Below are 288358 nucleotides of genomic sequence, written 5' to 3'. Positions count from 1 at the left end.
ATAGGACTTGTGTCAGAAATGTCTTCTCCATTAGTGGGGCAGTGTTCTGTAGGGTTTCTTAGTTGGCACTCTGTTCTAGGGTAAGTCTGGTGAGAATGGCCACTCTCCATTGGTGGCTACCTCAGGTCAACATGACATTTTACTTAGCAGCACTATGATGGTTAGAAATCAGTTTTCATAGGGTAAATGAAGAAAGGTCTAATGTGATGGTTTGAATGGTAAATATCGTGGTCCTTTGACTAGTTGGCCCAGCTTTGGTCGTTTGGGGAGGATTAGTGGCCTTGCCTGAGGAAGTATGTTCCTAAGCTTTGAGGTTTCAACAGATCTTTCAAGGTAGCTCTCTCTGCCTCCTGCTTGAGACTGGAGATGTGAGATCTCAGCTGCTGCCTTAGCTTCTGGCCATTGATCCTTTGCTCTGTATTATAAGCACTAGCCCTCTGCAACTGTGAGCCCAGTTAAACTCTTCCTTTTATAAGTCACCTTGGTCATCAGGCTTTATCACAGCAACTGAAAAGTAGCTAATGTACCTAGCTAGTCAGCAAGTGGGCTTAACAATTAGTTCTTCATTGCAAAGATTAGTGACAGTTAGGTTGTGTGAATTGGGTGAAATCATTTAGAGACATCTGCCACTGTCATAAGAGAGGGCAATCACAAACTCCTAGGCCTTTTATCCTTGGACACAATTCATAAGGAGTCTCTGTCCAAGCATTGCCTTAGCAATGGCTCAGCAGAAGGCTTTCATTAGAGTATTGTCGCTGGGTCTTCAATGACCTCTTATGCAAGCTGATGACAGAAAGAGCCGAAGCTTTATCACATACACAATGCAGTCAGTAGCATGTTATGTGTTTGTTTACTCATTGATTCTGTATAATTCAAACTTACAATACGACAAAGTTTGACCTGTCATTACTCTCATTAAAGCCATTGGGCATTGTGGCGCAACCATACTTTGCCCATGTAGACTCTTTTAAGACAGTTTTTCTTTACATGCCACAAAAGGCCCGAGAGCTATCACTGACCAAATAAGTCATTTCCTTAAAAACATATTTGTACATTTACACAATGGAGTACTACTCAGCTATTAAAAACAATGAATTTATGAAATTCTTAGGCAAATGGATGGATCATCCTGAGTGAGGTAACCCAATCACAAAAGAACTCACATGATATGCACTCACTGATAAGTGGATATTATCCTAGAAACTTAGAATAAAAACATATTTTTCCCTCTTTATGCACAGGTTTTCTGTGTCCTAATTTCTGAGATTTTTGTTTCACTCAAGGTATAGAGAAGTCAAACAGTAGGATCTATATCTATCTGTCTGTCTGTCTGTCTTCTTTCTGTCTGTCTGCCTGCCTGTATGTCTGTTTATATCCCCATATATGGAGCCTTCTTGTATGAAGTTATTTTGTGTGATAGTGACATATACTGAGTGTGTAGGGCAGGTGTTTAGGAAGCCACAGGCTGGCTCTCTTAAAACTGAAGTTGCTGTTTACTGGTGTAACCCAGGGAAGCACAGTGCTGCCAAAAGAGCTTTCGAAGTGATTAAATGAGACCCCCTCAAGTTACCAAGGATACCCTATTTTGTTTAAATTAAGTGTGGACTTTAATCATCTTTACAAAATTTCTTCCCAGGAAGACTCAGGTCAGTCTTCCGACAGGGATCTACTCAAACCGACACCTCCAAGAAACACTTCATCCAGTTTTGGTTTTTCAGAAAGCCAAGGTTGGCTCTGTACCAGTCCTCTGTTCATGCCTCTTGTACATCTATTACAAATGGTCATTGATTTTGTTCAGTCTCATGGGGAGCTTTCTGATTTCCTTATTGTCTCATTCATTTTGTAGAAATGATCGTAGCCATGCTAAAGAGAGTTTGGTAAATAGCTTATCTTAAATGCATTGCTTTTTCCTTCATAAATTCCTGTTTGAATTTGTAACCTGAGCTTCTCCAGCTCAATTCTCTGATTAAAAGGAATATCTCTTCAAAATACTTGCTGAGAAGATATCGTATTCTGCATTCTGTGCAGAGTAGTGGTAGTATTACAGAGGGGTCTGCTGGGGACAAACATGGAATGTAGAGTCAAAGGCACTGAGCACCAAGTTTTACTTTGATCCCTAGGAGGTCATTTAATCTGACTGAATTTGACACCTTATCTGTAATGTATATGAGGTGTTGCTATTTCTTTTTAAGAGTTAAAATGAACAGAAATAGTATTGGGAAAGCGCACCATACATTCTTAGTAAATGAATGCCATTATCATTGACCCAGCAGTTATACCCTTTGCTATACTGCATGCTCTGGTCATGTTCCCTTCTCTAAGCAGAATCCAAAAGGCCAGAGCACTAAGAGGAAGGGAAACATGGTTCTAACTGAATCTCAAATACATTCATCATGTGACAAAGTCAAAGTATCATATTGATAAAAATCAAAGGTTACCTATTATGCAGTTAGTAATAATAAGTCTTCCATGACTTTATATGTCCTCTCTACCTTCTGTTGAGTTGAGGAATGAATATTTATTATATATTTAGCCCTCAATACTTGTCTTAAAAGTAGCCTGAGAAAGTTTTACTGAAGGCCCAGTGATCATTGCAGAAGATGAAGCAGAAAGATTTTTAAAAGCCAGAGGCTGTGATAACTATAAATAGTCTTCTAGACACAGCAGGGCAGCTGTACATATGAGTTCACATCAGTGAGACAACATATACAGGACTTGGGCAAGCTGATTCCAGATAAAATCCCAACAGAGAGATGGAGGGTGGGCATAAAGTCACCCCTAGCTAAGGAGCTATTGGCAATTGATTGATAGCTAGTAGAAAAGGAAGCATCATCTGTCTTCAAGGATGTGGCCTCTAGTAGGTGGGTCATGCCTCCATGGAAGACCACATATCCAAAGGTATGTGAGCATCATCAATTAAACTTGATGTGCTAAAGAAAAAACAAGAGACAGTGTTGTGTGGTAGGGAAGCGGGGGTTAGAATGGTGTCTGGGAGGAGATGGGCGATATGGGAAATATGAGCAAAGATATTGCACAAAATTCTCAAAGAACTAATAAAAACAGTTTTCTGCATTCAGCTAAGGCTAGCTCTTTAGCAGTTATATATAAATTGTCTTTTATTCATTCAGTATTACAAGGTTTATGCTGTTGTGACATCCTATTTTACCTTAGCCTTTTAAGCTCTACAAATAGAAGATAATACAATAGATTAGACCTTTCACTTACTTGACCTTAGCCAAAAGGCCACGAAGTAATCAAGCTTTTCAGAATTGGCAAAATTTAATTTCTCTTCCCTAGAACCAGAGAGTAAAGATGTTTTAAAATTATGTCTTTCTTTAGATCTAATAAATTTTATACTTCAGGCCCAAAGAAATTAGAACTCGAGATTTTGACTAGTGACAAGGAGAAAAATATCAATAAGCCAGCATCAGTTTAGCAACAGGCAACATGTCATAACTCACAATATTTCAGTGTCTAAAGAAACTTTCGAAACAAATTTAGTGATTTCCTAAGAATTGACACAGGTTGGGGATAAATCATTCAACATATACAGGTACAAAAGTTATCTATAAAATTTTGCTTTGATGTACTTCCCTGCTTAGATTTTCTTCTCCCTAATTACCATTCCCACACAGTCCACAGGTAAATGTTAAGCAAGGATCCCAACTTCTCCTTGCCTCAAAGAACAACTTGCACTGAGAGTATGCTATAATATCCTCTTCTCTACTACCTTAAGTACCATTTCCTATTTTCTTTTTTTCCTCTTTTTGTTTTAAATTTAATTTTAAAGCAGTTCATAATAAAATATGAGGACTTTGTATAAGGACAATTACACTTTGCAAAAACCCAAATCAAATAACAAAAATTGCTGGAGACTGATTTAAAACTTGAATTACAGTTTGAAATCATGCTTATGTAGCCGGGCGTGGTGGCTCATGCCTTTAATCCCAGCACAAGGGAGGCAGAGGCAGGCAGATTTCTGAGTTGGAGGTCAGCCTGGTCTACAAAGTGAGTTCCAGGACAGCCAGAGCTATACAGAGAAACCCTGTCTCGAAAAGCCATTAAAAAAATCATGCTTATGTAAGTCTCAAATTTACAGTAAAAAAAGAAAACCTGCAGTCCTCATATGTGAAACCCCTGCGCTTTGTTTTTTTTTTTTTTGTTTTTTGTTTTGTTTTGCCATTTTGTAGAACATGATTTCAATCTTTTCAATGGTTAATATTCAACAAACAGAATAATTATTTAAGATATATTTCATTGTTTCGTCTTCCTTTTCATTTCTGATTTTATTAATTTGGATACTGTCTTTGTTCCTTATGGTTAGTCTGACTATGGGTTTGTCTGTGTTGTTGATTTTCTCAAAGAACCAGCTCCTGGTTTTGTTGATTCTTTGTATAGTTCTTCCTGTTTCTATTTGGTTGATTTCAGCCCTGAGTTTGATTATTTCCTGTGGTCTACTCTTGGGTATATTTGCTTCTTTATGTGCTGTCAAACTGCTAGTGTAAGCTCTCTTCAGCTTTTTTTTTTTTTTTTTTTTTTGAGGAACTTAGAGAAGTGAGTTTTCTTCGTATCCCTGCTTTCATTGTGTCTCATAAGTTTTGGTATGATGTGTCTTCATTTTCATTAATTTCTAAAAAGTCTTTAATTTCTTTCTTTATTTCTTCCTTGACCAGGTTATCATTGAGTAGAGAATTGATCAGCTTCCATGAGTATACGAACTTGCCATTGTTTTTGTTGATATTTAAGACCAGCCTTAGTCCAGGGTGATCTGATAGGGTGCATGGGAATATTTCAATCTCCTTGTATGTGTTGAGGTCTGTTTGTTGACCAATTATATGGTCAATTTTGTAGAAGGTACCATGAGGTGCTAAGAAGAAAGTATGTTCTTTTGTTTTAGGACAAAATGTTCTATAAATATCTGTTAGACCCATTTGGTTCATAACTTATGTTAGTTTTACTGTGTCTCTGTTTAATTTATATTTTAATGATCTGTCCATTGCTGAGAGTGGGGTGTTGAAGTCTTCAATTATTATTGTGTGAGGTGCGATGTGTGCTTTGAGCTTTAGTAAAGTTTCTTTCTCTTTTTCTTTTTATTTATTTATTTATTAGGTATTTTCTTCATTTACATTTCCAGTGCTATCCCAAATGTCCCCCATACCCCCCCCCCACTCCCATACCCACCTTCTCCCACTTCTTGGCCCTGGCGTTCCCCTGTACTGAGGCAAATAAGGTTTGCAAGACCTTTAGGCTTCTCTTTTCAATGATGGCCGACTAGGCCATCTTCTGATATATATGCAGCTAGAGACCTGAGCTCTGGGGGTACTGGTTAGTTCATATTGTAGTTCCACCTATAGGGTTGCAGATCCCTTTAGCTCCTTGGGCACTTTCTCTAGCTCCTCCTTTGGGATCCATCCAATAGCTGACTGTGAGCATCCACTTCTGTGTTTGATAGGCCCCGGCAAGAGACAGATATATCTGGGTCCTTTCATCAAAATCTTGCTAGTGCATGCAGTGGTGTCAGTATTTGGAGGCTGATTATGGGATGGAACCCCGGGCATGGCAGTCTCTAGATGGTCCACCCTTTCATCTCAGCTCCAAACTTTGTCTCTGTAACTCCTACCATGGGTGATTGTTTCCAATTCTAAGAAGGGGCAAAGTGTCCATACTTTGGTCTTCATTCTTCTTGAGTTTCATGTGTTTTGCAAATTGTATCTTGTATCTTGGGTATTCTAAATTTCTGGGCTAATATCCACTTAATAGTGAGTTCATATTGTGCGAGTTCTTTTGTGATTGGGTTACCTAACTCAGGATGATGCCCTCCAAGTCCATCCATTTGCCTAGGAATTTCATAAATTCATTCTTTTTAATAGCTGAGTAGTACTCCATTGTGTAAAAGTATCACATTTTCTGTATCCATTCCTCTGTTGAGGGGCATCTGGGTTCTTTCCAGCTTCTGGCTATTATAAATAAGGCTGCTATGAATATAGTGTAGCATGTGTCCTTCTTACCAGTTGGAACATCTTCTGGATATATGCCCAGGAGAGGTATTGTGGGATCCTCCAGTAGTATTATGTCCAATTTTTCTGAGTAACCACCAGACTGATTTCCAGAGTGGTTGTACAAGCTTGCAATGCAACCAACAATGGAGGAGTGTTCCTCTTTCTCCATATCCTTGCCAGCAACTGCTGTCACCTGAATTTTTGATCTTAACCATTCTGACTGGTGTGAGGTGGAATCTCAGGGTTGTTTTGATTTGCATTTCCCTGATGATTAAGGATGTTGAACATTTTTTCAGGTGCTTCTCAGCCATTCGGTATTCCTCAGGTGAGAATTCTTTGTTTAGCTCTGAGCCCCATTTTTAATGGAGTTAATTGATTTTCTGGAGTCTGCCTTCTTGAGTTCTTTATATATTTTGGATATTAGTGCCCTATCTGATTTAGAATAGGTAAAGATCCTTTCCCAATTATTGGTGGCCTTTTTGTCTTATTGACGGTGTCTTTTGCCTTACAGAAGCTTTGCAGTTTCATGAGGTCCCATTTGTCAATTCTCAATCTTACAGCACAAGCTATTGCTGTTCTATTCAGGAATTTTCCCCCTGTGCCCATATCTTCGAGGCTTTTCCCCAGTTTCTCCTCTATAAGTTTCAGTGTCTCTGGTTTTATGTGGAGTTTCTTGATCCACTTAGACTTGAGCTTTGTATAAGGAGATAGGAATGGATCAATTCGCATTCTTCTAAATGAAAATCGCCAGTTGTGCCAGCACCATTTGTTGAAAATGCTATCTTTTTTTCCACTGGATGGTTTTAGCTCCCTTGTCAAGGATCAAGTGACCATAGGTGTGTGGGTTCATTTCTGGGTCTTCAATTCTGTTCCATTGGTCTACTTGTCTGTTGTTATACCAGTACCATGCAGTTTTTATCGCAATTGCTCTGTAGTAGAGCTTTAGGTCAGGCATGGTGATTCCACCAGAGGTTCTTTTATCCTTGAGAAGAGTTTTTGCTATCCTAGATTTTTGTTATTCCAGATGAATTTGCAAGTTGCCCTTTCTAATCCATTGAAGAATTGAGTTGGAATTTTGATGGGGATTGCATTGAATCTGTAGATTGCTTTTGGCAAGACAGCCATTTTTACTATATTGATCCTGCCAATCTATGAGCATGGGAGATCTTTCCATCTTCTGAGATCTTTAATTTCTTTCTTCAGAGACTTGAAGTTTTTATCCTACAGATCTTTCACTTCCTTAGTTAGAGTCACACCAAGGCATTTTATATTATTTGTGACTATTGAGAAGGGTGTTGTTTCCCTAATTTCTTTCTCAGCCTGTTTATCCTTTGTGTAGAGAAAGGCCATTGACTTGTTTGAGTTAATTTTATATCCAGCTACTTCACCGAAGCTGTTTATCAGGTTTAGGAGTTCTCTGGTGGAATTTTTAGGGTCCCTTATATATACTATCATATCATCTGCAAAAAGTGATATTTTGACTTCTTTTCCAATTTGTATGCTCTTGATCCTTTTGTTGTTGTATTTCTCTGGCTAGGACTTCAAGTACAATGTTGAATAGGTAGGGAAAGAGTGGACAGCCTTCTCTAGTCCCTGATTTTAGTGGGAATGCTTCCAGCTTCTCACCATTTACTTTGATGTTGGCTACTGGTTTGCTCTAGATTGCTTTTATCATGTTTAGGTATGGGCCTCAAATTCCTGATCTTTCTAAGACTTTTATCATGAATTGATGTTGGATTTTTTTCAAATGCTTTCTCCACATCTAACGAGATGATCATGTGGTTTTTGTCTTTGAGTTTGTTTGTATAGTCGATTACGTTGATGGATTTCCATATATTAACCCATCCCTGCATCCCTGGAATGAAACCTATTTGGTCATGATTGATGATTGTTTTGATGTGTTCTTGGATTTGGTTAGCGAGAATTTTATTGAGTATTTTTGTATTGATTTTCATAAGGGAAATTGGTCTGAAGTTTTCTATCTTTGTTGAGCCTTTCTGTGGTTTAGGTATCAGAGTAATTGTGGCTTCATAGAATGAATTGGGTAGAGTAACTTCTGCTTCTATTGTTTGGAATAGTTTGTGAAGAACTGGAATTAGATTGTCTCTGAAGGTCTGATAGTACTCTGCACTAAACCCATCTGGTCCTGGGCTTTTTTTTTTTTTGGGAGACTATTAATGACTGCTTTTATTTCTTTAGGGGATATAAGACTCTTAAGTTTCTTTTATGAATGTAGGTGCCCTTGAATTTGAAGCACAGATATTCAGAATCAAGAGTTCATCTTGGTAGAGTTTTCCTTTGACTAGTATGAAGTATCCTTCCTTATCTTTTTTTGATAACTTTTGGTTAAAAGTTGATTTTATTCGAGATTAGAATGGCTACTCCAGCTTCTTTCTTGGGATCGTTTGCTTGGAAATTTATTTTCCAATCTTTTACTCTGAGGTAGTGTCTGTCTTTGTCACTGAAGTGTGTTTCCTGCATGCAGCAAAATGCTGGGTCTAGTTTATGTATTCAGTTTGTTAGTCTCTGTCTTTTTTGGGGAATTGAGTACATTGATGTTAAGAGATATTAAGGAAAAGTGATTGTTATTTCCTGGTATTTTTGTTGTTAGAGGTGGAATTATGTTTGTGTGGCTATCTTCTTTTGGGTTTGTTGAAAGATTACTTTCTTGCTTTTTCTAGTGTGTATTTTCCCTCCTTGTGTTGGTGTTTTCCATCTATTATTCTTTGTAGGTCTGGATTTGTGGAAAGATATTGTGTAAATTTGGTTTTGTCATGGAATATCTTGGCTTCTCCATCTATGGTAATTGAGAGTTTAGCTGGGTATAGTAGCCTGGGCTGGAATTTATAGTTCTCTTCAGGTCTGCCCAGGATCTTATAGCTTTCATAATCTCTGGTGAGAATTCTGGTGTCATTCTGATAGTTCTGCCTTTATATGTTACTTGACCTTTTTCCCTTACTGCTTTTAATATTCTTTCTTTGTTTAGTGTACTTGGTGTTTTGATTATTATGTGATGGGAGGAATTTCTTTTCTGATCCAGTCTATTTGGAGTTCTGTAGGCTTCTTGTATGTTCATGGGCATCTCTTTCTTTAGGTTAGGGAAGTTTTCTTCTATGATTTTGTTGAAGATATTTACTGGTCCATTAAGTTAAGAATATTTGCTTTCTTCTATACCTATTATCCTTAGGTTTGGTCTTCTCATTGTGTCCTAGATTTCTTGGATGTTTTGGCTTAGGAGCTTTTTACTTTTTATAGTTTCTTTGACTGTTGTGTTAATGTTTACTATGGTATCTTCTGTACCTGAGATTTTCTCTTCTATCTCTTGTATTCTGTTGGTGTTGTTTGTATCTATGACTCATGGTCTCTTCTGTAGGTTTTCTATCTCCAGTATTGTCTCCCTTTTGTGGTTTCTTTATTGTTTCTATTTCCATTTTTAGATACTGGATGATTTTGTTCATTTCCTTCACCTGTTTGATTGTGTTTTCCTTTCAAATTCTTTAAGGGATTTTTGTGTTTCCTTGTTAAGATCTTCTACCTGTTTACCTGTGTTCTCCCATATTTCTTTAAGGGAATTACTTATGTACTTTTAAAAGTCTTCTATCTGTATCATGAGAAGTGACTGTATATCCGAATCTTGCTTTTCCAGTGTGATGGTATATTCAGGACTGGCTATAGTGGGAGAATTGGGTTCTGATGATGCCAAGTAACCTTGGATTCTGCTGCTTATGTTCTTATGCCTGCCTCCTGCCATCTGATTATCTCTAGTGCTACCTGCCCTCAATATATCTGACTGGAGCCTGTAATTCCTGTGATCTTAGTTGTGTCAGAACTCCTCAGACTTCAGCTGTCTCTGTGATTCTGGGATACTGTGATCTTGAGATTCTGTGTGTATCAGATCTCCTGTGATCCGGGGATCCTAAGATCCTTTGGTTCTGGTCATGTTAGAGCAGGTGGGAGTGGAGCTTCTTCTGGATGTTTTGGGACAAGCTGGGGAGTTAGTACCCAAAGTTTGCTTGAGGCACCTCTGATCCTACTATCCTGGGCATGTTAGAGCACCTGGGAGTGGAGCTTCCTCTGGTTGTTGTGGACTGGCTGCAGAGTTTGTGCCAAAGGTCTGCTCAGGGCACTGGACCAGTTTGGAAGGTCCTATTTTCTTCCTGATCTGGTTGTAATCAAATACTGTTTTCATTAGGTGAGTAGCAACAAGGGCTCAGCAAAATCCCAGGGTGCAAAGGAGAAAAACCATGAACTCTGTCTTTAACAAGCTATCATAGACCATTTTCAACCGCCATACCTGAATACCACAAATTGAGCCATTTGTAATACAGAATAAGAGTATGTGGTGGGAGTGAGAGAAAGTATATAAGAGAGTAAGAAGGAGTCCAGGGAGCTAACATTGCTTCTGCAACCATCAACTCACACGAACATACCTACTTTTTAGTAATAGCATTAGCTAACCTTGAAGGAAGAGCGTGCAGAGCTTAAATACACTATTAGGATACTTCTTTCAATGGCACTATTTGACAGTTCAGTTTCAATTGCTCGATGCACATCTCTGAGAAATTGTGAGATGGAGGCAGAAGCACACTCATGGAGTGGTAGAGAGGTAGACAGTGATAATTGGTAAAAGTGTGGCTTCTGTAGTGGAGCAGAAATGCAAAGTTTTCCATTGGAAGCCTGAGACTCCAGTATGTACTGCTTGTTATGATTCTTCATTGAGGACAGCTGTTTTCTGGGAAATACGGTGCAGAAGGTATGCATGCATCTCTCTCTCTCTCTCTCTCTCTCTCTCTCTCTCTCTCTCTCTCTCTCTCTCTCTCTCTGTGTGTGTGTGTGTGTGCATGTGTATGCCTGAGATGGCAGAATAAAGATGGTGTAGGTAATTGCATTCACAAATAATCAAAGGGTTAAGAAACACTGTAGTTCTTGGGAAGCTACCAGTCAGTCATACTTTTCCTAGCAATTCAGCAAAGCATCGAAAGGGTAGGTTTTGTAATTCAAGGTAGAGTTCAGTCATCCTAATGACAAATGAGGGAGAAGAAATTTTGCATTTTATCCTTGAATGGGAATGACTGAGCAATTTTTAAAGAGATAGTGTCAAATTGACCAATTAATTGGCTATGAAAGCTTGATTTGAGTTGACCAAGATCAGGGGTAAAAAGGCCACTGTGAATGCTTTAGCAGTAACATAAGTACAGCATAAAGGAGAGAGGTGGACATTAATTAACAAATTCATTCACCCTCCAACAAGTTCTGGTTGAATACTGAGAATGTGTCAAGCATGTGGGATATGGAGGTGAACATATAATTGTTCTTTCATGCACATGGCCAGGAGGAAACCCAGAGCATATTCTTTCCATAATGAGCCTCTGAGGTTTTCCTACTGGGATAAAATTTGGTGTCTATGAAGAGTCTTAGGCTCAGTCACAAACATGCCTTTGTGGGTTTTGGACAGAGGGACGTCTATATGTCTATATAACAAAGCTTTCATGAAGACGAATGGACCAATTGTACACAAGGACTCAGCAGTTACTAATATCTCTTACCATGTCACTAATATATCTTGCCTACCTGCTTAGAGCTAGGGACAATCAGAGGCCAGGCCAGGAGTGAAACAGGGACCAGAATAAAGGTTCACCATGCATGACATGTGTGATTTATAACTGTTAGAGGCTAACCCTAAATCAGGGCTGCATTAGAATGACCTTCTTATCCTTGATCATTTCTGCATCCTGAAAGGAAGGGTCAGGTACATGCAATGCAGAAGGTGTTGTGATTGTCTTTCAGGACCCAGGTCATCATCTCCCTTCCTAATTTCTCTAACGCTCCAAGTTGATAGATGACCTTTAGCTTCAGTTTATCCAGGTCTCCTTGCTTCATGAGCTGTGCAGGAGCAGACGGATGAGTTCAGGTCAGAGTGGAGTTCAGAAAGATGTGAGCCTAGCATTAGAAGACATAAAGTGGGGAACAGAAGGCAGAAGGAAACCAGTGGTCAGAGAGAAGAAACCTGCAGGAGATACCATCTGTTTAGAGGGAAGGGCTTTGATGGTTTCTTTACTATTGCTTTATTTATTCAAAGCTTGTAACTGATGACTGTGAAAACTCACACTTAAAGCAGGAGGAGGACAAGCTTGGCATTAGCCAAAGATACACCTGAGTACAAATTGCTCTGGAGGTAAATAGTGACCACCTGAAATTGCTTGTGGCCTGGGGGCTACCTATAATCATTGTCCTTTAAATGTGTATCCCATATTAGAGAAAGAAATTCTATATAAAACAATATCAGCTCTCCCATCTGAGGATGAATAATATCTTAGATTTTTCTGAGATTGCAGTCTGGGAAATCAGGAATGTCTGTTTCCATGTTGCCATGACAACTTCTTTCTCTTATGATGGGAAGGAAGATAGAGGTCATGTTGGTGGGCTGTTTAAATGTTGCCCTGATCATGCTTTTTATTTCCGTGGGGGAAAGAGAAAAAGGCTATAGGCAGGAAGAAAAAACAAGGATGGAAAATAAAATATAAGAGATAAAGGGATTCCTGTGAGTGATTTTTAAAATAGATTTTGTTATTGAAGGATCTGTATTAATTCAATTGGATTTAACATCTAATAAGAGAACTGAAGATGAAATCTCTAACACTTGAAGGTATAATGAGTGTTCAAGTACCAAATGATGCAATGGCCTCTTTTCTATTGTGGAGAGAGACTTTAAAGTAGATTGCAGGGAAGAGAGAAAGAGGTTATAAAAGCCATCACTTAAGATTTAGAGCAAAGGGAAGAACAGCTTTTCTTTAAATTAATGTCACTTCTTTTGGTGATTTCTATTCTCTTCTTGAACTCACAGTTTAGAATCGAATAAAACCTCAGTTAAATTAGGGATTAGGGCAATATGAGTCAGGTACAGTCAGAAGTATAGAGCCAAAAAAGTATCGGAAAAGCCAAAGAATAAAGATAATGTTATATTTTGTATATTTTAAGTAGGCAAGGGGAAAAGAGGAAAGAAGAAAGGAGAGGAAGAGAGGAGTGATGAGGGACAGAAATGCAACTTGGGGATTAGCAAGAGCCAGGGCTGCACCCTCCTTACCCTATATCTAAAACATAAAGAGAGGAATAGTGAGTGACATATGACTTCTGGGAATGGGCTGAATGGTGGGAGCTGTGACCATCGAAAAGGTCATCTGTTAGGAGGGAGAGCTGCTGTTGAAAATAGCATCCAACTGGGGGAGGGAGGGAGGGAGGGAGGGAGGGAGGGAGGGAGGGAGGGAGGGAGGGAGGGAGGGAGGGAGGGAGGGAGAGAGAGAGAGAGAGAAAGTAGTGTATATACTTTTATCCAGTCTCTAAAAATTTCATTTCCCAATCTCTTCTTAGTGCTTCCCATTGGCCCAAATCTAACAAGAAGCCAGCCACTGAAGGATCAGGAGAAGCCAATGCCATGGGACAGCTTCCTGTAGTGCAGGGCAGATGAAGGAAGACTGTCATTAAAGACTTGAAAAAGAATATGGACTTATTATTTCAAAATGCATACCATATCCTATACGTCCAGGACCCTGCTTCCTGGAGTGTGTAATCGGTGGCAATGAATATACCATTCTGATAGAGCAACTCCTTTTCGTGTCAGAATGGGATTTACCAGCACAATACATTTGGAGACTACCATAAAATCTTTCCTGAGAATCTAAGTCTATAAGCTTCATGTCAGTTAAAAAAAAATCAATCAGAAGTGATCAAAGCTGAGCTGTAAACTCTCCCAAACAAAATTCGCATATCAAAGCCAACTGGGCTCAAAGTTTATGCAACTAAATGAACTTCTCTGCAGTTAGAATAGGTATGGGGCATCACATTAAACATTCCACTTTCAGTATCAAATATATTTTATTCATTTGTATATAAATGACTGTAAAATTCTGATGTGTGCTAATGTTTTTATTTATTTGCAATTTTAAAAAATAAGGTTTATAAAATACAACCCCCCAAACTATAAAGTCCTCAAAACAAAGAACATTCCCTTAACTCCTAGCAGGATGGTGATTTAGAACCCCAGAATGTTAGTGTCAGAACTTATATTAACACACGATGCCTGGCTACCATGCTTACCCAGCCACTTGTTGAAATAGCTATTTGGGAATTGTTATCTTCCTGAGGTATCCTCAGCCTGTTAGCAAGAAATTCATTATGTTAAACAATCTGCCTTCTGCAGACTCCCTACATTGAGCTGTGTTTTGTTGTCTAGGGTCAAACACAAGGATTAACCCCTTTACTCTATGACATTCTTTCAAATGTTAAAGGTGGAAGTCCTGTGTCCCCTGACTGTGACCTTTTTCATGTTAAACCTCTCCAAGTTCTTCAGAGATTTCTTCTCTTTTGGTTGATTTTTCTGCTGTTGTTATTAATGTCATATCTTTTTACTTTTACTTTTTTTTTGTAATTTGACTAAGAATGGCCCCCACAGAGTCATAGATTGAATGCTTGCTCATCAGGGAGTGGCACTATTAGGAGGTGTGGCCTTGTTGGAGTAGATGTGGCTTTGTTGGAGGAAGTGGAGGTTTCAGATGCTCAAGCCAGGCCCAGGGTCACCCTTTCTTCCTGCTGCCTGCTGATCCAGATTTAGAACTCTCAGCTACTTCTACAGCGCCATGTCTGCCTGCATGCCACCATGCTTCCTGCCATGATGATAATGGACCAAACCTCTGAACTGTAATCCTGCTCCAATGAAATGTTTTCCTTTCTCTGCATGACTTACAAAGGTCTTGGTATCTCTTCATAGAAATAAAACCCTAAGACAGTCCTCAAGGCTGGGTACCCCAGAAATCCAAAAAGTTCCTGAAGAACTACTGCTTCTGGTTCCTGATAAAAGCCTGGGGTGTCTGATCTTAGTATAAGTATAGGGATAACAAGCAACAAGAACCAGGCCAGTAGGGAAGGCCCAGGTGTAAAAGGCAAGATGATCTTTCTTCTATTACTTCCTTTTCTTTGTACTGTTACCAGAAGGTGCTCCCATAGTTGGAGTGGGTCTTCTCACATCAATCAAAGCAATCAAGACATTTCTTCCAGAGAGACTTCCTGCTGTGGTGATTCTAATTTTTGATCAGTTGACATTAAAACCAACACTAGTACCATTAGAAAGTACTTACCAAGAGTTACTAAGTAAAGTCACTTTTCTTTTATAAACACATCTACTTTTGTGGAGCTGCAGACTCAACATCTGCAATTTTCACTGTGGGAGAGGTTAAAAGTACATGACTAGTTATATTTAAAGTTACAAACAAACAAACCCAAAACACTAGGACTGGAGCTGTAACTCAGTGGCAGGGTATTTGACTAACGTGTGTGAAGTTCTAAGATCAGTAACCAGATGAGGAAAAAGGAAGTAAATAAAAACAATACAATTAAAGATTATGTCTCAGCTAAACAAAATCTACTTGTGCCCACTGGCACTTACTGGGTGGGCAGGGCAGACGTGCAATACTGTCATCATTACTGACAGGACTTGTGCAGCATCTTACTCTACACTAGTCTGTGATGGTATCCATCTGTACTCAGCATGGTACTATCAGCTTCTAGCTCTCTCTTTCTATCATCTGGGCTCTTATATTTCAAGCAATTCAATCTTGGCTCACTTTCCCTTTTGGCAGTCAAACCACATGACTGGTTCACGGGGGAACCTGTGAGCAATTAAACTTCACAGGAAATTTAATATTTTTCTCCAGACACTGTCATAATCTTGTAAACGTATGACAGTATTGAGGGTTTACAACTTTTCCTGTCAAGGCACAGACATTGCACATGTCAGGCTTTAAAGACCATAATAGTCTGTTTTAACTCCTCAGTGCAGCTGTTGTAGTGTGGAAAGCAGCTGTGGGCACTGTGGTAAGGGGTGGGGTAGCTGCTTTGTTAATAGAATAATGTGTAGGGAGTATCTTTCTGATGCCTGATATCCTGTTCTGTTCAGGATTCTATAACAAAAAGTTATACACTGAGTAACTTGTTGTGGTCAGAGAATTCTCCTCCTCTTCTATCTCTTCCTCCTGCTCCTCCTCCTCTTTCTATTTTTGAGACAGGGTCTTACTCTGTAGCTTTGGCTGTCCTTGGACTTACTATATAGACAAGACTGGCCTTGAACTCACAGAGATCTGTCTGCCTTTGTCTCTGTAGTGAAGACACTTTAATGCCTTTATGCCCAACTGATTCTTCTTACAGGAAAGTCTTTCAAATGAGTTTGGTGAAATGGGTAGGGTCTGGCTACTTCCTGTGATATTCATGACAATCATTTTTTTTTTGTCCCAGTGAAACGTTCCTCACTTCCCTAACTCCTTGTAGTCAGGATGGCCTTAAACTTTTGATGTAGCTAAAACGATCTTGAACTTTTGATGCTTTTCACATTTTGGAAGGCTGGAAAGTCTAAAATTAAGGCAAATTTGATGTTGATGGCCTATGGTCTTGTTGAATCTTCATATGGGATGGGCTAAGCCTAGTCAGTCATCAGTGGGAGGCGAGGCCCTTGGTCTTGTGAAGGCTCTATGCCCTGGTGTAGGGGAATGCCAGGGCCAGGAAGCAGGAGTGGGTGGGTTGGTAAGTAGGTGGAGGAGGAAGTGGATAGGGGATTTTTGAAGGGGAAACCAGGAAAGGGGATAAAATTTGAAATGTAAATAAAGAAAATATCTAATAAAAAAGTTAAAAGAAAGAAACCAAAAGAAAGAAAGAAAGAAAGAAAGAAAGAAAGAAGGAAGGAAGGAAGGAAGGAAGGTAGGAAGGAAGGAAGAAAGAAAGAAAGAAAGAAAGAAAGAAAGAAAGAAAGAAAGAAAGAAAGAAAGAAAAGACAAGAAAAGAAAAGAAAAAAGAAAACATGACCTGTGGGTGCATTTCAGATTCAAACATTCTGCCCTTGGCCCCCAAAGGCTTATGGTCTTTTGTCCAAGAGTCTGCAAAGTTCCAACATTTATTAAAGGCATAAAGTTCAGTCTCTGTTGGTACTTAAGAAAACTCTTTGTTGTGAGATCCCAGAGGAAAAACCAAAGCAAAACAAAACAAAGTCACACTTTTCCAGTACAGTGGCCCAGAAGAAATGTGCTCTTTGTACATGGAAGGATGGAGGCATCGAAAAGAGGCTAGAACCTGAACATAAGCAGAGCTCAGCAGAGCAAATGCTGTCCTGAAGTTTTGTAACCAGTTTTGGGATGTGACTTCCTACTGGTATCCTTAGTGATCTTATGGCCTGGCCTCTCAGTCCACATAATCTCTCTCTTGGGTTAACTCCACTTGCTCCCTACAGCTTTCCTGGGCAGCTATTCCACATTCTGGACACTTCTAGATTCATGGAGTCTCCACTCTAGCTTCTCTTTCTCTCTGGAAATACCATGTGGTATGTTTTCAGGGCTTCCAGTCAGGACTCTCACCCTGTTACACATTGCCTGGCCTTGGCCCTTCCTTAAAAGTTATGGTGGGAGCTTCCACATCCAGTGAGTCCTGAACTCTATTGTGTCACACAGGCAATGCCAAGGGCTGCTGCCTGTTCAAGGAAATTTCTGGGCCTTTCTGGGCCATGGCTTATAGCAACCTCTGAGTACAGGGACATTGAAGAATGCCTCAGGCACCTTAGTGTTCCTTTTTTTCTTAAGGAAAGTCTTTCAAATGAGTTCACAACTTTACGCTCTTGAGCCATGATGGTATGGTTAAGGTCTGGCTATTTCCTCAATTGCTCAAGTCATCCTTCCTGTTGTCTAACTGAAGAGTTCTTTATTGTCCTCCACTCTCTGTCTGCAAGCTGGCCTGGACTTCTCTATGTAACTGAACCCGACCTTGGGCTTCTGAACCTCTTGCTTTCACCTCCTGATGGCTAAGTTTGTGTGGTGCTGGGGATATAACCCAAGGGTTCATGCAAATTAGGCCAGTACTCTCCTAATGGAACTACTTCCACAATGTTCCCCAACAGATAAGTAATTAAAAGTCAAGAAAAATCTTGCGCACAGTAAGCAGCATCTGGCGAGATCTGAAGAGACAGCTGAGAGACTTAGATGGTAAAGAAAGGATTTTATCTGGGGTGAGGAAACACACACATACCAGCAAGCTCACGCAGAGAAAGATCCTTTGCAGAGCAGAGGGGGCCTTGGAAAGACAAAAATCATCTATTCCTTGACAGAAGGGGATTTTTTAAAAAAGGGTTTTTTGAAGGACCTTCTCTCAATTTAGGATTGGTCACTTTGATCAAAGACAAGGAAGCTGATAGTCTGACCGCTCTGGCGTAACCGTGCCCTAATCTGCTCTTGAACTTGTCCACAGGCAAGAGGGCCCTACTGATGGGAGAAAAGCCCACAGAACTTTAAGTGGTCATGCTTTTGTATCAGGTCAGGAGTATGAGGGAGAAGCCAGCTATTTCGGAAATTCATCATTTTTATTATCTAGATATGGTCCATCTCGCTAACTGTCTGTCAGGGGATCTGTCTAATTTCTTGTCCCTCAAAAGGATCTATTTCTTTCTCCCTTCCTATATTCCCACCCTGAGTCCCAGGATATTTTCATAAAGTCTTTAATGTTCACAAGACAAGAAAAGTACATTTCTTCTTGTAGCTTCTTCCATGTTGAACAAATTTACTTTTTCTGGTAAACCTCCTGGGCACACGTTCACTTTCTATTTGCTTGTCTTTTCAGAAATATTTGACACTCTTTTCCTTCCTTCTGTCCTACCTTCCATCTTTCCTTCCTTTCTTCCTTCCTTCTTCCTCCTCCACTTTCTTCTTCCTCAAATTATTTATTTATTATTTATTTAAATGTGCATTTGTGGTTTTGCCTGCACGTATGACTGTAGGTTGTTACACAAGGTTGTTGGATTCCCTGGAACTGGAGTTACAGTCAGTTGTGAGCTGCCATGTGTGTGTTGCGAATTGAACCCAGATCCTCTGGAAGAGCAGCCAGTGCTCTTAACCACTGAGCCATCACTCCAGCCTCCCTTTGGGTGTCTTATATGAACACACAGCTCAATAACTGAATAGAAATAAATTATGTTTTCCCAGTTAGATCTCCTGTTTTTCTTGTTCCTTACTCTTTGAATAAATTTCCAACCTAGACATCTGCATGTCATCTGCTTCCTCTTTTGACAGACCTACCAATTAATAAGTCCTGGAAATGTCTAAACATGTTGGCATTCACTTTCAAATCCACCCACTTTTCACAGTTTCTGCCACTTGCCTGCTTGCCTGTATTTCTACAACTGTCTTATAATTGCCTGTCCAGGAAGTAGACATCACAGTACAAACTGAACAGTCCTCCAGCAACCATGTTATTCTCTTGCATTAGATTAATCAGTAGTTTCATGATACTCCAATAAGTCAATAGAAATTTCTTAAGCTGATCAACAAGGAAGGCCCTTCACAATAATGTATCCTCTCAAAGCTTGGCATATCACTGAGTGTTCTTTGTCATGGATTCTGACTCAGGTGACCCACTCACACTAAAATATTTTATTTTTGATTAGCATGTAATAACTGCATATGCCAGTAAGGTTTAGTGAGAAAGTTCAACACATGTGTGCAGAGTGTGCTAATCAAATCCAGTACTTATCCATGACCCTTTTATACCCTCTAGGAATCAGTATTCTCCATTCAAGATAACTATCAATATAACAGAATGTGTGATGCATCTTTTCCTGTCCTGCTTATCTTATCCTTGATAGTATCTCTCAGTCCCATTTATTTGGTGCAAAGGACAGAACTTCATTGTTCTTTATGGCTATATTGTATCTCACTGTGTTTATAGGCCACAATTTCTTTACCCATTTGTGTACTGATCATTGCTAGCATTAGACTCCTTGCTCATGGTCTTTCTTCAATGGGAAACAATTTCTTCTTAGTTCATTTGGGCTAGAGCTCTGAGCTTAGACTTTGCTTCACTAAAAAGTTCTCCATGACTTCTGTAAGCTTTGTTAGTTCCTCAGACTGTGTTAGGAGGCTCTCATCTACACTCATGGCATTCTGTACCCAGTCTGAGAGTAACTTTTATACGGTGTTGCAATTGCCAGTAGTTTCTCATCAACTCCATTTAGTAAGATGTGTGAAGGCAGAGTACTTTTTCTTCTTATTTTATATCTATATCTATACACACACACACACATATATTACTGTGCTTCATAGAAATGTTTTGGGGCTGTGAAGCATATGCTTGATGTAGCACCAACTTCATAGTTCTAGAGCAACAGATGCAAGGGCAGCTCTGAGATGCTGTTGTGAATCATAAAGAACCTTCTAGTCTAGTACATGTTTATCTTTCACTTGTTTTTCCACATGATGGTAGTTGATTCCATATGGAGTAAAAAAAATGGAGCAGAATTTAGATTTGAGAGGTATATATTTCACAACCCTACATTAATGGAACAGATGGTAGAATGACTCAGAACCTAGCCACAATGGAGACTGTACTGAGCTAGACCAAACCCAGGTCATCTGAGAAGCAGTAATGCCCTCTGCAACATCCACACAGGCATCCAAGGAGCCTGTGCTTGGTGCTGCCCAAGAACAATTTAGCCACAATTCCTTCTAGATGATGGTAAATGAGCTTCTCTATAGAAGAGTAATTAGCTACAGAAGCAGCTCTGTCTGCAACTGCCTATTTTCCTGCCAATAATTCAGAACCTGGAATCACTTTCAGTCCTTAGCCATTTTTGCAAAGTCTCCTGTTGGATCAAGAACTGGAGGCCTTGAAAACCAAAGGCTCTCATCTGGTATTTAGCTTTGGCCCTGTTGGACATTCAGAACCCCAGAACTTTCCAGAGGGTGCAGTGCCAGGTCTTCATTAGAGGCTCTGAAAGGCATGCTAGCTACATCTTCTCCAATAAGGTGTCTAATGCCTACCAATAGTTTGTATAGACAGTTCAGTTTTTAACTGGAAAATCATAGGTGCCATAAAGTGAGGTTTTACTAGCAACCACAGTTAACACCAAGCTCAAATCCAGAAGCTTTGTAAGTGCTGAGACACATATAGGTTCTGACTACTGTAGGGGACTGGGAAACTCCTGGGTATCTGGCTTTCAGAATATCCTAGTCCATGACTCCAGTTTCTCTGTCAGCTTTTACTCGTAATAGTCTGCTATGCCTTTTACCTTGTCCCTTGTCCTTTCTCAATAGCCAGTGACTTGAGAGGAATGGTTCCACCCTATAGGTAAGATTTATTTCATTACTATATATTTTGTAAAGTCAGAATCCTTATTGATAGTCCTCAGAACTATTTAAGTCTTTTCACAGCTCTGTTGATTAATATCACCTTCTTGTACTACATGACCCTTTGTAGTCTACAGATCTGTAAGTGATTGCAGACTCCAAATCTGTAATGTAGAATTAGAGAACCAGTCGCTTTTCAGTGCTTCCTGGGGCAGTGTGTTCCACCTGCTTCCTTAGAAGTTAATATTATTATGTGTACTGTTGGAAAGCTCCTCATTCCTTTTCTTCTACCTCTTCCTCACTCCCAACTCAACCCATGTTAGGCTTCCAGACTCTGGGGAAGGACAAATGAGCAAGGCTATGATTTTCCTTCCAAGCTCCTGTTCTAGTCACTTCAGCCAGCACTTTCTCATGCTCTTCGGGGACCTCCATGGTAAGTAGGAGGCATCTGCTCTCTCCGCCTGAAGCAGAAGAGGAGGAAAAGCCTTCTGGATAGGAATCAAGAAGCCATGCCAGTTCAAAAGATGCTGGTGCCATATTGGATGAGGTGATTTGTGGAAGAGGGGAATGGAGAAGACAAGCTGAGCCAAAGGTTTGGAGAGCAGAATTATAGGGAAGAGGAACACTAATATACATTTATGGAGATAATACAGAGGAAAGTTAGCGAGTTAGAAGTGGTGATGGAATGTGAAAGACTGCATGGAACTAAGCATCATGGCATGGTAACACTGGTTCTATTTCCTCCAGCACACACACACACACACACACACACTTACACACACACTCACACACACATATACAGACACACATACACACACACACACACACACACACTTCCATAAACTGAGAATGTGCACGTGTGAGGAGCAGGTGTGGCAGCAGTCCCAAGATGGCGCCTGGGACTGAAGCTAAGTCTTAAGACTTGCACCCGACTTCCTCATACACCTGAAAATAAGCCACAACCATCGTGAGAGCTGTGCAGGTGCACCATGATACTGGCGAATCCATTTTGGTGGAGACATGCCCCTGCTGCCCTGATTAGCTGAAGCTGCGTGCCTGGTGAGGTGATGTGGCCTGCTGTGAGTGGATGGGAAATGAGAGTATATAAGAGTGAGAGGCCCGGGGTTAGAGAGAGATATAGATGAAGAGAAAGAGAGAGATGAAGACTGAAGTTTGCTGAATAAACTGCTGTTAGAAGGACTGGTGGTCGTGTTGTTCTTGCTGGTCGAGAGCGGACACGACGTGCACGTGTCTCCCTTCCCCCAGGCATAGATGTGGGTAATATAGACTTTTCTCAAAAGACAGGAAGGATATATGCATCTGTCTTAGGAGTGTGGGGTGGTGGTGTTCACATATATGTATGTATAAGCACATATATCTGGACTTGGTGGAGATATATCCATTGCAGCTTACTAATTCAGAGCTCTCTCCCTTCAGAGAGAAATGACTAAAAGGATCAGTTTGGGTGAGGAATCCATCCATCTATAGAATCAGGTCCCTTGAGCCTCTAGATCAGTGGTTCTCATCCTTTGAGTCATGACCCTTCTGAGGTCTACAACCCTTTCACGGGGGGGTCACCTAAGACCATGGAAAACACAGATATTTACATTATGAGGCACAGCAGTAGAAAATTACAGTTATGAAGTAGCAACAAAAATAACACGACACAAAGAACTGTATTAAATGATCACAGCATTAGGAAGGCTTGTGAATGACTGATTGTTAACCTAAGGATAGTGTGGGACCTGAGCTGAAACTGTCAGAACTGTCACCCCTTTATTACCCTACGACCCGTGATGGCTCTTGAGGAAGAGAAAAAGCATCTCTCCTTTCAGTGCTCTGTGGTTTCTTTTCAGACCATGCAGGCAGGTCACCCACCACCTCAGCCTCTGCTTCCTTCTTCTCTTCTCTTTCCTCATCTTCCTTCTCCTCCTCCTTCTTCTCACCTTTCTCTTCCACAGTGCCTTGCTGTTCAATGTTTGGCTTGGACATTGTTTCCATGAGTCACAGAGGACAGCAAGTCCTTTCCTCATTCTGCTACTTGGCTAAGCTGCCTGAAGACTTGTGAGTAAGTATGTAGCGTGGAGAGAGAGAGAGAAAAGGTCGTTTCAAGTGGGAATGGGTCTCGGGCAGTGCAGGGAGGAAGTGCAACTTTCTGCATTTCCTGTGAAGACTTCACTCACCTTTGTAAATATTACCTTAGTTACAAGAAGCAACTTCCAGCTTTGTTGTGATAGTCGTATGACCTCTACTGTTTACTAAGAATATGACCTCTGTTGACTTCTTGACAGCTTAGCTTTTCAGTCTATAATGGGGATGTTTTTAGGTTTTAATTCAATAAAGTACAGCAAGCAGTTATTCCAGTGATTAGAATATTGTAATATTCAATAAATGTCACTCATATTAGTATTGTCCTTGTAAAGCACCGACAGATTAGAATCAGACTGAATTCAAACCCTAAGTTAGGTTCTACTAGTCATGGGGTTGGTTTACCTCTCTGCCTCAGTTTATATATCTTTATTCTTAGAAAAGATTTATTTTTATTTATATGTATGCACATGTATTTATGTAAATGTGTGTCACATGTGAGCAGGCTCTTTCAGGGGCTAGAAGAGGGCATCTGATCCAGAGCTGGACTTAAGAGACACCTGACCTGAGGTATTGGGAACTGAACGTGGGTCCTCCGGAAGAGCAGTGCGTTCTCTTAACCACTGAGTCATCTCTCCAAGTCCCTTTATGCAGTTTTAAAATGGGAACCTAATTGAATATAGCTTTAGGGATTGTTGTGGAGATTAGTGAATAATACCAAGTGCTTAGAACATTGCAGAGCACTTGGTTAATGCAGTAGACATAGGAGCATTAGCATTGTCTTGCACTAGAAGGAGATTGCCCTTAACTCAAGGGGAGAAAGAAGCTTAATTTTCATTCTTAGCTTCTTTCCAAAGAGCAAATAAAATAATAGAAGCTGACAGTGTCTTTCTAGATAAGAAGTAAGTGTGGATCCTCTTCTATAGTAAAGAATACTGAATATTGAATAATTTAAAATTGCTGAGAATAGATCTTAAATTTTCTTATCGCCTGGACAAAAGGCTGCAGTTTTGTGAGGTAATGAATATGTGAATTAGCTTGATAGTGAGAATTATTTTACAATGTGTGATTATCTTAAAAGATCACTCGTCATAGACCTTAACATTTTATATATGTATATATCTATATCTATATCTTACTTGTCAATTATGTATCAATAAAACTGAGTAAGCATAATGACACAAACTCAGTGTTAAGTTTTTAGACACTGGGCCCATTTTGTACTTTGGAGCAGGAGATCATGAACATCCAAATATTTGCATGAGGCACATTAAATATGGATTTGAGACTCAACTCTTGCTTTATGGATTATCTGATATTAAGCTGCTGTGACCTATAAAGTTATGATCTTATTTGAGAACAACTACTAAAAGTAAATTTAGTTGCTTGCTGTGGATAACTTTTAATGACTTGCCTGATCAAAGCTGCTAGGAGGTTTTAAATATGTGATTTTTTTTCAAATTTATAATAAAGCTTTCTCTTTGTGAATCTCATCAACTCTATCCTTTTCTTTAAAGCCTTCCAGTGCATGAGGAAGCAGACACAACTCAGTCCCAGTCCTTTATTTTAATTCTCAGAGAAACAGAATCTCATGTGAGTTTTGGTTTTCATGAAATGAGACTTCCCAGAGCCAAAGAACATAATTGGGGGTGGTGGTGGTTATTTAATATACAAATAAAAAGACAGCAGAGGGAATCCTATAACTCTCAGAATTCTGTGAGTAGGGAATCACTTTTTTGTAGTCAGAAGGTGTATGTTTTACAACACAGAGCAAATAAACAGCAGGCCTGAAAAAGCCTGAAGCTTATAGGTGAAGGTGAACTTAGGAACCAAGGCGAGAAAACCTGCAGGAAGCTGAAGAAGCCAGGAGCCCTAACTTTCTGGCCTGGAGGAAAAAATCTCTAGCAGAAGGAAATGGGATTTAAGCAAGGTTAAGCTTTTGGACAACATGGTAGCCATATTTTAATCTTTTCTTTTCTTTTTTTCTTTTTTCTTTTCTTTTCTTTTTTCTTTCTTTTTTTTTTTTTTATTAACAGAGCCTCTTATTCCTTCCCTAACCCCTATATTTCCTTTCTATCCTAGGAGATACATTTCTGGGGCTTTGTTGCATTTATCAAACCTAAAGAACATGTGTCCTAAGTTGGTTTGGACTGTTTTCAATCATGCTTGCATAGCATAGAGCTATAGAATATATTTGTGTTTCTCTGCCCAGGAGTGGGGGGCAGGGCACAGAGCAGATGGCCTTTCCCGCCAGAGCAAGGGGCAGGGGCATTATATTGACTGATGGCTCATGGTCCATCTTAAGAGGGTAGGTTCTCAGGGTTCCTCTGCTGTGTTCCACTGGGCTCAAGTGTGACCTGGAGCTCAGTTCACATCCTTTGGAGGGAACTGGCTTCCCTGAACTGACTCATGAGGATGACTTTCTTTGGGGCTATCTCATGAGTAATAAAGTCTGGGGGATTGTGTCTTCCATCAGCACTTTTAAAACAGTGGCAGGTTAATTGTAAATAAGGTAAACTCCCAGGCTCTTCCTCACAAAAGAAACAATGTTTTATTTAACGACACAATATACTGGTGTATTTTTCTACTCACATTTTTGTTTGTTTGTTTGTTTTTTCAAGACAGGGTTTCTATGTGTAGCCCTGGCTGTCCTGGAACTCATTCTGTAGACCAGGCTGGCCTTGAACTCAGAAATCTGCCTGCCTTTGCCTCTACTGCCTGGCTTTCTACTCACTTTTATGAACAGTTCTTTTTTTTTTTTTTCTGTTGCTTCTTTACTTGTTGAAAGTTTACAATATCACTTTCCATAGGGACATAGAAGGACGATTGATTTTCTTTGAAAGCATAACCAATGGAAATTTGACTTTTAAAAATGTTGTTACTGGAATATGTAACATCTGATTCAAACATAAATTACTCCTGGTTTTAGCCTCTAAGTCAGGGTTTCTATTCCTGCACAAACATCATGACCAAGAAGCAAGTTGTGGAGGAAAGAGTTTATTCAGCTTACACTTCCACATTGCTGTTCATCACCAAAGGAAGTCAGGACTGGAACTCAAGCAGGTCAGAAAGCAGGTGTTGATGCAGAGGCTATGCAGGGATGTTACTGGCTTGTTTCCCCTGGCTTGCTCAGCTTGCTTTTTTATAGAACCCAGGACTGCCAGCCCAGGGATGGTACCACCCACAATGGGTCCTCTCACCCTTTGATCATTAATTAAGAAAATGCATTACATCTGGATCTCATGGAGGCATTTCTTCAAGGGAGTCTCCTTTCTCTGTGATAACTCCAGCTTGTGTCAAGTTGATACACAAAACCAGCCAGTACAGCCTGCTATAGGCTTGTATCCTAAGAACTAAAATGATTATATTTTATAAGCTTACCACCAATCATATGTATATAATCAAAGTCTAAACATATATGCATTATAGTGATTATAGGAAGCATTTTATGAAACATATTTCTAAGAGGGTAGGAATTACAGCTAAGCTTATTCTAGCTTCGCACATCTTGTAGTAGAAAGAATCTTCCACAAACTAGTTTTTGGTGCTGTACATTTAGAAATTATATTTTCCTACTATCTTATCCTTCAGTGCAGGTACCAAGGGAACATTCATAGTGAGACTTCAGCTATGGTCCTGACACTGGGGCATTGCAAAGAGACCCAGCACAGGGAGAAGATTGAATCTTTGATGCTTTTTTTTAAAAATCAAACTTGGTACACTGACATGATTCTGAGCCTCAGACATGGATCCCATGGATTTAAGCCACTGATCTAGACAGGTCATTGTTTCAGTTTCCCAGGGCTGAATCCCACAGACATGGTCTCTAGGCCCACCTCATCTGAAGAGATCTGGGCTGACAAGCAAGCCAGAGAGGAGACAGCGGTTTAAACTGAACATAGCAAGTTCTTCCCTTTCAATGTTAACAGGACTGTGTGCTCTGGATACTGTATTTGCTGGCCCCCTTCAGAATTTACAGAGGGACTGGTTGTAGGAAGGGGCTATATGGCTAAGCATATAGCCATATAGCATACATATAGGGCTACCCCATTTCTTTGTTTTCCTGATGACATAAGCGATGTGAGGGATGGATCATCAGATGTAATAGAACAGGATTTGTTCTTCCCATCATCTTGCCAGGATGACTTCTTTGCATATGGAACTTTTAGTGTTCTGTCTCTCTCCATGCTGTTTCTTTTATGTGCATGTGTATACCGGTCTGTGTGTGTATGCCTGTATGTGTGCTTAGCTGGGTGATCACACGTGGCAGACAGATGTTGATATTGAAATGACTTTCTCAGTAACTTTCTATCTTATTATTATTTAAAGGCACATTGTGAGTGTCTGTGTTTTATGGGCATGTGAACTGTGCTCACCAGTGCTGGCACTTATGGTAGGCCTGAGGTTGAAGTTGGGATGTTTTTCTTAATCACTTCTCCACTTTGCTTTCTTGAGGGAGGATGTCTCACTGAAGAGTACCATTTTAGGTAAACTGATTGACCAGGCTGTCTCCACCTCCAGTGTTAGATGTGAGTCTCCACATCTAGCTTTTACATGGGTGCAGATGACCCAAATTCAGGTCCTCACATGCCTGCCCAGCAAACCTGTTAGGAAAAGCATCAGCTCAGGCTTTCTAAGACCAAATTCTCAGCACAAAGATTTCTTTACCCCAGAGGGACAGAGGGAAGTGAATAATAGACAAAGTCAGGAGCTAGAGGAGTAGGAAGAAGGGGAAGGGGATAAGGGAGAGTGGGGAGGGGTATTTGTTGGACAAGGGACTACACTGGACAGAGAAGAAACAGAGGAGGTGGTCCATAGAAAAATGGCGGTTTATAAAGGTAAAGTGGGAAACCCCGTGCTAGGATGTGTTGTTTAATTTTGAGCATATTAATTAAGTAAGCCAAAGGGAACTTTTGATTGCTGGATTTCAATTGTTCAGGACTTCAGCTTCAGGAGGAGGAAGTGGTCAAATAATGGAATAGACGTTGGTGACTAGCTTTAGGAACGTAATATAGTGGTTTTCAGCAAGACAGAGGGGATGGGAGAAGGGTATGGCCTGCCAGAGCCATGCTTGTTATGCTCAAGAGTCTCTTCGAAGGTCTGTAGCCAAGAAAACATCTCCATCTTCCCAGAGTTCTTTTACTTCTATCAACCTTAGAGTTTTCTTTCTGTGGTTAAGAATGCCTATAAAGTGCACATAGTTTTCTTACTCAGGCCTACTCTACAACCAAGCTGTTTTTTTGTTTTTGTTTTTTAAAATTAGATGTTGGCTTACTGCCATATTTCCACAGTGGTCATTCAGATTCATTTCTGTGCTCTTCAAGCCTGTGGCTCCATCCTAACACTCTTGTGACCACTCAGTAGAGTATCTTTCTCTGTTAATTTTACAGGGCTTATGCCTAGTGGAATATGAGTATGTGCATATGTGCTACTCTCTCAGGATGCAATGTCTTGCAGGCTTATTTTCTTTCTATTGTCTTGCCTTATTTTTCAACCATAGACACCCCCAATATTTTTTAAAAAAGAATAATACATAAAAGATTATCCCCCTCCCCCCTTTTTTTGAGACAGGGTTTCTCTGTGTAGCCCTGGTTGTCCTGGAATTCACTCTGTAGACCAGGCTGGCCTTGAACTCAGAAATCTGCCTGCCTCTGCCTCCCAAATGCTGGGATTAAAGGTGTGAGCTACCACTTCCTGGCTACCTCTATTCTTGTTAAATGTCAAGATATTGGTTGTGTTTTGGTTTAATGCATCTGACACCATTCCCCTCCATCATTGAAATGTTGGTTTAAAAACCCACACTGACCCTGCCCCTTTCTCTTCGACATAACTTCAACAGATCAATGAAGCAATTGGCACTGGCCAGGACTCTGCTCTGTCAATCTGAATTCAGAACCGACTCTGAGCTTGGTTGGTTTCATCTCCTAAATTATCTCTGTGAGATTTTAAATTTCAACCTCTCTGAGGCTGAGTTTATGCATCCCCCAAATGAGAATTGTATATATGTAGATAAATTTATTTCTTTAAATCTCCCACCTCTCTTTTCTCTCTCTATTCATATATATACTCACCAATGTCATTCTGGTACACATTGATTTGTTTATGTCTTCATTTTTCAAACTGTCATTTGTATTATATTTATAACATACTATTGAACAAAACTTCCTTCTTTTCTTACTAAATACATCTCGCTTTTAGAATGATTTTTTAAAGTTTATTTTCATTCATTCTCCTGGCCCTCTGGGCTGTAGGCACTCTCTGGGGTTGGAAAGTATGGGGAAATTCTAGAAAGTACTAGAGACCTGGGAGGTGAGAGACTCCCAGGACTCCTTTGGGGTGAACTTAACCAAAATGCCCAAAAGTGAGGACAGGGAACTCCCAGAGTCTACCTCCAATAGATAGATAGGGCCTCAAGTGGAGAGATGGAATTACCAACCCATAGTCAAAATTTCTGACCCAGACTTGTTCCTGTCTAAAAGAACTGTAGGGACAAAACGGAGAAGCCCAACTTGGGATCCAACTTACTGGGGGAGGAGGCACTGAGACCTGACACTATTACTGATGCTATGATATGCTTACAGACAGGAGCCTAACATGGCTGTCCTCTGAGAAGCCCTACCAGCAGCTGACTGAGTCAGAGGCAGACACTTATACCCAATCATTGGACTAAAGTTGGGGACCACTGTGGTTGAATTAGGGAAAGGACTGAAGAAGGTGAAGGGAAGGATGACCCTATAGGAAGACCAGCAGTCTCAACTATCCCAGACTCAAGGGAGCTCCCAGAGACTGAGCCACCAACCAGGCAGCATACATGGACTGGTCCAAGGCCCCTGGCATGTATACAGCAGAGCTCTGCCTGATTTGGACTCAGTGGGAGAAGATATATCTAATCCTCAAGATTTCTTGAGGCTCCAGGGAAGGAGGTTGCCTGGTGGAGGGCAGAGGAGGAGAGAGGGAGCACCCTCTTGGAAGCAAGGGGGTGGGGGAGGAATGGGATGAGAAACTGTGGGAGAGGGGACAGAGGTGGGCAATGTCTGGAATGTAAATAAATAAAATAATTTTAAAAATCCTTCAAAAAAGATTTATTTTACTTTAATTTATGTGTTTTTATGTCTTTGTGACTGTATGTCATATGTGTGCATATGTTCTAGTAGGCCAAAAGAGGGCATCAGATCCCCTGGAGCTGGAGTAGTTGGGTAGTTTTGAGCCATCGATTGTAGATACTAGGAGCTAACTCATATTTCTGAAAGAAGAGCAAGTTCTCTTAACTGCTGAGCCATCTCTTCAGCTACTAAATAAGTATTTATGCTCATCTTCTAAGAAGGTTTTTAGGGCTTACAACCAATTTTGTATTTTTATATTGTATCAGTATATAACTATCACCATCTATATCTTTATCATCTTCATACCTATGACATCTCTTTCTATGCTTATAATGCCAAAGCTCTGTTTTAATTTAAAAAAAAAATTGGAGATTTCTATATAGCAAACCTGAAAGTTATCTTCCTGTCTTACTCTCCCAAATAGCTCCAAGTGTTTATAATCATATGACACACCATCATTTAAAAATATCAAGTAGACTGTGAAGCTTGAACATTTTCCTTTCCAACAGCAGGTTTTATTGTGTCTGACTTTTTTTTTTTTTAATGTTCAAGAAAGGGCACATGTTAATATCCAGCTTTTTTATTACTTGTGTCAAATAACAACACTCACATGCAGGACCTGTTTTTTGTTTTTGTTTTTGTTTTTGTTTTAATATAACCTTAAATACTTAATCTACATTTCCATTTTCCTGTTGTAAAGCTTGCCTGCGTGTCTCACTGGAAAGTTAAACTGCAATTTGTACAAAACTTTACACATGTACTATTCTCAAACCAGCATCTGCTCCTGACTGTTCCATGTGCATGTATATGAAGAGGTGTGTGTGTATATATATGTGTGTGTGTGTGTGTGTGTGTGTGTGTGTGTGTGTGAGGGGGAGAGAGAGAGAGAGAGAGAGAGAGAGAGAGAGAGAGAGAGAGAGAGAGAGAGAGAGAGAGAGAGAGAGAGAGAGAGAGATTGAGAGAGATATGTATGGGCATATGAGAGTGTATGTGTATGGGTTTGTGAGTCTTTGGGTGTATAGGTATTTGGGAGTGCAGGTGTGTGGGTGTATAGGAGTGTGGGTGTGTGTGTTTGTGAGAGTGTGGCTGTGTAGAGTGTGTGAATGTGTTAGTATGTGGGATGTGTAGGTGTGTAAGAGTGTAGGTATGTGGATGAGTGCAAGACTAGGGTGTGTGAATGTGTGGAAGTGTGGGTATATGGGTGTGTGTGACTGTGTGTCTCTCTAGCTACCAGTAGTTGACTACGTTTGTAGAAGCAGGCATGGAGTCTCTCTTGTTGATCAAGGTATGGGCCTTTGGGATATTAAGTACTGGGGTTTTCTGCTGGAATTTAACAAGTGATCTGTGGAGCAGTGGAGGGGAGTAATCAATTTCTGCCTGCCCCCACTTGCAGTGTTGAGGACTGAATCCAAGGTCTTGTGCATACTATCACTGAGCTGCGCCTCAGCTGGGCACAGTCATCTGTTTTTAGGAGGGGAATTGTAAAAGAAGAAATTGGTCTAAATAGCTGAGGGACTTTTATCTATTCAACATGTAATTATTGGATAGAAGCTCTGAGGGGTGACTGGGATTTGAGAAAACACAATCTAGTAATTTTTTTTGAAAGACTGTGAGGAAGTAAGACAGGGATTGAGTGAGATGAAGCTAGAAAGCTACTTTGTCTAAAAGATGATCTTTTTCCCTAGCATATTTAGATTAAGCCTAGAGAGATTCTGTAAAATGTAGGGAGATTGGACAGCAGAGAAACCCATAAAAACACCTTGATATTAAAAAGCAGAAACTAGTGACTCTGATATGATGAAAAAAAAAAAAAAGGAGGCAAAGGTGGCATTCTGGTTTCTAATCCTGGAGAAGATGAAGGTCTTTGGGTGGAACAAATTTAATTCCTGAGGGTATAGTCTTATTCTTTTTTATTTATTAAAATGTTCTTCATATAATATACTTTTTTCCATATTCTTTCCACTTCCCCAACTTCTCCAAAACCTTCCTCCCTATCCACTGAACTTCATATTCTTTGCTGAAAAGTTTATAGTAGAAAATTCTTCCTTGCATTTCTATAATAGAAGCTTTCATGAGCTTCAGGGGCTGGAGCTTACATGGCTTAGAAAATATTTTGCAAACTCTTGGTGAGGTTGTGCTTGTACTTTCAGAAACAAAGACTTTTTTTTTTTTTTTTTTGAGACTACCACTAGATAGAGAAGACATGTTGGATACTTGAGGAGCCATTTCATTATCTAAGATAGTGTTTCTTAACCATTCGAATGCTGTGTGACCTTTGACTCTTAATACCTTAATATCACAACCTCATGCTGTGGTGACCACAAGCACAACACGATTTTCATTGCTACTTCAAAACTGGAATTTTGCTACTGCTAGAATCATAATGTAAATATCTGATATGTGGGATATCTGATGTAGCCCCAGAGAGGGTCACAATCCACGGGTTGAGAAACACTGACCTCAGAGAATGGTTTGATACACTATTTTTTTTAAATGCAAAGGAAACCTTGCATGCGAAAGAAAATTTAGGTTATGAGCAACCCTTGGGCTAGAGTGAAATAAGTTCGTAAGAAAAATGATAGCACATATTGCTGTATATATGACAGGTCAGAAGAAATAACATATTTTGGTAAGAAGTTTATTAGAAAAAGGTATTGCATGATTAGTTTGAAATGAGTGTGAGAAAGAGATGGACGTTTTTATGCTAATTTCATGGGATATTTTATTTCCATAAAAATCTTCTTTTCTCCCGACCATATGCATTTTATATTTTTGACTAATGGGCTTTTCATACATAAGCTTCATAACCAAATTGGCTCAAGAATAAATTGCTGGAAGTGGAACTTTCTTACTCTCTGTGACAGCTAATGAAGATGGATGAGGGAAAAGAGGGACTGTTTTGTGGAGGAGGCTCTCATCTCACTCCCTACTGTGTTGGCTAAAGGCAAATTTGTTGCAAGGAAAAAATAGAAACATCTAATTGCTTAATTCCTGCTGAAAGCCGCTGGCAGCCAGCCTATTCAAACACGCGGGCTTTTGTTTAGAGAAGCCACTGTAAAGCTTGTGTATGCACATCCAACCAAGTCTTGATTTTTTTTTTCTTCAGTGAACAGTTGCTGTTACAAAATATGTTAATATTTGATCAGAGAAAAAGAATTCTTTGAATTTCATTGACGTTCAGAATAACTGACTGAACATTTCTTATTGTTTTAATTCTGGGAAACAAAGATAGGAATTGGACGCACGTTATGGTTAGAAATTTACATATAGGCCACTGGTAGATTGGAGAAAGACCTGTGTTTCAAGGCAGTCAGAAAGTCAATCACGTGGTCAAATATACAATGCAATGGGAACTCATCTGCTGCTGGTAAGATGACACAGGGAACTTGTTTACAGAATAGTCTGTCATTGGATACATTCCTACGCGGGGCTTCTTCAATTGCCTTTCCATTTATTAGCCAACAGAAATGATTTGCGTGAGAATGTTCCTATGGATGTTAAATGCAGAGCCACAAAAAGGAGTGAACCACAAATTCCCCAAACAACAACGGTGAATCTTAAGAACGGGGCAGAAGAAAAGAGAACAGACACAAAAATGTACACTATGTATAAATGGTTCTACTTTGTGTATGTATGTTTGTATGTCTTCAAGTGCGTGTGTGTGTGTGTGTGTGTGTGTGTGTGTGTGTGTGTGTGTGTGTGACTCATAGAGGGAAGTGGCTGATATTGGGTGTCTTTCCTGAAAATTTTCCTACATCATCATCATTATATTATTTCAAAAAAAGACTATCTAGAAATGCTGCTCTAGAAGTGATGGGAGGTTCAGTGATCTCTGTAACCTACCCTTACTGAGGATCTATCAGTAAGTTGGAGGATGTGGTCACTGGTAAATTTTCTAAGTTCCTTTGGATTGCCCCACATCCTTGCACTCATGGGCTATACTAACTTGACTTATCAGGCTGCAAGAATGAAGATAGGAAACTTTTTTAAAATATTAGTATCTAGAGAGAAAGAAAAGTCTTGCCTTCTTGATCATGACTTTGAACTTTCCACATGTCGAGGCAAATGAGACCAAGTGACAAACCCATATTATACTGAGTAATTGATTTTCAGCTAAGAAATGATGACTGAGACAATTGAATGTTTATTGGATTTAAAGTAGTTATTAAAGATAAATCTGACTCACAGTCCTACAGAGGCCTTGATAAGATTCTGTAAACAATCTTTCTAAATTTTTTATATCTGTGAATCATAGTCACAGGCCTTTGACCTGGGCCACAACTATGACGCTTGGTTTGGTCTCTTGGTACCCGTGGTTATATCTAATCTTTTCTGAGGCTTTTCTATGGGTCCTTATACATGCTTTGCTAAAGACCAGGTTTTGCCTTCTTATAGTTTGACTCATGGACTTTGGAAACTCCTAAGGAGATATGGACACTTTATAAGCATAAGAGAATCAAAATGCCTGTGTTTTTCTTTCTTTCTTTTTTAGAAAATGTTTATAGAGTAGGACCCAATTTGGACAATCGTGGCCCATTATTATTTCAATAGATTTTAAAGCTTGTATGAGCAGGCAATCCCTTTCAGACCTTGTGGAAGAAATTGGAGTTTTCAAAATACACCTACAATGAAAGACAGGAAGAATTTGGGCACAGGCAAGAGCCACAGAGAGCATTGACACTTCATGGTTCTGAGAGCATGGGAATCATACGACTTAATGTATGTAAAAGGTAAAGTTTGAGTAATTTAATATTTTTAGGTCATACGTTTCTGAGGCTAGTTCAGAGTTTAATTCACTGAGAAGCAGAGGGCACATGCTTCAGCACTGCTAAAAGGAGACTTTTCCTCTTCAGCTCTGTTGGATTCTAATGTTTTAATCATGAAATCTTGCATATATGTATTATATTCATATATATCTGATATTATATATATTTATGTGATATTTAAGACGATAGAGTTGAATTAGCACAGGGAGTCCAGGGTCTGCTGTTTTCTAGTTTGGAAATTCCTGAGAACTTAGTGATTGTTCTAAGCTCTAGCCTCCAAAGTGGGAGTTTAGTGCACACTCTGACTCATTAAAATGCTGGCATTGAAGGATATCAAGTTCGGACCTACATAGAGTAGAACAAATCCTGGCAGCTCTATAATTGTTACCTACTACTAGCATCAAATAAGAATGTTAACAGAATAGTAACAAACACGTATTAGCTTATATTTGTGCAGTTAATCTGGTAGATACTTCCCTATGTGGGCCTGCCTGCCAGTGCTTGGAAGGATCAAGCTCTCTTCTTTGTTTTACTCTTTAGCTTGTTAACTGCACTTATCCTCCATGCAGAATTGAACCAATTTATGTGATGGTTTTAGAAGTGAGGTAAATAGGATGAGACTCATTAGTGTTGGACTGATTTGTGCCTAGCAACCCCACGGGGAATTTCTTGACAGCTAAGCCGCCTAGTTCCCATGGTACCAGTTAATAGGAAAATGCTTCGTCTGTAGTGAGTTATTTGTTATCCTAGTGAGAGCATTCAGTTTCCTAATTTTAAAATTTTTATTCGCAGCTGCGTTAAGCTCAGAGTTTTCCCGTGTTTTTCTTTAGAGGAATTGTTTACATACTAATTGGAAAAGGAAAGGAAGACTGTTCCTGAGTGTTGGGGCAATAACTTTATAGCCCCATTAAACTTTGACAACTTCAGAGCTGTGGGAGTTGGTGGGTAGGAAACCCCTGTTGATTATACACGAGATGTCATGTACATGAGCATTTGGGTATTAGTAAAATGGAGACACTTTTCTGCTTCAAATTGGACATGATAATTATTGACTCGAATTGCTAAGTTTGTGTTGGATGAATGAGCATCAGCAGCAACCACACCCAACTACGATCAATGCCTCTACCTACCACTGTGGTAGACATGAGACTAATACATTATAAACTTAGGCATGCATTGAGATTAGATGGTGCTTTTTAGACTAACACACCCACTTCTCTGATTTGAGTTTTTGTTGCTTAAACAGTAACTTTATAATGGAAAAGCAATCCAAAAGTGAATTCCAACTATAGTTTTGATTGTTCACACACAGTATAGTGTTGTTAATGCTCTTCCCTAAGGAATCATTCTTAAAAAATTGGACCTTGGATTAAAAAAAAAGACAAAAAACAAAACAAAACAAACAAACAACAACACCTTTGTGATAGTCACAGTGAAAATTTTATTTTCCATTATCTGGTGTCAATCAAGGATGCCCACACATCAACTCTAAAGGTGGCTGTTGGGAGCTCTGTTATTGCTTTCAAAGTCAGCACTTCCCCCTGAACATAGTGTGATCAAACTGAGTTTCCCAGAGACCCCACTCTGTTAATCATATTTACATAATAGCTGTAAAATAAAATACTGAGGCCAGTAAGACAAAAACAGATGAAGAAGGCCTTAAGAAGACAAGGAACAAAGAGGCCTACAAACTATGGTATGTTTGTGTGCCTGTATTACTGAACAGCAATGTATACAAACAATAAAGAAAGATGAGAGTCTCAGCTAGTTAACTTTCATTTTATGTGGCTAGACAAAGACTACTAATTTGTCAACTAGTTATTTCTTTCTTATGAAGTCATACATAATTCTTATAGTTTCTCTTACATGGCTGGGCTCATTCTAAACATTGGAAATTTAATCAATGATCTACATGGGATATGAGATGGACTGAGATCAAGCAATAAAACTAACTGATTCTTCCTCCTATTTTTTAAAAAGTAATTATGAGAGTCATGAAAATAATGTGCTAGAGAAAGCAGTGTTAGCCATGAGGCCAGCAAGATGCATAGCTGGTAAAGGTGTGTCTGTACTGGCAGACCTCTGCTCCATGTCCACTATTCTCTTGTTAGCATCCTGGTCTATAGCTGATCACACAGAGATGCAAGTTAGGCCTTCATGGGGCTGACAAATTACTACCAAAAGTCAAGTGTTAGGAAAAAACTAAAGAGAGGATGGTGATAGAAGATAAGTTTTGGAGGTGCTGTGGTCTGCACCACTGAAGTATCCCATGCTGTCTTTTGTTTTGAGTGTTTGATCCACAGATGACAGTAGTATTTTGGGAGACGCTGGGAAGTTTTGTAGATAAGGTCTTGGAAGGATGTTACCAAATGAGAAAGATTGGGGGTTATATGACCCTTGGACACTGTCATTCATTCTATGTGCTACAGTGGAAACAACTGTCCCCTCACACATGTCCCTACCAATAGAATGTTCTGCTCAAGTGCATGGAACCTTGTAATTATGGACCAAGCCCTTGAAAATACAAACCAAAATAAGTGTTGCCTTTATTTCCTTGTTTCTGCTTGTATTTTGATTACAGTAAGCACATGATTTTATTTTGATCATAGCAAGGCACAAATAACTAATTTAGGGCATTGTTGTTTTAGTAAAAGCACCCAGTCTGTTGCGTCCAACTCAGCCAGCAAGGAAAACGCAACCACCGGTTCTTCTTAAAGCAGTTTACTCAGGCAGCTTCTCTCTTCAAATCCCCCAGCCTCTCTGGTTACAAGTGTTTTTTTCCACTCCAGCCACAACCACGCCCCCACCAATCACCACAGGTCATATCACCTCACCAGGCAGGCTTGCTCAGCCAATCAGGGATTAAGGGCAGGCCATCCACCAAATATGGGCTTGTTTACTGCCTGGAATAGATTTCTGTCCGGCTGGCCAGGGAGCCCGGAATGGCTTCCCACAATTCCCCCTTTTATATTCTTTTGAAGCAAGCTCTGTGGGTGAAGATAGAGGTCTGATCCCCAGTGTGCAGAAATAGGGGCCATGTACAGGATTGACTCTTAGGCTCACAGGTTTTTACCCGGAGCAACTCTGACCTGCTCCCGTGCCGTTTTTCCTGGGGGAAGGACACTAGGACACTCAACCCTCATGCAATCAGACATACCTCCCAGAGATTGTCAAACAGCTTCCAGACTAACCTCTTGCAGTGCTTAGCCTTACAACCCTGCGGAGCGATGGCTTCATTGTTCATTATTCATGGCAACAAGCCAAATCTGAGGTGACTGCCCTGCTTCCACTGTGGCAAAAGCTTGCACCACCATGGCGGCAGTGCGGACCTGGGCATTCCGCAACCGACACATACACCATACACACAACATGCATGCCAAAACAAGGGCCACAGCAAGGGCACCTATCCGAGTCCATTCTTTCCCGATGCCAAGTCAGGATCCACTCGGGTAGAATTCACAGTGACAATCGCCGAGCGAAGCTCATTCATCTTGCCATCAAAATTTGCAGTCCAATTTAAACACCGACAGTATCCCCCATCTGGGTTCCACACCCATCAGGGGCAGACACATGCTCATCACCAGAAAGATCATCTTCTTCATTTTGACAGCATCACACTAGCCACTCTGGAACCCACACTGGTTCTTCTCGATTCTGTGGAAACATGCGAACAGACCCTCTCACCCAGGCCAACATGGGATCCAGACCATTCCATGATCCTGTAAGCACATCCTTCCATTTAGCATACCCCAGTTTACTGGGGCTGGTATTAGCATGTCGTTCAGCAGCAGAGTGACCTTCCTTATCCAATTGTAAAAAATTTAAGGTAAAAAGAGCTAAGGAGAGTCTTATCTTTGGGGTATGGCTATAGCCTATTCCCCCTCTTTGTTTTATTAATAATTCTTTTAAGGTTCTATGTGCTCGTTCAATGATTCCCTGGCCTTGAGGATTATATGGCAGGCCGTGTTTAACTTGTACTTCCATCTGTTGACAAAAAGACACCAGGGTTTTGGCAGTATATGCAGGGTCATTATCTGTTTTAAGTTGTTGGGGTTTACCCCAAGCTGCCCAGGCCTCCAAACAATGCTGTATAACATAGGAGGCCTTTTCTCCTGCCATGGGAAATGCATAAACTATTCCTGAACATGTGTCAATGGATACATGAATGTATTTCAATTTGCCAAATTCTGAAAAATGTGTCACATCCATCTGCCACACCTGTAGAGGGAGCAATCCTCTAGGATTCACTCCATAAGAAGGCAGGTGTTGAAACTCAAGGCAACGTCCACAGGTAGTGACTATATCCCGAGCTTGTGCTCTAGAGATTCCAAATTTTCTCTGCAGAGTTTTAGCATTAACATGAAATTTAGAATGAAATTGTGAGGCTAACTCCATAGGGGATGCTAAAAATATGAACTCCATATGAGTACAATTATCCACAATATCATTTCCCCTACTTAAGGGTCCTGGAAGCCCACTATGGGCATGGACATGTACAATATATAATGGTTGGCGTCTTTCCCCCAGCAACCTCTGTAATTGTAAGGCCAAGACTTGGATGGTACTACGAGCTTTTATTTGGCCAGCCACTTCTAGGGATAAAACTAAATTAACTACATATTATGAATCTGAAATTAGATTAAAAGGAAAATCACAATCCTTAATGACCTCAATAACTATTTGTAATTCTACCATCTGCGGAGTACAGGGATAATACTGCCTGACCACAGGATCTTTCCCCTCTACCATATATACTCCACATCTGGTTTTTGATCTATCAGTAAACACGTTAACTGCATCCTTAATGGGTGTTTTCCTCACCACTTGAGGAAAAATGACTGGATGTTCCTTAAAAAAGGTCATTAACGGATGTTTGGGATAATGATTATCAAATGGGCCCTCATTAATACAGGCTAAAATAGCCCACTCATCAATATTTGCTGTTAGGACCTTTTGCTGATACCCATCATAAGGGATTACAATAGAGCTGGGTTTTATGCCAAAAAATTGTAAACAATGCTGAATTCCCAACAAGGCTAAAGAAGCCACTGTTGTAGGGTAATGATCTAATGTCCTCCCAGCGGATATTTTGGAATGGATCCATAACAATGGGTCTTCTTGCCACAATAATCCTGTGGGTTGCATCTCAGTAGGTAATATTATCAAAATGATGGGTAACCCTTCTCTACAATGCTGAAGCTGGGATTTAATCAATTCTTCTTCCACTAGGGTAAGGGCCTTTCTAACCTCAGGTGTTAATTCCCTTTTGGAACTTAACTCTGAGTCTCCTTCTAAAATTTGAAACAGAGGTTTTAATTTAACATTTGGGATCTTCAAATAGGGCCGAATCCACTTGATATCACCTAACAATTTCTGAAAATCATTTAAAGTATGCAAAGAATCAACCCTCAACCGTATCTTTTGAGGCCAAACGGCCGTAGGGGCGATCCTTGCTCCTAAATAGGACACTATTTTTAACAAATCCCTACCCACAAGGTAATGGGCAGCTCAAGCACATATGGTTGAAACATCCCATCATGCCCTTCTTTATCTTTCCAAGGGAGCATCCTGGCACTTATGTCTGGGCTCTTTGCATAGCCCAGGCCTTGTAAATTTTGTTCTGACTCCTGAATTGGTCATCCTTTTGGGCAGTCCTTAAACCAAAAGGCAGTAAGAAAAATTTACCCAAATGGCTAGAAAAAGAAAGTAATCCATAGACTGTCTCTATTACCCTCTTAATTTCACTACCCTCTTACTTTCACTTTCTCATCTCCTGAGCCAGAGAGCCTTATTGTCTCTTTACCGAGAGCCTAATCCCAATCCCGGGATAGTGAGTTACTTACCGTACTCATCCTGTCGACAGACCCTGACTGCAGAAAGTTCTGAACCTCTTTGGTGGGGGAGTCGGGTCCTGGGTATCTTCGGCACCACTTGTTGCGTCCAACTCGGCCAGCAAGGAAAATGCAACCACCAGTTCTTCTTAAAGCAGTTTACTCAGGCAGCTTCTTTCTTAAAATCCCCCAGTTTCTCTGGTTACAAGTGTTTTTTTTTTTTTCACTCCAGCCACAACCACACCCCCACCAATCACCACAGGTCACATCACCTCACCAGGCAGGCTTGCTCAGCCAATCAGGGATTAAGGGCAGGCCATCCACCAAATATGGGCTTGGTTACTGCCTGGAATAGATTTCTGTCCGGCTGGCCAGGGAGTCCGGAATGGCTTCCCACACCAGTCAGTGTTTACCTGAAGGAAAATTTGGGCTGAAATTTTGATGATAAAATAAGATGTGAATGGACTTGGTATTTGGTAGATTTAGATTTTAAAAAAGCCAGATAAGAGGAATCTCAGAAGAAACTAAAGTCGTCTATGCCATAATATAACTAAGTGACTAACTCTTAATTCTTTTCTTCCTTCATTGTCTTTGAGGCTAGAGAAACAACAGACTGTACCATCATGACATGCTCAATGTTGCCTGTGCCCTGGAAAGCTCTCCACCTGATCCTACCTGCTCTTGGAGGTTGGGGGTGAGTTGGCACAGAGTCAAAGACACAGACTGAGGGAGCCAGTGAGAATGCTGCAGCAAGCTCATCTGAGCACTGCTGCAAGCTCCTTTAATACCCTCGACCCAAGCCTCCCATTGGTCCCAAGAAAGCATCTCTTCTAATCAGCAGTTTCTGATTGGCTGGCATTATTTGCACTAGCAATCCTTGGTCTCTCAGGCAGTCCTCAATTAGGTCCTCCTGTAAGAGATGCTTTGTGGATGACCAGCCCCCAGCTTTTATATAGAGTCAGCTCTGCTATTCCTGCTACAGCACACTTCTGATTTGTCCTACGAAGGGATTAATTTATATTTGCAGTTGATTTTGTTAGAACATGAAATTTATGTTTCTAGAAAACATCCTCTTTAAAAAACACATGCACTAAAAATAATGTCTCAGGAGAAAACAGAAGTTGGGAAGACTACTCAAAAGCCCGTGCAAATTCTGTAGCCACAGAGCATTAACAAAAACAGTAATGGTGTCTGCAGACACAGCCAGCTGGGGACTGCCTCGTGGGATATTAAAAACTCACAAGCAAAATAGAGAGAAAATGCTTGTTTGCCTGGGTGGGCACAGCACAACTGAGATCAGAATTCTGACCAAAGGCAAAAGAGAGTTTTCATAGCTAGAGTTAACATCACAGGGAAAGAAGTCCTAGGTTCAGACACTGAAATAACAGAGGGCAGGGATCCTGCCTGTGACATCACCAAGTTGAGATGCTCTCCCTTTCTGAAGTGCTTTTCTCCCACCTAGCAGGGTCTCTCGCCTGGAACAAATGTGATCACACAACACAAGTCTGAATTAATGATTTCCCACCTTCTAATGGAACCCTTCTTCCTATTTCTTTTTTTTTTCTTCCTATTTCTTATGAATGAAACTGGCAGTAGACTGGCTCACCTGCCTTTAGTATTGGTCTCCATACTGTTAGAATCTAATCCACTTCCACTCAGTTAGGATTTGTTGTCTCTGTTTTGACAATCCCATTATGCTTAAGAATTATTTTAGCCTGATAAAACTCCTATTAGCATCACTACCTCATCTATGGTCTGCTGGAGTGCACGGAGCTGGTCCTGCCATTCTGAGGCTGTAGGATCTCCATGACATTGAGTAACAACAGGATATCTGAGAGGAATCTCCATGATGATCTTATATAGTATAGTAGAAACCAGAGGCCTTAAACATACCAGTGACTCATTGCAATGAACATTTACAAGTAAAGATGTGTGGACAAAAGAATATACTGTGTAGTCACTGTGATATACTACAGCTTCCATGATAAGATTTTTTTTTTTTAATTTTGTTTTATTTTCTTTTGTGGGAGAGGTTGCCAGGGCAGAGAACATATATGAAGGACTGGAGAGATGAGTGGAATTGGGTGCATGATGTAAAATTCACAAAGAATCAATAAAAAGTTAAAACTCAATCTCCGATAACAGACTATCTTAGGCTGGTGGTTTATTTTTTATTTTTTTATGAGTGGGTAAAGAGAACTGAAACATGAAATTTGCATTGGAGACTCACTGTCCATGCTTTTAAAACCATGTTCAATGTTAAATACGATTCTAGACTAAAGAGGTGGTATGAGTCAAGCATTCTTTTTTTTTTTTTTGATTTTTAATATTTTTATTACATATTTTCCAATGCTATCCCAAAAGTCCCCCATAGCGCCCCCCACTTCCCTACCCACCCATTCCCATTCTTTTGGCCCTGGCATTCCCCTATATTGGGGCATATAAAGTTTGCAAGTCCAATGGGCCTCTCTTTCCATTGATGGCCGACTAGGCCATCTTTCGATACATATGCAGCTAGAGACAAGAGCTCCTGGGTTCTGGTTAGTACATCATGTTGTTCCAACAATAGGGTTGCAGATCCCTTTAGCTCCTTGGGTACTTTCTCTAGCTTCTCCATTGGGAGCCCTGTGATACATCCAATAGCTGACTGTGAACATCCACTTCTGTGTTTGCTAGGCCCCGGCATCGTCTCACAAGAGACAGCTATATTTGGGTCCTTTCAGCAAAATCTTGCTAGTGTATGCAATGGTGTCAGCGTTTAGAAGCTGATTATGGGATGGATCCCTGGATACGGCAGTCTCTAAATGGTCCATCCTTTCATCACAGCTACGAACTTTGTCTCTGTAACTCCTTCCCTGGGTGTTTTGTTCCCAATTCTAAGAAGGTGCACAGTGTCCACACTTTGGTCTTCATTCTTCTTGAGTTTCATGCGTTTATCAAATTGTATCTTATATCTTGGGTATCCTAAGTTTTGGGCTAATATCCACTTATCAGTGAATACATATTGTGTGAGTTCTTTTGTGATTGTGTTATTTCACTCAAGATGATGCCCTCCAGGTCCATCCATTTGGCTAGGAATTTCATAAATTCATTCTTTTTAATAGCTGAGTAGTACTCCATTGTGTAAATGTACCATAATTTCTGTATCCATTCCTCTGTTGAGGGACATCTGGGTTCTTTCCAGCTTCTGGCTATTATAAATAGGGCTGCTATGAACATAGTGGAGCATGTGTCCTTTTTACCGGTTGGGACATCTTCTGGATAGAGTCAAGCATTCTAAAGCAGTCCCAGAGTTCTCAGGGATGCCAGAAGTCATTCTTATGGGAAATAGCTGACTCCAGAGGCCAGGAAACCCATGGCCTCAGGTTCAGAGCTGCCAGACCCTGCACTTACTGCCTTCTACCAATCTGGGAATTTGACAGCAGATCCCTAATCTTCCCAAGCTGGACCTCTTGTTGTCTTCTGGGCTCCTCCAAGTGATCTTCCCTACTCTGCTGTGGCAGGTTGACCCCAGGCTCCCTCAGTAGTGACACTTTTGTTATTAGTAATCCAGTTTATTTCACTCTTAACAATGGGTTCTCTCTGTAAGATGACTTCTGAGGTGGGAGAATGAAAATTGGCCATCTTCATTACTGCTGAGCGGCCATTCCAGAGGAGGCACCGTCCCAATAAATATCCATGTGGACTTGAGGCCTTGAGGAGTATGGGCTTGTCTTTTGGGAGGGTCTGAGAGGCTCTTTTCATAGGGTTACTTGGCTCATCGTTTCTGCAAAGATTCTGGCCTCCTCTTGTCTCCAGGGGGCTGGGGCTGGGGCTGGGGCTGGGGCTGGGGCTGGGGCTGGGGCTGGGGCTGGGGCTGGGGCTGGGGCTGGGGCTGGGGCTGGGGCTGGGGCTGGGGCTGGGGCTGGGGCTGGGGCTGGGGCTGGGGCTGGGGCTGGGGCTGGGGCTGGGGCTGGGGCTGGGGCTGGGGCTGGGGCTGGGGCTGGGGCTGGGGCTGGGGCTGGGGCTGGGGCTGGGGCTGGGGCTGGGGCTGGGGCTGGGGCTGGGGCTGGGGCTGGGGCTGGGGCTGGGGCTGGGGCTGGGGCTGGGGCTGGGGCTGGGGCTGGGGCTGGGGCTGGGGCTGGGGCTGGGGCTGGGGCTGGGGCTGGGGCTGGGGCTGGGGCTGGGGCTGGGGCTGGGGCTGGGGCTGGGGCTGGGGCTGGGGCTGGGGCTGGGGCTGGGGCTGGGGCTGGGGCTGGGGCTGGGGCTGGGGCTGGGGCTGGGGCTGGGGCTGGGGCTGGGGCTGGGGCTGGGGCTGGGGCTGGGGCTGGGGCTGGGGCTGGGGCTGGGGCTGGGGCTGGGGCTGGGGCTGGGGCTGGGGCTGGGGCTGGGGCTGGGGCTGGGGCTGGGGCTGGGGCTGGGGCTGGGGCTGGGGCTGGGGCTGGGGCTGGGGCTGGGGCTGGGGCTGGGGCTGGGGCTGGGGCTGGGGCTGGGGCTGGGGCTGGGGCTGGGGCTGGGGCTGGGGCTGGGGCTGGGGCTGGGGCTGGGGCTGGGGCTGGGGCTGGGGCTGGGGCTGGGGCTGGGGCTGGGGCTGGGGCTGGGGCTGGGGCTGGGGCTGGGGCTGGGGCTGGGGCTGGGGCTGGGGCTGGGGCTGGGGCTGGGGCTGGGGCTGGGGCTGGGGCTGGGGCTGGGGCTGGGGCTGGGGCTGGGGCTGGGGCTGGGGCTGGGGCTGGGGCTGGGGCTGGGGCTGGGGCTGGGGCTGGGGCTGGGGCTGGGGCTGGGGCTGGGGCTGGGGCTGGGGCTGGGGCTGGGGCTGGGGCTGGGGCTGGGGCTGGGGCTGGGGCTGGGGCTGGGGCTGGGGCTGGGGCTGGGGCTGGGGCTGGGGCTGGGGCTGGGGCTGGGGCTGGGGCTGGGGCTGGGGCTGGGGCTGGGGCTGGGGCTGGGGCTGGGGCTGGGGCTGGGGCTGGGGCTGGGGCTGGGGCTGGGGCTGGGGCTGGGGCTGGGGCTGGGGCTGGGGCTGGGGCTGGGGCTGGGGCTGGGGCTGGGGCTGGGGCTGGGGCTGGGGCTGGGGCTGGGGCTGGGGCTGGGGCTGGGGCTGGGGCTGGGGCTGGGGGCTGTCTTTTCTTAGAAAACAAACAGGCTTCTAAGGAATAATAATAAAATAAGATATCATATCAGAATAGAACCAAACCAAACTAAACCAATTAAAAAAAACCCAAAACAAAAAACCAACCAACCACCACCAACAACAACATCAAAACAGAAGGAAAAGAGGCCAAGAAAAGGCACAAGAAAGAAATACAGACACAGATACCCGCTCATTTGCACACTTAGGAATCCCATTAAAACACTAAACTGGGAGCCATAGTATATATGCAAAGAACCTGTAGGGTAAAAATAGAGACTAAAAAAAAATACTTTCTGTATATATACTTTTTGTGTATACACACACACACACACACACACACACACACACACACACACACACACATATATATATATATATATATATATATATATAAATTTCATTTAGACATTTCATTTAGGGCCGAGTGCTCTGAAGTCTCTTTTTGCATTGTATGGCTATTGGCTATTGGTTTCTGTATTTGTTCTCATTTGCTGCAGGAGGAAGTCTGTTTGATGATGACTGAGCAAGGCACTGATCCATGACTATAACAGAATGTCACTGGGACAAGACATGATGTCTTGGGGACATCCTGGGTTATCTGGGGGGTTCCCATGGGACTCCTTCAGCCAGCAAGTAAGTTAGATATAACTAATTCCTGGTAATCTATATTTAGTGATAAGAGATGTCTAGTTGGGGCTGTATATTTGATTTTACCCTGGGTTCCTGGGCATTCTAGTCTCAGGTTCTTGGTCACCCAAGTATTATTGCACATGGATTCCATCTTGTGGAGTTAGCCCTAAGTCAAATCAGTTATAGGTTGGTTCCTCCCACAAGTTTTGTGCCACCATTGCATAAGCATATCTTGCAGGCAGGACAGCATTGCAGTTCAGAGGGTTTGTGGCTCAGTTGGTATTTATATTTCTCCTTTGATAGCATGCAGAGTATCTTCCTGTTGCAAAGATGCTAGCACAAATGGTTGAAGACTCTATGTAGGCATCAGTTTCATTTCTCTATGTTCAGTGAGTTTTATATTTGTTGTCTTTCAGCAATGGGGAATTGCCATCAGTTTGTCGAGAGCAACCAATTGTCTTAGGGACAGCCTGTTTGGATGTTCCCACAGGACTTCTTTGGCCAACAAATAAATTAGATGTAATTCACTTCTGGTAATCTATATTTGGTGACAAGAGATTCACAGTTGGGGCTCTGTCTTTCCAGTCATTTGGTGGTTTCATTAAATTGTACACACACACACACACACACACACACATGTATTTTAGGAAGTTTCTATTGTATTAGGTCTCCATGCTAGCCCTCAAATGTCACTTAATTTTAGTTGTCTCATTCTGTATTCCTTCTCTCCATCCCCTCTTCTCTCCCTTCCTATTCCATTTCCTACTCCTATTTTACAATGCTATCACAAAGTGGGGTGGGCTAAGATATATGGATTCTGAGGGGGAATTATCTTTCCACAGCAGGTGGAAAGAATTATTCTGAAATTTATTTTTTTAGAAGATTATATAGATTGTTTCTTTTCTGAAAGAAGTCTTTATAAGTTAACTAGTCAAAACAACTGCAACATAGTTCACTTTGAAATATATAAAAGAAAAAAATTTAAATATAAGACTCTATTATGAATGTTTATGAAAACTGAATAATAACAATCACATCATTTATCTGCTTTTTTAGTAAGAACTTATGTTTAAACATATGAACAGTTTTAATGATAGTTACCAAGTTTTCTTAGATGCAATATTGATGGTGTTTTCTGAAAAAAAAATAGTCATTCTTGCTGCTACTAATAAACCTTAAGCAAACTGGCCTTCATAATCAAGTAATTCCAGTATAAATGTTTCATAGAATGAGACAGAAGTGTCTTCTATTAGCTAGATTTGAAAGTGTTTTGAAGTTTAATGTTTCTTTTGAATCTCTAAGACAATAGTATGCTATGCATTGTTTACCAAAATTGTTCATAAATTCTTTGTAAGACTGTTCCTCTATGATCTGGAGATACATTCGAGGAACATCCAATTTATTTTGTAAGATTGGGAATAAATAAATTACGCTGTTTCATTTCTGTGCTTTCCTCTTTAACATAAGAACAAGCAGAGATAACGTTCTGGGCTGACATTGCAACATCAGAATGTGTAATTTGTAATATGAAAATAAAATACTAATATCAGCTACTTGCCATTTTAAAACCATTGTGAAAATTACTGAAGCTGAAGAGTTCTGCATACAAATTTAGTGTGGTGATTTTATGTCAGAACAGAAATGATATTTGTCAATTTTGTATTTAACATTGTAACTGAAAATTTAATTTGATACTGGATATGCCGTTTTATATTTTTCAGGTCCATCAACTTATATTCATACCAAAATTTCTTTCACTTTTATTTATTTATTTATTTTTGCTTGTCTCAATTTCATGTGGAAATGGCTCAGTGAATGATAATACTTTTGGCAACGTATCATATTTTATACAGTTTCTGTGCATATCATACAAGATTATTTTGAATCTCAACCTAAGCATGAAATCACCATTTTGAAAGACTGAACTTATTGTTAGTAAGATTGAACTTATTGTAAATTTAAATTTAACCAATTTGTTTTTAATCTCTTTAGAAGTTGCTTTACTGTCACCTCTTTGAAAACACACCAAACAAAGTTAGCAGCAACCTAAAAGAAGAGCATGTGAGGTTAACATATTGATGGGGCCAAAAGAAGCCTCAGAAATTCTGTAGCTTTTTCAAATTATAATATCCATGATTTTCTACTGTATATGCCTGTGTACTAATTCTTATATATCTTGGTCTATGTAGCCCTGACAAGCCTGACATTTGTTATGTAGACCAGGATGATCTGAACTCATAGAGATTTGCCTGCCTTTGTCTCCAGAGTGGTGGGATTAAATTTATGTAATATCATGGTTGGCATGTATGCAGCTATTTAAAAATCTTAAGCACACAAGCCTCTCTCTCTCTCTCTCTCTCTCTCTCTCTGTCTCTCTCTCCTGCTCTGTGTGTGTGTGTCTGTCTGTCTGTCTCTGTGTATATGTAGAGTCCAGAAGTTGAGTGTTAGGTGTCTTCCTTGATTACTCTCAATCTCATCTTTTGAGACAAAGTCTCTTAGTAGATCTGAAACTCATCAATTGGCTAGATGGCTAGCCAACATGCCAACTCTGATTGACTGCCTGTCTTTTCTGTCTCTCTCTTCACCTCACTAGGGTTACAGGCTTGCATGAAAGCACACACTCAGCTACTTATGGGGGTGCAGGTATTTGTATCCAGGTCTTTATGCTTGGGTGGCTTTTACCTAGGGACATATCTCCCAAGGCCCCAGGGTAAAGCCTTTTATAACGAAAACTCAACTTTTCACTTGCTTCATCCAGAATCCTTTTGTTCTTATTATCCACACATGTTTGGTCGATACTACATGAGCTTATATAGAATCTATAAACATGTTTATAAACACAATTATATGAAACGGTACTGAACTATCTGAACAGTATTTTAGACAGATTAAGGTCCTTCTCTCTACAGGGTGATTACTGAAGATGAACTAATTAAGGTGATAAAGTCTTCTCTAAGACACACAGACTAGAAACTAGATACATGGCAGAGGCTGATGCTTATTGCTGAATGAATGAACGGATCTGTGCTTCAAACTTTGTGGAATACAGAGCAAAAGGCTTTAATTATGTTTGCACTAACATTCATTGGAGAATCAAAAAATGACTTTTAGATTTATAGTAATAATGAATGGAAAGTGTAGATAATCATTTCTCATACCCTACTTCTGTGTGTGTCTATGCCTAAGCTTCCTGACTATCAACATCCTACACCAACATGATATGCCTGTTATAGTTCATGAATCTATATTAACACACCATTAACTAGAGCTTATGGTTTACAGAAGGGTTCATTCCTAGATTTGTGTAGAATGGATTTGGGCAAATGTCTGTGTATAAATCACAGTGCTAACAGAATTGCTTCACTACCCTGAAGATCCACTATGTTCTGCCTATAAATCTTTTCATCCCTGTAAACCTGTGGTAACTGCTGATACTTTAATTGCCATGATTCTATCATTGTTAGGATGTTGTATGATTGGACTCACACAGAATGTATCCTCTGAGATAGGCTTCTCTCACTGATTAATGTGTGCGGGACTGTGATAGGCAGTCTAATTTGGTTGAATGAGGCTTGCTCTGGTGACCCAGTAGAAAACTCTACAAGGGACAGAAAAGCGAGTCACATTCCCAGAGTCAGGTGCCTGACACCACAGAGCCCCCAACTCCATGATTCTGTGACTATAAGTCATGCAGACAATGTCCCAAGCTTCTGGCATTCTGGCTAGACTTCACCCCCACAGTTACTTGACTATAGCCAGGTATGCTCCTCCGCACAGTTACCTGAGAGCCTAGCTCACTATAAAAGGGGCTGCTTGGCCCCTCCTTGCTCTTTTTAAGCTTTTACTCTTTCTTACTCTCCTCTCTAGCCCTCTTTCTCTCTCTGCCTTTCCCCCTCCACGTGGCCATGGCCAGTCTCTCTCTCTCTCTCTCTCTCTCTCTCTCTCTCTCTCTCTCTCACTCTCTTTCTACCTTCTCTCTTTCTGCCTTTCTACTATAAAGCTCTAAAACCATAGACTGGGTTTGGTGGTTGTATATTGGATGGATGCCCGGGTGGGGCAGTCTCTGGATGGTCCTTCCTTCTGTCTCAGCTCCGAACTTTGTCTCTGTAATTCCTTCCATGGGTATTTTGTTCCACATTCTAAGAAGGAGAGAAGTATCCACACTTTGGTCTTCCTTCTTTTTGAGTTTCATGTGTTTTGCAAAGTGTATCTTGGGTAGTCTCAGTTTCTGGGATAATATCTGCTTATTAGTGAGTGCATATCATGTGTGTCCTTTTGTATATATGCTAGAAAGATTTTGCTGACAGGATCCTGATATAGCTGTCTCTTGTGAGGCTATGCCAGTGCCTGGCAAATACAGAAGTGGATGCTCACAGTCATCTATTGGAAGGAACACAGGGCCCCTAATGAAGGAGCTAGAGAAAGTACCCAAGGAGCTAAAGGGGTCTGCAACCCTATAGGAGGAACAACACTATGAACTAACCAGTACCCCCCAGAGCTGTGTCTCTAGTTGCATATGTAGCAGAGGATGGCCTAGTTGACCATCAATGGGAGGAGAGGCCCTTGGTCTTGTGAAGATCATATGCCCTAGTACAGGGGAATGCCAGGGCCAGGAAGTGGGAGTGGGTAGGTTGGGGAGCAGGGTTGGGGGAGGGTATAGGGCGCTTTGGGGATAACATTTGAAATGTAAATGATGAAAATATCTAATAAAAAATCAAAAACAAAATAAAACAAAACAAACAAACAAACAAACAAAAAAACCCACCACCACCAACAAAAAACCCCCATAGACTGTCTCTGCTCGTCAAGGCCCCCTGTTCTTGAATGATGGGACATCCATCATCTAACCTTGTGCTGGAAGGCCTTCCTGTGTTCCAGCCACGGGACCATACCAAGGACTTTCGTCCACGTGAGAACCATCCAGCGCCCTCCTCTCCCCCTGCACTCTCATCCCTTTGCCCCTGGGGCTGACCAAGCTGCCTGACCTGCCGGGGGTGGGGGTGGGGCGCATTCTGTTCTCAGCTCTTCCGTGGTATCCAGTGTGGGATGCCCAAGGCTGAGAACCTGGAACTTAGGGCTGCCTCTTGTCCATTCCTCCTGCGCACCACCCCCCACCCGCTGAGCTGGGATTCTGTTGCTTCCCACAATCAGACACCCACCAGGGGCCCAGTGAAAAGTGTGCTCCTGCCCGCCCAGAGCACTGGAACTTTGCCAGGATGCAGGTTTCCTCCCACTACCCCTTTATCCCCCTCCCTCAGTACTCACTGTCCTGCAAATGTGCTTCTAAGTTTCCTCTATAGCCTTTCATTGCTTGAGAGCTTAATTTAGTGTTGAATAATCTGAATGTACTAGAGTTGATCTGCTCATTTACTGAAGTATAGCTGAATTGCTTCCAAATTGGGCAAGTAAAAATAAAGCTGATATAAACAATTGATATGTGGGTCTTTGTGTGGACATGCATTTTAAATTCTTTTGGGTAAACACGAAGCAGCGCAATCACAGGATTGTATGGAAACAATGTATTTAGTATTCACAAGAATCTGCCACATTGGCTTCTGAATTTGTTCCTTTTCCTGTTGCTATGATAAAACATTCCAGCAAAAGCATCTTAAAGGAGAAAGGGATTGTTCTAGTTCACAATTCAATACTGTCCATCGTGACAAGGAAGGGACAGGGACTTGAGGCAGCTGGTCACATGGCATCCACAGTCAGGAAGCAGAGGGTGATGAGTGCCTGCTTTTGTTTTGGTCCCATCCATTGGTGCAGTCCTGCATCTTGCAGGGGAGGGCACCTCCCAGTGTGTGTGTGTGTGTGTGTGTGAATTGTTCCACCATGTAATGATACTGTTGACAACCAAAGGTCACTCTTACAGCGTCTACAGAGGCTGTGCTGGTTAGCATTCTGCCACTGAACAAGGGGCCCTTTTGTTCCACATTCTCCTCAGAATTTCACAGTTAGTGTTTTAGATTTGGGCCAATATAATGGGTACATAGTAGCATCTCAATGCAATTTAAAATTTTAATTTATTTGCATATGATATTAAACATCTTGTAATATGCTTGTAATTCATTTGTATGTATATTTTTGGGTGCAGCAAACTTTATTGATGGTATTCAAGAGAGTAGGGAGGGTTTCCTAGGTCCCTCCTGTTATGGGGGTCTGGGATGGAAATTGTGAGGGAGATGCTCAGTGTTGGGGGCCAAGTTGGGACAGGGACTCCTCAGTAACCGAGGACCTCTCTCTTTCTCTCAGTGTCCTTGCTGGAGTGGGTGGTCCAGGGTTTCTTACACCTTGGAGGTTATTTAGGCCATGAGGTCCACCACTATGTTGCTATACCTATATTCATTATCATACCAGGAAGTGAGCTTTACAAAATTGTCATTTAAAACAATGTCAGTCCCAGCATCAAAGATGGAAGAGTGGGAGTTGCTATTGAAGTGGCAGGAGACAACCTGGTCTTCAGTGTAGCCTAGGATGTCCTTCAGTGGACCCTCAGATGCCTGCTTCACCATCTTCTTGATGTTATCATACTTGGCAGGTTTCTCCAGGCAGCATGTCAGATCCACAACAGATACATTGGGGGTAGGAACACAGAAGGCCATGCCAGTCAGTAAACTCTACAAGCAAGGCCAGCCAGGTTTTAAGGAAAAATTTTAACCGAGAAATCATGATCACCCTGTCGCGTGCAATGAGGAAACCTCAGCGATGTGCAAGGGCTGATCAATGATCATTGAGTCTCTCTCATCCCAGTGCAATGGATCCATAAATCCGTGGGGTGCAAGAGCAGAGAACTCAGATGCCAATTAAGTCTGAAGCATGGATAGTCAAATTTCAGGGGAGGCCCCTTGTTCAATGGCCACAAGTGCTTGAGTGATCACGACCTTGTCACGTTTCTGTTGAGATCTGAGTTTACAAACCAACCATAGCATAAACACTATCCCACAACATAAGGCTGCACCAAACAATATAACCCCCACCCACTCCTTAAAATAAGAAAATGCAGAGGTAAGCCAAGAAGTAAAATCTCCAAAGGTAACTGGTTTCACGCGTGTTCCATTGAGTATCAGGATCCGTATCTGTAGTTGTTGTTGGAATTCCTCCAGTTCCATCGTCCAGTTTCCCTTCAAATAATCTGAAAGATTTTGACTACTAAAACGAGAATCATTAATAAATTTTAAGGGAGTTATGCATAGATTAGGTGAAGAGGAGACACAGCTCAGTTGGACCACTTCACTCAATGAATCCACTTGATGTTGCAACAAAAACTCTTTGGTTGACCAATAAGATACCAGAGGCTAAGTGAGCATCGACCCTTTCTATGGTTATTAATGCCTTAGATGTGACTTCTGATATCTGGTTAACAGTTTCAGCTACACTGACTTGATTAGCCATTGCCACACCAGCTGTTACTGCGGCAGCCGCAGACAACGTCACGGCTGTTAAAATTGCTGCAGTAATACCAAAATCTCTCTTTTGTCTATACAGGGCCACTAAAGGAAAACTTTCAGGATCAGCCTCTACAGGCACGGGTACATATTCAGGAATCTTTACCACCACAGCATAAGGCACGCTGCCATTCCAACATTCAGACAACTGGCAGGACTGATTTGAACTATTGCATAAAACCATATGATCAGAAACATTAGATGTCAATAAAAAGAAGAAGGGGGCCCTAACACACACGGGTGAGCTCGTTGTGTTTTCCTGGGCCATATAATATTGCTTGTTATTGGCTTCCCGGGTTTCGGCACAAACTGTCCTGCACTATCATCTCTCCAGCAAGAAAGCACACGGAACGACAGGATCCTTCTGCAGCAAAGCTTTATTGCATCTTGGAGAGGAAGACCCAGAGCCCCCAAAAGGCACTGCTTAAATATACCTCAGTGTGGCATGTCCACACCTGATTGGCTGCTCACCCATGACCTCATTTACATGCCCAGGGATGGGCAGTGACTAGGTGCGAACACGCTCTTGAACATGCGCATATTACTTGTTTACCAGTTAAGCACAGAGGAAGCCGGCGCCATCTTGTGATGGCAATTGTGAAATGATGGGGCGGCTTCCCACAAGTGAGCTTCTGATTCAGCTCTGGAATGACCTTGCCCACAGTCTTGGCAACACCAGTGGATGCAGGGATTATGTTCTGGGCAGCCCCAGGGCCATCATGCTACAGCTTTCCAGAGGGACCATCCACAGTCTTCTGAGTGGCAGTGATGGCATGGACCATGGTCATGAGCCCTTCCATGATGCCAAAGTTGTCATGGATGACCTTGGTCGGGGGACTAAGCAGTTGGTGGTGCAAGATGTATTGCTGACAATCTTGAATGAGTTGTCCTATTCCTTGTGGTTTATACCCATCACAAACATGGGAGCATCGGCAGAAGGGGTGGAGATGATGACCCTTTTGTCCCCACCGTTCAAATGGGTCCCAGCCTTCTCCATGGTGGTGAAGATGCCAGTAGATTCTATGACATACTCAGCACTAGCATCACCCTATTTGATGTTAGCATGATCTCACTCTGGGAAGATGGTGATGGACTTCCCATTAATGACAAGTGTTTCATTCTCAGCTTTGACTGTGCCATTAAATTTGTAGTTGAGGTCAATGAAGGGGTAGTTAATGGCCACAATCTCCAGTTGGTCAAGGGCAGAGCAGAAGGCAGCCCTGGAAACTAGGCACCAAATATGGCCAAATATGTTCACACTGACCTTCACTATCTTGTCTATGGGACAAGGCTGGCACTGCACAAGATACGGCTGTCTCTGGAACAGGGAGGAGCAGAGAACCTTAATTTGTATTTGTCTGAATGAGTTTATGTGCACCATATGTGTGCAAGAGCCCAAAGAGGTCAGAGGAGGGCATTGGTTTCCCCAGAGCTAGAGTTAGAGTAGACAACCTTTCTCAACTTGCATATATTGCTAGTGGTTTTAAACCAATAAATATGCATTAGATTTTGTACTAGCCCTTTCACACCTGTTGACATGGTCATGTGACTTTTTCTCTTTAACTTGTTGTTATGATGGATAGATTGATTTTCAAATATTAAACGGTCTTGCTATCTGGGATAAATTACACTTGATTTTGATGTATACTTTTTTTTTTCTTAGATATTTTCTTTATGTACATTTCAAATGTAATTTTCCCTTTCCAGGTCTCCCCTTTGGAAACTCCCTACCCCCTCCCCCTCCCCCTGTGTCTGTGAAGGTGCTCTCCCACCCACCCACTCCCATCCTCTCACCCTGCAGTTCCCCTGCACTGGGACATTGTACACCCTCAGGCCCGATACACCCTCAGGCCCGATGGCCTCTCCTCCCACTGATGTCCAACAAGGCTCTGTCACATATGTGGCCAGCGGCATGGGTCGCTTCATGTGTATTTGGTTGGTGGTCCAGTCCCTGGAAGTTCTGGGGTGTCTGGCCTATTGACACTGTTGTTCCCTTCATGGTGCTGCAAACCTTCTCAGTTGCTTCAGTCCCTTCTCCAACTCCTTCATTGGGGACCCATGAGCTCAATCCAATGATTGCCTGTGAGCATCCTTCTCTGTATTTGTCAGGCTCTGGCAGAGTCTTATGTTTTTGTAGTTCACTTGCCAATATTTTTTAGGGTGTTTTATGTCTTATGAGATATACTGGTCTTTAGTTTTCGTTTAAAGTTATATCATGTTATTGTTATAAGTCTAGGTATTATTTCTTTTGTTACTATCTTCTAAAGTATTGTAGAATATGGGTACAATTTATTCCCTGTATATTTGACAAAATTGATCAGTACTTCTGTCCTAGGGTTTCAGTGCTGCAAAGAGACACCATAACCATGGGAACTTTTATAGAGAGAAAAAAATTAATTTGGGCTGGCTTAAGGTTTTAGAGTTATAGTCCACTATCATTCTGGCTGGCCATATGGTGGTGCGTAGGCAGACATGGTGCTTGAGAAGGAGCTGAGAGTTCGAAATCTTGATCCACAGGCAGCAGGAGACTGTGTGCCACACTGCGTGTAGCTTGAGTATAGGGGACCTCAAGGCCCACCCCCATAGTGACACATTTCCTCTACCAAGGCCATACCTAATCCAATAAGGCCACACCTCCTAATAGTGTCCCCTCTCTATGGGCTAAGCAATCAAATACATGAGTCTAGGGGACCATTCCTATTGAAACCACCACAGAACCTAATGGATCTTTTGCTTTCTATTTTTAAAGGATATTAACTATTGATTCAATTTCCTTAATAGATACAGGCCTATTTAGATCATTTATTCTTTTGAAGTAAGATGACTCAGACTGTCTTTTCAGGAATTAGTTCATTTTATCCATGTTATTGAATTTATACATATGATGTTTTTCATAATATTCAGGTTTTGGGGGGATTTTGATGCTATGAAACACATGGTGATGTCCTATGTGGTATTCTTAGGCTAGTAACTGTGCCACTGTATGTTGTCTTACACAGCTTCACTGGCTATTACAGGGTAAAATTTTCAAATAACTACATTTTTGCACATTGAGTTTCTATTCTAGTTTGTTAACATCTTAATCCATGTCTGCTACATTTTATCATCTATTTTCTTCTGTATTTTCTTAGTTTGGATTTTATTTGATCTTTTTATAGACTCATAAAGTAGATGCTTAGATTAGTGATATGATCATCTTTTACTTCTATGTGGTTTTATATATGTGCTTATTTGCCTTTATATATTTGCTTCTTTTGTATTTTCCTCTCTAAGCACTTTATTACTGTATCCTCCTATATTATATTCTTGTTTTCATTCCAAAATATGTAAAATTTCCCTTGAAACTTGTTGGTCTGTTGTTTACTCTTTCATTACTTCGAGATTTTCCATGTATTTTCTGTTACTAAATTTTACTTCAGTTTCACTGTATTTTGAAGTTACATTGTATATTTTTTTCATTAGTGTGCAGCTGTGATTTATGATGCCATGTGTTATCCAGCTTGCTGAAAGTACTATGTGAGCTTTAGAAGAGTGTCTATCCTGCTGTTGTTGCCTATAGTAGTCTTTGCATAACCATTACACACAGATCATTGACATTGCTGTTAACTTCATTCTGCATCCTTATGGATTTACTTTGCCTGTTGTACCTGCCCATTTATGACAGAGAGTGTGTGAATCTCCAAATGTGATAGGCCTATCTATTACTCCTTTCAGTTCTGTCAGTCTTAGCTCTTGCATGTAGGTATCCTCCTTTAAATCTTTCCCCTTCTTCCTGCTCTTCCTCTTTCTCGTTCTTCCTGTTTCTCCTCTTTCTCTTATTCTTTTCACATATATGGTCTTAATTGTATCAATTAATGGAGTTCACTGTGATATTTTCATAGATGCAGACATTGTATATTGATGAAATGCTGTTAAAAATACTTGTTAATGAATATGTCTTTCTGCAATATTGATCCACTTATCATTATGTACTATAGTAATTTAACAGTGATTTTTAATTTTCATATGTTTCTTGTCCTAATTCAATATAATGAGTTCCAGTTTCTTTTAACTATTATTTGTATGGTGTATCTTTTCCCATGTATATACTTTAAAGATATATGTGTTTATTTTCAAGATGGCTTCCTTGTAAAAAACAAATATCTGTGTTTTCCTTTTGATCCACTTTGAAAATTCTGGCATTTAATTGTTGTATTCAGATTATGTGTACTTAAAGTGATTATTGACATAGTTTTATTAATATATAGCACGTCTGATACTATCTTCTATATATGTTAACTTTATGTCTCTGACTTAGTCACTATTCTAGTGCTACCAGGAAACACAATGACCAAGGCAATTTTTATTAAAGAAAACATTAAATTGGGGGCTCACTTATAATTTTGGAGGCTTAGTTAATCATCATCTTGATGGGAAGCAAGGCAATATTCAGGCAGGCATAGTACTGGAAAAGTAGCTGAGAGCTACATCCTGATCTTTAGGCAAAGATAAAGAGACTGAGCCTGTCATGGACTTTCGGAATCTCAAAGCCAAACCCCAGGGACATACTTCTTCCAAGAATTTCATATGTGCTTCAACAAGGCCACACCTCCTAATCCTTCTCAGATAGTGCCACACCTTGGTGACTAAGCATTCAAATATATAAGCCTATGGGGGCCATTCACATTCAAAACATCACATTTTATTCTCTGGCACCCATAGACTTATAGCCATATCATAATGAAAAATGGACTTAGTCCAACTTTAAAAGTTTCTGTAATATTTCACAGTTTCAATACTGTTTAAGAATTAATATTTAAAGTCTCTTCTAAGACTTAAGGCAATCTCTTAATTGTATGTCTTAGAGTTTTATTGCTTCAGTGAAACACAGTGATCAAAGAACAGATTGGGGAGGAAAGAGTTTATTTGGCTTATGCTTCCATATCATTGTTCATGACTGAATTAAGTCAGGACAGGACTTCAAACAGGGTGGGAACCTGGAGGCAGGAGCTGATGCATAGGCCATGGAGGAGTGCCGCTTACTGGACTGCATCCCTTGGCTTGCTCAGTCTGCCTTCTTATTGAACCTAAGACTATCATCCCATGGATAGCAAGCACCACCCATCCGCACAATGGGTTAGACCATCCCCCATCAATCACTAATTAAGAAAGTAGCTTTATCTTCTGGAGGCATGTTCTCAATTGAGTTCCCTCATTTCAGATAACTCTAGCTTGTGTCAAGTTGGCATAAGAACAGCAGCTACCTACCTACAAAACTATTCTAATTACCTACAAAATCAATACTGAAAAGCAGACTGCATACTTCAAACCTACAATGACACCAAATATACATTACAGTTTCAAAGGGGAGGAAAGAAAGCATAGTGAGGAAATCCTGGGCCAAAGCCGCACTTACAACCATCATGGAAATCTCTAAATTCTGCACTTCCATGTCTGATGTCAAGGCACGTTTCAGCTCTCCAACTCCTTTCAGCTTAATTGACTGCAGCTTACTTCTTCTTCCTTTTTAAAATATTTAATCCTTTTTTTTTCACTCCAGATTTTATCCCCCTCCCAGTACATCATCTGACTGTTCCCCATCCCATTCCTTCTCCCCAACCCCTGTCTCCACAAAGATATCACTAACCCCTATCTCCCCACTCCACCATCCAGATTTCTAAGCTCCCTGGGGGCTCCATCTCTTGAGGGTTAGGTGCATCTTCTCTGACTAAACCCAGACCCGTCAGTCCTCTGCTGTATATGTGTTGGGAGCCTCATATCAGCTGGTGTATGCTTCCTGGTTGGTGGTCCAATGTCTGAGAGATTGCAGGGGTCCAGGTTAATTGAGACTGCTGGTCCTCCTACAGAGTCACCCTCCTCCTTACCTTCTTCCATCTTTCCCCTAATTCAACCACAAGAGTCAGCAGCTTCTGTCCATTGGTTGGGTGCAAATACCTGCATCTGATTCTTTCAGCTGCTTGTTGGGTCTTTTAGAGGGCAGTCAAAGATCCCTTTTTGTGAGTGCTCCATAGCCTCAGTAATATGTCAGGTCTTGGGGTCCCTCCTTGAGCTGGATCCCAAATTCGGCCTGTTGCTGGAGCTCTTTTTCCTCAGGCTCCTCTCCATTTCCATCCCTGCAGTTCTTTCAGACAGGAACATTATGGGTCAGAGATTTGACTATGGGATGGCAACCCCATCTCTCACTTGATGTCCCCGTCTTTCTGCTGAAGGTGGGCTCTACAAATGTCCTCTCCCCACTGTAAGGCACTTCATCTAAGGTCCCTCCTTTTGAGTTCTGAGAGTCTCTCACCTACCAGGTCTATGGTACATTCTGGAGGGTTCCCTTACCTCCTACCTCAAGAGGTTGCCTGTTTCTCCTGTCCCTCAGTCCTTTCTCCCCATCTAATACCTGATCATGTTCTCCTCTTCTCCCTGTCCCCTTTCCCACCCAGGTACCTCCCTCCCTCCCCACTTGTGATTTCTTTCTTCTCCCTCCCAAGTGGGACTGAGGCATCTTCACTTGGCTCTTCAGTTTGTTGACCTTTTTGAGTTCTGTATCTTGGGTATTATGTACTTTTCTTTTGTCTAAAATCCATTTACTAATGAGTACGTACCATGCATGTAATTTGGGTCAGAGTTACCTCATTCAGAATGATTTTTTTCTAGTTCCATCCATTTGCCTACAAAACACAAGATGTCCTCATTCTTAATACCTGAATATTATTCCATTGTGTAAATGAACCACATTTTCTGTATCTATTCTTCTGTCTGAGACATCTGGATTTTTTTTCCAGCTTCTGCTTATCACAAATAAGGCTGCTATGAACATCGAGGAACACATGCCCCTGTGGCATGGTGAGGCATCTTTTGGGTATATTCCTAAAGTGGTATAGCTGGGTCTTCAGGTAGATCTATTTCCAATTTTCTGATTCCCCCACCTGTTCTTTTATTGTTAAGAATTGTTTTTTGCTATTCTGGGATTTTTGCCTTTCCAAACAAATTTGAGAATTGCTCTTTCCATGTCTTTGAAGAATTGTGTTAGAATTTTGATGGGGATTGCATTGAATTTGTAGATTGCTTTTGGTAGGATGGCAAGTTTTACTGTATTAATTCTGCCAATCCATGAGCATGGGAGATCCCTCCATTTCCTGAGATCTTGTTCAATTTCTTTCTTTAGAGACCTGAAGTTATTGTCATGCAGATCTTTCACTTGTTTGGTCAGAGTCACCCCAAGATATTTTATATTATTTGTAGCTATTGTGAAGGGAGTTGTTTCCCTAATTTCTTTTTCAGCCTGTTTATCATTTATATAAAGGAAGGGTACTGATTTATTTGAGTTAATTTTATATCCAGCCACTTTGCTGAAGTGGTTAATCAGCTGGAGAAGTTCTCTGGTAGAACTTTGGGGGTTGCTTATGTATACCATCATATCATCTGCAAATAGTAATACCTTTATTTCTTCTTTGCCCCTTGATCTTTTTTTGTTATCTTATTTTTCTGAGCTGTTTCTACACTTGTTTGAAGCTCTCCTTGGCAGTTCTCTGACATCCTCAAGATCTTGGGGTCTTCGACAAAATCATAGATAGCTTCACCCTCACAGCTCCATGAAATGGCTTTCTCTGGCCTTCATGTAGGGCCATCCCTGATACATATCTAGTTTCACCAGCTGTCCTTACCCAATGAAGGGGATTCCAAACCCCTTTCTTGTATTCTTAACTCTAAAGCCAGAACCAAGTAGCCAAAACTTCCATGTTCTGCTCCTTGCAGGGGCTGGAACTTGGCCCTTCATTCAAATACATTTGCACCAGCTTTCTATTATTGAAGATTTCCTTTGCTGCTTACGTTTTTTTTTTGTTTTTTTTTTTTTTTTTTTTTTTTTTTTTTTTTTTTTTTTAATCCTTTTCACAAATTGGAAGCTTTGTTGGGTGGGATCTTACCTTGAGGTCATTATTCCACTTATTCTGTTTAGCATCACTTAAAAATAACTTTTTATTTTCTTGATCACTAGACTTAGCCCTATTACAATCTTTGGTGCTCCTATCCTCCTCAAACTGTACTGAAGTGGAAACTTAAGGGTTCTTTGGAAAGTCAGTTGTATTGGAGGGTGTTTTGCTTGGGAAAACATGTAAAGGAGTGTTTTCCTGAAGTGGACACAGGTGAAAGGCTAAGGCAGGCTTATGAAAGCATATTTCACTGAAGCAGACACAGGAGAGAGGATGTTCTACTAAAGCAAGCACATGAAAGGACATGTAATGAAGGATTCTTTGCTAACAACACATATGTATTGCTACTCCTTACATTACACACTTGAGTCCTTCCATTGTGTTGGGACTCCATAGAGAGAAACACAGCAAAAATTTCTGATGGAGCTTCTTGCCTCTTCCTCGAACATGGGCTGATTGGCAGTGATGTTAACTGAGACAGATGCATGTGTTGAGGCAAGACCCATTGAGGACACATAGAGTACATGAGATGTTTGAAAAGAGTATACAAAGAACTCAGTGGTCAGTTACGGAGGCTGCTAGTATATCTGTGAAGTGTTTGTGAGTGGATAGAGCTGCAGCTGCTAACCTGTGAACTGAATAAGCATGATTCCCAATAATCACAGGGCAATGTCAATATGAGGCTTCTAGAAATTGCCTCTGCCAGTGCCATTAACTAGAACTCTTCAGTTTAGTCTCAGACAGATTTTTAGGACAAGGGTAAAGCACAGCCACATTCTTTGCCAAAATATCACAAGAATGATCTATAGATCAGTTACTTAAATTATTCCCCCTGAAACTTCTTGAGCTGGGCTTTCTCAATTCAAATTGCCCTCAGTACAATCCATGCTCCTACTACGATGACCCACAAAGCCCCACTTAAAAGAGCTAAAAGCTTTTCCAGGCCAAAGTCGCAAAATTTTCACATTTCTCCAACAAGCAGCATGGTCAGATCTGTCACAGCAAAAAATCAGTTCCTGGTACCAACTTGTATTCTTAGTCACTGTTTTTATTGCTGTGAAGAGACACCATTATCAAGACAAATCTTATAAAAGAAAACTTTTACCTGGAGGCTTGCTCACAGTCTCCCTTGTTAGTATGGTAGTTTGATTGAGAATAGCCACCATAGGCTCATAGATTTGAAAGCTTGGTCACCAGGGAGTGGCGCTATTGGAAAGGATTATGATATTTGCCTTGTTCAAGGACGTCTTTTACTGGGGGTAGGCTTTGAGAATTCAAAAGATCATGCCAAACCCAGGGTCTCTTTCTTTCTGTTGTCTGTAGATCCAGATGTAGGACTCTCAGCTACTTTTCTAGCACCATGTCTGCCTGGGTGCCATGTTTCCTGCTTTGTTGACAATGTTCCACACCTCTAAAAACTGTAAGCAAACCCCAGTGGAATTCTTTCTATTATAAGAGTTACCATGGTCATAGTGTGTCTTCACAGGAACCGAATATGGACTAAGACAGTCTGTCAGGTGTACTCTGTACTCCTGTTATGGATTGCCTTAAATTTGCTATGTGCATCTATAACTAATCCAAGCTCATGTTCAATAATACTACATTGCTTCACAAATAGCACAGTGTCAAAGGAATTGTTTTTGCTTTCCTGCCCTTTGAAATGTTGTTATTTGTTTTACACACACACACACACACACACACACACACACACACACACACTGTCCCTATTATTTTGAACCTATGTTTTTCTATAGATCAATTAAGAATAAAAAAACAAAATATTTTTGTTTTATTCCCAACTGTTTCTCCTTTGATCTCTTTCACCTTTTGTTTGCTTGTTTGTTTAGCCCTGACTTTCTGACTCATGTTACATTCCTAATTTAAAAAAAACAAAAAACAAAAAACTTTCCTTGATCTCTTTCACTTTTTGTTTGCTTGTTTGTTTAGCCCTGACTTTCTGACTCATGTTACATTCCTAATTTTAAAAAAAAAACTTTCATGCTGAGTGTATTGATAGTAGTCACCCAAGTTTTGTATACCCAAGGAGGGTTTTCTTTTTCACTTTCAAAGGATGGTGCCACAGCCAGAGTCCTACGTTGCTTTCCACTTCAATACTTAAATTACCCACTGAATTTTATTCTTGCTTACCCAGTTCCTTAGTGGGATGTAATGCTTATCTTTGATGCTTTGTGGATAATATTCTCCCTCACCTATTTTCTTTCAAGACTTTGATTTTCTATACTTTGATAATGATAGGCCTAGGTGTAGTTTTCTGGCATTTACTCACTCTGTGTTCTGGATCCATGTTCCCATGCCAGACATTAATTTGGGAAGTTCACAGTTATTATTGTTTCAAATGCTTCTTCTGTTCTGTACTTTCTGATCTCCCTATAGTTCCATTACATGTACACCACACATCTTGTATATATTTTTTTGTGTATACATTTTGGAAGTTTCTACCTAAACACTCACATGTCCTACAGCCTTTTCTCATCTATACTACATCCACTAGTAAGCTCATCAAAAATGTCCATTCTTCATGCCTCTTTTGTTGATTTTGATCTCCAGCCATTCCAGACTTCAAACTCAACTCCTAAAGCCACATTCAGATGAACAGAGTAGGATGTTTGGTACCTGGCTCCTGTGTTCTTTCTGACTGCTCTATTGTGATTTTACCCAAGCCTTGGAGGGAGTAATATATCTGTCTTATTTAATGCTGAGCATTCAAAAATATTTTTTCTTAGCATTTTAACATGCTATGAATCTCTGATATAACCACTGTTGTAAAGAACTCTTTAACCTTGTATGTGTGTAAACAAAATATTTAGGTGGCAATTTAACAATATGTTCATTTAGGGACCAAAATAAAAGATTGACTCTTGGTACCTATGACCATCTCTGTCATGGACCTTTGATTGAGTCCATAGTACAATGAATGAATGCTTGGCCTAGTATCCAAACAGAAATGATTTAGTTACTCCTACAGCAGTGATAGCACCATTGTCACTTCTAGATCCTTACAGACACTGGAGATTAAGTAAACATAAATAGCAAAAATTATAATTCATGTATGAGAGACAACATGTGACATATGCCTTTTGATTCTTCATTACTTCACACTCTCTATTATCCATTTCCAGGGAATCTCATAATTACAATTTTTTTATATAAGCAGAGTAAATTTCCATCGTGTATATGTACTGTGGTTTAATTATCTGTTCATCAAGTTAATGAATATTTAGGGTAGTTCTATTTGCTAGCTACTGTGAATTTAGCAGCAATGAATCGAATGTGCAAGTGGCTCTGTAGGAGAATAGAGAGTCCTTTTGGTATATGCTTATGAGTCGTGTATGGGCCATCTTGTTTCTATTTCTAGCTTATTGATAAAACTTCATAGTTCTACTTCTAGCTAACTGATAAACCTTCATATTGAGTTCCAATGTGGCTGGAGTCGTTTTTACTCTTACCAATACTGGTAAGACTTCTTTTTTCTTCATGGCCATATCAACATTGATTGGCATTTATATTTCTAATGATTACCCTTCTGACTATGGTGAAGTAGAATATCACAGTACTTTTAATTTTGATTTCCTTGATGGATAATGATGGTGAGCACTTAAAACTATTTTTTTTTCTATATGTAGTTCTTCTTTGAGAACTCTATGTATAATTTCTATAGTCTAAATTTCAATTGCAATCTTGTTTTCGTAATGTTTAGGGGTTTTTTTTTTTTGGTTCTTTATATATTTTGGACACTAATTCTATGTTAGATGTACAGCTGACAAAGATTTTCTCCAATTCTGTAGGCTGCCTCTTCACTCAGTTGACAGTTTCCTTTGCTGTACTGAAGGTTTGTAATTTTATGAGACCCATTTGTTGGTTGTTGGTCTTATTTCTTGAGTTATCTGAATCCTATTCTAAAGGTCTTTACCAATGCTGGTAAGTTGAAGTATTACTCTCTATATTTGCCTTCAGTAGTCTCAGAGTATCAGGCCTTATGCTGAAGTTCGTGACCCATTTGGTTTGGTTTTTGTGCAGAGTGAAAGATAAGAACAAAGTTTCACTGTTTTAAATTTGATACATAGTTTCTTTAGCCCTATTTGGTCAAAATGGTGTCTTTTTTCCAGTTTATATTTTTGGCATTTTGAAAAAAATAAAGTGATAAAAGTTTCATGGGCTTATTTTTAGAGCCTTTATTCTATCTATTCCATTCCATTTCTTTTTTTTTTTTTTATGCCAGGGCCATGGTGTTTTTATTACTATGACTTTGTGGTACTCCATGAGATAAGATAGTGCTGGCCCTTCACAGTATTTTACAGTTGTTGTTTAGGATTGCCTTGAATATCCTTGATCTTTTTTGTTACCATATGCATTTTAAGATTTTTTTTTTAATTGACTTGAAGAATGGTCTTGGAATTTTAATTGAGATACCACTGAAGTTGTGAATTGTTTTAGGTAGGATGGCTATATATATATATATATATATATATATATATATATATATATATATATATATGTGTGTGTGTGTGTGTGTGTGTGTGTGTGTGTGTGTGTGTAGGAAGTCTTCTCATTTAGTATCTTCCTAGAGTTTTTTCCTTTGGTGTCTGAAAGCTAACATTGTAGAAGTCTTTTATTTCCTTGCTTAAGTTATTCTCACTAATTTTTTGTAGCAATTGTTAATGGATTTGTTTTCCTGATTTCCTTTTTTGAAAACTTTTTATTGGTTCTTTGTTAATTTCACATCATGTACCCTAATCCCATTCATTTCCCCATCCCTTCATATCTGCCATCTGCCCTTACAACATCCCTCGAAAAACAAAACTAACCAACCAACCAACCAAACATGCTGTGGAAGCTGCAGTGTGTCACACAGTATATACACTTTTGCTCACACAGCCTTGCAAATGTTCATTGCAATGAATCATTGGTCTGGTTCCAGGCCTCTGGTTTCTGTTAGATATACTGGATCTTCACTGGAGCTCATCTTGGATATCCTGTTACCCTGTGTCATGGAGATCCTTCATCTTTGGATCTATAGGACCAGCTCCTTCCTTCACTTCAGCTGTTCATCAGTGGGATGGATGTTGTGGTGGACTGAGTCAGAGCCCTAGAATTGAATCTGTGTAAAAGCTGAGCTGGTCAGCTTACCAGCTCTCCTGTACCTATACCACCAGGGCCAGTTCTTCCACTTTGTTCTGGTGATGGGTGTGACCAGGTCCTGGCTATCACGGTGGAAGCAGGGTGGATGGTTCACTAATATCTTTGCCACTAAGGCTAGCTCTACTGTGCTGCCCAGGCAAGGTGCTGCAACTGGTGAGGGGCAGGTCCAACCCTCCTGCTCTCCCACCCCTGATACTGCAGGAACAAGGGGCAGGGAGTACATCTCTCTCAACCCAACGTCATTGCATGGCAGATGAGGGGCATGTCCAAATCTCCCACACTCATGCCCTTGGGGCTGGCTCATGGGCGCTTGGGCCTAGGCAAGGTGCTGGTTGTTTTCCCAAGTGTTGCAGCCAGTGAAGGCTGGGGTCAGCTCTCCTGGACTCAGCCCCACAGAGCCAGCTTTCTTGCACGAATGCCAGCAGAGTAGGCTTTCTCATGCTGCCTTAGCAAGGGGTGGTGCCATATTAGACAGAAACATGGCTTCAGGCTGCAGTCCATACCACAGCTATCCACGTGGACATCAACACAGGCACTCAGACATCCACACAGAACCTGGCTGTGATAGGACCATAGATCCACACATGATCACCTGCTGCTGCATAGGCCTGAATGTCACTATGACTAGGAGGGAGGTTAAAGCATTTAAAACCCTTTATTGAAAGTATATTTAAGAAAAATACAAGCTTACAGGCCACTCTGATCAGTATGTCCCCCACTGGCAGCTCAGCCCTCAGATATTCACATGGTCTCAGGTGACAGCCCAGACCAGGGACATTCACATGGACTTTGTTAGTTACTCAGACCGTGGACATCAACACAGTTCCCAATTGCACCAGGGCTATGGCCAAGACATGACCCTCAGCAGGAGCCCAGGTCACGATATCACCGTGGCCTCAGGTGGCAGCACAGGCTACTCAGATCAGTTTGGTCCCTGGTCAGTGTGGTCTCCAATCATCAACATGGTCTCAGGCAGCATCCCAGACCACTAACATCAAGATGGTCTTTGGTGGCAGCACAAGCTACAGCCATTGGCACAGACCCCAGCTTTACTAGGGTCATGGATCCAGATATAGCCCTTGGCTGGAGCCTGGGGTCCTTGTGCAGGCTCCTCATAGCTGCCTGTTCCTCACTGTCATTAAGTCTCCACTGCCACCTCTCTCATCAGCACACTGACTGCCTAGCTTTTTTTCTCTCTCATCTCTCCACTTCCTACTACATCTTTCCCTTTTCTTTATCACATATTTGCTCACTCTGGTGTTGGCTGCTGCAGTGCTGATGTCAACCCTTGGGTATCTTTCTTCCAGCCACCCTGGGGCCTTGCCAAGGGGAGGGGTTGAGGGTTGAGGGTTGAGGGTATAGAGGTGTAGGGTCATGTGGGGATTTGCGGTTGGGGTAGGAGGGATAAGCTTAGGTGTTTTTCTTCTGTCTGCCCTGGGCTTTCTGATTACCTTTAAAGAGTATTTGTCATTGGTTAATAAGAATGATTTACTGATTTTTTTTTTTTTTTGCGTTAATTTTGTATCCTACCATTTGGTTGAAAGTATTCATCATTTATAAAAGATTTTTTGTTCATTTTTGGTTTTGTTTTTTGTTTTTTTTTAGAGCCTTTAGGGTTTTTTTAATGTGCAGAATAATATAATCTGTAAACAGTGCTATTGACTTCTTTTTCTATTTCTGTTCCATTTATTTCCTTCTCTGATCTTACTGCTACAACTAAGATTACGAGCACCATGCATAGGAATTGAGAGAATAGACAACCTTGTCTTGTCCCTGATCTTAGTGGGAAGTCTTTGATGTTTTTCCATTTTAGTCTTATTTGGCTATAGGCTTGTTATAGAGCCTGCAATAATCTTTATTATGTTAAGGCATATTCCCCCTACCCCTATCTCTTTGAATCTACTGGTTTTAGATCTTAAGAAGACTCATGAATTAAGATGACCAATGCACCTGTCCTTCTCTTTCCTCCTTTTCTCTCTTCATCTCCTCGTCCCTTCATCATCTCTTCCCTTCATCACATTAAAAGAAAGAACATAGATATTTCCTTTTTACTATATCTTCCCAAGTTTTTACTACTCTTTTGTGTTTTTTGAGTGGCTTTCAGAGACTGACTTGATGACTCTTAAGCTGGCTACATCCTTGGATCATTATTTTTATAGTAGACATTTTTATTTTATTATTTTGCTTTTGCATAATTCCTTGGTTTTTCCTTTGCATCTTCTTCAGTTTGAAGAAGGTTTCTGCTGCCCACCGTTTCCAGACGCTTGTCTAAAGTAGCATCAGAGAAACACTTTTAATGTTCCAAACGATAATGCCATAGGATTGATGTATAAGACACATATCCCTACAGGAACCTGAGAATTACAGTGGCCTGGAATTATTAGGGATGGGGTTGAGAGGTATCAGGATGTGCTAGGATTGGTTTGCTGTAGCAGTGCCTCCCTCTCCTCATATACAAATTTCTCCAGTCTATTTTCAGGCACAGATTGGGGGTCTAATAGTTTCAGCTTTTGGGGTGAGGCTCATTTTGAGATGTGCTTGCACACTTCATGTGTTTGGATTTAGAGCACATTAGCAGGTACAGTGCTCATATAACCACAATACCTGAAGTAAACCAATCCAGATTGTCTTACTACATCTATGCTGGTGGAAGGGCAGCAGGGAGAGGGAAATGAAAGCCTTCCCACAGTTTCTATGTCTTCTAAGAGTCCTATTTTAGGAAGTCTAGCAGGAATACATCATTTTCTAGTCTGTGTATTTGAGTGCATCAAGGATACAGACTAAGCTGCAAATTTTTAGAGACTAAAATGTGCTTACTAGCCACAACCTGTTAGAAGTAGTACTCAAGGAGTACCTTATAGATGCTCTTGGGAATGTTGTATACAGAAGATGGATGACCCCCATTTTGCAATGACGGCAATAACAGGCACTTCAAATTAAACCTGTAAGAATCACGGTGTCTCATTCACAACTGTGTCAAAAGGACCAGTATTATAATTCAGACTTTTTTTTTTCATACTCCCTCCCACAAAAATTTTATCTTGTACAAAGCACTATCATATTTTCTTATTTAAAATTACCAGAAGTGCATTTTCTAGGGATAAATAATATTAACAGTAATGTTTTAGGCATGCACTCATAGTCATTAAACTCTCTTGGATGCTAACTGGTATGGAATATTATGCTAAGCATGACAATGTGTTAAAGTAGATTTTATTTTATTTGTTAGGTATTAAGGTTTGGTTTAATTGTAATTTGGGGTTTATGATACATCTTGATTATGTCCATGGGAAAACTTTTAATTTACTTGGTAGAGCTATCTATCGTTAAACATGTCTACATTTTTGTCATCTGGGCATATTGCTGGACTTGCCTTTTTTTTTTTTTTTTTAAGTTTCTGAAATTTGGCATAGTCACATGACTTATTTTGGTTGAAAAAATGTGATCAGAATGTCACATTAAAAAAACTTTCTTTTTTTCTTTCTTTGAAGATCTTAACTATTTTTATCTTGTACAAAGTCTAGCAAGCTAAATTTCTCTCGGCAAACATTTGAATAATCCATTCAAGTTCACTTAGTCCAACGTAATGAAGCCTATGTCCTTAGCTTACTTATGGAAACACTGACTGCACATATTCAGCTTGAATTTCTAGGTGAGATAGTGGCAGTTAAAGCAGAAAAAGCAAGAGCAGGAACCCTGGCCAAACTTCAGTGGTTTACATTAGTAGAGCTGGAGCCACCTTGCCTTCAGATGGCCAGTAATGAAAAGGGCTGTCTTATAATTGCCTTTGAATTTTAGGATTGTTGAGAAGTTGATGCATGAGCACGAAATGTACATCATTTTTCAATTTTCCTTTTCTAAAAACTGGTAGTTTTTCCTGTATCTGCAAAGTAATCAGTTTTACAGGGTGTGTCTCTTCTGAGCAAATGTGCTAAAAAGCAGGTGTATTATTCTTCACATACCCTTCCTACTGCTGTGGTGACTGTGGGGATGTTTCAGTTTTGTTTCCTGTGGCTGTGATTAAAAAATACCTCAACACAAGCCACTAAGATGAGAAAGGGCTTATTTTAGGTACAAGTCCAGGTTACAGTTGATCACTGCAGGGAAGTCAAGGCAGTAGAAACATGATGCATCTGGGCACACCCACAACCCAGAGCAGAGAGAGAATAAGTACAGGCATGTTTGCCAGTGCTGGGCTCTCTTTCTCATTTTACAAATAGTTTTCATTGTTTTTAGAACTTCATACATATTCTTTTCCCTCTCTCAACTCCTCTCAGATCTACTCAGCTTCATGTTCATTCTCTTTCTTAAATACAATATAAAGCAAAACACATAAGTATCTTAAACACACACACACACACACACACACACACACACACACACACACACATACCATGGAGTCTAATTTATGTTGGACAACCAATCATGAGCAAGCATGTAGCCTTTCCTGAGGAGTGGTTGATAAACTCATTTTCACTTCTTTGAAGAGAATGGTTTTTCCCTCCCACAGTATCTATCAATTGTGAATAGCTCCTTGGGTAAGGGTGGGACCCTGGATCCACTTCCTCTCCTCCATTCTTAGATTTTGTTTAGCTAGATCTTGTGCAGATCTTATGCATGCTGCCAGCAGCCTCCTTACAATATTTTCCTCCACATCTTTAACATAGATCCCCAAGACTTAACAGGATGGATATGATAATGACATCTCATTTAGAGAGCACTGTAGACTCTCACTCTCTGAATTTGGTAAGTTGTGAGTCTCCATGTTACTTAACATTTTTGAAAGAAGAAACTTTTCTGGTGAATATTGAGTGATCTCTGCGTATAGCAATTTTTCAATAGGAATTTTTTTATTGCAATTGTTATTTGGCAGATTATTATTAGTAGGTTCCCCCTAGGCCCATTGCCTATCTAGTCTTAGGTTCTTGGCTACTTTAGCATTGTTTAGTGGGGGTTGTGTCTTATGGAGTGATCCTTATTTTCAATCCAAAACTGGTCAGTTACTCCTATAATATTCATGCTACTATTGTACAAGTGGGCACATCTTGCAGACAGGTGATTATTGGACTCTGTAAGCTTCACAGCTGGGTGACTACATTTTTCCTTTGGTAGCATGTATAAGTCCTTACAGCATTAAGAATGTTATTCACTATGGGTAAATCTTCCAATTGAGTAGCAGCTATATTTATTTATGTTCTGTGTCATAAGTATGTGCTGCCTTCAGCAACAGGCTCTTACTATCACATTGTGGAGGTAAGCAATGACATTGACAAGGACCTAATTCCAGGGAGTAACACTGCCCATCTTTAGGATAGATCTTCCTACATCAATTGTTGTGATCAGGACAATTGTTCACAGGCATGACCATGGGCCAATGTGATTGAGACAGTCCTGGGTTGATACTCTTTTTCTAGATGATTTTTAAATTGTATCAAGTGGACAATTGAAACTAACAATCATTTGAAGCCTAAGAAGAAGGAAGACCAAAATGTGGATGCTTCAGTGTTTTACAGAAGGGTGAACAAAATACTCACGGGAGGAAATATGGAGACAAAGTGTGGAGCAGAGACTGAAGGAAAGACCATTCAGAGACTGTTCCACCTGGGGATCCTTCCCATATACAAACCCAGATGCTATTGTGGATGCAGGAAAGTGCTTGCTGATGGAAGCTTGATCTGGCTGTCTCCTAAGAGGCTCTGCCAGAACCTGACAAATACAGAAAGGAAGCTTGCAGCCATCCATTGGACTGAGCTCGGGGGTCCCCGATAGAGGAGTTGGAGAAGGGACTGAAGGAGGTGAGTGGGTTTGCAGTCCCATGGAGAGAGCAACAGTGTCAACAGGCCAGACCGCCCTCCCCGTTCCAGAGCTCCTGGGGACTGGACCACCAACCAAAGAATACACATGGAGCAACTCATGGCGCTGGCCACATATGTGGCAGAAGATGGCCTTGTGGGACATTGGTGGGAGGAGAGGACCTCGGGCATGAGGGTGTTCAATACCCCAGTGTAGGGGAATGCCAGGGCAGGAGGATGGGAGTGAGTAGGTGGGGGAGCACCCTCATAGAGGCAGGGGTGGGGGATGGGATGGAGGTTTCCAAAGGGGAACCGTGAAAAGGGGAAAACATTTGAAATGTAAATAAAGAAAATATCCGAGGGGGAAAAAAAACCTACCTATCACAGAGAGTTTATGTAACCTAGGCGTTTGACTGGTCATGATAAGCAATAGTCCCTGCTCACCTGTAGCACACATGAGCCCTACTGCTGACCATCCTCAGCATTGGAATGTGACCTGATAGTTGTAAGCTTAAACAAACACTTTTTTCCATAAGTTGTTTATGGTCATGGTGTTTTATCACAGCAACATAAATCCTAACTAAGACACTTAACCAATTTCCTATGCTGAATTCTCTCTGCTTTCTTTTTTTTTCAAATATGTGGTGTGTGCACACCTGTGTATGCATGCATGTGGCACAAGTGTACACATGCACAAATGTGTATATGTGTGCAGCTGTGCATATGCATGTTACACACACATGTGGAGGCAGTACGTGATACTTGTTGTTCTCTTCAACCACTCCCCACCTTATGTATTGAGACAGAGTCTCTCAGTTGAACCCAGAGCTCAACTATTACACTAGCCATAACTGGCTAGCATGTTCTGAGTATTCCCTGTCACCTTTCAAGTGTTGAGATCGAATGTGGATAGTTATACCAGTCTGGCATTTAAGAGACTGTTGTACCACAGTACCTTACCTGTTGAACCATCTTTTCAGTCCCTCTCTACTTTCCTGAATTTATTCTGACTGATATGTGGACCGATATAGTTATTTTAATTTTGTTATAATGTAAGAAGCACCCATGAATTTATTCTCTGATCTGTTTGAGAATAGCCTCTTTCTAACAATATAGTCTTTCCTTCCTATTACATCTTTAGCTACTTCTCACAATAGTCCTTAGTAGCCTTGAATCTAGGTTTGGCCCGTTTGTATAGATTTTTTTAAACTATATTTGAATATATGACCAACTCTAAAAATAATATATTTTAGCTATAGTTGCTTTAGTTTTATATAAAGATGTGGTATATAATACTTGAGATTTATTCTTTAACTCAATTATTATATTGTTAGGAATTATGTACAGGGTTTCTTATTCTATTAGATTTTATTTGTATATAATGTTCCACTGAGTGAATAGGTTAAAGTATATTATTAGAAGCAAATTAGGAAATGGAAACAATTTTTGCTTACCCTTTCTCCCCCTTTTCAAGCTTTAGTCTTCATATATTTTCAACTTCAGGTAATGAAGAGGAATAACAAAATACTAGGATTGGTATTATTTGAAAGCCAAGGCTTTATATTTAAAAGGCGTTCTATAGGATGCAGTTGTTGGGAATAATTTGCTATAAGCCAGGCAGTGTCTCAAAAGTGAGTGCCCTTTGCACAGAGCGTTTGCATGTGGTGAATAAGCAGGGCCTGGGCTCAGAAGCCTTTGAATAAAATGGGGTTTTGAGCTTATACCATGTAACTTTTTAATCTAATTAAAATGGATCCACAGGTGCAAAGAGAGTCAACACCAAAAGCAAGATTACATGGATTAGTAATTAAAGTGTCAGAATTTTCAAAGCTGTCTCTATGAATCAACATTCCACTTAAAAAAGCCTTTTGAAATGAAGTGTGAAGGCAAGATATTTTCCATGGGCTGGAATCAGAGAGGCACCCAGAAGCCAATGAACTACAAAAAAATAAAAATTACTAGTAATTACTATTAACAATAGTTAGAAAAATAACAAATGAACTGAAAGATAGCTATTGCAGAGTAATTCTAAGGACTTCTCAGTTTGTCTGAAGTACTTTTGTAGTAAAGTATTTTTGCCTAGGATCAGCCAGTGAATTTCAGCATGGTGAGTGAGAACTAGCTGTGACTTGGATAAGTGTCTGGCAGGGCTTGCTCCCAGATTGATGCTGCTAAGACTTGTCAGAGCCTTGATTAGGTCAGGTCCAGTGGGAGGTCTTTAGGTTATTAGAAGTGTGTCCTTGAAAGGGTAGTTGAACTTCAGTTTCTCTAGTACTTTTTCAATTTCTGGCCATGAAGTAAATAACTTTGCCTCCCTGTTAACTCCATAGGACAAAGCATTGAGGTCAAGAGATGGGTCAAGGCAGAACGTTGGCAAGCTGAGGCTAATGAAGCTGTATAGTCAGGTCAGGGACACTCTGAGCTTTATGGTGAGACCCTGTTTCAAGTAGCTTTGGATACCCTTGAAGGTAAAGGGCTTGCCTACTATAAACAAAGACCTGAGTTCAATCCCTATCACATGCCAGCTGTGGTTGTTTGAATATGCTTGGCCTAGGGAGTGACAGTATTAGGAGGTATGGCCTTGTTGGAGGAATGACCTTGTTGGAGGAAGTGCATCACTGTGGGAGTAGCCTTTGAAGCTCTGCCCAGTGTAGAAGAGCGAGTCTTCTCCTAGCAGCCTTCAAATGAAGATGTAGAACTCTCAGCTGCTCCTGTACCCTGCATGCCTAGATTCTGCCATGCTCCTGCCTTGATAATGGACTGAACCTTGAACCTGTAAGTCAGCCCCAATTAAATGCTGTCCTTATAAGCGTTGCTTTGATCAAGGAGTCTGTTTACAGCAGTATAACCATAACTAAAGCACTACTGTGCATATATATGTACCCCCACCATGCACACACACAGTTGAAATTGAAGAGTCCTTTCAAAAGATGTAGAGAAAATGGAGTGAATAATGAGTTTTTGATTCCTGGTAGGAATATATAGTAAATGGTAGAGTCAATTACTGAGAAAGGGAGTGCAAAGCAAAAATGCCTATAGGAGAGAGAAGTTGGAGAGTTTACAGTGTTGAATTTTAAAATGTGAAATCCATGCATATGAAGCCATATGGTCTCATGTATCTGTAGTTGTGTTTGTCTGCAATGCTGTTTTCCTGCAGATAAAATGTTTCCTTTAGAAGGCACAGGAAGAGCTTCAATAGTTTTGAAGATGTAATAGAAAGGGGATTGTGAAAGTCAGAATGTCAGGAATCGTATCAAGAAGTGTTCGGAAGGAACAAAGGTCAGGGGAGTTCCTTAATAATGAATTCTTACACTGGACACAGTCAAAACTTTACCTTGTAGTCGGAGCTATTCGCTTACCTCTTCTTTTCTATCATTTATGAATGACTTTTGAATACTTCAAGCTGTTGTGTTTTATATCTACCTACTGTTATTCCATACTCTTACTTGTGATTAAAGGATTTCCCTTTTTGCAGTTTGAGGATATTAAAATGCTTACATCATAAACTTGGCATACTGCTTTACTATGTTATGTCCTTAGGGATCAGTTTTCCACACTGTTTTATAAAATAGGTTGCTATTAGCACCCTTTTCCAGCAAGGTTTTAAAATTTGACTTCCGTGATCATCATCAGTAACTTTATTCTTTTTTTCTTGATGCTGTTTTTCAAGTAATTTCCACTGTGGCATTAGAAGTCTCAGTCTTGGAAGCTTTTGCTCCTTTTATTCAAGACCAATGGCTTTTTATTTAAGCCTGTATAGGTAGAAGTAACTTTGCTCCAATGAATACTTTTGCTATTGCTTTGTGTCAGTGAGGATTGAACTTAGGGCATTGTACATGCTGGGTAAGTGCATTACCACCGAGCTACACTCCAGGCTAACATAGAAGCTCACTTTAGGCTTCCTAGGCATTATTATTGTCCTTGTTCTGCAAGCCATCAACTTTCTCATAACCACACTTGGATTTTATTTTCATTCATAGATTGCTTAGAGTTACAATATTACAGATATATTTAATATAAATGTAATAATTATTATAGATATATTTTCTTTACATGAACCATACAGTTTTAAAAAATGTTACCCTATATTTTAAAGACATTTAAAACAGTGTTTTGATGATCATATCCAGGGATTTGAGTATAGAATGATGGAGGCACAGTGCTATCTATGTCCTAGCCCTCTAAAATTTCAGTTTTTGGTAAACATGTTTCTGGAGTGAATGAGGAAAGGAATTTCCAAGTTCACTCAATGTTCATTGAATTTGTTTTTTTTTTCTTCATTTTTTAAAACAGGAAAGCAGAAACTTAACTATTTACAAACACTCAGATATTCAAGTCAACGGAAAGCAAGTATGTAAGCTTATAGACAAATCTGCCTTTAGTATCTGAAGAGGTAGTGTTGGTAATGTGCAGGAACAAATTCATGTGCGAACTTGTTCTAACAAGTTTCCTAAAAAATTGGTTGATGAATATAGCTCTGGCAAGAAGAAGTGTACAAGAAATTATGCACTTAGTAAGAGGACTTGTCTTCCTGCAAACTGAGGTAACATGAGAGTGATACCCATGCTCCTGTAACATTTGGAGAGGAACAGGAATGGAGACAGGATAGAGAGAAGAGGAGGATTAGTCAGGGTTGGAAATCCATGCTGCTTATCTGTAGGGAATTTATTTCTTTTGGCACCATTTCCTCCCTGTAGAAAAATTATGTCCTGAATCAAAATCTTATTTCTTCTGAACTTAAAAAATTCTTCTGAGAATTTTGGTCTCTGTTATGTGGCACTGCTGTCCAAATCTTCTAGTAATGTAATCTTCTAGTACATTTTCATTAATCTTTAAGATGATACTTTGGTCCTTTTGATTATAACACATAGGATTTTCTATGAATTATGTTATAAAGCAATCCTGGTTTTTGGCAAATAGTAAATTGCATCACTGGCTCTTTTTTGTTTGGTTGTTTGTGCTTTTTAATTTAATTTTATTTTTAATTTGGTGTTTTACACTCCATATTCCATTCCCTGCTCTCCACATCCACCCTTTGACTGCTCCACATCCCACACCTCTTCCCCACCCCACCCCATCTCCATGTGCATGCCCCCAATCACTACTCCACCTGATCTCAGTCTCTTGAGGGTTAGGTGTATAATCTCTGAATAAACACAGACCCAGAAGTCCTCTACTGTATGTGTGTTGGGGGCCTCATATTAGCTGGTGTATGCTGTCTGTTTGGTGGTCCAGTGTTTGAGAGATCTCAGGGGTACAGATTAATTGAGACTGCTGGTCCTTCTGCAGGATCACCCTTCTCCTCAGTTTCTTTCAGCCTTCCCTAATTCAACAACAGGGGTCAATTGCTTCTGTGCACTGGTTGGGTGCAAATATCTGCATATGACTCTTTCAGTTGCTTGTTGGGTCTTTCGTAGGGCAGTCATGATAGATCCCTTGTGGTTTTTGTTTTGTTTTTGTTTTTAGGCAGGGCTTTATGTAGCTTAGGCTGGCCTAGAACATGCTCTAAATCCAGAATAGCCTTGAACCTTTGATCCTTCAACCTATACCTCCCAAGTACTAGAAACATTGGTGTGTATTGTTCCAGAAAACTAGCTTTCATAGTATCCAAAGGTGTTATGCAAGCTCTCAACAGAGTAAAACTATCAATAGTTCTACCCAGCTCTGATGTCTATGTACCAGAACAGTGCCCAGCAAGGCATCCCCAAGGATGCAATATCTTGTGTATAATCAACAACTATTTAAGGAGGGATAGAAATACATGCATACACACACACACACACACACACACACACACACACACACACACCACAAACACTAACCCTGCTATTGTTTGCATTTTGGTTTTTCAATGTTTCAGGGTGAGGTTCCCAAAGAGACACCGTCATGAAGTTCCTCAATAGAGATGACTAGTGCTCATTAGTGGATCAGAATGGAGTCTTGTCCAGTGGATGATGCTGAATGAACTCTGTTTGTAGTCAGGCTACGTGTAATGGAGCTTATCCCACAGGGGCAAAGAACTCAGCCTGTGTTGAGTGGCTGGAAGTGCAGCCTTGTTTGGCCCATGGTGCCTGACTCCTCTGTAGGACTGGGTGAATAGACAAAATAACTGCTTCTCATTTTTTTTCTAAAATACACACTTAAAAATAAAATGTCTCTGATTGTTGCCATCTTGGCTGCATTACTGGTTATACCATATTTTAGTTACAATTAGTTAGAACACATCTAAATTCCCTTTTAGAGATTTCTATAATTTGCATTATATTTAGTTTTTAGTAGTTGAGGGTTAAACATTTTTTTCTTATTAATTTCTAGGTATTTTGATGCTTTGAAATTTGTCGAGGTTTGCTCTATGATCCGGCATACAGCTATTTTTGGTAAATAATTCACTACACTTTAAAAATGTTTATATTGCTGTGTTCAGTTTACTTGTTTATAAAAATCAGGTAGTCAGTCAATTTTATCGTGCACATTTTTAAAATTAAAAATTAATGCTTAGTTTCTCCACTGCTGAGACAGGTGCCCTAAAATCTTCCACTGTGATTACTGATATGCATACATTTCTCTGCATTACTAATTCTTGTTTTATCTATTTTAAATCCATATATGCAACTAAGAAAACACAATGTAAACCTGTGTATGCTTATTACTCTGAGAACATTCCCCCTTCTTTACTGTTGTAAGCACCCCTTTTCTCTTTAATATTGTATGCTTTTATGATACGTGTACGACATATCTAGCTCTCTTTTCACATTATATTATTTTAATCATATTTTCACTTATACCTTTATATTTGTGCTTATTATAAGCAATATATAGCTTTTCTACAATTTTGACACTCTTCGACCTTTAATTGAATATTAAATACTCTAAAGTATTTAATCATTGAATACTTAATATGGTGACTAATATGCAATGACATATTGATACATGTATTCTTTTGAGCCAGGGTCTCATTATGTAATTCTAGATGTCCTAGAATCCATTGTAGACCAGGCTGGCTGCAAGCTCACAGAGATCTTTCTGCCTTTGCCTCCTAAGTGCTGGGATTAAAGGTATGTGTCATTAGGCCTGGTTTGATACAATTAAACATATGATTATACTATTTGTTAGTCACTTGTAGTCCTTGTTTTGTATTTCTTAAGGATTGACAAAATGGTTTGAAACTTTGACAAAAACACAAATAGACATTTATCAAAGAATATATACAAATGCTCAACAAGTATTTGAAATGATATTTATCATTATATATATTAGATTATAATGATTAGATATAATTATTGATTACAATGATTAGATATAATCATTGTAAAGACAAATATTCTAAAAACTCACTCATGAGTAGAATCTAATTAAGATGATGTCATGAATTTGAAAGTAGAATGATGTTTACTAGATGCTGGGGAAATTAAGGGTAGAGAAGAAATGTGTGATACTAATGTGTCATTGCAGAACACGTTGACTACTTTTATACTACATATCTAAAACATCTGAGAGACATGATTTTGAAAATTTTTACTATGAAGAGATAATGAATGCTTTGATTATATATGTATGTTTAAGTTAATTTAAAGTTTTGTACAAGGATGGGCTTACAAGCTCCACCCTTGAGAAGCTATTGACAGTTGATGGCTTCTGGGAAGGAGAAAGTCAGTTTTTCCCCATTCCCCCATCTGCCAAGCCAAACCAAACCAAACTATTTTATATAGCATTTCATCTTTTAAAAAACTTAAATTTCTTTTGTACATATGGGTGTTTTCCTATTTGTATATCTGTGTACCACATGTGTGCCTAACATAAATGAAGGACAGAAGAGGTCTTTAGATCTCCTGGAATTGGAGTTACAGACAACTGTAAGCCACGATGTGGGAGGTGAGAATCAAACCTGAGTCTTTTGGAAAAGTAGCCAGTAGTCTTAATGGCAGAACCGTCTTGCCAGTTCTCTTCTTTTACTCTGATGGAATTGTTTGTACATGTCTTAGTTATCATTTTATTTCTGTAAAGAGACCTCATGATGAAGGCAACTCTTATAAAAGAAAGTATTTAATTGGGGCTTTCTTAAAATTTCAGGGGTAAGTTCATTATCATAATCATGGTGGTAAGTATGTCAGGCATGGTTCTGGAGCACTAGCTGAGAACTTTACACATTGATCTATACATAGGCTGGAGGGAGGGGAGAGAGAGAGAGAGAAAGAGAGAGAGAGAGAGAGAGAGAGGAAAGAGAGACAGAAAGATCAGACAGACATAAAAAAGACAGACAGACACACATCTATGTGGAGAAAAAGAGAGACAGAGACAGAGACTGAGCCTGGCATGCACTTTAGAAACTTCAAAACCCACCCTGAGTGACATATCTCTTTCAATAAGGACACACTTGCTCCATAATGTCCTCACTTCCTAATAATTCCCAACAGAGTAAGCATGAACTGATATCAACTAATGAGGGCATTCTAATTCAAACCACTACACTACACTCCCTTGTCCCTAAAAGCTTTTTGCTATATCATAATGCATAATGCATTCAGTCCACTTTTAAAAGTCCCCATAATATTTCAGTCTTCAGAGTGTTTAAAAGTCCAAAGTCTCTTCCGATATTCATAGTAATGTCTTAACTGTAACATCCTCTAAAATAAAGTTAAAATGCAGATCACATACTTTCAACATAAAATTGTGCAGTATATTCATTACCATTCCAAAAGAGAGAAAAGGAAACATATTGAGGAAATCCTGGACCAAAGCAAGAGCAAAAACCCAGCAGAGAAAACTCCAAATTCTACATCCCCATGTTTGACATTAAAGCACGCCTCAAGTCTTCAATTCCTTTCAGCTTTTCTGACTGCAGCACGCATAGCTCTCTTGGACTGATTGCACACCTTGTTTGCATCTCTCCTTGGAAGGCAGTCCACAGATCTGGAATATCCATCATTTGGGGACCTCCAACACATTTCTCACTCTACCTTCACAGTTTCATGCAACAGCTTCTCTTGGCCTCTGAGCATCCCAGCAGATTTCCTTAACCACAGAGGACGATTTCATAACACCTTCCCTGTGTTCTTGATTCTAAAGCCATAACCATGTGACTGAAGATGCTACATTTTTCTTATTGCTTGTGGTGAAACATTGTCCCTTTTATGACTTGGATTTGTATAAGCTTTGACCTGATTGATGGATTCTAGGTTGAAGAAATCCATGTGGTTATTTTTTTAACAGATTGTAGGATTAGCCAGATAGTGTCTTCCCCTGATGGTACCATTCCCTTTATTCCATCTTGAATTAGGCCTTTCTCTAAACTTTTTATCTCCTTGAACACAGGGCTTGGCTCCAACCTTACATTTCCTGTTCTCTTTCTCCTCAGAAAGTACATTTTAATCTTTCTTTCTTTTATTTTCCCTTGCTTGGTTTTTTTAAATTGTAGGTCTACATAAGAGTGATTACTAATGAGCATGTGACACAGTTGATACAGGCTGTTATAAATTTCCCACTGCCAATGCCATTAATTCAAAACTTCAATTTAGTCTCAGGAAGAATTTCAGGTCAAGGGCAAAACTCCACCACATTCTTTCCAAAATATCACAAGAATGGCCTCTAGGCCACTTATTTATATTCTTCCCCTCTGAAACCTCTTGATCTGGTCCTGTATCATATAAATTGCCTTTGGTAACCGTTTTCCATGGCCATAATAGAAAGATTCATTATGCCCAGGATCCATTCATTTTTCTAGTCCAAAGTTCCATAGTCTATATCTTTCCAAGCAATAGCATGGTCAGGCCTGTTACAATACCCCAGTCCCTGGCATCATCTCTGTCTGATGAAATGTTCTGTTCTGTTGCTGAGAGGAGACATCATGACTAAGGAACTGTTATAAAGGGAGCTAAATGTTGAGTGGCTTACAGTTTCAGAGGCTTAATCCATTATTATCATGTTAATAATGATAATATTATCATTATTATCAGACAGGCATGGCTCCAGAGTGGCAGTTGAGAGTTTTACATTCTCATTCCACATAGACAGAAGGCTGAGAGTGGGAGAGGGGCACTGGACCTGATGTGGAATTTTGAAACATCAAAGCCTACTCCCAGTGACACACCACCTCAAACAAGAACACACCTCCTCCAACATGGTCACACCTCCTAATCAACTGGAAACTAAGCATGCAAATAATCCCTATGTGAGGGATTATTTAAACCATGAGAGTATATTTAAAACTGTTGTTTTTGTTATAGATAGGATTTTTAAAATTTGTATTTGATATTTTAATTCTTTTGAAATAACAATATTTCTCAAAGCTACTATCTGTAAGTGTTCGTAATACACCCCATTAAGAAACACTCAAAATTACTAAACTTTCAAAAAAATTATTTTCAGGATTTCCATTACTCATTATTAAAATGTTTGCCCTCTAATACATTTAGCCTCTTTCCCTACTAGATGGGCAAATTGAATAGAAATTGTTTGTGACAGGGAGTTTTCTTTAAAACTTCTGTCAGATTGAAGTTTCCTCTTCGATTGAATATTGTTCTCCAACCATAAATTGAACACTCAACAATACCAACAACCACCTGAGCAAGTGTCCTGGATGAAGCTGACTGTCAGGAGTTTTGATGATAGCTAACAACTCTAGGGACAAGAAGGAGGGCTATGAAATGACTGCTGCCCTTAGTGGGGCACATTCAGTCTGCAACCACACGGACAAGGTGTTCTCTTAACTTTAAAGACAAGGACAGGCTTAGTCAGAATATAAGGGATTTTGTATTTCGAAAATGGTCATATTTTTTTCTCCCTTGCTATCTGAAATAAACAAGTAAGAGCTTAAAGAGTGACTGTGCCTGTGTAAAGCCAAAGTAATAGCTGGCTCTACTTTCAAGGCCCCTTCTATTAAGTTTCCATGCTACTGCTCAAAGGAAGTGGCTATGTCTTAAGACAGAAGTGGACAGCAATATGTGCTTCATGAGAGGAATGTATCGTCTTTCTTAAAATCTTCTATTTCCTTTGGACACATCTTCATCTGGAAGGGATTCTGTTCTGCTCCTTGAATTTTTCTTTGAGACCTAGCATAGAATCCATCATCTTAAAGAAGTCATGCTGGCTTTTCTTTTTTTTTTAATTTTTAATATTTTTATTACATATTTTCCTCAGTTACATTTCCAATGCTATCCCAAAAGTCCCTCATAGCGCCCCCACTTCCCTACCCACCCATTCCCATTCTTTTGGCCCTGGCATTCCCCTATATTGGGGCATATAAAGTTTGCAAGTCCAATGGGCCTCTCTTTCCAGTGATGGCCGACTAGGCCATCTTTCGATACATATGCAGCTAGAGACAAGAGCTCCGGGGTTCTGGTTAGTACATCATGTTGTTCCAACAATAGGGCTGCAGATCCCTTTAGCTCCTTGGGTACTTTCTCTAGCTTCTCCATTGGGAGCCCTGTGATACATCCAATAGCTGACTGTGAACATCCACTCCTCTGTTTGCTAGGCCCCGGCATCATCTCACAAGAGACAGCTATATTTGGGTCCTTTCAGCAAAATCTTGCTAGTGTATGCAATGGTGTCAGCGTTTAGAAGCTGCTTATGGGATGGATCCCTGGATATGGCAGTCTCTAAATGGTCCATCCTTTCATCACCATGCTGGCTTTTCATACTCTCTTTGTCCACACCCACTACTCTTGCCAGTAACCACATAGGCACAATAACTGAATGATGGTGGCAGTTAATTATGAAAGACAGTCAGAAATGCTTCCATTTGAGAAAGGCAGAATTAAACTCTCAGAGAACTCAAGATACTGCTTAGTCACATAATTATTTGAATAATCTCACTCTTCTTAACACTCACATCACCAGATTGCTTTATATATTAACTCCCCATTATTATTGTTCCTCTGTAATTCTACACAACCTTTATGTAATGTTATTATTCCATCTATGTTGGTCAAAGACTCCACAGAACCGCGGTGGTATTTTTCTCAGTGAAACTCGTGTTTGTTCTTTACTGAAACGTAAGACTGCACCTAGGGCTTCATGCATGTGAAGCACTTGTCCTACCACTAAAATATATCCAAAGAAGTGGACAGCAGTAAGTGCTTTATTGGAGGAGTGCAATTGTCTTTCTTTCTTTTTTTTAAATTTTTTTATTAGGTACTTTCCTCATTTATATTTCCAATGATATCTAAAAAGTTCCCAATACTCTCCCCCCCCACTCTTCTACCCACCCACTCCCACTTTTTGGTCCTGGCGTTCCCTTGTATTGGGGCATATAAAGTTTGCAAGTCCAATGGGCATCTCTTTCTAGTGATGGCAGACTAGGACATCTTTTGATACATATGCAGCTAGAGCAAGAGCTCTGGGGTACTGGTTAGTTCATAATGTTGTTTCACCTATAGGGTTGCAGATCCCTTTAGCTCCTTGGGTACTTTCTCTAGCTCCTCCATTGGGGGCCCTGTGATCCATCCAATAGCTGACTGTGAGCATCCACTTCTGTGTTTGCTAGGCCCTGGCTTAGTCTCACAAGAGACAGCTATATCTGGGTCCTTTCAGCAAAATCTTGCTAGTGTATGCAATAGTGTCATCGTTTGGAAGCTGATTATGGGATTGATCCCTGGATATGGCAGACTTTAGATGGTCCATCCTTTCTTCACAGTTCCAAACTTTATCTCTGTAACTCTTTCTATGGGTGTTTTGTTCCCAATTCTAAGAAGGGGCACAGTGTCCACACTTTGGTCTTCGTTCTTCTTGAGTTTCATGTGTTTAACAAATTGTATCTTATATCTTGGGTATCCTAAGTTTTTGGGCTAATATCCACTTATCAGTGAGTACATACAGTAATTTTGTTCTAGAGCTTTTAGGTGTGTTGTCAAGCTGCTATTGTGTGTCTCTCTAGTTTCTCTTTGGAGTCACTCAGAGGTATGACTTTTCCTCTTAGAAATGCTTTCACTTTGTTCCATAAGTTTGGGTATGTTGTGGCTTCATTTTCATTAAACTCCAAAAAGTCCTTAATTTCTTTCTTTATTCCTTCCTTGACCAAGGTATCATTGAGAAGAGTGTTGTTTAGTTTCCACGTGTGTGTTGGCTTTCTATTATTTATGTTGTTATTGAAGATCAGCCTTAGTCCATGGTGATCTGATAGGATGCATGGGACAATTTCAATATTTTTGTATATGTTGAGGCTTGTTTTGTGTCCAATTATGTGGTCAATTTTGGAGAAGGTACCTTGAGGTGCTGAGAAGAAGGTATATCCTTTTGTTTTAGGATAAAATGTTCTGTAGATATCTGCCAGATCCATTTGTTTCATAACCTCTGTTAGTTTCACTGTGTCCCTGTTTAGTTTCTGTTTCCATGATCTGTCCATTGGTGAAAGTGGTGTGTTGAAGTCTCCCACTATTATTGTGTGAGGTGCAATGTGTGCTTTGAGTTTTACTAAAGTATCTTTAATGAATGTGGCTGCCCTTGTATTTGGAGCATAGATATTCAGAATTGAGAGTTCCTCTTGGAGAATTTTACCTTTGATGAGTATGAAGTGCCCCTCCTTGTCTTTTTTGATGACTTTGGGTTGGAAGTAGATTTTATTAGATATTCGGATGGCTACTCCAGCTTGTTTCTTCATACCATTTGCTTGGAAAATTGTTTTCCAGCCTTTCATTCTGAGGTAGTGTCTATCTTTTTCTCTGAGATGAGTTTCCTGTAAGCAGCAAAATGTTGGGTCCTGTTTGTGTAGCCAGTCTGTTAGTCTATGTCTTTTTATTGGGGAGTTGAGTCCATTGATATTAAGAGATATTAAGGAAAAGTAATTGTTGCTTCCTTTTATTTTTGTTGTTAGAGTTGGCATTCTGTTCTTGTGGCTGTCTTCTTTTAGGTTTGTTGAGGGATTATTTTCTTGCTTTTCCTAGGACGTGGTTTCCGTCCTTGTATTGTTTTTTTTCTGTTATTATCCTTTGAAGGGCTGGATTCGTGGAAAGATAATGTGTGAATTTGGTTTTGTCCTGGAATACTTTGGTTTCTCCATCTATGCTAATTGAGAGTTTGGCTGGGTATATTAGCCTGGGCTGGAATTTGTGTTCTCTTAGTGTCTGTATAACATCTGTCCAGGCTCTTCTGGCTTTCATAGTCTCTGGTGAAAAATCTGGTGTAATTCTGATAGGCTTGTCTTTCTATGTTACTTGACCTTTTCCCCTTACTGCTTTTAATATTCTATCTTTATTTAGTGCATTTATGGTTCTGATTATTATTTGTTGGGAGGAATTTCTTTTCTGGTCCAGTCTATTTGGAGTTCTTTAGGCTTCTTGTATGTTCATGGGCATCTCTTTTTGTAGGGTTGGAAAGTTTTCTTCTATAATTTAGTTGAAGATATTTGCTGGTCCTTTGAGTTGAAAATCTTCATTCTCATCTACTCCTATTATCCGTAGGTTTGGTCTTCTCATTGTGTCCTGGATTTCTTGAATGTTTTGAGTTAGGATCTTTTACATTTTGTATTTTCTTTGATTGTTGTGCCGATGTCCTCTATAGAATCTTCTGCGCCTGAGATTCTCTCTTCCATCTCTTGTATTCTGTTGCTGATGTTCAAATCTATGGTTCCAGATTTCTTTCCTAGGATTTCTATCTCCAGCATTGCCTCACTTTGGGTTTCTCTATTGTGTCTACTTCCCTTTTTAGGTCTTGGTTGGTTTTATTCAATTCCGTTACCTGTTTGGTCATGTTTTCCTGCAATTCTTTAAGGGATTTTTGTGCTTCCTCTTTAAGGTCTTCTACCTGTTTAGCAGAGTTCTCCTGTATTTCTTTAATTGAGTTATTAAAGTCATTCTTGATGTCTTCTACCATCATCATGAGATATGCTTTTAAATCCAGGTCTAGCTTTTCGGGTGTGTTGGGGTGCCCTGGTCTGGGCGAAGTGGGAGTGCTGGGTTCTGATGATGGTGAGTGGTCTTGGTTTATTTTAGTAAGATTCTTACGTTTACCTTTTGTCATCTGGTAATCTCTGGAATTAGTTCCTATAATTGTCTCTGGTAAGAGATTGTTCCTCTGGTGATTCTGTTAGCCTTTATCAGCAGACCTGGGAGACTAGCTCTCTCCTCTGAGTTTCAGTGGTCAGAGCACTCTCTGCAGGCAAGCTCTCCTCTTACAGGGAAGGTGCACAGATATCTGGCATTCAGACCTCCCTCTTTGCCGAAGATGAAGGCCCAAAACAGGACCTGTCCCAGAAGCTGTGTTGCTTTGGCCTGTCACAGAAGCTGTTTGCTTCCGTAGTCCACACTCTCACCTGTGCAGACTACTTTCGGTGGAGTCCTGGATCCAAGATGGCTCCCGCCAATGCTGAGGCAAAGTCCTCCAGGGCCGGGCAGACACCTATCCTCTGGCCAGGAAGGTTCCCAAATGTCCTGAACCCGAAAATGGGGCTGCCTCAGAAGCTCTGTTGCTCCCACCTGTCTCAGAAGCTGTTATCTTCTGTAGTGTACATTCTCCCCTGTGCAGACTACTTTCGGGGGAGTCCCGGAACCAAGATGGATCCTGCCAATGCTGAGGTAAAGCCCTCCTGGGCCAGGTGGACACCTATCCTCTGGCCGGGAAGGTATCCAGATGTCTGGAGCTCGAAAAGGGCGCTGCCTCAGAAGCTCTGTGGCTCCTGCCTGTTCCAGAAGCTTTTAGCTTCTGTAGTTTACACTCTCATCTGTGCAGATTTCGTAGGAGTCCCAGATCCAAGATGACTCCCGCTGATGCTGAAGCAAAGCCCTCCCGGGCCAGGCAGACACCTATCCTCTGGCCAGGAAGGTGCCCGGATCCTTCCAATACTTTCTATACATTCCTCTTTATTCTCTTTCAATTCACAGCACTGATTTTCTTAAAAATATTATTTTATTTTTAATTCATTTTTTACACTCCATATTCTATTCCCCGCCTCTCTATCCACCCTTTGTCGTCCCACATTTCCTCCTCACCCCACCCTATCTCCACATGGATGCACCTACCTCAGACACCACCTAAACTCTAAACTTCCTGGGGCCTCCAGTCTCTTGAGTGTTAGGTGAATCATCTCTGAATGAACACAGACCCAGAAAGTACTCTACTGTATGTGTCTTGGGGTCCTCATATCAGCTGGTGTATGCTGTCTGTTTGGTGGTCCAGTGTTGGAAAGATATTGGGGATCTAGATTAATTAATACTGCTGGTCTTAAATGGGACCTCATAAAATTGCAAAGCTTCTGTAAGGCAAAAGACACTGTCAATAAGACAAAAGAGCCACCAACAGATTGGGAGAGGATCTTTCCCAATCCTAAATCAGATAGGGGACTAATACCCAATATATATAAAGAACTCAAGAAGATGGACTCCAGAAAATCAAATAACCCTATTAAAAATGGAATACAGAGCTAAACAAAGAATTCTCAACTGAGGAATACCAAAGGGCTGAGAAGCACCTGAAAAAATGTTCAACATCCTTAATCATCAAGGAAATGCAAGTCAAAACAACCCTGAAATTCCACCTCACACCAGTCTGAATGGTTAAGATAAAAAAATTCAGGTGACAGCAGATGCTGGCGAGAATGTGGTGATAGCAGAACAGTCCTTTATTGTTGGTGGGATTGCAAGCTTGTACAACCACTCTGGAAATCAGTCTGGTGGTTCCTCAGAAAATTAGACATAGTACTACCAGAGGATCCAGCAATACCTCTCCTGGGCATATAACCAGAAGATGTTCCAACGTGCTCCACTATGTTCATACCAGCTTTATTTATAATAGCCAGAAACTGGAAAGAACCCAGATGCCCCTCAACAGTGGAATGGATACAGAAAATGTGGTACATTTACACAATGGAGTACTACTCAGCTATTAAAACAATGACTTTATAAAATTTTTGTGCAAATGGATGTATCTGGAGGATATCATCCTAAGTGAGGTAACCCAATTACAACAGAACACACATGATATGCAGTCACTTATAAGCGGATATTAGCCCAGAAACTTAGAATACCCAAGATACAATTTGCAAAACACATGAAACTCAATCAAGAAGAAGGAAGGCCAAAGTGTGGATACTTCATTCCTTCTTAGAATGGGGAACAAAATTCCCATGGAAGGAGTTACAGAGAGAAACTTTGGAACTGAGGTGGAAGGAAGATCCATCCAGAGACTGCCCCACCCGGGGATATATCCCATAATCAGCCTCCAAGCAATCCCAGACACTATTGCATATGGCAGAAAGCTTTTGCTGACTGGACCCTGATATACGTCTCTTATGAGGCTATGCCAGTGCCTGGCAAATACAGAAGTGGATGCTCATAGTCATCTATTGGATGGAACACAGGGTCCCCAATGAAGGAGCTAGAAAAGTTACCCAAGGAGCTGAAGGGTCTGTAACCCTATAGGAGGAACAACACTATGAACTAACCAGTACCCCCCGGAGCTGTGTCTCTAGTTGCATATGTAGCAGAGGATGGCCTACTTGGCCATCAGTGGGAGGAAAGGCCCTTGGTCTTGTGAAGATCATATGCCCTAGTACAGGGGAATGCCAGGGCCAGGAAGTGGGAGTGGGTGGGTTGGGAAGCAGGGCAGTGGGAGTGTATAGGGGACTTTGGGGATATCATTTGAAATGTAAATCAAGAAAATATCTAATAAAAATCTAAGAAAATAATAATAAAATAAAATAAGAATAAACCCCAAAACCAAAAACCAAACAAAAAAATCAATCATTCAAACAAACAAACAAACAAAATAAAAAACAAAAAACCCAAACAAAACAACTGCTGGTCTTCCTACAGGATTGCCTTTCTTCTCAGCTTATTTCAGCTTTCCCTAATTCAACAACAGGTGTCATCTGCTTTTCTCCATTGGTTGGGTGCAAACAGTTGAATCTAACATTTTCAGCTGCTTGTTGGGTCTTTTGGAGGGCAGTCATGATAGATCTTTTTTTTTTTTGTTGAGCACTCAAGCTGATGTGACTTAGTGGGGACTCCTTATTCCCACTTGGGAGAAAGAAGAAAGCAATCACAGGTGGGAAGGGAGGGAGGGACCTTGGAGGGAAAGTGGACAGGGTCGGTGTCGGGGGGGAATGGGGGATGGAAGGGAATCTAATCTCGTATTGGGTGAGGGAAAAGGACTGAGGGCCAAAAGAAAGAATGTAAACAGGCAACCTCAGGAAATAGGAAGTTGGGGTGACCACCCATAATGCACCAGAAATCTGGGAGGTGAGAAACTCCCAGGACTCAAAGGGGGGAAACCTTAGATGAAATGCCTGACCGTAGGGAGAGGGAACTTATAGAGCCCCCCTCCAGCAGGAAGACTGGATATCAAATGAGGGATGAGGTTGCCATCCCACAGTTACACCTCTGACATATAATTTTTCCTGTCTGAAAAAAATTACAGGGATGGAAATGGTGAGGAACCTGAGGAAAAGAAGGTCCAGCAACAGGCCCAAAGTGGGATCCAGCTCAAGGGGAGGTCCCAAGAACTGACAGTATTACTGAGGATATGGCGCGCTCACAAAAAGGCATTGATTATTTATTGGATATTTTCTTTATTTGCATTAAATATGTTTTTCCCTTTCCAGGTCTCCCCTTCTGAAACCTCCTATCTCATACCTCTCTCCCCTGTCCCCTGCCCCCATTCTCTTCTAAAAGTTTCATTGTATGTGGTTTTATGTGGAGGTCCTTGATCCACTTGGATTTGAGCTTTGTACAAGGAGATAGGAATGGATCAGTTTGCATTCTTCTACATGTTGACCAGCAGTTGAACCAGCACCATTTGGTGATAATGCTGTCTTTTTTCCACTGCGCATTGATTTTTTAAAAAAATAATTGTTGTCATACGCATGCATGCATGCATACATACATATTTCTAAACACATATATAACCTGTGGCATTCTGTAATATTCTTGATCTGTTGCATGGTTCTCTTCCAAGACTATGACTTCATTAGCTTTGGGTAGCTGGATAGATTTCCAGTATCTGACAGATTTCCTTCTTGTTGAGTGGGTCTTAAGTCCAATTAGAGAATTGTTGGTTATTAACAAGATATAAAGGACACTACTGCACCATTATGGTAATTCTCCAACACTGTTCATTGTTGTGGTTCACAGGCATTATAACTGGGTAAAACTGTTGGTTGATTTGGTCCTTTGAAAGCTTGTATATCACCTTCTGGTACCATGAGAACTAGTCTCCAGGGTGGAGGCTTTTAGGTAAGTTCTAGTCCAGGGACCTTTGGGTTTTGTATTTAAAGTGCTTTGTGTCTTCAGCAATAGGAAGTTATTTTCTATCTCAGGGGGTGTGGTAGGTTATAAAGGGCAAAAACAATAGCCCATAAGGTTTGGGGGGATGCTTGAACAACCATGGCCAGCAACTCAAATAGGGCTTCTCAAGCTAGGTATTGGGGCTTCTGTTAGATTGTCTTTGGCTCTTAGAAGGAGCATGTTAGCTCATGTTTAAATAATTCATCTAAACTAGATATGTGCATTTATACAAGATTTATATGTACTATAGTGCCTTTATATAGTCAATAGTACGCTTCCTTAAGACTTTCTGAGATATGCTGTTGTTACTTTACTCTCATCTCTCCTTCTTCTATATTTATTGCCATCTTTCTCACTAACTAGAGTCCCTCTGTTTTTCCCATATTTATGATCAAATCACTTGTACCTTTTCTATTTCTCTCACACCCTCTACCCTGAAAGGGTCCTGTTTTCTTACTTGGGTTTTGCAGTTACTCTAGGGTATGTACTTACATCTAAAGATTTGGAGCTAAGAGCCTCCGATGAGAGAGAACATGGGATGTTTGTCTTTGTGCAACAGGTTATCTCACTCAATAGGATCTTTTCTAGTTTCATCCATTTACCTGCAAAGTTTGTAGTTTCATTTTTATTTGCAGCTGAAGAATATTCAATAGTATATATGTCACACGTTTTAATCATCCATTTGTCAAATGAAGGACATTTAGGTTGTTTCTATTTCCTTGCTATTGTTGATAGAGCAGCAATGAACATAGCTAAGCAAGTACCTGTGGAGTAAGATGTTGGTTGGGTCCTTTGGGCAGATGTCATTGAGTGGTAGAGTTGGGTCATATGACTGATTTTTTTAAAAAGCGTTGTGAGAATTCTCTACACTTATTTCCACAGTGACTTGACCAGTTGGCAATCCTACAAACAGTGAATGAGAGTGCTTTCTTTCCTCACCACCTGCCAGCATTTGCTGTTCATTGGTCTGTTTATCATTGTCATTTTAATTGAGGTAATTTCAAAATTGTTTTGATTTTCACTTCCCTAATTGTTAGGGAGGTTCATCTTTTTTGGAGATACTTCTTAGCCATTTTTTCTTTAGTAGAGAGCTCTCTCTCTCTCTCTCTTGTCACAAGTCTAGTTTTTGAACTGATACCTTTTGTTTTCTTTTCTTCTTTTCTTTCATTTTTGACTAATTTTCTTTCTATTCGTTCTTTATATAAATTCCTGTCAGATGTATAACTGATAAAGATTCTCTCCCTTTCTTTGGGCTTCCTCTCTACTCCACTGATTTTCTTTTTTCCTTTAGCGGTGTAGAAGATTTTCAGTTTTATGAGGTCTTACTTCTTAATTGCTAGACTTAATTCTTGGGCAAATGGAGTCCCACTCAGAAAGTCTTTTACTACAGCTACAACACACCCTTATGTCCATAGGGATGCACCGTCTTTCCATTTTCTAGTGTCCTTATCTTTAGTTTTAGATGTTTAACTTTGTGCTCTGGAGGCTTCTCACTTCCTTGATTAAGTTCATTTCTTGGTGTTTTACTTTCTTTGGGGTTAATGTGAATGGTAGTGTGTCTATGATCCTGCCTGTATTTCTTTGACATTCATGTACATAAATCTATTGATTTATGAAGGCTGCTTATGTATCCTGTTATATTACCTGATTTGCTTATTGTTTATACACCTTTTCTGGTACAAAGTTTGGGAACTCTAATGTATAATATATCACCTGTAAATAGGGGTAGTTTGACTTCTTCCATCCTTATTTGTATCCTCTCAATTCCCCTTTCTTGCCTTATTGCTCCAACCAGTGTTCTGGCACAATATTAAAAAGTAGTGGGTATAGTGAACATGCCTGTCTTCTCACTGACATCAGGGATTGTTGCAAGACATTTTTCATTTAGGATAATGTTGTCTGTGCTTCTTAAATATACCTTTTATTGTCTTGAGACATGTTCCTTCTAGGACTTTTATAATGAAGGCTTGCTAGATTTTTTTTTTAAAAGACAGACCCTTTCTGCACCTACTAAGAGGATCATGTGATTTTTAAAAAACATTTTAAGCCCATTTATGTGATTTATTGCATTTATTGACTTGTATATGAGGAAGTAGTTGTACTATTTATCACATTGTTATTACTTAATATATTTAAGGTCAGAACGTTTATCCAAAAATGCATATCCCCACTTAATAATTTCAAATTTTCTTTAAAGGGAATGTGTATGTCTGAAAATTGTTATCCGACTTAAAGTAGACTTTGATTTTTTTCAGTAACCGAGTTATTAGCTCTAAACAATGCAGTACTTGTGCTGGTAAGATGCTTAATGTGGTAAGAGACTGTGCTGCCCAGTTCTGATGACCCGAGCTCAATGTCTGGAACCTGCGGTAGGAGGAAAAAAGAATCCACTTCGGAAAGTCCTCTCACCCATATGTGATGTGGTGTGTGTGTGCCTATAGGCATAAATATAACACTCACAGACACACATACACAGACACTCACAAATACACACACTCTCACACAAAATCAAACAAAAAAATTAACATAGTATTTTGGATTATTTGGTGCTTGCACTAACTCCAGGACAAAAAAAAAATCAATTTTGAGGATGTAGATAATAATACCAAAGTTCAATCATCAGCATTAAGGCATCTCGGGCAACCTAGAGCATATTTACAATGAAGTCATAAACTCAAGGTTTCTTCTTTCTTTTTTCTTGATCTTCTGAGGCTGAACTGTTCCATGTTGTAGTTTCCATTACCAGCAGTTTATCTGCAGTGCCCTACTGGCTACAACTTCTGCTACAGACCTTGTTTGCCCTACTTGGTTTTGCTGTTAAGAGAAGCCCCCTTCCTTCCGGTGTGGAGTAGTCAGGATTTATGCGATTATGAGAAGAGTGCTTGTTAACAGTAATGGAGTGCTGAGACAGAAAGCCTATGTTCTCATGTCACTTTCTGCTCTGAACGCTGTTTGCTGGGAGGTAGCAGTTATCAAAGGAAGCACAAGCTGCTGCTGCTGGCACGTCTGAGGTGTCTGAGGCCCTTTCAGAGCACATGCTGATAGACATGGGATGAACAGTTGCCAGTGGGTTTAATCCTGGCTTGTTGCCAACCCAGTGCCTGGGAAGTTCATAATAGGAAATGACAGGTGCGTTAAAGCATAAGGCAAGGGCGGCTTTGGACAGAGGCCACGAAGAGCAGGTTACCTTGGGCACTCTCTCCTTTTCTTTTACCTTAACACATGATTTTCTTCACAAAATCCTTTGTCCTTGCCACTTTTTAGGGGACACATTTACATCTCTGCTTTGTCTTTAATGTGAGTCGTGTGCAGTGACATCTGTTGGCTCTATTCTGATAGGTCCAAGCGGGAGACAATATACCCACAGTTTCTCATTTAATTATAAGGGAAAGAGCAGATCATCCCCTTGTCACATGCTTTGGGATCCTGGCATTTTCAGCATCTGGCACCGCATGTGGTGCAGTTAGGTTCATATGGCTATGTGGCAGCAGGAGGATGCCTGAGGCAGATAGAAATTGAAAACAAGATTGCAGGCAGAATCAGACTAGCAGCACATCAGTTTTAGAAACACTGAAATATTGAACAGAGTCTTGACACAGGCGGCTGCACACGATCTCTTCTTACACTAACTGGTAATGCAGCAGTGAAAAGGAGGATGAAGAAGGAGACATATTATGTGCCTTGGAAAGAAGGCAATGATTAGCAGAGACTAGAGGTACCACTGATCATCTGTGTACTTACTTATACTACTGTGTTTGGAAGTGCAGGTTGATAGAGCTCTGGTCACCATTTAAAGCTTACAGTGTCTGTGCTAAATCCTAGGACCACAAATGCATTTTCTGTTTAGTGAGCAGGTATAAAAGAAACATTGACTGTACCTGAAGGAATCATACAGCCAATAAATGTTTGATTATGTTGTGTGTTCTTAGAAAAACACCCAATTCTATCTCAAAGGGAATATCATGGAAAAGAGAGTAGTTTTTTAAAGGGTGTGCTTCAAATTCCATCAGAGCCAAGTGGAGCCAACTTTTCCTTTCTTTTCCTTAAGGAAATGATAAGAGGGTGGAGCCTCCTGATGACTTTGCATCCCCTCTAGATTTTCTCACTACCTTTGAACCAGAGAAACAGCAATAGGAAAACAAATGACTTTATCTTTATTCCTTAGACTACTTGGTGAGACTCAATATCACCCTGTTCTCTTCTCTTCTCTTCTCTTCTCTTCTCTTCTCTTCTCTTCTCTTCTCTTCTCTTCTCTTCTCTTCTCTTCTCTTCTCTTCTCTTCTCTTCTCATATTTTATACATGGTGTAGCAATCTACTATTAAGTTTAGCAATAAAACACGATGAGATTGTACGTCTGCATGAGAAAGAATTTAAGATGCAGCACATTTACCTTTCAAATGACAAAGGGTTGAAAATGGATACAGGTTTTTGGAGTTACGTCTTTCAAAGTATAGAGCGAGAGTTTTCATTAAATACTGTTATAGCACTCTGTTGTTCTCTGGAGCTTTTTTTAGTGAGTTTTCAGATTTAATTTTGTGAAGCATAAATGTGTGTATAGTGGATTATTCCTGTAAGCCCCACACTTGGGAGGCTTAGGCATGAATATCATGAGTTTCAGACAAGCCTGGGCTACACAGTGTATTATAGGTCATCCTGGATTCAGATGGAAATGCTGTCTCAAAATAATCAACAGAGGCTGGAAAGATCTTTCTGGGGGTAAGGTGCCTTGCTTCTCTAATACAGAATCCAAATCTAATACCTAAATACCCACATTGATTTACTTGCAAGCTCCTGCAACTCCAGCTTCAGGGGACCCAATGTCCACTTCTGACCTGTGAGGGCACCAGCATTCATGTGCATACACTCATACACATGAATATACATTTCATTAAAAATAAAACAAAGCTTTAAAACAAACAAAGATTAAAATGAGGACAAAGAAAACCCATGTCTTTTGTACCTCAGCTTCTTAGAATTTGTGATATCCTATATTTTATTTAAATAGAGACCATAATGCATAGTGACTTCTTTATCTTTATGCATGTAGCCTGTAGTCTAATATATCCATTTCAGCAGTCTTCTGTGACATAAATAAAGACATGCAGACAGGAGAAGAGAGTAGGGAAACTCACATTTCTTTTCTTTTTTTAAAATATTTTTTATTACGTATTTTCCTCAATTACATTTCCAATGCTATACCAAAAGTCCCTCATACCCTACCTGCCACTCCCCTACCCACCCATTCCCACTTTTTGGCCCTGGTGTTCCCCTGTACTGGGGCATATAAAGTTTGCATTTCCAATGGGTCTCTCTTTCCAGTGATGGCCGAATAGGCCATCTTTTGATACATATGCAGCTAGAGTCAAGAGCTCCGGGGTACTGGTTAGTTCATAATGTTGTTGCACCTACAGGGTTGCAGATCTCTTTAGCTCCTTGGATACTTTCTCTAGCTCCTCCATTGGGGGCCCTGTGATCCATCCAATAGCTGACAGTGAGCATCCACTTATGTGTTTGCTAGGCTCCGGCCTAGTATCACAAGAGACAGCTATATCACGGTCCTTTCAGCAAACTCTTGCTAATGTATGCAATGGTGTCATCGTTTGGAGGCTGATTATGGGATGGATCCCTGGATATGGCAGTCTCTAGATGGTTCATCCTTTTGTCTCAGGTCCAAACTTTGTCTCTGTAACTCCTTCCATGGGTGATTGTTCCCAATTCTAAGAAGAGACAAAGTGTCCACACTTTGGTCTTCGTTCTTCAGTTTCATGTATTTTGCAAATTGTATCTTATATCTCGGGTTTCTGGTCGAATATCCACTTATCAGTGAGTACATATCATTTGAGTTCTTTTGTGATTGTGTTACCTCACTCAGGATGATGCCCTCCAGGTCCAACCATTTGCCTAGGAATTTCATAAATTCATTCCTTTTAATAGCTGAGTAGTACTCTATTGTGTAAATGTACCACATTTTTGTATCCATTCCTGTGTTGAGGGGTATCTGGATTCTTTCCAGGTTCTGGCTATTATAAATAAGGGTGCTATGAACATAGTAGAGCATGTGTCCTTCTTACCAGTTGGAACATTTTCTGGATATATGCCCAGACAAGGTAGTACTATGTCCAATTTTCTGAGGAACCGCCAGACTGATTTCCAGAGGGGTTGTACAAGCTTGCAATCCCACCAACAATGAAGGAGTGTTTCTCTTTCTCCACATCCTCCCCAGCATCTGCTGTCACCTAAATTTTTGATCTCAGCCATTCTGACTGGTGTGAGGTGGAATCTCAGGGTTGTTTTGATTTGCATTTCTCTGAAGATTAAGGATGTTGAACATTTTTTCAGGTGCTTCTCAGCCAATCGATATTCCTCAGGCGAGAATTCTTTGTTTAGCTCTGAGCCCCATTTTTAATGGGGTTATTTGATTTTCTGGAGTCCACCTTCTTGAGTTCTTTATATATATTGGAAATTAGTCCCCTATCTGATTTAGGATAGGTAAAGATCCTTTCCCAATCTGTTGGTGGTCTTTTTGTCTTATTGACGGTGTCTTTTGCCTTACAGAAGCTTTGCAGTTTTATGAGATCCCATTTGTCAATTCTCAATCTTACAGCACAAGCCATTGCTGTTCTATTCAGGAATTTTTCCCCTGTGCCCATATCTTTGAGGCTTTTCCCCACTTTCTCCTCTATAAGTTACAGTGTCTCTGGTTTCATGTGGAGTTCCTTGATCCACTTTGATTTGACCTTAGTACAAGGAGATAGGAATGGATCAATTCGCCTTCTTCTACATGATAACAACCAGTTGTGCCAGCACCATTTGTTGAAAATGCTGTCTTTTTTCCACTGGATGGTTTTAGCTCCCTTGTCGAAGATCAAGTGACCATAGGTGTGTGGGTTCATTTCTGGGTCTTCGATTCTATTCCATTGGTTTACTTGTCTGTCACTATACCAGTACCATGCAGGTTTAATCTCAATTGCTCTGTAGTAAAGCTTTAGGTCAGGCATGGTGATTTCACCAGAGGTTCTTTTATCCTTGAGAAGAGTTTTTGCTATCCTAGGTTTTTTGTTATTCCAGATGAATTTGCAGATTGCTCTTTCTAATTCATTGAAGAATTGAGTTAGAATTTTGATGGGGATTGCACTGAATCTGTAGATTGCTTTTGGCAAGATAGTCAGTTTTACAATGTTGATCCTGTCAACCCATGAGCATAGGAGATCTTTCCATCTTCTGAGATCTTCTTTAATTTCTTTCTTCAGAGACTTGAAGTTCTTATCATGCAGATCTTTCACTTCCTTAGTTAGATTCACGCCAAGATATTTTATATTATTTGTGACTATTGAGAAGGGTGTTGTTTCCCTAATTTCTTTCTCAGCCTGTTTATTATTTCTGTAGAGAAAGGCCATTGACTTGTTTGAGTTAATTTTATATCCAGCTACTTCACCGAAGCTGTTTATCAGGTTTAGGAGTTCTCTGGTGGAATTTTTAGGGTCACTTTTATATACTATCCTATCATCTGCAAAAAGTGATTTTTGACTTCATCTTTTCCAATTTGTATCCCCTTGATCTCCTTTTGTTGTCGAATTGCTCTGGCTAGGACTTCAAGTACAAAGTTGAATAGGTAGGGAGAAAGTGGGCAGCCTTGTCTAGTCCCTGATTTTGGGATTGCTTCCAGCTTCTCACCATTTACTTTGATATTGGCTACTGGTTTGTTGTAGATTGCTTTCATCATGTTTAGGTATGGGCCTTGAATTCCTGATCTTTCCAAGACTTTTATCATGAATGGGTGTTGGATCTTGTCGAATGCTTTCTCCGCATCTAAGGAGATGATCATGTGGTTTTTCTCTTTGAGTTTGTTTATATAATGTATTACGTTGATGGATTTCCGTATATTAAACCATCACTGCATCCCTGGAATAAAACCTACTTGGTCAGGATGGATGATTGTTTTAATGTGTTCTTGGATTCAGTTAGCGAGAATTTTATTGAGTATTTTTGCATCGATATTCATAAGGGAAATTGATCTGAAATTCTCTATCTTTGTTGGATCTTTCTGTGGTTTAGGTATCAGAAACTCACATTTCTTAAACACTGCATTAATCAAGACTCTTTTGGTTGTGTCCATCATATTTCAAATTTTATGCATATCTCTGTGTGTATATGCACATATAAATATACAGTGCACACATATCTATATGTAAGCATTTAAACATACACACATATTTATATGTAATTATACTTCTGGTAATTTTTATCTGTTTATAAAAAATAAATTTATTGACTTATTCAGAAAGTTAAAGTGTGAAACTTAGTTTAAACCTGCTGGTAGTAGATGCATAGCTGATGTTGACATCTTCAGGAGCCTGAATCATCTGCTTGATTTCTTTGCTTTTGTTTTTGTTCTTGTTTTTGTTTTTCTAGACAGGGTTTCTCTGTATAGCCCTGGCTGTCCTGGAACTCACTTTATAGACTAGGCTGGTCACGAACTCAGAAGTCCGCCTGCCTCTTCCTCCCGAGTGCTGATGCGCCACCATGCCCGACCTGCTTGATTTCCTATGTTTGCTTTTCTCTGAGTCATCTTATTTCATAGTTAGGAATGTGGAAATGGATCTCAGTCTATCCAGAAGTGTACATCATCTCCGCAGCTAGAATTTCTTTTCTGAAGCTTCAGACGAATTTTGCTTGACTTGACTTGTGCTATGTCATCTTTTATTTTTTTATGATTGCATTTGTCAAAATGATTTACAGGATATTTTTTCTTTTTAAAATGTTTTATTAATTAATAATTTTTAAAAATTAGGTATTTTCTTCATTCATATTTCAAATGCTATCCCAAATGTCCCCCAACCTCCCTCCTCACTCCCACTTCTTGGCCCTGGCATTCCCCTGTACTGAGGCATATAAAGTTTGCTAGACCAAGGGACCTCTTCCCAGTGATGTGCGATTAGGCCAACTTCTGATACATATGCACCTAGAGACATGAGCTCAGGGGGTACTGGTTAGTTCATATTGTTGTTCCCCCTATAGGGTGCTGACCCCTTTAGCTCCTTGGGTACTTTCTCTAGCTCCTCCATCTACAGATTGCCATACCTGGGGATCCATCCCATAATCAGCCTCCAAACGCTGACACCATTGCATACACCAGCAAGATTTTGCTGAATTGACCCTGATATAGCTGTCTCTTGTGAAGTATGCCGGGGCCTGGCAAACACAGAAGTGGATGCTCACAGTCAGCTATTGGATGGAACACAGTGCCATGTTATCTTTACTAGTATATGTAAACCTGATTCACATGCTTAGGTCTTACTTCAGGACCACGGACAGCTCAATCACTGTCTCAGAAATGGTGCTAATTCTAAATGGAATCTATTTGCCAGCACTGGTCTATATATAGGGACCTTTGGTTTCTAACCGATGCTCAGTCTCATTGTAGCAGGCCTGAGACTGAGTTTCAAGCAAACATTTGTGCCCTGATCCTTAGCAGTGGACTCTTGCTTTCTGTTCTGCTGCCTTAGGAACAGAGGAAAGTCTGTGTTGACAGTTAACTTTCTGAGTATCAGGGTTCAATCTGATGAGCCTGTGCATACTGGCATAAGGTAAAGAGACATATGGCTCTGTATGGCATTGTAAATTGCCATGACCGTCTTGTACTCAGTGCAGACAAGACTGTGTTCCTTTTCCTTCTAAGCACAAGGTATGTTTTTTAATGCTCAGTGTTGAAAGAGTAACAAAAAGGGAAACCGTCTTTTCTGTCTTCTTCACTGTGTCTTTTCTCATTACTGTACCTAGAACAGCTGTAATGGTCTCTTATCTCATTCCATAGCTCTGTGAAAATAGCTGTTCAAATTGGCACGCCTGTGGAGATCACTGTATGATTTTCTTCATATTTCATACTGCTCTACCCTGCAAAGCTCCATCATCTCAAGGCAAATGTGAATAAAAACAAATAAATAAACAATGCAATCAGGAAGTATGCAATAGATCAAAATGTACTTTTGAAAGTATTTACTTGTGTTTGTGAATATGTGAGCAAGTGTGGACATGTGCATGTCCCATACATAGAGGTCAGAGGACAACTTTGTTTTTTTTTTTTTTTAATTAGATATTTTCTTTATTTACATTTCAAATGCCACCCCAAAAGTGACAATTTTGTTAAGGCAAGACATCTCCTGTTTCTGCCACTGTTTTGTGACTCAGGCTAGTTGGTCCAAAGGCTTTCTAGTTGATTGATGAGGTTTGGTCTGTTGTTATGTACTGCAATGGTAAATACTGGCCCTGTATGCCTGTAGGGACCAGGAGATTCTCATGTAGACCCAAGTGATGCTATATAATCTTACCCCCCAAGTTATCCCGGATCCACTAATACAGCCTATTACTGAAAATATAGGTGGAGTTTTGGTTCCTGGGCTTGGGATCATTACCATGACGGAGAGAGGAGAGAGAGAGAGAGGAGAAGATGGAGAGGAGAAGACACCATGGTATATGTGAGTCATGAAGACATGGCCATGAGGGCTGACCAATTAGAGTTATGAGCTGCCCAGAAGGAAAATACAAGTTACAATTCAAGGTTATTGATGGGGAAATAGATTTTAATAGCTTTGAGGGTAGATATCTGCCCAGCTCTAGTACATTAAAGGTTTATTATAAACATATAAGAATTGTGTGTCTTTTATTTGAGAGCTGAATGATTAAAGGTGGGGTTGAAACCCCTGATTGAGATTAAATATTTAATACAACAGTTGATTCTCCTGACTCTGTTTCTTACTTCATTGTAGGAATACTAGAATTTTGGATGTATGATACCATATCTGATTTATGTTTTCTGACAGTTTTATTTTGTTTTGTTTCACATATGGCTTTCAGGGATTCCATTTAGGTCATCAGTCTTATATGGCAAGAACCTTCACCCACCAAGTCATATCTCAGGCCCCAAACTGACTTCTTTATTATAAAAATATTTACAAGTAGATAGAAGCTATATGAAAATATATTTAATACTACTAGTCATCAGGAAAGTGAAATCCAATTTCATGACAGGAAGAATAACTATTATAAAAAAGAGTAAACATAAAGAGTTCCACTGATGATATTGAAAAATATAGATCTGACAAACTGTTGATCAGAATTAAAAAAAAAGTCTATCAATTTAAGAGTTTTGGTAGGGCATGTAAGTGGTTGGAGGAGGGCGAAAAGAGGGAATAGTGATTTAATTCTATTTCAATGAAAAACATTTAAAAGGAAAGAAAATTAGTAGAACCACTGTGGAAAATAGATCTACAATATGATCCAACATTTCTACTACCAATAAGTCTAGGAGACCACTGTGTTCTCATGTCTATCACCTCCTTATTTATAAACATCAATAAATGGAAACAAGTTAAGAGTCTGTCAATTGAGAAATAGACAATGGAAATGATTTACAAGTAGAGGGCAGAGTACTACTTGACCATAAAAGAATAGAATCCTGACATTTACGACAGCATGGACATCTCTGGAGATCATTATGAGAAGAGAGATAAACAGGTACCCAGTGATCTCGCTCATGGGAGAAATTAAGAAACTGATCTCCAAATCAAGACTACCATGTGATTCCATGTCATTCCAGTCAGAAGCGCCATCATCAAATAAAGATGTATAGAAACAGAAATCTTATACATTGATAATGACAATAGAAATTGGTGAAGCTACTAATGGAATCCAGTGTGGATTTTTCTCAAAAAGAAGAAAGAATACCACTAAATATAGAACTTCTATATAGCTCAGCTATACCATTCCTGGATATATAACCTAAGGAAGCTAAGTAAGAATCTCACAGAGACATTTGCATATCTGTGTTTAGATATTCAGAAAGATAAGATATGGAACAAATCTAGGTCATGAACAAATAGGTGAATGGATAAAGAAAATATGTTGCACATGAATAATGGAAATTTATTCAGTTATAAAGAAGAATGGAATCATGCCATTTTCAGAAATATATGGATGGAAATGGGAAGTCAGTCAAACTCAGAAAGATAGATGTCACATGTTTTCTCTTGCATGTGGAATCTAAAGGAACATATCAGGATCAGTAAGATGAACCAAGTGAGGGGATGAGTATGATCAAAGTTTGTAGTATGGATGTATAAAATATAAAATGAGCCAATCATTTGTAGAATTTACATGTGTCACCAAAGGCTGATTACATAGGAGCATAAAGTAGAATGGCAACTGTCATGGAGGAGACAGTATTTGGTAGAGTTGGGACCTACAACAAAGATGGTCAATGGGTTTTAAGCTACAGTTACACTAGAACAAGAAGTTTTCATGTGTTATTGTAATCCAGAGAATGATGAAAATGATATTATAATGTCCTTATTATTTCAAGTCTGGAAGAAATGATTGTGTATAAATAGAAATGTTTTGAGGAAACAGACATATTCAAATTTATTTAAGCATTAAACAGTATGTGTATGTATTGAACACATAGGTACATACAGTGTATATAAATAAAACCTACTGAGTCCATTTAACTTTGATTATATGTGAATATGTCCATGCTGATGACTGGGGTCAGATGACCTGTGTGGGAGTTCATTCCTGGAGGTAGCTAGTTCTTATTATCTTAGTAGCCATCGACCTGCTATAGTTGATTATCTAAGAGTGGGACTACGTGGAATCTTTCTTGTCTGAATTTGACATATTTACAACCATCCCTTAAGCCTACAAATCAGGGACATTTGATGTAGGCAGGGTGGAAAACTGGAAGACCAGAGGCATAGAGTATGTCTCTTAAACAGGAAAGGAAAAATGCACCCATTATCTTGTGACAAAATGGTTCTTTGAGCAAGAACAGTGAAATGACAATATCACCTGGCTATCTAATCTACCCAACTCTCAGTGTCTAAACTGAGTAGGCAAAAATCATTTCCCATGCATAAAAAATACATAAATGGCTGAAATAGCCACAGAATTCTCAAATAAAATTATAGATATCTGGAAATAAATCTTTATTTCCATTTTATGTACCAAAATTTGTGATATTTTTAAACTAAAATTTGCTATATTTATGTAGCCTACTGAGAGGTAAAAGGTTGAACTGGGGAAACAGCTTTTATAGCTTCCAAGTGGCCCAACAGGGTTTACATCGAATCTTAATTACAAGTGGCTCAAAGCTGCTTTAGACTAAGACTTAACATGAAACAAATTTGAATAGCACAAAGTATAGCAAAAATGCCATTTATATTACAGATAGTAAGAAATGGCAGGTAATTGTGGTCACATTTGCCTGGGTATGGAAGAACAGTTAAGTTTGTAATATTTTTTTTTTAACTATTATGAGCACTTAGCTATCCACACAGTTTCCCTCAGTTCTTGACAACTCTGTGCTGCATTTTGCTCAGAGATGTCTGAGCTGTATAGAAGCCAATTTTTCTCTTTATCTTGGGCAACAAAAAGAAGTAGGTTATGTCTTCACAGTACATCTTTTCTCATGGGCAGAAACTGTATTTACTCCCTTTGTGTGTCTCACTAGTGAGCAGTCTGTACATGTACTTCTGCAGGATGACAGGTCATTTTGATTTTGTTCATTGGTGTGAAGAGCATCTCTGTGTCTCTAAACCAAGAAAGGTTGGTTTGCTTTGCAAAGTGGCAGGCGCAGGATGCTCAGCAACCTTGAATGCTCTGCAGGCTCTGGGATTATTCTGACAGATAATAAACCCTTAACTTTGATCAATATTCCTTCAAAAACATTGTTGTTATTTTTCCTTTATAATAAAGAAGTGAGTTGCCATGCTTTATGAGGCAGAGCAGACAGATGCCCTCTGAAATTAAAGGCGTTTCCTCTTGGTTTGTTAGTCTCCTCAAAAAGCTTGAAGAAAGGTACCAATTATTCCTGACTGGTAGAAAGGGGATTTTGAATCTCCTCCTATTAATATGTTTTTGGTCATTTATCAGCTTATCTGAATGGGCTACTAACACTCATCCCTAATTAACGAAACTCTGAAGATGGAGATAAAAAGACTCACCTAAGTTCAGCCAAACATGACTTAACAGGAGCACGGAAAGCTATGCTCTTTAAAAGATATAATCCTGGAAAACTTTATGAAGACTTGCAAACATAGTTGGGTTCTCTCATCTAGACCTCCTGTGTTCTGCTGTAAGCATGTTCTAGATTGGATGGTAGACTGAATCAGAGACAGTTCTGAAACACATTGATTAAGGTTCTGGTACTACACACAGGTATCAGCTTATGTTACTATCTGTTGACTTTTGCTTGGTAGGACATATTATTTCTTCCACTGGTGATTACCACCTTTAGTCTCTGTCACCATTGGCTGTCAGAGAGCTTGCATGCTGGTAAGCTTTGACATACCAATCTTATGAGAAAATACTGCCACTCTGTCCATCATTATCCCTAAAATAGGTGTGTGTATGTGTGTGTGTGTGTGTGTGTATGTGTGTGTGTGCGCACTATGTACAAATGCATGTAGCTGCTTGGTTGGACTTGTGAGACAATGTTATTCACCTTCAAATAGTATCAAAAAAGCCAAATGCAAGTTTGCTAATGTATGCACTTTTTGGCTTAAGTGTTTGGTTAGATTTTATAACAAAAGATACATTTTCTTTCTGTTAAATAGCAGTATTCTATGAGAGATTATAATGAGGCTCCCTCCTCAACTTGAGTTATCTCATTATGGCTCTGAAGCTAGATTCCTTTTGTTAGTCAGAATTGTTCTTTATGAGGGCAAACTGATGCTGAGTTTAATTGGTTCCATCCTTGTTCATAGCCATGATTTCTTTTTGGTGCTGTGCTGTCTGATATCTATAAAGGCCAATTTAGAGGTTCAGTGGTGAAAGATAAAGAGTAAGTTTTGCTAACATTTATTTTCACATCTTCTGAGGGATAAAAATATTGATATTTAAAAAATCAATTCAGAAAGCAAGTATATTTGGGGCATTTGACTATTTTATGGGTCATTCATAAATGATCAGCCTGGCTGATAGAGGGCTGTGGAGTGGGGTTGTATATCTTCTTCACAGGAGAATGTGGAGAAATCTTGGCATACCAATCAATATGATGAAGGCTCCCATTTACAAAAATGCTCTTTCTGCCAAAGAGCATTGGTTAAAGTCAGGAAGCCGGACTCTACCTTTTCCACTAGTATTTGGATGCCATATGTCTAGGTGTGCCTAATTTCTGCTGGTTTACAAAGGGTTTTTAAAGGTAGTTGGAGAATTCTTACTCAGCAGTGATTTCAATATGTTTTGGCATATTACTTCATGTGTTCAATGTCTCATTATTAATTCTTCATAGAAGTTCATGAATTCTTATTTGTGTGGTGAACTATAGTGGTTATTGTTATGTTCCTTTTAACAGTGTTGTTAAGTGTTCTACAAATGGTCTCCAGACATAATTTGGCTTCTTTTTGGTGTTATAATTTATTCTTGTGATCGCTGTATAAACACAAAAAAATTGTACTTTCCTTTTTAATTGACTCCTATAAAGCCAGATCTGTTTAAACAGGGGCTTAATGGAAATGCATTTCTGTGTGAACCCACTGTAGTTTCCCATCTTACTTGTATTTATCAATCACCTTGGAACTCTACAAACTTATTACCATTTGATAATGCCAGCTTGAATATGTCCCCGAACACTTACTTAAATTATTTTTGGAAAAAGGTGACCTTTGACCAGGAGGAGAATAAATTCTGGAGTGTAAATAAATAAATAAATAAATAAAAGATTTTTAAAAAGCAAAGAAAGAAATAAGTCAAATTCTAAAACTACTTCAAGCTATAATATGCACTAGTAATGATCCTTTGTTTTTGAAGTCTCATTTATTTATTTATTTATTTATTTATTTATTTAAGTTTTTTTAAAATTTTTAATATTTTTTATTATGTATTTCCTCAATTACATTTCCAATGCTATCCCAAAAGTCCCCCATACCTCCCCCCACTTCCCTACCCACCCATTCCCATTCTTTTGGCCCTGGCATTCCCCTGTATTGGGGCATATAAAGTTTGGAAGTCCAATGGGCCTCTCTTTCCAGTGATGGCCGACTAGGCCATCTTTCGATACATATGCAGCTAGAGACAAGAGCTCCGGGGTACTGGTTAGTTCATCATGTTGTTCCCCCTATAGGGTTGCATATCCCTTTAACTCCTTGGGTACTTTCTCTACCTTCTCCATTGGGAGCCCTGTGATCCATCCAATAGCTGACTGTGAGCATCCACTTCTGTGTTTGCTAGGTCCCGGCATCGTCTCACAAGAGACAGCTATATCTGGGTCCTTTCAGCAAAATCTTGCTAGTGTATGCAATGGTGTCAGCGTTTGGAAGCTGATTATGTAATGGATCCCTGGATATGGCAGTCTTTAGATGGTCCATCCTTTCTTCACAACTCCAAACTTTATCTCTGTAACTCTTTCCATGGGTGTTTTGTTCCCAATTCCAAGAAGGGGCATAGTGCCCACACTTTGGTCTTCATTCTTCTTGAGTTTCATGTGTCTAGCAAATTGTATCTTATATCTTGGGTATCCTATGTTTTGGGCTAATATCCACTTATCAGTGAATACATATTGTGTGAGTTCCTTTGTGATTGTGTTACCTCACTCAAGATGATGCCCTCCAGGTCCATCCATTTGCCTAGGAATTTCATAAATTCATTCTTTTTAATAGCTGATTAGTACTCCATTGTGGAAATGTAAAATAATTTCTGTATCCATTCCTCTGTTGAGGGGCATCTGGGCTCTTTCCAGCTTCTGGCTATTATAAATAAGACTGCTATGAACATAGTGAAGCATGTGTCCTTCTTACTGGTTGGGACATCTTCTGGATATATGCCCAGGAGAGGTATTGCTGGATCCTCCGGTAGTACTATGTCCAATTTTCTGAGGAACCGCCAGACTGATTTCCAGAGTGGTTGTACAAGCTTGCAATCCCACCAACAATGGAGGAGTGTTCCTCTTTCTCCACATCCTCGCCAGCATCTGCTGTCACCTGAGTTTTTGATCTTAGCCATTCTGACTGGTGTATGGTGGAATCTCAGGGTTGTTTTGATTTGCATTTCCCTGATGATTAAGGATGTTGAACATTTTTTCAGGTGCTTCTCTGCCATTCGGTATTCCTCAGGTGAGAATTCTTTGTTCAGTTCTGAGCCCCATTTTTTAATGGGGTTATTTGATTTTCTAGAGTCCACCTTCTTGAGTTCTTTATATATATTGAATATTAGTCCCTTATCTGATTTAGGATAGGTAAAGATCCTTTCCCAATCTGTTGGTGGTTTTTTTGTCTTATTGATGGTGTCTTTTGCCTTGCAGAAGCTTTGCAGTTTCATGAGGTCCCACTTGTCAATACTTGATCTTACAGCACAAGCCATTGCTGTTCTATTCAAGAATTTTTCCCCTGTGCCCATATCTTCAAGGCTTTTCCCCACTTTCTCCTCTATAAGTTTCAGTATCTCTGGTTTTATATGAAGTTCCTTAATCCACTTAGACTTGACCTTAGTACAAGGAGATAGGAATGGATTGATTCGCATTCTTCTACATGATAACAACCAGTTGTGCCAGCACCATTTGTTGAAAGTGCTGTCTTTCTTCCACTGGATGGTTTTAGCTCCCTTGTAGAAGATCAAGTGACCATAGGTGTGTGGGTTCATTTCTGGGTCTTCAATTCTATTCCATTGGTCTACTTGTCTGTCACTGTACCAGTACCATGCAGTTTTTATCACAATTGCTCTGTAGTAGAGCTTTAGGTCCGGCATGGTGATTCCACCAGAGGTTCTTTTATTCTTGAGAAGAGTTTTTGCTATCCTAGGTTTTTTGTTATTCCAGATGAATTTGCAGATTGCACTTTCTAATTCGTTGAAGAATTGAGTTGGAATTTTGATGGGGATTGCATTGAATCTGTAGATTGCTTTTGGCAAGATAGCCATTTTTACAATGTTGATCCTGCCAATCCATGAGCATGGGAGATCTTTCCATCTTCTGAGATCTTCTATAATTTCTTTCTTCAGAGACTTGAAGTTTTTATTATACAGATCTTTCACTTCCTTAGTTAGAGTCACGCCAAGATATTTTATATTATTTGTGACTATTGAGAAGGGTGTAGTTTCCCTAATTTCTTTCTCAGCCTGTTTATTCTTTGTGTAGAGAAAGGCCATTGATTTGTTTGAGTTAATTTTATATCCAGCTACTTCACCGAAGCTATTTATCAGGTTTAGGAGTTCTCTGGTGGAATTTTTAGGGTCACTTATATATACTATCATATCATCTGCAAAAAGTGATATTTTGACTTCATCTTTTCCAATTTGCATCCCTGTGATCTCCTTTTGTTGTCGAATTGCTCTGGCTAGGACTTCAAGTACAATGTTGAATAGGTATGGAGAAAGTGGACAGCCTTGTCTAGTCCCTGATTTTAGAGGGATTGCTTCAAGCTTCTCACCATTTACTTTGATGTTGGCTACTGGTTTGCTGTAGATTGCTTTTATCATGTTTAGGTATGGGCCTTGAATTCCTGATCTTTCCAAGACTTTTATCATGAAAGGGTGTTGGATCTTGTCAAATGCTTTTTCCGCATCTAAGGAGATGACCATGTGGTTTTTGTCTTTGAGTTTGTTTATATACTGGATTACGTTGATGGATTTCCGTATATTGAACCATCCCTGCATCCCTGGGATGAAACCTACTTGGTCAGGATGAATGATTGTTTTGATGTGTTCTTGGATTTGGTTAGCAAGAACTTTATTGCATTTAAAATGTTTTCCCCTTTTCAGGTCTCCCATTCAGAAGCCCCCTATCCCAGCCCCCTGCCTCTATGAGGGTGCTCCACCCACCCACTCCCATCCTCCTGCCTTGGCATTCCCCTCCACACCCTAAGAAAAACAATTGCATTAACTTCTGTGAAAGACAGAAATTCTAAGAGTGCAGAGCAGCAATTAAATAGAGAAAGAGGAAAAGAGAAATAGTTAAGTGAGAGCACCAGGAGATGTTGACTAAAATTATGTTTCATGAGGGAAAATAAAAACAAACCCCAAATTTTTATGTAAAGTACAATGTAACATCAAGGAATGATCAAAGATAAACCATTAATAAGTAAATTGCAATATGATAGTTTCCAGATATCTCTATTTATATGTATTGAAACTTCCTTTAGATTCAGATAAATTTTTTTTTGTTTATTACATAGGTAAATCCCAACAATATGGACAGTCTTATTTACAACTCCTTAAACATCATATTCAGAATCCCTTTTCTAAGCCTGTCATGTGACTATCATAATATATATTTTGCAGTTCATGGCACCATCCTCTGTGCTCATGTTGGTGACATAGTAGTGGAAAGAATTAGCATAAAATAAACCAATCCAGAACACAGTAAATGAATCCAAGCCTGGGCTCTTAAAACATAGTATCTCTGTGTCTCTCAAGGTGTTTTATATACCTCCAGCTTCCTCATCTGTAAGTGGAAACAGTACTGCCAACTTCAAAAGGTTGGTATGAGGAACAAGTGGGGTTAGATATGTGACTGCTGAGAGAACATATCTCGTGCGATTTTATTTATTTACTTTTATTTTATTTATTTTAATTAATTAATTTATTTTTTAACCTTTAGAGGAATTAGGAATGGATGCTGCCTCTTTGTTCTCTCTCTCTCTTTAAATCCCAAGGAAAGACTCTTTAACATCTTCAAATGTTTGATTTGGAGTTCTCACTATGATTAATATTTTTCAATGGTTAGGCATTCAAAACAGCAAGACAGTTTTAATAGTTTTAATAGTCTTACAGCAAAGAAATGGTATGCAGTATGGGGCAAGGCACGTGTTGAATGTCCTGAGGTAATTGTTACACCATGTACCCATGTATTAAAATATCACAGCATGCCTCAGAAACATGTAGAATTACATACTATAGTATGTACAGTTAATAACTTTCATTTAAAAGTATTCTAATTTCAAATAAAGTAATTCATTATTTTTTCCTATGTAATCAGTGAAATGTTAGAACTAATGAGTTGATTATGTTCAAGTATTTCTTTTAGAATGCCAATGTCTCTTGTGGCTGGCCTAGAGCATGGATTATGAAATGTAGCCAATAAGTTCAGCCCTAAAGTGTGTAATATGTATAAATAAAAGTTCTGTTGAAAGACAGATGTGGTAGCACCTGCCTATGAAAAGGTAGAGGCAGGAAGATGAGCAGTTCAAGTTTATTGCATACTACTTGGTGAGTGTGAGGTCTGATTAGACTGTGTGAGACTCTGGAACAAACAAACATGTGAACTCAAAATGTGATTCCTGGAATGTGGCCATGTATACTCATCTGCATGGTGTCTGTACAAAAGGGCAGGCTGAGTCATTGCTTCAGAGACGGAACTGCAACACAGAGTATGCATTTACTCCTTTATGGAAAAGCTGTCAAACTCTAGATTAATTATTGTATCCGAATCTTCCCCAGACTGAAGTTTTTATGTAAATTGATTTTGTCACATCTGTTTGTTATTTATTTTTGAATATTTCCTCTAATTTTCTTTTAAAACTAAAGTTATATTATTTAAACACTTCATATTTCTATAACCAAAAAGATAAGTAAAGTGTGAAAGAAATAAAAGGTATTTGTGGGAGCAAGTATTATTAAAACAAATGACCTTGGCACTATTTTCACTAAATTCTATTCTCTGTAAGTTCGAGATCTGTTCTCTCAGGTAATAATGGAGATTTTCGGTAGTTAGAGAGATGATAAGGGCATTTTGGTCAGCAAATTGAATTTTTAATTTTGCTTTAATAAGAAGGATTAAGTGAAAATTGGAAACCAAATCTCTGATTTTCTTGCTAGACATTATTCATATGAAATGATTCTGCATACCCGAGCATGGCAAGCACCACTATGATTTTGTGGTCTGCAGCTGGGCACATGGTGCACATTCAGAAGAATGGTCTTGATAATGGGGATGGAAAGGCCAGTGGATGCTATAATGTACTCAGAGCATATTGCTTGCTGGGCACTCATATAAAACTGCCTGTATTTATGCACAGCTTCTGCCATTTTCTTCTTGTTTATATAGGACAGCTAAGGCAGAGAGAGACTCATGTTGGCTCAATGTGCACAGAAAACAAATGTCACTTTGAGGCAGTGGCTGAAGGTGAGATGTGGCTCTTATGGCCCTTCTAGAAAATGAGCTTGGTTGGGTATTGCAATTCTGTATCATAATATTTCCCTAGAAGTTTGAGAGGGAGCTACTACAAACTGTTATTTTACCAGGAACCTTTTGTGTATTATTTATATTCCTAGATGTGTAACATCTCCTTTCAAATTAAGGTGCTATGAATGGACACAAATAGATACAATTCATAATAAAATTTTAATGTCATATTAGTGAAGTATTTTTTAAATGTGAAAATGTCCAATTATTCTGTGTGTAGTTGTGCATGACTTTAACCCAAGCATTTGGGAAGTAGAGGCAGATGGATTTCTATAAGTTTGAGACCAGCCTGGTTTGAGTAGTGATTGCTAATCCAGCTAGCAATAAGTAAATATTTTTGTCTCAAATAAAATAAAAATGAAATGAAGTAAAACAGAACAAAACATCCAACACTACAATGATATAATACTTGATACATTTACATCCTATTTAGTGCTTTAGAAGTTAGGTGCTAAAAGTTAGGTAGAGTTGTTTGGTAAATACATTTATAGAAGTCTTTAAAGCACCACAATGAAGTTAATTTTCTTAAATCTAAATTTCAGCTTTGGGAAATAATAATAATAGTATTAACAATGTGAATATTTTAAATAAAGGAACTACTGGAAATATTACTCTCCTTAACCTCAAATTGCACTGTAGAAATATAGTGATAAAACCATCACAGTATTGACACACCAAAAAAAAAAAAAAGAATTAAAGACACAGACATAAGTCTACACATGTGTGGATACCTTATTTTTGATAAAGAATCCAGAAATACACATTAGAAAAAAGAATGCATCGTCAACAAATGGTGCTGGTCAGATTGGATGTCTGCATGTAGAAGAATATGAGTAGATCCATACTTACTATCCCATATAAAACTCAATTCCAAATGGGTCATAGACCTCAACATAAAAAGAAACAGAAACATTGAAGTTGGCAGAAGAAACAATGGAGAATAACCTTGAACTACAGGTACAGGAGACAACTTCCTAAACAGAACATCAATTACACAGGCACTAAGACTGACAATTAATGAATGAGACCTCACAAAATTGAAAAGCTTCTGTATAGCAAAAGACACCATCATCAGACTGGACAGCAGCCTACAGAATGTAAACACTAATAATACATGTGATAAAGGGCTAACATCTAAAACATATAAAGAACCACCTCCCAAACTTGGAAACCAAGAAAACAAATAACTCAACTAAAAATGGGGAACAGATTTAAGCAGAATATCCTTAAAAGAAGAAACATAAATATCTGAGAAGAACTTAAAAAATCCAACATCCTTAGTACCATGGAAATGCAAATCAAATCTATTTTTGGATTTCATTTTATACCAGTCACAATTATAAAGATCAATAAAGCAAGTGACAGCTCATGTTGGCAAAGTTGTAGGGTTAGGGGAATACTCATCTATTGCTGGTGGGAGTATAAATTTATACAGCAACTATGAAAATTATTGTGGTGTTTCCTAATGAAGCTGGGAATAGATCTACCACTGATCTAAGTACACCACTCTTGATTATATAGCCAAAGGACTCTGTATCCTATTACAGAGACACTTAACTATATTCATTGCTGCTTGATTAATAATAGCTAGTAATTGGAAATAACTTAGTTGTTAATCAATAGGTGAATGACTAAAGAAAATGTGGTACATTTATACAATGGAGTAATACTCACCTGCTAAAAAATAAAACCATGAAATTTGTAGGTAGATAGTTAAGGCTAAAAAAATTTATCTGGAGTGAAGTAAATCAGAACCTAAAGACAAATAGAGTGTATATTTGCTTATATATGGATGTTAGCTGTTAAGTCTTCAATAAGCAGGTTAGAGTCCATATAACTGCAGATGTTAGTTATAATGTAAGGAAATAACAGGGAGGCAAGGATCTAAAAGTCTAGATAGCTATGTATAGATGAGGAGGGAGGGACTGGAATAGGAGGAGGTAGTGAGAAGGTGGTAAGGGAGGGGATATGGGAACGGCAGCTAAATCTAATGGCCATTTTTAAGGGTTGTATGGAAACCTACTACAGTAAAAGCTTCTAAATATACACACATATATGAAGGAAATCTCAATGCAATTAACAAGTAATAAGGGAGACAATGCCTCATCTAGAAATGTTTTGTCACCAAATAAAAGTTCCAGCAGAGGTAATGGGTTACATCTAGTTGAGTCATTGGCCAAAAGGGCACCATGGAAAACCCCAAATATCAAAGGCTATTGACAAGACTGTTGGTTGCTGTGCACACATTGATGATGAGTCCTTATTGCTGAAGACAACACCTATGTAACTCGCTAAACACGAAGAAGTCAAGTTGATGCCTACCTTGAATCTTCACCTCTGCTGAAATGTTCATTGTGCTGGAAGGTACTCTGCATACAACCAGAGGAGAAATGTAAAACCACTCCAGCTATAAACCGGCAACTCTACAATGATGACTTGTCCGCAAGACACACTGGTACATTAATGACACAAAAGCTGTGGCAGTAACCTGCCAGTGTCTGGCTGGATTGACGGCTCACACCATGAAATGGAACACATCCCAACAATATCAGTGGTGTAGAACCTGAGACTAAATAGGCCAAGAACCTAAGGACAAACCAAATAAAGTCCTTTTGCTAAAGGAATGTGACAATAAAATGACTCTTAATGGCAGTCTGCTGTCAGTTTCTTGTTTAGCCATAATCAGAGAAGCATCCTCTTACAATAGATGGAAGCGAATACAGAAGTTCTCATCTGCACAATGTGCAGAACATCAGATCTTAGAATACTCAGTCCTAAATGGGAGGTCTTAATCAAGTTTCTTTCCTTAAGCTCAAGGAACTCTGAGAAAGAGGAGGCAGAAAGATACTCTTAAAGCCAGAGATGATGGAAGACACCAAACAAACAAGGCCTTCTAGTCCCAACAGGTTCACTGCACACATGAAATCACAGAGACTGTGGCAGCATGCAAGCACCTGCACATGTCTAAGCCATATGGAGTTCCAGTGCTGAGAGTGGAAGAGGATGCAGCCCAACCCTCACCCAGAAGCTAACTCCAACTAATAATCACGTGCAAAGGAAAACTTAGTTATTTCCAATGAAGTTTCTCTAGGTATAGAAAACCACACTTAAGGGCAGGCCTTATGCCCAGCAGTAGATGGTTAGCACAAAACAAAGTCAATGGAGTCTTTTGTCTCATAATGCTCTTTCTGGGCTTCCTTCCTTCCTTCCTTCCTTCCTTCCTTCCTTCCTTCCTTCCTTCCTTCCTTCCTTCCTTCCTTCCTTCCTTTCTTCCTTCCTTCCTTCCTTCTCTCTCTCTCTCTCACTCTTTCTTTCTTTCTTTCTTTCTTTCTTTCTTTCTTTCTTTCTTTCTTTCTTTCTTTCTTTCTTTCTTTTCTTTTAACCTTACTTATCGTTTGCTTATGTCTTGTGTTTTCTGGTATTGTGTTTTTATGGGAATTCTGTGTTTGCAAATGAGTGTTTCTGCATCTATATGTTTTCTTATGCTTCTTCTTTGACCGTTTTTTTTCTATTTGTCTGTTTTAATTTTTACCTTATTTTAGTTTATCCTCACCATTATCATCATTTCTATTATTACTTAGGTGCCTGCTTAGTTTTTTCCTGTTTGTTTTCTAATGAGAGAGAGAAAGAAAGGTTATGATTTGGATGGGGACCATATGAGAGGATTTGAGAGTGGGGACACTCTAAGAATACAATGTATGAAAAAATAAACCTATCTCCAATAAAAAGAAAGAAAATTAAACCTGCCTAATAAGACCAGCCTAAGTGTCTTAGTAGTAAATCTTTCTAAAACTAAGCCATCCAAAAGTTGGCTGTATATTGTACAAAATCGGTTGGGAATCCTTAGTCAAGGATTAAAGTTCATTTAAAAATACTTTTATATTTCTGTAAAACTGTGTAACTAACTTTTCTTTTAAGATATGTGTTTGAAGCTTTGGAATACATATATAAATAAGTAAAATGTCCTAAAAACCATAATACAGAAACAATATAGACATTTTAGAAACAAACGGGAGACAGAATGAGCATTGAAATATGGAGACTTTTGACAGAGTCTGCTGCCTGGATGGTATGAGGAGCCAAAATACTGAAGGTGTGCCATCTGAAACCAAAGAGGCAAACTCTATGGCTTCTAAGAATGTTTACTTCAGTTATGGAGTTTGTACTTCCAATGGTAACAAAATTGGAAAAGACTGTGGCAATCAGTGACAGAACCACCAGGCTGCCTTCAATTCCTCCTTGGTCTCTGAATAGTTTTAGATAGCTTAGATTAAGTTTCACATCATTAAGCCGAAATAAAGGGCTTATTCTGCTAGAATTATTACAATAAGATAAGCATATCTACACTTTACTCCTTTCATATGTAATATGTAACAGAATAAGAAAGACCAAAGCACTCTGACAGAATCACTGATAGGGCTACTTGTAGCTCTCATGTGACAATTCTCTTTGTGTTATGAAAGCAGTATTAGATTTTATTTTTTTTTAACCAATCATGATAGTTGATTTATATGCCAACTGCACTGCCAGTCTTCATTCATACACAAACACCAAGAAACTCTGCAACAGACAAAGGAATCCAACTACCAGCAAAAGAAGCTAGATTCTGACACTTATCTGTAGCATATGCAACAGCCCACGGCACCATTGAAAGGTATTGGGACTATTAAGTGAGCAGGGCAGTGATGGCACACACCTTTAACCCCAGCACTTGGGAGGCAGAGGCAGGCAGATTTCTGAGTTCGAGGCCAGCCTGGTCTACAGAGTGAGTTCCAGGACAGCCAAGGCTACACAGAGAAACCCTGTCTCAAAAAAACCAAAACCAAAACTAAAACAAAAAACAAACAACAACAAAAAAAAGAGTCAAGGCCCATGGGAGGAGTTTTGAGTGTGTGTATGTGTATGTGTGTGTGTGTGTGTGTGTGTGTGTGTGTGTGACAGTGTGTTTTTGAGTAGACTTGGATACCCTGGAAATAGCTCAGCATACCACAGGTCTTGAACTCAGAGATCTGCCTGCTTCTGCCTCCAGAGGGATTAACGGCATGCACCACCACAGCCTGGCTCCAGGGGAAGTCTTTTGATCATGAGGATCTTACCCTTGCAGGATAGTAGGACTCTGGCCTCTTCCTCTTTTTCTCTTGTATTTTACAGCTGTGAGGTGAATGGTTTTGCTCACTAGGTATTGCTACTATAACTGACAATTTCATCATAAAGTCATGCAATGTGGCCAGTTGATCATACAATGACACCTCCTAAATTGTGAGCTAAAATGAGCTCTTCTCTGTAAGTTGATTTATCGCTAATATTTCTGTGGTAAGAGAAAGCTGCTAGAGTCCATGGCATTGAGTATGTTATATGTCCTATGCCTTGCTTCCATTATTCATAAAATGGAGATAAGAGTGCATCATTCAGAGAACTAGAGAAATTTACATTTTAATTTCATAGGTTTATAACACTGCTAGACACATACATGCACTCTTTATGTGTTGTTTCATAAAACACTTTGACATCTATGAAAAATATCAACAAGAAAATCATTTTAACACTGCTTGGAGCTTATGGTAAAGGTTTTAACATTCTGCCTCAGATCTTCCATATATGGGCTCTTGAACAGTTGGGAAGGGCTGAATTTGCCTCTGCTATCTTTGGTGCATCTTCTACGTGAGTGCATGGTATGTTACCTTGTTGTCAAGGCAACAAGATTCAAAGGTGGTTTTGTAAGATGACAACAGAACGACTTAAAGAGATAATTCTTGGAAATGCTTTAGAAAGGATTGTGTTAATAACGGACTTTAATGAAGCAAATGTATCCAAATATCAAAAACAGAATCAATTGTTCTATCATTTGGTTGCAATATTCAAAGGAGCACACATTTTCTAAAAAGTGCCTGGCATTTTGTAACCCTACAATAGTGGAAGCCAAACTTCTAAAAGTAAGGATATGTGGACTTGGTAAATCTCATTCTCTTTGAAAAAAAAATGCATAAGATAATGGTGAGTCTCACTTACTTGCAATAGGTAGGCAGTATGTGCAGAGATTGATAGAATGATTCCTAGCAATAGGAAGGGTTTGTGAGTATAGCTGCTTTCACCTGGCTACTCCATGCCAAACCAAAGTTAATACTAACAGAACAAACAGGAAATTCTAATTTGGGGACATATAACTTCATTTATATGTCACCTAATTTAAATTATTCAGGAGGATTATTACTATTTTGGCATCCATTAGTTACAATTATGTTTATTCTTCTTTTACAAAGCCAAAAAAGGGGGACAGTCTGAGAAAATATATAAAGTGCTTTGCAGGCTTATTATATTATGTTTTGATCTTAAGTAAATACAATTTTTAGTTAATTTGATATATGAAAAACACAGAAAAATGTTGGGTTATCCTCATTATGAGTGTTTAGCACAACCAGCACTGACTTCATGCTGAGGGCCAGCTCCCCAAGGGGTGATTCCAGCCTTTCTCTTTCCTTATATCACCTGCTCCAGATTCAAAGTCCAGGGCAAAGCCTGGGGCTACTCTCTGCCCTGGTTTCATGTACATGTCTGAGAACTTGATTCCTACCAAGCCCCGTAACACCCCCACAACATGGAATCTCCTAATTAGGAAGTGCAAATACTGGGTAGATTAAAAAAAAAAAACCAAACAAACACCTCCCCCCCCCCCCACACAACATCATGAGTACCCTCAAGATCAGTAGAGATCCTATGGAAAAAAATAAAGCGACAAACGTCCCCCCCCCCCACAACATCATGAGTACCCTCAATATCAGTAGAGATCCTCTGGAAAAAAAAATAAAGCGACAAACGCAGTCTGTACATGCTGGGTATGCAAACAGGAAGTAGTAAACACACCACCTGCTGGAAATGAGTATCCCCTTCCATGTCCTTGAAAGTCATCTCTGTGCCATTCATGCTGATTTTGGCTTTCTATCACCTAGTGGAAGGAGAGGAAGGAGGAAATTCCTTTCCTTTCTTTATTTCAACTCACCTCCAAGTTCTGTCTTTTTCCTGAGGTGGGTTCTTACACTAAGTAGTTGTGGGAGTATAGCTTGCTGTCCTCTATCTAAATCGTTCTCTCAAGTCGCTCAACAGAGATATGTCTTATAACCCCAACTACTAATTATTAAAATTTAAAATGTGACAAGTACATTTTCCTGGGCCTCCAGTTTGGGTTGTTAGTCTAAATTTGCAAACAAAGAGAATATGCTCAGTAACACTCAGTTGGTTTTACTGAAGAGATCAGGTGAATTGTTGGTTGAATAAGAATGGCTTCCAAAGGCTTATATATTTGAACACTTGGTTGCCAGTTTTTGGAACTATTTTGGAAGGATTGGGAGGTGTGACCTTGTTGGAAGAGATATGTCACTGGGGTCAGGCTCTGAGGTTTCAAAAAACCCATGCTATTTCCAGTGTGCTATTTGGCACCTACTTGTGGATCAAGATGTGAGCTTTCAGCTCTTTATTTATTCTGCCATCATGGACTCTAACCCACTGAAACTGTAAGCTACACCAATCCCCCCTTTTTTCCCTATAAGTTGCCTTGGCCATGGTGTTTGATCATCATAATAATCTAAGATAGAAATTGATACAGTAGGGTGGGCTATTGTGTGACAGCCCTGACCATGCTGTTTTTTGAGAAATGTGGAAGACTTTGGACTAGAAAAGAAGTTGAATACTGTAAGTAAAGCTTAATGGATCATCTTAGTAGGAGCTTGGAAAACAGTAGCTCTGAGAGATGAGTATTATGGAGGCCCAGCTCAAAAGATTTCAATGGTGAATAATATTAGCAACCAGGATAGAGACCATTCTTACGTTTTGGCAAAGAATGTGGCTGCCCTTTGCTCATGTCCTAAAAATCTGCCTGAGGCAAAATAGAAAACAGATGGACTAATTTTCTTGGCGGAGATATTTCAAGACAGCCTAATACTGACCTTATCATATAGTTATTGGACATTACTCTTATGAAGGTTTAAAATGAAAAGGAGCAAGTGGGGCAAAAAAGAACTTCAAATACACAGTTTAAAGAGAAAAAGAGTACCAGGAAATTCAATGTTGGAGCCAAGGCTTATAGTAGAAAAGGTGACAAGGTTAAAGAGAATCTTGATAGGAAATAGAATAAAATGAGGGGTGGCCTCAAGGCAAGGTCCTACCCCACTAGGCTTCCAACTTTAGAAAAGATGTAAAAATTTTCTGCTCATAAAAAGCAACAACAAATCAAACCTGCTGTAAATGTGATTCAAAGATGCCAGTGTTCCCGCCAAAATGATTGTCAAAATTGATAATATTGTCCACCTTGCTCTGGATTTAGAATAAAGAAAGATACATGAGTAGGTACTGTGGAATCTTCCTCCATGGTCAAGGGGGACTTTAGTGCCAGGTATGTGCCAGGGGAGTACTGCAAGGCTAAGAAAGTGAAAGTAAAGCCTAGATTCCATTAGAGACCTCAAGATGCTGCTACAGGCATGGGATATCAGCCAAGTAAAGCTGTATCTAAGAAGTAGAACCAGCCAGAAAGAGAGAGAGAGAGAGAGAGAGAGAGAGAGAGAGAGAGAGAGAGAGAGAGAGAGAGAGAGAGAGAGAGAAACATGTTGTAGGCAGCAAAGTTGGAAAGGCAGAGTTCTCTTTGCTGCTTAATGTAAGACTTGGAGTTGCAGAATTTGCAGTTTGCCCTGATGAATTTTGGTCTTTCTTTGGTTCTGTATTTCCTCACTTATGCTCCAACTCCTCCGTTTGCAATGGTAATGTATACTATATGCATTGTATGTTGTAAGTATATAATTTGCTTTTTAACTGAACAAGGGGTTGCAATTAAGGTAGTCTTGAGTCTAAGAAGAGACTTTGTACTTTTTAAAAAAAATGTTTTTGTTTGTAGGCACACTCCTCAGGCTACCAATTATCTGTTATTTTTAAGTCATTAGTAGGCACTGCTTTGAGTGCATTGTGGTACAGCATGCCTAATTATCCTTTCTTTTCCCCCCTTTTTAATTAGATATTTTCTTTATTTACATTTCAAATGTTATCCCCTTTCCTGGTCCCCCCAATCCCCCTATTCCATCCTCCTTCCCCCTGCTTCTATGAAGGTGTTCTCCCACCCACCCACCCATTCCTGTCTTCCTGCCCTGGCATTTCCCTACACTGGGGCATTGAGCCTTCACAGAACTAAGGGCCTCTCCTCCCATTGATGCCCAACAAGGCTATCCTCTGCTACATATGCTGGAGCCACGAGTCCCTCCATGTGTACTCTTTGGTGGTTGGTTTAGTCCCTGGGAGCTCTGGAGGGGGTGGTCGGTCTGGTTGGTTAATATTGTTGTTTTTCCTATGGGGTTGCAAATCCCTTCAGCTCCTTCAGTACTTTCTCTAAATTCTCCATCAGGGACTCCAATGTTTGGTTGTGAACATCTGCTAAATACAGAGACAAAGTGTGGAGCAGAGACTGAAGGAAAGGCCATCCAGAGACTATCCCATATACAGTCACCAAACCAAGAAACTATTGTGGATGCCAAGAAGTGCTTGCTGACAGGAACATGATATGGCTGTCTTCTGAGAGGCTCTGCCTGGGCCTGGCAAATATAGAGACTTTGTACTTTTAAATGATTCTGTAACTGTGAAAGACTATGGAGACATTTTAAGTTGAACTAAGTAAATTTTGAATTTTGATATGGCCACAAGTCTATGGAGGTCAGGGAGTAGAATGTGGTGAATGTGAATAAGAATAACCCTTATAGACTCAGACATTTGAATACTTGGTCCCTCCTTGTTTGACATTCTAGGGAAGGCTTGAAAGGTATCTTGTTGGAGGAGGAATGTTACTGGGGTGAGCACTGAAGTTTTAAAAGGCTCATGGCATTCCCAGTGCTCCATTTCTGCCTCATGATGCAGATCAAGATGTGAACTCTTGTTGCGGCCTGCCCGCAGTCCACAACACGAACGGTTCAACTGAGAATGGCAGTTCGAGCTGAAAAGAGAGGAATCTAGACGGGGCGGAAGAAAGAATGGAGCTAAGACAACATTCTGATCAAAGCTCAATTTTACTATTTCCAGACACTCAGTTATAAAGGAAGGGGGAGGGAACCCAATATCCCGCCAAGTAACTCAGGGTCCAGTAGCAGGACGAACACGTGTGTGCCTCCAGGCAGCAAAGGCAGGGTCCAGCAGTAGGCGTGGCAGGACGAATGAGCAGGAAGCTCCACCCTTGAGCAAGCAGGTTCCAGGCTGGGGGAAGGGAGGCCACAAACTCTCAGCTATTCCTTCAGTCCACCATCATAGACGCAAACACTTTGAAACTATAACCCAAATTAGATGCTTTCTTTTGCAAATTGCCTTGGTCAGGCTGTTTTATCCTAACAATAGAAAAGCAGCATCTTATGAAACATGCAAATGATACTGAAACAATGAATAGAAGAATCTTCTACATAAATAAAGACACTCTACTTCTTATTTATTATTGTCATTTATTTATTATATGTTTCAAGGGCATACTATGTAGGAGGGAAAAGATATATCAGATTATATATTAGATAAGCCAGTGATTTTCAAGGATATGAAAATAACTATTGTGGTGAAGAAAAAAAATGTTACCACACTTAGAATGTATGAGAGGTGGTGTATTTAGCAAGAGCATTATGAAACATTTTGTGTTGGGAAGGAAATGATTTTTAACCATTTTTTCTAAGATAAAGAACAGAGTCAAATACTATCAAAGATATAGCAGCCCAAGTTAAGCCTGAAAAAGATGGTGAAAATGGAGCTCTCAGAATGCAAGCTATGAAAATGATCTGAAATAACGAAGCTACTACTAGAAGATCGGTGGATAATGTTATATTCATATTAGAATTAGATATGATAATCATATGAATTGTGGTTATGGGACATAGTTTAAATGATGGATCTAGATAATGTAAAAATAGTAAGTTAATATAGTGCTGTATAGGGAGAATTAGGAAGTAGAAGGAAATAAAAGTATAATTCTTATTGTTTTAGATTAGCACAGAAGTCCACACCTCAACACAGTGCAGGGACCAATAAATTTGGAGAAGTCTAGCCCCAGTGATTACATCTATGGCTCAGGGAGCATCATAGAAGAAGGGCTTAAAAATTATAAGAGCCAGAATGCCACTAAGTTTGCTGTAAAACAGTCTCTTCTAGAAATGGCTACAGAAACAGACCAGATCTCAGACCAACTCCAATATCAATGGGCATGTTCATGTGAAAGGCAGAAAATTTCATGGGATTCCACCCCCTAAAAAAAGAACTATAGTCAACTAATGATTCTTGAGATAAGTGCACTTTTAAAAGCAAGGTGTCAAGTATTATGTTCTAAAGTGGACTATTCAAGAACGATAGCTTAAAGAATAAAAAAGAATTGTTAAATATAAATGAAATATAATAGTTATGATAAAAATAGTTATGAGAAAAATAATGTCCATTATGGTGTATAATAAACCAAAAAGAAATAAATTTCTAAAAATGTGAAATTAATAAAACTGGCTCCAAGCAATTGAAAATATACTCCCTCAGAATCTACAGAGTGAAACATTTATGCTTGATTATTGTTGTACTAAAAGCAAATGGATAAACCCAACAACATAATAAATAAAGTATAAAATTACACTAAACACTGAAAACTATCATCTATCACTATCTATCTGTCTGTCTAGCTCTTTATTTTTCTATCCATCTGTCTGTAATCTATTATCTCTCTCTATCCATCCATCATCTGTACATCATTATCTATCTATCTATCTATCTATCTATCTATCTATCTATCTATCTATCTACCTACCTATCTATCTAACATCTATATCAATATCTATCTGCTACCATCTGTATCAACAATTTATCTTTCATCTATCTATCTATCTATCTATCTATCTATCTATCTATCTATCTATCTATCTATCTATCTATCTATTCATCATCATCACCATCATCATCTATTTATCATACGCCATCTATGTCTACCTCCTATCTATTTTTATTTCATATTTAAGAAGATATAGTATTATATATTATGTAAGGAGTAATTTTCTTAATTTAAAATTCCTAAAACCAGGAAAAAGCAACTCAATCAAAAAGAGTCATAAAAAAGTAAACACACATACAAAATTTCAATACATGAATAGATGTAAAGATGCAATTGCTGATATAGAAATGCAAACCAATAAAAATTAGGTACTATAATCTCACTAAACTTTTCAAGCTATTCTATGAGGGAAGGCCCCTTTGATCTCAAATTTCAAATTGATATGTTAATCTTCCACCTTTCCCATGTGATGTGGCCAGCAAAAGTGGTATGATAAAATCAAAAGGACACATGAGGAAAAACAGCCCTTTAGGGTGAAAAAATAACTTACTTGAAGTCAACATTAAGTTGCTTAGAAGAACTTACCTGTCCATTTTTATTTCTCTGTTCCCAGTCTTTGTAACACTCCTAGTAGTTCACACAGGACTTGAAATTCTTGACTCTTCCCTCTTAGTCTTTCATTTTATTTCCTATTGATTTAGAATATCTTGTCATCACCACAGTAGGTGTACTGAATTATTTTTTTAAACTATGTTAGTAAGTGTTAATTTCCTAACTGGCCTTTCTTACTCTAACCTCTGTCTAGTAGTCCAGTGATCATGGAATACGTTTGCCAGGTTATCCTCCTATTCCTCTCTTGGGTTATCTTAGCTTCCTGCTAATCAATTCATGTGCGTTTCTTTGTCATAGAATTATGTTTAACAGGCAATTCATAACAGCTTTAAAAATAGTTCTTTAAGAACTTCCTACAATGCACTTTGATCATATTCACATCTTTCTACATCTCCTTCCCGATCTATTCCTCTTTTGCTACCAACCTTTGTATCCTCTTTTAAAGAACAAAACCCAGTGGAATCAAAATTGTAGTGTCCCTGTATCCTTGGACTTGTTGTGGCTTTCTGCTAGCATATGTTTGATCTAGCAGGAAATACACTCTTAAAGAAAACTGACCAATCATGTCCTGCAGTTATCAATTGTCAATAACTCCGCAGCTAGGGGTGAGTCCTTGCACCCACTTCCACCCCCCATGCTGGGACTTCATCTGGCTTGAGCTGCCACAGGTCTTGTGCATGTTTACACGATTGGATTGTGAGTTCTTATGTGCATTGGCGGTGGTGGCACACACCTTTAATCCCAGCACTTGGGAGGCAGAGGCAGGTGGATTTCTGAGTTCCAGGCCAGCCTGGTCTACAAAGTGAGTTCCAGGACAGCCAGGACTATACTATACAGAGAAACCCTGTCTCGAAAAACAACCAACCAACCAACCACCCAACCAAACAACCAACCAAACAACCAACCAACAACCCCCCCCCCCAAAACAAAACAAGACACCCCCCCAAACAACAACAACAACAACAACAACAACAACAACAACAACAACAACAACAACCTGTTGTAAGCTGTCCCGCAGCCTACATGAACCGGGTATTTCTGGAAGGCAGGCTGGGGCTGAATGAGACTTAGACTGTGAGAAAAGATAATGAAGCCAAGACAAATGTTCTGATCAAGGCCCTAGATTTTACTAGAGACTGTGCTTAAAAAAGGGGAAAGCCCATCCCGGCCAATCTATTCTTGGTGCCTGGAGCCAGCCTGCAGGCAAAGTGCAGGATAGAATGTATAAAGGGTCTCTCAGCAAGTAGCAGAGTCTCGGAGAAGAGCAGAGGTAGTTGACATAACAATATAGCCATCTAAGTTGGAAGGCTACACCCCAGGTGATCTCATATTCAGTGGCAGCAAGGTCTGAATCAGCCCGCTTCAAGGCTGGGGGAGGCTACAAAAACCCACTATTTTCTTGCAGGATCTACTCCCTCTGGCATTCAATCTTTCTGACCCTCCCCTGCAGTGATTCCTGAGCTCTGGGAGGAGATGTGATACAGAAATACCTTTTAGGGTTGAAAATTCTTTTAGTCTCCTATTCCTGGCACCTTGACCAACATCACAATGTTTTTCTTATAGTTTCATCTCCTGTAAGTCTGCATCTGTTTTGTTCTCATGGGCACTAGGCTCATTAGGTTTCAAATTCACTTCGAGAATTCTGTTTCTTCACAGCTGCTTAACAAGCTCTTTACAAAGTGATGAAATTTTTCTTCTTGCTGTAAGAGTACTTCCTCTTTCCTTCAGTCAGTGTACCTGATTCTTTGTTCTGAATGCTCAGTCACATTTGACTGTAGTACAGGACTGAATTTGTAAAATTGTATCTCTTATCCTACAGGTGTACAGAGATCCTCACGGACAGTCATTATTTTTAAAGCTTCTATTCCCACATTCAGAAGAACTAACATAATGAGTTGACTGTTGGGCCTAGGTATGATTTGAGCTCTACTTAAGTAAATATTATTGGTATATGAACCCTGACACTCCACTAGGCCTGTGACTTTGTCTTTTGATCCAGGCTGCTTTAAATTGTAGTATTTGAACATCCTACTTAGGAGAAATCAGTGCACTGTGACCAGGAAGTTTTTCTGCATTCTGCTATGTGCCATTGTAATCAGATAAATGTTCTCAAAACCAATCAATTTAATAAGTGCATTATGAAACAGGGCATAAAGTCTGAGGAAAAAAAAAAGAGAAGCTCCAGTTTAAGATGTTCAGGGGGAGAAGGAGGCAAGATTTCCTGTGAAATCAACAAATAAGATTATGCTCTATTCAATAGCTTTTTGATGCAATCAGATTTTAGAAACCCTTCATTTTCTTTTAAGTTTTGTATCCCCTTTAAATAAAGCAGGTCTGGAACAGTAGAAGTTTGAAAAGACAGTTGGGAAAGAGCCATGAAATTTGCTATTGTAGTATTTAAAGGGGGGATACTAAATATTTTATTTCCTTAAGAACTGAACAGTTTAATATTCCCAGACCTCTAACATCCAATCTATTTACAAGTTCTTTTACCTTAGAGCTCACAAGCATTATCAAGTTATGCTTTCATTTCTATTCTCCTTGCTACCATGTGCCAAACTTCATCATCTGTAAAGTTTCTTTCTGGCAGAAATTTCTTTCTTCTTCAAACTATTCTTCAGGCTGCATACTAAATCACAATGGAAATGCCAAACCATGTTAAAATTTCCCAGTTCTTTCTGACCCTGACTGCATTTTTACAAACATGCTTTTCTAGTGTGTGGCTATAGTCTAGCCACACAGAATTTCTTGTTCTTTGACACAGTGAACAATTTTTCCTTTCATTTCTCTTGTCATCCCAGTCCCGTTACTTTGAGTGTCCCATCTTTTATCATTTATTTAAATCATTTTTATTCTCCAAGAACCAGCACGTACTTCAAGTGTTTCAAAGGAACCATGGCACCTCCTTGAATGGCTGTGAATTGCTCTTGTTTTCCCTTTAGTAAGTTTGTTTTTGACACACATTACCTGTTGGTTGTAATCCCATGCTTGTAAATCAGAAGCATCGATTTCTCTATTCATTTTTGTTTGTCCTGTGGTGGCATAGAGAATACAGTGGTTCTGTTATTATCACAAGGATTATCACCAAGGATGACAAGATCTGTTTTGAATTGCTATTAAGTTTACATTTGCCCCTTTTTAAAAACCATTAATCATATAGCCTGTTGTGAACAGGACTTGTACAATATATCAACACTGGTTTCTTTTATTAGACTTAGCAAATTTTCTTTCAGTCTCTAAATTCATTCAATCCATTAAGGTCATGTGTTGTTAATATTATCAAATTGGGGAACTATTTTCAAGTTGTAACATACAAGGAATTTAGAATTTTGAGACAATGACTAATAATAAATGCTAAAATTGATGTTTTCCATTTAGTAGGTTTAGTAGGTTTCTCATCAATATCTTACAACAGGGGAGTATTTTGTTATCTTGATTATTGTCAGTATTTCATATTAATCCAATAAAATGTATTTTCTAATGCATTTATGTAATATATTTTTCATTAATCGATTTAATATTTTTCAACGAATTACTTTAAACTCATTTAAAGTTGCTCTCTTACTTTCAATGAGTTTGCTTTGGGTAGAACCTGAAAATCTTTCACAATTCTGAATTTTAAATTTATTGAAAAGTTTTTCATACTGTTTAGTTACTATTGCTGTGATAAACCACCAGCTTGAGGAGGAAGAGATTTTTTTTTTTTTTTTTGCTCATACTTCTCCATCACAATTCATCACTGGTGGAAGAAGTAAGACAAAAACTCAACCATGGAAGGAACCTGGAGGCAGGAGCTGATGCAGAGGCCTTTGAAGCATTCTGCTTACTGGCTTGCACAGTCTGCTTTCTTATAGAACCCAGGAAGGAGCAGCATTCCATGGATGCCACCACCCACAATAGGCTGGGCTCTCCCATATCAATCAATAAGAAAATACTCTACAGGCTTGCTGTCTTAGTCAGGGTTTCTATTCCTGCACAAACATCATGACCAAGAAGCAGTTGGGGAGGAAAGGGTTTATTTGGCTTACATTTCCATACTGCTGATGCAGAAGCCATGGAGGGTTGTTCTTTACTGGCTTGCTTCCCCTGGCTTGCTCAGCCTGCTCTCTTATAGAACCAAGACTACCAGCCCCGAGATGGTCCCACCCACAAGGGGCCCTGCCCCCTTGATCACTAATTGAGAAAATGCCTTACAGTTGGATCTCATGGAGGCATTTCCTCAACTGAAGCTCCTTTCTCTGTGATAACTCCAGCTGTGTCAAGTTGACACACAAAACCAGCCAGCACACTTGCCCACAGCTTTATCTTATGGAAGCATTTTGTCAATGTCTCCTGCTATCAAAGGACTCTAGCTTGTATCAAGGTGACAGAAAAATGTAGCAGGGCATGTAAAATATGTTTTGATTATGTTTCCCTCCTCCAAATTCTCCTAGATTCTCCCCACTTTCCTACTCATTCAAGTCCATGTTCTTTGTCTCCCTTTCTCCAAAATGAAAACAAAACAAAAAATAAAAATTAAACAAACAAAAATCAATAAGACAAAAAATACCAAAACAAAATATAAAGTCTACAAAACCTTCCATAAATCAACCAACCAACCAACCAACCAACCAACTAACCAACCAAAGAAATGGGTCTTTTTTTGTTTTCATCAACTATTTTTGGCCACAATTGCCTTCTTCTTTTTTCTTTAATGTTTCTTTATTGGATATTTTCTTTATTTGCATAATTGCCCTTTTAATACCTAAAACATATATATTTATTTAGCCAATATTTATATCTATCTATCTATCTCTTTTATTTCATATACCCCCAATTTCTAAATTTATATTTTATCCACTTATTTAATGAATGCACTTAAATATGACAAAGAAGGTATGTTCATGTCCATTCACACAAGGAGTGAGATATTCCTATGCCAGTAATTTTTGCAATTAGATCCTCCTAAATACCCATTGCCTGTCCAGAGTCACCTGACTTGCATATGCTATGGTAAGGTAAAAATGGGAATATATAGTGGCTTTAAATGAGTCCAGTCAAAATTATTTACCTATAAAAAGTTCACAAAACAAGTAGCAATAGAAATGTATTCTTGTTTCTCTTAGGGCCTTGGAAGTAGCTATGTAAGTAGGTCGAAGCTCCATTTCCTTAACCTCAAGGTAACAGTCCTGGTCCTAGGATGGTCAGGACTCTGTGGTCTAAGTGTCTCTCAGCTGCTGTTCTTTGACTATAGTTTCTTCTGGAAAATAAACAAAGTGTTTTAGGAATTGTGTAGACAGATTTGAAGATTAACATTGTAGCCAGTAATTATGTAGAATGAGAGTTGTGCCAGACAAGGCACAGGATGAGGGCTTTGTTGGCTCTTTTTTGTTGTCAACTTTACCGGGCCTGGAATCTATACAAACTCTGAGTGTTCCTATGAAGGATTTCTTTGATCAAATTATTTGAAGAAGGAAAAACCACCATAAATGTGACAAAGCTAGAGGCAGTCTAGATGAAAGGAAACTTATGAATCTATGCTTTACATGTGTGGTTTAAGATGCAAGTCACCAGCTTTCTGCTCCTGGAACTATGCCTGCCACTTGCTACCTTATCTCCTTGCCACAAAGGACTCTGAAACCTTGGCACAACTCAGGAGCACACAGGCTGCAGAAACAGCAGAGCAGCTGGGACAGGGTCCTACCTGCCTCCATCTGCACCCAGGAGGTGGGGCTGTTCCGAAGCCCTCTGTGCACTGGTCTTTCCAGGAGAGAGATGGTCTCCCAGAAGTGCTGACATAGGCTTACAGACTCAAAGAAGGAACAAGCTCCAGCCAGAAACAGCAAGAGCATCTAACACCAGAGATTACCAGATGGTGAAAGGCAAATGCAAGAATCTTACTGACAGAAACCAAGACTACTTGGCATCATTGGAACTCAGTACTCCCACCACAGCGAGTCCTGGATACCCCAACACACTGGAAAAACAAGATTTGGATTTAAAATCATATCTCATGATGCCGGTAGAGGATTTTAGGAAGGGCATAAATAACTCCCTTAAAGAAATACAGGAGAACACAGCAAAAAGGTAGAAGCCCTTAAAGAGGAAACACAAAAATCCCTTAAAGAATTACAGGAAAACACAATCAAACAGGTGAAGGAATTGAACAAAACCATCCAGGATCTAAAAATGAAAGCAGAAACAATAAAAAAGTTACAAAGGGAGACAAACCTGGAGAGAGTAAACCTAGGGAAAAGATAGCCATGGATACAAGCATCACCAACAGAATACAGGAGATAGAAGAGAGAATCTCAGGCAAAGAAGACTACATAGAAAACATTGACATCAAAGAAAATGCAAAATGCAAAAAGCTCCTAACCTAAAACATCCAGGAAATCCAGGATACAATGAGAAGACCAAGCCTAAGGATAATAGGTATAGATGAGAAGGAAGATTTCCAACTTAAAAGGCCAGTAAATATCTCCAACAAAATTATAGAAGAAAACTTCCCAAACCTAAAGAAAGAGATGCCCATGAACATACAAGAAGCCTACAGAACTCCAAATAGATTGGATCAAAAAAGAAATTCTTCCCGTCACATAATAATCAAAACACCAAATGTACAAAACATAGAATATTAAAAGCAGTAAGGGAAAAAGGTCAAGTAACATATAAAGGCAGACCTGTTAGAATTACACCAGAAACTATAAAAGCCAGAAGATCCTGGGCAGATGTCATACAGACACTAAGAGAACGCAAATGACAGCTCAGGCTACTATACCCCGCAAAACTCTCAATTATGATAGATGGAGAAACCAAAGTATTCCATGATAAATCCAAATTTAAAAAAATATCTTTCCACGAATCCAACCCTTCAAAGGATAATAAAGGGAAATCTCCAACACGAGAGACACTACTCCCTAGAATAAACAAGAAAGGAATCTTTCAACAAACCTAAAAGAAGATAGCCACATGAACAGAAACCCAACTCTAACAACAAAAATAACAGGAAGCAACAATTAATTTTCCTTAATATCTCTTAATATCAATGTACTCAATTCCCCAATAAAAAGACACAGACTAACAGACTGGCTACATAAACAGGACCCAACATTTTGCTGCATACAGGAAATCCACCTCAGGGACAAAGACAGACATTTCCTCAGAATAAAAGGCTGGAACACAGTTTTCCAAGCAAACAGTCCCAAGAAACAAGCTGGAGTGGCCATTCTACTAGCAAATAAAATTGACTTCCAACCTAAAGTTATAAAAAAAGACAAGGAGGAACACTTCATACTCATCAAAGTTAGGATCTACCAAAGTGACATCTCAATTCTGAACATCTTCTGCTCCAAATGCAAGGGCATCTACATTCATTAAAGAAACTTTAGTGAAGCTCAAAACACACATTGCACCTCACACAATAATAGTGGGAGACTTCAACACTCCACTCTCATCAATAACAAGATAATGGAACTAAGCAGAAACTAAGCAGAGGCACAGTAAAACTAACAGAAGTTATGAACTAAATGGATTTAACAGATATCTATTGAACATTTTATCCTAAAACAAAAGGATATACCTTCTTCTCAGCACTTCATGGTACCTTCTCCAAAACTGACCATATAATTGATCACAAAACAGGTCTCAACAGACACAAGAAGAATGAAATAATTCCATGAATTCTATCAGACCACCATGGACTAAGGCTGATCTTCAATAACAACATAAGGGATAGAAAGCACACACACAGGTGGAATCTGAACAGCACTCTACTCATTGATGACTTGGTCAAGGTAGAAATAAAGAAAGAAATTAATGACTTTTTAGAGTTTAATTAAAATGAAGCCACAACATACCCAAACTCATGGGACACAATGATAGCAGTCGTAAAAGGAACACTTATAGCTATAAGTGCCCCCAGAAAGAAACTAGACAGAGCATACACTAGCTGCTTGACAGCATACCTAAAAGTGCTAGAACAAAAGGAAGCAAATTCATCCAAGAGGAGTAGACAGCAGGAAATAATCAAACTCAGGGCTGAAATCAAATAAGTGGGAACAAAAAGAACTATACAAAGATTCAACCAAACCAGGAGCTGGTTCTTTGAGAAAATCAACAAGATAGATAAACCCTTAGCCAGATTAACTAGAGGGCACAGGGATGGTATCCTAATTAACAAAATTAGAAATGAAAAGGTAGACATAACAACAGAATCCGAGGAAATCCAAAAAATCATCATATCCAACTACAAAACACTATACTCAACAAAACTGGAAAACCAGGATGAAATGGACAATTTTTAGACAGATACCAGGTATCAAACACCCATGGAAGGAGTTACAGAGACAAAGTTTGGAGCTGAGACAAAAAGATGGACCATCTAGAGACTGCCAAACGCTGACACCATTGCATATGCCAGCAAGATTTTTCTGAAAGGACCCTGATATAACTGTCTCTTGTGAGGCTATGCCGGGGCCTGGCAAACACAGAAGTGGATGCTCACGGTCAGCTATTGGATGGAACACAGGGCTCCCAATGGATGAGGTAGAGAAAGTACCCAAGGAGGTAAAGGGGTCTGCAACCCTATAGGTGGAACAAAAATATGAACTAACCAGTAACCCCGGAACTCGTGTCTCTAGCTGCATATGTACCAGAAGATGGCCTTGTTGGCCATCATTGGGAAGAGAGACCCCTTGGTCTTTCAAACTTTATATGCCTCAGTACAGGGTAATGCCAGGGCCAAGAAGTGGGAGTGGGTGGGTAGGGGAGTGTGTGTGTGTGGGGAGGGTATGGGGGACAAAGCAGGACCAGATGGGTTTAGTGCAGAGTTCTATCAGAACTTCAAAGAAGACCTAATTCCAATACTCTTCAAACTATTCCACAAAATAGAAAGAGAAGGTACTCTGCCCAATTCGTTCTATGAATTCACATTTATTCTGATACCTAAACCACACAAAGACCCAACAAAGAAAGAGAATTTCAGACCAATTTCCTTTATGAACATCTATAGGAAAATACTCAATAAAATTCTCGCTAACCAAATCCAAGAGCACATCAAAACAATCTTCCATCATGATCATGTAGGCTTCATTCCAGGGATGTAGGCATGGTTCAATATTCAGAAACACTGCATTGTACTGGTACAATGACAGACAGGTAGATCAATGGAATAGAATTGAAGACCCAGAAATGAACCCACACATGTATGGTCACTTGATCTTTGACAAGGGTGCTAAAACCATCCAGTGGAGAAAATTGACAGCATTTTCAACAAATGGTGCTGGCACAACTGGCAGTTATCATGTAGAAGAATGCGAATTGGTTCGTTCTTATCTCCTTGTACAAAGTTCAAGTCTAAGTGGATCAAGGAACTCCACATAAAGCCAGAGACACTGAAACTCACAGAGAAGAAAGTGGGGAAAAGCCTCGAATATATGGGCACAGGGGAAAAATTCCTGAACAGAACAGGAATGGCTGTGCTGTAAGATCGAAAATTGACAAAAGGGAAATCATAAAATTGCAAAGACATTGTCAATAAGACAAAAAGGTCACCAACAGATTAGGAAAGGATATTTACCTATCCTAAATCAAATAGGGACTAACATCCAAGATATATAAAGAACTCAAGAAGATGGACTCTAGAAAATCAAATAACCCTATTAAAAATGGGGTACATAGGGGAGTGGGGGGAGGGTATGGGGGACTTTTGGGATAGCATTGGAAATGTAAATGAGGAAAATACCTAATAAAAAATATTAAAAAATGGGGTACAGAGCTAAACAAAGAATTCTCAACTGAGGAATACCGAATGGCTGAGAAGCACCTGAAAAAATGTTCAACATCTTTAATTACCACGGAAATGCAAATCAAAACATCCCTGAGATTCCACTTCACACCAGTCAGAATGGCTAAGATCAAAAAATCAGGTGACAGCAGATGCTGGTGAGGATGTGGAGAAGAGGAACACTCCTTCATTGTTGGTGGGATAGCAAGGTGGTACAACCACTCTGGAAATCAGTCTGGCAGTTCCTCATAAAATTGGACATAGTACTACCAGAAGATCCAGCAATACCTCTCCTGGGCATATACCCAGAAGATGTTCCAACTTATAATATGGACACATGCTCCACTATGCTTGCAGCAGCCTGATTTATAATAGCCAGAAGCTGGAAAGAACCCAGATACCCCTCAACAGAGGAATGGATACAGAAAATGTGGTACATTTACACAATGGAGTACTACTCAGCAATTAAAAACAATGAATTTATGAAGTTCTTCGGCAAATGGCTGGATCTGGAAGATATCATCCTGAGTGATGTAACCCAACCACAAAAGAACACACAGGATATGCACTCACTGATAAGTGGATATTAGCCCAGAAATTAGAATATTCAAGATACAATTTGCAAAACACATGAAACTCAAGAAGAAGGAAGACCAAGTGTAGATACTTCGTTCCTTCTTAAAATTGGGAATAAAACACCCATGGAAGGAGTTACAGAGACAAAGTTAGGAGCTGAGACAGAAGGAAAGACCATCCAGAGACTGCCCTACCCGTGGATCCATCCCATATACAACCACCAAACTCAGATACTATTGCATATGCCAGCAAGGTTTTGCTGACAGGACCCCGATATACCTGTCTCCTGTGAGGTTATGCAAGTGCCTGTCAAATACAGAACTAGACGCCCATAGTCATCTATTCGATGGAACACAGGGCCCCTAATGAAGGAGCTAGAGAAAGTACCCAAGGAACTAAAGGGGTCTGCAATCCTGTAGGAGGAACAATGGTATGAACTAAACAGTACCCCTCAGAGCTGTGTGTCTAGTTGCATATGTAGCAGAGGATGGCCTAGTTGGCCATCAATGGGAGGAGAGGACCTTGGTCTTGTGAAGATCATATGCCCCAGTACAGTAGAATGCCAAGGCCAGGAAGCAGGAGTGGGTGGGTTGGGGAGCAGGGCGGGGGGCGGGGGGAGGGTATATGGAACTTTGTGGATAGCATTTGAAATGTAAATGAAAAGAATATCTAATAAAATAAAGAAAAAGAGAACTACATAAATAAAACTTGTTAAATTAAATGTATTTTTTTCTACTGAAGACTGTGTTTAGGATTGTGTATGTGCTAAAGAGACTCTTTCCTATCAGCTCCAGCCCCAGATCCTCCCCTCCCTTCCCTCACTCCACTCCTCCATTTCTTCTTCATTTCCTAGTTTTTGACATGGTCTAAAAAATTAGCTGAGGTGTCCTTAAACTTTTGTCCCTTGCCTCATTTGGCTGTGCAGAAGGAATGTGTTCCAGGCAGCAGACTGCACATCTGTGAAGCCAGCTGTCAAGGGAAGAACAAGTTTGAGGCTAGCCTGAACAACAGTGCTAGTCTCTTTAAAAGGGATAAAAGAATGAAATAAAACAGACACAATTGAATGATGCAATCATTACGGTTGGATTTGACTATGGAGTTTGGAAAGGATTTTTTTTTAATAATCATAAAACTAGGAAAATTAAAAATTCTGAAACATAAACCCAGCAAAACCACTGAGCCAACCTCATAAAGTGTGTGCTGAATTTATGGCTTAAGCACTCAGAGGACACTGGCTTTGAGCATTTCTAAAACAAAGTAATATATCTCAACATTCTTAGAGGGATACACATAAAGAACAAAAATAACTGCAAGCACAGTTTTACACATTTTGATTGATTATATTTTAGTAAAATTATTGTCATTGTTATTTTGAAATTATTTAATACAGATAAGAGATGTTCTTCATATCATCAGTAATCAACATTTTCAAGAAGAAAACAAACATAAAGGAGAATAAATAACTAAAAAATGTAGTTGCTCATTTGGTTAGAAAATACAAATATACTCATGATGCATCCTCACTTAAAAACATTTAGATTCATGTGCATTAGGCAGTGAAAACAATTGAGGATACTGAAGACCCAAGAAGACCATGTGCACTCAGAGAAGCTCTATATTTGTTGAATTACTTGATTCAGATATGAATTATAAAATTTACGGGAGCCAGTTATATGCCTTAGTGGTTAAAATGATTGCTGTGCAGGCCAGACAACCTGGGCTTGATCACAGGAACTTACTGTCGAAGGAGGGAATTGACTTGTGAAAGGTATCCTCTAGCCCTCATATGTATACTGTGGAATGAATATGCATGCACATGCACGCATGTACGCACATGCGCACACACACACATGAAATTACAAAAATATGTATGGGAATTAACTTGGAAAATCTTATTCAAGACTGCAAAGATCTTTTCTGAAGCAAGTATTAATTGGACTAAGGCAAATGTAATGTCGAATCTTGATGACTCTTTTACAAATTAAAGAATTTTACTATCAAAGCGGATAAAAACTTCAATGATTGACGCATATTAATACATTGAAATTCAGAAATACAATATTATAACAAAACCCTGCTTCTAGGAGATTCTAGGAATAAATGAATTATTCTGACAACCAGAAAATGTCATTCATTTCCTATAGAACACACTCAAAAGTGAACTTTTTATTACTTCTTTCATTTTGTCATTCTGGGAACAAGTTCAAGGGCTTGTGTATGCTAGAAAAGTGTCTGTGACTGACTTACACCCATGTTTTTAAAATTATTCTCTACAGAAAAAAATTTACCCAATAAATGTAGAAGTGATAATTTCACATTTTATACACAGAGACATCATACATACATATACATACAGACTCATGAACCTGTTCTCTCTCTCTCTCTCTCTCTCTCTCTCTCTCTCTGTCTCTCTGTCTCTGTCTCTCTGTCTCTGTCTCTGTCTCTCTGTCTCTGTCTCTGTCTCTCTCTCTCACACACACACACACACACACACACACACACACACACACACACAATTTTAATCTAAGATGCTCATATGGTGGGAGAAAACACATATTTGCTCCAAGTCTTGCTCACTTGCTTACTTACCATAATGATTTCAGGACCATCTATCTACTCTCCTGAAAACGTAATGATGTAATTTTCCTTTTTGACTGAATAAAACTCTATTGTGTATATGGGTCACATTTTCCTTTATCTACTCTTCTACTGATGGACATGTAGGCTAGGCTGGCTGATCTAAATATTTTCTCTTCCTTTCCTTTTTCAGGGTTCATCCACTAAATTTTCATTCAGTGCTTTACATTGTAGAAAGTAGTTATCTAAGATAAAGACAGAATGGAGACACTTCTTGAAGGGGTTCTTAATTTTCCATAATTTGACAGGGAAGATAGGAGATGAATATAAATGGCAATAAGATGATATTGAGTGAGAGAGGATTTAGGGAAGTTAGGAGATAGACTAAGAATAATGGATTAGGATTTGGAATTTTCATGGAGGAGGTTGTATTGGAACTGCCTTAGGACAGATACATAGTGTTTTATTCTACACAGCCAAGTGTATCCTAGGGGGACATTTTTTTAAAGCTCAGCTATAGTTGCAATTCATAAAAGGTGTTATAAATTCTCTTTTGGAGTCCTGCTCTCAGAGTGGCAATTAATTCAGGTTCTAGGGTCTATGTCTGTAAGAGAAAAAAAAAAACTTTTTCCCTTTGATAGCAATTTTCCTCTGACCTTTCCACCTTCTTTCTCTTCTGTATGCAACGTTTATCCTGAACGTCCTTGTAGGAACCTCAGGAATTAGGTAGTGGGTTTGGGGAGCGGTTTCCTAGCTGACTCTCATGTGTTGTAGGGAGAAGTTTGCTGTAAGTGCTTCCCAGATTAGAAGGGCAGGGATTCAGCAGCCTGGCCATCTATAGGGGGCTATGCAAGTACCTTCAGCAGGGAGAACTCTGCAGACTCTCTTGTGGCTGTGCTCCTATTCCTCTTCCTGACCCTGGGGGAAGGGGGCGGTGAACAGCAGCCTTTCCCTCTCCCTTTGTCAGTCTCTTGTCTCTAATGATGGGGCAGGGAGGGCAATCATATTCAATATCTGTAGTGTTTAGAAATTGCCTTCTTTTCCTTTTCATGTAAAAGAATCCTAATGATAGAACTAAAAAAATGATCTGAGCTAAATGGGATTTTTATTCCCTTTTTAAGCAGAGAACTGAATACACAATGAGGAGGGGAAGTAAATACTGTCATTCAACTTAAATGAAATCAACACAACTTGAAAATAATTTTCTTATACATCAAAATTTTTAAAGGTACAGTTGGAGCATACAAAGACTATTCAAAGGCATGAAATTCATGGTATCAAGCTATCTATGAGAATAATCTCTTAATGAGATTTGGGGTGATGGCAGAGTTTTTAAATGATGTGTTAAAGGCAAAGAACTAGATTTGGTGAGCTCCTGAATGCAGTAATTTTCAGAAAAAGAGCTATTAGATAATCCTACCTATTCTTTGGGGTAAAGTAATTTTTGTCATTAAAGTCTAGTCTTCTTTGAATGTGTGCACTGATTAACACAAGGCCCCTGAAATCAAACTCTATTCACACACACACAACAGCGCTCATTAGTCACACCAAACTGGTAATTTTTGTAATGAATTTACTGTATGTCTGTTTGGCAGGCAGAATAGTGTTTCCCAATGTCACAGTGCACTACTTTCAGAACATTTTCTCATTTCTTCCATGGCCTGTGTCCTTAATTCTTGTATTCGTATATTATATTGTTTTCTCTTAAATCTTAAGCTCGTACAATGGTCATGCTGATGTATTCACAGTGCAGGGAAGATTGAATTGAAATGATATCAAATATTGAAGCAATCGGTGCACTTAAAATACAACAGTTTGGGGAAAATTTTGTACCTTTTTGGTGACAATGAATTCTTACATTTGCATGCTATTGAAAAATATTGTCAGTGCTTTTCTATAGTGATTAAAGTAGTGACCACAGAGTGAGAACAAAGCCATGTTGCAAAGGAGTCCAGGACACCTGTCTTCAAGTACAGTGTCTTCTGTGTTTTCAGTTGGGTTTTAATAATTGGGTTTCATGTTTCCCCCACACCATGTGTCTTTGTGAGGTTCATGTCAGTCTAAGTGCCTGTCTATACAGTGATAAGATGCCCACTTATGACTAAATGCTCATATGGCCCTTTGTTTATGTATAAAATGAAGAAAGAACATTTGAATCCACAGCTCTTCCAATATTCTCTGAGCACATTGAGGTTGGTACAATAGAGTTGGAATCAAGCCTGATATGGGGCAGTGGTTGACTATGTCCTAGGCATACCTCTGAGATATGGAATTCTATTGTTTGGAATTAGGGACTTCTAAATAAAGTCACCAAAAGGCCATTGGCTGATGAGTTGTATATTGAGTATGTTTTCTTTGACAAATTATTTTTGAGTGGAGTTTAATTCCCCTTTGTCAAGATACTTTATGAGGTATTCATTGTGTTTTTTTAACCTTCACTTTCCACATCTGTAACTAGAGAGAGAACTAGAGAGGTGGCAAAGGACAGCAGAAAGGAGAGACATCTGACTCTAGTCTGCCTTTGCTTTGTTGGTAGTGTTATTTATGACATTGAAAACCAGGCATGGTGGTGTAGGCCTGTAGATATAGCACTCAGAAGGCTAAGACAAGGTGATTGTGAGTTTCAGGATAGAACTATATACAATGTTTCAACCTAGCCTAGATTACACACCATGAAACCCTGTCTCAACAACAACAATAACAACAAAATGTTAGTAAAACAGATTGCAGCTCTATGAATTTTGTCAGCATACATGGAGTCTATTACAAGAAAGCCTCACTGTCAGTAGACAAATCCAGTTGACTGGTTAATACTCTAGTCTTAGGATCATAAAGTTCTCACAGAGAACAAGTTGGAATCAGCTACCACCAAAATGTAAATTCCTTGTCTTTCTACAATATAGTGAATGTTAGATGACCCTCTATGTTATATTATTAAATAACTGACACGAAAGACACAAAGTGTTTGTGTGATTTGGTACTGGCATGTGGATGTGTGTGTGTGTGTGTGCGCGCGCGCGCGCGTGCGCACGCACACACGCATATGCATGCACACAGCCACCCAGAAGCATGTGGGAAGATGAGAGATCAACATTGGGTGTTGTTTCTCAGGATGAACATTTTGGTTTTTGACACTGTCTCTTCCTGAGATCTGGATTTTGTTAATCAGGCTAGGCTGGCTGCCTCTTGAGCTTCAGGGATATGGTTGTCATTGTCACTCCAGCAGGGGGATTACAAGCACAAGCCACTGGGCCTAATATTTTCATGTGGGTGCCATGGATTGAATTCAAGTCCTCCTGCCTGTGTAGGAAGTAGTTTCCCGTGTCCCTGACTGTCTCTTCAGACACAACTAAGTGTTATCAAGAACTGTTTTTACAAGGTCAAAAAGAAACTGTAATGACTCTTAAGCTTTTAGACATTTACATATACTAGAGTGTCAGACTTTAATATATATTAAATATTTAATATATATATTAAGTCCTGTGTATATAACAAATATACAGTTATAAACCAGGATTTACATTATATATAAAATACACACACATATAATTGAACGTATAAAAACTAATATAAAAAGAATGTCACTATGGGTCAAAATAATAGGAATTAAATATTGCTGTTACTATAGTCTAGCCTTTTGGCTTAGTTAAATTTAACTTTCTAACCCTTCGCTTCTTTAGCAGTTTAACAGATTGACAATGAGCCCTCTGAAATAGGTAGCCAATGTAGCATTGTGTGTACAACAATAGCAGAAAATTATAAAAGATGAAGCAATAGATTCACTATTCAAAAGAGACAAGCACAATTTTCTCAATATTCCTAGTGCTCTTTTTCAACTGCTGGAAATGAAAGGTTTTGCAGTTCACTCCCCAGCAAGCACATTTTTCCTGAAGTATGTTTCAGAAGCACTGGGAAATCTCTCTTTGTTAATGGTTATATAGTTATTATGTATAATAATAGGATGTAGAGCCCTTGCCAACAGTTAAACTTTTGGACTGCAGGTGCCGTGTACTGGGGGACTGACTCATTGCAGCATACAGTCACAGACTGAAACACGCCCCGTGTCTGTCAGTCTGTCTGTCTGTTTGATTGTGTGTGTGTGTGTAAAGCCATTCTAATCAAGACACTATATCTCAAATACCTTTTTTTTTTAAAACTGTAGACATTTCCAGAAACCAAATTACACTTTGACTATGTTTAAAAAAGTCCCAGTGTCAATATCATTTGGATGTGCAGTGCTCTGGGGTTACTGTGCTTTCAAAATCATGTTCCTGTGCCTTTCAGCCAGACCTTATGCTGTGCTCCGAGGCAGTACATTGTGTGTCTCATAGATCTTCTTGTTGGATGTGCGGTGATTAATGAGAACAATAATCAATTAAGAACTCATTTATTACACTCCATTAAACCAGTGATCTATTGACACTCACAAGATATGAGCACAGAATACAATTTAACGATTAGAATAGGATAGTACATTGAATTTAAGAAATGATGTTAACTCACTGGAGAAACTGACAAAAATGATTATTTTTGTGCCATACAAGAGAGCTTGCTAGCTACATATGAACTTCAGCTAAAGGAGAGCTATGAATTTTAAACAGTGGAATGTCATCAGCTTGTTAAAGGGTGCTATATTATAAGAAACTTCTCTGAAACACTGCAAAAATGAAAACTCATGAAAGAATATGCTGGTAGAAAACCATGACAATGTTCATTCAGTGTTTATAATGCACGTACTATGTACAGAGTGCTAAATGCCAAAGGAGAAAATTTCAAGATAAATTCTGAGCAGATTTAAGTAAGCAAAACAACAACCAATAACTAATTTATCTTTCAGTTCTGAAGGGCATCCTGCCTTTAAACGATTAGAACAAAACACATTGATTTGTTAAATCACATCTGGCCCTCACCTCAGCTTTAATGAAGCTGTACAATGCCTCCATTTCATAGATAGGAAAATGAGATTTGGAGTGAGTTTTATGGGAAAGAGTGAAGGTCAGGGAAATGACATAGCTATGTGTGGGACTCCTGAAATTGGATGCCACTCTGAGGGAGTGCTTAGAATCTTAGGAAAAATATAACTCTTCCCTGCAAGTTCATGTATCTGTTGATGCAGATAAGTGCCACTCTCAGACTCCACCAGAAGAGTGTTTCTTTGAGCAGTGGAGAGTGCTTACCCAAGAAAACCACAACAGTGGTTTAAACATGGAATAAACAGCTGTCTGTGAAGTGTTCAACAATAAACAAACATCCTCATCACCCTGTACCCCCAAATCTCAGGGTCCACCTTGGAAGAGGCAGGTGGAAGTATTGTAAGAGCCGGAGGTTTAGCAAAGTAGAGCAAAACAGTGAGCGTCTTTGGCACTTGGCAAGACACAGCACTCCAGAACTCACAGTAGCTGTGGTTGCCTGCATAAAATCTGAATAAGATGAAGCCAGTCAACATCCTAGCATGGAGAAGAGAGGGGATCACTGGATTGGATTCCACCCTCTAGCTGAGGAGTTATATGGACAGTTGACTGTTTCAGGGAGAGAGAGTAAATTTTCTTTAAGAGTCTGGTACGGGGTAGGTTGGCAATGCTCCAGTGAATGGCCCCATGCTCAATAGAATATGGGCAGCACAAATAGGACTTGATGAGTCACCAAAATTGGGAGTAGAAGGATGAGGGTGAGTAGAGAGGTGAATTGACCAAAATACATCATATACATATATGAAATTCTCAATACAGACATATACACATGTATGAAATTCTCAATATAGACATATATACATGAATGTAAATGTAATAAAAGTATTATATTTAAAAGAAAGAAATGTATGATATATCTGTGAGGTATTTCAGGCCCTCATCATTGTGACAGATGACTGTGGTAGCAGCTATCAAGGCTATTAGATTGTCTACAGTGCACAGGCATTCCCATGCAATCAAGACTTGTCCTGTGACTCCCATAAATTCTGATTGTCTAAGCAGGCATTCATGTGTCATAAAATTCCCTGTACCTAATTGAACCTAGCTGCCAAATCCTTTCTCCATATGTAAGCACACTTCATTTTGTATAGCTTTATATATACTGCATTTTTCATGACTGCTACTGCAGAGTAAATCAAGGGAAGATTACACCTAAGCTCATCACCTTACAAAGCATTGCTCATTATTTTGAGGAATTACACCTCTGAAGGAAATGTCAGTGCATGATACCAGTGTGGGACTTATTTTATGCAAATCTCAGCTGCAGTGGCTTCCTATTTCCAGGCGTGTGTCCCCTGCTTTCATCACACCTTCTAAGTAGTGTCCAAGGAGTTCCATGCTGAAATGTGTATTTAATTACAGATTGCCTTCTGCTTCTTGTTCTTGGAAAATATAGTTGTGGTGATATTATATCTTTGTATAGTACTGTTTCTATGTCTACTTTCAGAAATATTTCTGGAGAGAAATGGTTCAATAAGTAAAATGTTGCTGTTCTTGCAGAGGACCTAGATTCATTTCCAAGTACATACATGGTGGCTCACAAATCTCTCTATCTCCACTTCCAGGATATCTACTGCCCACCTAAGGGTTCTCTCTCTCTCTCTCTCTCTCTCTCTCTCTCTCTCTCTCTCTCTCTCTCTCTCTCTCTCTCTCTCTCCCTCTTTCTCTCTCTCTCTCTCTCTCTCACACACACACACACAGACATACACATACACAAACACACATACAGACATACAGACATAGACACATACCTACCATCACGACTAACAACAATAACAACAATAACAACAGCTATTATGAAAGAACAATTAGCCATGTATTTGAGAGGCAGAGGGAAGAACACTCAATGCATTGGAGTGATGAGGGTAGAGGGGCATGTTGTAAATACTCTATTCATATATGAAATTCTTAAAAAAAGGAAATATTGTATAATAATATATGTTTTCATGTAATTTAACCAATATGTTTGTCCCTTCTGATACTATTGTACAGTGTCCTTCTGTATTTTTTGCACATTTTTTATTAGATATTTTCTTTATATACATTTCGAATTTCAAATGCTATCCCTAAAGTTCCCTATACCCTCCCCCCACCCTGCTCCCTTACCCACCCACTCCTGCTTCTTGGCCCTGGCATTCCCCTGTACTGGGGCATATAAAGTTTGCAATACCAAGGGACCTCTCTTGCCCATGATGGCCGACTAGGTCATCTTCTGCTACATATGCAGCTAGAGACACATGCTCTGGGGGTACTGGTTAGTTCATATTGTTGTTCCACCTATAGGGTTGCAGACCCCTTCAGCTCTTTGGGTGCTTTCTCTAGCTTCTCCATTGGGAGCCCTGTGTTCCATATTAGAGATGACTGTGAGCATCCACTTCTGTATTTGCCAGGCACTGGCATAGCCTCATACGAGACAGCTGTACCAGGGTCCCTTCATCGAAAACTTGCTGGCATATGCAATAGTGTCTGGGTTTGGTGGCTGATTATGGGATGGATCCCTGGATGGGGTAGTCTCTGGATAGTCCATCCTTTCATCTTAGCTCCAAACTTTGTCTCTGTAAGTCCTTTCATGGGTATTTTGTTCCCTATTCTAAGGAGGAACAAAGTATCCACCCATTGGTCTTACCTCTTATTGATTTTCTTGTGTTTTGCAAATTGTATCTTGGGTGTTCTATGTTTCTATTTATCAGTGAGTGCATATCGAATGACTTCTTTTGTCATTGGGCTACCTCACTAAGGATGATATCCTCCAGATACATCCATTTGTCCAAGAATTTCATAAATTCACTGTTTTTAATAGCTGAGTAGTACTCCATTGTGTAAATGTACCACATTTTATGTATCCATTCTTCTGTTGAGGGACATCTGGGTTCTTTCCAGCTTCTGGCTATTATAAATCGAGCTGCTATGAACATAGTGGAACATGTGTTCTTATTGCCAATTGGAACTTCTGGGTATATGCCCAGGAGAGGTATTGCTGGATCTTCTGGTAGTATTATGTCCAATTTTCTGAGGAACCGCCAGACTGATTTCCAGAGTGGTTGTACAAGCTTGCAATCCCACCAGCAATGGAGAAGTGTTTCTCTTTCTCCACATCCTCGCCAGCATCTGCTGTCACCTGAATTTTTGATCTTAGTCATTATGACTGGTGTGGGGTGGAACCTCAGGGTTGTTTTGATTTGCATTTTCCTGATGATTAAGGATGTTGAACATTTTTTTCTTTTAATGTTAGATCTCATTTGCTGACATGGTTTACTGATTTTCCTCAGGATGAGCCATGCCTTTGGGTGATTCTTCTTTTCCTGCCTTCTAGTGAGTTACCATTTTACTTGGTATCCATATGACCTTTTATTCGTGAGGGTGCTGTGGGCTGGTTGTGGGGAGGAGAAAAGGGAAAGAAGGAGTTCTCCACTTCTCTTTTTATAAGAATATTAATCATATTGTTTCAGGGGTCCATCATTATGGGATTATTGAATCTGAATTATCTTTATTGCTTCCTTTCTGACTTTATGTGTAAGCACAGTCACATGGGTACTGTAGATCCAACATAAGAATTTAGGGGCTGCACAGTTTTGTTCACTGTACTTGCAGAATCAAGTAAGTAAACTTATATTTATCACTTAAGAAAGTGAACATGAATATTTGATAACAAAATTAATTTTTCTTGGAATTAAGAAATTCAGAATAGATGACGTTAAAGAATTTGATTCCTGTTTTAAAAAGATTTATTTATTTATTTATTTATTTATTTATTCATTCATTCATTCATTCATTTAATGTACACTGTAGCTGTCTTCAGACACACCAGAAGAGGGCATCACATCTCATTACTGATGGTTGTGAGCCACCATAAGGTTGCTGGGAATTGAACTCAGGATCTCTGAAAGAGCAGTCAGTGCTCTTAACTGCTGAGCCATTTCTCCAGACCCCCCCCCCCGGCCCCCGAACATTTTCTTTTTAAAAATTTTTATTTATTCTTTTTTTTACACTCCATATTTTATTCCCCTCCCCCACCCACATCCATCCTCTGACTGTTCCACATCCCATCCCATACCTCCTCCCCTTCCCCCTGTCTCCATGTGGATGTCCCTACCCCCATACCCTGCCTGACCTCTAAACTTCCTGGGGCTTCCAGTCTGTTAAGGGTTAGGTGCATCATCTCTGAATAAACATAGACATGGAAGTCCTCTACTGTATGCATGTTGGGGGCCTCATATCACCTGCCTGGCTGGTGGTCTAGTGTTTAAGAAATCTCGGGGTCCAGATTAATTGAGACTGCTGGTCCTGCTACAGGGTTGCCCTTCTCCTCAGCTTCTTTCAGCCATTCCAAATTCAACACCAGGAGTCAGCTGCTTCTGTCCATTGGTTGGGTGCAAATATCTGTATCTGACTCTTTCAGCTGCTTGTTGGGTCTTCCAGAGTATAGTCATGCTAGATCCCTTTTTATCTATAGCCCTAGTAATTCAGGCCTTGGGACCTCCCCTTGAGTTGGATTCCACTTTGGGCTTGTCACCGGACCTTCTTTTCTTCAGGCTCCTCTCCATTACCATTCCTGTAATTCTTTCAGACAGAAATAATTATGGGTCAGAGTTGTGATTGTGGGATGGCAGCCTCATCCCTCATTTGGTGTCCTGTCATTCTGCTGGAGGTGGGCTCTATAAGTTCCCTCTCCTACTGTCAGGCATTTCATCTAAGGTTCCTCCCTTTGAGCCTTGAGAGTCTCTCACTTTCCAGGTCTCTGGTGCATTCTGGAGGGTCCCCCCAACCTCCTATTTCCTGAGGTTGCCTGTTTCCATTCTTTCTGCTGGCCCTCAGGGATTCAGTCCTTTTCCCTCACCCAATACCAGATCAGGTTCCCCTCTCCCCTACTACCCCCACTTATTTTCCCTCTCAGTTTCCTCCCTCCCTTCCTGCTTGTGATTGCTTTCTTCTCTCTCCTAATTGGGCCTGAGGCGTCCTCACTTGACCCCTTTAGTTTGTTGACCTTTATGAGTTCTGTGGACTGTATCTTGTGTATTCTGTGCTTTTTTTTTTTTTTTCTAATATCCACTTATTAGTGAGTACATACCATGCATATTCAAAGTCCTTAGTGGTCAGAGAAATGCAAATCAAAATGACCCCAAGATTACAGTTTACACCAATCAGATGGCTAAGATCAAAACCTCAGGTGACAACACACTTTGGAGAGGATGTGGAGAAGAAGGAACACTCCTCCATTGCTGGTGGGATTGCAAACTGGTACAACCACTCTGGAAATCAATCTGGTTGTTTCTCAGAAAACTGGAAATAGGTCTTCCTGAAGACCCAGCTATGCCGCTCTTGGGAATATACCCAAAGGTGTCCCACCATGCCACAGGGGCACATGTTCCACTATGTTCATAGCGGCCTTATTTGTGATAACCAGAAGCTGGAAACAACCTAGATGTTCCACAACAGAAAAATGGGTACAGAAAATGTGGCTCATTTGCACAATGGAATATTACTTAGCTATTAAGAACGAGGACATTCTGAGTTTTGCAGGCAAATCAATGGAACTAGAAAATATCATCCTGAGTGAGGTAACTCAGACCCAAAAGAACATTTTCTTAATACATATTAGTTTATAATATTTATTTGTAAAATCTTCTCAGTTTATATAAGGCAGGGTTGCCTCTTGATGAGTATATCTTTACTCTAGTTAGAGAGCTGTTGATTACCATGTTATGCTGATTGTCATCATCCTTCTTAGGTGTCACAGATGTGTAGGAATACTGATTGCTTCTTTCCTTTGGAAGCTTGCATGTCACCTTGTGGTAACCATAAATGTTCATCCTTGAGGAAGAGGCCTTTTTAGGTCAGATCTAGCTAGGTGTCAAAGCTGGATGATAGGACTACTGAAAACATACAAACAAGTAATATTATGCAGAGCAGTCAGGATATATTCATATATGTGATAGTTGTTTGAATGACAATGACTCTCATAGGCTCAGATATTTGAATGCTTGGTTCCCAGTAGATGGAAGTGCTTTGGGAAGAATTAGGAGAGATGGCTTTGTTGGGGGAGAATTATCAATGAGGGTGGACTTTGAGGTTTAAAAAAAACCCATTCTATTTCCAGTGAGTTTCTCTTTTTCTGCCTCCAATTTACAGGTGAGATATAATCTCTTAGCTACTTCTCCAGTGCCATGCCTGACTGCTTGCTGCTCTGTTTCCAACCACGGTGGTCATGGACTTAACCCCTGAACCTCTAATCAAGCTCCCAGTTAAGTGGTTTTTTTTTTTTTATAAGTTGTTTTGGTCATAGTGTCTCTTCACAGCAATAGAAAAGCAACTAAGACATATACACACACACACACACAGTAAAAACAATTAAAAAGAGGCTATAATTTGAAAGAAAGTTAGGGTTACATGGGAGGGGTTGGAAGGAGGAAGAGGAAGAAGGAAAGTGATGTAATTATAATTTCAAAAAAGAAAGGTTGAATCATTAGGAAGGTTGAGAACCACTAGCTTAGAGGGTATTGTGAGTTAAAGGAGTGACTCATGAAAAAAAAAATCTAATCACAAGTTCTTTAGTTGAATAGCATGGCCAAAAACCAAACCAAACCAAAAACCAGAATTCTTTATTGAATTTTGGGTTGTCATCTAGAGCCAATTAGCAATTTTGTGGCTGAAATCATAGTAAGACTGATTTAGATTTTATATAAAAGCAGTCTGGTGCTACAGTCTTCAGCATAACTAAGTGTGCTCTGTGCTTCTAGGACACAGGATTTTGCCTTTTCACTTGAAGTCTTTGCCTCAAACCAAGGCATTAAAAAGAAGCTCTTTCTGAAAAGTATGATGAACTTTCCCCCTTTACTGTAAAAATCAAATATGTGATTCTGGGTCAAACTGTGAATAACTTCCTTAGGGAATTAAAAACCACTTGTGGGGAACAATTTCTTCACTGGATTTTCTTTATTTTTCTGCAAATGCAGTTATACTTTAAGACCTTCTTTGAGACTGTTTTGTTCTTTTTTTCCCCATTAATTAATTAATTTACTTTTTCACTTAAAACCCCTATCTCAGCCCCACTCCTCTTTGTCCCCCCTCATAAGCCTCTCCCCTGCCCTCCCCTTTCTTCCTCTGAGAAGAGAGAAGAGGGAGGCTCCCCTCTGAGTTTCAACCCACCCTGGCAGATCAGGTCACTGCAGGGCTAGGCACATCCTTTCCCACTGAGGCCAGACAAGGCTCAAGGCTCACAGTTAGGGGAACAGGATCCACAGGCAGGCTACAGAGTCAGGGACAGTCCCTGCTCTAGTTGTTGGGGACCCACATGAAGACCAAGCTGCACATCCGCTATGTATGCGCATTGTTCTTAGGAATGATTCATCATTCTTGTGTTAGACTTGGGAGGGGTTCAGGTGTGAGAATCAGAGAACATATTGGGAGTTCAGGAATAAGACTAAATGCTTTTGTCTCTCATCTTCCCTTCCTGCCCCCTCCTCATCCTTCTTATTCTTGGCAGCTGTCAATTCTCTACCTTCTGAGGATCTGTGTAAGATGTGCAGTGTAAGGTGGGGTCTTTAACAGAGGATTCCCCGATGCTAGGTAGAGGACTTCTGCCCAGCATTCCAACGAGTGCCTCTCCCTGTCTCTGCTTCTCTTGAAGCTAAAACTTGGCTTTGCTTTCTGTGTGTGTGTGTGTGTGTGTGTGTGTGTGTGTGTGTGTGTGTGTGCGTGTGCATGTGTGTGTGATTAACAACCTACACCTCTCAAGTTCTTCATCAGCTTCTCGGGCTCCTGTTTGTACTTTTTTTTGGTGTTCAGCAACAGTTTCTGATACCCTATGTGCGTTGTAGTTCCCAACTACAAAACAGAGATCTAAAATACTCAGTTAAGCTTTTCACAGGAAGCCAGCTTACAGACCACTGGGCATCCGAGAGACGAACTGTCCACCCACTTCCCAATTAGCTTTGTCTTACTTCCCAATTAGCTTTGTCCCAAGTGGGACAGGAGATACGAGTCACACAACCTGCCTTTCTCTGCGAGGAAGCCATGGCGAATTTCTTCAGCAGGACCTGTATATAGAGCCGATTTCTTGGAAGGCATGAGAGGCAAAATGATTGATGTGCATGGTGCGGCAGTAAGCCGCAGGCCCTAATGATTTGTCAGGAGCTGAGCCATCACTCTGTGACTAGGGAGCCTGTGTCTCAGGAGGTACCCAGGCGGCATTAGCAGCTCCCCAAGAGCTTCGCTGTTGGAATGTGATGCCCAGTGGGAAAGGAAAGCTTTCCTGTAACCTGTAACATTTAGTGATTAGCAAGGGAAGGCATTCCTGTGTCGTGACTTTATCTATTTTGGGAGACTGCATGGGAATATTGATCGTTTTTTACCATAGGAACAGAGACCAGTGTTGCAGCGTTTCCTGTTCTCCTTGGCAACCACATGCCATGATTCTCTTTCTCACCAGGCATTTGAAGACAGATCTACGATAATTAAATGAAGATTAAAGCGTGACAAGACATAATAAAAAACCTTTATGCTTCCAAGGAAACTGTAATTAGTGAAGCTTAAATTTCAGACAAAAGAAAAAAACCAAGGAAACTATGAACTATTATTATTATTATTTTCTTTCATCAATTATCTGTAAGCCCTGGATTTACTGACGATTTTGAAAGTAAAAATCACTTTTCTAGCTCAGCGGAAATTCTGGTGTGTTTGAGTATGGGCTAAATAATAGAGTATTTGCATAAAAGTTCTGCCATACCCACGTGAGCCTGCAGTATTCATTCTTTCTCATTCAGGAGACTGGGAATTACACAGATGAGATCCGCAGATGAGTTGGTGTTCTTGCTTCTGGGAGCAGAGTTTGATAGTTTTCTCATGATAAAGGTCCATGATTATACTAAAGCTCTGGCTTACCGGGCTTTTTTTGTATTTAAAAATAGCATGTGTTGAAGTAATTCATTTCTTAAATTTTCGTGTGGAAGTCATTGGATATGAAATATTCTGAAGTATATTTTATTTGGGGGAATTTAAAAAAAAAAACAATTACTATTTCCCATAAATCAGAAGGAAAACCTGTCTTAATCCAGTAATACACTCAAACCCTTTTTATTATTCATGAAATGCAAATGATATTTACCAAAAGTAAATCAGTAATAAAGCATAAGGCTCATTTTCTATTGGCAGTGCCATTGTAAATCACCATATAGATGATATAGTTTTAAAACTTTACCTGGTTCAATATTACTTCTCTAGGTAATTTGTGTTGGTATAATTCATTAACTTTTTGTTCTTAATAATATTTAATTTTTAAATACCACAATTTATCTGATTTTAGATTGCTTTCAGTGTTTGGCTACTATAAATGTGTGTGTGTGGGGGGGTGGGTATGTGTATGGTGTGTGTGTGTGTGTGGTATGTGTGTGTGTGTGCATGATAGGCTAAACATATTTTAAAATTGCCTAGATGCTGGTAAACCTGACCCAAAAACCATAATAGTAAATTGAACCCCACTGTGTTATAATATGAAATCTTAATTTTATATTTATGAAAAAATTTAAACTCAATTTAAGCCTTAAAAATTTGGTTGACATCAAAAGCAAGTTACTTTTTTCTTTTTTTGGTTTTTGTTTTTTTAATCACTGCTAGTCAGAATATAGAATGTTTCATTATTGGTTAAGCTGTCTTGGGCATATGAACTGAAGCTGCACAAAACCCTGTTAATGATTCTACAAGGCCGATTGTCAGGTTAGAAGGACATGATGATTATGATTGTAAAGTGTTGGAATGCTGCAGATCCTAAGACAAAAATCTCTAGACTGACCTACAATCTTTGTAACTGTCATGTGAAACCTTTGGGGGTGTTTTTAACAAAACAGAACACTGGTTTAAAACAACCTGAAAGCTGAGACTATAATCATACAATGTCTGAGAGCTGTAGCTGAGATGCCCCAAATTTTCTTATAATCTACCTACCTGATGTTTCTACAGTAATATCTGAAGGTGCTTTGATTTATGACCTACCTTTGTTCGAGAATCAAGACTTTATGGAAATGTCTTCATATTGGAACTTGGATCCCAGTTCCTAGACTGAGGTCCCTCACACTTGGCAATCTCCCCAATTAATGATTGAATTAATTGTGTTTTATTTTTGATTGATGTGTAGGAAATCTCTTGGAACTCTTAGTAGTATTTGTTATTCTTTTAAATGTATGTTTATGGTGTTCACATACATAATATCTACTGTTAGACTTTCTTGCATTTTAAATAAGTCTCTTATGGATACAGTGTTTATTTAATTCTAAATTAGTCAAACACATCCATCTTTTATTTTATTTTTTTTTAATTTTTAATATTTTTTATTACATATTTTCCTCAATTACATTTCCAATGCTATCCCAAAAGTCCCCCATAGCGCCCCCCACTTCCCTACCCACCCATTCCCATTCTTTTGGCCCTGGCATTCCCCTATATTGGGGCATATAAAGTTGGCAAGTCCAATGGGCCTCTCTTTCCATTGATGGCCGACTAGGCCATCTTAAGATACATATGCAGCTGGAGACAAGAGCTCCGGGGTACTGGTTAGTTCATCATGTTGTTCCAACTATAGGGTTGCAGATCCCTTTAGCTCCTTGGGTACTTTCTCTAGCTTCTCCATTGGGAGCCCTGTGATCCATCCAATAGCTGACTGTGAGCATCCACTCCTGTGTTTGCTAGGCCCCTGCATAGTCTCACAAGAGACAGCTATATTTGGGTCCTTTCAGCAAAATCTTACTAGTGTATACAATCGTGTCCGCGTTTAGAAGCTGATTATGGGATGGATCCCTGGATACGGCAGTCTCTAGATGGTCCATCCTTTCATCACAGCTCCAAACTTTGTCTCTGTAACTCCTTCCCTGGGTGTTTTGTTCCCAATTCTAAGAAGGGGCACAGTGTCCACATTTTGGTCGTCATTCTTCTTGAGTTTCATGCGTTTAGCAAATTGTATCTTATATCTTGGGTATCCTAAGTTTTGGGCTAATATCCATTTATCAGTGAATACATATTGTGTGAGTTCCTTTGTGATTATGTTACCTCACTCCAGATGATGCCCTCCAGGTCCATCCATTTGGCTAGGAATTTCATAAATTCATTCTTTTTAATAGCTGAGTAATACTCCATTGTGTAAATGTACCATAATTTCTGTATCCATTCCTCTGTTGAGGGACATCTGAGTTCTTTCCAGATTCTGGCTAGTATAAATAGGGCTGCTATGAACATAGTGGAGCATGTGTCCTTCTTACCGGTTGGGACATCTTCTGGATATATGCCCAGGAGAGGTATTGCTGGATCCTCCGGTAGTACTATGTCCAATTTTCTGAGGAACTGCCAGACTGATTTCCAGAGTGGTTGTACAAGCTTGCAATCCCACCAACAATGGAGGAGTGTTCCTCTTTCTCCACATCCTCGCCAGCATCTGCTGTCACCTGAATTTTTGATCTTAGCCATTCTGACTGGTGTGAGGTGGAATCTCAGGGTTGTTTTGATTTGCATTTCCCTGATGATTAAGGATGTTGAACATTTTTTCAGGTGCTTCTCTGCCATTCAGTATTCTTCAGGTGAGAATTCTTTGTTCAGTTCTGAGCCCCATTTTTTAATGGGGTTATTTGACTTTCTGGAGTCCACCTTCTTGAGTTCTTTATATATATTGGATATTAGTCCCTTATCTGATTTAGGATAGGTAAAGATCTTTTCCCAATCTGTTGGTGTTTTTTTTTTGTCTTATTGATGGTGTCTTTTGCCTTGCAGAAGCTTTGCAGTTTCATGAGGTCCCACTTGTCAATTCTCAATCTTACAGCACAAGCCATTACTGTTCTATTCAGGAATTTTTCCCCTGTGCCCATATCTTCAAGGCTTTTCCCCACTTTCTCCTCTATAAGTTTCAGTGTCTCTGGTTTTATGTGAAGTTCCTTGATCCACTTAGACTTGACCTTAGTACAAGGAGATAGGAATGGATCGATTCGCATTCTTCTACATGTTAACAACCAGTTGTGCCAGCACCATTTGTTGAAAATGCTGTCTTTCTTCCACTGGATGTTTTTAGCTCCCTTGTCGAAGATCAAGTGACCGTAGGTGTGTGGGTTCATTTCTGGGTCTTCAATTCTATTCCATTGGTCTATTTGTCTGTCACTATACCAGTACCATGCAGTTTTTATCACAATTGCTCTGTAGTAGAGCTTTAGGACCGGCATGGTGATTCCACCAGAGGTTCTTTTATCCTTGAGAAGAGTTTTTGCTATCCTAGGTTTTTTGTTATTCCAGATGAATTTGCAGATTCCACTTTCTAATTCATTGAAGAATTGAGTTGGAATTTTGATGGGGATTGCATTGAATCTGTAGATTGCTTTTGGCAAGATAGCCATTTTTACAATGTTGATCCTGCCAATCCATGAGCATGGGAGATCTTTCCATCATCTGAGATCTTCTATAATTTCTTTCCTCAGAGACTTGAAGTTTTTATTATACAGATCTTTCACTTCCTTAGTTAGAGTCACACCAAGATATTTTATATTATTTGTGACTATTGAGAAGGGTGTTGTTTCCCTAATTTCTTTCTTGGCCTGTTTATTCTTTGTGTAGAGAAAGGCCATTGATTTGTTTGAGTTAATTTTATATCCAGCTACTTCACCGAAGCTGTTTATCAGGTTTAGGAGTTCTCTGGTGGAATTTTTAGGGTCACTTATATATACTTTCATATCATCTGCAAAAAGTGATATTTTGACTTCATCTTTTCCAATTTGTATCCCTTTGATTTCCTTTTGTTGTCGAATTGCTCTGGCTAGGACTTCAAGTACAATATTGAATAGGTATGGAGAAAGTGGACAGCCTTGTCTAGTCCCTGATTTTAGAGGGATTGCTTCAAGCTTCTCACCATTTACTTTGATGTTGGCTACTGGTTTGCTGTAGATTGCTTCTATCATGTTTAGGTACAGGCCTTGAATTCCTGATCTTTCCAAGACTTTTATCATGAATGGGTGTTGGATCTTGTCAAATGCTTTTTCCGCATCTAACGAGATGACCATGTGGTTTTTGTCTTTGAGTTTGTTTATATACTGGATTATGTTGATGGATTTCCGTATATTGACATCCCTGCATCCCTGGGATGAAACCTACTTGGTCAGGATGGATGATTGTTTTGATGTGTTCTTGGATTCGGTTAGCATGAACTTTATTGAGGATTTTTGCATCAATATTTATAAGGAATATTGGTCTGAAGTTTTCTATCTTTGTTGGGTCTTTTTGTGGTTTAGGTATCAGAGTAATTTTGGCTTCATAGAATGAGTTGGGTAGAGTACCTTCTGTTTCTATTTTGTGGAATAGTTTGTGAAGAACTGGGATTAGATCTTCTTTGAAGGTCTGATAGAACTCTGCACTAAACCCATCTGGTCCTGGGCTTTTTTTGGTTGGGAGACTATTAATGACTGCTTCTATTTCTTTGGGGGATATAGGGCTGTTTAGATCATTAACCTGATCTTTGTTCAACTTAGGTACCTGTTATCTGTCTAGAAACTTCTCCATTTCATCCAGGTTCTCCAGTTTTGTTGAGTATAGTCTTTGGTAGAAGGATCTGATGGTGTTTTGGATGTCTTCAGGATCTGTTGTTATGTCTCCTTTTTCATTTCTGATTTTATTAATTAGGATGCTTTCCCTGTGCCCTCTAGTGAGTCTGGCTAAGGGTTTATCTATCTTGTTGATTTTCTCAAAGAACCAGCTCCTTGATTGGTTGATTCTTTAAATAGTTCTTCTTGTTTCCACTTGGTTGATTTCGCCCCTGAGTTTGATTATTTCCTGCAGTCTACTCCTCTTGGGTGAGTTTGCTTCCTTTTGTTCTAGTGCTTTTAGCTGTGTTGTCAAGTTGCTAATGTGTGCTCTCTCTAGTTTCTTTTTGGAGGCACTCAGAGCTATGAGTTTTCCTCTTAGAAATGCTTTCATTGCGTCCCATAAGTTTGGATATGTTGTGGCTTCATTTTCATTGAACTCTTAAAAATTCCTTAATTTCTTTATTCCTTCCTTGACCAAGGTATCATTGAGAAGAGTGTTGTTCAGTTTCCCCGTGAATGTTGGCTTTCTATTATTTATTTTGTTATTGAAGATCAGCCTTAGTCCATGGTGATCTGATAGGATGCATGGGACAATTTCAATATTATTGTATCTGTTGAGGCCTGTTTTGTGACCAATTATGTGGTCAATTTTGGAGAAGGTACCATGAGGTGCTGAAAAGAAGGTATATCCTTTTGTTTTAGGATAGAATGTTCTGTAGATATCTGCCAGATCCATTTGATTCATAACTTCTGTTAGTTTCACTGTCCCTGTTTAGTTTCTGTTTCCATGATCTGTCCATTGGTGAAAGTGGTGTGTTGAAGTCTCCCACTATTATTGTATGAGGTGCAATGTGTGCTTTGAGATTTACTAAAGTTTCTTTAATGTATGTGGCTGCCTTTGTATTTGGAGCATAGATATTCAGGATTGATAGTTCCTCTTGGAGGGTTTTACCTTTGATGGGTATGAAGTGCCCCTCCCTGTCTTTTTTGATGACTTTGGGTTGGAAGTCAATCTTATCAGATATTAGAATGGCTACTCCAGCTTGTTTCTTCATACCATTTGCTTGGAAAATTGTTTTCCAGCCTTTCATTCTGAGGTAGTGTCTATCTTTTTCTCTGAGATGAGTTTCCTGTAAGCAGCAAAATGTTGGGTCTTGTTTGTGTAGCCAGTTTGTTAGTCTATGTCTTTTTATCGGGGGGTTGAGTCCATTGATATTAAGAGATATTAAGGAAAAGTAATTGTTGTTTCCTGTTATTTTTGTTGTTAAAGTTGGCATTCTGTTCTTGTGGCTGTCTTCTTTTAGGTTTGTTGAGGGATTACCTTCTTGTTGTTTCTAGGGCGTGGTTCCTGTCCTTGTATTGGTTTTTTCCTGATATTATCCTTTGAAGGGCTGGATTCGTGGAGAGATAATGTGTGAATTTGGTTTTGTCGTGGAATACACATCCATCTTTTAAATAGAGTTTCTACATATGCATTTTGTTTAAGAAACTTTTTCTGAAATTGAATTCATTAAACGATCTCCCGCAGTTACTTCTGAGAATTTTATAGTTTTCTCTTAACTTTCAGACTTTATTCCACTTGGCATCTTATTAAAGACACAGGTCTATAGCTGATATTACTTTTATTGATACGGAGAGTATATTTTCTCAGTGCTATTTATTGGTGTTTATCACTTGCTTCTCTTATAGCAGATGTCTCAGAGTTATAGATGGGCCTGTTTTGAGCTCTGCTATGTAGTTTGTATGTTTTCCCTGAACAGGAACCTAAGCCAATCACTTATTGTTTGAGCTTTATAGTAAGTCTTCCTGTCTTGAAGGAGTCGACACTTCATATTTAGAAATATTTTGGCTGTTATTGGTCACTTATTTGTGTACTTAATTCTTAGTGACTACTTGTCAAGTGTCCTTCACAACTGGTTTTGATATTGAAGAAAATATATTTATTTATTTCATGAAATTTTAATAGTATTATCATCATAGAATTTTTTTTTAATATTTTTGTTACATTTTGTATCAGGAACTTGGGAATTTTATAACTAATTAAATTTGCAACTTTTAAATGTCACAATTTGTTCCTTTTGGTAATTTTCTTATTATTGTGGTTAATCCTAAACCACAGAGTTGAGCATAAGCATTGTTATCTTGCCTTCAGGGCAAGGATTCTTAAACTTTGTCTACTTGTCACCCTTTTAAATGAGAAATTTTTTACATGACCCCAGGTATATACTTAAAATAAGTAGTTAGACACTTGCTAATAATGAGTCATAAGCATATTTTAAAATGATTCTTTGCTACACATATAATATTGCAATTTATTAAGGGGAAAAGAAAATTTACATATCCTGGGACAGAAGCTGGTGATAATCTTTAGTATACTCCTTCTCACAGCAGCTCACTTTCTCCAGTGAGACTCCAACCCCTTACAGCTCTAGAAGCTCCCATAATACTGTGTATAGGTTACTTTCTGTTTCCATAGTAAAGTACCCTGACTTAGAGAAGCAACTTAGAGAAGGAAAAGGTCTTTTTAGTGTATGGTTCCAGAGGGACAGTCTATCATAGCATGGCAGGATCAGCAATCTGGTTGATCACATTTTTATTCTTATGCAGAAAGGAGAGGAGGAGGGGGGAGAAGACAGGAAGTGGGACAAGGCTAGAAACCTTCAAAGCATACCCTTAGTGATGCACTTCCTCCAGCAAGATTCCACCTTTTAGAGGTTCCACAGTCTTCCCAAAAGCCAGCAACTGGGGATCACATGTTCAAACACATGAGGCTATAGGGGATATTTCTAATTTAAGCCACCACACCATGTCTCAAGTGTTCATGCAAATGAGCTTGTAGAGGCCATTTCACATTCAAACCAGCCCACTGGCTCAGAACCTCTGCTCCCCCTAGGTTCATGGCTATCTCAAAATACAAAATGCACCCAATCTCACTTCAAGTTTCTCCACATGCTTACAGTTCCAAAGCTCTTCAAAATTCCAAAGATTACAATCTTTCTACTACGAGCCACTCTGAGATACCAAACATCACACACTTTTGAGAACACAATGACATGAAGCAGACATTCTCAATCCAAAAGTAAAAAGGACTCACAGCAAAGAAAGATTGGACCAAAGCAAGATGCAAACACAAAAGGGCAAACACTGTCCCCTGCTGCTCCATGTCCTTCATTTGGGGATTATGGCGGTCTTACCTGAGCTCTAACAATCACAAACACTTCAACCCCTCCAGCTGTGCCATCTGTAGCATATGTAGCTCTGTCTTTGACACCTTCAGTTTTCTTTAACAGAAGTCCTACCTTTGTTGTGTTAATAACATCCTGAGGTCTCCATTGCAAGTGAGACTTCATCTTCAGTTTCATGAAAAGTCGACTAAGGAGCTTCATGTAAGGAGTCTGACATCTGACGCTGCTCCGTGTTGCCCTGTTTTACAAGCTTTCTGGGGACTCGGCCCAACCTTTAAAGCCCTGTGATGCTTCTATGTTCCCTGTTTGCAAGAACCCCACTGCATGAATGATGCCATATTCTGTTCTTAAGATTATAGCCCATCCTACTTGGAACACAGCTGCAGCAGCCTCTGTGTGCTGGCATACCTGGTCAAGAACACCATTTCCTGTGGTGGGTAATCTTTATTGCCCATTTGACTACTCAGAAGACTACTAAGAGGCATACTGTGGCATGTCTGTGAGGTGCTTTCAGAGAGCATTACCTGAGTGTGGGTGTCACCCTGAAAAAGAGAGGAAACAGAAATCCAAAAGGATGCTAGCATTTCTCTCTCTCTCCCTGCTTCCTTTAGATGTAAACATGCAGTCTCACGCTCCTGGCAGCACAGCCACACACCACCCCCAAGGCTAGATTTTCTCTGTTTAACAGACTGTGCTCTCAACTTGTTGGCTAAAATAGTTGTGTGTGTGTGTGTGTGTTTCTCCCTTTAAGTTGTTTCCAGCTGCAGCAAAGAAGAAAAGCTACCAGTACAGTAGCAATAGAGAAAAACCTTATACTGGCTTTCCTTCTGAAGGATATCAAGGTGCCACACAGGCTCTATCTTTCAGGTACTCACTGATCATATTAATTTGCTTATTTGTGGATGAGCCTTTGGTCTTGACCTCAAGGCACCAGAATGATAAGGTTCTCTTTAATCCTGCTGTTCTCTGGAACAATTACTGCAGTTTTTCCCACGACAGCCTTGTTTCTACAGTCCACAACATTAACAAACTGCATGTCTTTCACATCTCTCTGTTCCCCTGCTCAGAGTTCTCACTGGACATCTGACTAAAGGCACCAAACAGTAAACTGTATATGCTGCTATCTGAAAATTCCTCTATCAAACCTATTAGTCAATTACTTTTGAATCCAGGTCCACTCAAGTTTTCAGAACATGAGCAGGCTATACCTAATTCTTCACAAAAATGTAACATGAATTCCTAATAAAGTAATGGTTGTCTTCTGAAACTTCACATGCCCAGCCTTTATACCACATTTTCTGCAGTATGCTGGTACCACTCACTCTCACCATGATGGCTCATTAAGCTCTGTCTATAGCACTCTAGGACTTTTAAAAGCTACATTTCCAAATTCTTCGACATTTTTCCTACAAACTCGATCCAAAAGTCTCTAAACCACAGAGTCAGTTTTATCATAACAAGAAGTTCACTTGTAGGTACCATGTTTAATATTACTTTTCTTGATGCGACAGAATAGCTGACAAAAACAACTTTTTCAAAAACAACTTTTGAGAGAGAGGATTGGCTCTGGTTCATGACGGTTGTGGGGAAGGTGTAGTGGGCTACAGGACAGGGAGGTGGCACAGTATATTGGCAGTCGGGAGGAAGTAGACATTTTGTTCCAGGTTCAGGTCCAGATAGCACCTTCAATATATGGCTTCCAGGCACCTTCTTTCTTCAATTGGGCCAAAGCTCATAAAAATTTTATAACCTCCCAAAACACTGTCATCATTAGGAGCCCAAGTGTTCAAACATGTGAGTTCTTGGGGAACATCTCATACTCAAACTTAAACAAGTATTCTCTTTTAACACATTGAAAGGGTAATCCTATTTAGTTTAGCTATTTATTGGGAATCGGTATGAGGTCTCTTAGTCTCAATGTTATTTCTTTGACGAGATTTCTCTCTGTTTCTTTTAAAAATTTTTTCATTGCCTTAGGAAAATTTCAGTTTCACTTTGCTATGTTTACACAGAGGTTTATTGCTATTTGCCTTAGTCAGTTCTCTGCTTTTTTCTATTATTATGTTTTTAAAGTCATCCTTATGCCTTCAGTTCTATTCATTTCTTTTTATTTAAGCTCATGTTGAATGTATGTTGAAATTTATTTTTTCTAACTCCAATATCTTAGCTATTCTTTTGCGTTTTTAAAGTCATGTTACATCCTGTGTAAATATATATAATATATATATTAGGATGCATTTCTGTGGATAATATTTGGAAATAGCCCAGAATATATAGCTGGTGTTTATATCTCATGTTTTAGTTGAGAAGGAATGTCTAAAATATGATTGCTCTTGTTATTTTCTTCTGATTACCTACAGTGAATAGAGGAAGAGAAAACTACTTCTAGAAAACTGAAATGAAAGTGAACATTTGCCTTATCTGAATTTTTCTAAAGCATGAGCTTAAGCTAATATATGTATAGGTATTTTTGCAGATCATATCTCAGGGAGTTGGAGCGAAGGATGGTAAAGGAAGCAGAGAAGAAATGATATAGCACAAGGCTAGAGGTTCTTTTCCATAATGAGAGACTTGGTGAAGCATATTCTAGGACCATTGCCTGTACTGAATTCTTTCTCCCAGTATTGGCCAACTTTTCTCTGTGGCTACTCACTTTAAGGATCTATCTGTCTATCTATCTATCTATCTATCTATCTATCTATCTATCTATCTATCTATCAATGTGAGTGCCTGTGTATCAATAGAGAAGCTTGGTGCTGGAATAATTGTGCACAAACCATGGAATAAAGGTAGAACACTGGGGAAATTGTCTGGAGCCCATCAAGAACTCTGGTACCAGACAAGTGAAGCCTACAGTATGCTTCAGCACAAAGTATTGAAAACTTGGGGTCTGTATAGCTAAGCAAGTTTGATTACAATATTATCAGTTGATGATCATTTATTTCTACAGTGGAAACTTCAGACAAGAGTATTACTAAGCAACATCTGCAATAGAACACTGGCCCTAAGAAACATAAATAGACCAGTTATTTGGATGTGTGTGATAGAGTAGGAATAAAAACGTTATGTAAACCTCACTGCAGAATCATCTGGAAAGGGTAGATTTAGAGATGAGTACAGGTGTATCTAGACTTGTATCTAGGTATAGATAGGACAAATGTGCTACATACAGCATCACATTAAGTCTGACCAATGTCTCCATTCTCTTTGCCAAACAATCTCTTCAAAAATGCAGGTCTTTTTGAAGAGAGTATCACAGGTTTCAGCTGAATGGCTCAGTGGGTAAACACAATTACCAAGTTCGAGGCTGATTACTAGAATTTGATCCCTGGAAAGTTGGAAGGACAGAGCCAACTTCACAAAGTAGTTCTCTGACCTCCACATTTGTGTTGTGGCCTGAACTTCCCATAAACACAACAGCCATAATTTAAATACAGAAGAAAATATTAAAGATGATTCCCAATTTATGATGGAACTATATCAAGGTCAGCCCATTGTACTTCAAAATACAGGAAGTCAAATGTGCCTAAAATGAAGCTCAAATGTTAAACTCTTTTAAATTAGAATAGAAAACTTAAAGTGGCCCATGGTTTGACAAAATCATCTAGCACAAAGCTTAGTTCACAATAGAATATTGACTAATTGAACACATTTTAAAAATTAAAAAAAATTGAAAATCAGAATTAATGCATGTGTACATTTTTAGACCATCTTGAAGTAAAAAAGTAACAATGAAACCACTGTTTGAGTTAGTGGCACCTGTATTTATTTCATAGTCTAGCCCTTGCCCATTAATCTCTTTCATCTGAGTAAGGTATTAAAGATTGCTGTCGGCAGTTTGAGTTATTTCCTGTCTTCTATTGATGTACCTTTTACAATAGAATACAAACATACATAATTAGCACCTGTAGGTTTCAACATTTTGGATAGAATATACATTGCCATTACAGAAAGGAGAAAAGGGAACATAAAATGCAGAGATACTAGACCAAAGCAGGACCAAAGCAATGATCAGGTGTGTAAACTCCAAATTCTGGTCTCCATGTCTGATGTCAAAGTGCTCTTCAGATGTCCAAATCCTTTCAGCTTTGTTGACTGGAACATACTTACTTCTCTGTCTTGGGCTGCTTCCACACCTGGTCTGTAGCTTTCCTTGGCAGGTATCACACAGCTCTGGCATCTCTAACGTCTTGTGGTCTCCAAGGCAATCCAGGATTCACCTTCACAGCTTCACACAATGGCCTTGTTAGGCTTCCATGCAGGGACACTCCTGACATGTGCCTGTCCTTGGCAGCTTTCCTTAGTCATGGAGAGAGATTCCATAACTCCTTTCTTATATACTTGACTCCAAAGACAGAACCATGTAGAAGAGGCTGGACTTGAACTCAGAGATCCACCAGCCTCTGCCTCCTAAGTGCTGGGATTAAAGATGTACACCACCATGCCTAGCCACAACTGGCCCTAAACTTGTTATTTAGTTTCATAAGTTGGAAACTTAGCCTTGCCCTGAGGTCCTTTATTCCATTTAGTATCAGGCTTTTCTTTAAACTTTTCCCTGGTGTTCCTTTCCTCTCAAACTGTACATTTTATAGTTTTTCTTGCTTAGTTTGCTCCTTTTCATTACACATCTGCATAAGACTGGCCACGAACAACCACAGATGCAGTCAATGCTAGGCTTTGAAATCTGCTCTGATAAAAGAATTTTGAATTAAAAAGAGTTAATTCAAAACACTTTAATTTAGTTGTCGGCAGACTTCAAAGTCAAAACCTATTACAATGTTTATCAAAATATCATAAGAACTATCTCTAAGCCACACACCAATATTCTTCTTTGAATCCTCTTGGACCAGGTCTTCACAGTTCAGATCATCCTTAATACTAGTTTCTTTCATGTTCCTACTAGCATAGCCTATTAAGCCTCACGTAAATCACTAAGATGCTTTCCTAATCTGAGATTCCAAAGACCATATTCCTTCAAACAAAAGCACAGCCAGGTCTATCACAGCAGCACCTCAGTCCCTGGGACCAAACTCTGTCTTAATTAGAGTTTCTATTGCTGTGAAGAGACACTGTGACCATGGTAACTCTTAGAAAGGAAAACATTTAATTAGTTCTGACTTACAGGTTCAGAGGTTTAGTGTCCATTACCAACATGGTGGGAAGCATGGCAGCCCACAGGCAGAATGGTGCTGGAGAAGAAGCAAAGAGTTCCACAGCTAGATCAGCAGGCAGCAGGAAGACAGAGAGCGATTGGGCCAGGATTAAGTATTTGGAACCTCAAAACCCTTCAACAGTGATACACTACCTCCAACAAGGTCTCTCCCACTCCAACAAGGCCACACCTACTCCAACAAGGCCATACCTACTCCAACAAGGCCATGCCTACTTTATTCTCCTTTTAAATATTTTTATTCTTTTCTTATACATTACATCTTGACCACAATTTCCCATCCCTCCACCCTTCCCAGCCCCACTGCCCTGGATTCACTCCTCCATTTCCCTTCGGATCAAGCAGACCTCCAAGAATTATCAACCAATCATGGCTTAACAAGTTGTATGAAGACTAGGTACAAACCCTCACATCAAGGTTAAGGCCACACCTCTCAATAGTGTCACTCTATGAGTGTATGGTGTCATTTTCATTCAAACCACAATACCTAACCTTTAGATTGCTACTGACTGGGGAATTACTCATTCATTAGGAGGTATTTATCGATTTCTCCCTCTGTAGGTGTTAGATCAACTTTTGATGACTCAGTAGAGAGACTCGGCTGAAAGGAGATGGATGCTTGTGATTCCTTCAGTTTAGATTCCTGGAATCTTAACAACATCTAAGAAACCACAGTATTCATGCAGAGTCTGGAACTAATTTTCACTTGGATGTTCTCCTAGAAAAATTGAACTCTTTCTAGACTATTGACTTCTCCAGTGTAACAAATGTGTGGTGTGATTTCTTTTCTTTGTGATTCCTTTACTATAGTGGATGATTCGATCTGCTCCTATGATGACATTTTTGGTATATTTTCCAATTTGTTCTTCCTCTTAAAATAGGTTGTGGCCTCATGTTCTATCTTAGAAAGCATCACATTTATCTGTGGTTTGATATCTGAGCTGTGTATTTTCAGTGATGCTGAAAACAATTCTTTGAAAAACAGGGGTTGCTTTCTAAGTTTTATCTGATGTGGATTCTGAAAAAGACTCAGGTTGTGTTTGCAATGGATCTGTTCCAGTGAGTAAAGAGGGAGATCTTTGGGGAAAGGAACAGAATACTTAAAAAGATCTGGAGAAAGAGGAACACTCCTCCATTGTTGGTGGGATTGCAAGCTTGTACAACCACTCTGGAAATCAGTCTGGCGGTTCCTCAGAAAATTGGGCATAGTACTACCGGAGGATCCAGCAATACCTCTCCTGGGCATATATCCAGAAGATGTCCCAACCGGTAAAAAGGACACATGCTCCACTATGTTCATAGCAGCCCTATTTATAATAGCCAGAAGCTGGAAAGAACCCAGATGTCCCTCAACAGAGGAATGGATACAGAAATTATGGTACATTTACACAATGGAGTACTACTCAGCTATTAAAAGGAATGAATTTATGAAATTCCTAGCCAAATGGATAGACCTGGAGGGCATCATCTTGAGTGAAGTAACACAATCACAAAAGAACTCACACAAGAGAAAAGCACCAGGGTAGCTAGGGCCCAGGGTCGGCTGACACTTGCCAGCTATCCACAACACCTGCCACAGGATCTTAAGACTTCTGGTGAGTGGAACACAGCTTCTGCTCCAAACCAATTGCTCACGGGACCTGAGACTGCATTAGTTAGGGAAGCAGAAACCGGCCTGAGTAGGGCCACAGGCCACATCTGGCCGGACCAGCACCGGGGTAGCTAGAGCGCAGGGTTGGCTGACACCCGCCAGCTACCCACCACCCCCGCCACAGGATTTTGAGACTGCTGGTGAGTGGAACACAGCTTCTGCTTCAGTCCAATCACGCAGGACCTGATACTGCTTTGGTTGGGGAGGCAGAAATCCGGCCTGAGTAGGGCCACAAGACTCTTCCGGTCAGAAAAGCACCAGGGTAGCTAGGGCACAGGGTCGGCTGACACTCGCCAGCTACCCACAACACCCGCCACAGGATTTTGAGAATGCTGGTGAGTGGAACACAGCTTCTGCTCCAATCTTTAAACAGTGACAATGACAACAACTAACCCCAGAGATTACCAGATGGCGAAAGGTAAACGTAATAATCTTACTAACAGAAACCAAGACCACTCACCATCATCAGAACCCAGCACTCCCAATTCGCCCAGTCCAGGGCACCCCAACACACCGGAAAAGCTAGACACGGATCTAAAAGCATATCTCCTGATGATGGTAGAGGACTTCAAGAAGGACTTTAATAACACACTTAAAGAAAAACAAAGGAATACTGGTAAACAGGTAGAAGACAGTAAAGAGGAAGCACAAAAATCCCTTAAAGAATTGCAGGAGAACACTGCTAAAGAGTTACAAATCCTTGAAGAAAAACAGGATAATATAATCAAACAGGTAGAAGTCCTTAATGAAAAACAGGAAAACACATCCAAACAGATGATGGAAATGAACAAAACCATACTAGACCTAAAAAGGGAAGTAGACACAATAAAGAAAACCCAAAATGAGGCAACACTGGAGATAGAAACCCTAGGAAAGAAATCTGGAACCATAGATACCAGCATCAGCAACAGAATACAAGAGATGGAAGAGAGAATCTCAGGTGCAGAAGATTCCATAGAGAACATCGGCACAACAATCGAGGAAAATGTAAAATGCAAAAAGATCCTAACTCAAAACATCCAAGAAATACAGGACACCATGAGAAGACCAAACCTACGGATAATAGGAGTGGATGAGAATGAAGATTTTCAACTCAAAGGACCAGCAAACATCTTCAACAAAATTATAGAAGAAAACTTCCCAAATCTAAAGAAAGAGATGCCCATGAACATACAAGAAGCCTACAGAACTCCAAATAGACTGGACCAGAAAAGAAATACCTCCCGACACATAATAATCAGAACAACAAATGCTCTAAATAAAGATAGAATACTAAAAGCAGTAAGAGAAAAAGGCCAAGTAACATATAAAGGCAAGCCTATCAGAATTACACCAGATTTTTCACCAGAGAATATGAAAGCCAGAAGATCCTGGACGGATGTTATACAGACACTAAAAGAACACAAATTCCAGCCCAGGCTACTATACCCAGCCAAACTCTCAATTAACATAGATGGAGAAACCAAAGTATTCCACGACAAAACCAAATTCACACATTATCTCTCCACGAATCCAGCCCTTCAAAGGATAATAACAGAAAAAAACCAATACAAGGACAGGAACCACGCCCTAGAAACAACAAGAAGGTAATCCCTCAACAAACCTAAAAGAAGACAGCCACAAGAACAGAATGCCAACTTTAACAACAAAAATAAGAGGAAACAACAATTACTTTTCCTTAATATCTCTTAATATCAATGGACTCAACTCCCCAATAAAAAGACATAGACTAACAAACTGGCTACACAAACAAGACCCAACATTTTGCTGCTTACAGGAAACTCATCTCAGAGAAAAAGATAGACACTACCTCAGAATGAAAGGCTGGAAAACAATTTTCCAAGCAAATGGTATGAAGAAACAAGCTGGAGTAGCCATTCTAATATCTGATAAGATTGACTTCCAACCCAAAGTCATTAAAAAAGACAGGGAGGGACACTTCATACTCATCAAAGGTAAAATCCTCCAAGAGGAACTATCAATCCTGAATATCTATGCTCCAAATACAAAGGCAGCCACATTCATTAAAGAAACTTTAGTAAATCTCAAAGCATACATTGCACCTCATACAATAATAGTGGGAGACTTCAACACACCACTTTCACCAATGGACAGATCATGGAAACAGAAACTAAACAGGGACAGTGAAACTAACAGAAGTTATGAATCAAATGGTCTGGCAGATATCTACAGAACATTCTATCCTAAAACAAAAGGATATACCTTCCTCTCAGCACCTCATGATACCTTCTCCAAAATTGACCACATAATTGGTCACAAAACAGGCCTCAACAGATACAAAAATATTGAAATTGTCCCATGCATCCTATCAGATCACCATGGACTAAGGCTGATCTTCAATAACAAAATAAATAATAGAAAGTCAACATTCACGGGGAAACTGAACAACACTCTTCTCAATGATACCTTGGTCAAGGAAGGAATAAAGAAAGAAATTAAGGACTTTTTAGAGCTCAATGAAAATGAAGCCACCACATACCCAAACTTATGGGACGCAATGAAAGCATTTCTAAGAGGAAAACTCATAGCTCTCAGTGCCTCCAAAAGGAAACTAGAGAGAGCACACATTAGCAGCTTGACAACATACCTAAAAGCACTAGAACAAAAGGAAGCAAATTCACCCAAGAGGAGTAGACGCCAGGAAATAATCAAACTCAGGGGCGAAATCAACCAAGTGGAAACAAGAAGAACTATTCAAAGAATCAACCAATCACGGAGCTGGTTCTTTGAGAAAATCAACAAGATAGATAAACCCTTAGCCAGACTCACTAGAGGGCACAGGGAAAGCATCCTAATTAACAAAATCAGAAATGAAAAAGGAGACATAACAACAGATCCTGAAGACATCCAAAACACCATCAGATCCTTCTACCAAAGACTATACTCAACAAAACTGGAGAACCTGGATGAAATGGAGAAGTTCCTAGACAGATACCAGGTACCAAAGTTGAATCAAGATCAGGTTAATGATCTAAACAGCCCTATATCCCCCAAAGAAATAGAAGCAGTCATTAATAGTCTCCCAACTAAAAAAAGCCCAGGACCAGATGGGTTTAGTGCAGAGTTCTATCAGACCTTCAAAGAAGATCTAATCCCAGTTCTTCACAAACTATTCCACAAAATAGAAACAGAAAGTTCTCTACCCAACTCATTCTATGAAGCCACAATTACTCTGATACCTAAACCACAAAAAGACCCAACAAAGATAGAAAACTTCAGACCAATATCCCTTATGAATATTGATGCAAAAATCCTCAATAAAGTTCTTGCTAACCGAATCCAAGAACACATCAAAACAATCATCCATCCTGACCAAGTAGGTTTCATCCCAGGGATGCAGGGATGGTTCAATATATGGAAATCCATCAACGTAATCCAGTATATAAACAAACTCAAAGACAAAAACCACATGGTCATCTCGTTAGATGGGGAAAAAGCATTTGACAAGATCCAACACCCATTCATGATAAAAGTCTTGGAAAGATCAGGAATTCAAGGCCCATACCTAAACATGATAAAAGAAATCTACAGCAAACCAGTAGCCAACATCAAAGTAAATGGTGAGAAGCTTGAAGCAATCCCTCTAAAATCAGGGACTAGACAAGGCTGTCCACTTTCTCCATACCTATTCAACATTGTACTTGAAGTCCTAGCCAGAGCAATTCGACAACAAAAGGAGATCAAAGGGATACAAATTGGAAAAGATGAAGTCAAAATATCACTTTTTGCAGATGATATGATAGTATATATAAGTGACCCTAAAAATTCCACCAGAGAACTCCTAAGCCTGATAAACAGCTTCGGTGAAGTAGCTGGATATAAAATTAACACAAACAAATCAATGGCCTTTCTCTACACAAAGAATAAACAGGCTGAGAAAGAAATTAGGGAAACAACACCCTTCTCAATAGTCACAAATGATATAAAATATCTTGGCGTGACTCTAACTAAGGAAGTGAAAGATCTGTATAATAAAAACTTCAAGTCTCTGAAGAAAGAAATTATAGAAGATCTCAGAAGATGGAAAGATCTCCCATGCTCATGGATTGGCAGGATCAACATTGTAAAAATGGCTATCTTGCCAAAAGCAATCTACAGATTCAATGCAATCCCCATCAAAATTCCAAATCAATTCTTCAACGAATTAGAACTTGCAATCTGCAAATTCATCTGGAATAACAAAAAACCTAGAATAGCAAAAACTCTTCTCAAGGATAAAAGAACCTCTGGTGGAATCACCATGCCGGTCCTAAAGCTTTACTACAGAGCAATTGTGATAAAAACTGCATGGTACTGGTATAGTGACAGACAAATAGACCAATGGAATAGAATTGAAGACCCAGAAATGAACCCACACACCTACGGTCACTTGATCTTCGACAAGGGAGCTAAAAACATCCAGTGGAAGAAAGACAGCATTTTCAACAAATGGTGCTGGCACAACTGGTTGTTAACATGTAGAAGAATGCGAATCGATCCATTCCTATCTCCTTGTACTAAGGTCAAGTCTAAGTGGATCAAGGAACTTCACATAAAACCAGAGACAGTGAAACTTATAGAGGAGAAAGTGGGGATAAGCCTTGAAGATATGGGCACGGGGGAAAAATTCCTGAATAGAACAGTAATTAATGGCTTGTGCTGTAAGATCGAGAATTGACAAGTGGGACCTCATGAAACTGCAAAGCTTCTGCAAGGCTAAAGTCACCATCAATAAGACAAAAAAACCACCAACAGATTGGGAAAGGATCTTCACCTATCCTAAATCAGATAAGGGACTAATACCCAATATATATAAAGAACTCATGAAGGTGGACTCCAGAAAGTCAAATAACCCCTTTAAAAAATGGGGCTCAGAACTGAACAAAGAATTCTCACCTGAGGAATACCGAATGGCAGAGAAGCACCTGAAAAAATGTTCAACATCCTTAATCATCAGGGAAATGCAAACCAAAACAACCCTGAGATTCCACCTCACACCAGTCAGAATGGCTAAGATCAAAAATTCAGGTGACAGCAGATGCTGGCGAGGATGTGGAGAAAGAGGAACACTCCTCCATTGTTGGTGGGATTGCAAGCTTGTACAACCACTCTGGAAATCAGTCTGGTGGTTCCTCAGAAAATTGGACATAGTACTACCGGAGGATCCAGCAATACCTCTCCTGGGCATATATCCAGAAGTTGTCCCAACCGGTAAAAAGGACACATGCTCCACTATGTTCATAGCAGCCCTATTTATAATAGCCAGAAGCTGGAAAGAACCCAGATGTCCCTCAACAGAGGAATGGATACAGAAATTATGGTACATTTACACAATGGAGTACTACTCAGCTATTAAAAAGAATGAATTTATGAAATTCCTAGCCAAATGGATGGACCTGGTGGGCATCATCTTGAGTGAAGTAACACAATCACAAAAGAACTCACAAAATATGTATTCACTGATAAGTGGATATTAGCCCAAAACTTAGGATACCCAAGATATAAGATACAATTTGCTAAACGCATGAAACTCAAGAAGAATGAAGACCAAAGTGTGGACACTGTGCCCCTTCTTAGAATTGGGAACAAAACACCCAGGGAAGGAGTTACAGAGACAAAGTTCGTAGCTGTGATGAAAGGATGGACCATTTAGAGACTGCCGTATCCAGGGATCCATCCCATAAGCAGCTTCTAAATGCTGACACCATTGCATACACTAGCAAGATTTTGCTGAAAGGACCCAAATATAGCTGTCTCTTGTGAGACGATGCCGGGGCCTAGCAAACACAGGAGTGGATGTTCACAGTCAGCTATTGGATGTATCACAGGGCTCCCAATGGAGAAGCTAGAGAAAGTACCCAAGGAGCTAAAGGGATCTGCAACCCTATTGTTGGAACAACATGATGTACTAACCAGAACCCTGGAGCTCTTGTCTCTAGCTGCATATGTATCGAAAGATGGCCTAGTCGGCCATCAATGGAAAGAGAGGCCCATTGGTCTTGCCAACTTTATATGCCCCAATATAGGGGAATGCCAGGGCCAAAAGAATGGGAATGGGTGGGTAGGGAAGTGGGGGGCGCTATGGGGGACTTTTGGGATAGCATTGGAAATGTAATTGAGGAAAATATGTAATAAAAATATTAAAAATTAAAAAAAAATCTAACTGGTAAATATTCTTGGGAGAACATTTCCAAGAACATTTCAGCAGTGACCAATAACCAAGAAAGAACTTACTGATGTGCTCTTCACTAAGGAAGACCATCTCTCTCCTGTTTGTAGCTTTCCTTGTTTGCCTGTAGTTCTCTGTGTTGGGTTGAGGCCTTGTGGTCCTTTCCCTTTGCATTTTGGCATGGCCACTTGTGTTGTCCTTGTTCATCTCACATTTTGCCTAAAAGCAAAATACAAATATCATTATATAGACTGAACAGGTTAAATTTAGGAATATATATATGTATGTATTTATACATATATTCATGGGATAACAATTAGTGAAAAGAGACTGTGAATTTGAAGGTAAACGGGAGGGGAATAAGGGAGAAGGAAAGGAGAAATGTAATTATATTATAACCTCAAAAATAAAAATGATGGCCGTGATAGGAGATCTTAAGTCATTTTTGAAACTTCCAATTGGCTATTTTAGTAGATAATGAAAAGTACAACTATTGATCTTGTACTGTTAAGTTATAATTAGTGTGATTAACAAAACAAATACAAGAGTCATGTGGACCGTTATTATAAAATCATTGGAGAATAAACATTTTAAACCACTGAAAATGTTTGTTTTGATGAAGTATAGTAGTCAAAGCCAACACAAAATTCATGGGGCATTTTTTTTTTCTTTTTTGTAAGCAGTAACTCAAATAGGATCGTTTGTTTGTCTATCTATCTATCTATCTATCTATCTATCTATCTATCTATCTATGTATCTATCTATCATCTATCTCTCAGTTCCTTTAGATTTTCCACAAACAGTTTTCTCTAATAAAATACATAAGAGCCAAGTACTTTTCAAAATGAAGTTTTCCTTATGTCAGTGTCATACCCTGCTGCTGAATGGTGGAATTTCAAATCACCAAAACCCAAAGAAATTAGAAACCATTTTCTTCCAAATAAGAACAGTTTCATCAATTGTATCCTCATAATTAACTCACTGATGCCAGTAGACTGTCCAGGCAGTGTGTAGACAGCTAGAGTTAGAAGGCTGCTCTTTTTCACTGTTATTTTAGAAACACTGTTTTCTTCTTTTTTTTTTTCCTCTGCCACATTTTTTCCTTTTTCCAATTTTTTATTAGATATTTTCCTCATTTATATTTCAAATGCTATCAGGAATGTCCCTCATACCCCCCATCCCCGCTCGCCTACCCTTTCTACTTACTAACAAATCTGAATGAGATTGGCTTGACAATACGGGCATTTAGAGACCTGTGATCAGAATCTGGACCTCTGTAGGTCTTTGCCCACTGACAAAGGGACTACATGTACCCAGAATGCTTTTCAATGCTCAGAATGTCGGAAGTAATTTACCAGGTGGCATTCATAATGTTTATACCTTATACAGGAGAGAATGCTTAACTGAATATCATTCTCAAAATGAAAGACTCTACTCCTTAGGAAAGTTTATGTACTGTGAAAGCAAAAAAGAACATTTTTTTTTTTTTGAGAATCAGAAATTTGTAAAGAAATTTACATACATACTCTCAAATCTCCTTTCTGAGTCCTTGTGGTGTAAGTGTAAACTTTCAGCGTTTATCTACAGTCCTAGGTTCAAAGATGCTATGCTTTCAATTAGTAAATGCTACACAGCTAGTCATTGGATAGCCCATAGTGATTAAACAGGAAAAAGAAAAAAATTAGACCATTGGTTTCATTTGACTTTCTAAGACTTTTACTAAAATATCAACTTAACTTAAATATTTGTGAAACTATTATATAGACTTTCCATACCTCAAGGTTTATAAATTCATTGGATACGGTTAAAGAATTATAAAGCCTATAAGATGTCTAACTTAACACTTATAACAAAAGGGCTGAAAATTAAAAATCTATATGTGTATAATTTTAATTTACTACAGCATGCTACGTATATAACTTGATTCAACTCTTGTTTGAAAAAATTGGGAAACAACATTAAAAAACTAAGTATATAAAGCCCTTAATAATTTTTATGCTACCTATAAAGGTAGCACAAGTGAAGTTTGTTTACTAAGGCCAATAGCTTTTGGCTCTTAAAAAGAAATTAGATAACATGTTGTCTTAGTCAGGGTTTCTATTCCTGCACAAACATCATGACCAAGAAGCTAGTTGGGGAGGAAAGGGTTTATTTGGCTTACACTTCCATACTGCTGCTCATCACCAGAGAAGTCAGGACTGGAACTCAAGTAGGTCAGGAAGCAGGAGTTGATGCAGAGGCCATGGAGGGATGTTCTTTACTGGCTTGCTTCCCCTGGCTTGCTCAGCCTGCTCTCTTATAGAACCCAAGACTGCAAGCCCAGGGATGGTCCCACCCACAAGGGGCCTTTCCCACTTGATCACTAATTGAGAAAATACCCCACAGTTGGATCTCATGGAGGTACTTCCCCATCTGAAGTTCCTTTCTCTGTGATAACTCCAGCTGTGTTAAGTTGACACAAAACTAGCCAGTAGTCATGTCTTCTAGAGGTCAACTTTATCTCAAACGTCATGGATTAAACCAAAATGTTCATCCTTAAATATACTCAAATTTATTGCATCTGCATTTATCAAACCAGAGATGCTGTCATTTGACGTATACAAAAATTCTTTTAATGATTTTGCCAATGCTAATTTACACTTTCAGTAGAGGACTAAGCCTAAAAAAAAATCTATTTTAAAAATTCAGGGCAAAACTTCTGCCAAAAGCAAAACAAAATAAGAAAAGAGATAAAAGAAAGTTTCTCATGGGAAAAATCAGTGCAAGCTACCTTCTGGCTTAGGGCTTCTTCCCAAATTTTGATGCCAACTTGATGGTCATTAGCAGGAACTGGCATTCCTAATTGTGTCTTCTGGATAAAATATAACTTAGAAGGACCAGCAAAGTTATGAGTTAAGATTTGGCTAGGGTTTTGGATGGACGAAGATTACAGAAATCTGTATTATTCTAGATAAAAGTTAAAACAACAGCAACAACAACAACAAAACTCTAAAGAGTTAGGGCCACAAGTATAAGCAGAAAACTATATATATTGTAAAGCACACAAGCCAAACTGAAGTCTGCCACTACCCACAAAGCTTCTTCCCCCATTCCATGGGTTACTTCTTTCTTATTTTTATGCAAAAAGGACCTTAGTTGTCAGGAATTGCTAGAACGTTACATGAAATGATTTCTAGGTAACCTCAGATATCTACAAATATGCATGTGGTTTTCATCCCTGAAAAGCCAATGAAAACCTTAAAAGATCCTCATAAAGCAGGCTCCCAAACCAAGTGTCCAGAAGAAATTGGCTAGCAAGGGCTCCAAAGCAAAATGGTAGGAAGATAACCGATAAAAACAAAACAAAGAGGAAACAGAGAGGGGAATGAGAATGTCAAAATGCTGGTCCCACAGGGAGCTCTAGAGCACAGATGGCATCTGCCTTGCCTTGAAACAAAGATGCTAACTTTGGTCATGTACACAGGTTGCTGGCTCTACAGGACTATGGGATGAAAGCCTAGGTACTTTGGTGTGCAGGCACAGATTACAGTAGGAAACTATGTAAATGCTAAAGACCGGATCTTCATGCTTGATGTAGGGGTGGTGTGTTTCCTGTTAAATTCTACCTCACCCAGTCTCACACCCCTGCTGCAAGTTCAACTGATTCAAAACAGAAAATGCTAATCAGTTTAGAACTAAGTTTGAGTCCTAATCATATTAAAACTACCAACTTGTTATAAAGACATACATATCAAGACATACAAGTTAATCACTTTACAAATGAGCAAATTCTTTAATGTAATTATATGTACAAAACTATACAAATGTACAAAACTATACTTGTAGCCATGTTAATTACAAAGGTACTTTCTTTACAGGAATAAACTTTGTTTAGCCTCCCATACATGTTTTCAAGGTTAAGCTGAAAACAACTAACTAAAACCAAGTTGTTTATTTAAAATCATGTAAACTAGTAGATGGTCCTCAAAACTTTGCAGAATATAGCACTTAAAATGTTTAATAGAAAAAAAAAAGCTTTCTATGATAGACAGAAATGACAGTTCCCAGCAGTGACCATAGGGTCATAGACCTGGACTGAGGGCACAGTAACCACTGGGCAAAACTACTCCATACCTTGCCTGCTGCCAGACCCTGCACAAATCATGGATACTGTTGGGTTGACTGGTGACTCTGCCTAAATCAAGGTAGGTCAGTTTCCCCACATTCCTCCATCATAGGAAAATCTCACAGACTTTCTGGATCTGGCAGCAGAAAGCCTGTCCTACCCAGTGTAGCAGAGTAGATGCAATGCTGTACCTTGTGTCGGTTGAAAGCTGACCTCTGCTGCCAATGAAGCTATTGCTGGAGCCTAGGGTAACCATCCAGGAAGTCTCTGCCATTTTAATTAATTTGCATTATGGTTCCTCCTATAATTTAACCTACACAGATGTCACTGTTGTAGAGGGCTAGCTGTAGCTTTATCAACTTAACAACAGTTTCCTAGTAAATGCATTTCATATATAAGAATCAAGCCTTACCTTTTTAGAGCCATTAGGTCTCCTAATGAAAAAAAGGCAAACTCACAGAAATTTGACTTACTAACATGCTTAATATTAAAGGAAAATCAAGTTACAGATGTAAGTTTTTACTATTTATGAGAGTTTTGCTTTGTAATAACTGCTCTTAATAATTAACCACTTGTGTTCAATAATAAATAAGATGAAAAGTTAAAGGTTTTTATAAATTGTAAAAATATAAAAATAATTTAAAATATTAAAATATAAATTCAAGTTATAAACATCTGAGGATACAAGAACCTAAGTTATGGGGGTCTAAAAATGATTTTTAAAAAAGTATTTTAGTCTCCTTAAACTTTCTGTGTTGTGATTACAGTAAGATTTCAGTTTCACAGTTTTAACATTAATCGATGGATTTCTCATAAACTGGTAAAGCACTGACTTTATCGGTCACAAGCTTTATCAGGACTGCAGGCATGGAAGCTCTTAATGTAAGATTTTCCTTTAAGTTCCTTAACTTTAACTTTTGTCCCTAGTTAATATCTGTCTCTGCAGATTTTCACTTGTCTGGAAGATACAATCTAGAAATCAGCTGCAGACTACAAACTGTTCCATATTGCTACTAGTCCTGGACTTGCTGAACGCTGATATGAATACTTCTGATGAATGCTGCATTGCCTATACCTACTGGCCTTTGATTAACATTCCAGCCTTCCTGGACTCTGACAACAATCTCCTAATTTCATCTGTGAGGCAGTTACAGAAGAGAACATATCATCCCTTATCCTGACAAAGGCAGGGGTGTTAGATACAGAAGAAACTCCCTGGCAAAGGGAAGAATGATTATGGTATATAATGCTTATTGGCATACCAGGTTCAGTAGTTAACAGAAATATACCTGTTAAAACCCAAACAGACCAAGATCTATAATGTAAACTAATTAGATAAAATAGTTCTATAATATGAGAGAGGACTCAATCTGCTCTATGCAATACAAAAAGGATGGCTTGAAGGAAAATTTATTCTTTCTATGCAAACAGTAAGGTTTAATCATAGAGACCCTGGTCCTGATACAAATATTGTCTTCTACCAAATTAAAAAAAAACTCTCTGGAATAACAAAAAACCTAGGATAGCAAAAACTCTTTTCAAGGATAAAAGAACCTCTGGTGGAATCACCATGCCTGACCTAAAGCTTTACTACAGAGCAATTGTGATAAAAACTGCATGGTACTGGTACAGTGACAGACAAGTAGACCAATGGAATAGAATTGAAGACCCAGAAATGAACCCACACACCTATGGTCACTTGATCTTTGACAGGAGAGCTAAAACCATTCAGTGGAAGAAAGACAGCATTTTCAACAAATGGTGCTGGCACAACTGGTTGTTATCGTGTTGAAGAATTCGAATCGATCCATTCCTATCTCCTTGTACTAAGGTCAAGTCTAAGTGGATCAAGGAACTTCACATAAAACCAGAGACACTGAAACTTATAGAGGAAAAAGTCGGGAAAAGCCTTGAAGATATGGGCACAGGGGGAAAATTCCTGAATAGAACAGCAATGGCTTGTGCTGTAAGATCGAGAATTGACAAATGGGAACTCATGAAACTGCAAAGCTTCTGCAAGGCAAAAGACACCGTCAATAAGACAAAAAGACCACCAACAGATTGGGAGAGGATCTTTACCTATCCTAAATCAGATAGGGGACTAATATCCAATATATATAAAGAACTCAAGAAGGTGGACTCTAGAAAATCAAATAACCCCATTAAAAAATGGGGCTCAGAACTGAACAAAGAATTCTCACCTGAGGAATACCGAATGGCAGAGAAGCACCTGAAAAAATGTTCAACATCCTTAATCATCAGGGAAATGCAAATCAAAACAACCCTGAGATTCCACCTCACACCAGTCAGAATGGCTAAGATCAAAAATTCAGGTGACAGCAGATGCTGGCGAGGATGTGGAGAAAGAGGAACACTCCTCCATTGTTGGTGGGATTGCATGCTTGTACAACCACTCTGGAAATCAGTCTGGCGGTTCCTCAGAAAATTGGACATAGTACTACTGGAGGATCCAGCAATACCTCTCCTGGACATATATCCAGAAGATGTCCCAACCGGTAAGAAGGACACATGCTCCACTATGTTCATAGCAGCCTTATTTATAATAGCCAGAAGCTGGAAAGAACCCAGATGGCCCTCAACAGAGGATTGGATACAGAAAATGTGATACTTTTACACAATGGAGTACTACTCAGCTATTTAAAAGAATGAATTTATGAAATTCCTAGGCAAATGGATTGACCTGGAGGGCATCATCCTGAGTGAGGTAACACAATCACAAAGGAACTCACACAATATGTATTCACTGATAAGTGGATATTAGCCCAAAACTTTAGGATACCCAAGATATAAGATACAATTTGCTAAACGCATGAAACTCAAGAAAAATGAAGACCAAAGTGTGGACACTGTGCCCCTTCTTAGAATTGGGAACAAAACACCCATGGAAGGAGTTACAGAGACACAGTTTGGAGCGGTGACGAAAGGATGGACCATCTAGAGACTGCCATATCCAGGGATCCACCCCATAATCAGCTTCCAAACGCTGACAGTATTGCTTTCACTAGCAAGATTTTGCTGAAAGGACCCAGATATAGCTGTCTCTTGTGAGACTATGCCGGGGCCTAGCAAACACAGAAGTGGATGCTCACTGTCAGCTATTGGATGGATCACGGGGCTCCCAAAGGAGGAGCTAGAGAAAGTACCCAAGGAACTAAAGGGATCTGCAACCCTATAGGTGGAACAACACTATGAACTAACCAGTACCCTGGAGCTCTTGACTATAGCTGCATATGTATGGAAAGATAGCCTAGTCGGCCATCACTGGCAAGAGAGGCCCATTAGACACACAAACTTTATATGCTCCAGTACAGGGGAACGCCAGGGCCAAAAACATGGGAAGGGGTGGGTAGGGAAGTGGGGGGGGGAGTATGGGGGACTTTTGGGAGAGCATTGGAAATGTAATTGAGGAAAACACGTAATAAAAAATATTAAAAATTAAAAAAAAACTCAGATACCTCCCTCTGACATCAGCCTATACAACATATAAGAATTAGCATTCCCAATGGTTATATGCCCCAATACAGGAGAATCCCAGGGCCAGGAAGCAGGAGTGGGTGGATTGGAGAACAGGGTGGGGGACTTTTGGGATAGCATTTGAATTGTAAATGAAGAAAATATCTAATAAAAAAGAATTAGCATTCCCTATCAAGAATTCTAAAGGGACAAATAAGACAAGGGGGAAGTGATAGACCAGGACCACTCCATCTTAAGAGTAAAAGCCATCTTATTACAAGGTCACAATAAGTTTATGCCTGTTTTCTGTAAAGCCTGGGTTTGACCGTCTCTTGTTTTATTTTCTGGAATTTGACATGTTCCACATCCTATATCCTAACCTCCAATCAGATAAGATGTTCGGCTATATAATTTTGAAGGGTTCTGCCAAGTTTCTATGTAACCAAAACCTCTTAAAAACTCCCTAACCTTGCAGTTTGGGGGCTAATACAAACTCACCTTCTCTTCTGTTTTATGCATTATTACTATTTCATTAAATTATTATTTATTTGTTCATTTTTCATCTCAATCACAGCCCTCTCCTCCCAGTCCCCCCACAATTCCTCCCCTTCCTTTTCTTCCCACTCTCCTGTGAGGATGGGAAGCCCCACCCCACTATCACCCCCCCCCCTTGAAAATCATGTTACTACAGGAGTAGGTGTATCTTCTCTGATTTTTCACAATTATCATTTTTGATATCACTACATATATTTCTGTGTTAGAACTTATTATAATATGTCATTGTATATTTATATCTAATGGTTTTATTACTCTGTAATCTACATGTAGGAAATTACTATTCTCATTTTATTTGTAAAATATCTAGCAAAGCACTAGGGGAATCAGTGCAAGCCAACTAAATATTGTTCATGTAAATAAGAGACAATAGGCACAGGATGCTTCCCATAGAAGATCAAGGGTGAGGGGGAAGTAGTGATGGATACTATCCATTAGCTCTTGTTCATCATCTCTCATTGCTTGTACTTTTACAAAAACCAGTAAAGTTATTGTTTCAGAATTTTATGCATGCATATAATTGTTTTTATGTGTAAATAGAGCTATAATTGTATTTATTAGTACAACTTTAACTTTATCTTACTATTTACTTGGTACTTGAGATACTTTAAAGACAAATAAAAGGACATATACTTAGTTGGTAGTGTTCTTAAATAAGTCATCTCTAAATTCCAAGTTTTCTAATAGAAACAAATTCAAAAGAGAAGTAAGTGACTTTGAGGTAAGAAAAAATTACATCTGCAAAATTTTTGCTTGCAATGACAACTTAAACCAAATCAGCTTAGGCAAAAAGCAAGTAGGCTGTGCTCTACCTGTGAAAGGCAGCAGGCTAGATGCTTCTAAATGTTGTACACTTGCATGCTGTGCACTTGTATGCTGTGTGTTTGTATGCTGCACACTTGAATGATGCACACTTGGATGCTGTGCAGTTGAATGATGCACACTCGAATGATGCACACTTGGATGCTCTGCACTTGAATGCTGTGCAGTTGAATGATGCACACTTGGATGCTGTGTACTTGCACAATTTTGTTGCTTCTGCTTATTCACTTTATTCCCAGACTAGTACTCCCCACACCACAGGAACTATTGTTTTTGTGTGCCCACAGGCCTAGATGTGTACAGATCGTAATCTGAGAGAGCTCTGCTAATGTTTAGATAGCAACCCTTCATTGAAAGCATTGTTTTGTGTCTTGGGTAATGTGCCCTACAGCAGAGATGAAGAATCTTGTTTAATTGGATATCATTTGTCTACCTGTATTGTCTGGTAGGAGCTAAATTTGACTCACTTGAACTGTAATATTTCATTAGGAGACTTTTGTTTTAAGAAAATTGGTATAGGAAACTTCAGACAGCACAAACAAGAAATGTTCAGTTTATAAATTTCTTATTTTGGTGCACAACATTTCTTCCTTATCTTCAGAGCTTGATTATCAAACTCAGGAGGACTTTGCTTCGAGCAGCAGAGTGCTTTGGGTGTCACATTGTTCATACTCTACTGGAGGACTTTTCCTCCTGAAACTCATGATATATTCACTAGCTGTGTATGTAGAAAGTTCAAAGTGCCAATAAAGAATGAGAAAGCATTGCCTTTGTGTAGTAAATAACACTTATTATGCTGCTAATAGAAATGTATTTGCTCTACTATATAAGTTCTTACCTAAGAGTAGAATGCAGAGATAAAAAAGAACTCATTATTTTTCCTGTAATTGTGGTAACTTCTTTGTGTAGTTCATTCTCTGCCTGGCGGTAACTAGGCAACAAGAGTTGTTACAAGTGAACTATGGAGACTAAATTTTAATTGAATCCTTAAAATCACCTTCCCATCATTAATGTTTTATTTTTTGCACAGATGCTTATCTATAGCTTCAAATATGAACAAAACTTGATAATTTACATATTAATATACATTAATTAGTTCTTATTTTACATGGCTTCTATCAAGGACTTTCAGTTCTATCCTCTCTGTCTAGCCTGTTTTCCAGCGCTCCTCTGAAGAGGTCATGAAATGATTTCTTTCTTTTCTTCCTTTCTCTTCTTTTCTTTTTTTTTTTTTTTAACTTTTAACTTTCCATTGATTTTCTTTGAATTTCACACCATGCATCCCGATACCACCCTTCTCCCCATTACCCTGCATCCACCTTCTGTCCCAGCATTCTCCCCCTAAAAGTAAAAAAGAAACAATCCTGTCATGGATAGAATGTCACAGTGTATCACGCATTATGCCATTTTGTCCACATATCTTTACTTTATAAAGTCTACACCTCTTTATATCTTTACACATTGTTCCTTGCACTGAGTCACTGGTCTGGTTTGAGACCTCCTGCTCCCGCTACCCTATCAATACTGGATCCTGACTGGGAGTCCTCTTGGATATCTTGCTGCAGGACTGGCCCTTTCACATGCTCCAGTTGTTCATAGATGGTGTAGATGTTGGAGTGGGTCAACTCAAAGCCCTGGATCTGGGCTTGGATACTATCTGAGTTGGTTAGCCTGCCAGCTCTCTCTGCCACCCACACCATCAGGAAGAGCTCTTTGACACTTCCCAGGCTAGTTCACCCAGAGCCACAGCTGGCAAGGGGCAGAGCCAGTAATTTTTTACTCTTATGCTCTTGGGGTTAAATGACCTTCACCCCTGCCACCATGGCCAGCTCTACTGTGCTGTCTAGGCTAGGCAAAGGGCCCATTCTCCTGAGTACTGCAGTAAGTGAGGGGTGGGGCCAGCCCTCTCGAATCCATAACACTGGAATCAACTCTCCCATGCTGCCCAAGTGCAGGGCAGGGCTGGCTCAGCACAGTGCTTGACCATAAAGCAGCCTCAGGCAGCAGCCCAGATCAGGAATATCTATCTGCCTGGCCTTTGGTGTAACATAGGCCTGGTAATCTGACTGCTACAGGACCACTGACCCAGACGTGGTCCCTGGTGGCATCCTAGAATATCATCATGGCATCAGGTCAGGTTTCTCACATCTGCATGTTCCTTCCCACCATTGAGTCTCTAGTTCCACCATTCTCCAGAGTGTATGAACCCCTCAGCTTTGCTTTCTCTTTCCATCCTTCCACCTTGGACTCCATCCTTTCCATCTCTCCATCACACATTTGCCCATCATAGTGATATCCATGGATGCTTGGGTGTCTTTCTTCTAGCTACTCTGGTTTCATTTGACAAGGGCAGGTGCTTGCCTTTCTTCTGGCTATCCTGGGCCTGAGGGACTGGCATGGGTGCTTGAGTGTCTTTCTTCTGTCAGGAAGTTATTTCTTATGATAGCTGGTATGACATAGAACCAAAACATTGACTGGCTACATTTGACTCTCTGTTAGCTGGGTCATCAACCTTAGTGATTCTTACTTTTACTTTAAAATGGAAACAATGAAAGAGAAACCTGTTTTGATAAAAGTGAAGCCTTTAAAGAGAAAATGGAAACAATGAAACCAAATCTTATAAGACTTTCAGGAGGAGTTACTGTGATAAAGAGCAAACCCCTATGTGCCTTGATGTTCAGTGACTGTTCACCCACCCTTAGATTATAATAACTATGCTGATATTCATCTGTGAGGAGATGCAGATGATTTAGAATTTCAGTAATTATCAGTCAGCTTCCTGCTGGAAAGGACCACTGCTGGGGTATAGAACTATGTTTTAGGACATCATACAGCTAACTATTTTATTCTCAACTCTCAGTTGTGAGAAGGGTGTTCTAAATACACTGGTGGCTAGAAGGTAGATTCACTCAATAATTACAAGTATGTATTGAACATGGATAAAGTATATAGTTCATAATAAAATTATGTGAAATATTTTATGCCACCACACCACAAAACCTATAATAAAGTTTATCTTTAGTTCAATAGTTATGTTCTACTTTTCTTTCTTTAGCTGCAGATTCATTTTTATTTCTATGCCAAACAAGCATGAAATTAATGAATTCTTAGTTTATAACATTGATGTCTCAAAAAAAATATTACCATTGAATTGTTAGTGTACAGGAAATATAACTCAAACCACCAACAAATATATTTTGGAGTTTTTTGGAATTTATCTGTAACTTTGCGGTCATTTAACTTTATATTTCATTCACTAAACAAATTAGTAGTAGAAACAATTGCAACATGTGTACTTATATTTTAGGGTAGAAGTGTTTGTGTTATGTCAAACAGTATTATGATATACTAACAACTCAAAACCAACATAATCTCCCCCAAATTGTTAATTGATTGTTGGTCTGTGGCCCTCTTAGAGAGGCAGAATGTGGGGAGTTTGAGTTTACCCCACACCTCTGCTGGGGCAGGTGCTGGGCTGTAAGAAAGTACAGTCTAAGATGTGGGAAAGCTGGGTCTGACTTGGGGGAGGGGGTCTGTGGAGTTGCAACAAGGCCAGGCATGGGGTTCTCAAACCCTTGGACTTCCAGGCACCGCTGGAAGCCATGGAAGAACAGAGAACAGAGTCAAGAGCTGTAGACAGTGTGTAGCCTGGGGTGGGATTGGGGGAGAAAGCTCCATCTTGTCCCAGTAGGTGATTGTCCTTAGTGTGGCAGTGGCAGGCTTGGTAGGAGCAGCCTTCTATGGGAGAATTAAGTTGCAGCTCTGTAGTTGAATGCCTTCTCCATGACTCCCCACAGTAGATCTTGATGAAAAGAGACAGTCCATGGTTCTCAACAGTTTATTGTCATGGTGGAAAATGGATGCATAATACCATATCCTACTTCTCAGCGTGGGCCTGAGATTAAATACATTTTGCAGAGAGGAATGTCTAGGAAGGGAAACTTATTGGCTAAGTCCTCTAGGCCCCTAGGTACCTCATTAGCATGGAGAACTCTGCTTTGGTTCTACGTGATCATAGGACACGTTTCTTTTATCTGAGAAGCATAGCACATGTTCCAAGTCAGGAGTCTGACAGGCAGCTGGGAGTTGCCTAAACCTCAGGTGTATGCCCACTGAGTCTCCGGGTCTCAACCTGCTCTACCTTACCAAACTTCCTAGCATGGTTTTAAGTCCCATAATTGATGTCTGTGGAACACTATACTCCATGTATAAATAACAATCATTGCCATATTAGTCGGATAACCAACAAACCCTTAATCAGGTCAGGGCATCCTTTTTAGAACAGGGTGGTGATGAAGGTCATCAGACACTTGCCATACATTCCTGTGACTTCCATCCAGATGTAAGCAAACCTCCCTTATCTAGGTTATATAGAAGATAAAAGGTAAAACATGTAGGAGATAAACAGAAAACTGAAGGTTGGATTCCATGTATGCAGCTACAGAAAGCCATCATACATGATGGCGTAGAACTTTTAATGATCCATTTTTGAAGACTTCCAAGATTATGAAAGTAACTTCCCACTTATGTTTCTGTAAGTAAGCCCAACTAAATCATTAATTCAGCAAGCTAGACTTTGTTGAAATGATTTATTTGGCCTGTTGGTGGTGTTCTCTCTGGAGTGAATAAACATTGCTCACATTTTTCTAAGACTTAACACAGCAAACAGACATGAGCACACCAGAATTATATTGGATAGTATAACAGATGCCTTCTGTAATATTTTTATCCTGAATTCAAGGCTAGGTGACACATCTGTGTTTTAAAAGACCCCTGGCAAATGCAAAATTAAAATACTTAAGGATGGCTCTAAGAGAAACCAAATTTCTGTTTTTTAAGAAATATATTCCTTCTTGGGAAGCATGCCAAAGGCTCAAGGAATTATTAAGCCAAAAGTAAACAGTTTGGACTTCATGAAAACTAAAATGTTGTGCACAGAAAGAATGTACTAAAAGAGTGAAAAGACAGCCCTAAGAATGAGGAAAATGTTTCAAATTGCTGTGTTTAGCAGAGTTTGTCATGGAAGCCTGACTGGGGTGATGAAGATAGGACAGACACAAGGAAAGACACAAAAACGCTAGGATGTGTTAGGTCATGCTCACTCTAATGGAGTGGCCCCGCCTACCATGCTACAGTCTAGATCCTCAACTGGCTTATTATATACAGTGCATGGAGGAGGAGTTATTCTGTCTTGGTAGGAAGATACTTCAGTTGATAATTTTTGCATAAACTGCCAATGGCTGCACATGGTCTGGAGGAAGACTTTGCCAGTTCCCATGGCTAGGCATTGGTCCCAGTCAATAACACACATTCAGTTGGGACCCATTATCCCCATACACTTTCCTTCAAGGCTTCCTCTGCTCCCCATAGCAAATACCATGTGTGGTAAGGGGCTAACATCCAAAATATGCAACTTTGACAACTTAATGCAAAGAGGATACATGGATGCCAGCTAGTAAGTGACAAGGTGTTCAGTATTACTAGTCAGGGGTAGAAGCCCATGTTTTTGAATGAGATTCCTCCTCACAGTGTTAGTATTACTGCTCCCAGGTAGCCCAGAAACCTGGATGTCAATCAGTGGGTGAGTGGATAAAGAAAAAGACTGATTTTATTTATATGGAAACTGAAGAGTTGATCTCAGAGAAAGATAGAGGAAAATAGTGGTTCCTGGACAACAGGAAGGGCATGAGAGAGAGCATGAGGAGAACATGGTTAATGTAAATTTGGGTTTAGGCTGGAGTGCCAGGACTCAGATCCTGGATAGCCAGAGACGTAGGCTAGGAAATGATTCCTAATGATAATCTGCTATACTTATTGATTGGTGCCTCACTCAATTGTCATCAGAGAGGTTTCACCCAGAAACTGATGGAAACAGAATCAGAGCTCTACAGCCATGCATTGGGTTGAACTCAGTGAATCATGAAGAAGAGGACAGGAAGGATTATAGGCACCAGAGTGGTCAAGGACATCAAAAGAAATCCCACAGAGTAAACCAACCTGAGCTCATAGGACTTCACAGAGACCGAACAGCCAACCAAGGTGCCTGAATGGAGGTACCCTCTTCGTATTGAGGCAACTCAATAGGAGGAAAGGGTCCCAAAGCAGGCAAAAGAGCCAGAGACAGACAGTCCCTATTCTAACTCTTAGGAGTCCCACTTGAAGACCAAGTTACACAACTATAATACATACGCAGAGTGCCTAGATCAGTCCCTAAACTAACTCCAACTTGATATGCCATGGTTGGTTGACATCCATGGGTGTCCTTATCTTTTCTGAAGAGAAAGAAAGGAGTGGATGGGGCAGAGGGCAGAAATCAGGTTTTAGGAGGCACTGGAAGGGGAGAAGGGATGAGAAACTATGGTTGGGATGTACAAAAGAAAGAATATAAATGCAAAATGGTGTGTCTGTCTGTCTCTCTGTCTGTAATGATTTCTAGTGATCAGCATAGTGCAGTGTAGCACACTAGAATGAATTTGATTGATAACATTTAATTGAATATTTCAAAATAGCTAATAGAGAAAATTTTGATTTTTTCTAGCCCAAAATAATACATATATAATATAATAGATGTGTCAGTTTTCCTATTCTGGCCATTATACATTATATGCAAGTAAGTCCTGTGGTGTGTCTCTATACCCTATAAACATTTGCAATTATTACAGCTAATGCTAGGTTAGAGAGTAGCAGAAATACATGGTTTAATAACATTTCAATATTATAATATGTAAAGTATTTTAAAGATAGTAACAGCCATATAGTAATGGGAATACAATTAGTGTCACCAAACAGTATACTTAAGATAGTTAACATGGTAAACTATGATATATGTATGTATCTTACCATAATAAAAATATTGGAAGGAAAAAGCAGGTGGCCATCTACTCTGAACTTTTGTTGGGCCAATTCCAGATATCATTTCTTGTTTTGACATTTATTTTCCAATTTATGTTTTCTGGAAGAAATTAAATTTATAACCAGACAAGTTCCAAAATAATGGTATTTTATGTTTTGCATTTGTTTTAAGTTGAAAGACAATACACATGTACTCCTTTATATTTTCCTGGCTTGAATCAGTCATTTATACAGCCAGTGTGAATGTATAAAATTTTATAATACAGTATATATTTTTTCAGGTAGGAAGTGATTATCTCCTGTTAGAAAACATGAACTATGAAACCAAGACATGTGAAACCTGACATTCACCCCAAACAGCTTCTGACACGGCTTTCAGCACTGATTTTCTTTCTTCTCCTCCACTTGCTGTGGTTCTCCTCTCCTCTTTTGAGCTCACAGAAGGGAATGTTCTGTTTATCTTTTATGATACATTTTGAACAGTGCTGCAAGACTGAACGTAGCCTAGAAGTAGGACTGTTTTGCACATGGCCTGAGCCTGTACAGCAGCTCTGTAGATTCAGATATGTTGTCCTGCAGGGTAAGTGTCTTGCCATTTTATCTTCAAGAGCATCTCTTGATGTCGCTTTATGCTGTCAGGGAAGGTTGCAGACTTGGCTCAGTTTGACTTTGCATGTGACATAGTTCCTTGAGGGACAGATTTCTCATTCTAACACACAACCCAACCCCATTCAACTCCATACTATTTTATCAGTTTAATTATTCAAAAATTTCCATTTCTTTTCTTTAAGCAGTTTTCTCTCAAGTTTCATGCCCTGTGATTTAGTCAGGCTGACACAGTGTGTGAAGGACTTGAAAGATTCATAATGCTTTGTTGTTCCTCCACAATCATTTTCCTTCTTTTGTTCTTTCTCTTTTTTCTTTTTCTATTCTTTTTTTGGCTCTTTACATTTATTTTAATGATAAAAGCCAATACTTTTCCTTTGTAAAACATTTGAAGAGATCAAAATTTTACAAGTAAAAAGTAAAACTTCTCCCTTATTAGGGTCCTCAAACTCTAACAATCTATCTTCTAAGCTTAATTGGAAAGTCAGCTCTAGTTTAGTCTTACCCATCGTCTCCCTGTCTCCCAGTTTTAGGACCATAATCACATTTTCTCTTCACCATATCACATTGTTATTGTTTGCATGTGAAATGTCTCTCATAGAATCATGTGTTTAAACATCTCCCCAGTTGGTTGTGCTGTTCTGTGAGGTTGTGGGTCTTATAAGAAAGGGTCATCCTGAAGGGTGTAGGTTGCTCACTGATTAAAGGTCTAATAGTTATAGTTAAACCTTACTCTTTGTTTTGTTTTGTTTCTCTGTGTAGCCCTGGATATTCTGGAACTCACTCTGTAGACCAGGCTGGTCCCTTACCTAGAAATTTGACTCTTTGCTTCCTACGTATTGCGATTAATGTTGTGTGACACCACCACCCATCCAGCCTCAGTCTTATTAGATCTTTGTTTCATGGTCTTCTGAGATATAAGGGGTGAGAGATCCTAGCAATGTGTTCCCACAATGCTGGAGTCTCCCAGAGATATCTCTGCTCTGTTATGATGGGCTGTATTCCATCAAAACATGTGCCAAGATAAACTTATATTTCCTTTAAGTCATTTTGTCGGAAATGTAATTACTGTGACAAGAAAAGTAGCTGATCTAGGTCTTCCCTGTGAGTTCTTTACTCTATATTACTTCTTCCTTAAATTTTTATTAGATTTTTCTTTATATTTCAAATGTTACCCTCTGAAAACCCCCTATCCCCTCCCCTCTACCCCTGCTCAACAACCCACCCACTGCTGCTTCCTAGCCCTGGAATTCCCCTACACCAGGGCATAGTGCCTTCATAGGACCAGGGGCCTCTCTTCCCATTGATAACTGATTAGGCCATCCTCTGATACATATGCAGCTGGAGCCATGAATCCCATCATCTGATTTCTTTGGTTGGTGGTTTAGTCCCTGGGAGCTCTGGGGAATACTGGTTAGTTCATATTGTTGTTCCTCCTATGAGGGTGTAAACCTCTTCAGCTCCTAGGGTCCTTTCTCTAGCTCCTTCACTGGGAACCCTGTGCTCAGTCCAATGGGTGGCTGTGAGCATCCACTTCTGAATTTGTCAGGCACTGGCAATTCAAAGCAAGTTCACTTATTTTGAATCCTATGAGAGACCTCACAGAGAATAACAATTATCTTCATTATGCCAACTACATGAGCCCACTGCTTCCAGGGTTATACCCACCATGCACCTCAACTTAATCATATATGAAGTTGTGCAAAAATGAGTTTACTACTGAAAAGTAGGTAGCACGGGACAGAAAAAGCCTTGGATGCACTGTGAGTGAGTCTTCTGAAACTCTCTGGGGTGGAGTGAGTCTTCACAAGCATCCCTCCATATATAGCACAGACAAGGGACAAGAGACCTTCCCTAGAACACATATCTCAGGACCACATGACAGACTCGGAAAAGCTTTAAAGGATATATTGCTAAAAAGATAGGGAGAAACAAAGTTTGGCTTGTATCCACCATTCCTGCTTATCCCAGGATGAGATTTCTGTACATTGGAAAAGAAAATCTCCCAGACTGTTTCAAGAAATTCCTACCTTCTTTAGACAAAGTCCACTCTAGCACATTCTATAGTTATTTATGTTATTTGCTAAAATTCAGCAAGAACTTGAGGGAGAACTGGGTTGATCCAATTCTACCAGAACTATTCAGCAACTGAATATTTCATAAAATTATCTAGTGTTGAGCCTGGGTTTTTCTTTGAAAGTTTTTGATGACTTGCTTGCTCTCCTCACTGGTTATGGTCTGTGAAGATTTTATTTCTTTACAATTCTGTCTTAGAGTTATGTGATTGTAATAGACTTTTACAATGCCTTTTAATTTCTCTGACATCAACTATAATGCAGTTTCTTTCATTTTTAATTTTATCGATTCTTTTGTCTTATTTTTCATTAGGTTGTCTACTGGTTTGTCTATTTTGTTATCAGTAATATATATTGATTTTGCTGTCCATACTATCTGGCTCATGAAGTTACATGCAAGTGGAGACATTAAAATCTGCATATAAATTTGATACTCAGAACCCTAAATATTTTAAGAAGTAAATTGTTATGGTCAATTTTCAGAATGAGGTGTATTTATAATTCATAAGAGTTACAGACAGCAATTTTTGCTTTTTCTCTATGCTGGTGTCCCTTTCTGCAGAATGATTTATTAAAACTGCACTGTTTTTGGCCATCTCTTGAATTTGTTATTCTCTCATTTCACACAGTATCAAGCAATTTCTATTTCTAAGGTGGCTTGACTGTGCTACTGTAGACTTTTAGTTCTGAAAAAGTTTTCCTTATAGAAAATAGAAAGGCTTTGAACAGTTGCATATGGTTTTAGTAGAGGGAGAGATGCATGAGCATATTTCCTAAAGGGCAGATTAAATTCTATGTTTCTATAGAGACATCTTCATAGGTTAGTGCTAAACTGGAAGTTTATTCTTTGGCACCAATGTGCATTTTCAATGAGAGACATTCAGCTCTTCATTGTCCGTATGAGAATTCATTTCCTTTATGATGCCATTTTTTAGCGATGTCTGTTTTTCTTAGCAAGAGTTCATTTCCTCTTCAATGTCTCTCTTGGTTACATTTGCACTAGTCAATTACCTGTTTGCACTTGGATATTCTCACTATTTAGGAGGATATACATATTCTTGAGGGAAATTAAGTTTATATCCACACAAAATAGGAAAGAATTCTGCATAAAGAAATGTGGCAATGTTTATAAGACCAGAGAATCAAATTTTATGCAAATGCTCTAGAACAAAAAAGTTACCTATTGTCCTAGTTTGCTTTCTATTGCTACAACATACACATCAATAAGCAACTTGAAAAGGAAAGGGTTTATTTCATCTAATAGCTTATAGTCCACCATAAAGACAAGTTGGGATGGAACTTAAGGCAGGGATCTACCTTGTGGGCAGGACCTGAAACAGAGGCTATGGGGGAATTCTGCTTATAGGACTTGCTTGTCATATTTTGCTCAGCTTGCCTTTTTATACAACCCAGGGCCACCTGACCTATTGCCACAGTGGGCTGGGCCCTCCCACATCAATCATTATCAGGGAGGTATCCCAGAAGCTTGCCCACAAGTCAATCTAATGGGGCTAATTCCTCAATTGAGGTTCCCTCTTCACCTTCTTAGGTGACTCTAGTTTGTGTCAAACTGGCAAAAACTAACTGGCACAATAAGTTTAAACTTTATAAAATTGTTGGCTTCTTAAAGAGTTTATCTTTATTCTTAAAGTAATGACAAGCTATTATTTAAAGACGGGGTAGTAAGTAGGCTGTGGATAATCAGGCTAGTGTTTTGAAGGGTTATTATTTTAGTTTTTAAAGCTTATTTTTATTTATTTACATTCCAAATATTGACCCAATTCCTGGTAAAGTTTTGCATCTGGAGATTAATGATTGGGGGAGGCTAGAAGCCTCAAATAAAATTGATGCTCAGATTTACCTCCACATTTGTGACTGCAGTAGATTTATAGAGGAAATAAGGGGTTTTCTTTTGCTGGTTGTAGATCTTCCTGATTGAGGGACTTGATGGAAAGACCTCCACAGAAAGAGGCTCACATATACTGTCGATGAGCTGTTAAAACAGCATGACATTATTATCAGCAGTAGGCAGGTTGGAGCTTGGGTAATGTGAACATATATTATATAACTGTGTTGAAATCATTCTGAGCTCTTCAAGAAATATTAACTAAATCACTTCCTCAGATGTCAATATGGAGAACATTATATGCTCATTCAATGGCTCTTGACAACCTCATTTTATATAGTTTTATGCTACAGCAGTGCATGGATTTACTGTATTTCATCCAATCAATGACTTGTTAATAGACAGTTGTATTATTTCTAAGGTTTTTTTTTTAATATCATTACAAGTTATTTTGTGGCATTGGGTACATAATAGGAAAGTTTTTAATACTAATTATCCTGGGAACACAGAAAATAGCCCTGGCAGTATGTGCATTTTAGCTGGTTTCTTATATATTGGGAAATGCTCATTTTATCCTGCTAACTTGACCTTTTATCTGCAGCAAAAGTGGTCCCTCTAGTAGCCAATTCCAGTAACTTTTTACATTTTGTTTTCATTTTGATAAATAAAAATTTGGATGTTCTAAAATTACTATTATGTCTTAAAATTTCAAAAATTAATATGGAAGAGATTCTAGGGGATATCTAATGTAACCTGGTCATTTTATAAACCTCACAGAAGTCATGCCTCAGGTTGCACACAGCTCTTTCAGCTGTTGAGCTGCAGAATCTGCAGAGCTGCAGAGCAAGGATCAGAACATAGTCTTCCTGGACTTCACCTCAGGGTTCTTCCCATTGAAAGAAGCTCAGCAGATTCCTTGCTGTGGGCTTAAAGTCAAAATTAACAGAACACAAGTCTATAGGGGGAGTGTGGGCTTTTGTCCAAAATAAAGCTGATTAGGCTCTGACTGCAGCCCCTGTTGACTAATGAGTCTTTATCTTTCCTGGATGTTTCTGCTTAGGAAAGAGGATGGAGGAATGATGGAGACTACAGAAAGAAATATCTTACCACCAGAAGCTCCTTGGGAGAGGACACTCAGCTAAAGAAAATTACTTTCAAGTCATCAAACTTCCTACTAACTCCTGCTTCAGCCTTCCCCAAGTCTTCTCCTTCATACAATGGGCATGGGAATGAGGATAGGAAAATTTTAACTCTTGCCCTGATAGAGAGAGCAGCAGTGGTTTCTCAGCAAAAGACGTGAAGGATAGTTGAGAGATAGACAAATAGTTTCAATGAAATCTGACCTCTAGATTAGTTTCTGAGGAACATTGAGAAAGGGTTGTCTCCAAACCCGTTGAAAGATTATCATGATCTTTTGCTTGCTCATTTTCTTGAAATTCTCTTTGTGTCTCATGTTGCATTTACCTTTGGCCAAACCCCAGACCAGTTACCTTTACTATACTATACATTTCAGCATAAGCAACACACAAAGCTAACTCAAGAATGCAGAATTACTTTTGAAAGTGGACTGGGGAGAATAAAGACTTAAACTAAACACAAATTTTGATCTAATGGGAGTGAATTATTGGCCTAAACAATAACACCAGATGGGGAGGTTTGGACATCAAAGACTGGTCTGTCTCTAGCCTTCCTTTCCAGACTCATTCACGTAGTCCTCATTTAATAACCCGTGGTCTAATTGGATGGATCTGCTACTCTCTTGGAATTGTTGGCTGGACTTTGTCATTTTCTTTCATGTGAGCACGTCTTCTCCAGACCCACTCACCTACTTGAAATCTAGCCATACATCAATTCTTCCCACCATTGTCTGCATTTCTCTCTATTTCTCCTGAAGCTACTCATTTAATATTTATCATGTATTGAATTTCTGATGCTTAGTTTTCAACAAACATGTATTTGCCTGAAGCTACTTTAATAAAAATTTAAGTACAGTGCTTGTAGTGGCCTTGAAATGTGTCCACTGGACTTGGCAAACAAGGTTTTACTTTCTGTGCATTTCCAGTTACAGAAAGCCACAAAAAGGACATAGTTTTGAAGGGAAGAAATGACCCACATATATTCAGAAGCTCACAGAGGTTGTTGCTGATGGCTAAGTCATCCTTGTTGTTGTGAGCCATTGGCTTTTGCCTTCGCTTGAAACTATTCCACCATTTTCTTGATCAGCTTTCAGATGTTTGTGTGGCTTAGCTCCATGAGGTAGGGACTCAGTTTTGGAGGGACTTTTGTAATACAATGGACAAAGAGAACTGACAGGTTTTAAGTTCACTCCAGAGTTAGTTTTATCTTGATTCCCCTAACATACAACTAGTGATAAAACGGACTCATCTTGTATTGAATGTCAATCACTGAAATTCTGAATTTTACAAAAGAGAAATAGTTTATTCATGACCTCTACAAAGAAAGGTGTACCATGGTCTGAGAAATTTCAACATCCTAATGTCTAGTAAATATCTTCCTAGGCCTATTCAAGAGTCAGTAATTTTCAACAAAAAGGCAATTTTCAAAAGTATTACTTATATTAAAGCTAGTGGGAGATGAATAATATATTACCCAGCCATATACCCTCTAAAGTTGGTGACTCTTAAAATTGATCAGAGTAAAGTAACTAACTTAATCCTCTTTCCCTTTTCTTTCTGTGACCACTTGTAAAATGGATACTTATGTATGAGTATAGAGAGCTATAAAAACCTATTTTATTTTCTTTATAATATAATATTTCAGTGTATCAGAAAGATGGTAATAACAACAGAAGGACATATAAATTATTACAGTGAAGAAAAATGAATTGTGATATAAATCAGGCAAAAAGAACAAAATAAATATAAACTGATAAAGGTAAAAAGATACATCACCACTACCAGAAAGAAAAAATAACTGAAAATAAATCATGAAAAGCAACAACTGGGCAGGAATATAAATACAAGTAAAACAAAAAGTGAGAAAATTTAGTAACTGACAAAACCAGAATTCCTCCCGAGTTTTCTGAAGTTCTTTTAATATTTTAGGAGTTTTTTTTTCAACGCCTCTTAATTAAAAAAATACTCACAGTTTTCCTTGTTGAATCATTATGTCTAAACAACTCTAAGAGTATTTATATCATAGTACTTTAATGCCTACTGGGCATGACACATTTTTCTCAAACTCTAAATAAAACTGTGCACCTGTACTCTAATTTATGTACCATTCTTCCTTCCATAAGACATTTTTTTTATTACACCCACTGGTGAAAACCAAGTTATACAAAAGCATGATCTTTTAGAGAGGAATGTAGTTGTCTAATATTGAAACTCTGAACTCCCTCAAGGTAACAATTTGCATAGTAACTGGCAGATGTTGCTATGCTTCCATTCAAAACAGAATTTCTCAGGGTGCCTTCTGAGTTTGCTGAAAGACTTTTGGTACCAAAGTAGAATAATAGACTGGGAACTTCATGGTAGATTTAAGAGTAATGAAAGTAATTGTGAGGAGAGCAGGAAGAGGGAAAGAAGGAGGGGAGGAAAACTTAGTTGAAAACTGTTTTAAACATGTATTATGTCCCCATTCCCCAGATCTCACAACCTACGTATCTCCCAGGAGGTCTGCCATATCCAGGAACACATGTGAGATCTCCACCCTCAATCTGGAGCTTCCTCAGAAAGTTGGGAATAATTCTATCTCTATATACCACTCCTGGGCATATACCCAAAAGATGCTCCACCATATCACAAGGACATGTGTTCTTCTATGTTCATTGCACCCTTATTTGTAATAGCTAAAAGCTGGAATCAACCTAGATGTCCCTCAACTGAAGGATGGATATAGAAAAATCATTTACATAATGGACTACTACTCAACTATTAAAAATGAGGACACCATGAATTTTACAGGCAAATTGATGGAACTAGAAAATATCATCCTGAGTGAGGTAACACAGACAAAAGGACATGAAAGATGTGTACTCACTGATAAGTAGATATTAGACAAAAAGTACAGAATAGCCATGATACAACTCACAGAATGCATGAAGTTTAAAAAGGATGGCCCAAGTGAGGGTGCTTGAATCCCATTTAGAAGGAGGAAGAAAATAATCACGAGTGGCAGAGGGAGGAAGGAGGGGAAAAAGGGGTCAGAATCAGGCAGGGGGGGGGGAGACAGGAGAAAAGCTCAGAGGGCAAAGAGAATGAATGGAAATATGCAGCTGTGGGGCATGGGGGCTGGGGGAGTGGTAGAGGGCAGGGAGAACCTCTAGAAAGTCTCAGAAACCTGGAATGTGAGAGGCTCCCAGGACTCAATGGTGATGACATTGGTTGAAATGCCCAACATTGGAGATATAGAACTGGATGAGCCCACCTCCAGTAGATAGATAGGGGCCCCAGTGGAGGATGGGGCTTCCTACCTACCATCAAAATTTTTGGTCCAGAATTGTTTTTATCTAAAAGAAATTCAGGTTTTTGCCTGAGCATCAGCGGCAGACATCTTGGTTCCGGGACTCCTCCAAGATTATTCTGCACAAGTGAGAGTATGGACTACAGAAGCTAACAGCTTCTGGGACAGGCAGGAGCCACAGAGATTCTAAGGCAGCCCCCTTTTCAGGCCGCAGACATCTGGCCACTTTCCCAGACAGAGGATAGGTGTCCGCCCAGCCCAGGAGAACTTTGCCTGAGCATCAGCGGCGGCAGACATCTTGGTTCTGGGACTCCTCCAAGAGTATTCTGCACAGGTGAGAGTGTGGGATACAGAAGCTAACAGCTTCTGGGACAGGCCGAGGCAACTCAGCTTCGGGGACAGGTCATGTTTTGGGCCTTCATCTTCAGCTAGGAGGGAGGTCTGAACGCCAGATATCTGTGCACCTTCCCTGTAAGAGAAGAGCTTGCCTGCAGAGAGTGCTCTGATCACTGAAACTCAGAGGAGAGAGCTAGTCTCCCAGGTCTGCTGATAGAGGCTAACAGAATCACCTGAGGAACAAGCTCTAACCAGAGACAACTAAATCAACTAACTCCAGAGATTACCAGATGGCGAAAGGTAAACGTAAGAATCTTACTAACAGAAACCAAGACCACTCACCATCACCAGAACCCAGCACTCCCACCTCGCCCAGTCCAGGGCACCCCAACACACCCAAAAAGCTAGACCCGGATTTAAAAGCATATCTCATGATGATGGTAGAGGACATCAAGAAGGACTTTAATAACTCACTTAAAGAAATACAGGAGAACACTGCTAAACAGGTAGAAGATATTAAAGAAGAAGAACAAAAATCCCTTAAAGAATTACAGGAAAATATGACCAAACAGGTGATGGAATTGAATAAAACCATCCAAGACCTAAAAAGGGAAGAGACACAATAAAGAAAACCCAAAGTGAGGCAACACTGGAGATAGAAACCCTAGGAAAGAAATCTGGAACCATAGATGCGAGCATCAACAACAGAATACAAGAGATGGAAGAGAGAATCTCAGGTGCAGAAGATTCCATAGAGAACATTAGCAAAACAATCAAAGAAAATACAAAACGCAAAAAGATCCTAACTCAAAACATCCAGGAAAGCCAGGACACAATGAGACGACCAAACCTACAGATAATAGGAGTACATGAGAATGAAGATTTTCAACTCAAAGAGCTAGCAAATATCTTCAACAAAATTATAGAAGAAAACTTCCCAAACCTAAAGAAAGAGATGCCCATGAACATACAAGAAGCCTACAGAACTCCAAATAGACTGAACCAGAAAAGAAATTTCTCCGGACACATAATAATCAGAACAACAAATGCACTAAATAAAGAGAGAATATTAAAAGCAGTAAGGGAAAAGGGTCAAGTAACATAAAGGCAAGCCTATCAGAATTACACCTGATTTTTGACCAGAGACTATGAAAGAAAGAAGAGCTTGGACAGATGTTATGCAGACACTAAGAGAGCACAAATGCCAACCCAAGATACTATACACAGCCAAACTCTCAATTACCTTAGATGGAGAAACAAAAGTATTGCATGACAGAACCAAATTCACACATAATCTTTCCACGAATCCAGCCCTTCAAAGGATAATAACAGAAAAAAAAAATACAAGGACGGAAACCACGTCCTAGAAAAAGCAAGAAGGTAATCCCTCAACAAATCTAAAAGAAGACAGCCACAAGAACAGAATGCCAACTCTAACAACAACAACAACAACAACAAAAATAGGAAGCAACATTTACTTTTCCTTAATATCTTTTAATATCAATGGACTCAACTCCCCTATAAAAAGACAGACTAACAGACTGGCTACACAAACAGGACCCAACATTTTGCTGCTTACAGGAAACCCATCTCAGGGAAAAAGATAGACACTACCTCAGAATGAAAGGATGGAAAACGATTTTCCAAGCAAATGGTAGGAAGAAACAAGCTGGAGTAGCCATTCTAATATCTAATAAAATGGACTTCCAACCCAAATTATGAAAAAAGACAGGGAGAGGTACTTCATACACATCAAAGGTAAAATATTTCAAGATGAACTCTCAATTCTGAATATTTATGCTCCAAATGTAAGGGCAGCCACGTTCATTAAAGAAACTTTAGTAAAGCTCAAAGCACACATTGCACCTCACACAATAATAGCGGGGGACTTCAACACACCACTTTCACCAATGTACAGATCATGGAAACAGAAACTAAACAGGGACACAGTGAAACTAACAGAAGTTATGAAAGAAATTGATCTAACAGATATATACAGAACATTTTATCCTAAAACAAAAGGATATACCTTCTTCTCAGCACCTCATGGTAACTTCTTCAAAATTGACCACATAATTGGACATAAAACAAGCCTTAACAGATACAAAAATATTGAAATTGTCCAATGCATCCTATCAGATCACCATGGACTAAGGCTGATCTTCAATAACAAAATAAATAATAGAAAGCCAACATTCATGTGGAAACTGAACAGCACTCTCCTCAATGATACCTTGGTCAAGGAAGGAATAAAGAAAGAAATTAAGGACTTTTTGGAGTTTAATGAAAATGAAGCCACAACATACCCAAACTTATGGGACACAATGAAAGCATTTCTAAGAGGAAATCTCATAGCCCTGAGTGCCTCCAAAAGTAAAATAGAGAGAGTACATATTAGCAGCTTGACAAAACACCTAAAAGCTCTAGAACAAAAGGAAGCAAATTCATCCAAGAGGAGTGGACTGCAGGAAATAATCAAACTCAGGGGCGAAATCAACCAAGTGGAAACAAGAAGAACTACTCAAAGAATCAACCAAAAGAGGAGCTGGTTCTTTGAGAAAATCAATAAGATAGATAAACCCTTAGTCAGACTCACTAGAGGGCACAGGGAAAGCATCCTAAATAACAAAACCAGAAATGAAAAGGGAGACATAACAACAGATCCTGAAGAAATCCAAAACACCATCAGATCCTTCTACAAAAGGCTATACTCAACAAAACTCTAGAACCTGGATGAAATGGACAAGTTTCTAGACAGATACCAGGTACCAAAGTTAAATCAATATCAGGTTAATGAGCTAAACAGTCCTATATCCCCCAAAGAAATAGAAGCACTATTAATAGTCTCCCAACCAATAAAAGTACAGGAGCAGATGGGTTTAGTGCAGAGTTCTATCAGACCTTCAAAGAAGATCTAATCCCATTTCTTCACAAACTATTCCATTAAATAGAAACAGAACGTACTCTACCCAACTCATTCTACGAAGCCACAATTACTCTGATACCTAAACCACAAAAAGACCCAACAAAGATAGAAAACTTCAGACCAATTTCCCTTATGAATATTGATGCAAAAATCCTCAATAAAGTTCTCGCTAAAAGAATCCAAGAACACATCAAAACAATCATCCATCCTGACCAAGTAGGTTTCATCCCAGGGATGCAGGGATGGTTCAATATACGGAAATCCATCAACGTAATCCAGTATATAAACAAACTCAAAGACAAAAACCACATGATCATCTCCTTAGATGCAGAGAAAGCATTTGACAAAATCAAACACCCATTCATGATAAAAGACTTGGAAAGATCAGGAATTCAAGGCCCATACCTAACCATGATAAAAGCAATCTACAGCAAACCAGTAGCCAATATCAAAGTAAATGGTGAGAAGTTGGAAGCAATCCCACTAAAATCAGGGACTAGACAAGGCTGCCCACTTTCTCCCTACCTATTCAACATTGTATTTGAAGTCTTAGCCAGGGCAATTGGAAAACCAAAGGAGATCAAGGGGATACAAATTGGAAAGGAAGAAGTCAAAATATCACTTTTTGCAGTTGATATGATAGTATATATAAGTGACTCTAAAAATTCCACCAGAGAACTCCTAAGCCTGATAAACAGCTTCAATGAAGTAGCTGGATATAAAGTTAACTCAAATAAGTCAATGGCCTTCCTGTATTCAAAGGATAATCAGGCTGAGGAAGAAATTAGGGAAACAACACCCTTCTCAATAGTTACAAACAATATAAAATACCTTGGCATGACTCGAACTAAGGAAGTGAAATATCTGCATGATAAGAACTTCAAGTCTCTGAAGAAAGAAATTAAAGAAGATCTCAGAAGATGGAAAGATCTCCCAGGCTCATGGATTGGCAGGATCAATATAGTAAAAATGGCTATCTTGCCAAAAGCAATCTACAGATTCAATGCAAACCCCATCTAAATTCCAACTCAAGTCTTCAGCTAATTAGAAAGGGCAATCTTCAAATTCATCTGGAATAACAAAAAACCTAGGAGAGCAAATACTCTTCTCAAGGATAAAAGAACCTCTGTTGGAATCACCATGCCTCACCTAAAGCTGTACTACAGAGCAATTGTGATAAAAACTGCATGGTACTGGTATAGCAACAGACAAGTAGACAAATGGAATAGAATTGAAGACCCAGAAATGAATGCACACACCTATGGTCACTTGATCTTTGACAAGGGAGCAAAAACCATCCAGTGGAAAAAAGACAGCATTCTCATCAAATGGTGCTGGCACAGCTGGTGGTTATCATGTAGAAGAATGCGAATCGATCCATTCCTATCTCCTTGTACTATGGTCAAATCTAAGTGGATTAAGGAACACCACATAAAACCAGAGACACTGAAACTTATTGTGGAGAAAGTAGGGAAAACCCTAGAAGATATGCGTACAGGGGAAAAGTTCCTGAATAGAACAGCAATGGCTTGTGCTGTAAGATCGAGAATTGCCAAATGGGACCTCATAAAGTTGCAAAGCTTTTGCAAGGCAAAAGACACCATCAATAAGACAAAAAGGCCACAAACAGATTTGGAAAGGATCTTTCCCTATCCTAAATTAGATAGGGGACTAATATCCAATATATATAAAGAACTCAAGAAGGGGGACTCCAGAAAATCAAATAACCCCTTTAAAAATGGGGCTCAGAGCTAAACAAAGAATTCTCACCTGAGGAATACCGAATGGCTGAGAAGCACCTGAAAAAATGTTCAACATCTTTAATCATCAGGGAAATGCAAATCAAAACAACCCTGAGATTCCACCTCACACCAGTTAGAATGGCTAAGATCAAAAATTCAGGTAACAGCAGATGCTGGCTAGGATGTGGAGAAAGAGGAATACTCCTCCATTTTTGGTGGGATTGCAAGCTTGTACAACCACTCTGGAAATCAGTTTGGCGGTTCCTCAGAAAACTGGACATAGTACTACTGGAGGATCCCGCAATACCTCTCCTGTGCATATATCCAGAAGATATTCCAACCAGTAAGAAGGCCACATGCTCTACTATGTTCATAGCAGCCCTATTTATAATAGCCAGAAGCTGGGAAGAACCTAGATGCCCCTCAACAGAGGAATGGATACAGAAAATGTGATACTTTTACACAATGGAAAACTACTCAGCTATTAAAAAGAATGAATTTATGAAATTCCTAGGCAAATGGATGGACTTGGAGGGCATCATCCTGAGTTAGGTAACCCAATCACAAAAGAACTCGCACAATATGAACTCACTATTAAGTGGATATTAGCCCAGAAATTTGGAATACCCAAGATATAAGATACAATTTGCTTAATGCATGATACTCAAGAAGAACGAAGATCAAAGTATGGACACTTTGCCCCTTCTTTGAATTGTGAACAAAACACCGATGGAAGGATTTATAGAGACAAAGTTTGGGGCTGAGACGAAAAGATGGACCATCTAGAGACTGCCATATCCAGGGATCCATCCCATAATCACCTTCCATACGCTGACACCATTGCATACACTAGCAAGATTTTGCTAAAAGGACCCAGATATGGCTGTCTCTTGTGAGACTATGCTGGGGCCTGGCAAACACAGAAGTGGATGCTCACAGTCAGCTATTGGATTGATCACATGGCCCCCAATGAAGGAGCTAGGGAAAGTACTCAAGGAGCTGAAGGGATCTGCAATCCTATAGGTGGAACAACAATATGAACTAAACAATACACCCCCTGGAGCTCGTGTCTCTAGCTGCATATGAATCAGAAGATGGCCTAGTAGGCCATCAGTGGAAAGAGGGGCCTATTGGTCATGCAAACTTTATATGCCTCAGTACAGAGAAATGCCTGGGCTAAGAAGTGGGAGTGGGTGAGTAGGGGAGTGGGTGGGGGAGCGTGTGGGGGACTTATGGGATAGCATTGAAAATGTAATTGAAATAAATACCCAATAAAATAAAATATGAAAAAAAAAAGAAATTCAGGAACAAAAATAGAACAGAGAGTGAAGGAAAAGTCATCCACTGACCAGCCCAACTATGGCTACATCCCATGGGCAGGCAGCAAACCCTGAAACTATTACTGATGTCATGTTGTGCTTGCAGACAGGAGCCTAGCATGGCTGTTCTCTGAAAGGCTCTACCAAAGGCTGAGTCAGATCATCAGATGAAACCATCAACTGAGTCAGATGTGGATACTTACAGCCATCCATTGGACTTAGGTCAGGGACTCCTATGTAAGAGTTAGGGGGACAATTGGAAGAGCTTAAGGGGATGGCAACCCTATAGGAAGAACAACAGTATCAACTAACCTCTACTCCTCAGAACTCCCAGAGATTAAGTCACCAATCAAAATGCATACATGGGCTGGTACATGAACCCCAGTCCATATGTAGCAAAGGACTGCCTTGTCTGGCCTCAGTGGGTGAAGATGTACCTAATCTTATAGAAACTTGATGCCCCAGGAAGAGGGATGCTGGGGGTGGTGAGGTAGTGATAAGTGGGGAAGTGGGGAAGTGCCCTCTAAGAGGCAAAGGGGAGGGGGCATGAAGTGGCAGGGGGACCAGGAAGGGGACAAATTTGGAATGTAAGTAAATAAAATAATTTAATAATTAAAAAGTAAGAAAAAGTGTATTATTATTATTGTATATATATATATATATATATATATATATATATGCAGAGCGAAAAGAGAATGAGAATATGTGAGCATGTATGAAGTGTGTGTGTGTGTGTGTGTGTGTGTGTGTGTGTGTGTATGTGTGTTCAAGCATGCATGTATAGAGATTAGATGACAACTTCTGGAAAATTGGTTCTCCCTTTCTGTGGTGAGATCTGGCAATCAAACCCTGGATCAGCCTTTCATGGCAAGAGCTTTAAACCACAAGGCCATCTAGCCATCCCAGAAAAATATTTTCAATGATATGAAAATAAATATACAAATTACAGCCTATAGTTTGAAATGACTTGATTTATTAATTCATTCTACCTCTATCGAGTGTTTAACTTGCATTATATTGGGTATAGAGTACAAATAGCAAATGGAATGAACTCTATTTCTGTCCTGAAATGGTGCTTAATAGTCTGATACCAGTATAAGTTAAGAAAGGAAGAAAATTATTGTAGGGGATAAATATGGAGATAATAAGTTATAGAGAAGTGAATTCAGTATAGTCTGAGGTTCAGGCCAAGGTCATCAATAAAATGTGTTCTGACTTGAGGAATGAAGGATAAATACAGTTGTGTAGAAAAAAAAGTTTGTAAGAAGAATGAGGACATGATCTCAAAGGCATGGGAAGAATGCCTGACTACTAGATTTTTAAAATTCAAGAGATGGATTTTTCAGGATGAACCTGGAAGACACTGAATCATTGCTTGAAATTCCTTGTGAAACAGTTGAAAATCGATTCATATGGTTGCTGAAGATGAGACTTTATTAGGTCTTAAAAAACAGGATGACCCCCCAACTAAGTTATATCTCAAATGATAATGTTGGTTACAGGGTAGTAAATTTACTCCAGGAGGGCAAGGATGATGAAGAGACATGAGTTAGGGGCTGTTGACAGTTAGACATTAGACAAAGTGGTGGCTGGAGTAGTAATGTTAGTGCTGCTTTACTAGGTTCCCACATTCCCCCCCACCCCCTGTGTTCTAGTTCGTCAGGCCTGAGGTAGACCCAGAAGGTGTGGATTAAAAAGAAAACAGTGATATTGCTGATTTGGAAAGTCAACCTTGGGGATCATTAGATTTAAATGTGTACTAGCTTGAAGGAGAACAGTAGTAAATAAAAAGATCAAGGTTCATCCATGGACTTGTTGGCATAGGAGTGCCACTCTGTTGAGCTTTGTGTCTTCCCATGAAGGGGAAGGAGAGGTCATCTACTGAGAGGAAGTGAGTTGACAGCACATCAATGTGTCTGAGATAATGGATGTTCTTAACAGTGGTACTTTAAATAGTGTGGACAGCACTGAGCTACAAAAGACACCAGTGATCTTATGTCACTTCATGTAAACCTATTAGATAGTTGAAATGCTTCCTTCCTTCCTTCCTTCTTTCCTTCCTTCCTTCCTTCCTTCCTTCCTTCCTTCCTTCCTTCCTTCCTTCCTTCCTTCCTTCCTCCCTCCCTCCCTCCCTCCCTCCCTCCCTCCCTCCCTCCCTTCCTCCTCTCCTTACAGAAAACCTTAATAGCCTGAGCACATGAGCATTTATGTTCATCAGGTTGCTGTGTTAGAACTGTTGGAGGATCGGGCAAAGAAGATGGATTATTGAAATATTTGGCCCAAATATAAGCTGAAGTTTGGGTAAAGGGACAATAAAGAGGAATATTTTGACAAAAACTGAGAATGTGTTGAGAGAGCTAAATTTTAAAATAAGCCAAAATAGTAAGACATTTTAACGCCAGAATGTAAAGTCCTTATGCTTGTTAACAATGGAATTTTGATTGGATTGAAAAACGTTTAGGAAATTAGCAAAGCTGGGTGTGTCTGCAACAGCATTTCTAGAGACTAATGAAGGGATTGATCCCTTAATGGATTCATGGCATGAAGCCACTGTTGGGGGTTGGTAAGAGAAACACCCTAGTTGGAGGACTTAGACCCACAGCAGTAGGTGCTTGTGGGCTCAGGGCCTTTCCTGACTCTGATTCCTGGCCACCATACTTTATTTATCTTTTCTCTCTGTATATTTCCACCACCACCACCATGTCCTACCCAAGCAACTATCAACTGAAACTATAAGGCTGTGAACTAAAATAAGTATTCTGTCCTTTAAAGTATTTTGTTAGTTATTGAATTACAGTGACACAAAAGTTAGCAAGTGCAATTCTGAATGTATGATGAGAGTTATAGCTAAAAATAAGTTAAAAGATACCCATGAGAGGAGGTAGCTAGAACACAGAGAGGGAGAAGGATGTTGAAATGAGCTTTCAGGAAATTGCTCTCTCCTTGGCTTCTAAAAATAGCTTGGATTCTAGAAGAAGATAACATTGCAATGATGTCAGTTATTTCTTTGTAGAGGCTTCAGTGAATGCTGAGGGGCTCACCAGGAGTTTGGTTATCTCCATTGATAAAGAGAGCTGTAGGGACTGAGGATACTGCTTGATGGTGGGATGCTTGCCTAGCTGTCCTGAGTTAGGTACCCAGTACAGAATACCCAAGATAAAGTCCACAGAACTCATATAGGTCAACATTCTGAAGTGCCCAAGTGAGGATGCCTCAGCTCCAACTTGGGAGAGAGAAGAAAGCAATCACAAGTGGGGAGGGAGGGAAGGATCTGGGTGGGGAAGTGGATTTGTGGGAGGGAGTTGGGGCGGGCTGATCTGGTATTGGGTGAGGGAGAAGGACTGAAGCCCTGAGGACCAGCAGAAAAAATAGAAACAGGCAACCTTGGGAGGTAGGAGGTTGGGGGGACCTACAAGAATGCACCAGAGACCTGGGAGGTGAGAGACTCTCAGGACTCAAAGGGAGGGACCTTAGATGAAATGCCTGACAGTATGAAGAAGGAACTTATATAGAGCCCACCTCCTGCAGAAGACAGGACATCATGTGAGGGATGGGGTTGCCATGCCACAGTCACACTTCTGACCCATAATTGTTCCTGTCTGAAAGAATTGCAGGGATGGAAATGGAGATGAGCCTGAGGAAAAGAAGGTCCAGCGACAGGCCCAAAGTGGCATCCCACTCAAGGGGAGGTCCCAAGACCTGACACTATTACTGAGTCTATGGAACGCTCTCAAAAAGGGACCTATCATGACTGCCCTCTGAAATACCCAGTAAGCAGCTGAATCAGATGCAGATATTTGCACCCAACCAATGGACAGAAGCAGCTGACCCCTGTTATTGACTTAGGGAAGGCTGAAATAAGCTGAGGAGAAGGGCAATCCTGTAGGAGGAATAGCAGTACCAATTAACCTGGAACCCCAAGATCTCTCAGATACTGGAACACCAACCAGGCAGCATACACCAGCTGCTGAGGCCCCCAACACACATGCAGTAGAGGACTTCTGGGTCTGTGTTCATTCAGAGATGATGCACCTAACCCTCAAGAGACTGGAGGCCCCAGGGAGGTTAGAGGTCAGGTGGGGTGGGGAGTGGGGACATCTACGTGGAGACAGGTGGGTGAGGAGGAGGTAAGGGATGTGGAACAGTTGAAGTATGGATGGGGAGGGGAAATAAAATATGGAGTGAAAAAAATAAATTAATTATTCTCTGGTCCCCTAAACCTTCACACATGTCTTGGTTTATTTGAAGACCAGGAAGTTCTCTCCCGCTGCGGAAAGAAGGTGGCTCGGTTGGGACAGTCGCCAGGGATGGCGGAACATGAGGATGGAGCAAGTGTCTGGGCTGCTTTCCTGGATGCTGAGCAGGGTCCTATGGCTCTCAGGCTTTTCTGAGCACGGAGCTGCCTGGCAGCCCCGGATCATGGAAGAGAAAGTGCTAGAAGTTTATGATTTGATTCGAACTATCCGGGACCCAGAAAAGCCCAATACTTTAGAAGAACTGGAAGTGGTCACAGAGAGTTGGGTGGGAGTTCAAGAAATAAATGAAGATGACTATTTGGTTATTATCAAGTTCACACCAACAGTACCTCATTGCTCTTTGGCAACTCTTATTGGGCTGTGCTTAAGAGTAAAGCTCTAGCGTTGTCTGCCGTTCAAACCCAAGTTGGAAATCTACATTTCTGAAGGAACTCACTTGACAGAAGAAGACAAATGACAAAGAGCAGGTGGCAGCTGCAATGGAGAACCCCAACCTTCGGGAAATCGTGGAACAGTGCGTCCTCGAGCCGGACTGAGCCCTTCCTAAGAGCCAGCGGCTTAGAAGTGTTGGATCTGCTTGTTTAAGTCCTTTGTAAGATGTAGAGGACACATGTTGACTAGATAAGTGATTTGTACCTCAGAGCTTTTTTGTTTTTTGTTTTTTCGAGACAAGGTTTCTCTGTGTGGCTCTGGCTGTCCTGGAACTTGTTCTGTTGACCAGGCTGGCCTTGAACTCAGAGATCCACCTGGCTCTGTCTCCCAAATGCTGGGATTAAAGGTGTACACCACCCTTGCCTGGCCTTCAGAGCATTTTTTAAGTGGATTCTTCCTGAGAAAATTTCAGTTATGAGGTAGATTCTAATTGTTCAGTGAGTAACATTCTCAGGATTTCTAACTCAAGTGATCAGACAGAAAATATTTTCTAGTTATTATGTGTAAAATCTTACTATTTTTCTGATGACCATTCTGATAAAACTCCTTTTCATGCCAAATATCTACTGTGCTCAAATGTATTTGATTTAAACCATTCTAAAATAAATATGACAAATGATTCTTTTAATGGCTCAAAAACCAAATTAATCAATAAAAAATAAATTAGAAAACAAATCTACCTGTAAGGTGTTTTCTTAATCAGTGACTGGCAGGGACATGACTTAGTAGGTGGTACTGTCCCTTGGCTGGTGGTTCTGGGTTCTATAAGAAAGCAGACTGATCAAAGCCACAGAAGCCTGTAGGCTTAGATTTTAAAAACATACATTCAATAAGGGTTTTCAAATGCTTTGACCCACCCCTCCTTCTAGCCCACTGTCAAAAGGTAGGTGAGAAAAGATGATAAGAGGATGTAGACCTGTTTAGAAGTACATCTTTGGGGCAATTTCAATATTCATTTGTCAGGACACCACCAGTCCAGTTCAGTAGTGTTATGATACCAAACATGAATCAACAGTGGTGGCAGGATCCAGCAGAAACAGCCAGGCCTCTGCTGAATTGGCACGAGTTAGCAGGAATGACAAGGAACAACTGGGAAGCCAAGAGAAGTTCTCAGCAGTGCCTCTCTCAACAAAGCAAAGATCATCAAAGAATTGAGACAAACAGTGCATTGTAAAGCTTGCTATGTAAGTGTTCTGTCCAGTGGGTCCTACTTATACTCTCTCCAGACATCATGTGCCCTCCCATGGGTCTTAATTCAGCAAACCACCACATGAGGTTGTACCACGTGATACAACCAGAAACTTTTACTTTAGGACCAAGTCAGCTAGCAGAACTCCTTTGTGGCATCTGCATCAGCTCCTGCCTCCAGGTTACAATCCTGTTTGAGTTCCTGTTCTGTCTTCTTTCAATGATGAATAGTAATACGGAAGTATAAACCATCTAATACCATGTTTTGTGGAGGATTTTGGAAGAAACATGGGATAGAAAAGCCACTGAGCATTGAGAGCTCAGTGGGAAGTTCTGTAGGGGCTTGAAAGATAAGAATGTTGAAGATGGAGGCCTAGCTTTTCTTAAATTTCACAGGAAAGTTTAAAGACTCTATTAGTGCTATTTGAATTAAGACTGTCATTTTGGTCAGCTGGGGCTGAAGAATAAGCTATGGTTAACAAGAGACCATCCCTACTAACTTGAAACCTTTGAGTTAATGGGACAGTTGATGCTGGTTAGATGGAGCTAAGAAATTTGTGGTGATTAAGAAGAGAATAGCCCTTGGTCTTGCGAAGGTTATATGCCCCAGTATAGGGGAATGCCAGGGCCAGGAAGCAGCAGTGGGTGGGTTGGGGAGCAGGGGAAGGAGGGAGGGTAGAGGGGATTTTTGGAGAGGAAATTAGGAAAGGGGATAACATTTGAAATGTAAATGAAGACAATATCTAATGAAAAAGAAGAAGAAGAAGAAGAAGAAGAAGAAGAAGAAGAAGAAGAAGAAGAAGAAGAAGAAGAGGAAGAGGAAGAGGAAGAGGAAGAGGAAGAAGAAAGAAGAAGAAGAAGAGGAAGAGGAAGAAGAAAGAAGAAGAAGAAGAAGAAGAAGAAGAAGAAGAAGAAGAAGAAGAAGAAGAAGAAGAAGAAGAAGAAGAAGAAAAAGAAGAAGAAGAAGAAGAAGAAGAAGATAACATAATTGAGGTGGACTCTTCCAGGAAGTGTTTCCTCAGGGTTAGTGCACAGAAACTTTGTTTCTTTAGTGGCTGAGGTTATTGTTGTGATGACAGCTGAACTTGACAGCATAAGAATCACCCAAGTGGTACTGGTTTTGAAGCATTAAAGGGGCCTTGGAGAGCAGCTGAAGGTTGGCACTGTGAGAGGCCATTGATGAAGGTGCAGCTTCAGTTACAGTTGAAGGAATGGGGTAGAAGGGGTCATGCAGCGAAGTTGAGGCTTGGCACCACCAAGAGAGCCCATGAATGTCTATTGGTGAAAGTGAGCACATTTGAAGCAGTAAACTGAGCATTTTGGAGATGCCTGTACTGTGGGATAACCACCAAGGACAACAACAGCAGTGACATGGAACAAGCTGAAGCCTAGAAGACAAGCTGTATGTACTGGAGAGGGCAGAGTTGGAGAAGTGACCCAAAGCCCCTTGGAGGAGCTCATGTTGTCAGTGAATATCAGACAATTGAACATTGAGTTATTTACACTTTTGGAACTGAGCTCTGCTTTGTTCCGGTTGTGTCTGTGCCCTGGTTCTTCTCTCTCTCTCTCTCTCTCTCTCTCTCTCTCTCTCTCTCTCTCTCTCTCTCTCTCTCTCTCTCTCTCTCTCTCTCCTCTGTCTCTCTCTGTCTCTCTGTCTCTCTCTCTGTCTCTCTCTCTCCTCTCTCTGTCTCTCTGTCTCTCTCTCTGTCTCTCTCTCTCTCTCTCTCTCTCTCTCTCTCTCTCTCCCTCTCCCTCTCCCTCTCCCTCTCCCTCTCCCTCTCCCTCTCCCTCCCTCTCTCTCTCTCTCTCTCTCTCTCTCTCTCTCTCTCTCTCTCTCTCTCTCAAAAAGTAACTTTTTAGTTTGTAAAACCCCACAGTTTAGAGTCTGAATTTAAAAAAAGTCTTAGGTTTTATGACAGACTATGGATTTGTAAGGAGACTAAATTTTAAAGTGTTTGAATTTATAAAGACTGTAGCACTTTTAAAGTTTGTAAAGGTTATATGCTGTTATCTTTATATTAATATGTGATCTTGGGGATGAACAAAAAAGAAACAATTTTTGGCATGGATCTGTTTGTGATTAAAGTTGATAAGAGGTCAATTATTCTGGCTAGTTTTATGTTAGCTGACATAAGTTAGAGTCATTTGAAATAAGGGAACCTCAACTGAGAAGAATGCTTCCATAAGATCTAGCTGTAAGAAATGCTCTTAATTAGTGATTGATGGGTGTGGACCCAGGCCATGGTAGACGGCGTTATCCCTGGGTTGGAGAAACCATAATTAAAACATTACCTTACCTTGGGAGGCAAGCAAGGGTAATATTAATAGACTATATTGTTTTGGGAGACTCTTGGATGAGCCTGAAAAACTAGAAAGGAGATTTCTAATGATAGTACTAGGGTTTTGTTAGATATAACATTGTCGCCCCAAGTTGCATAAACTCATTTAAGATTATATGCATTATATAAAAATTTAGGTAAATATAAACTATGATTTCTTAAGGTATTTGCAAAGACATTTAATTTTATTTATCCCACACTCTCCCTCTCCTTCTGTATTCAGTGAACTAATTTTCCTAAACAACAAAGGAAACATTTAGCAGAGAATTGGAACTTACTAATTATTAAATATGACTCTTAGATGATTTTTGGAAATATTTTAATTTATGAGATAGAAGCAACATATTAGAAAACACTGTTGGGAAGAAACCAATAAGCTTGATATAGCCCAAATTCTTCATTTGTACTTAGCTGAAGATTAGCAAAATTGATTTATACATTTGCTGAGATGGTCATTAGCTAAGGGAAGTCCTTTACATGCTTGAATTCCTGCAAGTTTGATCATATTAATGGCTCTGGATGAAAGTTAGACTATATGTGCTCAATTAGCATATTCATAATTTAAAAACAGAAATTGCATTATCCTATACTTTTAAAGAAATACATTTATAAAACACATAGGCATTAACCAGAAATTTTGAGAACCGTCACCTAACGGTCAGTGTGATAAAGATTCTCTATGTTTTTTGTTCTTGCTGCCACCAAGTAAAACTATTAGAATGGAATCAATTATACTGAATTTATCAAATTGCTTGAGTAGCTGTCTTAAATCTACATTATTGAGCGTATTAGATCAGAGTAATAATGTCTATAAAATGATTCACAATTCCGTTTTTATATCATGGTGAGATTTGAAATTAAGTTCTTTGAGAAAGCTCTTTTGAATTGTATGATGACTGTTATAGAAGAGATAAATTCAGATTTTATTTCTCATCCCATGCCTTACCTGATAGCCAGCAGTGGAGCGGGAGAAAGTAGTGCTATGCTGGGCTTCACTTTTAGGTTCAGTCTCTGTCCTTCCTTCCCCAGCTGTACTTCACTGGGAGAAGAGCCCTCCTTCAACATAGATGCCTTTCCCTGACCTTCCCAGATTACTCTGATTGACAGACGACCAGAATGGAGCATTAGGGAAGGTAAGTATCAGCCTGTTCTCTCTTCTCTTTCTCTGCTTTGATGGAGTTAGTTTCTCCTCTAAGATTCTGTTGTGAAACAATCCTAGCTTCTCACAGCTCAGGAAACAGGTTTCAATAAGCCATCATTTCCTATCACTTACAGGGCAGTCACAGTTTCTGCTGGCTGGAGATAGTTTTCCTAGCCCCTCTTTCTTTTTTTTTTTCTTTTTTATTAGGTATTTTCCTCAATTACATTTCCAATGCTATCCAAAAAGCCCACAATACACTCCCCCCCCCAGTCCCCCACCCACCCATCCCCACCCCTTGGCCCTGGCATTCCCCTGTACTGGGACATATAAAGTTGGCAAGTCCAATGGGCCTCTCTTTCCAGTGATGGCCGACTAGGCCATCTTTTGATACAAATGCAGCTAGAGTCAAGAGCTCTGGGGTACTGGTTAGTTCATAATAATGTTCCACCTATGGGGTTGCAGTTCCCTTTAGCTCCTTGGGTACTTTCTCTAGCTCCTCCATTGGGGGCCCTGTGATTCATCCAATAGCTGACTGTGAGCATCCACTTCTGTGTTTGCTAGGCCCCGGCATTGTCTCACAAGAGACAGCTATATCTGGGTCCTTTCAGCAAAATCTTGCTAGTGTATGCAATGGTGTCAGCGTTTGGAAGCTGATTATGGGATGGATCCCTGGATATGGCAGTCTTTAGATGGTCCATCTTTTCTTCACAGCTCCAAACTTTATCTCTGTAACTCTTTCCATGGGTGTTTTGTTCCCAATTCCAAGAAGGGGCACAGTGTCCACACTTTGGTCTTCGTTCTTCTTGAGTTTCATGCGTTTAACAAATTGTATCTTATATCTTCGGTATCCTAAGTTTTGGGGCTAATATCCACTTATCAGTGAGTACTTATTGTGTGAGTTCCTTTGTGAATATGTTACCTCACTCAGGATGATGCCCTCCAGATCCATCCATTTGCCTAGGAATTTCATAAATTCATTCCTTTTAATAGCTGAGTAGTACTCCATTGTGTAAATGTAGCACATTTTCTGTATCCATTCCTCTGTTGAGGGGCATCTGGGTTCATTCCAGCTTCTGGCTATTATAAATAAGGCTGCTATGAACATAGTGGAGCATGTGTCCTTCTTACCGGTTGGAACATCTTCTGGATATATGCCCAGGAGAGGTATTGCTGGATCCTCTGGTAGTATTATGTCCAAATTTCTGAGGAACCGCCAAACTGATTTCCAGAGTGGTTGTACCAGCTTGCAATTCCACCAACAATGAAGGAGTGTTCCTCTTTCTCCACATCCTCGCCAGCATCTGCTGTCACCTGAATTTTTGATCTTAGCCATTCTGACTGGTGTGAGGTGGAATCTCAGGGTTGTTTTGAGTTGCATTTCCCTGATGATTAAGGATGTTGAACATTTTTTCAGGTGCTTCTCTGCCATTCGGTGTTCCTCAGGTGAGAATTCTTTGTTCAGTTCTGAGCCCCATTTTTTAACGGGGTTATTTGATTTTCTGGAGTCCACCTTCTTGAGTTCTTTATATCTATTGGATATTAGTCCCCTATCTGATTTAGGATAGGTAAAGATCCTTTCCCAATCTGTTGGTGGTCTTTTTGTCTTATTGACGGTGTCTTTTGCCTTGCAGAATCTTTGCAACTTTATGAGGTCCCATTTATCGATTCTTGATCTTACAGCACAAGCCTTTGCTGTTCTATTCAGGAATTTTTCCCCTGTACCCATATCTTCGAGGCTTTTCCCTACTTTCTCCTCTATAAGTTTCAGTGTCTCTGGTTTTATGTCGAGTTCCTTAATCCACTTAGATTTGACCTTGGTACAAGGAGATAGGAATGGATCAATTCGCATTCTTCTACATGATATCCGCCAGTTGTGCCAGCACCATTTGTTGAAAATGCTGTCTTTTTTCCACTGGATGGTTTTTGCTCCCTTGTCAAAGATCAAGTAACCATAGGTATGTGGGTTGATCTCAGGGTCTTCAATTCTATTCCATTGGTCTACTTGTCTGTAGTTATACCAGTACCATGCAGTTTTTATCACAATTGTTCTGTAGTACAGCTTTAGGTCATGCGTGGTGATTCCACCAGAGGTTCTTTTATCCTTGAGAAGAGTTTTTGCTATCGTAGGTTTTTTGTTGTTCCAGATGAATTTGCAGATTGCCATTTCTAATTCGTTGAAGAATTGAGTTGGAATTTTGATGGGGATTGCATTGAATCTGTAGATTGCTTTTGGTAAGATAGCCATTTTTACAATGTTGATCCTGCCAATCCAGGAGCATGGGAGGTCTTTCCATCTTCTGAGATCTTCTTTAGTTTCTTTCTTCAGGGACTTGAAGTTCTTATACAGATCTTTCACTTCCTTAGTTAGAGTCATGCCAAGGTATTTTATATTGTTTGTGACTATTGAGAAGGGTGTTGTTTCCCTAATTTCCTTCTCTGCCTGTTTATCCTTTTTGTACAGAAAGGCCATTGACTTGCTTGAGTTAATTTTATATCCAGCTACTTCACCGAAGCTATTTATCAGGCTTAGGATTTTTCTGGTGGAATTTTTAGGGTCACTTATGTATACTATCATATCATCTGCAAAAAGCAATATTTTGACTTATTCTTTTCTGATTTTTATCCCCTTGATCTCCTTTTGTTGTCTAATTGCTCTGGCTAGGCCTTCAAGTACAATGTTGAATAGGTAGGGAGAGAGAGGGCAGCCTTGTCTAGTCCCTGATTTTAGTGGGAATTCTTCCAGCTTCTCACCGTTTACTTTGATGTTGGCTACTGGTTTGTTGTATATTGCTTTTATCATGGTTAGGTATGGGCCTTGAATTCCTGATCTTTCCAAGACTTTTATCATGAATGGGTGTTGGATTTTGTCAAATGCTTTTTCAGCATCTAACGAGATGATCATGTGGTTTTTGTCTTTGAGTTTGTTTATATAATGGATTACATTGATGGATTTTCGTATATTGAAGCATCCTTGCATCCCTGGGATGAAACCTACTTGGTCAGGATGGATGATTGTTTTGATGTGTTCTTGAATTAGCTTAGCGAGAACTTTATTGAGGATTTTTGCATCAATATTCATAAGGGAAATTGGTCTGAAGTTCTCTATTTTTGTTGGGTCTTTATGTGGTTTAGGTATCAGAGTAATTATGGCTTCATAGAATGAGTTGGGTAGAGTACCTTCTGATTCTATTTTGTGGAATAGTTTGTGAAGAACTGGAATTAGATCTTCTTTGAAGGTTTGATAGAACTCTGCACTAAACCCATCTGGTATGGGCTTTTTTTGGTTGGGAGACTATTAATGACTGCTTCTATTTCTTTAGGGAATATGGGACTGTTAGATCATTAACCTGATCTTGATTTAACTTTGGTACCTGGTAACTGTCTAGAAACTTCTCCATTTCATCCAGGTTCTCCAGTTTTGTTGAGTATAGCCTTTTGTAGAAGGATCTGATTGTGTTTTGGATTTCTTCGGGATCTGTTGTTATGTCTCCCTTTTCATTTCTGGTTTTGTTAATTAGAATACTTTCCCTATGCCCTCTAGTGAGTCTGGCTAAGGGTTTATCTATCTTGTTGATTTTCTCAAAGAAACAGCTCCTCGATTGGTTGATTCTTTGAATTGTTCTTCCTGTTTCCACTTGGTTGATTTCACCCCTGAGTTTGATTATTTCTTGCTGTCTACTCCTCTTGGGTGAATTTGCTTCCTTTCGTTCTAGAGCTTTTAGGTGAGTTGTCAAGCTGCTAATGTGTGCTCTCTCTAGTTTCTTTTTGGAGGCACTCAGAGCTATGAGTTTTCCTCTTAGAAATGCTTTCAATGTGTCCCGTCCCATAAGTTTGGGTATGTTGTGGCTTCATTTTCATTAAACTCCAGAAAGTCCTTAATTTCTTTCTTTATTCCTTCCTTGACCAAGGTATCATTGAGAAGAGTGTTGTTTAGTTTCCATGTGTGTGTTGGCTTTCTAGTATTTATTTTGTTATTCAAGATTAGTCTTTGTCCATGGTGATCTGATAGGATGCATGGGACAATTTCAATATTTTTGTATATGTTGAGGCTTGTTTTGTGACCAATTATGTGGTCAATTTTGGAGAAGGTACCTTGAGGTGCTGAGAAGAAGGTATATCCTTTTGTTTTAGGATATAATGTTCTGTAGATATCTGTCAGATCCATTTGTTTCATAACCTCTGTTAGTTTCACTGTGTCCCTGTTTAGTTTCTGCTTCCATGATCTCTCCATTGGTGAAAGTGGTGTGTTGAAGTCTCCCACTATTATTGTGTGAGGTGCAATGTGTGCTTTGAGCTTTACTAAAGTATCTTTAATGAATGTGGCTGCCCTTGTATTTGGAGCATAGATATTCAGAATTGATAGTTCCTCTTGGAGGATTTTATCTTTGATGAGAATGAAGTGCCCTTCCTTGTCTTTTTTGATGACTTTGGGTTGGAAGTCAATCTTATCAGATATTATAATGGCTACTCCAGCTTGTTTCTTCCTACCATTTGATTGGAAAATTGTTTTCCAGCCTTTCATTCTGAAAGGTGTCTATCTTTTTCTCTGAGATGAGTTTCCTGTAAGCAGCAAAATGTTGGGTCCTGTTTCTGTAGCCAGTCTGTTAGTCTATGTCTTTTTATTGGGGAGTTGAGACCATTGATATTAAGAGATATTAGGGAGAAGTAATTGTTGCTTCCTTTTATTTTTGTTGTTAGAGTTGGTGTTCTGTTCTTGTGGCTGTCTTCTTTTAGGTTTGTTGAGGGATTACCTTCTTGCTTTTTCTAGGACGTGGTTTCCGTCCTTGTATTGTTTTTTTTTCTGTTATTATCCTTTGAAGGGCTGGATTCGTTGAGAGATAATGGGTGAATTTGTTTTTGTCGTGGAATACTTTGGTTTCTCCATCTATGGTAATTGAGAGTTTGGCTGGGTATAGTAGCCTGGGCTAGAAATTGTGTTCTCTTAGTTTCTGTATAACATCTGTCCAGGCCCTTCTGGCTTTCATTGTCTCTGGTGAAAAATCCGGTGTAATTCTGATAGGCTTGCCTTTATATGTTACTTGACCTTTTTCCCTTACTGCTTTTAGTATTCTATCTTTATTTAGTGCATTTGTTGTTCTGATTATTATGTGTTGGAAGGAATTTCTTTTCTGGTCCAGTCTATTTGGAGTTCTGTAAGCTTCTTGTATGTTCATGGGCATCTCTTTCTTTAGGTTTGGGAAGTTTTCTTCTATAATTTTTTTGAAGATATTTGCTAGCCCTTTGAGTTGAAAATCTTCATTCTCATCTACTCCTATTATCTGTAGGTTTAGTCTTCTCATTTTGTCCTGGATTTCCTGGATGTTTTGAGTTAGGATCTTTTTGGATTTTGTATTTTCTTTGATTGTCGTGCTGATGTTTTCTATGGAGTCTTCTGCACCTGAGATTCTCTCTTCCATCTCTTGTATTCTGTTGCTGATGCACGCATCTATGGTTCCAGATTTCTTTCCTAGGGTTTCTATCTCCAGCGTTGCCTCAATTTGGGTTTTCTTCATTGTCTCTACTTCCCTTTTTAGGTCTTGGATGGTTTTATTCAATTCCATCACCTGTTTGGTCTGGTTTTCCTACAATTCTTTAAGGGATTTTTGTGCTTCCTCTTTAATGTCTTCTACCTGTTTAGCAGTGTTCTCCTGTATTTCTTTAAGTGTGTTATTAAAGTTCTTCTTGATATCCTCTACCATCATCATGAGATATGCTTTTAGATCCGTGTCTAGCTTCTCCGGTGTGTTGGGGTGCCCTGGACTGGGCAAAGTGGGAGTGCTGGTTTCTGATTATGGTGAGTGGTCTTGTTTTCTGTTAGTAAGATTATTACGTTTACCTTTCGCTATCTGGTAATCTCTGGGGTTAGTTGTTATCGTTGTCACTGTTTAAAGATTGGAGCAGATGCTGTGTTCCACTCACCCGAAGTCTTAAGATCCTGTGGCGGGTGTCGTGGCTAGCTGGTGGGTGTCAGCCGACCCCACGCCCCAGCCACCCCGGTGCTGGTCAGAAAGGAAAGACCTAGCCCCTCTTTCTAATTTCATCATTTTCATACAGTGTCTTTATTTAAATACTAAAAATGGCTTTTATTTTCCTCATTGGACGTTATCAGCAGAAACATCCAACTTACAAAGTTCTGGTACAGACTTGAAGTATAACTACAGAACACAAGGCAGTGACTGTTAAGGTGTTCAAGTGGGAAAAACAACTTGTCAATGCTATTAGATACCCTCCTTCTAACAAGTATAAATACATTCACTGGATGCAATCTCTTTTCCAACTTCTGATAATCCATATTTGCAGGAATATGTTTTTAAAGAATGAGGTCAAAGATGTGATTTAAATCACTTTGATGGTTGTTTGAGGAAAAAAAAAAGTAGTGATCAGAATGCATTCTGATTCTGAAGTACTTCTTGCCATGGTTATAAAAAGTTTAGGTAAAAGGTATTTACATTTTATGTAAGAGCTGCTTTCCTGAAGGCCAGCTGTAATTCAAAATGCACATAATTCTAGACTAAACTTCCATAAGCTTAAATACATCGACAGCTTGTTTTACTAGCACAAGGTATTGTAGTAACTGATTGGCCTCCTTCAAGGTTTTATCATGTTTTCCATAATTATTGGTTTTCTCTTTCTTGGGCCAGAACACTAGCCCTATCAGTTGATCAGTGTAACACAGCACATTCTGTATAAGAAGAAAAATTAAAGTAGGATAATAAAGATTGAAAATAGCTGCAAAATTTCTTATCTGGTTCTGGTGGCTGTAAACAAAATGTGATTTATGTGCCAGAAGGTTGTGGGTAGATAGTTCAACTAACATGAAAGGTAATTTGTTTGGTGATATTATGCATACAGTGAAAAATTGACTTGACAGCTCCAAAATGAGGATTCTTGGTGAGCTTTTACAATCTGAAGAAATTCATATTTTTTGTTTTTCAAATTTTATACTAGAAATGAGAATTTAGTAGCATGTTTTTTTTTGCATCAAACAAAACTACACAGTTTATTTAATACAAAATGAAACCCAAGGCTATTGCAAAATGTTTCCTACTATAGCAATCTGATGTCTAGGGGCATACATACATATATACATACATGAATTCTCGGTGGATTTTAAAAAGTAACATGAACTCTGAAGAAAACTGCAAAAAACTTGTCTTATCTCAGCTTCAAATGCACACAGGATTTGGTTAAAAGGGTAACTATAAATGCCAATGTAAAACATCATTCATGCACACACCCCTTTGAAACTTTTGTTCAGTTATTACCTTTTTAGGTTGAATAATTAGAAATAATGTTGGGTTATTGGTAGAAATGAAATTCATGGCTGGCTATTCTTTACCCCACAGCCTTTTCTTTCCTTCTTTTTTTTTTTATTAAGGCATGTTTTATTAGATATTTTCTTCATTTATATTCAAATGCTATCCCCAAAGCCCCCTATACACTCCCCTTGCCCTGCTCCCTAATCCACCCACTTCCTGGCCCTGGCATTCCCTTGTACTGGGGCATATGATCTTCGCAAGACCAAGGGCTGCTCCTCCCATTAATGGTTGAATACACCATCTTCTGCTACATATGCAACTACAGACACAGCTCTGGGGGGTACTGGTTAGTTCATATTGTTGTTCCTCCTATAGGGTTGCAGACCCCTTTAGCTCCTTGGGTACTTTCTCTAGCTCCTTCATTAGGGGCCCAGTGTTCCATCTAATAGATGACTGTGAGCATCCACTTCTGTACTTGCCAGGAATTGGCATAGCCTCACAAGAGAGAGCTATGTCAGGGTCCTGTCAGCAAAATCTTTCTGGCATATGCAATAGTTTCTGGGTTTGGTAGTTGTATATGGGATTGATCCACGGGTGGGGCAGTCTCTGGATGGATCTTCCTTCCAGCTCAGCTCCAAAGTTTGTCTCTGTAACTCTTTCCATGGGTATTTTGTTCCCCATTCTAAGAAGGAGCGAAGTATCCACACTTTGGCTTTCCTTCTTCTTGAGTTTCATGTGTTTTGCAAATTGTATCTTGGATATTCTAAGTTTCTGGGTTAATATCCGCTTATCAGTGAGTGCATATCATGTGTGTTCTTTTGTGATTGGGTTATCTCACTTGCCACACACTCCGGTCGAGTCAGCTTGACAAGCCGAGAGGCTTGGAAGCTACTCACGAGGTAGAAGAGTTTCACAGAAACTCACTCCTGGAGTCTGGCGTTCTCTCTAACCCATACATCAATTTTCCATTCCTGAGTTAGTCTAGTGTATGGATCCACGTGCTCTCTTTTAGTATTATCCTATTATAAGTGCTTTTTAAGATTGAATTCTGACATAGCTAAAGCCTTCGCTAGTGTTCCAACAGTCCTAGAATGTCCTTGAGCAAGACCATGGGCTTGAAATTCAGTAAGAATGTTGCTATTCAGTGACATTCAGAATAGCCTCTGGTACTACACTATCACTTTGAATAAAAGCTAAGTCACTCCCCTACACAGGAATTTACCATCACCAAGGAAGAAGGAAGTTTCAGACCGAAGGAGAAACCAGAATAGATACTTAGAACTATAGCTGAGTTACACCCATACACACGTATTTACAATGGCCTAAGGGGAAGGTGGACTATACAATGACTAAAATAGGAACTATGGCAAGTGCATGAAGCCCTTGACCCTGGCTTCTAAGATTAAGTTAAGTGAATCTTAGGTGGAGCCCTTGTTGATCCCAGTTGTTAACAATGAATTCTATCCCAGGTGGTTCCTGTTAGACCTGTGTTTGCATTCCTCTGTTTTATGTAAGAATCCAGTAACCTCTTTGTATCTTGCGGGTATGTCACCCAACTTCCTTATTGTCTTCTATAAAAAAATTGATGCTCGATTTGACAAATTACATTCAGATTCTACACAACCTCTCCTGTGTGCATCTGTCTGTCATTCATCCGACGCTCTGCCCACCCACGACTAGAGACCTGTTCCATGCAGACAAAGGGGCCCAGAGGGTCTGTGGCACTCACTCAGGATGATATCCTCCAGATGCATCCATTTGCCTAAGAATTTCATGAATTCATTGTTCTTAATTGCTGAGTAGTATTCCATTGTGTAAATGTACCACATTTTCTGTATCCATTCCTCTGTTGAGGGACATCTGGGTTCTTTCCAGCTTCTGGCTATTATAAATAAGGCTTCTATGAACATAGTGGAGCATGTGTCCTTATTACAAGTTGGAACATTTTCTGATTATATGCCCAGAAGAATTGTTGGATCTTCTGGTAGTACTATTTCTAATTTTCTGAGGAACCACCAGACTGATTTCCAGAGTGGTTGTACAAGCTTGCAATCCCACCAACAATGAAGGGGTGTCCCTCTTTCTCCACATCCTTGCCAGCATCTGCTGTCACCTGAATTTTTGATCTTAGCCATTCTGACTGGTGTGAGGTGGAATCTCAGGGTTGTTTTGATTTGCATTTCTTTGATGATTAAGGATGTTGAACATTTTTCTCAGGTGCTTCTCGACCATTCGGTATTCCTCAGTTGAGAATTCTTTGTTTAGCTCTGTACCCCATTTCTTTTATTAAGGATAAGACAGTAGCTGGGCTGTGCACTCACTGCCTTGGGGAAAGGCTGTGGTAGCAGCAGAATAGGAGAATCAGTTATTTGGTGGATTTTAGTTTTACAGGAAGGTTTATATGTGCAAGAGGAAAACAATTGTTTTGAGAGATCAAAATGTTTTAGAGTTTGAAGAATCTGAGCATTTTTATGGGATTCAAAACTAAAAGTACTGAAGTCCTCAGGACATGAAACATGCCACAAATCTATTATGAAAACTGACAAAGACAGTTCCCATCACCCAAACTAGATAAAACTTCACAAGAGTGGAGAAACTCCAGGAAAAAAGAAAGTGGGGTCTTAAAATCTCTATTGATTATGTGGGGCTTCCTGGAGAGAACAGAAATTCAAAGCTCCAGATGTGTTCAAGTACTCATGATCAGAGGAGTTAGGGTCTGGCCACTGGCAGGTCCCTCATAGGTTCATGTATCAAATATTTGATTCTTAGATAATGGTATGGTTTTGAAATTCCAGATGGTAGGACCTAGCCAGAGGAAGTAGGATTCTAGGGATCATGTTGTTTCTCTCCTGTACTTCCTGTCCACAGAAATATTCTGACGGCATGATGTTCTGCCCAAAGTCCCAGGATCAAGCAAATATGTACTGAATATTCAATAAGTCTCCCCAAACCGTTTCTTATGTAAGTTAGCTATTTTGTCAAAGTGATGAGAAAAGTAACTGCTACACATGGTTTCTGAGGTTTTACTTCAGACCCAAAGCCCTGGGACACAGAAAGTTATGAGTGGAAGCCCTAATTCTTGTGATTTCATGGGAAACGAAGGAGGATATCTTCACGGCATGTCTGGCTCAAGTGGACATTTGACAACCTCATAAAGTTCTCTGCCATTCCTAACTTGTATAGAAATGATGCTACACCTTTTATGAATTCTTCGGATACCCTAAAACATCTTGGAAAAAAAATCCAGCACCTCAGACCTTGTGGATCCTATGAGTAAACAGGCAATGTTTGGACAACTTGCATGTATATAGCAGTCACCCTGCTGTGTTAATGTGGTGGCTTTGAGCAGTGGTGGCTGATGACCAATTGTAGGATATACATGTACAGGGTAGGTAGTCCAGGATATACAAACTAATCACAAAATAAAATTTGTAATATAACTTTACATTTTCTTTTTCTATTTTCTCTTTCAATAAAGTTTTTTTCTGAGTTGGACTTAGTGCCACACTCCTATGAGCCAAGCATTTAAGAAGCAGAGGCAGGAAGAATGTCAAGTTCAAGGACAGCTTTGACCATGTGGAAACACTACCTCAACAACAACAACCACAAAAAAAACAAAAACACTTCTGGAACTTATAGTTGGAAGAAAACATTGTTAATGCACATCAATGGATACTGTGTCACAACTCATAACTCCACATTGGTGAGACACTAACAGGGGAGTGGAGACCTTAAAACTGACTCAGGTTTGGAACAAGAGAGGATTAGGTAAATTTACAGATATACAGTTATTTCACTATCTTCCACGTACATGTAGGAATGTGGATGAGAAATATATTTATTGCAGTATTTGATGTTTATACTTAGCAAATTCATTTGAAGATAGAAATCAAGTGGAAGCAAATGCTGAACTTTTGGAACCATTTGGAAATGACTGCCTATATAACGGTAGCCTTTTCATCTATGGAATAATGACATGCTTCTCAATAATTTCTTGGAGAATCAGTATGCCAGCTCAAGGCACAGAGAAATGAGGCTTTCTGTAACAAAGAGTAAAGCTCTTGCACATGGGCATATACACTATATATGCACACATTATATAAATACATATACAAGATAGAAGAGAGAGTAAATAATGTTATTAAATCACTCTCTCTCTCTGTCTCTCTCTCTCTGTCTGTGTATGTGTGGTGCATGTGTGTAGGCTCATATATGATTTTCCATACATGCATGTGTAGAGGCCAGAGGGTGATATTACATACCTTTCTCTTACTTTCCACCTTAATTTTTGGAATCTGGATCTTGCCACTTTAGTTGGACTGGCATTTTAGCCAGCAGTTCTCTGTTCCACCTATCTGTGCTTCATAGCCCTGGGGTTACAGATTAACACCGCACCCAGATTTTTATGTGGGCCTAAGTGCTACAGATCAAGGTTCCTGTGCTATGTGATAAGCACATTATTCACTGAGCCAATCCTAACATTGAGTCAATCTTAAAATCCTACAGAACAAGAGGGCTTTGTGCTGTCTTATGCAGGGAAGTTGGAGTGATGGTGTTTTTGTCAGTAGTCAAGCCTGGGATTGATTCATCTATTCACTTATTCTGCAAGCCTTAGAGTTGTATATCACTTTAATTCACTTACATCTGACACTCTTGCATTCTTTCTTGGTATTTATAATGTTCAACTCTCAATGGTTATCCTTTGGTGAAAATTAACTCAAAATCTATCCTGGCACTCTATAACCTTAATGCTTTGGAATTTTGTTTTAATACAGTGTGATAAAAAAAATAATCTTCTAAGGGGTGGGGCCTGGAGATCATCTACCTCAGCTGTGCTGGAATTTTGACTGTCTTGATCTTGTGTTTGTCTTGTGCAGGTAACCACAACCACTATGAGGACATGATTGCCTTACTCCTACCATGCTCAAAGACAGAATTTCATAGAACTACTTTCTATCCTTAGGCTCTTAAATTCTCACTACATCCTCTTGCTAAATGTTCTTTGAGGTTTCGTGGTAGTGGCGTTGATACAGATGTCCCGTTTACAGCCAAGTACTCAGGTACCCTCAGCATTTTGACCAGTTATGCATGAGGTATATAGTTTTTTTTAAATGTATGCTTGCTGTTAAACAGACTATTAGTTATATTGAATGTAAACACACACCTATATTTAATAAGAAAGGATTGAATACTATTCTCCAGAATTCTAGTACTGGAAAGATTCTAGTACTGGAAAGGAAGGCTGCCCTGACTGAGCCCCTTCCGAAGACAGATGTCCGTGATGGTATGTGTGTTGGGGATATGATGCTGGGGTTCTCAGTTTGGCATGATTTTCCTATTACTCTTCAAGGCTCAGTCAAGCTCTCAAGCCTCTGTGCTATCGCTACTTGGACCAGAGTTCCAGAATAGAAGGTGGTAGCATCCATACAGTGATTCAGGGAGTCTGGTTTACCCAGTGTAGTCTCTTGCTTTGATTTTTGAAGCTGGGGTCCCCCTCTTTCTCAAGTGTGGCAGTACTGGAAATGGATCCTAGGCATTCTATGGAATCACTCTCCCACCAACTATAGCCCCAGTGCTCCATTATTGTCTGTTACATTCTCTCTGTGGAACTTTGCCCCAGCAACAAGAAGCTTGCCAAAATTTCCTGCAGGGGGTGTGCTTTGATTATATTTTAGGCTCTCCTTGTTTACACTAACATAACTAATGGTCACCAAAATAAGACACAGGGAAAGACTCAGTTACATTAAGGGGAATAATATTCTAGGCAGAAACTAAGACAGAATCAACCATGAGTAATGTTGATAGGGCTATCTATCTATCTATCTATCTATCTATCTATCATCTATCTATCTATCTCATATACCATATACATACATGCACACACACACATATATATACATATATATCATATCATATCATATCTATTTATCTATCTCTCTATCACAAACTCTCTCTCACACACACACATATATATTCATATAAGTTTGGTTATAAATGTTGAAGCATTATACATTTTTTAAAAAGCATAGAAAGGAGTATTTGTCCCTAGTTCTTTAAACAGAAGTATTGGCTCCCACTAATTTTTAGGCTCAAGAAACCAGTATCATGGACCCAGGTTGGGAATCTGTCTTTTCAACATTCCTTTTAAAAATACACCTCAGGTTTTCTGTGTAGCAATAGCAAACAGATTTCTGCAACTTATCTGGGTATAGTTCGTATACAGTCCTTTTGTTGAAAAGCTGCAAGCAATTTGCTTTTCCTGAAAAAAAAATGAACAGAGAGAAATGAGATTACACAATATGAGACTATCAAATTATATTATGTAAATGCAAATAAAATAAAATATATTAGCTCAAAAGTGCCACTGGGTATTAAGCAGAGCCTAAAGGGAGTCACATTAATTCTCATAAATCAACCTCCTCAGGTTGCCTGGGATATGAGGAGGCAGGCAGAGTGAACTTCATTCTTTGACATTTTATAAGATTGCAGTATTTGGGGGGAGTTTCTAATACCGACATCACTTGCTATCATTTTTTATGAGATGACAGCAAATTTTAAGAGATTGTGGCCTCTACCACAGCACTGAGTTTGGTAGATGTGTGTTTTCCTGACCCAGCAGGATGCCACTGCTTGGGAGATGAGGTAGGTCATTTTCAGGGCAACTGGAGGAAGCCAGGTTCATGGCAGGCTGCCGTCCCTGACAAATTATATTAATATCCTCTCTCATTTAATGGAAGGTATGGGCAAAATATAATCCCACTCAAATTAGAGACTGCACATTATAAAGAGCTGCAATATACAGCACTTACATTTTTAAGTAGTAAAGGTGAGAGGGTTACGTAGGCCTTGGAATACTGATATCTAAGTGAATCCAATTTTCGAAAAGCTTAGATAATATGAATCCTGTATTTTAAAGAAAGCTTTTCAATTATGTTAAAAGTCACTGTTTAGGTTTTTAAATTTCTTTTTTAAGGTCCCCATATTCTTAATATAATTCAGTGCTTTTTCTGTGTTCATAAACATAAAACATAAGTATTGTATTCATTTTAGAATTAAAATTTTTTATTTTAATTTAATTTTTTTACATATTTTTGTTATTATAAGCAATAGGTGTTCTAGCCAGATATGGTGGCACAAGCCATTAATCCCAGCAACAGGAAGACAGAGGCAGCTAGATCTCTGAGATTTTTGAGGCCAGCCAAATCTGCATAGTGAGTTTCAGGAGAGGTAGGGCTATGTTGAGGTTCTGTCTCAAAAAACAAAATCACACAAAGCAACCAACCAACCAGCTAAACAACAAACAAGCAAAACTAAGAAAGAATAGGCTTTCTGGGGAAGGTGGGGAAAAACCCTGATATATAATACACATTTCTTATTTCCATAGTGTCAGTAAATGTTGATGAAAAAAGATATATTTGGGATTAAGTCATCTTATTGAATGTAGAGCTGGAGAAAGATGAGCACCAGTTCATTGTTATATATATACCCACCCCACATATGTGTGTGTGTGTGTGTGTGTGTGTGTGTATGTATATGCTACTTTTCTGTTGCTGTGATAAAAAAACATGGCCAAAAACAACTTAAAGAGGAATGTTAATTTAGTTTAAGGTTCCAGAGGGTTCTTAATAGTGGAGGAGGCCCAGCAGCAGGAACCTGAGAGATCACACATTAACCATCTCAACATAGGAGGCAGAGAGAATAAGCAAGAACACAAGGCTATGAACTCTCAAAGTTCACTTCCAGGGATGTACTTTCCCGCAAGGCTACAGCACCTCCCCTAACAGTACCACCAACTGAAGATCAATGTTTAAATACATGAACTTATGTGTATCATTGCTTATTCAAACCACCAATACACATAAACACACACACACACACACACACACACACACACACACACACACACATACACCACTTGTATATATTCAATGTAAAACACAATTTATTTAACCTCGAGGGCATACAGAATAATATGTCACACCTTTTGAGTCCTTAGTATAACCTCTCCTTTTGTTAGAATCTATTTGGTTTTGAGTTTATGAAAATGATACAAACTATTAACTATTATTAATATTTATCTCTAACAGGTGTCTTATAAAGTTCTGGAAAATTTAACCTTCTTTCAAATGAGGGAAGACTGCATCTGGTCTGTGGATGATGTATATAATCTTTCATTTTCCAATTTTGATTGTTAAACATTCACACATGTGAAATGAGATACATTTTATAATCAAAGCACAGGCTTTCCTATGGAATATGAAATAAAGGCACATTCTAAAGAGATATGGCATCATATATTTGGAAGTTATAGCACTTCAAATTTTGCAAAAGTACTGGTTTGACTAGAAATTATAGATTGCATTTTAAATTGAAAGTACAAGAATGTTCCTTCATGTTCTTTTTTTTGTTGTTTTTTTTAATTTTTAATGTTTTTTATTACATATTTTCCTCAATTACATTTCCAATGCTATCCCAAAAGTCCCCCATAGCGCCCCCCACTTCCCTACCCACCCATTCCCATTCTTTTGGCCCTGGCATTCCCCTATATTGGGGCATATAAAGTTTGCAAGTCCAATGGGCCTCTCTTTCCAGTGATGGCCGACTAGGCCATCTTTCGATACATATGCAGCTAGAGACAAGAGCTCCGGGGTACTGGTTAGTTCATCATGTTGTTCCAACTATAGGGTTGCAGATCCCTTTAGCTCCTTGGGTACTTTCTCTAGCTTCTCCATTGGGAGCCCTGTGATACATCCAATAGCTGACTGTGAGCATCCACTCCTGTGTTTGCTAGGCCCCTGCATAGTCTCACAAGAGACAGCTATATTTGGGTCCTTTCAGCAAAATCTTGCTAGTGTATGCAATGGTGTCTGCGTTCTAAGGGTTGAGTAACTTAATATTAAGACTAGTATTGGGTTAATAAGGCCAAGAATAGCCCAATAAATCTAACAAAGAGGGTGGGCATAAAATGCTTTAGCTCTTACGTTAAAATCAAGACCATTATGTTTTGAGTGGAAAATATTATTTTTCCTTTTATTATAACTTTGTTGTTTATGTTCACTATATGAAGATTAAAACATGTGGTCACTTGCTTTTGTGGTAATTGAGAATATCTGTTATGTGCCTCAGAGATGGTAAATGGGAAGTTATTAATACAGGAAACAGTAATATTGAAATGCTAACTGGGTTTGAAGGATCAGAGAAATAGAAAATTGGTCTTAAGTTCATTCATATCTCACCTTTTACATATATACAGATTCCATATTCAGCAACATAAGCAGAGAGTGTGGGATGAAAGGTCATGCTCTGTGTGGGCCAAAATCGCCATTATATATATATATATATATATATATATATATATATATATACATATACATATATCTATATCTATATCTATATCTATCTATCATCTATCTATATCTAAATGTATATTTTGACAGTCTCATGTAGCTCTGGCTAGGCTTCAAATTCTCTACATAGCTAAGGATGACCTTGAAGAACTTTTAATCCTTCTAACTCTACCTTGATGCCTTGGGGATATTTGTAATGTAGAACCACATCCTGTGCAAGCCCTGGAGGAGAGGGGAAGGAGTTCTGTGTCCTGTCTATATATGACCTGCAAATTAGCTCATCTGTCTCATCCTCTATGACTTTAGTGTAATCAAGATAGAGAAAGGAAAACAAAGATTCTATGTGAAGTTTGGAGGTTTAAGCCTCAGTCTCTGAAATAGAAGCAAAATAGAATGGCATCATCCAAAACAATAATTTCACACAGAAATAAAAATAATAAAACAACACTAGAAATATTCTTGAGCATATTTTACAGAAATTTTTGTGAATATTTTAATTTTTCTAGAGGAACATTTTTTGAATGATACCATTGCACCCTCCCAAAACACATCAGTGGGCCTTCATGAAAGAGCTTCAGGAACCTGGGACAATCTGCACTCTGAGAAGTTGTATATGAAAGTTTCCTCTCTTATGCACCCATGCAGCAGCATATACCACCGTTCAATTTTCTAGTTCAGTGACTTCAATGCCATCTCATTGTTTTAATTTAATTTGTATCTATTTGGTTATGTTGCTTTGGTCCTTAACATCTGATTAAAGTTGAGCTTCTTTCCCCATATTTTAGCTCTCTCTCTCTCTCTTTCCTTATGTCTCTTATGTCTCTTATGTCTCTCTATAGCTTTCTCATGCCCTTTGTTTTATTTTCACATAATTACACTATGTGATGATGTGTAAAATATCACTATTCCAAAGAAAAAATCTTGCCTATGTGTATTAGAAATATTCCTTTTAATATAACCTTTGGTATTTCCACATTTTAAGAGTAATAATGCTGTTTTTTTTTAGTAGTTAGAAATCATAAAGATACAAACAAAAGCTAACATCATAATAAACCCTCTTTGCTCATAGATTATTATGTTTCTCTCAAGTTGACGTATTCAAACAACAACCACAAGCATGATAGAACAGTATTTAAGATGTGATTTGTTTATGGTGGTAGAGCTCTCAGGACTATAATTCATGCTCCCTAGGAAAAAAGGCAAGGGAGCACCCTCACATCTAGCAAGTAGGATGCCAGTCGTAACCCAAGAAGTGGGTCTTCCCTGGGCCCTGGGTCTACCATTGCTTTGAAACTGGAGTTCTAGCCTCTAAAACTGTGATTTAAAAAGCAACAACAAACCAAACTTATGGTGTTGTTATGGCAGCTGTAAATCATTAAGGCATTCTTCCTAGATGAAGCTGTTTACATTTTGTAGATTTTTCCTTTAGAGGTTTCAGAGCATCACACCTACTGTCTACTTATAAGTCTAAACTCATAGGATTTGCCGTGTTTAAACTTTTCAGTCTTTAAGATTATGTTGTATAGGACCTGAAAGATGGCTCAGCGTTTATGAGCACTGTAGAGAGAATATCTTGTGTAGAGTATGGATGCATCCTCACCTGTCATTAAAAAGTCTATGGCCCATGGACTGGGCAAGAAATAGAGGAGGGCCATCTGGGAGGAGAAAGAATTCTGGGATAGGGCCAGGCGGGAGATTGGCTGAAAAGTTGTGAGGAGATGGACATGTGGTATCTGAGTACAGGTAACCAGTCACATGGCAGAGTGTGAAGTGGGTTATCTTTAGTTCTGATCTGGTCAGAGTAGAGCCTAGCTATATGGCCAAAGTATTTATAAATATAATTTGGGTCTGAGTCTTATTTCTGAGGGCATGGGGTTGGGAGAAAGAACTAGGGCTTAACTTCTACAGAGCACTGTTGCTTTTGCTGATGATCTGAGTTCAGTTCCTGGAACCCACATTATAGCTGACAATTGGCAATAACCCTGTAACTCCAGCTGCAGGGGCTCTCTCTGGCCATTGTGTGTACTTGCACATATGTGGCACACATAATTACACGCAGGCACATTATATATATATATTTATATGATAAAATTTAAAAGAATATATTCTCTCATATCATGATCAGTTTACTATTATTCATGATAATTAGAATTGTTATCTTATTTAGTAATAATAAGAATTATTCTTACTAGTAATAATAATAGAATATTTTTACTAACAAAAATTATTAGTGGTAATTCTTAATACTATTATTGTATCTTACTCTTGCTGATGATGTTACATGACTAGTTGACATTAGAGAAGTGATGTATGCCTGTCTTAGTTTTGGTTCCTCCCAATGTAGATACCATGACCAATGTGTGGGTGTGGAGCTCATGCACACAAAGCAAGATAAGTCAGGGTCTGATGGATTCAAAGGTCAAGCCAAAAAGCCACACAGTGCCAAGAACAAAAAGAGTCAGTGGCCATTCCCTTGCTTCTTATTTTACATACTGAAGCAAAGCATCCAGATAACTGCAGCACCACTTCTAAGTCTAAGATTAAACCGCTACCAGTGAGTCTCTATATTTTTAGCTGTTATGAGGGGGCTGAGGCTGAAGGGGAGGTGATGAGAAATAGTCTTATGTCAGCTAAAAAGAGAAAAATGTAATAACCTACATTAGCTCCTCACATAGAACACTAAACTGTTGTGTCCTGAAGGATCACAAGGTATCTATAAGAACTCTCAATTTGTGATTCAACTTTCACTTTTATGTGGAAAACAAACAAACAAATAAACAAGATTTCTTGTTTTTTTCTTCTGCCAAGGCCACATATGGTCCATTTCTATAAAATAATCAATTTACATCGGAAGTGATTCCAGGAAGCAAAGGCGATTCAATGAGGAAAGCTAAACAGGGAAGGACAACCAACAAGATGTGTTTGAGGAATGGGCTACTCCTGTGGACATGGGGCTGAGGGCAAAGGGGATTCTTGTGAGGAGCTGCATGTACTGTGTCCTAAACAAACTCTAGGATGGTGACGCTGGGGTATTTATCTCTTAGCTCAGGTCCTTCATTGGTGTGAGTTAATATTGCTAGGTCCCTTGCCTTTATAAGATGGTTTTTTGTTGTTGTTGTTGTTGTTGTTTTGTTTTTGTTTTTTTTCCTAGGAAGTGGCTTTATTTGGGTTGGCGCATGCTCAGCAGATTCAAGGCTCAAGGCTAAGCCCTGAGTGCAGTAGGGCTTTGCCTTGTGTACATTTTTTGAAGCACATTTTTTATTAGATATTTTCTTTATATACATTTCAAATTTCAAATGCTATCCCGAAAGTTCCCTATACCCTCCCCTCGCCCTGCTCCTCTACCCACCCACTCCCTCTTCTTGGCCCTGGCATTCCCCTGTACTGGCGCATATAAAGTTTGCAATACCAAGGGGCCTGCCTCTCTTCCCAGTGATGGCTGACTAGGCCATCTTCTGCTACATATGCAGCTAGAGACATGAGCTCTGGGGGTACTGGTTAGTTCATATTGTTATTTCACCTATAGGGTTGCAGACCCCTTCAACTCCTTGGGTACTTTCTCTAGCTTCTCCATCGGGGGCCCTGTGTTCTATCTAATAGCTGACTGTGAGCATCCACTTCTGTATTTGACAGGCACTGGCACAGCCTCATATGAGACAGCTATACCAGGGTCCCTTCATCAAAATCTTGCTGGCATATGAAGTAGTGTCTGGGTTTGGTGGCTGTGTGGGGATTAAAGTTTAGAAAAATTTGGAGGAAACTTTGGCAGAAAAGGGAGAAAAAAAAACCTTACTCTTGAGTCTATGAGCAACTGCAGGGAAAGTCCCAGATGTTCAGAGGGCTGTATGCTGTGTCTTACAAGATACACTGCTCTGAGGTAGAAAACAAACATTCTAGGGAGAGACAAGTGCCTTAACTCCATTATAAGACAGTGTTATTAATATTTCAGTCATATTCGTCTGCCTCTTTAATAACTAGGTTATGCTGTAGTTTCTATTTTACATTTGCTTTGTATACTCTCTACTGTTTTTTAATGACTGCTTGTATTATTACAAATGCTTTGTGAATGCATATTTTCCCAAAGATATTAAAGCTTATTTAGGGATAAAATACAAGTGGAACAAAATTATAAAAGTGACAAAGTAAATTAGAGAATGGTTGCTTAGAAATTATGCAGATATTTAATTTAGCTAAGTAATTAACAGGTAGATAGGATATATGCAGAAGAAAGCCTTGATGGAGGAAAACAATCTTAAACTGGTTATTGAAGGCCTGAGCAGGAAATGGCTCAGCTGTTTATGAGTTAAATAGATCACAGGTGTGGTGTGAACATGGCTTCTGAAACACAGTTTAGTGAGCTCCAGGAAGCCAAGATACACAGCTTTCTCGTCTTTGAAAACTGAACATTATCTTACCTGACAAAGGGACATTTAGGTTGTGAATGGGCAGGTGGATACTAATTGGCTTAACAATACAGCCTGGTTTAAGAACATGCAGGCCCATTCTCACCGATCATGTGTTCAGAAATGAAAGACCAAGGGTCAGGGAATAGTCAGAATGTGTAGCCTGGAAGGTGGGGAGGGAGCCCACAAGCCAGCTATGAAAGAAAGAAAAGGAAAAGGATCCCCCTGGCGCCTCCAAAATGGGTCCCGGCTGTATCAACACTTCGAAGCTCAGTGAGAGCCCAAAATGATGTTGCTTGGAAAGTGGTGAGCCGCCTTCATCAGCACACTTGAGTTTCTTTCTTTCTAACCAAGACTGTCCCGTTTTTCTGAGCCTTCATCATTAGTGCTCTTCAACTATCATGCAGAGTCTTCATGGTGGTGTGAGGGCTTTTAATATTCCAGTTTTTATATTTTTATCTTTTCAACATGATGAGACAGTTTTGATTTCTCTAATTTCATTTTCTTCAGAGATGGTTACATGTAGCTGTAACAAATTTTAGTTTCCTTGGAATTTTCTTATGTAACCTGTTTGTGTTGCCTTATCTCTTAAAAATGTCATATTCTATAGTTGTCTTCCCTGATGCATTCTGTCTATGGATTTCTCACCTTCTGAGAGAGAATTTTTTTTTCAATATCCTATTAAGGATTCTGAAGAAGTGACCTTTCCCCTTCTGGGTATTTCAGCAAGTCATATTTAGAGGCCTTGAGTAATGAGAGACTGGTTTGTATGTAATGTTTTTAATACATGAATTAATAAGCGAGTCTTGAATCAGTTTCCTAGGATCTACAACATAGATGTGCTCCAAAATTGTGATTAGTGGATTGGACAATAGTTTATAAGAGAAGCAGGTAGAGCAAGGCACCATAAAAGAGAAGGAATTTAAGCTGAAGAAGGAGAAAACGGTTCAAAGGTTCAAAAGTGTGTCATGATACATTGATCTTGATACTGTTTAAGGGCACCGCGTGTCATTTTGAAATTTAATTAGAGCCTCTCATAGTTACCATTTCTTTCTTACCTTGATCTTGTATTTTTTTCATCTATCTGTGTCTCTGAGATTCATTATAGACATAACCTTCAAATTCATCTTTTATTTCAAGAATTCTGCTGTTTATGCCATCCATTGCATTTCCTTCTTATGCAATAAGGGAAAATGAGTTTTGAATGTTTAATTAAGGTTTTTTTTTTTTTAATTTTCAAAAATGCTTGTTAGTTTCAGGCACACAGATGACTCATGTCTTTGTGATTAAATTTTTACTCTTGTAAACATTCATTTATAGTATTTTATGATTTTTATTCTGATAGTGTAAAGATATGATATTTCTAAGGATTACCACTTTACTGGCACAGAGGGTGGTTATTTATTTTCCTGTTAGTCTAATAAGGGAACAACTGTGAATTTGTCTGTGTTTGAAATGGATGTACGCACATAGGAGGGGTAACTAGGAGTGCTTTCCCCATGCAGATGTGTTTCTTTCTACTTGACTATGGGAACCAGAACAAAGCAAGGCGAGATCATGTAACTGAGGATTCCTAGGCATTCTTCAGTGGCTAGTCTGTAGAATTGCATGTTTAGAGCAGTTTCACCAACTGCCACAGGTTTTTGACTTAGTGTACTTCCCACTATAGGGAGGGATTCTTTTGCTCATGTTTCTTGTACATGTTTTCCTCTCATTACATTACCATTACATTATTCAACATATCAACCTATTATATATTGAGATGTTGCTGCTTCTGCTGCTGCTAGTTGCTTGGAATACAATTCTGCATCGAATACTCTATTTTTCAGCTCTTGTAAATTCTCCTTGGCTGTGTCTTCAGATGTTGCCACTCTTGTACCTTCATGAAGCTTGCTTTGGGATCGCTCTTGACACTTGTCACGCACTCTTTCATGCTGCTTTCTGGTAAATGTCTTCCATTGTCTCATAATTATCTAGATCTTTATTTTGTCTTCCACTGTGGTCTTCTTTATTTTATGATGTGTACGTGTTTTTATTCCAGTGACCTCACTTTTATCTTCAAAGGTACTATTGTGCTCTTTTTATTACCTTAGACAATCATTTTTATTTCTTGCCCTTTTCTTAAGGAAAGATTTTCCTTTATCTTTTTGAGCATCTTGACGATACTAATTTTAAATTCTGAGTCATATGATTCCATGAGACACTCATTGCAGGACATTTACGTTCCTGTGTTGTAATACTGTATATGGTTTCATTCCGTGTGCAGTTTTCTTCTTTATTTTTTTCTCCTTTTTCTTTTCTATTCCCTGGGTCCCTTGCTTGGAATCGGATTTTTTATTGTCACTTCAGGGTTCTTGCCCATGGAGAGCCACAATTTCAATTGGAGTTATCAGAGTCAGTGGCTACCTGATTTATTTCTTAATCTTTCAATTTTGTTTGTGGCCTTTTGCTTTCTAGGTCCTGCAGCAAAATGAAAAGGGTAGACACAGGTGGTACTTGGTAATAGTTTCCATTTAACTCTGTTTCTTTTGACTGTTTATGTGGCACCTTCAACTGCTGCCTTCTTACAATGAGCTAATCTGCCTCTTTTCGCTGGGAGCACCTTTTACCCTGTAAAATGACATGACTTAACTGCCACCCACCGTGGAGCCTAAGGCTCAGAACTCAGTGGGTCTAGGTCTTCAGTTCTTTTTAACCCCTCATGTTTTTCTATTTCTGGTCCATTCTATCCCTACTAAATAGAGGTGTTTATCTAGGTTTTGCATCTGGATATGCCTTATGCCTTTTTAATGTTCTTGATTCTTCTGTGTCCAGTGTACAGATGTGATATGAATATGAACTCTTGATGTTTGCATCACAACTTCCAGCCTAGTTTCACAAATCATTGTTAGGCTAATGGTGACAATCTGCAACCTGGGTTCGGTGTGTGGCAGGTATGTGTTAAGAGTAGTGAACTGCAGCCGGGCGTGGTGACACATGCCTTTAATCCCAGCACTCGGGAGGCAGAGGCAGGTGAATTTCTGAGTTCGAGGCCAGCCTGGGCTACAGAGTGAGTTCCAGGACAGCCACGACTACACAGAGAAACCCTGTCTCGAAAAACAAACAAACAAACAAACAAACAAACAAACAAACAAGCATGGGGCGTACATTCCCATTCTGCCACTTAATAGGTCCATGGTTTTTCTGATTTGCTTTTCCCCTGCTGCATAGGGAACATGGGGCTGCTAACTCCTGACTCAAAGAACAAATTTAAGGATCAAATGAGATGAAGGTGAACAGAGCAGGAAAAGGTAGCACGTGGGGAAATCCATTGCTGTAGTAATGTCGGTATTCGACAGACCCACTGTGCCACTCCCTTTACCACCTTTGTATCCTCACATTATTCCCAGACAAACTGATGTCAGAGAACTTCATGAGGATCTTATAAGAAGGAAAACAAGAAAACTTAGCTCCAAAAATAAGTCAGCATCACAGGACAAACACTGGTTATGCCTAAGAAAAGAGGCATCCAAATCTAACTAAACGGAAAGATGTAGTGTAGTGGGAGCAATGCATAACTTGGCGATGAACTACGGGCTTCCATAGGACCAGAGCAGAATCAATGGCATCACATCCCTCACAGATGGGAAGAGGCCCCAGGAAACACAACCTGGACATCTTCCCCAAGGTACTCACAGCAACAAGTCAAGTGTCAACTGCCTCCAGGTGGATGCTATACAATGGCTATGCCTGATTTCTTCCCATCACTCTCCTACCAAGGTTCACTGACCTAACTCGCCAAACAGAGAGATGATTTTTAAAAGCACCACTCTCCATAAATAAAACCAACTGCAAGAGAGCTAAGCTAAATTAAACCCATCCCATTTCTCTTCATTTATTTCATTAAGGAGGAAATAACACTTCCAAAAAAAAAAAAATCAGATACCAGAAAAGAGGAATAAATGTTAACCACCCCCACCAAAACACACCACTACTGGACCAAATGGGATCTTGTGTCTCTGGGTTCTTTAACAATATTTCTTAGTAAACAAACAAACAAACACAGCCTGAGCAAGCACAGGAAAGCAGTAAGGCAGACTAAGTACATCAGAGTGAAGCAGTTCACTACTCTAGAGGACCATAAGACATTTTCCGGGCAGTGAAATCTTTCAGTGTGATACCATAAAAGGGAATGTAAGGCACATTTGTCAAATTGCCACATAATTGAGTCAGTCCCAATGTAAAGTATAGATTTAGCTAATAATAGTACATTGCCATGGACTCATTATTTATAATAAATTAACTTCACAGATGCATCTTAACAATAGTTCTGTATGCTTTAGCCTCAATTTTTCTATATATGTCTGAAAATGCTCTAAAAATAAATTCTATCAGATACATTTCTTTAAAGAACCAGTGTGTTTGTGTCATGTGACATACAGTAGAAACAGTAAGGAGGGAAAGGATTCCGTATCCCGCAAAAACACAAACCATACCCATGCATTGTACTGTGCATGTGCCCTTTAGGCTTAGGACTTGGAGTTAGAAATCTCCTTTGTTTATCTCTCTGAACCTCTCCACAGTGTTCCTTTAAGTCTGAAATATTCCTAATCTTGTGCTTAGCTCAAGGGTAAATCATCGAGGCAATGGGAAACTCAATTTCTTCAAATATGACTTATGAAACTGACAGTGGAATGAAAACACTGAGTTCTTTTTTATTTAGCCCATAGGCATTCTAACCCTCATACGTCATAAATAACCACAGTTAAACATCTGTGGTAGGGTGCAAATCCTAAGGATACACTGCAGGTAAAGGAAAGCAATTCTTCCTTCTTGAATTTGTGTATTTGCTTTTATCAACTAGCAAACTTTCTACAAATACAGTGCCTGCATGGACACAACAAAAGAGACTATGAAATATATATGAATGGAAACACATGGAATTGAATGTATCATATCTAGGTAGATATAAAACAGCCTGAACTTTACAAAGGATATGCTGGCAGAGGAAAGCAATACTATAAAGTTTATGTCTTTCAACTTTCTTTCTTTTGTTTTATTTTATTTATTTATGTTTTGTCTTTCTATTTTCTTATTGCTCACATGGTATTCAGTCTTTATAAATTATAAGTTGAACCAACAGCTACATAAAAATTCTTGGGCAGCACCACATGATGGTAGGGACTGGTCTACAGCAGGAATGACTTTTCTAGGCAGGGCATTACACTGCCTCCAAAGTAAATGGTTGATTTGAGTAATTGGCAATGTGGTTAGTGTGGATGGGATCCTTAAGCAGTATCAGAGAGATTCTTTCCCTTAATCAAGGACAGAGTCCCAGAATTAGTTTAACTGTCCAATTGCATCCATTAACAGAAATCAGCTAATCTTTGATTTCTCAAATCTATTTTGTCATATATGAAGGTGTCTAAACTTTAGGACTGAATATTTCTTACCTATGAGCTAGAAATGTTTTATATGCTCAATTATTAAATTAATGCCACCTAGAACATTCGTGGGTCAGAGAATATAATATATAATTATTTCAGCTTTTATAGAGAGTTTCTAACCTTAACTTAAGAAGATAGAAAATGTACAATATTTTACCTTATTTAAATCTTTTTTTCATACATTATATTTTGGTCATACTTTTCCTCCCCAAATCCTCCCAGATCCTTTCCACTTCTATACCCACCCAATTTTGTGTTCTCTCACCCTCCCTCCGCCACCCCCCGGAAATAAAACCAAATAAACCCATAGCACTGAGATAAAAAAACCACCAAAACATGACAAAAGAGGAGACAGAAAATATGGAGTCCATTTTCCGTTGGCTGACTACTCCTAGCCATGGCCCTGCCCTTGAAAGGCTGTTATGCCAGTATCACTCCACTGGAGAAACTGATTCTTCCTTTATCAGAAGCTCTCAATTGCAAATAACTTTTTTGTTAGGGCTGTGGTCTTATGTCCACTTCCCCTTCTCAATGCTTGGATTTTTTTCTGGTTAGAAATTGTGTAAGTGTTTTCTATACTGTTATGCTTTCTGTGAGTTTATGTGTATATCATCTTTTTTGTACCCAGAAGATGATGTTTCCTTGGTGTCATCAATTCCCTGACTCTTTCTACCTCTTTCTACCTCTTCTTACAAATAGGTCCCTGAACCCTAAAGGGAAGAGTTTGATAATGACATCCCATGTAAAGCTGAGCGTTCCAAAGTCTCTCAGACTGTACATTGTCCAATTATGGGTCTATGTTAATTTCCAAATACTACAAAAAGAATCTTCTCTGTTGAGGGCAGAGTGATGAACTGACCTACAAATATAACAATATGTCATTAGAATTCCTTTTATTGCTATGTTACTTTAGCAGAATAATATTATTAGGTTTTTTTTCCCCTAGACCCATGACTTCTTTAATCTCAGGTACTTGACAACATTAGCAGTGACATCAATGAGTTCGATGTCATGGAGTGAACCCTAATGCAATCAAAAAGTCATTGGTTACTCCCATAACCTATCTGTCTATCTGACTATCTATCTATCTATCTATCTATCTATCTATCTATCTATCTATCATTAATTCATCCATTTATCTACTTTTAACACTATTGTACCAGAATACTTTGCAGTCATGTCATTGTTGTGGGTCACAGAATCTGTAGCGTGATGATTCTGATGACTATCTTCTCCTGTAGTGTGCAGAATACCCACCAGTACCATGAACAGTCATCCATAGGGATGTCTAGTTAGTACAAGCTCACCATCTCTAAGTTTTATATGTAAGTGTTCTCTTCAGCAATAATACCCTTACTGTCAGGTTGAGGAGGTTAACCAATAACCTTGGGAATATCCTGTGATGATTCCATTGAGGAGGGGGTGGTTCTGGAACTCCTTTGGCCAACAACTCAAAGAGATGTAACACATTCATGGCACTGAAGGTTTTTGTTTTGTTTTGTTTTGGTTTGGTTTGGTTTTTTCGAGACAGGGTTACTCTGTGTAGCCCTGGCTGTTCTGGAACTCACTTTGTAGACCAGGCTGGCCTCGAACTCAGAAATCCACCTGCCTCTGCCTCCCAAGTGCTGGGATTAAAGGCATGCACCACCACCGCCCAGCGACCTTTGTCTATATGACAGTCATTGGTGTATATAACAACTCTTGATTTGTGCAAGTTGACTGTATCCTCCATGTTGTTTAATTTTTTCATCATTTAAACATGTTTTCTACTAGGATTATTGGGATCTCTAATTCCAATAGGGATTAATGTCCTTTTAATGTCTCACAATTTCTTGACTTATTGCTCCAGTATTTTCAACGAGGTATTGTAAATGAGTAGGCACAGTGAACACACCTTGTTGATCCTGACTTCAGTGGGATTGTTTTGAATTTTTATCCATTTAGGATGATGCTGGGTGTGGGTTTCTCATATGTAGATTTTTATTGTGTTGGGGTATGTTTTCTGTAGTCCTACCTTCTGTAGGACTTCTATTGTGAAGGCATGTTGGCTTTTACATCAAAGAAAAAAATCAAGAAAGAAATTTTAAAAATTCCCGGAAGCAAATAAAAATGAAAACTCAACAGAGCAAACATTTAGGACACAATGATAACAGTTTTAGGAGGTAAATGTGGGGACAGTGCAGTTTCACAGTATGAGAAGTATAAAGTCATGTCTGCTCATGCAGGAAGCAGAGCATCCTTGGCCACTTTCCCATCTAATTACCAAACTTTCTAACTACTAAGATTGGAAAAGTAATACACAAAGAAGTGAACAAACAGGGAGGGGGAGAGGGGAGGTGGATGGGGAGAGGGAGAGAGAGGACTCAGCAGTTACGAACACTGCTCTTGTAGACATCATGGGCTTATTCTCAGCACCCACATGGCAGATCATAATTATATGTAACTTCAGTTCATAGGACATCAGTACCCTCATCTGGCCTCTGTCGGCACAAGTCATGCATGTAGTACATAGTCATACATGCAGGCAAAACACTCATACATAAAATAAATGTCTTTCCTTTTTCTTCTTTCCTTTTTCTCTTTTCTTTTGTTTTCTTCTTCCCTCTTCCTTTCTTTTTATTCTCTTGTCTTCTCTTCTTTTCTTTTGCGGAAACCAGGAATCAAATTCTCTGAGTGCTTGAGTGACTAGGGGGAAAAAAATCCAAGAATAAGGACATATAATTCTTGTTGCAGTATCTATCTTCAAATTCTAAACTTGGCCTAGGAGTCATGTCCTCCTTTCTTGTTTTCTTTCAGCTTCATCACCATCTCTCTAATTTCTTTGATTCTGGTCTTTGTTTCAGCATAAAGTTGTATTAAATATGCTACCTGAGGACAAGTCTCTGTAACATGACTTTTGAAAAACTGTATCAATCAGTATTTACTAATATAATTAATAACTGCTGAGTCCTCTCTCTCCCTCTCCCCATCCACCTCCCCTCTCCCCCTCCCTGTTTGTTCACTTCTTTGTGTATTACTTTTCCAATCTTAGTAGTTAGAAAGTTTGGTAATTAGATGGGAAAGTGTCCAAGGATGCTGTATGTATCAATGTACGTATCTTATAGTATGTATAAATTCCTTCTAAAGGATGGTGTCCTGGGTTTATACTGTCTACATTCACCATAGTTATGTTGACTTAGTTAAGTTATGGAACTGGCAAAGTCACCTATTACTAGATGAGTAGATAAAGAAGAAACCATGGTAAATATATGCAGAATTTTGTGGGCTTATTCTTATTTTATATCTTAGTTTGCTTTCTATTGTTCATATAAAGATCATGACCAAAGGCAACTTGGGGAGGAATGGGTTTATTTGCATTGAAATATATAGTCAATTGTGAAGGAAAGCCAGAATTAGGAATTCAAGGCAGGAACCAGGAGACAGAAAAGAAGCAGAGGCTGTGAAGGAATTCTAGATACTAACTTCTTTCCCAAGACTTGTTCTGCCTGAGGTTTATACAACCATAGCACTGACTACAGTAGCTTGGCCCTCCTATAAGTTGCATCTCTTAAGATTCTGCTCCCTCAACAAATTGCTGCTGTGGTGACCATATCTTTAACACATGGACTTTCAGGGGACATTTACAATGTAGATATTAAGACCATTTCAAAATTCACCTCTTTAAGGACCGTGTTCAAAATGAAAAACAGTGTGTTTGATTCTTTATTACCCTGGGATCGTTCTGTGCCCTAAAATTTTATATTAATATACTGGGCATTTAGTGTGTATGTGTGTAGGTATGTGAGTGTGTATGTGTGTATATGTATATGCACACATGTATGCATATATATGTAAAGGTCAGAAGACAACGTTGGGAGTTATTGTTTAGATGCTTTTTTTTTTTTTTTAGAAGGCAGGTCTTTCACTTAGAGCTTCCCGCTTACACAAGTCTAGTTGTTTAGTGAGCCCCTGGAATCTGTCTGCCTCTATTTTTTTGGCATTCAGATCACAAGCATGTGCTATCATGCTTGGCTTTTTTTTTGCCTTAGTTCTGGGACCCAAATTTAGGTGTGATGTTTGTGTGGCAAGAAATTGACTGAGTTTCTCCCCAGCCTTGATGGTAGTGGCTTTTAATAATCATATCTGTAGGCTAAAAATTTTTGGTGTTATACCCATTTTTGGATAGTCACTTTTTAATATCCTAAGTGTACTTCAGGCAGTATCTTGTTAAAACTTAATAGTACTTTTAATGAAGTATATCATAAGCAGATCACACACTTGAAATACAACGTGCTGTGGAAACAATGGAGACATTTATTTAATAAGATTTTTACATTAGTTTCTTAAATATTTATATGTGCTTCTTCCTTTTCTCAATAAAATTCAAGGTACTCAAGAAAGTAGTTTCTGGCTCCTCAGCTTATGACTTTTTATTGCTTCTGGCATATTTTTCTGAGTAAAACTATATTTCAATGCATTTTTATTTCCAGCAAGAAACTTATAAAAGAAATGGAAATAAAAAAGAACATATTTTTCTGGATGTGTACAAACAAGATGGGAGTTAATGGTACAAGAGAAAAAGGCATTAAGATGTGTAAACAAAGAAATCACAGAATGGTTTAAATGCTTTATTTATTTGTTTTTCACAAAAAATTGAGGTGTGTGTGTGTGTGTGTGTGTGTGTGTGTGTACCTAACCTCATTGAGTGGAACTAAAGGAAGTCATTATTTTAATTCCACTGAGTGGATTCTAGTGATTCAGCTCAGATCTTCAGGCTGATTGGCAAGAGTCTCCTGATATAGCTTACATAAAATGGCAAATATTCTAATTTAATTCGCATGCTGTAACACATTCCATGCTAAATAGCAACTTTCCCAGGGAATAATACTGTCTAAAATAGGCTGGGCCCTGCTACATCAATGAAGAATCAAACACAGCCCCCCATAGACATACCATGGGGCAATTCGACCTGGGAAATTTTTTCTTTTCTTTTTATCATTACTATTTTTTTCATTTTTTTCTTAAATTAATTTATTTTTTAAAACCATATTCCATCCCCCAAACCCCCATCCACCCTCTGACTGCACCACATCCCACACTTCCTCCCCACCCCAAGTCATCTCCACATGGATGCACGCCCCCAACCCCACCTGACCTCTAAACACCCTGGGGTCTCCAGTCTCTTGAGGGTTAGGTGCATCATCTCTGAATGAACACAGACCCTGAAGTCCTCTACTGTATGTGTGTTGGGGGTCTCATATCAGCTGCTGTATGCTGCCTGGTTGGTGGTCCAGTGTTTGAGAGATCTCAGGGTTCCAGGTTAATTGGGACTGCTGGTCTTCCTACAGGATTGCCCTTCTCCTCAGCTATTTCAGCCTTCCCTAATTCAACAACAGGAGTCAACAGCCTCTGTCCATTGGTTGGGTGAAATTATCTGCATCTGACTCTTTCAGCTGCGTGTTGGGTTTTTCAGAGGGCAGTCATGAGTCATGGTAGGTTCCTTTTTTTGAGTGATCTTACAATAGCCTCAATAATAGTGCCAGACCTTGAGATCTCCCCTTGAGTTCAATCCCATTTTGGGCCTGTCATTGGACCCTCTTTTCCTCAGGCTTCTTTTCATTTCCATCCTGTAATTCTTTCAGACAGGAACAATTATGGGTCAGAGATGTGACTGTGGCATGGCAACCCCATCCCTCACTTGATGTTCTGTCTTCCTGCTGGAGGTATGCTCTATGGAGAGATCTCCCATGCTCATGGATTGGCAGAATTATCATAGTATAAATGGATATCCTACAAAAGGCAATATATAGATCAATTCCCATCAAAATCCCAACACAATTCTTCAAAGACATGGAAAGAACAATTCTCAAATTCAATTGGAAAGGCAACAAACACAGAATACCAAAAACAATTCTTAACAATAAAAGAACAACTGGGGGAATCATCATCCCTGACTTCAAGCTTTACTACAGAGCAATAGTGATAAAAAGTACATGGTATTGGTACAGGGACAGACACATTGATCAACACAATAGAATTGAATACTCAGAAAAGAAACAACATACTTACCATCACTTGATATTTGACAAGGAAGCCAAAAATATACAATGGAAATAAATGGTGCTGGTCTAACTGGCAGTCAGTGTGTAGAAGAATGAAAATAGACCCATATTTGTCACCTTGTACAAGCTCAAGTCCAAGTGGATTAAGGACCTCAACATAAAACCAGATACACTCAATCTAATAGAAGAGAAAGTGGGAAAGAGCCTTGATTTTTCTTTTGTTCTTTCTTTTTTTCTTTTTTCTTTTTCTCAACAGGGTTTCTCTGTGTAGCCTTGGCTATCCTGGAACTCACTTTGTAGACCAGGCTGACCTCGAACTCAGAAATCCACCTGCCTCTGCCTCCTGAGTGCTGGGACTAAAGGAGTGCACTACCAAGCCCGGAGGGAAAGAGTCTTGAAATCATTGGCACAGGGGGAAACTTCCTAAACAGAAATCCAATGTCTCATGGTCTAACATCAAGAATTGATAAATGAGACCTTTTTAAACTGGAAAGCTTCTGTAAGGCAAAGGACATAGTCGATAAGACAAATCGGCAGCCTACAGATTGGGAAAAAAAAAAAAAAACTTCACTAACCCCACATCAGATAGAGGGCTAATATCCAAAATGTATAAAGAGGGGCTGGAGAGATGACTCAGCAGTTAATAGCTCTGACTGCTCTGACTACTCTCTGTCCTGAGTTCAAATCCCATCAATCACATGGTGGCTCACACCGTCTACTGGAGTGTCTGAGGACAGCTACAGTGTATTTACACATATAATAAATAATTCTTTATATATACACACACATATATACATAAATATATACATGGGTTAATCACCAAAAAAACCCAAACAACCCAACCCAAAAATGGTGTATAGAACTAAACTGAGAATTCACAACTGAAGAATCTAGAATGGCTGAGATGCACCTAAAGAAATGTTCAAAGTCCTTAGTGATCAGAATAATGCAAATCAAAACAACCTTGAGATTCCACCTTACACCAATCAGAATGGCTAAGATCAAAACCTCAGACAACAACACATGTTCGGAGGATGTGGAGAAAGAGGAACACTCCTCCATTGCTGGTGGGATTGCGAACTGGTACAACCACTCTGGAAATCAATATGGCAGTTCTTCAGAAAATTGGAAATAGTTCTACCTGAAGCCCCATCAATACCATTCTTGGGAAAATACCCAAAAGACACCCCACCATGCTACAGGGACACATGTTCCACTATGTTCACAGTGGCCTTATTTGTGATAGCCAGAACCTGGAAACAACCTAGATGTCCCACGACAGAAGAATGGATACAGAAAATGTTGTACATTTACACAACAGAATACTACTCAGCTATTAAGAACAAGGACATCCTGAATTTTGCAGGCAAATAGATGGAACTAGAAAATGTCATCCTGAGTGAGGAAACCCAGACCCCAAAAGAGCATGGTATGTACTCAGTAATAAGTGTATATCAGCCAAAAAAAAAAAAAAAAAGGAACAGAATAACCAAGATTCAATCCACAGAACTCAAAAAGGTCAACAAGCTGAAATACCCAAGTAAAGATGCCTCAATCCTACTGGGGGAGAGAATAAAGTAATCACAAGTGGGGAGAGAGGAAGGGACCTGGGCGGGAAAGTGGACAGGGAGTGGACGGGAAGGGGAACCTGTTCTAGTATTGGGTGAGGGAAAAAGACTGAAGCCCTGAAGGCCAGCAGAGTAAAGAGGCAATCTCAGGAAAAAGGAGGTTAGGGGGACCCTCCGGAATGCACCAGAGTCCTGGGAGGTAAGAGACCTTAGATGAAATGCTCGATAGTAGGGAGAGGGAAATTTCTTATTTGAGAATCCCTTGTCAGGTGACTCTAGGCTATGTGAAGTTGATAGTTAGCTAGCATATTCCACTCTTTGTCAATTTAACATGCAAACCCATCACTTTAAATCATAACTGTTCAATTCCTTATCCCTAAGATCTCATGTTAATATGTTAGCATAATGCACAGCACAATGTTAAAATTACATCAGGCTTAAAAAAATTCCAATGCTTCAAAAGTTCAAGGTCACTTAAAAAGTTCAAATTCCTTTATACATGGGCCTTTGTAAAATAATGTATAAATAAATAAATAATAAATAATTTATACTTCTTATTCCCAAAGGGAAGAATCTAGGCATAAAAACAACCTGACCAAAGCAAAATCAAAGCCCAGCACTGAAATATAGATCCTTTAGCACAGTGGGATTTATTACTAAGATATCTCAGGATTCTACAAGGCATGGGGACTTCTGCTTCTCTAGCTCTGACATATGCACCACACACAGCTTCTCTTGTAGTCTTACGCTGGTTCCATTCCACAACTGTTTTGATGGACATGCCATGATCCTGGCTTCACCAATATCCTCGGGCCTCCTTTGCAACCAAAGCTGCGACTTCACCAGTGACCTCTTTTGTGTAATCCCTGATTCAATTCTAGTTTCCTTTATATTGCTGTGACCATGACCAAAAGCAACTTGAGGAGAATAGTTTTTGTTTGTTTGTTTTGGCTTGTAGGTTACCTTTCATCATAAAGAGAAGTTAGGGCAAGAACTCAAGGCAGGGATGTGGTAACAGGAATGGAAACAGAGACCATGGAGGAAAGATGCTTACTGGCATGATTCCGTAGCTTGCTCCATCCCACTGGTGGGCGCCAGTTCCTGACATTATTACTAATGTTATGTTGTGCTTACAGACAGGTGCCTAGCGTAGCTGTCCTCTGAGAGGCTCTATCAGCAATTGCCTGAGACAGATGCAGATACTCATAGCCAAGCATTGAAAGGAGATCGAGGATCTCTATGGAAGTTAGGGGAAGGATTGAAGGAGCTGAAAAGGATGGCAACCCCATAGGAAGACCAAAAATGTCAACTAACCTGGACTCCTGGGAGGAATAGGGGGCAGCATTTGGGATATAAAAATTAAAATAATTAATTTTTAAAAAGCCCCAGAGGAGTGGTGTTGCTGGCATGCCCAACAGTTCATACTTAGCTACCTTTTTTACATAGCCCAGGATGCCCTGTCCAGAGAGTATAGTCTATCTACTACAGTGGGTGGCATCTCCTCCACCTGTCACCAGTCAATCATAGTCATGGCCACAGGATAGTCTCATCTAGGCAATCCTTTAATTCAGATTCCCTTTTCAGGTGACTCTAGGCTGTCCTGACCGTTAAAGTTAACTTGGACACCAAATCTATGGAAATACTGAGATGAAAAAATCCTTCAGAATTTGTCATTAACATTCAACAGTTATCACTTATCCCCAATTTTGTGTCAACTATGTCTTATATAGCTGTAGTGAGAATTTTGGTTTCTTTAAAAACACAAAAATAGGGGAAGGGAGAAATGGGAGATGGGGTATAAGGAGAAAAAAACCCCACAGAAATGTTTCATCACTATGTTTTGTTTTAATTTCTGGTGTGAAAAATGGGGCTGCTTCAGATTGTCCATAGCAGCTAACTGTGATTTGTCCTGTGCTCTGGCAGGCATGAATGTTGCCTGCTGAAGACCATTTATATTTGAAATTCTGGGAATTCTTTAGAGGATGTAAAAATGTCAGAAACCTGAGAGAGGTGGCTGCTGCTCCCCTGCTGAATGCCCCTGCTGCTGCTGTTTGCTAGTTAGTTCTTCATTGAATATTGCTGGGTGGAGATATTCTGTTTTTTTTTTTTATATATATATTTTTTCTTGATTTTTTTTATTTTTTTTAATTTATTTTTTTATTAGGTATTTTCCTCGTTTACATTTTCAATGCTATCCCAAAAGTCCCCCATACCCACCCCCCCAATCCCCTACCCACCCACTCCTCCTTTTTGGCCCTGGGGTTCCCCTGTACTGGGGTATATAAAGTTTGCAAGTCCAATGGGCCTCTCTTTGCAGTGATGGCCGATTGGGCCATCTTTTGATACATATGCAGCTAGAGACAAGAGCTCTGGGGTACTGGTTAGTTCATATTGTTGTTCCACCTATAGGGTTGCAGTTCCCTTTAGCTCCTTGGGTAATTTCTCTAGCTCCTCCATTGGGGGCCATGTGATCCAACCAATAGCTGACTGTGATCATCCACTTCTGTGTTTGATAGGCCCCAGTATAGTCTCACAAGAGACAGCTATATCTGGGTCCTTTCAGCAAAATCTTGCTAGTGTATGCAATGGTGTCAGCATTTGGAAGGTGATTATGGGATGGATCCCTGCATATGGCAATCACTAGATGGTCCATCCTTTCGTCACAGGTCCAAATTTTGTCTCTGTAACTCCTTCCATGGGTGTATTGTTCCCATTTCTAAGAAGGGGCAAAGTGTCCACACTTTGGTCTTCGTTCTTCTTGAATTTCATGTGTTTAGCAAATTGTATCTTATATCTTGAGTATCCTAAGTTTCTGGGCTAATATCCACTTATCAGTGAGTACATACTGTGCGAGTTACTTTGTGAGTGGGTTACCTCACTCAGGATGATTCCCTCCAGGTTCATCCATTTGCCTAGAAATTTCATAAATTCATTTTTTTAATAGCTAAGTAGTACTCAATTGTGTAAATGTACCACATTTTCTGTATCCATTCCTCTGTTGAGGGGCATCTGGGTCCTTTCCAGCTTCTGGCTATTATAAATAAGGCTGCTATGAACATAGTGGAGCATGTGTCCTTCTTACCGGTTGGGACATCTTCTAGATATATGCCCAGGAGAGGTATTGCTGGATCCTCCAGTAGTACTATGTCCAATTTTCTTAGGAACCGCCAGACTGATTTCCAGAGTTGTTGTACAAGCTTGCAATCACACCAACAATAGAGGAATGTTCCTCTTTCTCCACATCCTCACCAGCATCTGCTGTCACCTGAATTTTTGATCTTAGCCATTCTGACTGGAGTGAAGTGGAATCTCAGGGATGTTTTGATTTGCATTTCCCTGATGATTAAGGATGTTGAACATTTTTTAGGTGCTTCTCAGCCATTTGGTATTCCTCAGGTGAGAATTCTTTGTTCAGCTCTGAGCCCCATTTTTAATGGGGTTATTTGATTTTCTGGAGTCCACCTTCTTGAGTTCTTTATATATATTGGATATTAGTCCCCTAACCAATTTGGGATAGGTAAAAATCCTTTCCCAATCTGTTGGTGGCCTTTTTGTCTTATTGCCGGTGTCTTTTGCCTTGCAGAAGCTTTGCTATTTTATGAGGTCCCATTTATCGATTCTCAATCTTACAGCACAAGCCATTGCTGTTCTATTCAGGAATTTTTCCCCTGTACCCATATCTTCGAGGCTTTTCCCTACCAGTTGTGCCAGCACCATTTGTTGAAAATGCTGTCTTTTTTCCACTGGATGGCTTTAGCTCCCTTGTCAAAGATCAAGTGACCATAGGTGTGTGGGTTCATCTCTGGGTCTTCAATTTTGTTCCATTGGTCTACTTGTCTGTCACTATACCAATACCATACAGTTTTTATCACAATTGCTCTGTAGTACAGCTTTAGGTCTGCCATGGTGATTCCACCAGAGGTTCTTTTATCCTTGAGAAGAGTTTTTGCTATCCTAGGTTTTTTGTTATTCCAGATGAATCTGCTTATTGCCCTTTCTAATTTGTTGAAGAATTGAGTTGGAATTTTGATGGGGATTGCATTGAATCTGTAGATTGCTTTTGGCAAGATAGCCATTTTTACAATGTTGATCCTGCCAATCCATGAGCATGGGAGATCGATCCTTCTTCTGAGATCTTCTTTAATTACTTTCTTCAGAGACTTGAAGTTCTTATCATAGAGATCTTTCACTTCGTTAGTTAGAGTCACGCCAAGGTATTTTATATTATTTGTGACTATTGAGAAGGGTATTGTTTCACTAATTTCTTTTTCAGCCTGTTTTTCCTTTGTGTACAGAAAGGCCATTGACTTGTTTGAGTTAATTTTATATCCAGCTACTTCATTGAAGCTGTTTATCAGGCGTAGGAGTTCTCTGGTGGAATTTTTAGGGTCACTTATATATACTATCATATCATCTGCAAAAAGTGATATTTTGACTTCTTCCTTTCCAATTTGTGTCCCCTTGATCTCCTTTTGTTGTCGAATTGCTCTGGCTAGGACTTCAAGTACAATGTTGAATAGGTAGGGCGAGAGTGGACAGCCTTGTCTAGTCCCTGATTTTAGTGGGATTGCTTACAGCTTCTCACCATTTACTTTGATGTTGGCTACTGGTTTGCAGTATATTGCTTTTATCATGTTTAGGTATGGGCCTTGAATTCCTGATCTTTCCAAGACTTTTATCATGAATGGGTGTAGGATTTTGTCAAATGCTTTCTCAGCATCTAACGAGATGATTATGTGGTTTTTGTCTTTGAGTTTGTTTATATACTGGATTACGTTGATGGATTTCCGTATATTGAACCATCCTTGCATTCCTGGGATGAAACCTACTTGGTCAGGATGGATGATTGTTTTGATGTGTTCTTGGATTCGGTTAGTAAGAACTTTATTGAGGATTTTTGCATCGATATTTATAAGGGAAATTGGTCTGAAGTTCTCTATCTTTGTTGGGTCTTTTTGTGGTTTAGGTATCAGTGTAATTGTGGCTTCATAGAATGAGTTGGGTAGAGTACCTTCCGTTTCTATTTTGTGGAATAGTTTATGAAGAACTGGAATTAGGTCTTCTTTGAAGGTCTGATAGAACTCTGCACTAAACCCATCTGGTCCTGGGCTTTTTTTGGTTGGGAGACTATTAATGACTGCTTCTATTTCTTTAGGGGATATAGGACTGTTTAGATCATTAACCTGATATTGTTTTAGCTTTGGTACCTGGTATCTGTCTAGAGACTTGTCCATTTCATCCCGGTTTTCCAGTTTTGTTGAGTATAGCCTTTTGTAGAAGGATGTGATGGTGTTTTGGATTTCTTCAGGATCTGTTGTTATGTTTCCCTTTTCATTTCTGATTTTGTTAATTAGGATGCTTTCCCTGTGCCCTCTAATGAGTCTGGCTAAGGGTTTATCTATCTTGTTGATTTTCTCAAAGAACCAGCTCCTTGATTGGTTGATTCTTTGAATAGTTCTTGTTTCCACTTGGTTGATTTCACCCCTGAGTTTGATTATTTCCTGCCTTCTACTCCTCTTGGGTGAATTTGCTTCCTTTCGTTCTAGAGCTTTTAGGTGTGCTGTCAAGCTGCTAATGTGTGCTCTCTCTAGTTTCTTTTTGGAGGCACTCAGAGCTATGAGTTTTCCTCTTAGGAATGCTTTCATTGTGTCCCATAAGTTTGGGTATGTTGTGGCTTCATTTTCATTAAACTCCAAAAAGTCCTTAATTTCTTTCTTTATTCCTTCCTTGACCAAGTTATCATTGAGAAGAATGTTGTTCAGTTTCCATGTGAATGTTGGCTTTGTATTAGTTATTTTGTTATTGAAGATGAGCCTTAGTCCATGGTAATCTGATAGTATGCATGGGACAATTTCAATATTTTTGTATCTGTTGAGGCCTGTTTTGTGACCAAATATGTGGTCAATTTTGGAGAAGGTACCATGGGGTGCTGTGAAGAAGGTATATCCTTTTGTTTTAGGATAAAATGTTCTGTAGATATCTGTTAAGTCCATTTGTTTCCTCACTTCTGTTAGTTTCTCTGTGTCCCTGTTTAGTTTCTGTTTCCATGATCTGTCCATTGGTGAAAGTGGTGTGTTGAATTCTCCCACAATTATTGTCTGAGGTGCAATGTGTGCTTTGAGCTTTACTAAAGTTTCTTTAATGAATGTGGCTGCCCTTGTATTTGGAGCATGTATATTCAGAATTGAGAGTTCCTCTTGGAGGATTTTATCTTTGATAAGTATGAAGTGCCCCTCCTTGTCTTTTTTGATTATTTTGGGTTGGAAGTCGATTTTGTTAGATATTAAAATGGCTACTCCAGCTTGTTTCTTCCTACCATTTGCTTGGAAAATTGTTTTCCAGCCTTTCATTCTGAGGTAGTGTCTATCTTTTTCTCTGAGATGAGTTTCATGTAAGCAGCAAAATGTTGGGTCTTGTTTGTGTAGCCAGTTTGTTAGTTTGTGTCTTTTTATTGGGGAGTTGAGTCCATTGATATTAAGAGATATTAAGGAAAAGTAATTGTTGCTTCCTGTTATTTTTGTTGTTAAAGTTGGCATTTTGTACTTGTGGCTGTCTTCTTTTAGGTTTGTTGAGGGATTGCCTTCTTGTTTTTTCTAGGGCGTGGTTCCCGTCCTTGTATTGGTTTTTTTCTGTTATTATCCTTTGAAGGGCTGGATTCGTGGAGAGATAATGGGTGAATTTGGTTTTGTCGTGGAATACTTTGGTTTCTCCATCTATGGTAATTGAGAGTTTGGCTGGGTATAGTAGCCTGGGCTGGAATTTGCATTCTCTTAGTGTCTGTATAACATCTGTCCATGATCTTCTGGCTTTCATAGTCCCTGGTGAATAATCTGGTGTAATTCTGATAGGCTTGCCTTTATATGTTACTTGGCCTTTTTCTCTTACTGCTTTTAGTATTCTATCTTTATTTAGTGCATTTGTTGTTCTGATTATTGTGTGTCGGGAGGAATTTCTTTTCTGGTCCAGTCTATTTGGAGTTCTGTAGGCTTCTTGTATGTTCATGGGCATCTCTTTCTTTAGATTTGGGAAGTTTTCTTCATTAATTTTGTTGAAGATGTTTGCTGGTCCTTTGATTTGAAAATCTTCATTCTCATCCACTCCTATTATCCGTAGGTTTGTTCTTCTCATTGTTTCCTGGATTTCCTGGATGTTTTGAGTTAGGATCTTTTTGCATTTTCCATTTTCTTTTATTGTTGTGCCGATTTTCTCTATGGAATCTTCTGCATCTGAGATTCTCTCTTCCATCTCTTGTATTCTGTTGCTGATGCTTGCATCTATGTTTCCAGATTTCTTTCCTAGGGTTTCCATCTCCAGCGTTGCCTCACTTTGGGTTTTCTTTATTGTGTATACTTCCCTTTTTAGTTCTTGGATGGTTTTATTCAATTCCATCACCTGTTTGGTTGTGTTTGCCTGCAATTCTTTAAGGGATTTTTGTGTTTCCTCTTTAATGTCTTCTACCTGTTTGGTTATGTTTTCCTGCAATTCTTTAAGGGATTTTTGTGTTTTCTCTTTAATGTCTTCTACTTGTTGAACAGTGTTCTCCTGTATTTCTTTAAGTGAGTTATTTAAGTCCTTCTTGATATCCTCTACTATCATTATGAGAAATGCTTTTAAATCCAGGTCTAGCTTTTCAGGTGTGTTGGGGTGCCCTGGACTGGGCGAAGTGGGAGTGGTGGGTTCTGATGATGGTGAGTGGTCCTGGTTTCTGTTAGTAAGATTCTTACATTTACCTTTTGCCATTTGGTAATCTCTGGAGTTAGTTATTATAGTTGTCTCTGTTTAGAGATTGTTCCTCTGGTGATTTTGTTACCCTCTATGAACAGACCTGGGTGACTAGCTCTCTCCTCTGAGTTTCAGTGGTCAGAGCAGTCTCTGCAGGCAAGGTCTCCTCTTTCAGAGAAGGTGCACAGTTATCTGGTGTTTTGACCTCCTCCTGGCTGAAGATGAAGGCCCAAAACAGGATCTTTCCCAGAAGCTGTGTTGCTTTGGCCTGTCCCAGAACCAAGGTGGCAGAAGCCTCTCGGGCCGGGCGGACACCTGTGCTCTGACCAGGAAGGTGGCCAGTTGTTTGGAGCCGAAAATGGCGCTGCCTCAGAGGCTCTGTGGCTCTCGCCTGTCCCAGAGACTGCTGGCCTCTGTATTCCACACTCTCACCTGTGCAGACTGCCCTCTGTGGAGTCCCAGAACCAAGCTGACTCCCGTGGAACCTGAGGCAGAAGCCTCTCAGGCCGGGCGGTCACCTGTGCTCTGACCAGAAAGGTGGCCGGTTGTCTGGGTGGAGATATTCTGATGAAGAACAAAATTGATTAGATACTTACCGATGATCAGGGTGTTTCAAGTCCTTTGGTGCAATTTTGTTCTTCAATTTTGTTTTTCTCTCTAGTGTCTCTTTAAGGTGGTCCACTCAGGAGAGCTCAGGGCACAGAAGCAGAAGAGAAGCTGGGACAAGGCCTTATGGGCCTACATATGCAGCCAGGAGGTGGAGTTGGTCCTCAGCCTTCTGTGCACCTTCCCTGCCAGAGGAGAGCTTGCTTCCAGGGAGTGCTCTGATCCCAGTACTCAGGTGAGATCATCATTTTCTATCCAGTGGCTCTCTAAGGTAGGTCCACTGAGGAATGCACAGGCTGCAGAAGCAGCAGAATAGCTGGGATAGGGTCTGAAGGGCCTACTTCTGCAGCCAGGAGGTGGGGCTGTTCTGCAGCCCTCTATGCACTGGTCTTGCCAGGAGAGAGCTGGTATCCCAGGAGTGTTGACACAGGCTTATCGACTCACAGGAGGAACAAGCTCCAGCCAGAGACAGCAAGAACATCTAACACCAGAGATTACCAGGTGGAGAAAGGCAAATGCAAGATCTTACCAACGGAAACCAAGACAACTTGGCATCATCAGAACCCAGTACTCCCACCACAGCAAGTCCTGGATAACCCAAAACACAGGAAAAGCAAGATTTGGATTTAAAACCATATCTCATGATGCTGGTAGAGGATATTAAGAAGGACATTAATAACTCCCTTAAAGAAATGCGGGAGAACACAGTGAAACAGGTAGAAGCCCTTAAAGAGGAAACACAAAAATCCCTTAAAGAATTACAGGAGAACACAGGTAAACAGATAGAAGAAACACAAAAATCCCTCAAAGAATTATAGGAAAACATGACCAAACAGGTGATGGAAGTGAACAAAACCATCCAAGATCTAAAAATGGAAGTAGAAACAATAAAGAAATCACAAAGGAAGACAACTCTGGAGATAGAAATCCTAGAAAAGAAATCAGGAACCACAGATATGAGCATCAGCAACAGAATACAAGAGATGGAAGAGAGAATCTCAGGTGCAGAAGATTCCATAGAGAACATGGACACAACAAGCGAAGAAAATGCAAAATGCAAAAAGATACTAACCCAAAACATTCAGGAAATCCAGCACATAATGAGAAGACCAAACCTAAGGATAATAGGAGTAGATGAGAATGAAGATTTTCAACTTAAAGGGCCAGTAAATATCTTTAACAAAATTATAGAAGAATATTTCCTAACCTAAAGAAAGAGATGCCAATGAACATACAAGAAGTCTACAGAACTCCAAATAGACTGGACCAGAAAAGAAATTCTTCCCAACACATAATAATCAGAATAACAAATGCACTAAAAACACCATAGAATATTAAAAGCAGTAAGGGAAAAAGGTCAAGTAACATATAAAGGCAGATCTATTAGAATGACATCAGACTTCTCAACAGAGACTATAAAAGCCAAAAGATCCTGGACCGATGTTATACAGACCCTAAGAAAACACAAATGCCAGCCCAGGCTATTATACTCAGCAAAAATCTCAATTACCATAGATGGAGAAACCAAAGTATTCCAAGACAAATCAATTTATACAATATGTTTCCATGAATCCAGCCCTTCAAATGATAATAAAGGGAAAAATCCAATACAAGGAGGGAAACTACACCCTAGTAAAAGCAAGAAAGTAATCTTTTAACAAACCTTAAAGAAGAAAGGCACATGAACAGAGTCTCAACTCTAACAGCAAAAATAACAGTAAGCAACAATTACTTTTCCTTAATATCTCTTTATATCAATGGACCCAATTCCCCAATAAAAAGACATAGACTAATAGACTGGCTATGAAAACAGCACCCAATATTTTGCTGCATACAGAAAATCCACCTCAGGGCCAAAGATAGACACTACCTCAGAGTAAAAGGCTGGAAAACAATTTTCCAAGAAAATGGTCCCAAGAAACACTCTGGAGTAGCCATTCTAATATCTAATAAATTGACTTTCAACCTAAAGGTATTAAAAAAGACAAGGAGGGACATTTCATACTCATCAAAGGTAAGATCTACCTAGATGAACTCTTAATTCTGAAAATCTATGCCAAATGCAAGGGCAGCCACAATCAATAAAGAACTTTAGTAAAGCTCAAAGCACACATTGCACCTCACACAATAATAGTGGGAGACTTCAACACCCTTCTCTCATCAATTGACAGATCATGGAAACAGAAACTAAACAGAGACACAGTGAAACTAACAGAAGTTATAAAACAAATAGGTTTAACAGATATCTATAGAACATTTTATCCTAAAACAAAAGGATATACCTTCTTTAAGCACCTTATGGTAACTTCTCCAAAACTGACCATATAATAGGTCTGAAAACAGGCCTCAACAGATACAAGAAGACTGAAATAATCCCATGCATCCTATCAGACCACCATGGACTAAGGCTGATCTTCAATAACAACATAAATAATAGAAAGCCCACATACACATACACATGGTGGCTGAAAACACTCTACTCAATGATAACTTGGTCAAGGAAGAAATAAAGAAATTAAAGATTTTTTAGGGTTTAATGAAATTATTAAAGCTAAAACATACCCAAACTTATGGGACACAATGAAAGTAGTCCTAAGAAGAAATGTCATAGCTCTGATTGCCTCCAAAAAGAAACTAGAAAGAGCATACACTAGCTGCTTAACAGCACACCTAAAAGCTCTATAACAAAAGGAAGCAAATTCACCCAAGATGAGTAGATGGCAGGAAATAATCAAATGTAGTGCTGAAATCATCCAAGTGGAAATAAGAAGAACTATACAAAGAATCAACAAAACCAGGAGCTGGTTCTTTGAGAAAATCAACAAGATAGATAAACCCTTAGCCAGACTCACTAGAGGGTACAGAGACAGTATCCTAATTAACAAAATCAGAAATGAAAAGGGAGACATAACAACAGAATCTGAGGAAATCCAAAACTTCACCAGATCCTACTACAAAAAGTCTATACTCATCAAAACTGGATGAAATAGACAATTTTCTAGACAGATACCAGCTACCAAAGAAAATACCTAATAAAAATTTTTGAAAAAAAAAGTCGCTGTCTTGCCAAAAGTATTCTACAGATTCAATGCAATCCCCATCAAAATTCCAACTCAGTTTTTCACTGAGTTATAAAGGGCAATTTGCAAATTCATATGGAATAACAAAAATCCTAGGATAGCAAAAACTATTCTCTTTTTTCCTTTATTAGATATTTTCTTCATTTACATTTCAAATGCTATCCCCAAAACCCCCTATACCCTCCCCCTGCCCTGCTCCCCCACCCACTCACTCCTGCTCCTGGCCCTATGATCTTCGTAAGAGAAAGGGGCTCTCCTCCCAGTGATGCCCGACTAGGCCATCCTCTGCTACATATGCAACTAGAGTCATAGCTCTAGGGGGTACTGGTTAGTTCATATCGTTGTTCCTCCTAAAGGATTGCAGACCCCTTTAGCTTCTTGGGACTTTCTCTAGCTCCTTCATTAGGGGCCCTGTGTTACATCCAATAGATGACTGTGAGCATCCACCTCTGTGTTTGCCAGGCATTGGCATAGACTCACAAGTGAGAGCTATGTCAGGGTTCTGTCAGCAAAATCTTTCTGCCATATGCAATAGTGTCTGGGTTTGGTGGTTGTATATGGGATGGATTCCCAGGTGGGGCAATCTCTGGATGGTCCTTCCTTCTGTCTCACCTCTGAACTTTGTCTCTGTAACTCCTTCCATGGGTATTTGTTCCCCATTCAAAAAAGGAGCAAAGTATCCACACTTTGGTCTTCCTTCTTTTTGAGTTTCATGCATTTTGCAAATTGTATCTTGGATATTCTAAAAGCCTCTGGTGAAATCACCATCCTTGACCTCAAGCTGAGGTCAAGCAAATAGCATTTGTGATAAAAACTACATGGTAGGGCTGGTGAGATGGCTCAGTGGGTAAGAGCACCTGACTGCTCTTCCGAAGGTCCAGAGTTCAATTCCCAGCAACCACATGGTGGCTCACAACCATCACCATCCGTAATGTGATCTGACACCCTCTTCTGGTGTGTCTGAAGACAGCTACAGTGTACGTACATATAATAAGTAAATAAATCTTTAAAAAAAAAAAACCTACATGGAAGTGATATGGTGATAGACAGGTAGATCAATGGAATAGAATTGAAGATCCAGAAATGAAACCACACACCTATGGTCACTTGATCTTTGACAAAGGAGCTAAAGCCATCCAGTGGAAACAGGACAGCATTTTCCACAAATGGTCTGTCTCACCTGGTGGTTATCATGTAGAAAAATTCGAGTCGATCCATTCCTATCCCCTTGTACAAAGCTCAAGTCTAAGTGGATCAAAGAAGTCCACATAAAACCAGAGACACTAAAACTTATAGAGGAGAAAGTGGGGAAGAGCCTCGGAGATATGGGTACAGGGAAAAATTCTTGAACAGAACAACGATGGCTTGTGCTGTAAGATCAAGAATTGACAAAGCTCATAAAATTGAAAAGCTTCTGTAAGGCAAAGGACACTGTCAATAAGACAAAAGGGCAACCAACAGACTGGGAAAAGATCTTTACCAATCCTATATCTGACAGAGGGCTAATATCCAATTTATACAAAGAACTGAAGAAGTTAGATTCCAGAAAACCAAATAATCCTATTTAAAAATGGGGTTCAGAGATAAACAAAGAATTCTCAACTGCGTATACCAAATGGCTGAAAAACACCTAAAAATGTTCAACATCCTTAATTATCAGGGAAATGCAAATCACAACCACCATGAGATTCCACCTCACACCAGTCAGAATGGCTATGATCAAAAACTCATGTGACAGCTGATGCTGGCGAGGATGTGGAGAAAGAGGAAATCTCCTCCATTGCTGGGAGAACTGCAAGCTTGTACAACCACTCTGGAAATCAGTTTGGCAGTTCCTCACAAAATTGAATGTAGTACTACTGAGGACCCAGTAATACCACTCCTGGATATGTACCCAGAAGATGCTCCAACTTGTAATAAAGACACATGTTCCACTATGTTAATAGCAGCCTTATTTACAACAGCCAGTTGCAGGAAAGAACCCAGATGTCCTTCAACAGAGGAATGGATACAAGTAAACGTGGTACATTTACACAATGGAGTTCTACTCAGCTATTAAAAACAATGAATTTATGAAATTCTTAGACAAATGAATGGATCTGGAGGATAGCATCCTAAGTGTAGTAATCCAATTACAAAAGAACACACATGATGTGCATTCTCTTATAAGTAGATATTAGCCCAGAAGCTCAGAATACCCAAGATACAATTTGCAAAATACATGAAACTCAAGAAGAAGGAAGACCAAAGTGTGGAGACTCCTATCCTTCTTAGAAGGGGAGTCAAAATACCCATGGAAGGAGTTACAGAGACACATTTTAGAGCAGCCTGAAGGAATGTCCATCCAGAGACTGCCCCACCAGGGAATCCAACCCATAAACAACCATCAAACCCAGACACTATAGCAGATGCCAACATGAGCTTGCTGACAGGAGCCTTATAAAGCTGTCTCCTAAGAGGGTTTGACAGTGTTTGGCAAATGCAGAAGTTGATTGTCACAAACATTCATTGGAATGAGCAAAGAGTCCCTATTGGGGACAAAATAAAAGGGAGGGGCAGGGGGTCCTGGGGACAAGTGGGGAGGAAAAATATGCCATGTCTGGTCAGAGTTCCTGTACTCTGGGCAGGCGGACTTGGGGATACTGCTAGGTGCTTTTCCACTCAGACCTGGGTGAGCATGCCTGACCCACTCAGCGGGGGTTGTAGAAAGGGGCAGCTCCCAACTGGGGATCCCCTGCCCTGGAGCTACCTTAGTAAAGCCCCAGGGTTGCAGGAGATAGGGAATAGGGGAAGAAGTTCCCAGCACAGACCAGAGTGCACAGCGGGCCTTGACCGAGCAGAGCAGATACTCTCTATGGTTTAAGAGCTTTATTATATACCCAAGGAGCTGAAGGGGTCTGCATTCCTACAGATGGAACAACAATATGAACTAACCAGTACCCCTAGGGCTCGTGTCTCTAGCTGCATATGTAGCAGAAGATGGCCTAGTCAGCCATCATTGGGAAGAGAGGCCCCTTTGGTCTTGCAAACTTTATATACCCCAGTATAGGAGAACGCCAGGGCCAAGAAGTGGGAGTGAGTGGGTAGGGGAGCAGGGCGGGGGTAGGGTATAGGGAACTTTCAGGATAGCATTTGAAATGTATATAAAGAAAATATCTAATAAAAAAAGAGCTTTATTATAGAAATGCAGGGGAAAGAGAGGAGAGAGGAGAGAGAGAGAAGGCTAGAGAGAAAGAGAGAGAACACTAGAGAGAAAGAGAGAGAAAGAGGAGAGGAGAGAGAAGTGAGAGGTAGAGCAACAAAGGAGTAAGAGAGAGGTGGGGGCTGAGCACCCCTTTTTATGGTCTTCACAGTTGCTAGGTAACTGGGGAGGAGTTTAGCCTGAAGGTCAGAAGCTTGGGCCATTGATTACATGACTACTGACCATGCCTTTCTTGGGGGGGGGGGCTGTGGGAGGTGGTAACTTAGGCAAGAGGCTGGAGTTCCAGGAGCACAAGGGAATGCCTACTGTGTCATGTAGGTGAATTATGACCATCGGGGTTCAGACCTCAGCTCCACTGGATACCAGCCTGCAATTCCCCACAGGTCCCCAGTGAAGGAGCTAGAGAAAGTACCCAAGGAGCTGAAGGGGTTTGCAGCCCCATAGGAGGAACAACAATATGAACTAACTAGTACTCCCAGAGCTCCCTGGGACTAAACCACCAATCAAATAAAACACATGGTGGGACTCATGTCTCTAGCTGCAAATGTAGCAGAGGATGGCCTACTTGTTCATGAATGGGAGGAGAGGATCTTGGTCCTGTGAAGGTTCTATGTCCCAATATAAGGTAGTGCCAGGGCCAGGAAGCTGGAGTGGGTGGATTGGTGAGCAGGGGGAGGCAGGAGGGGATAGGAGATTTTTGGAGGGGAAACTATGAAAGGGGATAACATTTGAAATGTAAATAAAATATCTAATAAAATAATAAAAAAGTAAAAAAGGAATTAGTCTAATGATACTGATAAGTCCTTTCCTCTCTAACCTTCGTTCTCTCCTACCTAGTTTTAGAAGGAATATGGGTAGAGATGTATAGTGGGGGAAAAGAACACAGCAAAGTAGCCGAAAGACTGGTTACATAAACCTCAGGTTTATTTGAAGGAAAATTATGCCCACCTGATTATTTTCCTATTTCAGTATGCACGCATAAATTGGTTTCACTGACAGCAAAATGACAGTTCTTGTATTGTCCAGAGTTTTAATAATAATTCCTCATTGCCCTCAAATACCAGTCAGTGACTACATTTCTGTACTGAATGCAGTTTAGGGCTGGAATGTACCAAGACTGAATGATAACAGTTACAGCATGATTGTCTGAACTATTTCTTAATTCTCGTTGAATCTTTAGGTTGCTCTGGCTCTTCTCTTTGCAGCTTATTTCCTTAAAGAAAGAGGTCCACTCCCTGGGATCCTACAGGCCAGTGAAGCAGGTAGGCTGACTGCAGATATTCATTCTATCTGCTCCTTTAGATCCAGTCTCCCAGTCTCATCCCTAGCTCTGCAGCAGACCTCCTGCTGAGGACTCCCTTCCTCATCCCCGCATATCCCTCCATACACAGATCTACTCCTGACCTCACTTAATTAGGGGACTGACTAAGGAGATCCTGGTGGAACATGCTGCTTTCCTTCCTCTGGTGAACCACGTCTGCTCTTCCAACATATCCCCATTCCTAAGCATCAGGTCCTAATAGAAAGAAACACATTTTACCTGAAATTCCCAGTGGCCAAACCTGTTAGAACCTCAAACAAAATTCCTATCAAGCAGCACATTGCAACCACACTCTCCTAAGAACCAGAGAACAAACAGACACCAAGATACAAAACACCTACCCAACATAAACAAGCACCTATGATGTTTGATATCATCCTCAGCCACTCTCGAGTCTATGCACCAAGGCATTGTGTCTCAAAGCAAGAGCTCATTAATTTGGCTTCTCTAGGTAAATGGCCTACTCCAGCAGAGCTAGGATTACAAGTCCTAGCCTTGTGCCAAGGTCACACCCATGGCAATGAATGTGTACTGGGGCTCCAACTCTGGTCCTTGAGCCATCTTCTTAGTCTCCATTTTAACTTTCAAGAATTTATCTTTCCTCTATATGCTTAAAGACTTAAAGAATCAATAGCATAATCTTATATAGTTCTAAAATCAATTATATGAAAATGAGATACATTGAGAAAAAAAACAAAACAAAACAAAACAAAAAAACCCAAAAACAAACCAAAAAAACAAGCTTCTATCCCATGGTCTCCGGTTTTTTGTTTTTTTGTTTTTTTGTTTTTGTTTTGTTTTTTTTTTTTTTTGTAGGTTAAACTTTCATTTTAAATCAGTAGCTATATGTATTGCTCATATTTTATGTTACACATATTATGTTGTCATTTTATAAACAATAGAATAGCTTATAGATCTGCACTTTTATAATTTTTTCCCCTGAACACTTTGAACTGGGAGTCACTGTGAACAAATCAGTGAGGGTTTTTTATTAGTTTTTAAGTTGTAGAGTTGTGTAGTTTGTCTGCTGCTGGTGGGCATTTCTGCTTTTGCATTGTTACAAATGGTACTGCCACAATAACCTTGTAGATAGTCCTGTAATAGTTTTGCCAAGGGATATTTAAAATAGATTTCTAGAGAAAAGGTTGTGTCAAAGGCTAAATGCAAACACATCTTCTGGTTTGTTTGTCTCTTTTTGAGACAGAGTCTCCTGTGGTGCAGAATGGCCTTGAACTCCTGATCCTCCTTCCTCTACCTCTTAAGTGCTTGGATTTCAAGCCATGATAACAAATAATAAGAAAAGAGGCCACGAGTTTGAGAGGGAGCAACGAGGAGAATAAGAGAGGGATGGCAAGGAGGAAATGTTATGACTATAATCTAAAAAAATACAATTGACAAAATATTAAAATGTATTTTTAGTTAATGATGCCACATTTCTCTAAGAAGGACTTGATTTATTTTATATTCCCACAGAAATATAAGACAATGAATGTTTTTCTATTCATTCACTACTTGTATGTGCTGTTAGCTTTTTATTTTATTAATTTTTTTGGTCAATTTGCATCATTAATACAGACATTGAAGATTTCTTGAAATGTTTTATGGTCATGTGAATTGATGTTTTCTACCTTTAGTTGTTGTTGTTTGATATCTGGCTTTGTTCATACTGGATTTAAAGACTTCCTCATCAGGAGAGCATGTATTTAGAGTGCTGTTACCCTTTTTACTGGAGACCTTTCTAACACTAGGGTTATTTAAATGCCTGTAAACATTCTTGCATCCTATACCTTCATCTAAAACAGACAGAATTCTGAGTTAACTAGAAAAAAAATTACATTCCTTTCCCAGTTGTGCCAACCATAGGGGTTACACAGGGGAGGGGATAGTAGGGAGAGGAGAAATATAAGATAAAAACTATTAGAATTGGGATTGACTCTTTTTTTCTAGAGACTATTCTCTCTCTCTCTCTCTCTCACTCTCTCTCTCTTTCTCTCTCTTACTTTTCTTTAATTATTTATTATTCACTTTATGTCCTGCTCACAGATCCCCCTCCCTGTCATCCCTTCCCACAATTCTTCTCCTATCCCCCTTTCTCCTCCTCTGAGCAGGTGGACTCTTTTCCAGGTATTTCCTGACCCTGGTACTTCAAGTCTCTGTGAGACTAGGTGTTTCCTCTCTGGGTCTGAGGCCAGACCCAGCTAGAAGAACATATCTCATAGACAGGTAACAGCTTCTGGGATAGCTCCAACTCCAGTTGTTCAGGGCCCACACGAAGACCAAGCAGCACATCTGCTACATATGAGTGGGGAGGCTGCCTAGGTCCAGCCTGTGTATGTTCTTTGGTTGGTGGTTCAGCCTCTGAGAGGCCCAAGGATTTAGGTTAGTTCATTCTATTGGTCTTTCTGTGGAGTTCCTATCCCTTTAGGAGCTGCAAGTCCTAGTTATACCATTCCCTGGCATATACCCAAAAAATGCTCTACCATTCCACAAAGATACTTGCTCAACCATGCTCATAATAGCTTTATTTGATATAATCAGAAATTGGAAACAGCCAAGATGTTCTTCAACTGAAGAATGGATAAAGAATGAGTGTTACATCTATACAATGAGATACTATTCAGCTATGAAAAAATGAAGGCATCATGAATTTTGGAGGCAAATGGATGGATCTTGAGAATATCATTCTGAGTAAGGTAACCCAGCCTGAAAAGGACATGCATGGTCTGTCCTCATGTATAGGTGGATGTTAGCCACAAAATATAGTATGTCCGTGCTGCACTCCACGGACCCAAGGAGGTGGAAGAAAGGGAGGGCACAAGCAAGGATGTTTGAGTCTCACTTGGAATGAGGAATGGTCATGAAATGAAGATGAAGGGAGGGAACTGGGTGGGAGGGGAATATGGGATTGGAAGGGGAGTGTGGGGGAATTGGAGTCAGGTGTGGGGAGGGGTGGGGGATAGCCAGATGGCCATGAGAATGAATAGAAATGTGCAACTGACATGGGGGAAGTAAGGGGGATCTCCGGGAAGAGACAGAGCAAGGGATAGGGGAGGCACCCAAGAATCAGTGAGGGTGTCCTTAGCTGTGACTCACAGTACTGGGGATATGGAGCCTAGGGAGGCTGCCTCCTGTGTCCAGGCAGCAGTCCTTTGGAGCTATAGGGACACCAACCCACTCATAAAACATTTGACCAAAACTTATTCTGTCTACAAGGAACTCAGTGATTGGGGATGGAGCAGAGACTGAGAGAATGACCAACCAAAAAACTGGCCCAACTTGAGACCCATCGCATGGGCAAGCACCAATCCCTGACACTATTAATGATACTCTGTTATGTTTGCAGATAGGAATCTAGCATGGCTGTCATCTGAGAGATTCCACCCACCAACTGACTCAGACAGGTGCAGACCCCCACCGTCAAACAGTGGATGGAGAGTGGGGACACTTATGAAAGAATAGGAGGAAAGATTGCATCTCACTTTCTTTTTTGTTCTAATTTAATTCTTGATCACCCGATCTACTATTTTGTCACATTTAAATTATTTTGTTTTAGGAGCCCAAGAACTGAGGCTGTTGCTAAAATGGAGACTACAAGAGCCTGGATTCTTCCCAGTCTTAGAGTTTGATGCTACTTTTCACTGCTCCATTGGTTGATGGTGCACTTAGCCTTGAAAGGGGTATGGAGATTAGCCAAGTTTAGGTTATATTTGCAATGTAGTATTGGATGAAACCTTTCTCAAATGACTAATGAGTCTACAAGAACTAAGTAGAATCTATTCAAAGGGCAGACAGAAAAGAGAACAGACAGTATGAAGACAAACTCCAAATCCCTTTCCTCTAGTCACTTATCAAATGTGTCTTTCATGTTCCTGCAAAGTAGCTGAGGCATCTGTTCTAATCACTTAACAGCAGAGGTGTTATATAGGCCTTTTCTGGTGACTATGTTTATATATGGATAAAAATGATCATTTTACTAAGATTTAGAGTTCAATCTATATGATTGTGCATTGTTCAAATTTTCTACAAGGTAGAGAGCCTTGTGCACACATTATTTAGTTGATCTTCCTTGATAATTTTGTTTAACACATAGTTTTGTAGAATTAATATTTATTAGTTTTTTTATTCTCTCAATGTCATCCAATACCACATATATGGCAAATGTAGGGGAAATTTTTGAAACTAGATTAGTTGAATTATGTTGAACTCCATAAATATTTCTTAGGAGAATAAAAAGAGTATGGAGGTTATCTTAATAGCTATAATTGCTGATTTTGTAACCTGTTTACTATTCTATATAAAATTAGTAATTGATAATAACAATGTTACCATGCTGTACCTTCCTCAAATTTCATTTAGTGATAGCATAACTCATAATATAAACCATAGTGATCAAACTCAGAAATTAAAACTTCATATATAACACTATGGTACAGTGCCTGCCTGACCTCTATAAGACCCTAGGTAAGCTTCCCAGTAATAAATAGCAATGAACAAGAGTATATGAACACTCAGATTCCTTTGAAAATAATGATTGTGTCTCAAAATATATCATATCAAAGTTCAACAGACTTGAAGGGTAGAAAAGTCTCCCTAGGTATACCAAAACCATAACAAAGAGAAGACATATTTTTCAGGTCAGAATGTATTAATGTGTTAAGTGTATTATTATACAGAGGCATTTCTGCGACTGTGATAGTGAATATCAGCTATTACCATCATATAGTTAATTCCCAGGACTTTTTACATGACTATCCTGGGCATCATTGTGTGTGTGTGAAAGAGAGAGAGAGACACACACACACAGATACACAGAGACACACACAGAGACAGAGACAACAATAGTATTACAACTGTTAACTTACACATATGGCATTTGTCTTGATAGCTTTACCTCAATTCCTCAGCTTCATTCTCTCTTCCCATTTGCAGACATAACCATTGCTGGAAACTTGGTGAGTATGCTTTTAGCATATATTAAATATACCACTTGTTTACATGCTTTTAGCATATATTAACTATACCACTTATGCATGAGCATAATACCTGCACATGTGCACATATTTTGCATATTTGGCATTTAGTAGTATGTTTTATGCATATTATTGTTTTGTGCTACTCATTTGTGTAAGTATCTATTAGATATAGTTCATTTAATAGGTGTCTACGATTTTGTGGTGTGTATGTGTGTGTCTGAGTATGTATTGCAGTATGAGAGTTCCTTTTTCAATCTTATCCTCATTGAACATTTTTGTGTGTGTGTGGATGTGTGGTATTTGAGGTCTACTTTTGGGCTTATGGTTGGTAGAAAATACGTATTACATTTCTCCCTAAACACTAATTGTGTCCCAAGCAAGGTAACTGCAATACTTGACTGTGTGTAAGGGTATTCATTTTACAAATTCCTGGATCCCTGCCTCTTAACTAGACTGCCTGGTTGTGCCTCAGTGGAAGGTAGTCCTACTGAGGCTTGATGTTCTAGAGACAACATGTTAATTTGGTTAAAATTAACACAAATGCCATATGTGTAAGTTAACAGTTGAAATACTACTGTTGTCTCTGTCTCTGTGTGTGTCTCTGTCATTTAACATTTAACCAAGTCATTTTAACATGTTAATAGGTTAAAATTTTTGTCTATGTGATAAAAGAAACGTATCACAAATGATATCAGTATTTCTTCACTGCCAAGAAAGGCTGAGCATATATTCATGATGGTATCATAGTAATAGTTTTGTGAATTACTTGTTTTTATATTTTGGTTATTTTGCATTGTTTTACTTTTCATTGACTAATTGAAGTTCTTTATATATTAAGCACATCATTGCTTTGTTACATAGTGGCAGAATTAAACTTGTACAACTTCTCTGGAAATCAGTCTGGCTGTTCCTCAGAAAATTGGACATGCTACTACCAGAAGATACAGCAATACTTCTCCTGGGCACATACCCAGAAGATGTTCCAACTGGTAATAAGAACATATGCTCCACTATGTTCATAGCAGTCTTATTTATAATAGCCAGAAGCTGGAAAGAACCCAGATGTCCCTCAACAGAGGAATGGATACAGAAAATGTGGTACATTTACACAATGGAGTACTACTCAGCTATTAAAAACAATGAATTCATGAAATTCTTAGGCAAATGGATGGATCTGAAGGATATCAGCCTGAGTGAGGTAACCCAATCACAAAAGAACTTAAATGATATGCACTCACCAGTAAGTGGATATTAGCCCAGAAACTTAGAGTGCCCAAGATACAATTTGCAAAACACAGACAGAAGGAAGGACCATCCAGAGATTGCCCCACCCGGGGATCCATCCCAAAATCAGCCACCAAATGCAGACACTATTGCATATGCCAGCATGATTTTGCTGACAGGATCCTGATATAGCTGTCTCTTGCAAGGCTATGACAGTGCCTGGAAAATACTGATGTGGATGCTCACGGTCATTTATTGGATGGAACACAGGGCGCCCAATGGAGGAGCTAGAGAAAGCACCCAAGGAGCTGAAGAGGTCTGCAACCCTATAGGTGGAACAACAATATGAATTAGTCAGTACCTCCCGCCCCCCCCCCCCCCAGAGCTCGTGTCTCTAGCTGCATATGTAGCAGAATATGGCCTAGTCGGTCATCATTGAGAAGAGAGGCCCTTTGGTCTTGCAAACTTTATATGCCCCAGTACAGGGGAACACCAGAGCCAAGAAGCAGGAGTGGGAGGGTTGGGGAGCAGGGTGGGGGGAGGGTGTAGGGGACTTCTGGGATAGCATTTGAAATGTAAATGAAGAAAATATCTAATATAATAATTGTTAAAGAAAAACATAGTGGCAGACTTTTCTATTCTCTGACCTACATTTTAAATTTAATTTATTTTTCATTAATCTACTTACTCATTTTATATTTTAGTCACAGCACCCCTACCCCCAGTCCCATCATCAGAATTCCCTTTCACTATTACCACCTCCTTTTTTCCTCAGGGAAGGAGAAGCCCCTTTTGGGTACCACCCCTTTCTGTGACATCAAGCCTCAGTAGGACTACCTCCCACTTAGGCCCAACCAGGTAGTCTAGCTAAGGGGAGGGAACCCAATGACTGCAGCAGAGTTAGAGACAGTTCCCACTCCAAGTTTTAGGGGACACACCTGAAGACCAAGCTGCACATCTGCAAATGTGTAGGGCCCTCGATCCAACGCCTGCATGTTCTTTGGGATTATGGTTGGTGGTTCAGTCTGTGTGAGCCCCATGGGCCCACCTACAGAGTTGACTCTTTAGGTCTTCTTGTGATGTCCTTGACCCCTCTAGTTCACTCAATCCTATCCCTGACTCTTCCACACCACTTCCTGAGCTTCATCTGATGTTTGGCTGTGAGTCTTTGGATCTGTTTCCATCCACTGATAGATGAAGCCTCTCAGGAGACAGTTATGCTAGGCTCCTGTCTCCAAGCATAACAGAGTATCATTAATAGTATCAATAATCCCATGGGATGGGTCAAAACAAAACAAAACAAACAAAAAGAAAAAAGAAAAGAAAAGAAAAGAAAAGAAAAGAAAAGAAAAGAAAAAAGAAAAGAAAAGAAAAGAAAAGAAAAAAAGCAGGTGTTTTAAAATGTCCCTTTCAATTCTGATGTCATAATACATTTTCTAGAAGACTTAAAGTCTTGTTTGTTAAATAAGATTCTTTGTACCTGAAATAGTTTTTTGTTTGTTGTAAAACAGTAAATTCAATTTTCCTTGTCACTTTTGCTGCCATTATTTATTATAGAGTCTCTTTTTACCTACCTTCCTGATTCATGCAGTGTATACATCTTGTGCCTGGCTCTTCTATATTCCTGTGTCACATTCTGTGCTGCCTCTCTTTATTCATAGATTTATTTGACAGTTACACATTTGATAATTTATTTAACAATGTACAATATAGTACATTGTAATTAAAATAGTTTTACGCTTGGTAGAAACTAACATTTTCTCCAATGTTGTCGTATTCTATGTTTATATATGAGCTTTCAAATGAGTTTTAATTGCATAAAGTAATCTTTTAAAATAATTACAAAGGGAGTGTGCAATTTTACATAGACTTTGAGAGACATTAATTGTACTGTACTGAGTGTTCCCAGCTACCAAAGTCTTTATAACCTTAATGATTTTGCTCACTAGGGTCATAGGCATTTTGGTCAGAACTTCTTGTAGGTTAAATAATGCTGCCACTGTGTACTGAATGATTTTATTTTCTTTTTTCTTAGGGAGTTCTTTTTTGATGTAGGCACATTGTTACTGATATTTTTAATGTCAATCTTGTGTCAAGAAACTTGGCTAGACTTAGTTCTAATGAATATTGGTACCAATGGGGGAATGTTTGGAGAAGAATCCAAATAACGGCAATATTTATTCTTTCTTTGATAGAGAACAATAATTTTGCTCTAATGTCATTTTTCCACCAGGAGTGGGGATAAGGATCCTCAATTTAACCCACGCCTACGCTTTCTTATGCTTAGGTGTGATGAATGAGAAAAGGCTCTATCTATCTATCTATCTATCTATCTATCTATCTATCTATCATCTATCTTTCTACCCATGTATCTCTCTATTTACATATTTTTAGGTGGAGTCTCACTTTATTGACCCCACCTCCATCCCCCAACCACAAACTCTTGAGTTCAAGCCTTACAGTTTTGGATAATACCTTCAATACATTATTGGTGGGATCCTCCTTTGTATACTCCTAAATTTAATGAGGATGTATCAGAAGTACCGTTAATTTGTGTATGCTTCATATGGCTTCATCACATAATCTTCACTAGGTTTAGGAACTGCATTCTAGTCTTACTTTCCTAGGTCTCTAAATAATCAGGAGTTAATTTTTAAATATATATTTTTTATTTTATGTGTATGTATATTTTGTCTGCAGGTATGTCTATACATCATATATATGAGTGCCCATGAAAACTAGAAAATGGCATTAATTTCCCCAGAGTTGGGGTTGTAGACAGCTATTAGTCACCAAGTGATGGGAATTAAATCCAAGGTTGTATGAAAGGGCAACCAGTACTGTTAACCACTGAGCCATCTCTCCAACCTTGAGATTAATATCCTTGTAAAAGATTTATATATTTTTATTTCATATGTATTGGTATTTTCCTTACAAGTATATCTATGTACTATTTGTCTATGGCCCACGAATATCAGGAAAGGTCATCCATCAAATCCCCTGAAACTAGAGCTATAAACAGTTGTGAACTGTGATGTGGGTGCTGGGAATCACATACCTAGGTCCTCTGGAAGAGCAGCCATTTCTCTTAACCACCAAACCATCCCTCCAGTTTACAGTTTTAAATTTTAAAAAATGATTCCTTTCTTTTAGCACCTGTTCAGATTATGTAAAACTATAAACTATAGTAACACTTCTTCTTTTATCAGCTACTATAATAAAATATGTTGATAAACATTCTAATATGAACTTATCCATTATTCTTAAGATACATTTCATATATTAATGACACATTTGATTTTAAAATTACTTTTGATTCTAGTTTGCTAGTAGTTTTGATTTTATATACCTAAAATGAATCCGTAGTTTTCTTCTGCTTTTTAATAGTAGTAGCACCAAGATTGGATTTTATTTATAGCATATAGTATATGTTTATTATTTATATATATACTTATTTCAATTTTGAACTGCTAGATATGGAACTTTAAGGATGCCAGGCAAGTGCTCTACTCCTGACTTAAACCCCAGCTTGTTTTGTTTTTGCCTTAGAAACAGCAATTTCACCTTGGGTTGGTTCGTGGTCTATTTCTTTGTTTCCTGATTGCTAGGGAGTGTGTCTAACTCAAGAAAGAAGTTTTTATTTCTTCTTTATTTGAAATGTACTGTCTTTAATTTGTGTCTTATGATATTTTTAAGCCTCAGAAGTATCCGTGTAATTATTTCAGTGACTATATTTGAAGTTAAATTACTTTGTTGAATGATAATTATTCTTTGGGGAGGGACATTTGCTATATTAAGTTCCTTAATTTTCCACTTAAAAATTAAACTGTTGGTACTTCCTTGGAGAAAAATGTAATTACCCCTTTAAAAAAGAGTAGGAAGGGAATCTGGCTGTAATGGGATGTGAACTGCTATGACTTTAGGCAATATTGTTTAAAGAAGTGAAGAAAGTGGCAAACGTTGTTTGTAAAGGGCTTGGGATGAGCTGCAACAGCTTCTTTTCCACATTCTCGGAACCATCCCTCCCTAAAACCCATCACCTTTTGCTTTAAGAGAATTTCAAGTTAAGCCAATTTCTTATGTGGCATGACACAGGCTATATGAGAATCTTCATGGTCATACCACTGGTATTAGTTGATATGACAAATGTAACTTAGGCAGTGTATTCATGGCCCCTTCTATGAAAGGGATCATCAATCTTACTTAGTCATGTTGTTGGTATGTTGTTGCCACAATCTCTTCTGTTAACATGTGGGAGGTATAGCATATCAACTGAAGAGGTAGCATGCTCACTGAAGCACAGTCTGGGGCATAAAATGCTCAGACTTCCTTCCAGTTGGGCACTCTTCTTCCACATTTGCCTTCTCTCTCTACTATACCTACATTTCAATAGTCAATTTGACTGACCTAAGGTCTAAATTTTACCATGTTATTTTGCTCTTGAAAATCCTGTAGTGACTTCTTTTTGTATTCAGAATAGTCAAACTTCTCACTGTGACCTCAAATACTTCCCAATCCCTGTCTCTGTCTTTCTCAAGGATATTCATATACTATTTCTGTGTCTGGTCCTGCATGCTGGCTTCCTTTCTGTTTTTCAAGTAGAACAAGTTCCTTTCCTTCTTGGGTTTCTTCCTGTGACCCCTCATGCATTGGAAAACTTCAGAAATGCCTGGATTTCAACATTAAATGTTCAACAATTCTAGAGACACCCTTACCTTCTGGCTCCCTTAGCTACTCAATAGCTTATTACAAATGTGATCATTATAGTGCTGCACATATTATCTTTAAAAACTCAAGTTGAGAAAGTGATTTCTCTTCACTGGTGAGGGATGTGAGGCTGGAACTGCATTATCATAACCTTCTCCATAGGAATGTTTGGCTCTTCAGATCCCATGAGTGGAGAATGAGTGACATCTGCATTGTCAGTGTCTATGGAAGGTCAGCCGCAGCTCTTGAGTTTCTTTTCTTTACTTTGTAGCACTTGATCATAATTGGTTGCTGTCGACTATGAGCTGCCTATATTCTCTCTGAGTTAGTTGTGATGCTAACAGCTTGCCATAATTTGCAAGTCTTTCACTGTGGAGGTTATTCTTCTACGGGTTGTTCTTCTAGATGCCTTTTAGTTTAATGTAATTTCTTTTGTGCATCCTGTCCCACTGAGGTCAGACAAAGCAGCCCTCTGCTACATATATACCTGAGGTCTATGCTCTTTGGTTGGTGGCTCAGTCTCTGGAAGCTCCCAGGGGTCCAGATGTGCTGACACTGTTGGGCTTCCTCTGGGGATGCCATCCCCTTTAATTCCTTCAGTTCTTTCCATAACTCTTTCATAGGGGTCTTGGACCTCTGTCCAACTCTTGGCTGTGAGTATATGCATCTGTCTTAGGCAGATGCTGTTAGAGTCTCTCAGAGAACAGCTATGCTGGGCTCCTGTATGCAAGCACAATGTAGCATCAGTAAGAGTGTTGGAGATTGGTGCCAGCTTGTTGGATGGATCTAAAGTTGGGCCTATCATTCAACAGATACAAAAAGATTGAAATAACCCCTTGCATTCTATCAGATCACCATAGCTAAAGGCTGGACTTTAACAACAACAGAAACAACAGAAAGCCCACATACTCATGGAAACTGAAAAAACTCTATACTCAATGATAACTTGGTTATGGAAGGAATAAAGAAAGAAATAAAAGACTTTCTAGAAATCGATGAAAATGAAGGCACAACATACCCAAACCTCTGGATCACAATGAAAGCAGTGTTAAGAGGAAAATTCATAGCGCTAAGTCTTTATTAAAAAATTGGAGAGATCCTATAATAGCAACTTAATAGCACACCTGAAAGCTCTAGATTACAAGAGGAATATATGGCAAGAAATAGCCACACTCAGGGCTGAAATCTACCAAATAGAAACAAAGAGAAAAATAAAAAAGAATCAACAAACCAAGTGCTAGTTCTTTGAGAAAAGCAACAAGATTGACAAACCCTTGGTCAAACAAACTAAAATGCACAGAGGCAGTATCCAAATTAACAAAATCAGAAATGAAAAGGGAGACATAACAACAGAAACTGACGAAACTAAAAAAATCAGCAGGTCTTACTACAAAAGCTATTACTTGACAAAGCTGGAAAATTTAGATGAAATGGATAATTTTCTAGACAGATACCACATACCAAAGTTAAATCAAGACCAGTTAAACTTTCTAAACAGCCCCATCATCCCTAAAAATATAGAAGCAGTTATTAAAAACTTCCCAACCAAAAAAATCCCAGGGCCAGATGGTTTTAGTGCAGAATTCTACCAGACCTTCAAAGAAGAGGTAATACCAATACTTCTCAAACTATTCCAAAAATAGAAACAGAAGCAGCACTACCTAATTAATTGTATGAAGCCATGGTTACCCTGATACCTAAACCACACAAAGACCCAACGATGAAAGAGAATTTCAGACCAATTTCAGTTATGAACATCAAGCACAACACTCACAGGTCCCTGATTTCGGATTGAGCTGAAAGCCTCCTCCAAGAAGACTGGGTTAAATGGGCATTCAAGCTACCAAAGGAGAGATGCAAACCCAAGTCCTTCCCAGATATGATGCCTATGAACCAGAACAATGACTAGCATGGCAGGATTATTCTAAGTGTGCAATAGAGGCACACATATCCTGGAAATAACCCATTATCCATGAGGAAAAACATGCCTCATACTGGAAACCTGACTAACTACCCAGCATTAATGAAGTCATGGATATTGGAAGAGAACCTATAGCCAACAGTTATTAAACCAGAATAGTCCCTGACTACATTGTAAATATTTGTCCTCATACCCACTGATAAGTATAATCCTCAGTCTTCAACAGATTACTTTTGGTAACAGATTTATGGAGCTTAGGCCCAATGAATACACACACACACACACACACATACACACACACACACACACACACACACACACACACACACACACACACGACTCAGGGAATATTGCCAAATAAGGGATAGGGAAATTGTAAGAGCTCATTTTTGTGGTCTAAAATATTTTGTATATAAGATGATAATATCCATAAACCCTAACATTCAGTTATCCAATTTTGATGACTTTTACTTCTTTCTCTTGCCTGATTGCTATTCTTGAGAAGATCAGTGTTTGAAATGGTTTACTCTGGTTTGATATGTGATGTGACATGCTGTTACTGTACACCAAAATACAAAGTTTTGTTTGTTTCTTTCTTTTTTTATTAGATATTTTCTTTATATACATTTCAAATTTCAAATGCTATCACAAAAATTTTCTATACCCTCCCCCTGCCCTGCTCCCCTATCCACTTACTCCCGCTTCTTGGCCCTGGAATTTCCCTGTACTGGGGCATATAAAGTTTGCAATACCAAGTGGCCTCTCTTCCCAGTGATGGTTGACTAGGCCATCTTTTGCTACATATGCAGCTAGAGACAAAAGCTCTTGGGGGTACTAGTTAGTTCATATTGTTGTTCCACCTATAGGGTTGCAGACCCTTTCAGCTCCTTGGGTGCTTTCTCTAGCTTCTCCATTGGGGACCCTGTGTTTCATCCAATAGGTGACTGTGAACATCCACTTCTGTATTTGCCAGGCACTGGCACAGCCTCATATGAGACAGCTATACCAGGGTCCCTTCATCAAAATCTTGCTGGCATATTCAATAGTGTCTGGGTTTGGTGGCTGATTATGGGATGGATCCCCTGGTGGGGTAGTCTCTGGATAGCCCATCCTTTCGTCTTAGCTCCAAACTTTGTCTCTGTAACTCCTTTCATGGGCATTTTGTTCCGTATTCTAAGGAGGAACGAAGTATCCACCCACTTGTCTTCTCTCTTCTTGATTTTCTTGTGTTTGGCAAATTATATCTTGGGTGTTCTATGTTTCTGGGATAATATCCACTTATCAATGAGTGCATATCTAATGACTTCTTTTGTCATTGGGTTACCTCACTAAGGATGATATCCTCCAGATATATCCATTTGTCTAAGCATTTCATATATTCATTGTTTTTAATAGCTGAGTAGTACTCCATTGTGTAAATGTATCACATTTTATGTATCCATCCTTCTGTTGAGGGACATCTGGGTTCTTTCTAGCTTCTGGATATTATAAACAAGACTGCTATGAACATAGTGGAGCATATGTTCTCATTACGAGTTGGAACTTCTTCTGGTTATATGCCCAGGAGAGGTATTGCTGGATCTTCCTGTAGTATTATGTCCAATTTTCTGAGGAACATCCAGACTGATTTCCAGAGTAGTTGTACAAGCTTGCAATCCTACCAGCAATGGAGGAATGTTCCTCTTTCTACACATCCTCACCAGCTACTGTCACCTGAACTTTTGATCTTAGCCATTTCGACTGGTGTGAGGTGGAATCTCAAGGTTGTTTGGATTTGCTGTTCCCTGATGATTAAGGATCTTTTTTTTTTTGGGGGGGGGGTTAGGCTAAGTCACTTGTACCTCACTTGTTACTGCACACTGTTAACCTAGGCTGTCCCATGAAAAGTTAACTAAGTATTTCCCTCAGTTTTTACTTTTTGAAACACTATGGTCTCTACAGTCTCTCAACTCATAGCTCTATCAGAAAGTTTTGTGATTCAATTCAAATGTAAATGCCTTCCTCTTTGAACCCTTATGTCTAACCTCTAAGGACACATCATATTCTTCCTATGCTTTCAATATTTCTACCTATTGCATTTCTGCTAAAGAAGAAAATGCTATGCTCATCCTTATATTCTTGTGAACACTTGGCTCAGTGCCTTTAATTTTGTCTATATTTTGAATGAAAACACTACTAATTTTTAAGGTTAATTTAGATGTAATTTTTGAGTTGTGAAAGTTTGAGTAACATACATCTCATGTTAAAAGCAAATAATACTTTTCTTTACAAAAGTATCATTGTATCTGATCAAGCTTCATTCATTTGGTTTTATTTTGACCAGATGTGTTCTACTTAGAAAATGCAAACTAGAAACTCACAGACTAAACACAGCCAGAAATGTGTATTATTTGGCTCTTACAGTATTTAAACATTTTCAATTAGTTGCTATCATTGAAATATGAAATGTCATTTCAATGTTTGGACAGATTTTTCCTGAGAAAATACAGGACAACCTGGTAACCTTGATCCATATGCCTCAATGATAACATATGGACTCTATTTCACCATAGATTCTGTTTGTCTTGGTACATTAATTTGTAGTATCTCTGGGGACTCCTTACCTTCCAAAATTTGAGAACATTGCTTTATTCTATCCTTTTAATGCCTAGGTAGCTTCAATTAGTGACCAACTAATAGTAAGTTAGACATTATTACTCCAGAATACAGCTTTTCTAAGATACTAGGTTAAGTATAGAAGCATAGGTATATGATTACACAATCCAAGAAGCTTCCATTTGCTCAGAAGCAGTGAGAAATCAATGTGTCCTTTTATCATTTTTGATAGGACCTAGTTGGCAATCATTTTAACACTTTGGAGCCAAAATTCTTTCTCTGTAAATTAGGAATGATATATGTTCTTAAGATTTCTTTAAGCTTTAAAAGCCTTTTAAAAAGAATCCTTTTCTTTACATGTTGCTTTGACCTATTAACCATGACATACATATAGCTGTTCAGGTTTGTTGAATTGACATTCTGTCATAGGGCACTGTTCTTTCTCTATCGTGGATACCTGTTTGACACTTCCTAGGCACCCCCATGGGTTCTCAGAAGGACTAATTAAGTTGAGTGCTATTATTCAAATTACTCCCTTGCAGTCTGTATTTGACAGAGTTGAACTGCATGATTCTATTTCTCTCAACATAGATTTCTAAACGAAAGGGCAAACTTAATGCACAACTGCATTTTGGCTTCATAAGAAGAATGATTCAGAATTATGCACAGCTCCCTCTGTGTGTGGTAGGAATATCTCAAAGCACACTTGGCTTGTGTGCATAGATATTTTGGCATTTGCTATACTTAACCCATCTGATCTCCTCTTTGGAACATCCTGAGGCCTACTCTCTACCCCTGATCCTGGTGAATCCATGTCAGACATGATTGAATGTTGTGTTTTATATCTTGTCTAGAAATGTTGGGAGTGGTTCAGCCACAACTCTGCAAGCCTTCTTGATCTCTTAGGTAGGTGTTCCTCTGAACAACAACAGCAACAGCAACAACCTAAGATCTAGGTACTCCAGACTGCATGTGAGAGTCCAGAGTTACTTTTTCATTGATGAGCTTGTTAGAGGTATTGATTCTAAGCCAGGATCTGAATAGGGTGATATACATCCAAGAATATGAGGCTCAGAAATATAGGTTTATACCTATAGAATTAGAATGAAACACAAGGGACATTTTTGATGAACTGTAGAAAACTAGTTTCTAGAAGAAAATCCCTCCTACTAATATGAGGCATAAAGATTTGTGCTTACCTACTATTTACAGAAAAGTCCTGCTAAAAGCAGGACTTTTGAGACTGGTTTTCTCTAAGAGAACATTGAAGCTATAATTAAGAAATAGGTTTAAATTGTCCTAATGATTATCCTAACTGGCATGAAAATCTACATAGATTCATGGAGGATTAAATTGTCCCAGCTGAGTTTTATAAGCAATACATTTTCCAGGAAGAGAAGCTAAAGTAGGTAAATAGGTTTTCAAAAATGAAGAACCTGCTGTATGTAAGTAGGTTATATTTAGAATTGCTCCTTTTGGATCTGTTTATCTTAATTTGGGCTTTGTATATTGATAACAAATACCAAAACAAAGGACTAAATAAAGGAGGTTGAATTATTTGACCATGAGACAAAAAGTCTATATTGTTAAGATGCTACACTGTATGCTCAAGAGCCACTGCACCAAAATAGTTTCCAGCTGAGTCATCTCATGTAAGGATTCAAGAGTAGGTCCATGTGGATCTGTCCAAGACTGGTAGTTTCCTAAAGTGACAAAGCATCACCCACGGTGTATGTTATAATATAAGATCCCAGGATTTAGTAGGTGGCATTGTTGGAAGAAAGATTTTAGAATGTTTTAGTTTGGCTTTCTACTGCTGTGATAAAACACCATGGGAAACAGCTTGTTGAAGGAAGGGTTTATTTGGCTTACATATTCTGGGTCACAGTTCTTTGAGAGAAGCCAAGGCAGGAACACAAACAGGGCAGGAACCTGGAGGCAGGAGTAAGCTATGGAGGAGTGCTGCTTACTCATTTGTTCCAAATGGGGCTTGGTCAGCTTTCTTTCTTTCATCCTTTCTTTCTTTCTTTCTTTCTTTCTTTCTTTCTTTCTTTCTTTCTTTCTTTCTTTCTTTCTTTCTTTCTTTCTTTCTTCCTTCCTTCCTTCCTTCCTTCCTTCCTTCCTTCCTTCCTTCCTTCCTTCCTTCCTCTCCCCCCTCTCTCTTTTTCTCTCTCACTGTCTCTCTCTCTCTCTCTCTTGCTTGCTTGCTTTCTTGCATTCTTTTTCACTGTTCTATTTTTATTAGTTGCTATATGGGTTATAATTACTGAATAACTCACACATTTCACATTAGTGTACAAAATTATTTCCTCTTATGACAGATGTAGAGTAGATTTTTCCTGAAATTAATATTCAATTCCAAACCAAATCTATTTTCATAGTTGAAATCATTAGTGTCCTTAGCAAGCTGCAGTAGAAGGATTGATTTAAATATCTTTCCCTTTTTTTATTGAATATTTTAAATTTACATTTCAAGTGTTATCCCCTTTCTGGGATTTCCCACCTCCCTCCTCAGAAGCTCCCTGTCCTATCCCCCCCCCCCTGCTTTTATGAGGGTATTCTACCCCCACTTCTGCCTATCCACCCTGGTATCTACACTGGGGCATCTAGCCTTCTTCAGAGGACCAAGGTCTTGTCCTCCCATTCTAATTGGCAAGGCCATCCTCTGTCAGCCTGTTTTCTTATAGCACACAAAACAGCAGTTTAATGATAACATGATTAACTGGGCCTTTCTTCAAATGTCAATCAAGAGAATGCACCACAAGCTTGCTCACAAGCTAATGCAGTGGAGGTCAACTGAAGTTCCCCTTTCCAAAATGACTCTGCTTATATGAAGTAAACACAAAACTAGTTAGAATGGAGAATCTTTATTTTTAAAATATATTCATTAGATGAATCACTTAAATACATTCTAATTTTGATGTTATTGTTCTACCAACTTGAACAAATAACATGCACATTTCAAGCACGAATAAGAGGTAAAACAACAAGAAAAGATAAGATACCTGGAACAGAAATTATCTCTCTATCTCTCTATCTCTCTCTCTATCTATCTATCTCTCTATCTATCTATCTGAAAGTACTAGTGATCCAGATAAAAATAAGTAACTCAAGTTATCTCTGTATTTGCCTTTGGAAAATGTCTTGACAGCAGAGGCACCATTATGAGTTAGTTTTACTTAGGACAATAATAAATTGTTTTTTATTTTCAAAATATGCACTTGTGAATTTGTGTGTGCAGAGAGAAATAGCTTCACATTGTAAAAGAGGGACAAGGAAAAACATTTATAATTGAAAGTTTACCACAGAAAATCTACACTGAATCCAAATACAGATAACAAAGGAAAAGCCATTATGCTTTAATAGCTTCTACAAGTCCCATTTCCACAAATCATGTTTTTTTACTGGTGCCACAGTAGGGTGACTTTTGGTGCTATTTACTAGTGCCTGGCAAATACAGAAGTGGATGCTCACAGTGATCTATAATATGGAACACAGGGCCCCCAATGGAGAAGCTAGAGAAAGCACCCAAGGAGCTGAAGGGATCTGCAACCCTTTAGGAGGAACAACATTATGAACTAACCAGTACACCCCTAGAGCTTGTATCTCTAGCTGCATATGTAGCAGAAGATGGCCTAGTCATCCATCACTGGGAAAAGAGGCCCCTTGGTATTGCAAACTTTATATGCCCCAGTACAGGGGAATGCCAGGGCCAAGAAGTGGGAGTGGGTGGTTAGGGGAGCAGGGAGGATGGAGGGTATAGGGGACTTTCGGGATAGCATTTGTAATGTACATAAAGAAAATATCTAATAAGGAAGAAAATAATAAATCCATTTATAAGGAATAATTACTCTTTATAGAGTGGTCATTTTTTTTAAACAATCTGTATTTTATTCTGTATGTACATGCACTGCTGTTTGGAAGGTATCCTGTGAATATGATAGGCAACTAAAATTCTGTGACAACCATTTTTTACCTTATTTTCTTCTCTCTCTAAAGATTGAAAGAATCATTCTTTTCCCATTTATCCAAGCAGAGAAAACATTCAGGAATTTCTGGGTAGAAATATTGAACATATTTATTCCATTTTCATTTTGGAATTGCCTAGATTTGTATACGTTTGCCAGACACACTACTGTACCTTAAACTTGCTGGTCACTAGAACCACAGCACACTCGGACCAGAAGATGAGAGAGGAAATGGAAATCAAGGGGGAAGACAGCAAAGAATATCTATTGCCACCACCACCAACAACAAAATAATAGGAATCACTGATCATTAATGTCTCTCAATATCAATAGACCCAATTACCCAACAATAAGACACAGGCTAACAGAATGTGTGCAAAAACAGGACCCATCATCCTACTACATACAAGAATGATACTTCAACTCCAAAGACACACATTACCTCAGAGTAAATAGTTGGAAAAAACGATTTCCAACCTAATGAAGCTAAGAAGAAAGCAGGTATAACCATTATAATATCTAAAATAAATAGACATCTAATCAAAATTAACCAAAAGAGATGGGGAAGGACATTTCATACTCATCAAATGGAAAATTCATGAAGATGACAGAAGTATCAATTCTGAATATCTATGCCCAACCTCAAGGGCACCCACATTTATAAAAGAAAAACTTAAATCACACATAAAACCACAGATGTTATTAGTGGGAGGCTTCAACATCCCACTCTCACTAAAGGACAGATCATCCCAACATAAACTAAACAGAGAAATAATGGAACTAACAGATGTTATGACTCAAATGGACCTAACATCTACAGAACATTTCACCCAAACACAAAAGAATATACCTCAGCAACTAACAGAACCTTTTTCAAAATTGACCACATACTCACTCACAAAGCAAGTCTAACAGATACAAGAAAATGGTATCTTATCAGGCCACCACATATTAAAGCTGGATTTCAACAACCACAGAAACAACAAAAAGCCTACAACTTATGGAAACCAAACCACTCACTAATGAATGACCACTGAATAAAAGGAGAAATAAAGAAAGAATTAAAAACTTCCTAGGATTCAATGATATTGAATATACAACATAAGCAAACATGGAACACAATGAAAACAATGCTAAGATGAAGTGCCTTCTTAAAGAAATTAGAGGGATTTCTTACTGGCGACTTAACAGCATACCTAAAAGCTTTAAAACAAAAAAGAAGCAAACACACTCAAGAGGAGTAGATGGCATGAAATAATCAAACTCAGGGTTGAAATCAATCAAACAAAATAATGCAAAGAATCAATGAAACAAAGAGTTGGTTCTTTGAGCAAAATCAACAACGCAGACAAACCTTTATCCAAACTAAATAAAAGATGTAGAGAAAATATCCAAAGTAACAAAATAAGAAGTGAAAAGGGGGACATAAACATTGAAGAAATCCAAAGAATCCTTAGGTCTTACTTTAAAAACCTGTACTCCTGAGTTCTATTCTCAGCAACCACATGTTGACTCACAACCATGTGTAATGAGATCCATTGCTCTCTTCTGGTGTGTCTGAAGACAGTGATAGTGTATTCACATATATGAAACAAATAAATCTAAAAAAAAAAAAAAACAAAACAAACCAAAAAACCCCAAACAAACAAACAAACAAACAAAAACCACCCAAAACACCATATTCCACAAAATTGAAAAATCTACACAAATGGACAAATTTTGTGACAGATACTATTTGCCAAGTTAAATCAAGATCAGATAAACAATTTAAAATGTCCTATAGCCCCTAAGAAAATAGTAACAGTTATTAAAAGTCTCACCTGTCACAAAACAAAAACAAAAACAAAACAACCAAAACCACAACCACAACCACAAAACAACAAAAAAAGCAACCCCCCCCAAACCCAAACCAAAAAAATACAAAAACCCAAAACAAAACAAGGATCAGATCATTTAAGCACAGAACTCTACCAGATTCTCAAAGAGCTAATAACAATACTCCTCAAATTATTACACAAAATTGAAACAAATAGAACATTGCCAACACCATTTTATAAAGCCACATTCACCCTTAAACCCAACCCACACAAAGACTGAACAAAGAAAGAGAATTGCAGTCTAATTTCCCTCATGAACATTGATTGATACAAAAGTACCCAGAAACCTTATCCAAGAACACATCCAAAAGATCATTCACCACAATCAAGGAAGTGACATTCTAAAGATCTAGGGATTGGTAAACATACTAAAATCTGTCAATATAGCCCGCCATAAAAAGAAACTGAATACAATCACATGATTATCTCTATAGATGCTGAAAATGTCTTTGATAAAATTCAACACCTGTTTGTGATAAAAGTCTCAAGGGACATCATTAAGGCAATTTTGCAAACCTAAAACCAACACCAAACTGTAGAGAGAGAAACTCAAAGCAATTCCACTAAAACAGGAAGAATACATGGCTGTCTTCTCCATATCTACTAAATAAAGTATTTGAAGTTCTATCTAGAACAATAAGACAACTACAGATCAAAGGGATACAAATTGGAAAGGAAGAAGAAAGTATTTCTATTTGCAGATGATATACTATATACATAAGGGAGTCCAAAAAATTATATCAGGTAACTTCTACAGCTGATAAACACTTTCAGCAAAGTGGCTGGATACACGATTAACTAAAAGAGTCAGTATCCCTCCTATGTACAAATAATAAATAGGCCGAGGACGAAATTAGGGGAGCAGCACCCTTCATAATAGCTAAAAATAATATAAAACATTGTGGTATAACTTTAACAAGGCAAGTGAAAGACCTGTATGACAAGAACTACAAGTCTTTGAAGAAAGAAATTGGAGAATGTATCAGAAGATGGGATGATCTCCCATGTTCATAGATCGGAGGTATTAACATAGTAGCAATGGCCACCTTATCAAAAGTAATCTACAGATTTGAAGTAATCCCCACCAAAATTTCAATACAATTCTTTAAAGATAATAAAAGAGCATCTGTCAACTTTATTGAGAAAAACAAATATCCCAGAATAGCTGAAACAAACTTCCAGAGGTATCACCATCCGTGATCTCAAGCTCTGCTACAGAGCTATAGTAATAAACCACACATGGTATTGGCATAAAAGCAGACAGCTGGATCAATGAAATCAAACAGAAGAATCAGAAGTTCATCCACACACCCATTTTTGACAAAGAAGACAAATTCTACAAGGCAAAAAGAAAGCATCTTCAACAAACACAGGCCATCTTTTATAACCAGAGACTTCCAGTGGAGGCAGTGAGATATCAACCAAGCCACAAAACCTTTGACCTATAATTTTTTTCTGTCTATAAGATGTGCTGGGGTAAAGGTGGCCAACCAATGATTGGTCTAGCTTGAGACACATGCCATGGGAGAGCATCCCTGCCTGATATTGCCTTCAGGGCTAGGACTTGAGAAGCTAAATAGCCCAGAATTCTTGAATAGAATCAAACAGGAAAGGCTAAATAAATACATAAATGTCAATGAGATGATTCCTAATGATATTCTGATATATTCATAGGTTGGTATCTAGACGAATTGTCATCAGAAAGGCTTCATCTGGCAAGTGATAGAAACAGATGCAGAGACCTATAGCCAAACATTAGGCACACATTAGGAATTCCTACTGAAGAGGAGGAGGAAGAATTGTAAAAGCCAGAGAAGTCAAGGACACCACAAGAAAACCCACAGAATCATCTAACCTGGGCTCATAGGGGCTCACAGAGACTGGACCAACAACAGGGAGCCTACGTAGGACTGACCTAGGCTCCTTGCAGATATGTTATAGTTGTGGAGCTTGGTTTTCTTACGGGACTCCAAACAGTGTAAGCAGGAGCTGTCTCTGACTCTTTTCCTGTTTTTTGGGACCCTTTTCCTTCTACTAGGTTGCCTTGTCTAGCTTTAGTATGAAGAATGTGACGAGTCTTATTGCAACTTGATATGCTGTGTTTGGTTAGTATGCATGGGAGGCCTGTCCTTTTTGGAGGATGAGGAGAAGGAGTGGGATAGAGAGAGGCAGAGGGGAGGTGGGGGAAGGAACTGGAAGGAGAGGATGGAGGGGAAACTGCAGTTGGAATGTAAAAACTATAATGATAATAATAACAATAATAATAATAATAATAATAATAATAGATTTTCATGCAATAAAATGGTGTGTTTGACACCTCTAACTTGGCATTTATTATATATAATAGAAGTATATTAGAAATATAGGTGAAACTTCAATACATGCAGATAGAGTTTAGCAGGTTCTAAAAGGGGAAAATCAACATGGATTTTTAAAAATTAAATTAAATTAGTTAATTTGTTTCTTTATATCCTAAACCCTGCTCCTCCTCCTAGTCCCTCTCTAGCCAAGTCTCTTCCCCTTACTCCCTCCTCTTTTCCTCTGAGAGGGTGGGACTCCTCTGGTTATGCCTTCACCCTGGCACATCAAGTCTCTGCCAGATTAGGCACATCCTGTTCCCACAGAACAGCCAAACAGAGTTTCCATAAAGACTGAGCTGCCTGTCTGCAACATATGTGCCAGGAGCCTCATTTCAGCTAGTGTATGTTCTTTGGTAGATCAGATTCTGAGATCTCCCAGGGGTCCAGGTTTGTTGTTTCTGTTGGCCTTCTTATAGAGGTCCCATCTACTTCTGGGCCTTTCATCCTTCCCCCAACTCTTCCATAGGTGTCCTTGACCGCCAGCTAATGTTTGGCTGTGGGTATCCGCTTCTGTTTCTGTCGCTTCTGGTTATAGCCACTCAGAGGACATTTATGCTAGGCTCCTATCTGTAAGTACAGAGTATCATTAATAATGTCAGTGACTGGTGTTTGCCTATGGGATGGATTTCAAGTTGGGCCAGTTATTGGTTGGCCATTCCTTCAGTCTCTGCTCCATCTCTGCATTTCTTTTACACAGGATAAATTTTGGGTTGAAAATGTAATGGGTGGGTTTGTGTCCCTATCCTTCCCCTGGGGGTCCTGCCTGCCTGGAGGTGGCCTCTAGAGGTTCCATGTCCCTACTGTTAGGCATCCTCCGCTAAGGTCACCTACACTGACTCCTGAGAACCTCCCTATTCCACTTCTCTGGAACTTTTTAGAGATTTCCCCCACCCCCCAACCCAGGCAGCTGCATT

General features: G+C 39.4%; 1 protein-coding gene and 1 pseudogene across 1 annotated transcript; one reads left to right on the top strand and one right to left on the bottom strand.

The window, feature by feature from the left end:
- Nucleotides 1-52972: 52972 nt before the first annotated feature.
- On the bottom strand, nucleotides 52973-181503 carry LOC147005920 (glyceraldehyde-3-phosphate dehydrogenase-like). Its single transcript, XM_085828504.1, has 5 exons — nucleotides 181483-181503; nucleotides 173471-173624; nucleotides 55189-55342; nucleotides 54051-54282; nucleotides 52973-53287 (listed from the first exon to the last, which is right to left on the bottom strand). The coding sequence occupies exons 1-5, from the start codon at nucleotides 181501-181503 to the stop codon at nucleotides 52973-52975; spliced, it is 876 nt and encodes a 291-aa protein (XP_085684630.1).
- Nucleotides 181504-208794: 27291 nt separating this feature from the next.
- LOC110290474 (cytosolic iron-sulfur assembly component 2A pseudogene) lies at nucleotides 208795-209520 on the top strand (annotated as a pseudogene).
- The last annotated feature ends 78838 nt before the right edge of the window (nucleotides 209521-288358 follow it).

This window comes from Mus caroli, unplaced genomic scaffold, assembly GCF_978045245.1.
Source record: "Mus caroli unplaced genomic scaffold, Mus_caroli_1 scaffold_2, whole genome shotgun sequence".
In the NCBI taxonomy this organism is placed as follows: Eukaryota; Metazoa; Chordata; class Mammalia; order Rodentia; family Muridae; genus Mus; species Mus caroli.
This window is presented reverse-complemented; position numbering and strand designations above follow the sequence as displayed.

Excerpts from the sequence above, each read along its gene's own strand:
- LOC147005920 (XM_085828504.1), bottom strand. The coding sequence starts at position 181,503 with ATGCATAAAACAGAAGAGAAG. Across the intron at positions 54,283-55,188 it reads TCCATCACCATCTTCCCAGA|TTCAAATCAGTCCTGCCAGT; the intron begins GTGAGATCATGC and ends TTTATGCAATAG. Across the intron at positions 53,288-54,050 it reads GTGTGGCAATGGCTAATCAA|AGTTTACTGACTGGCATGGC; the intron begins GTCAGTGTAGCT and ends CCTTGCTTGTAG.